Source organism: Haliotis asinina, chromosome 2 (genome assembly GCF_037392515.1).
Source record: "Haliotis asinina isolate JCU_RB_2024 chromosome 2, JCU_Hal_asi_v2, whole genome shotgun sequence".
Lineage (NCBI taxonomy): Eukaryota > Metazoa > Mollusca > Gastropoda > Lepetellida > Haliotidae > Haliotis > Haliotis asinina.
The window spans coordinates 2560966-2849323 of NC_090281.1; the positions used below are offsets into that span (position 1 = coordinate 2560966).

The window sequence follows — 288358 nt, forward strand, 5'->3', positions numbered from 1 at the left end:
ATCTATATATATAACATATATCTATAACATCTATATATATAACATATATCTATAACATCTATAACATATATCTATAACATCTATATATAACATATATCTATAACATCTATAACATATATCTATAACATCTATATATAACATATATCTATAACATCTATAACATATATCTATAACATCTATATATATAACATATATCTATAACATCTATAACATATATCTATAACATCTATATATATATAACATATATCTATAACATCTATAACATATATCTATAACATCCATAACACCTGTATATCTAAAACATCTAAGTCATCACTACGATAATACCACATTCATCATTCTTCAGTGGGATTAGAACATGCACACGTTATGTGCCTCTATAAACCCATGTAAGTATACGAGAGGTTAGAAACACTGAATGTACATACAAGTGACAACGCATTTACATCAACAGGGAATTTCGTGCGGGCAAGGTAGACACCGGGGAGAGACGAGTATCTGTAACACATGTGTATGGTTCACTGTCATAATATCGGAAGGTCAGACTGCAAGGCTTGCACTGAAAACATCATTTCAGATGAAATACTTATTTCTGTTAAAGATTATCGCATGTTTGGGTACATACAGTGAATGGTGAGTGAGTGAGTAAGTTTTACGCCGCACTCAGCAACATTCTTTACCTTTTCAGTCGCCTCAGCCACTCTCAAGGCACACTTGTTGCCAACGGTACTGCGCACGAGGGACGAATAGGTTCTACATTTTTCTGTACTGCATGAGGGAAATGCAACATCAGGAAAACTGAATGCAAGAGATTCAGATGAAGACAGTGTTTTCATCTTACACAAGAATAGGACGGGTAAGATTACCAGCGCCAGCGTCCATAGGCTGGCGATCACAACAGGCGAACTACCTGGTACAAGACGCGTGACCAACGAACAGACTGCACAAACAGGTGCCCATACGCAGGCTACACTTCCCATGCCCTATGACGACGAATAAATCAATGTGGCAATATTCTTAGGGAAAGCAAAAAAAACCCCACCAAAGCCGGGTTGTTCTCTCTAACAGCTGGAGACACCAGAAATGGGCCTCACACGACGTTCCAACGTGGGGAATCGAACCTGGGTCTTCAGCGTGACGAGCGAACACGTGACGATCCAGAACAAAGCAGCCCGTGAACATATCACGTCCGTTCTAAAAATATTACATTGGCTCCCAGTCCAGCAAAGGATGTTGCACAAAGTTCTGTCACTGCCATATGCTGCTCTGCACAAAGATAACTGCCCTCTCTACCTAAGAGATCTGATCCAGATGTATACACCAGGACGATACCTCCGTTCTCAGAATATGTACAATCTTTCGGTTCCCTCAACATCCACTAAACTTCCTGATCGTGCCTTCTCTTAAAATGTCACCAACTTTTGGTACAACCAGCCGTTTGAATTTACAAGAGCGAGCTCACACAAATCCACCCAGAATTGTCTTAAAACTTTACAACGTCCCTGTTCCAACAAGCATATGATACGTAAATCCCCTACCATTGAGCACCTTAAAGTTGGAAAATAGGCGCTTTACAATTTTATGCACGCACGCACGCACGCACACTACTAGGCTACCTGGGTACCATAGCAGAGGGAATTACATGATTAGACAGTTGAAAATCAGTTATAACACCAGCTGCAACAAATTATGGTCTAACTGATTTCTTCACGGTCTACTTTGTTACGAGACTGTGTTTTCTGCAATTTGTATTGTAACTGATTAAGTATTAGTTTTTCTTGGGTGACAATTCTTGGGGTTTTGAGTGACAGTTATTATGGGTCACATTTCGTATAGTGTTTTAGCGGCACCCCTTTAAGGTAGCGCTTTAGAGTTGCCTCCCTTTGGTGTGTGTTTTGACTGTTGATAAACACGAGGCCGATAGTGAAGTTTCGATATTTCGCTTGAATGCTAAAGAATCAGAGACTGTGTTTATATAAGGCTGGTTATTTGTTGACGGGACACACACTCGAACTTAAACTCAGCGTATTACTGGAGTTGTGTCATCATTCGGCCTAACTACGTCCGTCTTTCTCTTCGTCAACCTACATTCAGAGTCGCTCGCTGTGAGAGATTTACTATCTCACTGAAAACCAAGACTTTGGTGAGTTGATATTATATTTGTGACCCATTACTTTAGGTTTGACTCAGTTGGATTGTACTAGAATTCTCTATTGTGAATCTTTGTACCTTGCCCTTGTCTGCCTAATACATAATATTGAATATTTTAGACTTGTCTTTGTAATATTTTGCTGGTTCCGAGGGGATTTCTTATACCTTTGTCACGACAAATTAATAACCATAACAGTAGTTATAGTCACATCGGCAGTATTTCAGCCATATCGTGACGAGAGGATATTTGACATTGAAATGGAATATGCGTACATTGTATATTATAAACCTGTCTACGAAGGACAGCAAAGGAACTAGAATATTACAGTTAGAATTACAACTAGCATGGGAAGTTAAAACTAACAGCACAATTTGGACACAACTATATGAAAACCGTTGAAAGATCGCCAACAAAAGAACGTGGATCACCATACCAGGCACCACAGCGCACAGATTTGAATTTAAAACAAGTAAATAAATCTAGAATTGAAACAGCAAAACCATGACGTCTTTTTTCTTCTTGTATGGACGGTTAGCTCATAATCATTCTGGCCTAACGACATATTTGTTATGCACATGAATGGGCATGAAGCATGTTTGTATGGGTTAACTAGAGATCAACGAGGACAAGTCACTGGACTTCTAGACGTGGTCAACGTGCTCCAGTCATTTCATTTGCAGTGTATGAACGATAGAACGTCTTATACAGCGATACGACGCCACCAGCAGCATTGATGATCGTGCACGTAGTGGTCGACCCAGTGTAACAAGACGTCTCCAGGATCGTCATATCGAACATCAACACCTCTCGTTAACCTAGCCATAGCTTCTGTGTTCTGAAAACAAAGTGAACGGTGGCTATTTAAGCCGGCAATTTATACCTGAATGCATGTGTAGCGGCCACAAAATTTCCGAGTCCCGCGCTGGGATTCGAACCACAGACCTTCTGACCCGAAGTCGGACGCCTTATCCACATGACCAAAGAGGTTAACCCCGTCAGCAATCTGACAAGGTAAGGATGTCATCTGTGGGATGACTCCACGCCCTGCTACATACTACCCGTCAACAGAAGGCACGTCCCGGGCCGCATAGCTGGGTACTGAGGCTTATTTTGTTCAAATATGATATGAACGCGCTCAGCCCCACGTTGGGCGCCAAATTGTAGCCGTGTGTTTGATGGTTCGGCTCTGGGCTGCTGCTCAAGACGACACAAGGCAGTGAGTGAGTGAGTGAGTTTAGTTTTACGTCGCACTTAGCAATATTCCAGCTATATGGCGACGGTCTGTAAATAATCGAGTCTGGACCAGACAATCCAGTGAGCATCGATCTGCGCAATGGGAAACCGATGACATGTGTCAACCAAGTCACCTAGTCTGACCACCCGATCCCGTTAGTCGCCTCTTACGACAAGCATAGTCACCTTTTATGGCAAGCATGGGTTGCTGAAGGCCTGTTCTACCCCGGGACACAAGGCAATGGTGGTGAAGATGAAGATTTATTAAATGGGGAATGAAGCTGTTGCTGAGTCAAGTTCTGGAAAACGAAATGGTACTTCCACCTCAGCAACAGCAAGTGAAGTCATAAAACTTCAGAACCAAGTAAATAATTTAAATATTATAGTTCAAATTATCACAGTACTATCAGCTAGTGTATATATCACAGTGAATTATTCAATATCCTGTTAAACTACCTGTATAAAGTTGTTCAAACATTCAAAAGCACATGGTCAAAACCATGTTTACAATTTACCTTAATTAAAATGTATATTCCTAAACTTGTAGAATTATTGAATAAATATTACTTTTAATTATATGTTACTATTGTTTAAAAGACATTTTGCACCTTTTTATAGAGAATTATGAGGTAAAGAGGCAGATGGAAATAGATTAGAAAATTGGCCATACCTGGAAAACGAAATGGTGCTTCCACCTCAGCAACAGCAAGTGAAGTGAGGTGGGAAACAGGTGGCCAAAGGAAGTCAGGACAGAGGGCACAATAGCCAATAAGAACATAGGTAGCACATCAAAGGAAGTCTTTGATGTGTCCTATTAATAGAAAGGGAAACTCCCAAAGAATGGATTACCTGGCCAAAAATAGAAAGGAAGTGAAGGGAAATCCTTGTTGACAAGGCTCCAGAAACAGAAGAAAAAGGTGAAGATGTACAGAGGTGGCATTCAACAGCAAGACACAGACAACATGGAACAAATGAACATTGAACAGATAATGATGTCTATGAAATATGTGATTAATGATTTTTATGAATAATATTATGCTGTGAAAAATACAGCATTAATAACATACTGCTACACATGCAAAATGCACGTGTGCATCTCGATTTCAGTGTTTATTTGTGCTAACTGCTCCCTTTCCACAAGCTAAAACATTTCTAACCTCAATTTCAAAACAATACTTTTTTGGGAAAACTGGTCATACGACCACAGTATATGTTTTCCTCAACCTTGACTTCCGGTGTGTATACTCAAACGATACTTAAATGTCATTTCCAATATTACGACGTTTCTTTTGCCGTTTAGTACATTTTGAAATAAGGTCGATATTTTACTATTACGACCACCGCCATGGTAATTCAAACAATATCATTCCAAGGGACACCAGAAATGAACTTTGCATATTGTACCCATGTGGGGAAATGAACCCAGGTGATGAGAGTGACGAGTAAACACGTGCACATTACCCATAGGCTTCTCTCACTGCTCCCCGTTCCAACAAATACGGGGTTATGCAATTAGACATATATAATTGTCGTGACGGATGTACCATTTCTGAATAACATGTGTAACTGCTTGATGAAAGTTATGAAATATTTAAGTGAAATTCTTGAAAAAGGTTAAAACAGTAGATAATATATATATGAACTTATCATATCGCCATGCAGTGGTCCGTATTCGACTGATAACAACAATATTAATAAGTTATTGTTTGGATGACATAACAATTTTAATAAGTTATTGTTTGGAGAAGGATTCTAAGGTTAACCTGAAACAACCGAAGACTAGAATCACAGTCCCTTCTCAACAATCACTGAATACTGGCATTTTTGTAAAATCCACCATAGTCATTTAGTATTTAACAAAAGGCCGTGGATTTGGGGGACGTAACAGAGGGGATGGGGGCGTAGGACTTAGTATATCCAATGTAAGACACAGTACCTCCTCCGGCCATAGTACCTCCTACGTAATAGTCATTAAGTCTTACGCAGGACTTACTATCTCCTTCGTAGGGCTTACTATCTCCTAGCAGCAGCTGCCAGTCGCATAAGAGTTGAAATCATCAGTGAATACCAACTATCAAACTGACATCAAAAGTATATCTTCGGTCGGTTCATAAGTTAGATAGAAACCTCATCCTCGGTATTGATCCTTCACCTGTAAACCTCCTGAATTCAATATCAACCAGCTTAATTCAAAGCCTAACCTAAGTTATGCCCACCTGACACACAGGTAGATCATTCTGATAAGCATGTCTACCCCCTTTACGAAAGAGAGGATCGTCTTGCATCACATAATGGCAAGCTTTGGCTCGCGGACATATCTACAGTTTGTCCTGAAGTAAATCCAGAAATGCAGTTTGATTTTAATACAGCAAAACTATTTTTTTTCAAGTAAAATGAAAAACAAAACCGTATGAGATATGCGTCAGATGATTGATGTTGTCGAAGGAAGTTGACGAAAATCAGTTTCGGCAAACTGTTCAGAAACATGATCTATCTATGCGACGATATGATGTGAGGCCATAACACACTTGACGTTAACGATTCAAATATTGCTATTAGCAAGCAATGACGATGACATCCCGTTAGTTTATCTCGGGATAAACATATTAATGTCCTTGAAACAAAGTAGACCGTGAAGAAATCAGTTAGACCATAATTTGTTGCAGCTGGTGTTATAACTGATTTTCAACTGTCTAATCATGTAATTCCCTCTGCTGTGGTACCCAGGTAGCCTAGTAGTGTGCGTGTGTGCGCGTGTGCGTGCTTGCGTGCGTGATATTACATCGAAAATGAATTTCTCCTCTAACTTGGGAACCAGTTTCAAACTTTTTGCAGATGAATTGCAGAAGGATCATGCATACAATTGCTAACCACACGTGCAAATATCGTGCATGTGAATAGCTACGTTTTCGTGTAACGTTTTGTTAAGAATTCGCCAATTTTCACTTATTTTCGTCATTTACTAAACGCATGACAATAACGTTTTCATTACATTTGGATTTGATCAGTCAGAAGGTATTGTTCACATTCCATAGTGATCTGTTTACATAAAAAAAATTAAATGATTAAGGTGTTTTGGCCATGTCATGTTATGCTCAAGTGATTGATGAGAATATTATAGTACTATGATAAAGGTCAGCCAATATTCGTCATTTATAGGAATACATTCTCATGTAATCTGAAGTTTGTATAGAGTTTCTCAGTATTTGCCAAGGTAATGCGGACAGAGTTTTTTTCATTTGAAACGCATTGCACAGGAGCAGAAAAAACCCTTTTCATGTTCACAAACAATTATTTACATGTATGTATGAATTAGTACAAATAGCGATAATGCCAGGTGTTTTTTAAAGGTAAACGTATCGTGGCCATCTCAGCGAGTCAGCCTGACCACCCGATCCCGTGAGTCGCCTCTTACGACAAGGAAGGGTTACTGAAGGCCAATTCTACCCCCGATCGTCACGTGTGGGCTGATCTGATGGAGTGAGTGAGTGAGTTCATGTCTTTACGTCTCATCAGCAATATTTCAGCCATATCATGACGTGTCAGATATTAATATATACGGTGACTGAGTGAGTGGGTTAAAATTTGTAGTCACATCGGCAGTATTCCAGCCACATGGCGACTAAAACAAGGTCAAAACACATAATAAAAACTTTTAATATAAAAACACCTGTCAGCAACGACAGCAAAACAACAAGAATATCATATATCCAGAATTTAAAACTAGCATATATTTCTGAATGTGGACTTCTATATTATTGCACATTAAACTCATCTTTGGGTCTTGGCCATTTCGATGTACCATTTCCAAATTACCGATTACATTTCATTGCCTTGGGTCACGTACCAGACGGCGGTGGTTCATGGGCCAAACCAGTGACGTTGCCCTCCAATTCAAATATGTGCTTGGAATTTCTTGGCAGAAAACAGCCTGACATTTAATTTGATGTACAATTATTGCTATTTGCCTTGAGTATGATATCCATGTATTCCCGGTGTCAGTAGCTTGGATATCCGATGCTATTTGATATGGTCTTTGTTGAGACTCCATCGTGTGTGATGAGTATGGGATGACGTAATATTTGGCATCCCCACAAGCTGGTTTAACGAAACCAGAAACGTCTAGCCGTACTACATAGTCGAGCTGAAACTATCTCTGCAAACGATTCACTTGCGATTCCTTTCTAACGAGCAAACTCCCTTATCAAATTCGAATACTATCCCTGGACTTTATGGAGAAGTAAAGAAGACTGCCTATCCCCGTTGTGGTTCGCCTCTTGTCTGGTGTTTATGGAGACAGCAATATCTCAGTCTGTTGTCTACCAAGCCTTTGCCAATATTGAGGTTGTTGTGTCTGTGCCCAGAACATGGAACTCTTGCCGTGGTATCTTACGAGAGACAGAACTTGTCTCCGTGATTTGTCAGAGAAGGGCACAGCTTTAGAGCTGGAGGATCAATGTGTCACGGTGGTGAAATCGTTCACCAAAACAGGTGGCAATATCACACGTAGTTTTCGCGACCATCCCTTCCACGGTCTATCAAAGCTGGCCACTTTAACATCGGCGTGGATGTGTATGTCCCCAATCCACTTCCATGGTACAAGTATGATCCTTTCAGGCTCACGGGCCCCTTTCATGCCGTGATTCTGCAGTGTGTCATCGCCATGGAGATACCCGTGACGGTAAACATCAGTAACGCGTCTATTCTCAAGCCCGGGGATACCTCATGTGTCTTTAAAGCACAAACATAGTGACTGTACTATCAAAGGGCTAAACTGCACGGGGGATGGGGGGATGTGAGGTAGGTGTTCATCTGATACATGACGATACTGTGGCATGCTCCGAAAAACAAACACCTGCGGTCATTGGTTCTATTTCAGACAAAGATTGCCCTTCTCGTGAAATTAGTTTGTTTTGAGGCTACAAGCAGTATATTTCTGTGTCTGTTTGTAGTATAATTAATTATACTACTACTTGTATCCCTCGATCACTGGATGTCAGTCTCAACTTCGCATCGTTTTATCAGTCTCAACTCCCTGGGGAGTGTACAACTCTTGCTGCCACTAGGCGCACCGAGTTTATTGTGGCTCTCTCATCCAAACAAGATCCACCCACAGCTGGGTGGACTGGGACACAGAGTCAGTACTTTGGCCAAGTTTACTGCACGTTGCTGTACCCGCAACTGGGTGTATGCACGTATTTATGTAACGCCAAACAGTTTATGACATGAAGCTTCTCGCAGCCGCCTCCACTGTTAATACCACTTTTCACTTCTACATATAAATTTTGGCACCCGTGGCGAGCCACCTCCTCGTGGTGGGTGCTGGGTAACGCTAAGAGCTCGCCGACACCCCCGTAGTGGACCCGGGGGGATATTTGGTCCACCAACCCGTTTGCCGTGGGTTGCGGCCCTGTGTCGGCGGAGGAGGGGATCCTGGTGGTTGAGGGCAATAGGAGCTTGCAACCGTGTTCCTGTTGCTCAATACACCACGTTGGTCCTGACTTCGCCTAGACAGGTGGTCGAATGGGCCCGGTTCGACCAATCGGCTGGTCATGCCAAGCCCTGTGCATGGATTATACTTGTATTTATCATTGCACAAATATCATTTGGAATTGCTGTACTTTGGTCTTGGCGTTATTGTCTAAAATATTTGTAATTTGAAATATGTTGTTCTGAACTTTGCCTAGAGTCCTATGCCAGAAGGCGGTGGCTCATGGGCCGATCTGGTGGAATTATTAATCTTTTGATTCTTCTGCTGGAGTATATCATTCGAGTATCCTTGGTGCTGCAAGCTGGAGGCCCGCTTGCTTTAGCATTGTCCTTGTGATACTCCGTGGTGGGTGGGGAGCTCGGATGACGAACCAATATACCAGTAATCATGGATTACCAAACTCCTAACAAAAAAACCAAACGTCAGTTGGAAAATGACGATCAGCATCGACCCTCTGTACAAATTGATCACTGGCCGCGTTTTTTGATTATTGGAACACTTGACAAGACTCCTTTGAAATTAAATCCCTTTGCAATTTCAAAAGGCATCTCTGGCATTGCAGGTGAGGTGAAAGATATCAAACGCTTGCGATCAGGTTCACTGCTGATTGAATGTAGCAGAAAACAACAAGCTACCAACCTGTTATCAACTGATATGTTTGTCGGAGTCCCGGTAGTAGTTTCTGCCCACAGAACACTGAATACAAGCAAAGGTATAGTTCGAGACCGTGAGCGTCTTCTAACAGACATGACTGAGCTCGATATAATGTCCGAGATGAAAGATCAAGGAGTATCTTTCGTCAAACGTTTCACAACACGGAGACATAATGAGACTGTCCAAACCAATACATATTTGCTCCAACACCTCCAAAGTCAATCAAAGAAGGTTACTGCAATCTCAATGTTGACATATATATTCCAAATCCCCTGCGCTGCTTTAAGTGTCAAAATTACGGACATGGTGTTAATACTTGCACATTGTCTGTTACATGTGCTCACTGTGCTGAGAATACACATGTAACCGAAGATTGTGACAGTATTCACAAAAAATGTGCAAACTGTTCAGGAAATCATTCATCCTTTTCGAAAGAATGTCCCATCTGGAAAAAGCAAATGGAAATTAATAAAGTCAAATTCTCCAGGAACGTCAGTTTTGCTGAAGCAAGAAAGATTGTACAATCTACTGAGCACACTGAAACGTACGCCTCTGTCACAAAAACATCTGAAACCTTATCAAAAGGAACAACTACGCCAGTACTAACTTCGTCAAGCTCATGTCAGACTGACCTCACATGGGTACATTCAGATATTCCTGATCTTCCACAGTCTATCTCAGAACAGTCTACTCAGACAGATACAGCTCAGTCTACGCGAAAGACTATCACTCCTTCGACTACAACTCCTTCACAGTCTGATAGACATGATAAACAAACTGTAAAATCGAAATTCAAGACAAGACCAGAAACTTCGAAATCAAATCGAGCACCAAAGGGGTCAGATAATAAAATCAAATTGTTTAACAAGTTTGGATCACTTGAGGAAATGGATGTATCGGATCACATCCATCCCAGGGAACATAGCTTGTCGCCCTCCAAAAGAGTGCGGGGTAGATCCCCAATAAATCCCCCCAAAAGATAGTTTATTCCACTAATATTGTACAGTGGAACTGTAGAGGACTGAGGACTAATTTACATGAATTACAGCTATTAGTCCAGGATTTTACACCTTTAGCGATATGTCTCCAAGAGACATATTTAAAACAAACAGATACATTTGACCTTCGTCATTTTAATGCATATCATTCTTTTTCACCTCCGGGTGATAGAGCCACTGGCGGGTCATCCGTTCTAGTCAGACAAAACGTTATTCAAAGCCCTGTTTCACTAAATACTAATATGCAGGCTGCTGCTGTGAGAATTACTTTACATGTAGCGTTTACACTATGTTCGCTCTATATTTCGCCGTCTTCGACGTTTGCCAAAACTGATCTGCAAGCTCTCTATGACCAACTCCCAAAACCCTGTATTATAATGGGAGATTTAAATGGGCACAACCCACTCTGGGGTAGTGTAAATATAAACACTAAAGGGAAATTGTTGGAGGACTTTTGTTCTGACAATGATTTATGTATTTATAATGATGGTTCCAGCACATATTTACATCCTGGTACAGGGACCTACTCTGCTCTCGACTTGTCATTGACAAATTCTGAACTACTAAATGAATTCGAATGGTCAGTCCACGATGACCTATGTGGAAGTGACCATTTTCCTACTGTATTAAAAGCTGTAACTCCATCCGATGTTCCTCCATCATCAAGACGAAATTTTAAAAAGGCTAACTGGGCTTTATATGAAACACTGTGTGCTGGAAAACTTAAACCTGAAAGTTTTATTGACGTTCCCGATGCTATTAAATGCTTTTCTGATGAACTGAATTCCATAGCTGATGAGTGTATACCAAAGTCCTCTGTAGTTCCACACATAAGAAAACCATGGTTCAACGATGAGTGCAAACAAGCTAGGAAGGCAAGGAAAAAAGCAGAACATTATTTCCTTCGCCATCCTATGGTGCATAATTTAAATAAATTTAAGATTTTAAATGCTAAAGCACGGCGTACTTTTAAACAGAACAAACGCCAATCTTGGCAAAATTATGTATCCAAAATAAATTCTCGGACACCTATATCCAAGGTATGGAACATGGTCCAGAAAATTAAAGGTAAAGGTACTAAATCTAGTGTCCATCATCTTAAACATGGAGATCAATTACTTACTGATAAGTCAGATATTGCTAATAAACTGGGTGAAACTCTCGCTAAACATTCTTCCTCTTCGAATTATACACCTAAATTTCGCAATATCAAAAACAACAAGAAAAGAAAATTATTAATTTCAATTCTGATAACGGGGAAGATTATAATGAAACGTTTTCTATTCATGAACTCCATACTGCTCTTGATCAAGCCCATGATACTGCTACAGGAGCTGATAACATACATTATCAACTCCTGAAACATTTACCAGAATCCTATCTGGAAACTCTCCTAAATATTTTTGATGATATTTGGACATCGGGTAACTTTCCTCCTTCATGGCGTGATGCCATAGTGGTACCAATACCTAAACCTGGACGTGATCATACAGATCCATCCAATTATCGTCCGATTTCATTAACTAGCTGTGTTTGCAAGACCATGGAACGTATGATAAATAATCGACTTGTTTGGTACTTAGAAACAAATAATCTCATAACAGATATACAGTGTGGTTTCCGTAAAAACAGAAGTACTGTCGACCACTTAGTGCGACTGGAATCATTTGTTAAAAACGCACTAATTAATAAACAACATGCTGTGTCTATCTTTTTTGATCTTGAAAAAGCATATGACACCACCTGGAAATATGGCATTTTGAGAGATTTACACGACTTCGGCTTGCGAGGTCGTTTGCCTAAATTTATTGCCAACTTTTTAAATGACAGACAATTCCAGGTCCGTGTGGGTTCTACCCTGTCTGACCATTACAATCAGGATCAGGGTGTTCCACAAGGCAGTATTCTGTCTGTCACTCTTTTTAGCATCAAGATCAACAGTTTATCAAAAGTTATAAACGATTCAATTGATGGATCGTTATTTGTGGATGATTTTAATATTTCTTGTCGTGGTAAAAATATGCATACCATTGAACGGCAACTACAGTTGTGTTTAAACAAGATTAATAAATAGTGTCTTGAAAACGGCTTTAAATTTTCTAATTCGAAAACTAACTGCATACATTTTTGTCGTAAATATAAACCCCATAAAGACCCTGAACTGTCTCTAGATGGGACGCCCATTAAAGTTGTGAAGGAAGCCAAGTTCTTGGGTCTAATCTTTGATTCACATTTAACTTTTTTACCACATATTAAATCACTTAAAACTAAATGCCTGAAAGCAATTGACTTGTTGAAAGTTGTTTCAAATTCAAAATGGAGAGGGGATCAAGCTATCCTTCTCCATCTCCATCGATCACTAGTTCGTTCTAAACTTGATTATGGCTCAATCGTTTACGGTGGAGCCTGCAAAAGCAATCTTAAACTTCTTGATCCTGTCCATCATCAAGGTCTGAGACTTTGTCTTGGATCTTTTAGAACTTCACCTATTGACAGTCTCTATGTTGAGACTGATGAACCTTCTCTTGAGCAGCGTCGTATAAAGTTAGCTTTACAATACATTACTAAATTATACTCTAATCATTCTAACCCTGCATATAACTGTGTTTTCAATCCCCTTTATGAGGATTTATACAACAAAATGTCTTCTCTTGTCCCGCCTCTGGGACATAGAATTAAACCTTTTCTTTCTGCTGCTGGGATTCAGCTGGAAAACATAGCTCCCTCCCGTCTTCTTTCTTCTCCTCCCTGGCAGTTGGTCAGGCCTCACGTAGACCTAACATTGACCACATTTAAAATATCAGAGACTAATGAATTACAATATAAGCAAGAATATAATCAATTAAAACATAAATATAGCAATTATAAATCCTTATTTACAGATGGGTCCAAGGATGGTGGCGCTGTGGCTTGTGCCACTGTCATTGGATCCAGAACAATATCTTCTAGATTACCAGATAGTAGTTCTATTTTTACAGCTGAAGCTAACGCCATATTAACAGCTCTTAAATATATTCAAAGACACCCTAAACGTAAACAATATATAATCTATTCAGACTCTCTTTCTTGTCTCCAGGCGATTAAAAATTTATCATGTAAACATCCACTTTTAATTGACATTATTGAATTGTATAATAATCTTGCTACTGGCCAATACGACATCGTCTTCTGTTGGTTACCCAGCCATGTAGGCATTTCAGGGAACACAATGGCCGATCTTGCTGCCAAGGCAGCACTAAACAAATCTGTGACACCGCTTCTTATTCCCTACAGTGATTACAAAGCCACCATTAGATCTTATATCCGTGATCTGATGCAAAAGAAGTGGGACACCCAAGTGGGTATAAATAAATTACATGAGATAAAACCTTACATTGGTTATACCCACTTGGGTTGTCAGTCCAGATTTGAAGAGGTCATACTACGACGATGTCGTATTGGCCACACTAGATATACTCATGCATACCTGTTGAAAGGTGAGGATCCTCGATTTTGCATCCCTTGTGATGAGAGAGTCACGGTCAAGCATATTCTGCTTGACTGTGTTGAATTCTCCATCACAAGTGATAAATATTTTACAGTTAAAACAATGAAGGATCTTTTTACCAACGTTAATTCTCATTTCATTATAGGTTTTTTAAAAGAAATTGATTTTTTGGGTGAATTTTGAATAGTATGTTTCTGTAAATAGATGTATTTTAATGATTGGTAGTTTGAATTAGTAACTTGAATTGTTGGTGGCTGTACCCTCAAAGGGGGTTGAAGTATTGTAAAATTATTGTCCTCCTGAGAGGGTACGTAAGTCCACAAACATTCACAGTAAATTTAAGTCTACCAGGTTTTTAATAGTAGTATTCATGTTGTTTTAATTTTGGCTAACCTTTCGTACAATCGCCAGCAGCTGAGGGGATGATGTAAATCCAACTAGGGTCCATGTAGGTAGCAAAGGTACTGTAAGTCCCCATGGTCCCTAGTGTGGTGATCTACCTTCACTTGTTGGCGAGCTATAGTCTGTTTTTATTATGTATTGTCTAAATAGTGCTATTAGTTTTAACTTTCCATACTAGTTTTAATTAAAATTGTGATATGCTAGTTGTTTTACTGTCCTTCGTTGACAGATTTTTCCATATGCATATATTTAATTTAAATGTTCTCGTCACGATATGGCTGAGATATTGCCGATGTGACGTTAAACATTAACTGACACACTCACTCACCCTTGCTAAACACTCTTCCTCTTCAAATTATGTACCAAAATTCCAGCAATATCAAAAACAACAAGAAAGGAAAATTATTAATTTCAATTCTGATAACGGGGAAGATTATAATGAAACGTTTTCTATTCCTGAACTCCATACTGCACTTGATCAAGCTCATGATACTGCTACAGGAGCTGATAACATACATTATCAACTCCTGAAACATTTACCAGAATCCTGTCTGGAAACTCTCCTAAATATTTTTGATGGTATTTGGACATCGGGTAACTTTCCTCCTTCATGGCGTGATGCCATAGTAGTACCCATACCTAAACCTGGACGTGATCATACGGATCCATCCAATTATCGTCCGATTTCATTAACTAGCTGTGTTTGCAAGACCATGGAACGCATGATAAATAATCGACTAGTTTGGTACTTGGAAACAAATAACCTTATAACTGATATACAGTGTGGTTTCCGCAAAAACAGAAGTACTGTTGATCACTTAGTGCGTTTAGAATCATTTGTTAAAAATGCACTAATTAATAAACAACATGCTGTGTCTATCTTTTTTGATCTTGAAAAAGCATATGACAGAACCTGGAAATATGGTATTTTAAGAGATTTACATGACTTCGGCTTGCGAGGTCGTTTACCTCAATTTATAGCCAACTTTTTAAATTTTTTAATATTCAACTTCGCATCGTTTTATCAGTCTCAACTCCCTGGGGAGTGTACAACTCTTGCTGCCACTAGGCGCACCGAGTTTATTGTGGCTCTCTCATCCTAACAAGGTCCACCCACAGCTGGGTGGACTGGGACACAGAGTCAGTACTTTGTCCAAGTTTACTGCACGTTGCTGTACCCGCAACTGGGTGTATGCACGTATTTATGTGGCCACCATCTGGTCATATACCAACTAATTCGTGGAATCTTTTAAGCGGACCAGGGTTGTGTACTGTACAGTACAGTAGGGGTTGTGACAACACGGAAAGAGTCCGCACACAAAATAGACTTCAAGGTTTTTACACCCGGCCACGGGGGGGGGGGGGGGGGGGGGAGGAGGGGGGGAGGGGAGGAGGGGGGCTCTATGCCGACACCTCAACCTCGCTGGAACACTTGCCGGGCACTTTAACCAGCTCGCCCCCGCGCCAATGCTAATGACGAGGTAGATATGTTGGGGGGGGAGGGGGGCTCGATCCCGACACCTCAACCTCGCTGGAACACTTGCCGGGCACTTTAACCAGCTCGCCCCCGCGCCAATGCTAATGACGAGGTAGATATGTTTTAACCTCTTGTCTACCCAGCCGCTTTGGTTGCGCGGTGGCTGACTTTGTGCGCTGGGGAATAGGTGTCTGACTGTGAGGGTGTGGGTTCGAATGGGACTCAACCCAAAAGGTACTAGAATCTGCACTTTACCCAGAAAGTATAATTCAAAATGTAACATCTGTTTGACCACCCTCTAAATAGCTTTGTGTATTCGAAATTTCATGATGCGCGTGCAGTCCATGTAAGGTGTCTTTCAACACAAACGTTCTTGTTCAACGATTCTTTTTTCAAAGGCAACCATCCTACACATGTTGGGATTCATCGTGGATTGGTTTGTCAAATATTTTCCAAAACTTCAACTTGTTCCTGTGTCCAGTTTCTGATTTTTTTGGAAAATACATAGCATGAAGAATTAAATACCTTTTCAGGCCCTGGCAACTTGTAAGTTATGTCCCAAGTGTTTCAAACACTAAAACAGTAGTTCCTAAGTCGTTTGTGTTCGATTATGAGAAAATTGATCATAGCCACCAATCTTCAGTTATTCCAGTTATTCAGAACAGCACTACTTCTTAGTCCGTGTGTACAAATGTTCTCTGCATGGGGCACCCATCACAAGTTATGTTCAAAGTAATGCCAAACAATTTATGACATGAAGCTTCTCCCAGCCGCCTCCACTGTTAATACCACTTTTCACTTCTACATATAAATTTCTTGAACACAAAAAGTTTGGTTTCATTAAAATTATGAGTTGATAGTTACAATATGAATATCTAGGTTATAATTAATCTTCAGCAACCCATACCTGTTGTAAAATGTGCCTTCGGGCGGTTAGGAACACTGACTTTGTTGATACACCATCTTATCCCATGTATGTAGATCAATGGTCGTGTAGTTGATCACTGGAATGTCTGGTCCAGATGTAACTATTTACAGTGGAATACAGCTGGAATACTGCTCAGTGTTGAGTTATACAACAAACCAGCAAACCAACAGTTTTCTATCCACCATGTCAGACATGGGACTGACATCAGTGAACAATGAGTGAGTGAGTTTAGTTTTACACTGCTTTTAGCAATATTCCAGCAATATCATGACTGGGGGCAACAGAAATGGGCTTTGTGCTGCGAATAGTCAAAAGAATACATATGATATGCCTGAATGTAACTCAATATCATAACTACAAGTTTCCAATTTCTCTATCAACTCAGTAATCAACAATAAATCAAATAGGGACTGAGTATGCAACACCTTCCTTTGAAGTAAATCTGGACAAATATTACATTTTACACATGAGTAGACTTTGGAATAAACAGACTGGGTACATTTTAACATTTTTATGAACACTCTGTAGTGGATACATAGTCTGTTCAATGAACATCACACAAGAACTTTTCATGGCTCTCCATCTTTATTCAAGCTATAAATGATTAAAATAAATGACACAAATAATCATTCATAAAATATAATAAACAAATTCAAGATACCATGGTACCAAAACCATTTATGTCTGTCAAACAAAACACAGTGATGGTTTCAATAATTTTATGCTTGTAGCCATTTGACATGTAGAATCCACAGTTTTCAAGATATATCATTCCAAAAGGGTAAGGAATATTCCATTTTGTGAGCATACCACTATCCAAAGCCAATGCATATGAGGAAAACTAATATTTATCACCTGTGAAGGCGAACATATCCGGGTTCATATTTTTCATACAATGCCTTTGGGCAAAATATCAATTTGTCATAGTAATGTTGTCACGACTTTTCTGTGATATTGCGTTCTACACAGAGTGACGGCAGGTAGCCAGCCCATGTATGAAAGTACATTTGGGTTTATTTTCCTCAATCTAATGACTTCAGTAACAAACAGAATATTACATTCGTGCCCACAATATACCATGTTTACAACACTCCTGCCTAAATTAGTCACTTCTGTCGGAAACATAAAATGACATTGGTATGATATATGATATGATATACTAGTATCATATGATATCCTTTCTATGTATCTCTATTTCCAAAGATACGGTATAAACTGACCCATTTTCTCTTATTTTCTCTTCATCATCTGTTTCCTCCTTGGCTTCATCAACTGTATTTTATCAATCTTGTAAATCCAATAGCCCCTACTTTTTTGAATGGTATATCACCTGACACAGAAATAGCAGAGTGTATTGACCTGCTGCATGTCCAAGGCGGTGCAACATGGGCACCCCAATATATGATATGTGATACAGTCGGTTCAAACTTGAAAGGTTGACACACTAGATCCTTCAGTGATTTCATTAAGTGATTTCATTAAGTGTGTGATTAACATTTGAATATGTCGCATCTGCAATATTGCAGCTATTTGCAGTTGTCAGCAATCAATAAAAAAAATTAAACCCTACCAAAATTAATCATTAGGAACAAAACTCAAAGAACAAGACTGTTTAATTATTCACTATTTCACCTCACACATAAATGTCGCTGTCTGATTGGTTGAGCGCTCTTCTATTATTTTCAATGCACCCCCTGTACAAGAGAAGTGCTTTGCAATACACCCCGCTGCCAATAGTAACTCATTCGTGGTAGTCAAGTTTTTATCTCGAATAACATTAAATGACATATGATGCACAAAAATTACTGATGTTTTGTGAATCGAAATTGATGGAAGGGAGATAACTCTAAATCTGTTTTTCTCATGTCGTCCACAACATTTAGCGATGGCTACGAAAACATTTGACTCTCTTTCCAATAAATAAATTTCAACAAAACGTTCAAACGTAGTCCCTGTGAATATTAATAAGAGTAATTACATCATAGTGACTTTACTAAGATGGAAGATTCGAATCGTTTGATTCACACAGGTTGGCTAAAGTGTCCGATCTGATGCCTCTGCTTCAAACAGTTCAAAATTAACACTGAAGTGTTCAGTAAGAAAAATATGTTGTTCACTGGTTGAGGTACTTTCGATGTTTTACCCTTCAAGCTCAGGGAACATAAACATTGAGGGTACCTCAACCCATGGTCCCATCATGACCAGTGAACAGCTTTTAATATCTGCACTATAAGACCCTTTAATCACTCTCAAGCTGGTGAATTTGCCATAAAGCTGGATAACTGCTGCAAGTGGTGTTATACTAAACTCACACAAAAGTGAAACTGGTGAATTGTAGTGCCAATATCATGAAATTTCACATAATTAATGTCATCATTTGCCATAAAAAAGTCTGCCACTTTCAAACATTGATATTAAGCCTGACTAAAATACTCAGTTTTTCATTTTGAATTTGCCTCTTCAAGACACCATTTTGGATTAAGACTGCTTGTCCACTGTGAACATCTTCGACTTTGTTCTAAACAAAGGTTCAAGATTTGTGTTCCACTTTTTTCTTTGGTAATACAAAGAGAAGGACTGTCAACATTTACATCTGTGGAGCCTATTGCCAAAGCTTTTAACTATTGAAGGGTCTGTGTATAAGCAGGTTCATATTGTGTCATGTGGTTCTTTTAAAATGACATAAACTAAACTCTCCTAAACAATACACAAAGCAATACAATGACATTTCTTACCACCAGAAACAAAACTTGGCAAAAAAGTAACCAGAAGATAAGCCTGCCCCTTTCTACAAACTGCTTTTCGGCCCTCTAACTTCTAACTCTTATCTACAGTCGTACACAGTAACAACGCATCTGTTTTGAAACAGTTAGCAGAGTCACATGAAAAGTGAACTCACTGAGCTAACAATAAAAATTTAAACATTAAAACTTGCTGCTCTGATAAAAGGAAAGTATATGATAAAATTCTTATCTTGCAAACATTCTCCTTAAAACCATGTTGTGCTCCTAAAAGATCTCAAATCCTGAAACTTGAGAATATTATAAAAAATAGCATATAATATTCAACATTTCTGGAGTCTGGAGACAAGCTGCCATTAAGCCACACACCAGTGTTATGTATCAAAACAGACTATGTGAAAACTAACATCCAGTGTAAGCCATAGAAACTGCATTGCTGCAGGTACAGCTACTACCAACACACATATTCAAACACACAGAAAATGACATCAAATCATGGATAACTGAAAATTCATAATAATGAAACCAACTAGAACCATCGCAGTAACAAGTTGATTCTGCTTCAAACTGGCAACATGACAAAGGCACAAAACAGACCACTGGCACTTTTAAGCTTTATAGCATGTCAATACTTAGTGAAAGTACAACAGTTAACTTCCCTAACTCATTGGGAATGAAAAATGCCAGACACTTGATGTAACTGGAATCAATACATACACTGAATTAGAAATTTTGAATTAAGTTTACTCCAAAAAACAAGAAATAAACTTGGTCTGGCCGTAAGTGATTAATGACTCTTCTATAAATCTCCATAAACATAAACAACTTGCTCATACTTTAGGGTGGGATTCACATAATCAGTGCGGTTTGAGTGATGTATTTTTGTCACTAAGAATTGCTTGGACATGGTCAGTTTGTAATGCCACTTCAGAAAGATTACACAATGTGTACATTGTTGATCCCGACCTGGAATTCCCAGATTGGTCCACATACACTTCTAAATCTGTTTTAAATACAGGCCAGGCCATGGTACGTGTATAGTGTAAATTTTGTACATTAAATGTCATGGTTTTGTTGGTATGTCCTTGCTAGAATGATTTCTTTTTACATCTACTGTAGTATTACCATAAGTATCCTAATACTTGCAAATGAACACTAATAAAATAAGTAATATTCACAAACTTGCTATGTATACCTATCATTCTTTTGAAAATTGACAAAAACATCTGTCAACATTGTGACTATCATTGTTATTAGACTACAGTATTGGAATAAACGATGTGTGAGGGGAAACTGATTTCTGTGATACCTACCCTTACATCCTCAAACATGTTATAACTTAGAACTGATGAATCAACTCACCCTTCACTGAATTAGTTATGTATTCTTAAATATTCTGAAAGATATCCTGTCATATTCACTTCCAAGATCCATCACTGTCTTTGAGCAATCAACATCTACCTCTCCGTAAAAATACATCTGACATCCATGATCGTATTCAAGCACTGATGACTCATTATCCTACATCAGTGGCACTCTACACAGTAACAAGATGGAAGAACATGCGGAAGAAGTCTCCCTCTTGACTTATCTGGGCACACTTTCTCCCATTAAAAGAAACTCTCGAGTAGAAAATGTCCAATGTGTAAGATCAAGCCCAAATACTAAAGGCAACATGATTGATGGCCTCTGTCTTCTCCAATCACTGACCAATCTACCTCCCCTCCCATAATCCATTTTCTCTGTGGTCCAGTTGGAGAAGACAACAATTTCTTCTCAACATAATGCAGTAACAATATGTTTCACAATAATTATACAGATCATGTGATTCTTCATCAAATGCTACATCTTCATCATTTTCAACTGACAAATATGTCAAAATGCTCACTCCAGGAAACAAAAATAATTGTGGAAGTGAAGATTTAATTTCATGACATTCTTCCTGAACTATGCATAGCTTACTGTTGACCATTACATACACACATATATGATGAATTTAACATCAAACAGTAAGTATCAAACACATATACTGACTTGTACCCTGGTCATTGAGTTACAAACAAAAAGTAACTATCTACCCAACAGAAACCTTTGACGGGAGTATCAGAAACAACTACAACCCTACAGATATGACTAATGTTTTACTATCCAGTTTTACAACTTCATGCATTTAGGTCCAGGAACCTGAACCAACACTAATTATAAATGTGTGTTGAAACTTAAGGTTACAACAGTACAAGAGTTTTATAGTGCAGAACATGTCTGCTACCCTTCATCTCATGACATCTCAACAACTATCTCAAAATCACTCTCTTCCAGACAACAAACCACATGACCTTCTTGACCCAACAACCAATCAGAAAACCCTTTCAAAATGCTGATCAGGATTGTGGGATGGTCTGTGCGCTGGTGCATGAGGATGGACAGGTCCACGACGACGGGGTGGGGCCAGGTACTCAAACATTGATGTTGTATGCCGGGACAGCATCTGTGTCAGCTCTGTCGGCATGGGGTCCGACCAGAATAAATCATGATTCAAAGCAGTGTCACAGTCCAACCTTTTAGATGGATCCAAGGTGAGAAGTTTATCCAGAAGATCAATGGCATACTGATCCCGAACATATGGCTTTAACCTCTCCCTCACTTTTCTCTTCTGGCCTTTGGGGAGCTCAATCTTCCCATACAGATCCAGCTTATCCACTCCCACCCACACCTCTGGGTTGATAGAGCCACACAGCTGGCTGATGAGCTGGAGCTGGTGCTGCTCTGTGTTGCCCTGCATGATAGGCGATCGAGTCCACATTTCCGCCATAATACACCCTGCACCCCACACATCTATCTGGGGGCCATAGTTCCTCTCCCCAAGCAAGAGTTCTGGAGGTCGGTACCATAGGGTCACGACTCGGTTGGTATATCTGTTTGGCTGGCTTCCTTTGGCAGCACTGAATGCTCGAGCAAGACCAAAATCAGCCAGTTTGAGTGTACCATTCTTGGTGATGAGGATGTTGGCTGCTTTCATGTCGCGGTGGAGGATCTTGTTGCTGTGGATAAAGTACAGGCCATTAAGCAGCTGCTGCATGACCTTCTTTATTTCCCCCAGCGTGAACTTCACATTTGCATTACTCAACAGACCGGCCAGGTCGTGCTCACAGAACTCAAAGATGAGGTAGAACGTGCTCTTGAAGCGGTTGTATGGTCCTGCTGTAAACAACAATTAACAAATGTCATTATCTTAAAGACAAAATTTCAAAACTTGGGCTTCATTTTCAACTCCTACATGAATTCCAGATGAAGTGAGGGAGTATGGTTTTACCCCACTATTAACAATATTCCTGGGATATCATGGCAGGGACACCAGAAATGGGCTTCACACATTGTGTTCATGAGGGGAATCGAACCCAGGTCTTCCATGTAACAAGCAAATGCTTTAACCACTAGGCCACCCCACCATCCCCTTTCAGTTGGAAAATGTTCATATCTGAAACATAAACTTACTGTTATTCACAATTTCAAACTCCAAATAGCATGTCAGGTTTACAAGGTAACAGGGGCAGATAACTCTAAATCAAAGTGAATGAATTTAGTACTTTCTGTATTATACGCTGTGCAATCAATCAACAGAAGTCAAATACAAAACTAATAATAGTCCCACATACTATCGATGCATTGATAGTTTTTCATTTCTACCATCAATTAATTGCTACCGCAGACTTAACAATCGCAATCCAACGTCAGTTACACCACAGCATTGAAGTTTAACATGTAGACAGTATGAACTGAAGCGCTTGTTGACTGACCAAGAAGTGTAAGCAAGAAGACACAAGATTTGAATAATGCATTTTAGAGTGTTTAACAGATGTGAGTGGAGGCAGCAAATTGCTGCACATAAGGCACTTAGAACACTCAGCCAAAAGACTCCTGATCTTCAGTCACAATTTTAACCCCAGTGCTGACCCTTGTTGTGTGAGTACAGTCCTCTCACCTTTTGTCCGGCATATCTCCAGGAGGTTGACAACATTCTCATGCTTGAGGAGCTGCAGTATCTTTATCTCTCGTATAGCCGTGATGGGGAACTGATAAAAAAGGAGTGAGTGAGTTAGTTTTCCACCACTCTTAGCCCTGTTCTAGCAACATCACCGCAAGGGGACACCAGAAAAGGCGTCACACATTTTTTATACCCATTTCACAAAAGGGACAAATACATGCCTGAATCTCTAATAAAGTTTTATTGCAGTCAGACACTGTTGAGTGAAACCTATGTCAAACTTTCAGTTGTTACCAACTTATTGTATTTAGTAACCATGTTGCTGTTTGACCTTAAATTATATATATATAGATCGTTCAACCTCAACAAGATGGTGTTTGACTGTATTTTAGTCCTTCACTAACAACACTGGAGTCTACTCCTTCATCTTCTCTCAGAATATCATGATGCAAAAATTTCGTGATTTACAGTAATTTTCAACAGACTTTGACACTTGCATATTGTCTACTGTTGGATAGCCTTCTCCAAGATCACCAATCGCAACTTGAGGCCAAAGTCAAAGGTATCGTAAACACAGTCAACCAGCTGACTGTCATGACAACCAACTCTAACCTAGTCTGGATCAGACAGCATGTACTGGTGGTCTTGATGAGAAACTTACCAGGGTTTTACCAGGCCTTCTATATGGGAAATAGGGTTTTTGACAAGTGAACTTTGACACCAGATAGAGGCCTAGGCTTATATTAGGAAACATGTTTTTTTATTAAGAAAGTGACAATCGTGTGGAATAAAAAGCCATAAAGCAATAATTTAAGGAAGTCTTTTTAATATTACTTTCACAAATATTACAATAACTATGCAATGAAACGGATCGCATACAAACTCTTCAAAACTTTGAAATGTCAAAAAATTGGTCATGAGAACTATGGGGTTCAATCGAATCAATCCATGGCACAAATGATCATTGCATTTGACATCGCTCAACAGCGTAAACAGATATGTTCATGAAGATATACACAGGAAAAAATAACATGGACTATTTGTATTGTAGAAAGGGGAGGCTATTCTCAATTGACACACTTTGGAATTAAATAGAAGCCCACAAGCTTCTATTTGGAAATATTTTCCGAATAGTAGTCCACAGAGTTTCTAAACAAGATGGCTTGCTTTCGGAAAACCATGGTAGTCTGTCTGGTCATCCCATGGATATAATCTACAGAAAAAGATAATCCACACACCATCAAGAGTTTTCACATCAACAATAGTTGTCACATCAACACTAGTTCTCACATAAACACTAGTTCTCAAATCAACACTAATTCACACACCAATAAAAGCTCCTACATTAACAACAGTTCACTTGGATGTATGCGCCACTCCCTCCTTCACCACTTCAGCATAATTTGACTCAAGGATGCATATCTTCATGCGCTCATACTTCACTCATTCCAGTGTTACCCATGTTTATCATACAATGGTATTTGTTATACGTTTCAGGTGCTCCTCTTGAGCATATCGACTGATCAAGTGTGTTCACCCAGCTCAGGTCAGTGCTAGGGTAAACAGGGCAGATGTCATCCATAACTAGATGGCCGGTTGCTCAGTGCACCAACTCAACCAGCAAGTCAAAACTTGAACCAAATGTAAGATATTCTAGCCTGACTGGGGTAGATCTTAAACATAAAGAAATAGACCTGGTACCCACCCATGGTCTGGTTTTCTTAAAGGTCACATGCAACATAAAACACAACTTTGCAGATTCTGATACCTTTTACCGAAACAAATCATCAAAAATGCCAATTCAAACTATAAAGTTGGAAAAAATGCAATGAAAAAAAAGCCCGTGAAATTGGAGTTCAAACGATTCACTAAATTTCCCCCTGCGCTGTGAATAGATTCACGGAGCTTGACACAGTATGCATGCCCGGAGTATGAGGTTGTGAGCAGTAGTCTAATCATGGTTGTGTACACAAACAAGTAAATAATCTATTTGTTACATAAATAAACTTGTTGATTGTAGTAAGCAGCCTCTATCACATCAATGTCTGGTTTATTGACATCTGTATGTCTGCCTGCCTGTCTGTTAAAGACAATATGCAATACACAGCTTCAATCATTGACCATATGCAGTTTGAACTTAACACCAGGCTGTACACCATAAACAAAATAAATTGATTTATGACTCGTGCACCCGAGTCTTGTATCTACCACATTATGTAATTAGACAGGTGTGATACTTGTACACATTACGTATTTTTATGTTTGTGGGTTGCAAACAAACTACATCCATTTTTATTGGATGACTTTATCTGACGGAAACAGGTGCAAACTCTTGTCAGTTTGAAGTTCTGCTTTGCATTTGGACGAATGACAGTTTCCAGCCACACAGTAGATCACCATCTCTACTGAGATGATTTTTGATTGGATCGAACACAAATTCAGAGAACGTGTATTTACAAAACCCAACATCTCTATATACGTTCTTTATGGATAACAACTTCTTCTAGTCTATATGATTTTGTTTGACAACAGTATATGAATCCATACTGAAACGACGCATCAAGTACAATAAATGAAGTTGTTATCAATAAAGAATCTTACTTTCTTGGTGACTAGCCATACTTCTAAAATGCCCAACAAACAGATCATCTTTCTTTACACACAAAGAGCCCTCAGTGTATCAGCAAATGAACCAGCCAATGGGAAGTTGCCGTTATACTTGAATGCACCTCACCCGCTATGACTGGGTTCGGTCTCCCGATGGCATCGTTTCGAGGGAAATAAGCCAAAGTACAAAATATTACACTTTTGTATCGCGATTGTACACTTATAATTTTAAACGAACAGGTGTCTTGTTCCTCTCTCGCACAGTCACATCACCACAGTACTGGAGATGGTTTCCTATAATTCTTGGGCTTCTGTCCCTGCCTCCTCTTCTTGTAACTTGTGCCCGACATTTCCACATAGAATGATATGGACACTGATTCATTTACTGCCACCATGTAGATGGAATGTTGCCAAGTATACTATAAAGGACAACAGAAATGCATACCCCTTCTTTCTCATTCTCCATGAGCACCTTCTTCATGGCCACCAAGCTCTTGGTCTCACGATTCCTGGCCTTGAACACTTCCCTGTGACAATGCAACCAGTTATCAGTAACAATCAATTTAACATATAAATAGTTTGTCACTCTACAGAAATAACACACTTATAACACTTCTCTTATTAATTTCAAACCAGTCCTTCAACTCATTTATTTACCTTGGAAATATTGAAAATGCAGCCACATTGTAATTGTGTAGCAGTGTTTGCTGGGCAAGAGTAAAAGGACAGGTGAAAAATACTTGATACTTTGGGTCTCCTTTCTAAATAGGCCCTTAAGAATTTAAATCAAATTAAAAGTGAAAATGTCCAGTATGGAGTCAGACATATAATGCCATGAAGATTTTTTCACAGTTTCACAAACAAATGTCAAATTTTGCAGTGTATCAATATATTCATTAGACTTTCTTTCTTATCACTACAAAGCTTGTCATTACTGCTGCAGACTGCCTTTCCGGGTTTCCTTTTCAGACTTACTGTGCAGTGTTCACGAATAGTGTCAGACCCTCAGATAGATTTGTCACATTTACCGACGGTTCAATGAAAGTCTACAACAGTCCCAGTGTCCAACAGTATATTTCACCATGACTTTGACTGAAGCTGTTATATCTGATACTTGTTTAGTGTCCATAAATTTTACATTTGTTAATAATTTCGATGTCAGTTATTAGAAATGTTAAATCTGAAATGTGTCTATAAATTTCATTCTATGGGTCCTGTGAATATCAGTGGGTCAGACAAACGTATGAAACTTCCAGGCCCCAGTGCTGGTTACTTTGAAACGCCATCTATGAACACTGACAGTGTGAGCTGTCAATCCTGTCATCTGAGTAACCTTTTCTGTTTCAACTTCCTTGTTATTCTTATGACAAGACAAGGTACCAATACATTCAATGCAGAACTGTTGATGCACTGGTCCTTAAAGCAAAAACAGAACACTTACACTGAAGGAGTCCTTGTCGGTATTGGCCCTACGGCTACAGATATGTACCCTATGTATTCTTCTGTATACAGAAATGTAAAATACAAAATACAAAAACACACACTGTACCCTAAACTTGGGACAAGTCCATATCAAACAACTCTAATCTCATACTGCATGTAGTGATTCCATTTCAATGACTGCCAGTGGTATTGTGAATTGGTGGAAATATGTGTTACTAAGTATACTGACTTCTAATATTATGCAATCAAATGCAACTACTAAAACAGCATCAGTTATCCCAAATTGAAATGAATTTGACGTTCTGGTGATTTCGACGACTGCAGTGGTAGTGCTATATCGAGAAAGTATGTGCATGATCAGAGTACACAAACAGTTTCATCGGTAGGGCAGATGCTCAGTTCCTGTCGTGAGACGTTTTATTGACAATTGAAATCAAGAAATTAAGTTATGTAAAGAGCAAATAAACATCAATAACATTTACCCTCAATCATTAATACCGCTTCAGATGCCTGTATAACAAAAAACAGCATGCAAAATTCAACAAGATCTGTCGTCTTCTAGTCAAAGGTTATGTATGAAACAGGAAGCCATGTGATCAAAACACTCTCTTGCAGTGTGGAGGGAAAAGTATGGTTCATCGTCGAAAACAAAATACAAAATACCCAGATGTGGCAAGTGGCTACAGTTTCGCAGATACAATGTCATCAACGCTATTTCTGAGTTGTTTCAAAGGCATGTAAAAGTTGGTGGAATCAAAAAAAAAAAGGTAAAAAAACACAGAAATAGGAACAAATTGGACCAGTCTCTATACCATTCAGGCATCAGAAAAATAACTAGGCTGAAGGATATTTTGTTACAATCAGACATGGAATACCATAGATATTTTTAAATAATGGCATGTGATGGGCATCCGTCCTCCTCACTTCTAAGGGAGAAGAAATTCTGCTAATGTGGACAGGAGCCTAGTCCCCGTGTCCATGAAGGTCGAGGGAGCGGGTGCTGACCAGTTTGCTGTTTGGTTTCATAATTAGACAATTGGTGAGAAACATTATTCGCTCTGCATCAGTGCCCCTTTAAAAGGATATTAAAGATAAAAATTACATTTTTGTCTTCTATCGTCAAAAACCCTGAACACTGGGTGTGATAAAGGAAATGACACAGTGCAGATTGAAGTTATTTTAGAGTATGTTTTTGTATTCTGATTTCTTTGCAATGTTTACAGAAATGCACAGGAGGTCCAGGAGTGTATTTCTGATGTACCTAGCTGTACCCTAATAGTGATTTGAACACAATAAAATATGATCTATAGACGGACTACCAACATCTTCAATAACACAATGGTCGATGTTGTGAGATTCACCTGTAGTTCATTTCAATCATGACTAAATATCTTTGATCAATGTCAATGTAAACTGTGGATGTCTTAAAAATACTGTGCCATACCATGTTTCCGGGGAACCATGGAATGTTTTAACAGTACATGGTTGTTTACACAGCTGATCAGTGATTGGCGGAGAAGGAAGCTTTGGGAAGCAATCAATATCAGAAGATTAGAACCTCAGATCAATAGAGATCAAGGCGTGTACCTACCCTCTGCCTGGTGTGTCAACAAGGACTCATAGACTGTCAGTCTATCAGCTGTGTAAACAACCATGTACTGTTATAACATTCCTCCTTTTCATCTCTCCTCTGTGATTGTACATACCTAATTACATTTATGTGCTTGTATGTACATCTTACCTCTCTGGCTTCATGGAAACCTATATATATTCTGCAGTGTTACCTATGCTCATTATCCACCTGACGAAGGGGCAAGAATTAGCCTTGAAACGTCGTGTTAAAAGAATTAAAGAAGTTGTCATCCCTAATAGTGTCTTGTATTAGTCACTTTAATGATTCAGACTGTGTTGCTCGGAAGTTTCAAATCGTCTTACCCAAAAGTGCCTTGGCCAATTTTTGTGAGCTTCTCATATTTTTCACTGGCATTTTCACAATAGGGAAACACAAGGTCTTCCGTTTGGCTACTCATTGCTGACAGAGCAGATTTGTTATCTTCGATGTTACATTATTGCGCGACCACGATCAAGATTGTTTTGTCAGCGTATGTTTACTACGTCATCTAATACGCGAATAGCGAAATACTGACATACATAAATTTATAAATAACCAACGAAAGACAAACCATTATAATCCGCACGTTATTATTATTAGCAATCAGACTATTATTGTGTAATAACTCAGCAAAATGAAAGAAACGGCGGTCAATTAAAATTCAGTTGTTTTTCTATGTTGTATGTGGTGTCCGTTTGCACAGGAATCAATGACGTATTTCACAAGGACCTTTCCTGCGAGTGTTTTGGGTCGCTTTCGTCAAACAACTGTTTGGTATAAAGGGTTATTTCGCCTGTATTTCAAGATGCCAAAAGTGGTGTCAAAGAGCGTCGTGTGTACGGACACGAAAGATCAAGAAGAATACCAGGGAGAGAAGCCCCTCTATGTTTATTATTGTATCTGTGGGCAAATGTGCCTCATTTTAGGCAAGTTGACGTTATACTGGTGTTTCCTATTCTCGAGGTACTTAGGGATATCTGTTTTAGAGGCCTTTTAGAAGTTGCTGAGCTGTAGGTGAAGGAAAAAAATTTATGGATGATCAACTTCATTATTTTCACAATGGCGACGGTTCGGTATGCATACTTGAAAACGGTATAAGAATCCCACCGAAACGATAATAAAGAAGTTGATCATCCATAAAATTTGTTCCTTCACCCTTAGGGATATCAGCTGAAAAAATAATACAATCAGTTCTTATCGTAAGAACGCTTGTTGTTTTTAATTGTTTTTAATTTAATTCTAAAGGTAGGCCCTGAATCATAATGTCTCAGATTCTTTCTTTCAGTTGAGAGATAACATGTGCCACTTGATCCATTAGGGTGTGACTGAGATACATATCTTGTAGAACACTGGATGGAATTTTACATACTGGCAATGTTCTTAAGACCTTGATGTGAAAAGATCAGGAACAACTCCTTTTGTGATCAGTCCATAAATGGTGATTAGCAAATGAAAAGGAGAAACAATAAAAGGTGTTCAAGGTTGTTAAATATGTTTGATCAAAACTGACATGCATAACCAGGGCTCAGTCCAACCTAGTAGTCTTCAGTGCTAATGGGCTGTGCATGAAACATTACACAACTGGTAACATGGCCTGTACTTGACTGTTTGACATATGACTTATGTGTGTGTTGTTTTTCTTCAGATTGTCCAATGGACAAATTGCCCCTCAGAAAACGAGACAACTCACGTGTCATCGATGGACAAAAGCATGCACACAAGTTGACCTGTGACCCAGATGACATTATATATCTCCGACGGTAAAACAGACTGTCTCAGACAAAAAATTGACTTTAAGTAGAATAAAATCTTTGGAAATGCAACACACAAAATATAGGAATTCAGCATAATTTTCAGAAGTTCATGGACATTATAGATGCCTGTGTTACTGTTTGTCTGGTAAAACTGGTAAACAAGTACCAAGTACCAAGTACTTTGAAGAAGATGTTTTCCATGAAATGTATGCTTTAATTGCTTCCTGTTTACACTAATATCTTGCTTTTGATGGTGCTAATATTCTGATTGTTTTGGGGACTGTAATATTCAATAAACTATGTTTGCTGTTTCATGGTTCTTTACAGGCCTGAAGGTATTGAGAAGCAGTACAGGCAGAAATGCAAGAGGTGAGACTCAATGGTTTGCCATGATTCCTGATATGAGGCAGCCAATCATTTTCTTGCACACCTATGACAAAGTCAAGCTAGCTATATTTTTTACATTGTCATCATTTCTTTGAACTTAATTTGAATGATTAAAGTATGATGTCTCTAAACTATGTCCACAGATTTCTAATCTTTAAATATTGCTGCCATGGTGCCAGTTTTGAGATGTATTTTTATCCTTACTTTGTCATTTAGGAGTTATCAAATTTAATACATAGCAAGAAAATATATTCCAGTTTAACGTTTCACCTCCATATTTATGAATGTTTTTCCAGTATTGTTGCATTTTAATATTTCTGACTGCAAGGCCTATCAAGCTGAAACTTGGCATCAGTTATCTCAGCAATTGTGTTCAAAAGCATGTCCACAGAATGCTGATCAGATTTTAGACATGATTCTCATATTTCAAAACCCATTCAGGTCTGTTGTTAATCAAGTCATACTTTCAAAGAGTATTGAAATTTTACAGCAATGAAATCTGTAGTGAGACTGACTCTATGTTGCATTTGTTGTGTATTGTGATTGTGGATGTGATTGTGGTATTCCACACAATGGGCCTATCTTTTCTTGGCATCATGAATTAAAATATGTGGGAAGTGGACGTACAATCACTCCCACCCACAGGAAGCCTCCCTGTTTCCTACCTCATTGGTCACATGACCAGCAGTGTTTGTCACTCTCTCCTTTATCGCCCAGCGTGACGGTTTGAGTCAACTTGAGTCCCTTTCAACTTGAGTTGATATCCTTTCATGTTTCGGTCCTTTACAAAAAATATAGCCGTGTATGGCTTTGGTCTGTTTTAATTATCATTATGATATGAAGTTATGGATACATTTGTGTATTTTTTATGTTGTTGAGCATGTCAGGTATTTCATCATGTGAAATCATGCTCCTGGTGTAGGTGATGGCTATCTGCATCTCTTCCGTATTATTATGTTCTATTTGCACTGTTATTTGTTTTTGAAGTGTTCACTGTGAACTTGCTAAGAATTTTGTTTGTATTTCTTTACTTTTCAAATATGTGCTGATAAATTTTTCCTTATCCTGACTCATGCTTTACTGCTTATCTCTTCCCTGGCGAAGGTAGTGGAATACCTGAAATCCCTTGAAGTTCCCTTCTAAAAAGAAGCGGACGTAAAATACAGTCACCCATGAGTAGACTCTCTTTTCCCGCGTAAACAGTCAGCTGACTGACCATGCGTATCACACTCTCCCTATCACCTGATGAAGGCACCTGGGGTCCCGTATACGGCGATAAGTTCTTCAATTATTTTGGTCCTTTTAATAAATTTATGTTGTATGCGGTATTTGGCTTAGTATATGCATCATATTTTATCAATTTTGTCGTCTCAGTTGATGAAATCATGTATACAGTGTAGATTACAGCTACAGCAGTTGACCCACATGTAAGCCCACATGTTCTTCTGATATTTGTTGTAAATTTTGCAGAAATTATCTGATTCAGAATTTACTTTACATATTCGGTCTGTTCACAGACGTGTGAAGGACAGGCAACGTCGGCTTGCTTTAGCCATGTCTATAGTGGGTGAATTAAATTTGAGTAACCATTTATCTTTTTCTGCTGAGATTCATTCCAGTGACATGTTTGGCATTTCTCCAGGGTTATGTCTGAGGTCCAAAGAGTCGTCCCCTAAACCACAGAAGAGAACTTCTTCAGAGACAGGGCCGTCACAGTCTAAGAAGTCTAGATCATCGAAGACAAAGTCCTCTTCCTCCAAGTCATCGCAGAATCAACTTTCTTCGATGAAGAAGTCGTTTGGGGAAGAGATCATCCCTCTAGAAGAACGAGACATCTTCGATGAGCCACCATTGATTCTATGCAGTGAGCAAGATATCAACCAACGTAGTCAACGTGCTTCGTCATCTAGACCCGGACGACATGATCAACGCCTCGTGAGGATGGTCAGACAAAGCAGACTTCGTCAGCAACGTCGGTCAGCACATGAGTGCACTCGCGGGTCTAATCATCAACATATCTTCTTCAGTCTCCTCCAACGAAGTTAACACTTACAAGATGAAGAATGACGACATCAATAGTCTAATGTTCCTGCCGATAGCTTCCATATCTATGATTCCTGAGATTCTACGGTGTTGAAGTAAGCAACCAAGTTTCAACAACAACATGTGCTGCTGTTCAATGTTCATCACATGGAGCCCTTCATCAGAGCACCATGTGTGGACGAAGCATACAAAGTCATCACTACAGCCAGCAACAGATCCTACAAGGTAGACAACAAGAGGCTTGCTCAACTTGACACCACTATGAGATGCAGCTTCTTCAGACTAGCTCGATCTAGAGCCATCAACGAGACTCATCACAAAGTTCAGCAAACCTGCCAAGGAGGAAGAGAGAATGATCCTGTCAGCACTTGTCACACAGAAGAAGGATCAGCATTTTATGTCTGAACACCTAGCCTCTACTACTGTGGGTCTGAATCTACTGCGTCAACAAGGTCTCTTGTCTGCCACATCATGAAGTGAGAATTTCACGAAGCCATTATATCAAGCCCCATGGTCAGCACCTACCGTTTTTGATGGGAAGATTGAAGAGGTAGCAAGGATGGTCGCCCAAGACTCCAGAGAAGTCATGATGATTAAATCCATCGACACCTTGACATCAGTGCTCAAGCAGACTAGTCAGTGCTACACTAACAAGTCCAAGTTCTCCAGGGTACAAAGAGTGAGGGATAAGAAGTTAACGCTCGAGGAGAGAAGTCATCTTCTTTCGTCGCCCCTATGGAGGAATCAAGCACCCTCAGACGTCCGGCTGTTCATCTAGGGATGGAAGAGGAGGTAAACATTGAAGTTCAGGTTTGGAATGACTGGAGTCTTCCACCCCTAGCCGTTCCCATACAACCGCCCCAAGGGGATGGACGTCTTCAATTCTACTGGAAGAATTGGGGAACTCTCATCGATGATTACGTCATGAATATTCTCCGAGACGGATACAAGATTCCGTTCGAAAATACTACGAGGCTCACAAAACTACCAGCTCCCATCATCTATGCGGAGAATCAACTAGACAAATTGACCAATGCCATATCAATGCTGTTGCAGAAGGGAGCAGTAGAAGTAATACAGCCACAGTCTTCCGCCCAGCTTTTTCTCCCCAATCTTCTTAGTACTGAAGAAGAATTCCAGAGAGAAATTCCAGCTCGTATACAACATGAAGGAATTCAACAAGAAGTTTCTACGGAAACCAGAGTGCTTTAGGATGATACATTTTCCTCAACTAAGACTCCTCATCCGTCCAGCAGATTATCTCTCCACCATCGATCTGCAAGATACGTACCTACACATCCCAATACACCAAGAATCCAGGAAAAAGCTGTGCTTCCTTTTCAGCGATCAGCACTACTAGTGGATGGTCATACTGTTTGAAATATCTTTGGCCCTGTGGCTGTTTACTCGGGTAACCAAGCCCATCGTCAACTATCTACACCTGAGGGGGCTACGCAGCGCATCAGGCTACTAACACAACTGGGATGGTTAGTAAATCATCGGAAGTCGTTTCATCACAACATTGAACCAAATTGTCGTCCCAGAGGACCGTTGGTTCAAGATCCATGACATGATAAAGCAAGCACTACTCTCTCTGTGACACTTCGACAATGGCATTGTCTACTAGGTCTCCTCATGTCACCGCAAGACATGACCAGAAGAGGAAGACTACAGCTGCGTCCGTTACAACGCTTCTTGAATCTTCATCTCAACAACAGAGATCAGATTCCACTCCCAGACTTTCTACTTTGGTGGATATGTTAGAGCTGATATTGAACAACCATCTCTATGTAGACACATCTCTTCTTCAAGACTTTGGTTTCCAACACTTAAAGAAGAGTTAGGACAACCAGCACTACAACTACCAGATTGGAAGAATCTTCTCGTCCATCCCCTCACAAAACTGGCGCACGACAAACCATCTGCGTTCTGAATTCACGTATGGACCGTTTCAAGGCCTGTGTAAAACACAGGCTACTCAGCGAGAGCAGTTACTTTAGCCTTATGGAAATCCACTCGCACCCTATATGATGACAAGTGGAAACGATTTGAGACATACTCCAGGAAGGATTCACGGCGATAAAGGCGACACATTCAGCAGATTATCTGTGCCATCTACAACATTCCAGAGGTCTGAAAGGCTCTACATTATCTACGTACTTGGCCACCCTCAGCTCAGTCATCACCATGAAGACAGGGATCAAGCTTACTTAAGTACCCGAGCTACTCGCCTTACTACACTCCTTCAAGCTGGAAGATCAACAATGTAGATTTAGAGCTCCAGCATGGCATCTAAACATTGTACTGCAACATCTCACAAGTGATGCGTACGAGCCACTCAACCGGACCTCATTTGAACTGCTGACTCAGAAGATTGCCTGGGCTACAGCTGCACGAATGTCAGAAATTCATGCTCTAGTCTTCAACTGGTTTGATGCAAGTCATCAAGAGACAGGTCATACGGGTCTACAATGGGATTTTATTGCGAAAAATCAACTGCCAGGTCAACCGGATAGACAATTCCACATACCGACATTATCTTCAATCCTTGGACCTCACGATACTTAAGACCTGTCATTAGGTCCAGTCAGAGCACTGAAAATATATTTCGCACGCAACAAGTCTAGAAGAAGAACGTTTCAAGTGCCTGTTTATCCCTATATCTACTGACACACCTACGGAAGTTTCCCGCCACACTATCTCTGTGTGAATCAGAGCTGTTATATTGAGAGCCTACAAAGCAGCAGGAATGGAACGTCTGTGAGCCTCCAACCCACATGAAGTCCGAGCCCTAGCCTCTACACCAGCACTACATGGAAATTGCTCCCTATCAGCTATAATGGAGGGCTGCTTTTGGAAGTCAAACACAGTCTTTGCCAACCATTATCTACGAGACATAGCCACGGAGGACGTCACTGGCATTCATCAGTTTGGGCCTCTCGTCATTGCGCAGCAAATGACAGTTCCCCTAAAAGCGCTGAGTTCACTCAACTATTTTATCACGTGAGTTGTGGGAGCCAGACGCTCTGAGGAGTATAATGGTGCAAAGTCCATGCACATGTCTTGAGCAGACTAGCATAAGTGATTATGACCCTGTACTCGTAATGAAGATACTTGCACATGAAGAAAGGTTGCAACTAGTCTTGATTAGAATATCTTGACATTTAGTTGCATCAGAAACTAGCAGAATGCTAGTTACTCTAGTTATCATCATGTCCCAGTCAACGAAGCCTTCTACAGAAGACAAGTTCCACTGGATGTGATCCTGAAGAATCTACAATGAATATTAGAGGAACAGGACTGGTTCATTGCTGTTACAAGTTTCCAAGTGGGGTGTGGGTGGGTGGGGTCTGGGAATTTGGATGTAACATGAACAGACAGACAGCAGAATCCAGCGTGTCCTGCCTCACCACCGTTTCCATCGGATTCTGTAAGCAATTAAGCATGAGTCATGATAAGGAAAAATATGTAATTTAATGAATAAAATTGATATTTTATACTTATCTCTGAATTCCTATATTCTTGTGTCAGGCGTTTATTAAGGAGAGAGTGGTTATCATGGCCGATCAGCTGATTGTGGCTACTTGTGGATGAGTGTATTTTTATGTCCGCTTCTTTTATAAGGCAACTTCAAGGGTTTACAGGTGTTCCAATACCTTCACCAGGAAGAGGAAATAAGCAATACGCATGAGTCAGGATAAGTGTAAAATATCAAATTTATTCAGAAAATTACATTTTCATACTTATCCTGACTCATGATGTCATACCCTCCCTACCAGCCCACTCAGACACATTGGATTTTCTGCAATTGTTGTATTGAGCTTATGGAATTACAGAGAGAATGACAAACAAGGCTGGTCATGTGACCGATGTGGCAGGAAACAGGGAGGCTTCCAGTGGGTGGGAGTGATTGTACATTCGCTTCAAAAGAAGGGAAACTTCAAGGGATTTCAAGTGTTCCACTATCTTCACATAGAGGGAAGAGGTAAGCATAATAAGCATGAGTCAAGATAAGTCAAGGGAGGTAATAAAATGATCGGTCAGAGCCGTAGATGAATCCAGGTTATTAGTGGAGATTATTGTGGATGTATACCATGGAGATTATTGTAATGTATACCGTGGAGATTATTGTGGGTGTATACCGTGGAGATTGTTGTAATGTGTACCATGGAGATTTATTGTAATGTATACCATGGAGATTATTGTGGATGTATACCATGGAGATTATTGTGGATGTATACCGTGGAGATTATTGTAATGTATACCGTGGAGATTATTGTGGGTGTATACCGTGGAGATTGTTGTAATGTGTACCATGGAGATTTATTGTAATGTATACCATGGAGATTATTGTGGATGTATACCGTGGAGGTTGTTGTGGATGTATACCGTGGAGATTATTGTAATGTATACCATGGAGATTATTGTAGATTTATACCGTGGAGATTATTGTAATGTATACCATGGAGATTATTGTGGATGTATACCATGGAGATTATTGTGGATGTATACCGTGGAGATTATTGTAATGTATACCGTGGAGATTATTGTAGATTTATACCGGGGAGATTATTGTGGATGTATACCGGGGAGATTATTGTAGATTTATACCGTGGAGATTATTGTAATGTATACCATGGAGATTATTGTGGATGTATACCGTGGAGGTTATTGTGGATGTATACCGTGCAGATTATTGTAATGTATACCATGGAGATTATTGTAGATTTATACCATGGAGATTATTGTAATGTATACCATGGAGATTATTGTGGATGTATACCATGGAGATTATTGTGGATGTATACCGTGGAGATTATTGTAATGTATACCGTGGAGATTATTGTGGGTGTATACCGTGGAGATTGTTGTAATGTGTACCATGGAGATTTATTGTAATGTATACCATGGAGATTATTGTGGATGTATACCGTGGAGGTTGTTGTGGATGTATACCGTGGAGATTATTGTAATGTATACCATGGAGATTATTGTAGATTTATACCGTGGAGATTATTGTAATGTATACCATGGAGATTATTGTGGATGTATACCATGGAGATTATTGTGGATGTATACCGTGGAGATTCTTGTAATGTATACCGTGGAGATTATTGTAGATTTATACCGGGGAGATTATTGTGGATGTATACCGGGGAGATTATTGTAGATTTATACCGTGGAGATTATTGTAATGTATACCATGGAGATTATTGTGGATGTATACCGTGGAGGTTATTGTGGATGTATACCGTGGAGATTATTGTAATGTATACCATGGAGATTATTGTAGATTTATACCATGGAGATTATTGTAATGTATACCATGGAGATTATTGTGGATGTATACCATGGAGATTATTGTGGATGTATACCGTGGAAGTTATTGTGGATGTATACCGTGGAGATTATTGTAATGTATACCATGGAGATTATTGTAGATTTATACCATGGAGATTATTGTAATGTATACCATGGAGATTATTGTGGATGTATACAGTGGAGATTATTGTGGATGTATATCGTGGAGATTATTGTGGATGTATACTGTGGAGATTATTGTAATGTATACAGTGGAGATTATTGTGGATGTATATCGTGGAGATTATTGTAATGTATACAGTGGAGATTATTGTGAATGTATATCGTGGAGATTATTGTAATGTATACAGTGGAGATTATTGTGGATGTATATCGGGGAGATTATTGTGGATGTATACTGTGAAGATTATTGTAATGTATACAGTGGAGATTATTGTGGATGTATATCGTGGAGATTATTGTAATGTATACAGTGGAGATTATTGTGGATGTATACCGTGGAGATTATTGTAATGTATACAGTGGAGATTATTGTGGATGTATACCATGGAGATTATTGTGGATGTATACCTTGGAGATTATTGTAATGTATACCGTGGAGATTATTGTAATGTATACCTTGGAGATTATTGTGGATGTATACCATGGAGATTATTGTAATGTATATCGTGGAGATTATTGTGGATGAATACCATGGAGATTATTGTAATGTATACAGTGGAGATTATTGTGGATGTATATCGTGGAGATTATTGTGGATGTATACCATGGAGATTATTGTAATGTATACAGTGGAGATTTTTGTAGATTTATACCGTGGAGATTATTGTGGATGTATACCATGGAGATTTTTGTAGATTTATACCGTGGAGATTATTGTAATGTATACTGTGGAGATTATTGTGGATGTATACCTTGGAGATTATTGTGGATGTATACCGTGGAGATTATTGTAGATTTATACCGTGGAGATTATTGTAATGTATACTGTGGAGATTATTGTGGATGTATACCTTGGATATTATTGTGGATGTATGCCGTGGAGATTATTGTAATGTATACCATGGAGATTATTGTGGATGTATATCGTGGAGATTCTTGTGGATGTATACCGTGGAGATTATTGTAATGTATACCATGGAGATTATTGTAATGTATACAGTGGAGATTATTGTGGATGTATTCCTTGGAGATTATTGTGGATGTATACCATGGAGATTATTGTAATGTATATCGTGGAGATTATTGTAATGTATACCATGGAGATTATTGTAATGTATACAGTGGAGATTATTGTGGACGTATATTGTGAAGATTATTGTGGATGTGTACCATGGAGATTATTGTAATGTATATCGTGGAGATTCTTGTGGATGTATACCGTGGAGATTATTGTAGATTTATACCATGGAGATTATTGTGGATGTATATCATGGAGTTTATTGTAATGTATACCATGGAGATTGTTGTGGATGTATACAGTGGAGATTATTGTGGACGTATATTGTGAAGATTATTGTGGATGTGTACCATGGAGATTATTGTAATGTATATCGTGGAGATTCTTGTGGATGTATACCGTGGAGATTATTGTAATGTGTACCATGGAGATTTATTGTAATGTATATCGTGGAGATTCTTGTGGATGTATACCGTGGAGATTATTGTAGATTTATACCGTGGAGATTATTGTGGATGTATACCTTGGAGATTATTGTGGATGTATACCATGGAGATTATTGTAATGTATACAGTGGAGATTATTGTGGATGTATTCCTTGGAGATTATTGTGGATGTATACCATGGAGATTATTGTAATGTATATCGTGGAGATTATTGTAATGTATACCATGGAGATTATTGTAATGTATACAGTGGAGATTATTGTGGACGTATATTGTGAAGATTATTGTGGATGTGTACCATGGAGATTATTGTAATGTATATCGTGGAGATTCTTGTGGATGTATACCGTGGAGATTATTGTAGATTTATACCGTGGAGATTATTGTGGATGTATATCATGGAGTTTATTGTAATGTATACCATGGAGATTGTTGTGGATGTATACAGTGGAGATTATTGTGGACGTATATTGTGAAGATTCTTGTGGATGTATACCGTGGAGATTATTGTAATGTGTACCATGGAGATTTATTGTAATGTATATCGTGGAGATTCTTGTGGATGTATACCGTGGAGATTATTGTAGATTTATACCGTGGAGATTATTGTGGATGTATACCTTGGAGATTATTGTAATGTATACCTTGGAGATTACTTGTGGATGTATACCGTGGAGATTATTGTGGATGTATACTGTGGAGATTATTGTAATGTATACCTTGGAGATTACTTGTGGATGTATACCATAGAGATTGTTCTGGATGTATACCGTGGAGATTATTGTAATGTATACCGTGGAGATTATTGTGGATGTATATCGTGGAGATTATTGTGGATGTATACCGTGGAGATTGTTGTGGATGTATACCATGGAAATGATTGTAATGTATACCATGGAGATTATTGTAATGTTTACTGTGGAGATTATTGTGGATGTATACCATGGAGATTATTGTAATGTATACCGTGGAGATTATTGTGGATGTATACCGTGGAGTTTATTGTGGATGTATACCATGGAGATTTTTGTGGATGTATACCATGGAGATTATTATAATGTATACCGTGGAGTTTATTGTGGATGTATACCATGGAGATTATTGTGGATGTATACCATGGAGATTATTGTAATGTATACCGTGGAGATTTATTGTAATGTATACCGTGGAGTTTATTGTGGATGTATTCCACAAAGCAATCCAATTATGGGTGTCAACGTAGCGTTAGTGGCACCTTAGACTGGTGGGGGTATGTGATTCTGCTCTGTCGTTATGTCCCAGACTCATGTTTTCTTCACTGTCTTGATCAAGGTGTGGTCTGTGGCTGTATTATCATCACCAAGGCAACAGCAACGTTATGTTTGTCATCGACGGTGCTCTAAAACGTGAGACAGATGGGATTAAGACTGACGTCTACAGTCAGTTGGCAGCTCCCAAGAAGGTAGGAAACATGTCTCATGTCCTGTTAAGTAACATTGCCTGTTTTGGGCATCTTGTTTCTCTTTACCTGCAACTATGTGTGTTTCTGCTTTCAGGTAACACTAACAAAGCACACAAAGAACATGGGCAAGTTTAGTTCTGTCACTGTGTCAACTGTAGACGAGGAGGAAGAGGAGATTGAGGCGGTGAGTCAATTATGTGGACATCACCTGTTAATGACCTCAGTACTGTACGCAGTTGATCATTTTCATAAACATGGATAACATCACAGATATGAGTGAACTCCCTCATCCTGTCTAGTACTGTCTATTGGCTGTGTAATGCAATATCTTAAAACTTTAATTCAGAAATGGTGCCTCCCTTCAAAATTGTGACTTTGATGAGTAATGTTTTCTTTTGCATTGCAAAAACAAGTTCTGCATGGACAGGTAATGCCGCTTACAATCCAAACTTTCCCATTATGGTGCAATACATGTCTCAATGTATTGCTTTATAGGTATTTTGCCAATACATACATACACATGCTCTATTTCATGCAACAGAAGTCCAAACAGTTTCTGTTTGCATAAATATTTCCGTAAGAGTTTGTTGAATGTGGATTTTGTCTTCCAGAAAGAAATAGCCGATTCATATGCAGCCAATGCCAAAGTCATTGAGAAGCAATTGCTGAGGAAGGGGATGAGTAAGCGAAAACTCCTAGAACAGGTGAGCGAAGTAGTTGCAGTAGTTACACCCAGTAGTTACCCTTTCTGATTTACAGACTTCCTGTCAGTATGACGTGGTCATATCTCCTGTGGCTATGGTGGTTGAGATTAGGTCCCCACCTACTAACTGTGGTAAAACACTCCATGGTTTAGTTGATTGTGTGTGTGTTTGTACCTAGACATTTTGGATAGCTGCTCACAATATGTATTTCTGTCAATCTGTATCCATCCTTGATATCTCCAGGGTATACATTCCCAAAAATTTTATTAGCTCCCTTTGCTGGCTCCACAATCCCACAATAGCCTACCTTTCAGACAACCTTTTAATGGTTTGTTTTGCCAAGTTTAATAGGTTACATAATTTGAAATGCGAAAGCGAGTTGTGATTGGTGCGCTCAACTTCCCAGCGTAGACACCTGAGGTGTGTTCAGAATCGCGAGTGCCCGCGAATGCCTGCGAGTGCTCGATCCTGAACACCTGTGCCCACAGCTGACATCACAAAGATGGTGACCATGTTTAATAGAAAAAAAGCCATTCAAATCATTGTCATTAGTTAGCATTCACCTGACGAATGGGCAAGGAATAGCCAAGAAACGTGTAAAGCATAAAGAAGAATTAGATATCCATAACATTTTCTCTTATACATGTTTAATGTCATTCGTCACCACTCGGCCCTTTCCATAACCTCAAACAAGAAGACGAAAAGCTATTCGTCCTTTCCCGGAATAACACGAGTTGGTCACAAATGGTTTGATGTAAGCAAATGCTCGCATCCGTTCAGGACCCATGCGAGCGTTCGCCGGAGGCAATCGCGCGGATGCTTGCTGTTCTGAACATGCCTCAGATTGAATGAAAAGCCAGCCAAGGGAGGTAATAAATTTAACGGGCTGAGCCGTAGATGCATCCAGGGTATAGTAGAGACTTGTCGGAACATGTGCCCTGGAGATATCGAGGATGATATGTATCGGTAAGGGTCTGTAAGTCTTCCGAGGCAGTACTTCCATTTCTAAGCTGGTTGCCTTTGTGCCCAGTTTACACCCAGTGCTTGATTGCCGGTGGCAAGTATATATTCAAGAACCAGTTCCAGATCAAAATCATGTGACCTCCAAATATAACTTTATTAGACAGGACCAGCTTTTAACAGTCATAACGAATTGGTATTTTGGGCGTGGTTGGATCAGTTATTTCTGAAAGGATCGTTGGTTCCTTACTGTCTATGACACTATGAGACCATTTGAAAGGATTTGAAAGGATGTTTTGTAGCCAGAAGCACTAAGGTCTTTCAAACTGCCATGACCTACTTACAGGCACTATAGCTGGAAAATTGTTTTGTGCAGCATTATACATGTATTCTTGAGTCAGCACAACCTTATCCAATATATATCGTACAGTCATGAAGTATCAAATGTATGTCATTCAATTTTATTGTACAGCATTTAATGTATTTTATGTGAGTAACATACTATATGTTATAGGCTGAGGAAGAGGCAAAGAAGATGAGACCTAAAGGAACGCTGATTGACAAATGAGGAGTGACGTGCGTGACTGTTCATCACTTCACACACTGTGAGGGTTGGCTAGTGTATGTCCTCATACAGTATACAGGTGCCACAGTTGTTATACCTGAGACTTTGTACAACAGTTAGCCTTGCTCAAGAAAAAAGGCTTAATCAAAAAATGTGCAAGAGAAGCTTTGTCTTTAGAACTGGACAAAAACTTTCTGAAACCTCAGGGTTATGCAAGCAAATGTCTGTCACAGGGGTTCTACATAGTGTTGTCCCGAAGGGGCTGAACAGGTATGCCTGTGACTGGAGGTTCAAGACAGAGGCTGTAATTACTGTGTGTAAGACAGACCTGCCCCTCAAGGAATGATTTTGACCTGAAATGGTGGAGTGTGTAAATCTTACATATGTGGACATATGGGTGATGTGTGATGCAGTGCATGAGTGATGTGATGTAGTGCATGGATGATTGGTGATGCAGTGCATGAGTGATGGGAGATGCAGTGCATGAGTGATGTGTGATGCAGTGTATGGGTGATGGGTGATGCAATGTATGGGTGATGAAGTGTATGGAGCGAGATGTATATTGTCTGATATAGCTAAGGGAAATAATGCATCCATGGAGATTGTAAATGTGTTTTAAAAAAAAGTCATAATGTATATACTGTCTTGATGTTTTATTACCAAGTGTCCCATCAGGTTAGCAAAATGTGGGCTGTCCATTTCATCAGAGTTGCCGACCTAAGAAAGTGAAATCCCAAATATGACATATGTTGCATTAGTTATGACAGGATCAGAGAATCTTAGGTTTAGTCCACAATTATGATCAACAGTTCATTTTAGCCCTGTCCATCCATGTTGTTTCACCACAGAAAAGTAACCATTAATTTATGATTAAATACCTGCAACTGTTGTCACTACCATTCCACAGTCAGACAGCTGAAACATTGCTCACAATAGCACAAAATTACTTCCACACTAACTTGGACAAATTGTATACACCTTGTTTCCACATCAGAACATCTGACAAATTGTTCTGTCTCCTATGTATTCATGCATGTGTTAATTTCCTGTCTGTGACAAAGTATCTGACGTTCCAGATGTCCTGATCTGTAACAGCTGCAAGACCAGTGTTTGCCTTGAAAGCCAGCATATTTGACTTACAAATTATCTCGAATGCTCAGTGAATTCAAAAGCTTGCATCTTTGTTGAAGCAATGCTACAGGGCCCCAAATTCAGATAATCTCAGCTTGTAATTTGCTTTTGTATGAACCTACTTAGTTTACTTTTAGCCAGTTAACTGCTCAGTACTGATTTAATACCTCACCTGCTCTAACTTGTTTTGAACAATCACAGTTGATGTCTTGATGAAAATTTCACACTGATGTTGACTCCCAAAACCTTGTCCATGGCTCCCTCTCGTGACACCAGGGAGTCATGATGACTACTAAATTGTCATGTCAAGCTTTATATGAATATATGAACTGAAGAGTGAGGCTGCTCACAATGAACATAGTTGTCATCTCATTACTGTGTAAACATTAAAAGAAATAAAGTTTAAGATGTCACTATGTTGGTTCTGCCTGTTAAGGAGGATCAGTTGTACAAGACACTTGTGCAGAGGTGTCTTACTTGCTCTTCACAGAATCCATTGATCTAGAGTTTGAAGCCCGCATTTGCTCCAATTATGAACCTTGGAAGACAATGTTTTTTGTTGTTGTTTTTTTAACTTTATTTCTTTTTCTTTTTTGTATAGGTACAGTTATAACATTCATACACAATACAGTTCACATACATAGCCCAATGAAAACAAACATGATAAGCGAGAATGGATAGGCTATGTAAATAGGTTGTTGCATATGACCAGAAAGTTGTGAAGTTGTATTTGCATACAGAGGAAGCATTGCATTTATGGAGATGCAGCTGTGGTGCTCCGACAGCTAACGGACCAACATGCACCTGTCAAAACCTGTACCATCACAACCCATAATGATAGCATCTGTGCTGCAAAGTGACAGAGGCGGAAGGTGGAACGTCAGTACAGAAGAACTAAACTGATCATCCACAGAGAGATCCACATTGAACAATGCAATGCATTAGCATCACTGATTGAGACTGAAAAACAAAACTTCTATAAAGATGCCATTAAATCAACTGCTGGACAGAAGGAAGTGTTCAGAATTGCCAACAGATTGTTGTTTAAACACATCTATTGTTGAACTGGCTAATTCTTTTTCGGGCTTCCTCACTGACAAGATCAACATCATACGTCAATCTTTCAAAGATCACCACGATGATGTGCAAATGCCTGTAACCAACCATGAACTTCGGATCTGTGACAGAAGATGAAGTGTCCAAACTTGTCTCCAAATGTCAAGCAAAATCATGTTTGCTTGACCCATTACCAACGTGGCTCTTGAAACAAACCAGTGACAATACTGCCACAATAGGAAACCTGCGAAAATAGGAGACGGCCCTGTAACTGCTTCCTGAACAAACCAACCTTTTGATGGATCTGTTCATGGAAAGCTGCTCCTGGTGCAAGATCCATGGAGAAGTCACGACCATCTAAAAAATATGGATGTTCCATACTAATATAAAACCGCACTAAATAATTTCAGCTTATATTTACACTTCACGTACATGCATACTTCCAAGTTTTTATACAAAACCTATCTTGGTTTATGTAGTATCAGGGATAATCTACAACTCTCTATATAGTCTCCCCATGTAGTATAAGGTCTGATTAGTTTTATGCAAGGTTTAACACTTTGGTCACAAATTCATTGATGTAGCAATCAGAAAATACCACCGAAGCCACAGGTGAGGAATACGAATCGAGATATGTTGCAAATCCAACGTTGATGTGACAAGGATTTTATGGAAGCTTTCGGAGTTTCGAAAAACATTCTATCATTTCACTTTTCGGTAAGCTTTTAAACTTTTCATTTTAATGAACTTCGCGAACATATAAACCATGTTTCTTTTAACGCGGCCTTCCCTGAGATATTGTAAAATGCAACGAGTTAGAGCAATACAGCTATAGATCCTCGACACCGGAAATACCGAGTTATCGGCCCTGATTCAACGAAAATGGAGGACGCGCCTGAATTATTTTGTTGTGGAAGGCAGAAAATAAGATGCTAAGCAACACTTGTTGAGTAAAGATACAGGTAAAATTATAAATAGACACTCACTGTCGATATTTGTAAGGTGAAAAACGCAAGTGTGAATTCGTGTACCTAACTGCTCACAAATACTGTATTCACTGACAAATATTTTCTACAAGCGACACTTCACTCGAACCGTGTTCGAAAATGTATTGCAAGTGTTGCAATGCACGTACATGTATAAACACAGTTAATGCAACAGTTTAAATTTCAGGTGTGTGCGAAACTGTCGATTCAAAAAGATTTTCCCATTCACACAAAGCAATCGAGCAATACATGATAATATCAACATGATCTTGACCTGGAAGGGACGTTTGTTATAGATATTATGGGCCGATAATATTTGATATCAGCAAACTTATTTCTGTCAATAGACAAGTGCCACCCTCATAATGAACTCCTCAGCTGCACCCTGCATGGGCTGTAAGGCTTTTACAGGATTTCTTGTAGAATTTAGAAGGTTATTTACATGTCACCCAAGGGATACTCGCCTAAACTCCCAAACTGTTGGGGCTTCAAGTCAGTTTATCTCCTTAGACAATGACTTTAAGGTCTTTGCTCAGTCATGCAACAGTCAGTGCCACCTTGGAAAGACTTCTGTCTTTTGTTCAGTGGTTCCTAAGACGCCCAACAGTGAAGCACTATAGCCTGCGACCTTGTTGTATCCGCTGAGGCCTATTTTATTGAGAAATCCGATTAACATGACATTTGATCAACACATTTGTGAAAAAAATATATTTGTTGCTTTGTTTTCTTTGATTACAGGTAAAGTGTAAGGGGGAAGAAACGTTACAGTAAAAGTATGAATCCTGAAGGCACTCTTGGGTTAAGAGAAGCAGATCAGGACCTGGGAAGACCCGTGATCATACAGAGAGAGGACATGTCTCAGACTGTGGTGACTGAAGACCAGTGTCCTCAAGATGGAGTCTTACAGCAACACACCACTACTCTAGCAGACAGAACCAGGGAAATGGTCATGGCTGGTGTGTCCAGCTCAAGTATGTCCCAAAGTGTTGTCGTGGATGAGCAAATCCATTATCCCCAGGATGGTGTGTTTCAGAATGAACCTGGAGTGGTTGTAGAAGAGAGATCCCATGAGATGATGGTCCCGAGGGTATCACAGGACATGGTGGTTGACCAGCAGGAAATAGTCATCCAGGACGACTCTCAGCAGGTGGTATTAGTCACTGTGCCGGACACCTCAGGGGGAGACAATGATGGTAATGTGGAGATCATAGTTACCACATGCCCATTATCATCAATAAATGATCAAGTGTCACTCGGTCCTGTTAGTAAAGCAGGTGAACATTATGAACAGATCAACACTGTGTCAACTTCTGATAGAATTCTGCCACAGAGTGTTTGTGACTACAATAAGGCCATCTTTAACCGAGGCAGCCACGGTTCCAGTCATTCTGTGACAAGAGGGACAGAGAGTGGAGATAGACAGGTACAAGGACTGGAAGCAATGTATGGTCGACTTGACAATATGTACAACCAACAGCTATCCAATGCAGTGGTTCCTGCTATAGTAGACAGCACAGATGACCCTGTGTATGACTCAGCAGTGTCTTCAGGTATCATATCCTCAGCATTCCATTCTGCTCTCAATACTGTGTCCACTACTCCAATGATTAGTCTCACTCGCTTCCCAGGGAGCCCAGCCAAACAAACTGAACGGGAAGGAGGGGTGCCGCTGCAGAGTGCCTCCAGTACTGTTGTTGGTGGGCAACAAACAAGTGTAATCTCCAGCACCAGAGTCCAGCAGTCGTTACCAATAACCACCTCCATGACACCACAGGATCAGGCTTTGTACGAAAAACAGGAAACTTTGAAGAGTTTAGAGTTAGTTGATGCCCAATGGAAAACTTCACTCATGGAGAGTCCTTCAAAATCCACTGAAAGTGATACAATATTCCTCACTGAAAATACGCCAGGTGAAGGCGCCGTGTTTGGCTACAAGGTAATTGACATTAATGCAGAACAGACTGACCAGAATATGGAACCTGAAGATCCTCATGCAAGGATGGAGGAGGAAGTAATGAGTGATCTTGGCTCTAAGAAGGATGATGCTGTTGAAGGTGATTCATCTTCCATCAATGATGCTGTGTTTCACAGTAAGAAAAAGAATGTTGAAACTGTTGAGTCTGACACTGTTAGCAAAGTGTCAGAACCGAACGAGGTGAAGGCAAAGACAAGAGTGTGTAGCGTGTGTCACACAAGTTTCACTAATGCAGAGGAGTTTGTGCTGCACATGATGCAGCATTCCTTGTATGACTCGTTCATGTGTGACCATTGTGGCAAGCGCTTTGTTGATAAAGGTTCACTGAGTCGGCATAAGCTGAAACACAGTCGGAATCTCAGACGGGACTTCCACTGCAAGGAGTGTAACAAATCATTTACTACAAACACTTATCTTAAATCCCACATGCGGACACACACTGGAGAGAAGATTCACGCCTGTGATGAGTGTGATGAAAGATTCACTTTCTCCAACATGCTTCGGAGACATAAATTCAAAGTTCATAAGGATTCCATCCGAATGTGTCCCATCTGTAACAAGGAGTTTGTGAATGGCATGTTGCTGGAGAAACACTTAGCGGAACATGAAAAACAACCTCCTGAAATGGGTGATGAACAGGACATGCCATCACTCAAAGAACCAACGAAGCGGAGAAGTAAACGAAAGGTCAGAAAAACTGCGAAAATATCTGCTGCCAAAATGAGAGTGAAAAGTACAATAGCAGGCAATAAACCTCAAACAAGAGGTCAAAAGAAAAAAGAACTGTCTGTAATATCTCCAGTAGTGTCAGATGCTCCAAAACCACAGCAGTATTCTTGTATGATCTGCCAGGAGAAATTCTCCTCAAAAATTCTTTTGAAAAAACATGCAAGGACTCATTTAGGTCAGAGAGTTTTGAGGTGTGATAAGTGTGGGAAGGTGTTTCAAGACTCCATCAAGCTGAAGATGCATAAGTTGTCCCACACCGGGCAGACATTCATGTGTGACTTCTGTGGGAAGAGCTTCAGTTATGCCTCCACTCTCAATATGCACAAGAAGCGACATGCACAGGAGAAGGGCGTTCAATGTAACGTGTGTGGGAAGAGATTTGCTACAGCGGATATTCTTAAAACACACAAGACAACTCATACAACCATGAAGGCATACGTCTGTGATGTTTGCGAAAAAGCATTCACTAGTCAGTACTACTTGAAAGCTCACAAGCGTATTCATACAGGCGAGAAACACTATGGCTGTCTACATTGTGGGGAATCTTTTATGTTCTCAACTGGACTGAGACGCCATGTTATCAAGGAGCATGGTGGAATCACATCAAAGAAGACACCAGAGGCTGAGAAGAAAGAGGACTCCCTATCTCCTGAGGATGATGGTAGTGGAGGCGCAGATGATGACATTGATGATATGCCAGATCTCTCTTCTCACAATATCCAAGACATGATTATTGGAAAGGATGGAGAAATTTTGTCAACCTGTAAAATTAAGGTGGAGAAAGGCATGCTTATGGCCTCCACTAAGGACGAACATGGGATGTTGGAATGCGGGTGGTGTGGGAAGAAGTTCCAGTCAACCCCAGCCCTCAACACTCACATGAAGGAGCATGTGGAATTTCCACACACCTGTCACAAGTGCAACAAAACTTTTTCGCGAGAACTGTATCTCCAGAAACACCTCCAGCGGCACAATGATGACAGACCACATCACTGTGAGGAATGTGGGAAGAGTTTCCGCAGCGCCAGCTATCTGGCCCAGCATCAGCAGATCCACACTGGCGAGAAGAGTTACCAGTGTCAGCTCTGTGGGCAGGAGTTCATCTTCGCTAACAGTCTCCGCCGCCATCTGAAAACTCACACAGACCTTGGTCCCAACACACAAGGACTGGTCAGAAAGAAGAAGAAGAAGAAAAGTTACAGACCAGTGAGTGAGATTAGTCAGGAGAATGTGTCTCAGTTGAATTGCACACTGTGTGGCTACACCTTCAAAACTGTGTCTCAGGTGGAGGAGCATCTGAAAACTCACTCTGGCGAGAATCCGATCTTTGAGTGTAATGTGTGTAAAAAAGAGTTCAATAGTCATAGGTCCCTGTGGAGACACAAGCACAGTCATGTGGACAATAAACCAATCACCTGTGAAATCTGTAACAAGTCATTCCGAACCAGCTACTACCTGAAGTCCCATATGAATGCTCACAATGGTGCCAAGCCTTACAAATGTAAGTTCTGTGATTTACATTTTACATATGCTAGCACCAGGCGGCGCCACCAGCGAACACACATTCCAGAGGAATGTATGAACTTCATGTGTAACATTTGTGGAAAGAAGTTTTATGATCAGTGTGATTTTGATCGCCACATGCTGGGACATTCAGGAGAGAAGCCTTTTATGTGTGATGTTTGTGGAAAGACATTTGCCACTAAAGCTCTGCTGAGGAGTCATCTCAACCGCCATAATGGAGAGAAGCAGTACAAGTGCCAGATATGTAACAAGACGTTCCTCTACCATTATCGTCTGAAGCGGCACATCAAGACACACAACGCTGTGAAGGCTTTCAAATGTGACATGTGTGACAAGAGTTTCCTCACCCAAGCATATCTATCGACACATCTTCGTTCTCACACAGGCGAGAAGCCATACAAGTGTGAGTACTGTAATGAGGAATTCAGCTTCTCCAACACCTTCCGTCGACACAAGCGGATCCACACAGGTCAAACTCTCAACTGCTCTGTGTGTGGCAAGATGTGTCTGGAACTGTTCGACCTGAAGAGGCATATGATGTCTCACTCAGACCTTAAGCCGGTTATGTGTGACATCTGTGGCAAGACATTCAGTCACCACAACAGCTGCAAGAGGCACATGAAGAGGATCCACCCAGAGATGGTCCTGCCCTTCAATGTGTAGAAGACATGCTAGTCAGGGTTCGGCAAGCATGTTTATGTGTGCTAGTGTACTGTAGTGTTTGTTTGAGTGTTACCCATCACCGACTCATCTGGAGACTTACATGGTCTGTATAATCACTTCACCTGGGAATTCTTTGTGATGGTCCCAGACTGTAAGTGACATTAGAATGATCTACCAAGGCGACCACTGTACTATCAACGCATGAAATACACATGTGGTGCCATGTGCTTATTATGGATGGGGATTTCCATTTGTAAATCAAGTCAGATAATGGAATGATGGTGTCGACACTTGATTTGTATTTTAACTCATGGTCTTGGGTTAGATATGGTACATGTACTTGCTTGCAGCAGTCAGGTAGATGGAAGGTGGTTTGTAGGAGTATGAGCTCTTATTATGTCACATACAAGAATTTCAGTAACCCGTATCCATAGAAAGTCATACATTCCTTGGTGTATATGCCAACTCTCTAAACAAAGGTAATTATACTGGATAGTTGGCTGTTGCAGTTTTACATTCAGTGTCAATTAGTTGTCACAGAATGTGCTCTCACATTTACATGCTGCCTGCATGGGTTTCCACTTACTGCAGTTGACTTGTGATCCAACTAAAATACCTTTTACCAAATGTAAAAACTCAGCAAGTCATTTGCTGCATAGAACACAGTTGTGTATTAAAGTGTCTGATGGATAACTTTATGTCCTTGTTTGTATCAGGCCAGTTATTCCCTCATGTCATATCAGATGACAATGTAGCAAAACAAACCTTAGGATCTCTCACCTATGCAGTTGAGCCATACACATTTTTTAATGTAATTATTAGTTGCAGACTGTTGATTTTTGGCAAATCTTTGTTCTGTCATGTGTATATGTAATATTCTCACCTAGTGATTGTGTTAGAAGCACAATTAGATCTTGTGTTTGTTATAAATCATTTATAAAGGAGAATATTAACATATCTAGAGAAGTGATATATATGTATCACAGAAATGTGTAACAAAGAAAACTGGAATCATTTGATTATATGATGTTCAGATCAACAATAATTGGTTTTTCAGGATTTAGAAATGCAGTTGTAATATTTTGCTGTAACTTTTTAAATGGATGGTTCATGGTGAGGTGATGCAATGACAACAGCAGGGACAGATGTAGATGAAGACCACATTGTCATGAGACAAACAGCAGTGACATTGCTACATCAGTTGTCACTGTCAGTGTACCTTGAACAGGTAAACCTACTAGACTTGAAGATTATATGTGTACTGGTTTAAATTAAACATTCACCTGATGACCATTGGTTTGGCAGCACCAAGTCCATGCTGATGATTATTAAAGAAAAGTGGTTAACTTTGACGACCTGACTCACACAGGCACTCTCCTACCCAGAGTATTTTATGTTGCCAGCCAGCATAGCACCTCTGCCACAGGCCAGAGAGATGTGACGATTTGTCACGTCTTACACAATCCATTCAATGTAGTGTACATATTTCTTATCTCTAATTTTTGATGAGCCTACACATCTAATTAAACATTGTCAAAATTGTTTAGTTTCCTAAAATGTGTAACACTATTTCGATTTGCGTAGCAATCCTTCTGTTTACATGGTTTGTACTGCTCCAAGTGCTGCCATTGAAGCCAAATAGAGAGCAAATAATGCAGCCGGTTTGAAATATAAATAAGTATTGTCATAAACATTACTACCACAGTTGTAGAGAAATGTTTATGTAACAGTGTAAAACAGTATGAAAAACGCGCAGAATCACTTTTGTTGTGCCAGTGTCTGTTTATTTATGAATATGCGCATTTGTTTACAAACAAGAGGAAAGTCTGATCATGTCATATGCAAATTAGCCTGTGGCAGTGATGTTATTCTAAGTCATCGTTGCACCAGAGTGTGTCACACAGTGTTTCCAACCCACATTGATTTGACTTACAGTGATGTAACAGAAATTGAAGTGTCTAGAGTCATAACAGAGACAGAACATTTAGGTCTGCATAGGTGGGACCCAAAATCCGGGTATCAATGTATACTTAGTTTATTGTTATATCATGTTGAATTTAATTCTGAATTTGAAACATGATTTGTCAACATCTCAGATAGAAATAGAGAGATGTGTTACTGTTTCTGGAAATTATTGTGATCATGTTTGATGATGTATTTATCAAATTGTAAATAAAATCCCCATATTTTGCAGTTACTTTGTTGTCTTCGATACTTGATGTGCCACCTTCGAGAGCACAGGGCACTTTGTGTATTATACAAAACCTTCACATTAATGGGGTTTTGTATCTCTTCGTGCTAGACAAACATGTTGTCCTAGTTTCAGTTGTATTTCTGAAGCTTTACAGCTAAAACGTCTTGCACAAGATGTGTGGATTGTCTGTAATGCCTTCTGGAGATGCGCAAAGTGATAACAATATGAAACTCAGTGTCTTTGTATAAGTTTAACTTGACTGAAGTTTTAAACTTCTTGGGGTCATTTTTTGTAGAAGGTTCTTACACCTTTATCATCACTAGCTTAAATTCATAACAGTTCCTCAAAGTTGCTGAGACATACGTAAGTTCAAACTTATGTCCATGACACTTTATTTCTTGTAACTTTATGAAAGGTAAGAGTTGGATCTGTATGTCAGTAAGCACAAATTACACAATCCAAAGTGATACACACAGTTTGATGAGTCACATTGAAATAACATTACTGACTAAAAGACATTGGGCCAACATGATCCTGTGAAACAGTTACAACCAATGTGATGAACATTAACCGAACAGCTTTCCCAGCATTAGTGACAGAAAGATCAATGATGTTAGTAACCGATGATGTGCCAGTGGTGTGATCCAAGCATCATCTCCTGTAGAAGCCTGTTTTGTTTGGTTACTATTGAGGACCAACTCTTCCAAATAAATCTTCAGTTTGTCCGAACTATCTACAAAACTCTCTTGTGAACTGTCAGCAGAACAAGGGTGTTTCACTCATCATGATGATGGGTAAAATGTGTGAAGCCAATTTCTGTTATGCGTGAAATTGCTGAATTGTTGCTGAAAGCTGCCTAAAACTAAACTCACTCAGCAGAACACCCGTTATTGGTCAGTACCATCAACTACGCACCCTTGAGTTTTCAGAAACCAGGTCTGTTGCTAATCTAGAGATAAGGTCACCAGTTCTGTTGCTAATCTAGAGATAAGGTCACCAGTTCTGTTGCTTATCTAGAGATAAGGTCACCAGTTCTGTTGCTAATCTAGAGATAAGTCTACAAGACAACTGTAATCATACAAACTATTCAAAATGCAGTGATGATTGGTCTCACACTGCCACTCTTGACATTATCGAAATCTTAACATGATGGGGTGGGAAAATGTGGACGTGATGGTTCTGCTAATTATGAATCATCTGCCTGCTCACTCTAACACGTGTAATCATGTAAAAGTCCAGTTTGTGTGTCACTTCAATCATGATTTAATAACACAGTCATTCTGAGGAAACAGTCTTGTGCATCAGTTGTAGGCGTTGGTCAACCAAATTACTGTGTCATCAACATTATATGTCTGTCAATATCAGGACTGTAGTGTGTTAATTATTGACTGAAACATTGAGAACTCATACCACAATACTGTCTTGTTCCAACTTTCAGCATGTCAACTGCACATAGCTGACAAAGGCCACAGCATGTCATAAACTGTTTTGTTGGGTAGAAAATGACATCAGTGCATCAGCAACACTCATGAAGTTTACCTCGTCCATCATGGAAAACACTAGCAAGAAACCAATGTTTTCAGACAATTTGTAACTAATGAATGGCATAATTGTTTCCTAAATTCATATACAATCATACAGCCTGTTTCCCAAATTTCACCCTAAAATGGAATATCCCCTAATGTTTTAATATATGTTTTAATGAATTTCCAGACAACTAGCTGCAACCGTGGTAACTACCACTTTTGAAATGTTCACAGGTGTATTACTTGTCCAGGGGCATTAGAACAAGAATGAACCTTTCCTCTACAGCATGAGGGCATGTCTGAGAAGGTTTAAGATTGTATGACCTTGCAGACAGCCAAGTACTATTATGATTACTGAGTGGCAAGAAATTATTGGCATTCATCTGGTACCAGGTCAGACATTATGTAAACATTATCGAACACTGAAGTGGTGTAAGAAACAGAAAAAACATGTTTTTATACTGTTACTCTGTATCCCTAAAATTTACACAATTGCAAGTAACATGTCGAAATAACCCACATCAGCCTTCCTGGGCCTTGAGTGCGGTTCAGAGGGTTTACCCAGACAAAACTTGGAAAAATTATGAATAGCTGTCGAAAACAGTAGATCAGACTATAGATTGCACACTATAGGTATCTCAGTCAGGTATCATGACGGACCGTTGACTCAGATGCATGGAATGTATGTGCTGTCTACAGGCACAAGGGATCATCTCAATGATATATTATGCTTTTTCATTTGTGTCTCATCTACTTCTTTTATAAACTTTTGGTTGAGATATGCTAAAGAGTATGATACACATAGAAAAACTTACATTAAATTTTGCCATCATATTAAATGTCTTAGACTCGCTGACTTGGTTGACGCATGTCATCGGTTCCCAATTGAGCAGATTGATGCTCATGTTGTTGATCACTGGATTGTCTGGTCCAGACTCAATTATTTACAGACCGCCGCCATATAGCTGTAATATTGCTGAGTGCGGCATAAAACTAAACTCACTCACTCACTATAGGTGGCATGACCACCTGAAGTCTGACAGGACTGGATATTATCTGAAGATAGGTATGACATGCTGTTTACTTCCCCAGTTTAATTGGTCTAAAGCATTATCGCAGCTGATATCTATATCCCCCAGCCCAACCCCAACCACCTCTGTGACACCCATCTTGGATTTGCTTTTGAGACGACCCCTCCTACCTGTTTGTTTCTATAGTGGTGGTGAGACTCTGTGGTAGCTACATCCTTTATACATGTAGTTTCAGTACTAAAGTTATTACTTTTACATCAGCTCTTGTGCTTGAAGCTACGTCTAATGTCAAAATGGGCATTTAATAAGTGTCTTTTGCAATACAATATCATCACACACTAACAATCCCAGGTACCCCTCTTGCAGAGGGCTTGTCATGTAAAGTCTATCACCTGAGGGAGTCTTAATTGAACCCCATCTGAAGCCAAGAGTCTTGGGAGTTGCTTAACTGTGGGACAGAAACCATATTATAGAGGATAATTTTTGCACATTGGCTCAAGGGCCATCCTTCTATTATATGGTGGCTCAATGATGAACCCGCACTATGTACACTCTTCACCATGAGCCAGATCTAGCTTCACTGTCTGTGCAGCTTCTGCCACATTGGAATTCAGCAACCTAACATTTGGGCATCTTTATGTGTTGTGGTTAAATGTTTAGGTTATATTTAGATTAAGATCATGTGATCAAACGTCAGTGTGGGTAAGGGGCATGCTGTGTAATGCAGTTTCAGTGGATGGTTCAGTGTTCAGTACGTTGTCTCAACCCACAACTGCAGAAGCAGCAGAAAACAGAAATTACACAGATGGCACAGAATGAAAGGTTTGTAGTGTTTGAACTGTGAGAGTTGTTGTTAGCTGTTACAGACAGTTGACAGATGACATTTTGTATTTCCTTTTCTTTCAATTTCTTTCACAACTGTTCGTGTCTCTGAAGGTTCAATTTTCATCTAAACTGACAACCTCTTTGTCACATTTGTAAGTATCATTTTAACTCAACATATCACAACAACCAATTTTGGCATGCTCGTAGGTTATTGATTGTGCCTAGCAGAGATCCTATCCAGTAGCACTTCTAGTCACACAATGTACATAAAACCTCTTGATTTCACATTGTATGTATTACAGCAACTTTGTAGAAAGAGGTTCTGACCCAAATAAAAAGAAAACAATGGAAGAATTAGGACTTTATTTATTACAATGGGATGAGTGACATCAATAAAGATGCTTGCAAATATCTGCCCCATGATGCATCCACAGATACACTTCTCACAAACCAACACAAACACACACAAATACACACAAACACACACACACCAATATACACATGACATTCATACACATCTTGGTTTTACATAGTCCTGCCATTCATAAATATCCAAACATTAATTTACAAATTGTCAATTAGATTGACATAATCTTAGACTATACAAAGACAGATTATGTGCACACACAATTTGTAAAGCAGTGGATTTTGTTCAGGAGTCACAAATAGGAAAAGCCAGTATCATACAGTCCACAACATATTTCAATATCCACATGAAGCATTTCCTTCAAAGCATGTACAGTTACATGCACACAAAGCATTTCCTTCAAAGCACAAACAGCAGAGTGCACAGGAAGCGATTCCTTTGAAGTACATACAGTAACATGCATATGAAGCAGTTCCTTCAAAGCATATACAGTAACATACACATGAAGTGTTTCCTTCAAGGCATGAACAGTAACATACACATGAAGTGTTTCCTTCAAGGCATGAACAGTAGTCTGCACACCTTTGCATGTTACTGTATGTGCTCCTTTGAGTCAGATCTGAGGAGCACACAAACCCTGCATGATGTTTACTAAAGTGGCTGATGTACAGAAATAACACATGAAATATGAAATCAGCAAGTGACATTTCAATAGATATAACAATTAATTGACAATTCTGAAGGTAACAAACACATTTTCTTTTGACGAACAATTCCCACTCATTATCAGTGCACCCCATTCCTCTTTGTGAAAACCTGTTTACCCGCTTTGGAATCCAGCATTCATTCAAGTCAAGCTAACAAGTTGCACATGCGCAGCTTTCCATGCTTCACAATAAACACAGAATAAATAAACTCTATCAGCTAAACTGCTGAAGCAAAAAGTGTAAACTAGATACATGTAAATAACTGGACGGATATATCAAAGACCATAAAGATTCTCCCCCAGTTCAATAATATTCCACTGTTTGTCTAGGGGTGTCAGGTACTTTTCACCACTCTCCCCATTTGAGAGAATATTTTGGATCAGTAATGAATCAGAGACCCTGTCTTTAACAATAAAAATGGTGATATTTATCCTTTAATATGCAGTAACTGTTACAGATATGTCCTCGCCACAAGGAGACTGTTAGTGCCTCACAAACACATAACTTGACACTGGTATTTGTCTGTAACCATAACAACCCCAATAGAGACAGTAACACGAACTGGTAACCATGACAACTCTTGGAGACTGAGACACTAATCCACAACCTTCACAACCTTTACAATCCCAGCAGACAATGACCCTTGACTGTAGCCAAGACAACTGTAATGAACAGTTACAACTGGCTGACTCAATGACAGTAGACTGTAACCATGAAAACCTTAGAACACAGTAATAGTAGACTGTAACCATAACAACTAGAGAATACAGTGACAGGAGACTGTAACCACGCGAACCTTAGCACACAGTGACTAAAGACTGTAACCATGACAACCAGAGAACAGTGGCAGTAGACTGTTACCATGACAACCCTAGAATGTAGTGACTGTAGACTGTAACCATGACGACCCTAGAACACAGTCACTGTAACTGAGGAGAAATGAGATATCACAGAACATGCACCCAATGTTGTTGTAGAAGGATATGATAACAAACCTGTCTAGAGCAGGATCAGTCACACAAAGCAGTTATGCCTCGATGTCCATAAACAGATGGAGCACAGACAGACAAGGCTTAGAAAACATATACCATATTCATCCATGAATGACACCTTTTGAAGCGAGCACCCTACCTTGGAGGGAATGTCTTGTTTCAACAGCCAACAGTAGTCCCGCTATTTCAGTGAGTGAGTGAGGGAGTTGAAGATAATTTGAAAAAGGCAAAGCCCAACATGATGCAGGACTCAAAAGTCTACAACCTCGACAGACCACAATCAGACAAGTTGTCAAACATTCAGGTGAACGGTGGGTTGAATACGGTATACGACAGGCAGTAGCTTCAGTATTACCTGGCCATGTTCAAGAACTCTGCCACATAGAGTATTTACATACTGTACAAGCTGACTGGAATCTGTGCCTCAGAAAAAAGATAACAGTAGATCTCTATGAGGGAAGAGTGAGGGGATTACCCCTTAAGGAGCAGACAATGAAAACATGACAGTATACTCATTGGTACACCAGAGCAACAGTTTAGGGTTGGACCTGTGGACACTTTCAGACCAAAATGTAAATAGCTCCACACTGGCTTGTAACACAGACAGATGAAATCACGAACTGGTGCTCTCTGCTTTATACTGTAAGGCCATACCAATGTACATACCACAGTCCCTTAATAAATGATAGGGGTATATTTCTTTCAGACACTCTTTCAAACAAACCTTTGGCAAATTTAATTTCTGTGTATAAAAACTACACAGTGATAAATAAAGGCCAGGAGTTCAATGGGGAATCCATTGTAAATTTGAGATCAAATCAATTTTCAGAGTGCCATGTGAAATAACAGCTTAGATCACACAGTGATATAGAGCGGACACATTTCAGTTTAATTGAAAGATTGTAGGAAATAATTCTATTGTGCCATTTGCATAAGCTTCACTACTCTTCCCTCACAGAGGCTAAGAATAAAATACCCTATTTACATCAGTGTACAATGTAGGTTTCTATGTGGTTATCTCATTCCATTCGTGTAGCCATACTGGTCCATGTCACCATTGATGTAGTTGCCATATTGATCCACCATGCCACCCCCGTAAGATTCCATGCCGCGACCATACTCATCTCCATTTTGACCATCATCCACAAACCCAATGTGTGACTCTGGACGTGCATATGGTTCATACTCTCCATCAGCCCTGAAGGGAGAAACAACATGATGCACCAAGTCAGGGAAAAGTCAATCACACAAACAGATGTGTATGCTTCACTATCACCTACCTGCATCCCTGTAACGCACTATCCCTTGACAAAAGCCTACCTGTATCCCTGTAACACACTATCCCTGGACAATAACCTACCTGTATCCCTGTAACACACTATCCCTGGACAATACCCTACCTGTATCCCTGTATCACACTATCCCTGGACAATACCCTACCTGCATCCTTGTAAAACAGCATCACTGCACAAAGATCCACCTGTACCCCTGTAACATGGTATCCCTGGACAATACCCTACTTGTATCCCTGTAACACAGTATCCCTAGACAATACCCTACCTGTATCCCTGTAACACAGTATCTGTGGACAAATCCTTACCTGTATCCCTGTAACACACTACCCTTGGACAATACCCTCTATGTATTCCTGTACCGCAGTATCCCTGGACAATACGTTACCTGTATCCCTGTAAAACAGTGTCCATGGACAATACCCTACCTGTATCCCTGTAACACACTATCACTAGACAATACCCTACCTGTATCCCTCTACCTGTATCCCTCTAACACACTACCCTTGGTAACCCTGGACAATAACCTACCCATATCCTCTGTAGTAGTCGACTTTGCCGTTGTACATGCCGCCATCATCAATGTATTCTGGTGTCAGGTGACCTTCCATCATCATGGCATGATCGTAACCATCTGAAATCAATAGCTTGATAACTCAAAACAATAGCTTGATAACTCAAAACAATAGCTTGATAACTTGAAACAGTATCTTGAAAATAATTCATTTCACTTCATGTCCACATGTTCAGTTTGACAAAGTCGGACATTGCATGTTCATACAACTGATTTCCCAGCTATGAATCCACAGAATACACACTGCTTGTAGTCATAACTCACCTCCACTACTGCAGAACAGCTGTGGTCTGTCCAGGATGTCAGTGTTCTGTATGTACGGATTGTAGCCATATTAGGCAAGTCATAACTCACTTCCACTACTGCAGAACAGCTGTGGTCTGTCCAGGATGTCAGTGTTCTGTATGTACGGATTGTAGCCATATTAGGCAAGTCATAACTCACCTCCACTACTGCAGAGCAGCTGTGGTCTGTCCAGGATGTCAGTGTTCTGTATGTACGGATCATAGCCATATTAGGCAAGTTGTAACTCACCTCCATTACCGTAGAACAGCTCTGGTCTGTCCAGGATGTCAGTGTCCTGTATGTACGGATCATAGCCATCCTCTTGGTATAGATACTGCTCATTAAAGTCTTCCAGTTGCCTAGTCTCTACCATCTCCAGCCACTGTGAGTTGTGCCATCGGAACTTCTCCATCTGAATTTTTTTTGCCCATTCCTCATCGTACTCCTGGAAAATCATCAGCTGAACGAATGACCAGAGTTTTTATATGAAAGATTCCACAGTCGGGGTTCCCCACCTTAAAAGTGCTCAATACATAAAACATTTAACATAACCACCAAATCCTCCTAAAATTCCACCACCATTTCACAACCTATCAGCTCCTCCTTAACCCTCCATAAACCCTCTGATGGCAATATCTCCCTCTCACCTCTTCCTCCGCAACACTGAAACAGTCTGAATCTCCATCGCCTGAAATCAACCCTTTCACACAAATCCAAATGACAAGAAAATCACAAATTCATTACTCTACACTGAATCAAAAGCATGCTGCTAAATCATCACATATTCATTATAACACAATAACCATGGCGACTCCGACTTACTGAGATCATGTCAAGGGTGTTGTCACACACTTTGCGGATTTCTGAGTTCTTGTCATGCATCAAGTCTATCAGATAGGCTGGAGCTTCTGATGTGTGTTAAGGCAAACATCCACACCTGTATCTCGGACACCTCTACATGACCTACTTGTCAGCTGCCTGAAGGTTATTTCATTATTTTTATTCAAGATAACTGATATCACAAAAATTTGTGTAAGGAACAATTGTAATAATTACTTCACAATGTCTATAGCATCTCAGATGTGATACAAGGAAACCGATTGCTGTTACACAGAACTGTTGACACATTTCATGTAACATAAATAGTAATGGTGTAAAAGTGTGTCCTTGTTGATGCTTTGTTGATGATGTTGCTTTCAGGGCAACAGTTTCAAAACAGAAGCTAACAAAGGTATAATCCTCATAATGTGTATATCCTGTCTATTCTACAGACCTTGCTACATAATTCCTCCAGCTCATTTGGCCATCACTAAAACTGTACACCACCATTTACTGTGATGACTGGTTTGTGTAACACTACAGATTGTTTTTGTTATTGGTAGTAACTGACTATACATACAAATGATTGAATCTCTTGCAAAATGTGCTAAACAATAAATAAGGGTATGGGGAAAAAAGGATACGTGTATCTCGGATTATGATCTCTCGTGTGATTGCATGGAAGATCATCTGGTAAAAGACGTACACAATCTGACACACCACTTCATCATCCTCCTGTTTGGCTGAAACAGACAGGTAGTCAAGCTTAGTAGAAGTTGCTGTATAATGACCTCTTTTTGTCAACTCACCATTACGTAGTTGTATTATGTCCCGCATTTGTCAATTCACCATTACGTAGCTGTATTATGTCCCGCATTTGTCAACTCACCATTAAGATGCTGTATTATGTCCTGCATTTGTCAACTCACCATTAAGATACTGTATTATGTCCCGCATTTGTCAATTCTTCATTGAGATGCTGTATTATGTCCCGCATTTGTCAACTCACCCTTAATATGCTGTATTATTTCCTGCATTTGTCAACTCACCATTAACAAGTTGTATTATGTCTTGTATTTGTCAACTCACCATTAACAAGTTGTATTATGTCTTGTATTTGTCAACTCACCATTAACAAGTTGTACTATGTCTTGTATTTGTCAACTCACCATTAAGTAGTTCTATTAGAAGCTGTATGATGTTGGCCTGGGCCAGCATACGGGCGCACGCGTCATCTTGACACACCGTCCCCACAAGAATGATCACCTCCAGGACAACATCATCCTCTGCAGCACCTAGCAACACAAGGAATGTCAGGTTACGTGGCTATCTACCCTACTGTTACGGCATATGACACTTGTGAAAGGTTTTCCTCCAATATTTAGATATCTAGGTGATCCAGAGCTAAAGTGTTTGTGCATGTGTTTGTGTGTGCCTGCAAATTGAGTTTACAAGATATGGGTGTTAAGTTTCAGGCGAGTGTGGATTGCAGAGTCTCTAATCGTTTCCTTGTATCCTAAACACAGCAGCCATGCCTGGTTCTCCCTATCAAGACGGAAGACCAAAATGCCCTCTGTACCTGGCTGCAGTTTACTCTTGATCCACGGTACCAGCTGGTACTCCTTCAGTATCAACTCATAGTCCAGGTCGATGATTGTCAGATTACCCAGAATTCCCAGACATTCTAACTGATAGTCATCATCACCACCATGTGCTAAAACAGCCTCGCACAAGTCTCCAATGTATTCCTGAAAGTATAAGCGATAAATTCCTAAAAATGTGCTTGTGATGAATGTAGTAAAGTTAAACACCCTAGTAAGGAATAGCCCCTGAACACACTGTCAGTTCTGACATCTAATAGGAGAATATCTGCACATGACATGTGACAAGCAGCCTGGACTACACAAATATACTGAACAGCAAATGAAATGCAACACTGGTTTTTTGTCAAGTTACCAAATAAAAGACATATACATGAATGCTTGCTTTTATGAGATTTCAATATATATTTAGTATATATTCAGTGCACATTTGTTTCCATTCAATGTGGAGTTTGTTAGTGCACACAGAGACAATCTGTAACAAGAACATCATAAAAGCAATAGTCATAGAAACAGAGTCAAGAATGTATGTGAATCAGAAACATTACCAAACTTCTTTCCTCCTCACCACAAACAGATTCTTTGTTGCCCCATCATGCTGAGATATATTTCTGATCATCTTCATCACAAGTGGATCCTTAAACTTGGCCGCTCGTTTCATCAACATCCGTAGCCCGTTACCTTCACAGATGAGTGCAGCTGTTCTCTTATTAGCTGCCAGGTTTACACACAGCGCAATGAGTTCTGGGTCAGGGTTCTCGGGGCTCTCCAGCAGCAGCTTCATCACCTGCACACAATCAGAGGACATTGTAAACCAAAAGTCACCATGTTCTGTAATCTGATTGGTTGAAACACATGATCGAATGGTATTTGATTCCTGAAAATTGCAAGACTGTTTGCTTCATATTGACACATACGAATCATATTGTGACGTTAAGTTGGAATGATGTCACAAATGAGCAGTTCCAGATGCTATCAGCTGAAATGGCCAGCTGATGTCACTTCACTGCTATAGCCATACTCGATGTAAATGAGTGCAGACAGTAAAACTCATGTGGACCTTTCGCTTTTCTTTTGTGTTTACAATGTCGATAAACATCACGTGTTGGCCAATTTCTGTGTGTTATTGAGGATTTGGAGCAAGGGAATTTTTCCCAAAACAATAACACACAGAAATTGGCCAACATTATGATGTTTATTTCCTAATGAGATCCAGGTCAAAGACCTTGGATTCATCACTTGCACTAGGACAAAGAGTTTGGTTATGGGGTCAGGCAGGGTTGACCATGACTCATAGAAGTGGTGATCTAGGAAACCCCCATCAACAGTTCTTCTTCATAGAGATCCTCCTTGGGGTACTTATAAGCATTTGAATGTTCTTTAAATTCTTGCAACAGTTGTAACCATATTTTGAATAAAAAATATGTACAAAACAAAAAAAGTTTTTGTCTTGTGGGACCACCCCTTCTGGGCCTACTGGACCCCTGACAGCCAAGAGCAGGTAACCCTAACGCTATAGCCTCAAGCCAAACACTTCTGTTCTGTAACAAGCACAGACAGAATGTTGTGAGGCGGGTGGCTGTACCCAAGGAGGGCTTTATTCAAAGAATCTGCAACCTCTACAGGGTTTGTTCAATTCTTTTTTCATAGAGATCCTCCTTGGGGTACTTATAAGCATTTAAATGTTCTTTAAATTCTTCCAACAGTTGTAACCATATTTTGAATAAAAAATATGTACAAAACAAAAAACAACGTTTCTGTCTTGTGAGACCACTCCTTCTGGGCCCCCTGGACCCCTGACAGCCAAGAGCAGGTAACCCTAAGGCTATAGCCTCAAGCCAAACACTTCCTTTTCTGTCACCCACCTGTACAGACGTGCTCAGAGGTGTTCTCAGTTCAACTGGAATCTTGCTAAAAGACAAGTTAAGATAAGTAGCTATATGTATGGTTTCTTTATTACACGCATGGGCGCTCTAGAAATCGTTTTTACAGTGCTATTTGTCTAAATATTTCTTGTCCCCGGCGGCTTGCCATGTGTCCTGCAAGATGGTGGACGGGAATATTTTCCCGCCAAAATGTTGCCAGGTGCTTATGACCTATAAGTTATTGTAGTGGTCTTTTTAAGTAAGCGTATTGTACAGCTTATACTGGTTAATATATTTTACTATATATATTTCTTGAATCTTTTACACGTTAGGTTGTTGTTGTTGGCACTTAGCTTTCACTAGTCTAAGCACGTGGTATTAGTTAGTTAGCTAATCGCCCATGCGTGTTTGTTTCATATTATGTTATATTACACACGTCAGTCGGGGATATTTGTTGTTTTGCAGTTTAAAACGTCTATTTGCAAATTGTGTGAAGTGTGTGCCGGGTTCACACCTCAAACAAGAAAATCTAGGCATGCCGATTTCTTGTTTTACTCCAACCTTCTTAAGGCAGGGGAGGTACCACAAAAAGAACGGCACTTCTTCCTCTTCAGAGGGTTCGTCCAAAATGCCCAGGGTTGCTTGGGACCCTTCCCCTTCTCCTGCATCTGTCCCCTTTGCACCATCCTCTGTTCCTCAAGCACTGGAAATGTCTATGGACGCTATTAATGCCTTGTTTCAGCAACAGATGTCGTCAGTCCAAACGATGATCGACTCTACGTTGTCTGGGTTCCATAAGGAACGGGAGGTGTCAGGCGGACATGGTAGTTCGGTTAGGGGAGGCTGCTGACCAGGCTTCCGCTTGGGGAACGCTCCTCCCTCCAGGCAACCGTCAAGTTAGCCATGTTGTCGGATATGCCCAAGGCAGTCGGCCCCAGCTTGACCAATGGGGCAAGTGGGGCACAGATGCTGGTGCCGGTGCCTCAGGTCTTTCCTCAAGCACGCCTACTGCCCCAGTGGGCAGGCAAGTTAGCGCTGCCCAGCCCCTGGGCACCTCGGCACTCCGTCGTCTCCCTGGGCTTTCGGGAAATCCTCCGCTGGGGAGATCTTCCCAGGTGCCCAGGCGACCTGGTTTGGGCTCTGGCGAGGGCGAGCCGAGACACTCAGTTCTTCTTAGTCCCTTGATTCTTTCCTCAATTGCGCCCTCGACAGGATCACTTTATGGAGATGGTTTCTTGTCCGATGCGGCGGATATGGAAAAGGAAGGGGACGGGAAGGAGTTCGAGACAGAGGTCCCGTACTGGTTCGGCTCGTCACTGAGGCAGGTGCGGGGAAAAAATCGCCAAGGTCCTGCCTCAGGTGGCTATACCTGTCGCCAAGTCTGACCCCTCGGAGTTTCGGCTCCATGGGGAGGCCTTTGAGCCTACCAAGCTCGCCGAGGCCCGTCTGCGCATTCTTCCGTCGCTGGTTGGGGAGATTGTGAATCCTCTCCTGTCTGGAACCCACACACGCTTCTCCCAGAGATCGGCCGTTGGTACCAGCTGGATGAGGATACACTACAGTGGTGGTGGATAAGTGTGTGCACACCACGGGCACCCTGGGGGATCCTCTTCCTCCTTGGTTTCGGCCAAGGCTGTCTTCGTTCTCCGCGTCCACTCCAGTGCTGAGTTCTGCCTATCGTTTCTTTGAGGAAACTTATAGGTGTGCGGCCCAGCAGCTGAGAGTTGCGGTCCATTCGGCGTACCTGTCAACCTTGCAGGGTCAGCTGATGGACCATGGGAGCGCTGTCGACGACTCTCCGTCAGCAGTGTTAGGGAAGCAGCTCACTGAGGTACACTCTCATCTGGCGCAGGACAGCATTAGGTGTTCTGCCAGTCAGTTGATGGGTGCCGTCATGGGTCTGCACCGGCTATGGCTTTCCGAAGCTAGGTACTCTCCTGCTACACAGCAGGCACTAATGGCATTGCCCTACATGTTGGGGTCCTCCCTCTTCCCTGGGGCTTTGCAGGCTGTGAGGGAAGCCACAGAGGCTGTTAGCAGTTTCAAGGACTCTAAGCCTTTGTTAGAGCAACCCTCCTCGTCTCGCCAACGGCTTCGGCATAACCTTCGGCGCCGGCAAAGGATGGTGCAAAATCGGCTGTCCCATTATAGCACAAAAGAAGCAAGATGGCAAAAGGTAAGGGCAAAGGTCCTTTTCGGGGCAAAGGGAAGCCCGCCCCGGCTTCCCGTTAAACATCTCCCCAGAGCCCTTTGTGTCCCTCGCACAAGCAGGTGGAGACCTGCTGACTGTAGGGGTACATTGCCTTCTGCCAAATGTCCCTGTAGGCAGCTGGCTTTCACCATTCCTTTCAGAATGGCAGGCAGCCACTTCAAATCCCTGGGTCCTGTCCACAGTCAGGGATGGCCGAATGTCATAGTGGAAGCGAGACACGCCAAGCTTTTCAGGGATTCGGCACATGCCTGTGTCGATCTCCCGTGAAAAAGCAGAGGTCCTCCATTCCGAGGTCCAGTCGTTACTGGACAAGGCAGTCATCAAGGTGGTTCTGGAAGGTCAACAAGAAGACAGGTTTTATTCCACATACTTCCTTGTGACCAAGAAGGACGGAGGGTTCAGGCCCATCCTGAACCTCTGAGGGCTGAACAAGCTCATAGAGGTCCCATCCTTCAGGATGGAGACACTGCGTTCAGTGATCTCTTCCATCGAGACAGGGGACTGGCTCACGTCAATCGATCTCAAGGACGCTTACCTCCATATTCCCATACACTCCGAGTTCAAGAAATACCTTAGGTTTTCATTTGACAGGAAGTGTTATCAGTTTTGGCTTCTGCCCTTTGGCATCTTCATGGCGCCATGGGTGTTCACAAAACTTATATTGATTCCGACTCAGCTAGCCAGGTCACAGGGCAGATGTTGTCATCCGTACTTGGACGATTGGCTCTTGAGGGTCTAGGGCACCTGTTATCACACGATGCCACACAACAATTGATGGACATCCTGTTGAAGTTCGGCTGGATCATCAATCTCAAGAAAGCAGACCTGACCCCTTCGCAGGATCTGGTATTGTCAAAGTCCAGAGGACTGTGTCTCAGTTCCTCGAGTCCCCCAGGGCCACAGCGAGAACTTGGCTTCATCTGCTGGGCAATATGGCGGCTACAGTAAACGTGGTCTGGCATGCGAGGTTGAGGATGCAACCCACTCAACAGGCCCAGCTGTGGTCCCACTCGGGGAGCTGAGAGAAAGTACTTGAGACTCCCCATTGGTTGATTCCTCACCTGTGGTGGTTGACGGATGTCAGGAATTTGTCCAGGGGATCCCCTTAGAGCCGACGCCTTCCCTCTCAATTCAGATGGACGCTTCCCTCACAGGTTGGGGGGGACGCCCTGGGCTAACTATCAGTCTCGGGCCGTTGGTCCGAGCAGGAAGTCACCCTACATATCAATGTGTTGGAATTGAGAGCAGTCCGCCGGGTGTTCGAGAGTTTCGTGGAGTCAATACTGTGATGCTGTGACGTATATCCTGAAGCAAGGTGGCACATAGTCTCCGTCTCTCCTTCAGGAGGTTTGGCAGTTTCTGCTGTGGTGCGACCAGTTTGACATTTGGGTGTTACCTGTCTATCTCCCGGGCATAGACAACGTTCGTGCAGATGCGCTCTCACGACGTATACTAGCTACTGTTACATCGAGGGATAATCAGGATTATTTCGGGTCATTCCAGGCAGATTTGTTTCGCCTCTGGAGTGACGAATTAGATCCCTGTGTTTTGCTCCCGGGTACAAGGGCGATAGCTAACGCCGCCTTTCTGCTCGATTGGACAGAGTTCTGAGTCCTCTCGCAGCTGGCCGCACAACCAGCTCAACTACTTGTGCTTCTGGCACCCCTTTAGTCGGCCCAAAGCTGGTTTCCGCTAATCATCAGGCTTCTGGCTCAGCCTCCTGTACTGTTACCCTTTCGACCGGCCCTTCTATCCCAGAACAGAGTGCGGCACCCGAATCCCAGGTTTCAGTGGGTGGCCTGGCCGCTGTCCAGAATCGCCTCCAAGCAAGAGGAATTCCTGCACCAGTTGCAGACACTATTCTGGTTTCGTAGAGGGATTTGACAAATGTTCAATATGATAGATGGACCTGTTATGCGCGCTGGTGTGTAGACAGGGGGATTCTCGATCCCTTTTCTGCAGATCTAGTATCTGTTTTGGAGTTCCTCCAGTCTAAGCTAGAAGCCGGTCTAGCCGCTTCAACAGTTAGGGGATACTCCACGGCAATTTCTGCCTTCCATATTCCTGTTGACGTTGCATTGTTGGAGCAGCACCCTTTAGTTCAGCACTTTCTAGCAGGCATGGACAGAATCCGTCCAACTATCTGGCAGACTAGTCCCCTGTGGGACTTGCCAATCGTTCTTGATTGTCTGGTCCTCTGTTTCACAACCTGTCGGCTCTTTCCCTCCAACTGTTGAGTTGGAAGACTGCTTTTCTTGTGGCGGTAACTTCTGGCAGACGGGTAGGCAACATTCATGCTATGTCCGCTAACCCGGAATTGACTGTGTTCCACAAAGACAGAGCAAGCATCAGATTGCCAGATACTTACCGTCCTAAGAAGATAGCACCTTTCACGTAACGGCACCTACTAAGCTCCCTGTTTTCACGCAGCCTTCGCCGCCCGGTACCTCTCTTCGACGTGCTCAAGTCTTAGATGTCGGTAAGACCCTTAAAGCTTATATCAAACGAACGAAGGACATTCGGAAGCATGATCAGTTGCTCTGCTGTTATGGTGGTGGCAAGGCTGGCCTTCCAGTGAATAAGCAGACCATCTCTAGGTGGCTTGTCTCTGCCATTTGTATGGGGTACATCTCGAAAGGTCGTACACCTCCTGAAGGTTTGAAGGCCCATCCAGTTAGGGCAGTGGCGACGTCTAGGGCATATGCCTCAGCCCTGTCCACTGAGGAGATCTGTTCCGCGGCTATATGGAGCCGACCGAGCACATTCATCCATCATTACCAGTTAGACAGACTGTCCAGCAAGTGTGCTCGGTTCGATCAGTCAGTTCTAGCTGAAACAATCAGACTGGTGGTAGTGTTTTAACATGTACTTTCCATCTTCCATCCCGGTGGTGGGCTCTAATATGGTGGCTGTATTCTTTGGTTTTGGCAACCTATGTAAATATCCTTGTATACTTGGATATAGTAGGATTACAAGACCATCTGTTGTCCTGGCCCCGGTCCGCACCCCACTGCAAGGCAGATACGATCACATGACCAGGTAAGTGTGATTCCTTGTTACTTATGACTTGTAATAAAGGCTATCATCTTGTGTCAGGTTTATAGGCAGACAGAATCTTTAGGAGTCTGTCTTATGCTTATAAGTACCCCAAGGAGGATCTCTATGAAAAAGAATTGAACAAACCTGTAGAGGTTGCAGATTCTTTGAATAGAGTCCTCCTTGGGGTACAGCCACCCGCCTCCCCACATTCTGTCTGTATTGGTTACAGAACAGAAGTGTTTGGCTTGAGGCTATAGCCCAGAAGGGGTGGTCTCACAAGACAGAAACGTTTTTTGTTTTGTACATATTTTTATTCAAAACATGGTTACAACTGTTGCAAGAATTTAAAGAACATTTAAATGCTTATAAGTACCCCAAGGAGGACTCTATTCAAAGAATCTGCAACCTCTACAGGTTTGTTCGAATTTTACTGGTCCTTGCTGGTACTATGAAGGTCTTGTACAGTACTGAACCAGTAAAATCTAGATATTTTTATATTTGTATACTTATTGTGCATTACTGCTTAATGCATTTACTGCTTTCCCTTGAGAAGACAAAGCTGTGCGATGGAAATATTGAACAGATGTTGTTCTAACTACGCGAGCTGCCACATTGTCATCGCAATGCGCACACATGACCCGAAAAGAGCTGTTGTCATTAATCCTCAAATTACTGCATGTCACTCTGCCTGACAGGCCATGTGATTGGCTCTGGGAAGGTGTACTGTACAGTGTGTACTGGTGTGGTGTACAGTATGTACAGAAAATTATTTCAGAGACTCCAATGAACCAGTGATATGTGACATAACTGACACAGTTAACAACTCCTGGGGGCTCTTGGTATTTTTTTGCATCTCTCCAAATGCAGTATTTTGGATTTTCTGTTTCCATTCCCTATGTTTGTATATACTGGATGCACATTTATGGGTCGCAACATTAGGGTCAGGGATAAGATAATCACAAGCAAAAGGCAATGAATTTTCAGTCAGTGATCTGTCAGAAGCGTTATCACCTACACACATTGGGCAATAACTTCTGGGTAGGGAAATCTTGAAAGAGCTTCATCACCAGAACACAAAAAGATGGCTTTCTGTGCTGGTGATTAGTTACCTTACTCTGAGAGTTTGGGTTCGAATCTCAGATGGGATTCAATATAACTAAAACAATGGAATCTGTACTTTACTGAAATACCAAACATAACATATACTGAATGTTGGACTATATGAACAAACCACTTACAGCTTGGTCAACTGAAACTATCAATACACTTTGTCACTCAAATCAGTCGAAGAACCAATCTAATACAAAGTTATAATACAAACGGCTCTTATCACTATGGACTCATCTGGCCTGTAATGTGATTTATGTTTTTCGCTTTGTTTGTTTGATGTTTAACACCATACTCATGGCTTAACCAGATAATCTATTGATCAACAGCATGATCTTCACAACTGGGATACGATACGTGTGAACCAAGTCAGTAAGTCTGACCACCCTATCCCATTAGTTGTCACTTATGACAAACATAGGCTGCTTAAGACTAGTGCTGTATCGATGCATCAAACTATCGATGCATTGTCCCCAGTAGCAATTAATTGTTGTCTGAAACTAAAAACTACCGACGCATCATGTAATTTTCTGAATAAAATTTATATTGCTGAATTCCAATAATTCTTGTGTCGGGCGATTTACAAGGAGAGTGTAACAAGCATGGTCGGTCAGCTGACCGTTTGCACGGGAAAAGGGGAGGCTAGACGTGGGTGAGTGTATTTTACGTCCACTTCTTTTAGAAAGGAACTTCAAGGGATTTTAGGTATTCCACTACCTTCGCCAGGGAAGAGGAGATAAGCAATAAGCATGAGTCTGGATAAGGAAAAATAATAGTGTGTGTAGCCATCAATAGTTTTAGTGATAGACATCTGCTAACAAATGTGCAGTGCAAAAAACAGTAACTACCGGATTGGTGCACTTTGTCTTATAGTTATCCACCTTGATACATCTGAAACAAACTTTATATGGTTTCAAATTTTAAGAGACTAACACTACTTCAGCCTGTTTTTATGCCATATAACAAATTCATTTGGGACTTGAAATGAGACAATATAAGATGTACTTACCATAGGAATACAGTCCGTGTAGGTGAACATGGACTTGGCTTTCTCCTCCATACTGATGTGGTACAGTATGCACAACACAATCATTTTGTGGTTTTCATTGTCTGAAAAGTGAGAAGAAGGGGAAAAGAGATCATTAATATTGCACACATTTTGAACTAAGGGGGTGTTGTTGAATTTGTACAGGGCTTGCAGCGTGGTCACTTATTTTGTACAGAAATTTCAAGGGGGCTTATTCACATTGTACATGCTTCTCCATAAAAATCATCACTCATCCAACCATCCCCATCCCCCATCGATAAATTATGATCAGTGCTCATTAGTCTTTGCTAATGACAGTCATGGGTTATATTGTGTTGGTCCAACAGGTTCCTCATGTTAAGTTTGGGTTACATTGTGTTGGTCCAACAGGTTCCTCACATCAAGTTTCAGAACAGTTTATAGCACTCACTAAGCAGACCCACAAGTTTGGGGAGCAGACCAAACTTGATCATCTTGCTACGGCAGTCAGTGTCAAAGGAGAGGTTGAGGAGGAGGCGGAGAGTGATGTTCAGCAGGTCCTCATGGTCACATGGCACAAGCTTTGTCAGCTTCTCAATGATGTTGTGCTCTGCCTGGAACACACAAGTACAACTTCAAGGGTCACTAACAAGTATACATGTCATGGTGGGTAGTGGGAATATCTCTACAAACATCACAACCTCAGGGCTAACATACTCCACATGTAGACATCTTACACAGTACATTTTATACACCTACACTGACAATACTTCACAATTACAGTGTCAATACTTCACAACTACAGAGTCAATCCTTCACAACTACAGTGTCAATACTCCACAACTACAGTGTCAGTACTGCACAACTACAGTGTCAATACACCACAACTACAGAGTCAATCCTTCACAACTACAGTGTCAATACTTCACAAATACAGTGTCAATACTCCACAACAACAGTGTCAGTAATTCACAACTACAGTGTTAATACTCCACAACTACAGTGTAAGTACTTCACAACTACAGTGTCAATACTCCACAAATACAGTGTCAGTACTTCACAACTACAGTGTCAATAGTCCACAAATAGTGTCAATACGCCACAACTACAGTGTCAGTACTTCACAACTACAGTGTCAATACTCCACAAATACAGTGTCAGTACTTCACAACTACAGTGTCAATAGTCCACAAATAGTGTCAATACGCCACAACTACAGTGTCAGTACTTCACAACTACAGTGTCAATACTCCACAACTACAGTGTCAGTACTGCACAACTACAGTGTCAATACACCACAACTACAGAGTCAATCCTTCACAACTACAGTGTCAATACTTCACAAATACAGTGTCAATACTCCACAACAACAGTGTCAGTAATTCACAACTACAGTGTTAATACTCCACAACTACAGTGTAAGTACTTCACAACTACAGTGTCAATACTCCACAAATACAGTGTCAGTACTTCACAACTACAGTGTCAATAGTCCACAAATAGTGTCAATACGCCACAACTACAGTGTCAGTACTTCACAACTACAGTGTCAATACTCCACAAATACAGTGTCAGTACTTCACAACTACAGTGTCAATAGTCCACAAATAGTGTCAATACGCCACAACTACAGTGTCAGTACTTCACAACTACAGTGTCAATACTCCACAAATACAGTGTCAGTACTTCACAACTACAGTGTCAATAGTCCACAAATAGTGTCAATACGCCACAACTACAGTGTCAGTACTTCACAACTACAGTGTCAATACTCCACAACTACAGTGTAAGTACTTCACAACTACAGTGTCAATACTTCACAACTACAGTGTCAACACTTCACAACTACAGTGTCAATACTCCATAAATACAGTGCCAATACTCCACAACTACAGTGTCAGTACTCCAAAAATACAGTGTCAATACTCCACAACTACAGTGTTAGTACTTCACAACTACAGTGTCAGTACTCCATAAATACAGTGTCAATACTCCACAACTACAGTGTTAGTACTTCACAACTACAGTGTCAATACTCCACAACTACAGTGTCAGTACTCCAAAAATACAGTGTCAATACTCCATAAATACAGTGTTAGTACTTCACAACTACAGTGTCAGTACTCCATAAATACAGTGTCAATACTCCACAACTACAGTGTCAGTACTCCATAAATACAGTGTCAATACTCCACAACTACAGTGTTAGTACTTCACAACTACAGTGTCAATACTCCACAACTACAGTGTCAATACTCCACAACTACAGTGTCAGTACTCCAAAAATACAGTGTCAATACTCCACAACTACAGTGTTAGTACTTCACAACTACAGTGTTAGTACTTCACAACTACAGTGTTAGTACTTCACAACTACAGTGTTAGTACTTCACAACTACAATGTTAGTACTTCACAACTACAGTGTCAGTACTCCACAACTACAGTGTTAGTACTTCACAACTACAGTGTCAGTACTTCACAACTACAGTGTCAATACTCCACAAATACAGTGTCAGTACTTCACAACTACAGTGTCAATAGTCCACAAATAGTGTCAATACGCCACAACTACAGTGTCAGTACTTCACAACTACAGTGTCAATACTTCACAACTACAGTGTAAGTACTTCACAACTACAGTGTCAATACTTCACAACTACAGTGTCAACACTTCACAACTACAGTGTCAGTACTCCATAAATACAGTGCCAATACTCCACAACTACAGTGTCAGTACTCCAAAAATACAGTGTCAATACTCCACAACTACAGTGTTAGTACTTCACAACTACAGTGTCAGTACTCCATAAATACAGTGTCAATACTCCACAACTACAGTGTTAGTACTTCACAACTACAGTGTCAATACTCCACAACTACAGTGTCAGTACTCCAAAAATACAGTGTCAATACTCCATAAATACAGTGTTAGTACTTCACAACTACAGTGTCAGTACTCCATAAATACAGTGTCAATACTCCACAACTACAGTGTCAGTACTCCATAAATACAGTGTCAATACTCCACAACTACAGTGTTAGTACTTCACAACTACAGTGTCAATACTCCACAACTACAGTGTCAATACTCCACAACTACAGTGTCAGTACTCCAAAAATACAGTGTCAATACTCCACAACTACAGTGTCAGTACTTCACAACTACAGTGTTAGTACTTCACAACTACAGTGTTAGTACTTCACAACTACAGTGTTAGTACTTCACAACTACAGTGTTAGTACTTCACAACTACAATGTTAGTACTTCACAACTACAGTGTCAGTACTCCACAACTACAGTGTTAGTACTTCACAACTACAGTGTCAATACTTCACAACTACAGTGTCAATACTCCACAACTACAGTGTCAGTACTCCAAAAATACAGTGTCAATACTCCACAACTACAGTGTTAGTACTTCACAACTACAGTGTTAGTACTTCACAACTACAGTGTTAGTACTTCACAACTACAGTGTTAGTACTTCACAACTACAATGTTAGTACTTCACAACTACAGTGTTAGTACTCCAAAAATACAGTGTCAATACTCCACAACTACAGTGTTAGTACTTCACAACTACAGTGTCAGTACTCCAAAAATACAGAGTCAATACTCCACAACTACAGTGTTAGTACTTCACAACTACAGTGTTAGTACTTCACAACTACAGTGTTAGTACTTCACAACTACAGTGTTAGTACTTCACAACTACAGTGTCAATACTCCACAACTACAGTGTTAGTACTTCACAACTACAGTGTTAGTACTTCACAACTACAGTGTTAGTACTTCACAACTACAGTGTCAGTACTTCACAACTACAATGTTAGTACTTCACAACTACAATGTTAGTACTTCACAACTACAGTGTTAGTACTTCACAACTACAGTGTTAGTACTTCACAACTACAGTGTTAGTACTTCACAACTACAATGTTAGTACTTCACAACTACAATGTTAGTACTTCACAACTACAGTGTTAGTACTTCACAACTACAGTGTCAGTACTCCACAACTACAGTGTTAGTACTTCACAACTACAATGTTAGTACTTCACAACTACAATGTTAGTACTTCACAACTACAGTGTTAGTACTTCACAACTACAGTGTCAGTACTTCACAACTACAGTGTCAATACTCCACAACTACAGTGTAAGTTCATGTACTTTACAATTAATACCATCAATACACCTTTTTAAGGTCACTAATAAGAAGGTTCCTTTGTCAATAAGAAATATTAACAGTTAACACATTAAAGGTAACACACTGAAACCTTTCATGCTTAGTTCAGAACACCAGATTGATTACAATATTCTTTAGAATATGGTCACACTGATGGCTAAGAACAACCTACCATCTCCTTCTTGTTCTCAATGAAGATGCTCATCTTCTTGAGGAAAGAGACAACAAGAATGAGGAGTTCGAAGTTGGACCTTTCCAGAGTCTTGACCAGCATCCGGACGATTCCCTTGTTCTTCATCTTCATCTCCACCTTCAGATCCTCCGCCAGGTTCAACAAGAGGTAGTATGCCACTACATAATCAAACACCCCACGTCACTTCATCAAACACCAAATGTCACTTCATCAAATACCACACATCACTTCATCAAACACCACACGTCACTTTGACAATACGGATTGTGGGTAGTAAACCAATCTGTTCTTGAAAACAAGCATGAACAACCAGTTCTGAATGTAAATAGACAAATACAGAGAGACTGACAAGACCAGAATGGGGCGAATTAGAGAAAGATCAGATTAGAGAGTGCCAGAACAGTCAAGAATGGGTCAAAAAAGGAAGCTGTACAGAAGGGTTGGAGAGTGTGTCCTGCTCTCACCTCGCAGTAGCTGCTCTTGTCTCTTCACCAGACTTTCAAACTTGCGAAGACTCTTCTCATAGTCTTCCTTCAGCTTAAAGGATTTAGGGTCAGGTAAAACAGTCAAGGAATAATCAAGGTCACCATGGAGACATTTCAGCACTACACTACATATTATATGGAGTTAAATGAACTTGAATCTCTCACTAGTTTGTGTGTTCAAACTAGTTTCCATACTTGAAAAGAAATACAAACAACCTGTTCTGATTTAAAAGAAGCTAAACTGGGAGGTACACAAATTACAGGTTCACAATTCATGTGACATTTGGAATCTTACTTCCTGCCAATTCTCCCACACATAAATATTCTTTGATTATAAATAAAAATACAATAAATCCTGGTTTGATTTCACAATGGCATATGACACATGTTAAATCCTGGTTTGATTACACGATGCCATATGCCATATGTTACATCCTGGTTTGATTACACGATGCCATATGACCTGTGGTAAATCCTGGTTTGATTACACGATGCCATATGACCTATGGTAAATCCTGGTTTGATTACACGATGCCACATGACCTATGGTAAATCCTGGTTTGATTACACGATGCCATATGACACATGTTAAATCCTGGTTTGATTTCACAATGACACATGTTAAATCCTGGTTTGATTACACGATGCCACATGACCTATGGTAAATCCTGGTTTGATTACACGATGCCACATGACATATGTTAAATCCTGGTTTGATTACACGATGCCACATGACCTATGGTAAATCCTGGTTTGATTACACGATGCCACATGACATATGTTAAATCCTGGTTTGATTACACGATGCTATATGACATATGTTAAATCCTGGTTTGATTACACAATGCCACATGACATATGTTAAATCCTGGTTTGATTACACGATGATTACACGATGCCATATGACATATGTTAAATCCTGGTTTGTAAAGGATATCAGCTGCCCTCTTCTTCTGAAGTTCCTCAGTCCAGATACCATACTTCTTGAGTTCATGTTCCACAATGGCCATGGAGAGAGCTCCGATCTTGAAGTGGAGGATGACGCCATGGAACTGAGAGAAGCTGGAGAAGCAGAAGAATGTGTAGATGATGTTAGTGGCCACCTCTGTGCTCTTCTTCCAGTCCTCTCGCAGGACTCGTGCCAAAGCACCGATCACAGTCTCTGGAGATATAAGGTGACATCATGAACAACTGGAAAAACATCTTGTGAGTTTCTATCAAACACAGTAATGCAGCTTGTTTAGCAACAATACACTTTTCAATAACATCAAAGCCTTAAATATTTTCCAGTGAAATTAACCAATGACTGCCTGACTCTTTGTACCAAAAAGCAGTCTAAGGCAGACTGTAGGTGACTTTAACAATAAGGCTGATACCACTTTCACATGTAGTCCTACAGTTAACCTTGTACGAAGTTACTGACAACCAGCAACAGCTGAGCCCTACTTCACCTACCCATGTCTCCCACATCTGTCTCCCCCAGGCTGCTGGTTAATGAGCTACATAAAACTCCTGTCATACAGGCCTTTCCCGAAGTTTGAGAACATAGGGTAAAAAACTGGTCATATTTATCATTCAACATATCTCACCATTTTGAAAAAGTTCCTCCAAGTTGTCTGGGTTTCGAGACAGCTGTAGTATGAGTGCCGACCCTCGGATCTTGTCAGGAATATCTTCATAGAGCAGCTCTAGATATTCATCTACATCGTTGATGTTGGCAACTTCATCAATCTCACACCCATCATTCAACGAGGGTTCTTCTGGTTTGTCAGATAGTTTAGTTTTCCCAGATGCTAAAACAAATAATGAATGTCACCATGGTCAAAACAAATAAAAAAAAACTTTTGCTAAGTGTATGATCCCATATATCATAACAGAAAACATGAAGTATATTCTACAGTTTTCCTTGATGATGGCTTCAGGACATGTGTTCTACTTCAAGAGCATATAAAATGTTACAAAGTAGATACCTGTGTTAAAACAGGTCCCAAACAACTTCTGTGACAACCTACGTGGACACAGCAATCACACTTTGTTCTGTAGGTATCTTTCACAGCCAACAATGTTGGATGTTGGCAATTAATACGTTACAATATTGAAACACGTGATAACAACATACAGAGCATGAGAACTACCTTTTCTATTGTTAGTTTCTAGAGAGTACTTTGATAGCTTACATTGTCATCATCAGAATACCATGCTAATCACAATTTGCATGTGCTCCTTGTGGTTGGGGAGCCGTGTGGTTAAACCATTCACTTGTTACATCAAGGACCTGGGTTTAAAATCCCAAATGGGTAGAATGTGTGAGGCCCATTTCTGGTGTCCCCAACAATGATGCTGAAAAACTGGTAAAAGTGGTGTAAAACTAAAAACTCACTTACACTGTCACAGGTGCACACCACAATCCTCGCATTGGTAAGAAATACATTTTGGTTTGAGGATTTGTTTAGGATTTCATACAGTATTACCTTTAGTAGGACTTGATTCCTTCCTGTTCTGCAGATAGTACAGCAACTGCTCAACCTCGGGCAGCTTGCTCGGGTGGATCAGCTTGCACTTGTCAATGATCTCTTTCGACAATGTTGTCAGGTCACTGTTGGAGTTGAGGCCCTTCACGCGGATACTGCAACAGAGCCATTACTCTGATAGTGACTCATGATGCTGACACAGTACATAGTTACATCAACATTTGCAATACATTCATACATTACATGGACGCATACTATCAAGGGTAATAATGTGCTAATGCACTTTGAGTATACCTTGATGCCATGGAGACAGTGCTATATAAGTGCAATTATTACCATTAGTATTATTACTAATACACAATCACACCTACACAAACACATTACACTACTCAAAAGACTGCATGGATGGTAAAATTTACTGGGCTAAACCTGACTGGTAAAGAAAATACAATTCTATTTCTGCCTTCTTACATTCATGTACTTTTGGGATTTCACTGAAACACTACTTTAAAAAACACATTCATCACAGTGTTCACCATGTTTACAGACTCAGGAAACACACGAGTCAATGGGTTTCAATGTTTACTAAAACAAAATGAATGTAAGATCTGGCAACTGACATTTTCTGACACTCTTTCCTTTCACCCAGCATGGGATCCCCCATCTCCCCCAGGATCGTGGCCTCCAACTCATAGTTGACTACAAGTGCCTTCTCTGTCGGGTGAACATCGATACTGCCACCTTTCACCTTCCTGCAATCAGAGCAATAGACGGTGTGATAACAGAATATGTTTGCCACCGTATTCTGTGACTGTTTACAAATAAACCTTTCCTAAAATACTCAGGGTTGGGTTAGGGATTTGGGGTTAGAGTTAGGTTACCACTGGGTTAGCCTTTTGTTCTTTGTCTGCCTGGGTGGCAAACATATCCTACAGCAGCTCCCAATAGACAATACTTCCAACAGAGTCTTGACCCACTACATGCACAATAATGAGATTCAAATATCAAACATCAATCATAAACTCTATGGAGTGCTAGCAAATCGGTCCCTTTCACGAGTAAAACTATGTTGTTCTGCAACTCATACAATGTACTTGCAGCTGTACTTGCAAAATATACAAAGTTATCAGAAAGGCTTGCAGTAAGATATTTGTTGTTATTTCACAAAAACAAGCCAGAAATTTCTTGTCAATTGATAAGATTGTATCCATTGATTTGTAACTGGAGCAGAATAAGGTGAGCAGAGCCAATTAAGCAGTGATGTTATCCACACTAGTTTCAACACAGTGCTTTATGACAGTGGTCATACAACCTCGATTAGATACAAATATTTGTTGAGCTTCTTTGTAGCCAATCAGAAATTCTAAAGTGATTTGATGTCTGAAACACTGATACCCCAAAATAGATACAACATGATGTAATGATGATCATGGCAATCAGATACAACAGATAAAACAGTAAAATAATGAGTCTCATAATGCTATGCTACACTGGTTCTACACTTTATCATAATCATAAATGTGGTGATTCAGGCAAGAATGAAAAGAACCGTGGGTTACAGACTAATCAAATCTTGCTCCGCCCGAATTCATTGGAAACAAAATAATGGGTATCTTAATCGTTCATACAGGTGCCTTCGGTGTGCATACCGTAAATTCATACATTTGAAACACATCATTAGATAATCTACTGTCCGAAATGAGTCAAAACATGGGATATGGATTCGTTGCATAAATATTTACAAACACAGTAAGACCTCGAGATCTCACCTTTTCAGATACCGTGCGTCTTCAGCTTGCATTGTAACAATCCACACGTAAGTTCAGTATTCGCTATTTTAAACACCAGAGGGTCTTAAAACATTAAAAGTGTAACATGAATATCGTCACTTGACATGTTTGGTGGCCATGTCAAAATATGTGTTACTCTCTAACCCCTGATACAATATTTGATACTTCAACTATTTACTGCCAAAATAAAACGTCTGACAAAATATTTGATTATACGAATTTTATGCCCTGACGTATATTCAATCAACCGATGTAGATTTAAATCTTGGTATTGCTTCAAAAGTAATTACTACTAGAGTATTAGAGGGTATTGCGAATCCAAAATGGCAGACACAACAACGCACGTGTGCGGAAAGTCAACAATAACAGACGCTAAATTTTACAGCGATGCAAAGGAATACTGGGATGGTTTACAACCAACGATTGATGCGATGCTCGGTGGCTATGCTAAAATATCCCCAACCGACATCGATGGGTCGAAGGCTTTTCTTCGACCATACATGAAGGTATTGACTGTTGGTATTTGAAATAAGGATTTATGTAGAAGTGACAAGTCAATCTGGCACTAGTCGTTATCACGTCCAAATCATTAACGGTAGACATAAAATTTGTGTTGTGTGATATTCAAACGTGTTGCGTGTAAATTGTATTAAACGACAAACGTGTACTTACCGTAGTATCAATGTGGATAGCCGAGAGCCGCGAAATTTGGCGCATGTGCATAGCATGTCAACATGTCAGCTCGCTAGGGTTGAAACACAAAGTTTGCGGGAAACATGCCCATTAATATATAAATGTACGATCATAAAAACATGACAGTTACGTGTATGTGTAGGGAAATTACCTTCGAGTAGATTGGTATCTACTTTTCAGTCAAAAACCCACGAGAAGTGTATTTAAAAAAATCTCAAGAAAATACGAGGTGTTATCGGCCACTAGAATCTGAATAGGATTTATGGAGGTGGTGTTCTTGGCCGCGATGCAGGGTCATGTCTTGACTGTATATGACCGCATCGTGGCTCTCAGCTACAATGTGGACAACAAGTTACATCTACTGGAAATACTCGTAGAGATGTTCACAGTTGATGAGAAACTGTATGTGCTGGTCAACGTGTGCTCTTGGTGGACAGGTGAACCACTGTGGAATATGTTTGCCACTAGTATCAGGTTAAGTATTAGGGAAGTACTGTTTACTGGGCACACTTTTCCAGATTATTTATTGCACTGACCCATTCCCAATCCCCAACCATAACCCTTAACGCTAATGATTGTAAAGCGTGATGCACCCAGTAAACTGCATTCTAGCCGGTACTAGAGTTTGAGCTTACCTTCCCTATGTTTGCAGAACTGTACTTAGAACTCAAGGATCAGATGAATGCCTGGGTAGGTTAGTGTTAGGTTAGGCAGGAACCCATGCAGGTGTCCAAAATGCCCATCTGGGATTCAAATCCACATCTTCAGAGTCAGGGACCTAATTGTAGAATATTACAGAGGTTCACAGTTGATGAGAAACTGTATCTGCTGGTCAGCTTGTGCTGTTGGTTAACATATGAACCACCATGGAATATGCTTGCCACTAGTATCAAATGTGCTTGCTTTAGTATAGAGTTGGGCTTACCTCCCTTATCTTTACACTAATTACAGAACCGTACTTAGAATTCAAGGATCAGATGAAAGCCCACAGATTCAAATCCACACCTTCAGAGTCAGAGACCACCCAATCGCCAGCTCATAAAGTCTCTCATCCAACCGGCTCAGCGGCTGCTGCTTTTAACGGGCATACTTACTTAAAAAAATGTAACCCCAAATATAACATATGCTGCATTTGACCATGTTCAGCATTGTGTATTTCAAAGCATCTAAATTCAGTAGTGATTTGACTAACTCAGTATAGTTTAAATAGTCTTGAACAATCTTTACAGATCTCTGGTGGGAAAACAAACTGCAACCGGGCTCTTGACTGTGGAGCTGGTATCGGACGTATCACAAAGAGACTGCTGCTTCCAATGTTTACATCTGTTGACATGGTTGAACTAAGCCAGAAGTTTGTTGATGCAGCTCCAAAGTTTATTGGGGAGGAGTCAAAACGAGTGGGGAAGTTCATCTGCAGTGGGCTTCAAGATTTCACCCCAGACATCGGCCACTATGATGTTATCTGGTGCCAGTGGGTTCTGGGTCATCTCCGGGATGATCACCTCGTCAGCTTCTTCACAAGATGCAAACAAGGGTTATCAGAAAACGGAATTGTGGTAGTGAAAGAAAACGTGACCTCAACAAATAGTTCTGACTTTGATGAACTGGACAGCAGTTTCACAAGGCCGTTAGATGTTTTAGTACAGCTTATACAGAGTTCTGGACTGGTAATACTTAAACAACAAAAACAGAGAGGATTCCCGAAAGGATTGTATGATGTATACATGTTTGCATTGAAGTGATGAAACTGTTCGTAGTCAAATCTGTCATATTTTCACAGAGATTTGATGCTATGCAACTTATCTGATAATGTTTACAACTGTACTTGGTCTGTCCTTTTTAGTTGAATGCCAACTTTCCGATCAGATTATTATTGGAATGGCACAACAGTTCACAGTAAATATGTGTGCCCCAACCCGTAATCTAAAGGACAACAAAGCTGTAATTCACTTCGATCACTTTGGGCTGTCATGACACACTGGGTTGCTGCTGAAAATGTTTTACAGCAAAATGAAAATTATGCTTACTAACATTTTCAAAGTACCCCCAGGCAATATGAGTTGGCACTCCATGTCAGTCTACCAGATCTGCATGTTTTGCATTGGCTGTACAGTACAATGTAGACATATTGACTGTACCCAAGAAAAGTACATTGTATTTGTATTTTTGGTACTTGGGTATAGTAAAATATATCATTAATGTAGGATTGCCCTTTTTCCATTTTATTCACCACTTAGGTTGTGATTTCAGGAATCCATTTACAGGGCCATCCCCTGCCTGGTGTAGGCAGGTACCAAGTAAAACAGTCTATAAGATGTCCTGCTTAATCAACAGCCCACCTTACTCAGTTTCACTTGAGTGAATCTGGTGTAATCAAATTTTGTATGAAGTGAAAATCTCTTTTTGATGTGGTTGTGACTTGTCTTCATGTGAACACATCCGTGTTTATGCCATAAACACAATGATAGATGTCTAAATCATGTGTTCTGAAAGAAACAAAATGTTTATTTTCAAGAAAAGTAGCATAGACAATAACAGTACAGGACCGCTTATGTCAGACATGGTAAAGTACCGCTATTGTCTATACTAGTAGAAGTTTACTGGAAGTGAATTAAGCGATTAGCATGTTTCATGTTGCATTACCATGGTTACACTACATCATAAAACATGTCTGTACACAAACACAGTTATGCATATTTCCAGCTCTGTCATGTTGTGCAATATCATTGGCATGGTAGTTGCCTCTGTTTTGTGTTAACAAATTTGACAGTTAAAGGTCACATGCAACATAAAACACAACTTTGCAGATTCTGGTACCTTTCGGTATGCACTTACCGAAACAAATCATAACAAATGCCAATTCAACCTATAAAGTTGAAAAAAAAACGCAATGAAAAAAACAACATCAGAGGTCAGACGTTTCACTAAAGTCCCCCCAGCGCCCGGGGGGAAAACTGGTTTCAACAGCTGTGCTGCGCTGCGTCCATAACGCATGCGTAGTGAATAGGTTCACGGAGCTTGAAACAGTATGCATGTCGGGTGTATGAGGTCATGAGCAGTAGTCTAATCATGGTTGTGTACACAAACAAGTAAATAATCTACTCGTTACGTAAAAAAACTTGTTGATTGTGGTAAGTAGTCTCTGTCACAGAGAAAGCTCAGTGTCTGGTTTATTCACACCAATATGTCTGCCTGTCTGTCTGCTAAAGACAACATGCAGTACACAGCTTCAATCATTGACCATGTGCAATTTGAACTTAACACCTATCAGACTATACGACATAAAGAAAATAAGTTGATTTATGACTCGTGCCCCAAGTCCTGTCTCTGCCACATTATGTAATTAGGCATGTGTGATACACATGACATGTTTTATGTCTGTGGATTGCAAACAAACTTCACTTTTTTCGGATGACTTGATCTGACGGAAACCTGTGCAAACTCTTGTCAGTTTCAAGTCCTGCTTTGTACTTGGACGAATGATAGATTCCAGCCATGCAGTAGTTTACCATCTTTACTGACATGATTTTTGATTGGATCGGGCGCAAATTTGGAGAACATGTATTTTCCAAACCCAGCTTCTCTATATACATTCTTCATGGATAACGACTTCTTTTGGTGTGTATGATATTGTTTGACAACAGTTTATGAATCCATACTGAAACGACGCATGAAGTACAATAAAAGATTTTGTTATCCATGAAGAATCTTACTTTCTTGTAACTCGCTATACTTCTAAAATGCCCATCAAACAGATCATCTTTCTGTACACACAATGAACCCTCAGCATATCAGCAAATGAACCAGCCAATCGGAAGCAGCGTTACACTTGAGTGCACATCCACCCACTATGACTGGGTTCGGTCTCCTGAGTACTTCGTTTTGAGGGAAGTAAGCCCAAGTCCAAAATATTGCACTTATGAATAATCGCGATTGCACGTTTATAATTTTGTTTATTTATTTTTTCACTAGCAGCAATGTATATTATATGTCATGAATAAGTGATAATTGTGTTTTAATCATGTTTCATTTTTTGGTTGCATGTGACCTTTAATCAGTGGATACAAGTGTGAGTGTTTTGTTAAGGTTAGATATAAATCTATGTAAATGTGTACAGTATTTTTTTGGAAAATCCATTTCCAAGGTATTTTTAATGAAAAGATGAATTAATTAATGATGCTTGTGTAACATGCTTCTTTTATGCCTATTGTATGTGTGTAAGCCACAAAGTAATGTAATGTAACTCATAGACGAATGTTTCTGTCAGCATCAGTAATAGCCAATGTGTTTAATCTACATATTGGAGAGGTGGGGTGACCTGGTGGCTGTAGCACCTCACTTTGATGACCAGTTTGTGCAATGTCAGCAATTTTCCTGCTCGCTGTAAGCAGTGTGATCGACATGGTTGCTGTCTTGCTATCCTTGATTGCTTTAATACCTCTGTAGTAAGACTATCTAGTAAGCCATAGTGAGAGCTTTGTTTTTCACTGCCAATACGTTTCCTGAAAGGAGAAGCCAAGCCATGATGTCATGTTTTTGACTTGCATGTCCATATTGATCAGTAATTATTACTTTTAACTGAATTCCTGGCTGTCGGCCTTTCATTCACCCTCGCCTACAACCTTCGCTTTCAACCTCGGCCCCCAGAATTTAAAAATTTCATGTTTTTACCACTTTTCATTGTGGGAGAGTGGAAGGGGGTAACTCTATGTAGTAGAATAAAGATGTAGTGAGGAAACCTATTTTCAGTAATATCGAGAGTGCATTACTATTGTCAGAATGGTTGCTTGGAAATAGCTATTGATATTCTAGATGACTCCATATATTTGATTTTGGATGAATTACAGAAGTCTAGGTGGAAAGTGTAACTGAATGTAGTGATTCATGCATATTATCAGAATGATAGTTCTATCAATATTGAAGTGTTCTGTACTAGGTGATGCAGTATCAAAAAGCTGAAGTCAAAAGATAGTGGAAACTATAAAAACCTATGTGAGAGTGGCTACAAGAGGTCTGCTGGCAAGTCCTTCTGTTAGCCCTCCGACAAATGGTCACAATGTTCATGTAAGTTAACCTGATTCAGATAGTGAAGATATTTAAGATGAAGGTGTTGACATTTATACATCTATTGTATTCATATATGATTTAGAAGACATATTTACAATTTCTAGTTATCTCTACTTATTGACTGACTAAGCCCAAACTGTTTTATATCTATGAATATTAAACTGAAGTTGATTTTCTCAATATATGTGGCTCAATAAAGTGATGAAACTATATGTATTTTGTGTGCTGTTAAGACATAGCTTTTTCTGCAAGATGGACCATAAATTGGTTAAGACGAAGCTACCTAAAACCTTGTAATGCCGTATAGGTCACACACTCAGGTGCCAAGCTGCTGTGGCAACACAACTTACTGTACAGAGTTGTGCCCCCTGGGCACACCAGAGCAATGCTGTATTTTTATTTTTCTTGGTTTCCATGGAAACAGTTTAGGCTACGTCCCAGAAAGGAGGGGTGGGCTTCATTACTGGACCACAACACGAAACTGCTCTATATCTTTCAACAGAACTTGGTAGACATACACAACATACCCTATACCTGTGCATATTTGGCACTGATATTTTTCCGATACAGTCTCAAAAGGGCAGGATGGACTTTGTTTCTAGAGCACAACTTGAAAACCATTCCAGTATCTTTCAGCATCAGCAATAGCATTTTTGAACCAAAAGGCATCACTTTGGAATCTGCCTCATTTATCATGTAAGTTCTGTTGAAAAACATTGTCACTGAGGTGATATAATCCCATGTGGCAAAATATTAAGCCAACTTAAAAGTAAAGAAACTTAAAGTTGTAATTTAAGATGAAGTCAAATGTCAACAAAATTATGACCAGTCAACCTCACTTGATATCTTGCTCTGTCGTTCAAATGCACAAATAATTTCGAAACTCACTTTGACTTTTACACGAATGTCATAGTGCATGCAATATGCAAAAATAGTAATAAAGAAATAGCTTATTGAAAAACATTTGGAGGAAGTTTTGAAAGATGAAAATCCAGTGAACTTTCCTTGAGATATCTTGGTATCAGATATGTAGAAAGTCCTGTGAATGGATCTTGATATATCGCACAGACAGTCTTTACATGCAGCCTAACATGCTGATATCTTCAAAGTGTCACCTTGACCTTGAAAATTATGTGAAGGTCACCAAAACAGACTGAGTCCTACGCCTTTCCTAGATAAAGTTTGGTGTTAAAAAAGAAGAAAAGCCAGAGAACATGAGATATCTCAGTGACAAGGGCAAAGCCTTAGTGTCCCCTTGTGACCTTGAAATGAAGGTCAAGGTCACCAAACCTGACTGGGATCTTTCTTATACTGTGATGGACCTAGGTATTTAAGATATTCCAGTGTGTACATAACGGGGCACACACAGATGGAGCCTAAATGCACAGCAGGGGATAATAAAAACCAACATCGTCACTAAAGTGACAAAATCCCCCGCCGCAAATGATCAAATTAAATGTAAAAATAATGAAAATGAAGGGAGTAGTTTAAGATGGTGTTAAATGCACCTTTCCAAGGTGAAGAAAATCCAGTGATCTGTTCTTGAGATATCGTGTTGACAAGCTTAACATGCAGGTGAACGTGCTGAATCATCAAAGTGTCTCTGATCTTTAACACAAGTGAAGGTCACCAAAAGCTACTGGGCCCGCCACTTTCCCTAGATGAAGTTTGATGTAGAATGTAAAGAAATTCTAGAGAGCCGTTCTTGACATATCTCATTAACAAACTTAACATGCAGCGTAACATGCTATAATCTTCAGGAGTCGAATATGAACTAAATTCTGGGGATGGTTTTTATTTCACCAACAAGGGTAAAAGATCAAAGTCCCGTTGTGACCATGAAATGAAGGTGAAGGTCACCAAACGTTAGTAAGACCTGTCTTTTACTATGATGAACCTAGGTAACAAATATGAAAAGAGTCTAGTGAATGGTTCTTAAAATATTCCAATTCATATGTACGTATGGATGGAGCCTAACACTATATCCCCTGCTAAACACGTGGCGGAGAATGAAAATATGTAAATGGCAAGAGAAACAACCTGCTATATCTACCAGTTTTCTCACATTACACACTGGGGTGATAAAAAGTTCCTTTACAATCATCATTTCATTCTGATTTTCTGTGTGAAGTTTTTTTAATACATTCTGTGTTGAAATAAACACTTCGATTGTGATTTGTCAGTATCATTTTGACCAAAACAGACTATAGACTACACCAACTCCCCTTATCATATAAAAGGCTTGGTTGTGATTAATCACGATGACCAGAGTTACTTCAGACTCCTGCCATGGAGGTCAAAGCACATATAACGTCCACTTGTTCATCTGTTCTGGACTGGATTACAAGAAAGTAACTTTGAAGAAGTGCATATGTAAGATACACATATACTCCTTTCCTTAACGATCACATGCAACAAAGAAATCAAACATAATTAAGAAAAAAATAAAATTGGACTTCAGTTTTCTGAAATTATTAGCATCTATTAAGTCTTTGAAGGGCATTTAGAAGTGAAATGCATAAGAATGAAGATTTTATGGATATCAACTTCTTTATATGAGAACACAACGTTTCGGGTGATGAAGGAGTAAGCATTAACTCCGAAACGTTGTGTTCTCATATAAAGAAGTTGATATCCATAAAATCTTCATTCTTATTAGCAGCTATGTAAAAAAATACTGGTGCTAGCAAGTTCAGGAGGGTGGATGTTGATCAATATAGGTGGTGCTGGTGGGTGTGCACTCAAGTGTAACAGAGCCTTTACATTGGCCACTGGTTCATTTGCTGATACGCTTAGCTGGCTCTTTGCTTCTGCAATATATAACCAATAGGTGTTAATTTCATTTTGGATGTGGTCAGTGATTGAAGTTGTGCATTGCATATTGTCATTAGCAGACAGGCAAGCAGACATATCAGTGTGAATAAACCAGACATTGAGCTTTCTCTCTGACAGTCTGCTTATCACAATCATCATGATTTTTTTTATGTAACGAGTAGACTATTTACTTGTTTGTGTACACAACCAAGATTAGACTACTGCTCATGAACTCACACTCTGGACAGGCAGTGTTTCAAGCTCTGTGAACATATTCACTGCACATGCGTTATGAGCGCAGCCTAGAATAGCTGTTGAAATCACTTTTCCTCCGAAGCGCTGGGGAAAGTTAGTGAATCGTTTGAACTCCGATTTTGCGGGCTTTTTTTCATCATGCTTTTTGTCAACTTTAGACTGAATTTGGATTCTTGATGATTTGTTTCGGTAAGTGCATTTCGAAAGATATCAGAATCTGCAAAGATATTTTTTCGTTACATGTGACCTTTTAACAAATATACTGTTTGTCATCTCTGGAGGTCATGTTTTCACTAACATGGAGTGTAGTAGTGCAGTGTTAAGGCATCTGCCCATCACATTATAGGCCTGGGTTCGATCCCCAGTGGAGACAACCAGGTTCAGGTCCCAGAGTTGACACATTTGCATGATATCCTTATACAAGATACTTAGATCCACATTGTCGCAGATCACTCATGCAATATGAGTACACATGAAGATGTGCTGGCAACAAGAGCGTTCGGTTTCTTGTGTCTTAACAGGCAGCATGGATGTATGTTCCCCCAAGGAGTTGAAAAAGTATTGGAGTGTGCCATAGTGTCCTATGACTGGGTATAGTAATGTCCGTATCGCCATGAGCTGGTAATGTGCCTGGATCTGAGTGCCATATAACCAAGCTATTACTACCTACTACTTCATCTCTTCCTAGGAAACCGTAAGGAAAGGGGATTTTGTTGGGGGATTTTGGGGTTTTCTTTTAAAAAAAACTCAAGGAAAGTTACATCAACAAATAACAGGGAACATATTTTTTCACTTTTTTTTATTCCCCACAAATAGACATTTAAGCTTTGACTGCGTACTTTCGTGTAGGGTACAGGCGCTCTTTCTTCTGTTGCTTCTTTGTCTTGATAGAGCGTTCAAACTTGGTGAGAGCACGCCTCATTGCTCTTGTCTTCTTAGGACGGAGATCCTTGGGCTTGAAGCGCTTTGTCTTGTAGAATTTCCTCAAGTTTTCCTTCTGTGTCTGATTAATAACTGTCAGGACTCGAGCGATAGATTTCCTCACGGAGCATCTGCAACAATTCCATTACAAATCATTTCATCAATATTCAATGCAACATTCATCTTGAAACATTTACTATGAATGAGCATAAAGACTGACGACAATCTGTACCTGACTATTGCCTGTGCAGACATTTATGTTTTCATACGACCGTATGCAACACAGAGACCACTTTTTATTACTGTTTCAGGACATACAATTCTTTTCTCTGAGAAGCCTAGTCATCATGTTTTCACAAGCACTTAGCTTTACCTCAACACAAACGCTTCAGCAATAACCCATCTGTATCACTGGATGGTGCATATAAAGACAAGAAACAGGCAAATCATTGGTTAAACAGAAAGAGCGTTCTCTTGATGACTTCCACTGACCCTTACAGGCCCCTAACCTCAAGGTCAATTGTGAAGTTTGGAAGAGCCACATTCCACATCAAAATGAATGTTTGGTTTGGTCATTGTTGATTGTGTTTTGCTGCCTGTAAACTGAGTCTAGATGAGACCATCCAATGATGGATACTGTGCACAATCCATGCCATCACAATAATTTGTCTATTTCGCCTCCCATGTGTCCCCTTATTCTTAAAAACTGGAGTGAGTGAGCTTAGTTTTACGCTGCACTCGGCAATATTCAAGCCACATGGCAGCGGTCTGTAAATAATCAAGTCTGGACCAGACAATCAACTGATCAACAACATGAGCATTGATCGGTGCAATTGGGAACCGATGACGTGTCAACCAAGTCAGCGAACCTGACCACCTGATCCCGTTAGTTTCCTCTTATGACAAGCATAGTCGCCTTATATGGCAAGCTTAAAAACTGGAAGTGTACCATATCTTTAAAGAAGGTCAACAGTGATAGATGCCCACTCATTTGAGCATATCAGTAGTATTATCTATTTTGTTTTTACAAAGGCTATCTTTTTTAACTCGGCAGATTTACTGGAGGCCTGTTCTCTCTGGGACAGTTTGCTTACATCTTAGCCAACTTTGAGGCAGCTCCTCCTGTAACCTTGGCAACACGAAGACCAGCAAGTTCCTGAAATTGTCATGACAGTGTCATTGGTCAGACAGGATCAACATGGATGTAGCAATCAAGCAAGTGACATCAAAGCATCAATCAACAAAACTGCAACACTGATCACCAAATCCAACTAGCTTTCACAAAGGTGAATTTGTAAGCAACTCAAAACTTAAAATTAACTGCCTTATGAACCTATTTTTCTTATTTCAATAGATTTTGATCTCATTCAGAGATGTGAAAGGAACACTTTCATAATTATGACGTGTTCATTATATCAGCTACTGTGACCTTTAGATTTTCAAGCAGGATCACAAACGTGTGCCCGGACATATTTTACCTCTTGGAGATCCTGGAGCTGCTTGGTAAGATCTTCCTTCTTCTTGCCACGAAGTTCCTTAGCCTTTACCTTGGCCTGCAACATATGAAAATTCTCAAATACTTTCCGACAATGTTTAGTCTTAGTTTAGTTGTAGTAAAACTGTTGACTTTTTAAGTGTTGTCAATTATATAAATATGGATACTTAGAGCACAACAATCATTCAGTGATCATCTTTCTTGATCAACTGAACTTGTCACAAATCTCATTAGACAAACAGTGTGAACAGACACCAGTTTCTCTTCCTCTATATTTTCAAACGCCCAGCAATGCAAAATAAGAAATTTTAAGGCAAAGACGTTTTTTTCATGTAGAAAATACCAATGTTGCTATTCAATCTGTAAAACCATACTTGAATATCAATGTCTCTTCTCGATCAATTATCAATAAATGATTGACTACAAGTATAGATATATGAACACAACACCAGCTGATGAGACACTTCTTACTATCTTAGAAATGGACTGAAAAACACATTGACAGAAGGATATTGAAAATCATGGAGTATTTGATAAATGTGAATTTAGATCACTATTTTTACAGCTAAACAATATGTATGTAAATTATTTGTGTGCAAAAAAATGAGAAATGTTGAAATCAAGATCTGTGTCGGCGTCGATGCAGAAATCAGAAGAGAACAGCAATACATCTAACAGTATAGGTGACAAATATCAATAAACCTATCCATTTCCAATCTTATTCATGAATTTAACAAGAAGAGTGCCTTTCCAAACAAGTTTTTTTTCTAAGGGAACAAATATGCAGGAAGGCAGGCACTTTGTTGACAGTCTGCCCATCCTAGAGGTATTGACAAATCTTGCATGTACACCAATTGTTAATGTTATTCATCGATTGGAATTGTTCTTGCAATCAACTGTCGAAAGTTTGATTGTCAAGCAATCAATAAAACGATTACTTGATCAATGGGTGCATTACTGACAAAATTAGACTATCATACTACCATATCAGAGGAATCTAAAGGTCAGTATCACTTACAGACACAAACATCCAATAACAGAATCATCACAAAGTTTCCCTTCGTGTATAATGAAATCAGACTGACTGATGGAGACCCCAAATGACCTAATATGATTTAAAAACTGTTGTCACTGGATCTGCCAGACATACCTTTTTCTAATGAGAGCTGCTTTATCATGGCCTCATATTATATTTGCCTATCTTACAGAGATTTTCTTCATCACTTAGCAAAAACATGATGACATTATTAATACCACTGATCCATAGCTTCATGCCACCTGAGCAGTCCAGTTCAACATCAACATACTCATAGAAAGGATGCTTCTCTACTACAAAGAATTTCTTGGATAATTGTACTCACTGGCAAAAATGTACTTACAATATTACAGAGACAGTTTCTCAAACAATCAACAATGTCAGCAAGGTTGCACTTTATTTTGTTTCACATAATATTTCTTGGTGCTCAGAATCTAAGCACCATCCTTTTAGAAAAGCACAATTATTGACTTGATCACTTAAACGATTCAGCACTGCTAAACCTAACCAGGACTCCTGTCTCTGGATGAGAAAATATCTACTTTCCTAGGTGTCAATGATCATTGACTCGGTTCTTCTACAAGTTACAAATGAAGATGTCAGGTGGAAATCATAGACAGCAATAGGCTTCTATTTGACCCTAACTAAAGCATTTTGTTTGGCATTTATTACAGATTTGTTAGTCTGTCTCACAGTTCCTGAACCACATTATTTTCCCAACTTCCAAGACCCTTCTGCAATGCTAAAACCTTAAATTCAGCAAGTCTAGATTTCCTCAGGTTCTGAATCTGTGATGTCCTTTCAAATTCACATGTATTAGTTTGTTACAATCAAACTCATATTCAGAGACCAAGCATTTGAGAGATTTGTATGTGCAAAACACATACGATTCGGATGTTATACCGTAAAAGAAATACTAAGTAAAGAAAATCGTTTCAAGTGTGGGTTGTTTACGTACGGGTACCGCGTTTCACAAGTGCTATATTCGACCGCTCCTTCCCCTAAACAAAAAATGACCTGTCGCACATACACTTTATTCATTATTTTTTGACAAGATAGGTCGTATGGTAACATATGAGTCTCAAGAGACATAGGATTACATAGATCATGTAAGAACGATGTTATAAGTACCATGTTGGAAGATGTCAGAATAGTAAAGGCCGGAACGAGGTTCTGAAAACATCGACTTCCGGTACAATGTCGTTAGAGCCCAAAATGTGAAACAATATTCCCTGTGAAAGAAATCAATATTTGTCTATGGATTTCCACTATCAAAATAAAATCACCCTTTATTGTCTGTGATAAATCTCATCTTTTAAGTGGAACCGTGGTTAATACTTGTCGTTATCTGTCAAAACGAGGCAGGATCATTCTACTTCCGGGGTGTGATTGGGTTAGTGCCGAAGACTTCAGTTTCCTGACATTATTAGCAGCTATGTCAAAAAATACTGGTGCTAGCAAGTTCAGGAGGGTAGATGTCGATCAATATGACGATGATCGCTTCCAAGACGAAGATAATGATGTTGCCGAACAAGGACCGAACGAGGGGGAAGTGAATACACTCCTTACTCAATATCCTTTACTAGAGTTCACACTGACAGTCACAGCTCATCTCTGACTCAAAGCATTCGGTTTCTTTTTCGGGAAATAACTGTCACCTACCATTTCAGTTTTAATTGAACTCCATAGGAGACTCAAAACCAAATAAGTTATTTTCTCAGGAAATAGCTTCATGTTACTTCCTCAATGGTGTCTAATGATGCCCCAGGCTGGTGTATTTTTTTGCTGGAACTTAACTAGCTGAACTCCCATGTTTTTCAGCTCTGTTGCTATTTTACGTACATTGTCAACATATTACCAAAAGAGTTCTACCCTCTTTTTACACTGCAAATTTGCTCATTCCCAGGTGTGATATTCCAACACTGAAATAAGTTCATTGATTGTTCTTTATACCTGTTCTAGTTTATTGAATGTATATTAAGAGTGAGGCATGCATGTCAGTTTTAAGTTTGATTTTGATGGGGATGGGGGGTATGGGTGGAACTCTTACCCATATTACTTACATTACTGCAATTTCATTAACCAGATAAGGCGTTTCTCTGGTTGTTTCTGGGTGCTGTGATATCACCTAAATGGGGGTACTTTTATTCCATTTGGAGTTTCCTCATAACTGCCGTATTTTACAGTCTTTTTTCTTTGATGATGAAACTGATCCATCTTTCAAAGAGTGCAAAAATTCAAGTGACTTTGCTTTTTGACATGGCTTAAATAATTAATGATCTTTAAGTAGGATGATTATGAATATTTGTTTGATTTTGCCGCATTAGATTCTTGTTAACGTCAGTATTCAGCATATTTTACTTAACTTTAGATACAGGAAAAAATGCAGATGCCCTAAAATTAGTGTTGAGTAGTGCTCCAGTCACGACAAAGAACCAAAATGTAAAGGTGAGAACTTCTTTTAGTGCCATTTTAGAAGTTAGGGCATACAATGTTGAACAAACTTTATTAATAGCAGCTTTGTTTTGTTTCATGAGTGCCATGTTTTGATACAGATTCTTGTACCATTGTCATGCTTGCTTGATTCTTGTAGTGATAGCCCTAATCCTCTTCAAACGGACCTGCTTCAAATTACTAATGCTCTGAGCTGAAATGGACCTGGAATGATGTTGAACCAATGTTTAGATTATAACCACTGATTGAGATGTAGGTTATAGTAGATCCCCTTTGCTGGAGACTCAGGTTACCTCACTTTACTTCTGGCTTTGTGTCACTAAATTAGATTTAGTTGTCAGACTTCATGCCATGGTTCATTTCATGTGCCTTTGATTGACTATGTGGTTCGACCCAACCCACTGACTCCCACCCTTGCTGATGTCACACTTGTTCAGATGACAATGACGTGTATTTATAGGAGCGAGCAAGTCAACTTGTGGTCCGGGTGCTGACATCCTTCAAGTCCAGTGAAGTGGAAAAAGCTGTGAAATCACTAGATGCAAGGTCAATAGATGTATTGATGAAATATATCTACCGTGGGTTTGAGAATCCATCTGAAGGCAGCAGTGCAGTACTTCTTACCTGGCATGAAAAGGTTTGTGAATGCTTTCAGTCAATGAATAATGTCATTCTTTTCTGCTTTTATGATTCTGATGGCAGTGACACTAAATGAATTAACAGTGACCACCAAGTGATGGTTTTATTAAATTTGCTTTTGCATGATAACGAATACCTCACTACAAGTAATTCAGCAACCACTAGTACTTCCTTTTAACACCACAACTCAATTTATTAATTTTTATACAGGGCTGGTTACCTGTTAGCTGTCAACAGTTTAAGTTCTCAGCCCTGTGGACTTCCTGGCTTTTTGTAGGAGTTTCATACACTGCAGTATTACTATGAGTTTTTATACTCGTCTGAACCATCTCTCCTGAAAAGATATTATGTTTAGTAAGACTAGCAAATATTAGATCATAGACAGAATTTAACTCCTCTTAATACAATTGGGCTAAACAATACTTGATAGCACCTGTGAAGATCTTGGCTAGAGTTGGTCTTCAGCAACCCATGCTTGCTCAAAGAGGTACCTAATGATAAGTCAGACTTCATGGATACATGACATCATATCCCAATTGCATGAATCAGTGCTCGTTTTGGTGATCCCTGGATTGTCTGGTCTAGACTGTTATTACAGACTGCCGCCTTATAGCTGGATTATTGCTGAATGTGGCGTTGAGCAACCAACCAACAAGAAGTAACCATCTAAGAGATATCTGTTACTTGGGAGACAGCCCAGTCAACTGAAACACCACATTCAACCCATTGTCATGTTTCTGGATACCACATCACCCAGTCACATGCATGTGTGCCTGTGTGCCTGTGTGCCTGTGTGCCTGTGTGCCTGTGTGGTTGAAGCATTCACTTGTCATGGTAAAGGTCCAGATTCCTCATGTATGTACGTATGTACCATTTCTGGTATCCAGCACCATGTTATAAACACAGCAAAAAACCTCAGTAACTCTTCTTGACTTTGTGTTCTATCTGTTGCAGACATTTGCTGTTGGAGGTTTGGGAAGTATAGTCCGAGTAATGACTGACCGGAAGAAAGTCTGAAGGATGTGTCATCTGTCTGTGTCCGATCACTTGTCTGACCATTTGTTAACATACTGTGTATACATCTGCCTGTACTGTACACACTACACAACTAGAGGATTCTACTTGTATAACTTTGAGACATCCTGAAACATGAACAACATAATATTTTTACAGTGGTCTGTTTTGTTATGTTAACTTATGAAAAACATTTGTAACTTTTACAATTTTGTAGATCTTACAGTGTGTGAAGTTATTTCATGAAAATAAAACATTACAAAATTCTGCAAGTTCCATAATTTTCTCATGTTAAGCTTGTTTTTGACAAGTAGAAGACAGGACACAGTTTCAAAAATAGATTATTGCAACATCTTTTTCATTTAGGAACAAAGTACATCTCCAGATTTTCATCTTTTTCCAAACTTAAGTAATTACCCTATCAACAGATACTCACGTAGTGACACTGCACTACAGAGGCAATAGTGCTTTCACACATGTGATAAAATAAAGGTCATATTTACAGTGTATCCTGTCAAAACCAGCATCTATCCAAGTTGTCAACACTGGCATAAAATCTCTGTTCAGTCTATGGCTTGTACATTTACCATCAATTCTGTAGTCCAGCACATTGTCTACACCAGATTTTTTAGTCCCTTTGAGTGCCGGTTTAGACAGCCTCCACTGTAAATAAGGATCCTGAATTTGCCTAAAAATACCTGCATCAGGTTTTGCTGGTTAGAGTAACACTTTGCCAAATCTGTTTTTGACATTTTGATTTTGGGGCATTTATTAGATTGGAGAAGCAGACATTTCCTTTAGCTTTCACATTATGTTTAGGTTCAATAATCCCTGTGTCTGCACAGTTTGCTTTCAACTATGTATTCCAAGCTAATGAACAAATATAAAGATAGGTAGAAAATGTTAGCATTGTTTACATTATTTGTCACCTGTGGAAGGTGAGATCAGACAGACAAATATATTTCACCATGAATGCTTATGATCATGATGTTCAATTTGTTATATAACATGGGTTTTTATCACCAAATAAATATGTAAAGTGAAATTAAATTTAATGTTATTGTTCTGTTTTGTCTGAAGTAAACAAATTTCACCATGAGAAAAATGTATGCAGACAACATTCAAGTGGGAAGTAACTTATATAGCAAAATTGTCAATCAATGGAATGACCACAGTAGCACATTATTTTCCTTGACTTTAAGAAACGCGGCTAAGCACTACTTTCAACATATCAGTGTCTATTTTGTACAGTGTTCATGTTCTGTCAAGTAAGTTATATTTACTTTTTAACACTTTGAAGTACAGCAACTGAAATTAATGAAATTTGTGTCATAATTTTTATGAATTTTAAAGTGTTACAATTTTGAAACCTCTTAACTGAAGCATTGATTTGTTTTTTTCTGTTGCACATGATTTGAATGATAATTCTTTGATGAACTGATTTGGAGATTTGATTGTTTCAACAAACACTCCCCAGCCAAGTACTATAAAAAATGTGGTGTATTCACTGCTTGGCTTGTATACTCTGAAGATGCCACTATACTGATCACAATATACTCTGGATGTTGCAGGATATATCCATCACATATCACAGGAGCACCATTAAGTCTGATCCGCTCTACTTTGAAGTTCTATCAGCCAAATATATTCCTGCATTGTTCATTGTCCAGACTTTCCAGTATGTTCCTGCATTACCAGGAATGTGAAACTTAGAGTACAATGGAAAAGACAACATTGAAATTCTTTCTATGGAGTACGAAGAGTGTATTCAGACAGACTAGCACCTATCACCATCATATGCTGTCCAGTTAATCACTGTATATTCATCTTTTCCATATATCTGAATAAAAAGATATGTATTAATAGTAAGTCCTGTTTATTGTCAGTCAAGCTTAAAGTATATAGTCATGGAGGCCTTCAGTTGCAGGCCAGTCCACCAGAGGAAATGTAGTTGTACCTCTATTGAACCAGGAGCAATCATATATGAAATCAGTTAAGCAAGCACCACCAGTATATACCGGTGAAAACGGTACAGCAGTGGGACGGTGAGGTAGCCCAGTAGTTGCACCATTTCTGATACAGCAATGGGACGGTGAGGTAGCCCAGTAGTTGCACCATTTCTGATACAGCAGTGGGACGGTGAGGTAGCCTAGTAGTTGCACCATGTCATCAATACGTGTGGAGGGATGTTGTCAGTGCTGTGTCTTTTTGTTAAATCCAAGAGGATGGTACAGAAGGAGGGTCCAAGTCATGACTTAAAGGACTGAAACCCAGACCATCCCCCACTCCAGTAATCTGTAATCTCCAGTAATCTCCAGTCTTCCTTGTACACAGCGTGCAAAATAGATACTGGACTGCTAGCCTGTGCCTGGTGAAAGTCCAGCTGCACCAATAAATCTCCAAAGTCACTGACCCAAGTGACTAGGAAATTTTTATGGGGTCATTCTGTAAATATATCACTCTCTCTGAATTGTTAACTTATAATACACTTGTAAATTATGCAAGATTATGGCCTGATCAAAACGTTCATCATATTAGTAGCTTGATGATGAAACCTGTGTTGACCTTCAAATTTCAGGCAAGTGAATTATTTGGTAGGGTAGAAAGTTTCAGCCATAGTTAGACCAAACTTGGAAACTATTTAGCAAATTGCTTGTCCATACCATAATGATGAACTGGATGTAACAGACTGGAAAGGAAGAATACCTTCAAAATACCCCTCATGAGTCACCAGAAGACCTGCCCTATACTAACAAGGATAAACAAGATGATTGTTGGTAATAGTTTATTAGTGAAGGCAGATAAACAAATGGTTTCTTAAAAAATAGTTGAAAAGGTTCCTTGATAAAGAGGATGTCCAGTGAATCTGATGTTATGACATGATTGTCTCTGGTTGTGTACACCGTTCACATTCCAGTTAGATCACAGAGAATAGTTGAATCATTAAGGCAGTATCAGTGAGCAGCAAATCACTTGATGGTCAGGCTGACAGAAGCCAGGCCATTCCACGAAAGTAAAACAGATAACCAACCTCACTCATCCAAAAGACAGAAGGCAACAAACATGACACACTGTATCACTATAACAGTTGCCCTTCGGTCCCTTGCTAGTTGCACTGTTAAGCAAATTTCACTACAAAAGATATACACTGAACAACATAAACCCTCGAGTTAACATGTGCTACTACACAGGTATACTGAATGGCAAAAGACATATACATATACATATAGAAGACATATACATGAACGCTGGCTTTTCTTAGATTATACCTTTTTAAACTTGAGTTTCATTTGCTCTTCAGTATATTTACATTGCTGCTAATCAGACCATACTGAGACCCATACTGTTCTTGATGAAGGAAACAAGTTTGATAAACTCATGATCCTCCAATTACTGACATTAGGACAAGCAGAGTTTTCATGTATAAATTATTGCATAATGTTCCCTTAATCACCAGACAGTGGTCACCAAATGCATAAACATACATGGCTATAAGTCATTTAGCATATCATAATGTGGCAAGAGCAGCATTCTCAAAATAGTAAGTGGAAAAAAGGTTTCACTGGAGTAAACACAATAGAGTTGATGTTAAAAGATAACATCTCTATTGCCATGGTGTTCAAGGTTTCACTGACACACACCAACGAAGAGAATTATAGAAGTTTTAATGATGTGTATTAACAGAGAAGATGTCAGAGGTTTCACTGGTGTGCTTTAACAGAGATGTTAAAGGTTTCACTGATGTGCTTTAACAGAGAAGATGTTTGAGGTTTCACTGGTGTGCTCTAACAGAGAAGATGTTTCACTGATGTGTTTTAACAAAGATGTTAGAGGTTTCACTGATGTGCTTTAACAGAGAAGATGCTAAAGATTTTACTGATAAGCTTTAACAGAGAAGATGTTTGAGGTTTCACTGGTGTGCTCTAACAGAGAAGATGTTTCACTGATGTGCTTTAACAGAAGATGTTAGAGGTTTCACTGGTGTGCTGTAACAGAAGATGTTAGAGGTTTTACAGAAATGCATTTATCAAAATGTTAGAGGTTTCACTTACATGTCTTATCAGAGAAGATGTTATGGGGTTTCACTGATGTGCACTAACAGACATGTTAAAGGTTTCGCTGACATGCATTGATTGAGAAGATGTTAGAGGTTTCCTTCCGTCTAAGTAAACTCCACAACTGAGTCTAACAAAGCCTAGCAGGATGTCGCGTGAGGTAACCATTGAGATTGAACAATCAGACCCAGCTTACCAAATCGCCCGGAAAGGTTTGTACTCAAACGATTCCGAATGCTATTTTTCATATGATTGCTACCGGGCATCACACATGGAGCATGCCACAATACTGTTAACAGTGAGTAAACAGTTGCTGAAAATAGCGTTTCTGTCAATATTCAAGGATGTCAGCTTGCGTAAATATCAGCCAATGGTAACCATGTCATCAAAAAGCCCTAAGCATATATATTGCAGGCCAAATACCTGTGTTTCATGAGGATTTTCATTTATTGAAGGATCAGTGTCAGTGACTGGCGAATTTTCAAAGTCCTGCAACCCTAAACTCTAGCCGTTGTCTGATTGGTTAAATCTGTTCGGCCTTCTCGCGTGTGATTGGATGGTCAAAGTTCGCACAAAGGTTACCTGATGCAACCTCCTACTAGGCTTTGTTCGACTCAGTAGTGGAGTGTAACAAAAGGTACTAAGTTTACTTAGACTGAGGTTTCATTGAACAAGACTAACAGAGAAGGTGTTAGAGATTTCACTGATGTGCATTAACAATTGTTAGACCACTAGTTGACAACAAGCATAACATCACTTACTGCACCATACAATCTCATACAATCTAAAAACAACAAACAAGATATCTTACAGCAATCACAAATGCTTTCTAGACCAGTATAACCTTAAATAAAAACATTCTGTAACAATATTTATTCCTGTGGGCACAAAAACCACAGAATCAGTAAACACTGCACAACAACCAGGTCAACAACATATCCTTCCTACTCACCCATCCTCGATATCTCCAGGGTATACGTTCCGATAAGTCTCCACTATACCCTGGACGCATCTACGGCTCTGCCCGATAAATTTATTACCTCCCTTTTTTTGCTCCGCCTTCTCACAGTAGCCAATCAGCTAGGCCAATCAGTTATAACCGAGCTTGCCAGTGTCAACAAAGGTAGCGGTCGCAACTGCGAAGGTTTGCTCGCAGTGCGTCCCAGATTTTAGGGAAGTCATACAAACAAAATGACAGGTCCGAAACTTTAAAACAACATGTGCAAGAAAGCCTTCTACCTCTTCCAGAGAACCTCTCCATGGTTTCTGTTGCCAAGTATAATCGGTTAGATAATTCAAAAAACGAAAGTGAGTTGTGATTGGTTCGCTCAACTTCCTAGCGTAGACACCTGATTGGATCAAAAGACAGTCAAGGGAGGTAATAAATTTATCGGGCAGAGCTGTAGATGCGTCCAGGGTTTAGTGGAGACTTATCGGAATGTATACCCTGGAGATATCGAGGATGTACTCACCATGCTCACAGGCAGATTTCAAGAATTTATGGATGTCAACTTCATTTTGAGGGACACAAAGTTTCAGATGAAGAAGTAAGAATATACTCCCAAATATCATGTCCATCAAAATAAAGAATTTGATATCCATAAATTCTTGCCTTTATGTGTATCACTTCCAAATACGCACATATTTACAAGTGACGTGTTGTATCACATAATTGTACCTGGGCCAATAGCCTACCTACAGAAATAAACTGTATATATGCTTCTAAATGCCATCTGAGAACAAAATATATATAACACAAATCAGTTAAGTCAAGTTTCATTGTTGAACTTTCAGTTCTGTAATAGGGTTTTAGTTCTATATTTTGCACTTTTCTTAACAAGAAGAAAATCTTACTCATAAAAGATTTCCTAATCACGACTACCATGTGTTACCATGAAATCACAGACAGGTGACATCAATTATCTCTGTCACTGATGTCAGTTAGCTGCACATAATTACTGTCTAGAAACAAAGACAACGCAGACAGACTGCGACAATCCATAAAGGACCCATCTTATGTCTTTTGATATCAAGTATATCAACAATAATAAAAGACTGCATCTTGACTTTGCTCATATATTTGATATGTCATTTGAGTGAGATTCTTTATGAATATTATGGATACATATTTCAGAGATGAGTAATGAGAAGCACGTTTCCTAACTTCAAGTCATTTCTATTCTAAGGTGAACTGGATCTTCACTGTTTTCAAATACGAGACATTTCCTCGGTGGTACACAATTTTCATACTGAGACACCAAATCACTGTATGCAATATTTCCATGAATTCCAAGTTTGTTTTTATTTAGAATCTTTGGTATGGAATATAAAGGAAAAATTAAATCTGACCAGATCTCACAACAACAATTGTTCTGATAATCAGCATGATTAACGCAACAGTCAAAGAAAGGTGAATCAGTCTGAAACCCTGTGTATTACACAACCATAGTAATGCTAATGGTATATTTCCTTCCCACAATCTCAAAAAGGTCTACAAGATGCATAAAAAATGAGCTATAGCCTTGCTTTATGGACCTACACAACAATGACATGAAAGTCCTTAAAACTGTGTTCTCAAATAAAGCAGTATTCCAGCCATATGAAGACAGTTGGTAAACGTTCACGTTCTGGACAAATAGCTGACATCAAGAGTACTGGCCTGTGCAAAAGGAACACAATGACTTGCACCATACTGGTTAGCAAGCTTGACCATCCAATCCTGTTACTTTACTGATATGATAAGCACAGGCTGATGATGGCAACTCCAACCCAGATCTTCATATGCTTTTTGTCTTTTATTTGGGATATGTGGAAACACCTTCAATGTTCCACTTGTTGAGTACATGTGACTCACTGGGTGATACTTCATTAAACATGTGACACTAGTGACAGCCAAAACAATCATCATAGAGGTCACCTCACTTCTCACTGTCATGAAGTATAAAAACATCCATTTCTGAGCAATATGAGTTCATTGTTTCTAAAGGCAGGTGCATATCTTTCTTAGTAAATAACTTTACCATTTTGATATCAAACTCTAGCCTTGACCAAGTCATGTCAAGTGAACATCTTGCTAAGTCCTGAAGCCATCTTGCTGTCCATCTGTCTCTGCTTGGCCTGCAGCTGACCTAACAGGTGTAGCACAGCTTTGTTCTGTGGCTCAAGGGAGGCAACTTTCTCCAGGTCAGATCTGGCTGAATCTGTGTCATCAAAGAAAAGATAAGCTTGTCCTCGGCGATATAATGCCTTAACATTCTTTGGATCAATTTCTATGGCCTTGGAACAATTCTGTAGAACCTCACTGAACATATTCATCTTCATCTGACATGCTGCAAGATTGGAGTAACACTGACACTTCAACTTGCAATATGTGTCCAGCAGGTGTTCTGGAATACTATCTTGGGGGTGGCAACACACAAGATATTTCAAGGCTTTGCTAAATCTCCTAAAAGCCAGCTCTGTGTTCCCGAGCTGAAATAAGGCAGTTCCCTTCTCCTTGTGATGAGCTGCACGGCTGATTTTTTCTTCTGGAAGCAGTTGCCATGACAAAACAGATTCTTGAAATGACATCAAATGAATTCTGAAAGAACATGTATCACAGATACCAGTTTGATCATTGAGAGAGTTTATTTGTATTTGAATATCGCACACCTCCCCTTCTTTCATCGTCTGTAGACAGAGGTCGAGTTGCCGAGCAACATATGTATCCCCTTCACCCACCATTATCACAATGTTATTCCCTAGCTCATACCCAATTTGTTCTGCTCTTAATAAACATGAATTCAAAACTGCAATGTTAACATTGCAAAGAGTTCCATCTTTTGGCACCTGGAAGCCAGTTCCAGGAGACAGGATTAATTTGGAGAATGTTTGGTAGTTCCTAAATGTTCCCGGCAAGGACACAGTAGGTGAGACGACAATGGCTCCATTAACATCATTGTGTGTGGTGCCATTACCATGACCACATTCACCATCACTGGCTACCAAAATGTCTCTGTTTTCGGTTGCCATGGCAACACAGATGTTATCTTTTGGTAAGAAGCTTGTTTGAGGAGTTGCTATGTCACAGTCTTGGTAGATGGGACCATCTGTTGCCATGGACTCCTCAGCCATTTCACCATCCATGAACTGACATGGATCTTCATCTTCAGCATCTATATCCATTGTGTTGAGTCACGGCCCAACCTGCTACACAGAAATGGAATCTATTATATACAACTTGATGCAATGTTTCTTATCTTACAGATTTAATGTTGCACACATTCCTGTAGGTTTGATTGGAAATCAACAACCAGTGTTACAATTCCATTAATAATGTTTTAAACATACTGACTAGCTGCACTGCTGAATAGCAATCAGAGTGTTTGAATGAGATTTAATGTTGCACACATTCCTGTAGGTTTGATTGGAAATCAACAACCAGTGTTACAATTCCATTAATAATGTTTTAAACATACTGACTAGCTGCACTGCTGAATAGCAATCAGAGTGTTTGAATGAGTTTGGTTTTATGCTGCTTTTAGCAATATTCCAGCAATATCGCAGGGTACAGATATGGACTTTACACATGGTATCCATGTGGGAATAGCAATCAGAAGTGCACTGGGTATACTCAGGTATTCTGAGGTATATCTCAATAGGTGAAGCATATGTACTGGGTGTCATAGCACAAAATACTTGTCAAAGGAAAGGATCAGCATGTAATATCAATTTTCTATCATCATCTTCAGGCTCTCTTTCAGAAACATCTCCTTTGACTGAGACTTAGGTGAATTTCACATGAGAAGAAATATCATCTGTTACTTATCTTTCTGCTGAAACATAATTATTAACCAGCAAATAGATACATTGTCAGTTTGTGATCTTGGTAACCCTTAACACTACTTAGTTGATAAACATTACAGCGTTGTTTCCAGCAGTTGTTGATAATGTGGGTAACTTATTTATCCATAAACTGTCAAATAAAAACACCCATTTGACAGTAATGGCAAAACTGAAGGAATAGGACAAATATAGATTTTGTCAGTGGTGGTTAATTGCCGCATAGGTTGAAAAAAGTGCATTTGTAACCTAGCAATTTCACCAAAGCAAAGCACTCACTGCAAAGTTTCAAATATAGAGTCTGATGCTATTTCGCACATTAAACTCCCAAGGTTTCTTTTCTTAAAGGTTAACTACTGCTTGACAAGAATTAGAAGAGCCACAACCTGACAAATGACCCCAGTTTGCATATATGGGAACATCCTCCATTCCATTTGAAACAAAAGGGAAACAGGTTGTCAGCTAAATACTGAAACGTTCAATTTCCTCATGTGAATTGTGTTTTGATTGTTACATCATACTACTGGAGATGTGTTAAACAGAAGCGGCATTGAGTTCACGCCACTGTCAGCGTGTATTGCACATGGTTAATCCCTGTCCCTGTTATGTACCTGTAGCAACCAAGTGTATTCGTCTACATTCCCTGCCCTGTCTACTTGTCACAAACGTCGAAAACCCTTACACCAGGATACATGGGTTAAAACACACTGTTACTTGTGTACATCTACAACCTGTAAATGAGAACGTCGCGGCAATGAAAGAAGAAACTTTGTATGACGACAGGTAGACAGGCGCTCGACTGTCGGGTGTTGCGTTACTGGCTCTGAGGCTGAGGTCATGAATTCATATCTGAAGCAGCTGATATTCCTAGTGGACTATGGCCAATGCACGTGAAGACAAAAGGCTATAGTTACGTGCTGGAGAAAACAGCATAGAGGAATCATACAGCATGAATCCTAACAAAATCTTACGTAGAGAATCCTATCAGTATTTATCACTGAGTGGCAACAACTTGTTTGGAATCTTCTCTAACACCGATGATCTCCCTTGACAATTTGAAAGGTGAAACGAATTTGAAACGAAACATGAATGATATATTTTTAAATTACTTTCTAGAGTGTTTTACAAGTAAGACAAAGCAGTTTCCATTACGAATAAGACATAGACTCGTGAAAACCCATAATACCGGTTTCGTTTACAAATGTCACCCCAGCATTTTATTACCATTTTTACCCTATTTCGGAAATGTTTCACAGTTCAGCAACGATGAAATCATTTCCGGTTATCTGTCATGGCCGACCTGTTGAAGTTCCTGCCAGGCTGGCCAGATTTTTGAGAAAATTTTCATATTTATTGTTGATTCTTTGATTTCTGTTTCATAATTAGGTGCCAAATTATTTTTGGAGTGTGTATCTTAATGACTTGATACAACGCAAAATCGGTGATCAACAGGCGTCCTGCAAACAAGACATAACGGGATTTTCTTCAGCAGTGTTCAGTGGAACTGGCAACGCTGCCGGAATTTGATGTAGATGTCCCTCTCACCACTCTGAAAAACAGGTACTCTTTTATGTTCACCACGTCGGTGTAAGTGTTTGGGGTTGAGAGTTCCTCCCGCTCCCCCATCCTTCCACAACATTTATCCCGGTGTTAGGCAAAAACATTTTTAGTTTTAATATCATTTTTAGTGTTTATACTATTTTTTATTTAATTTATAGTCTACTAACCTTATATGATAAAGCATATATTAACATGATTAATCTATTTCGCACAAAAATATGAAGTGTTTCCTACAAAAATAGTGTTGACGACATCAGATTGGCAAAACTGTAGCCGCTTGCCACATCTGTATTTTTTATTTGTTTTTGAAAATGAACCATACTTTTCCCTCCGCATTGTGAGAGAGTATTATTACAATTATTGATTGCTTACTTCATGTGTAATACATAAATGATGCCATTAACTCACATGTGAGCAAGGGTAAACATTATGGGTGGTATGCACTTCTTTTCTTGTAGCAAGTCTCTCAGATACAGATTTACTGTAGGATCAAAATGTCCTTACAGCTGTGCCAAGTAATCTGCAGTCATTTTGAGAACTTTTTCTTGACGAGGGAAAAAAGTGATGTAATTGTTCTGTTATACTGGCGACTCCTATTCTCGCGGTACCTACGAATATCAGCTGAAAAAAGAATATAAACTGTTCTTGTTGTATGTATGCTTGTTGTTTTTAAATGAAGAGATCCCCACTCTAGCATGTGCATCTATCAACTGCTTGATCCATCAGGTGTATTATCCCACTTGAGCTCAATGGAAAACATGGTTGTCCACCGCCAAGTTTTTGAGGGGTCTCCTATTCTCGTGGCATAACAGGAAAGTAACGTTATTAGGTGTAAGGAAGGGGAATCTTATCGGGAAGGGCGGGGGAAATTTAAGATTTTTCCAAGTTGGTTAAAACTCACGAATATTCGTTAGACTGCAAAATTTTGATAATTCACAGACTTGGGCCACTTCCTAGTTACTGGTCAATGGTGTAAACAAGCGCTAAGTTCACACATCAGCGATCTCGGCAGAAAATGTGTTTACCGCAAGAATAGGAGACGGCCTTATATCTATTGTAGTCACTTTAACATGTTTCAGTCTGCAGGAGCACAAGGATCTGACTACTAGCCCAGTATTTGGAGGGTCTCCTCATTATGCAACCACCCATTTTCTAGAATACCATAATGTTTTCTAATTTGCTAGATCAGGCAATTGAATCTGATGAGAGAGTGGGCTGCCATCTTGGAAAAACATATAATCAGACATAGAGATAAATGCCACTGAAGATATTTCTGATCACTTCTGTACTAATCTCTCTTCAGTAAGGCACGCACGCTTGCACTCACGCATGCACGCACGCATGCACACACACAGACACACACACATACATACACACACACATGTATGTATGTATATAATGTGGGTTTCTTTCAGTATAAAAGTGAAAACCAGGACAGCCAGCACTCTGTGTACTGTGTCAAAGTGTGATGTGCATGTTGCACTTTTTCATAGCATTTCATTTGGCTGGCACCATATAACCACCATTAGTGTGGACCAGTACAAGCTGACAAAAGTATGAACACACCAAGAGCAATAATCCTGAACATGATGGTATAAACAAATTTGATATCACTAAATAGTGAACAACGCTGAAAGAGGTTTTCAGGAGTTTTCTTGTACTATGAACATATCACTGGTAGACCTCTAGGCTAATCAGCACTTGTTCCACGACATTTCTTCGGACTAGCACTTTGTACTATACATCAAAATTTGAGAGTGAAAAAGCCCTTCCTGTCCTGACCAGGCAATGCCTCAGTCTGGTGACAGTGGTTAAATAGCCAAGTGCCCTGATGCAGTGGGATGTGCTTAAAGTTCCTTGAAACAAAAATAGTTTAAATGTAAAGTATGATATTTGCCTAACCAGCGTATCTTTGACGAACTTGAAAAATTAACAGAAGTCTTTATTGTCTTAAGCTTCAAGCATGTTAAGAGACCACACCTCCTCTGACAAGTAAATACATGAACATATGTCATGATGAAATGTTGATCCTGCACTTGAAACATGCTTAAATCTTCATTAGCAATATTTGTCTTATGCTTACAGGTCTTGAAATTATATTTCTTTTCCTAATGTTCTGAAGGGCACATTAGATAGATGCAAGAATGTATCAGAAAATAAAAGAGATTAATTGAATTATGCTTAACCTATTTGCTGATACTACTGAAATTATTTTTCTTTTCCTTATGTTCAGAAGGACAAATTAGATACCAGAATGTTTGCCAAGTTGAAGAAAAAGATCAAGGATGAAAGTGGAAGTATTGTGGATGGAGATAAAACCTTCCTGCCACCGCCCTTTCCAGGACATGCCAGTCCAATACGGCGAAGTTCATGTAAGTTATTTCCAGAAAGTAACCATGGAAACATGCTGCTGTTAAAACTGTGATTATGATTAGGAGTCTATGACCAAGGCATCATTTGTCATATTATCCCACTTGCATTTATTGATGCTCATTCTGTTGATCATTGGATCGTCCAGTCCTGACTTGATTTTTATCCCCCCGCCATGTAAGGTGGGGATATTCTTATAGTGGGGTGGGCTTCGTTTCCGAAGCAGAACTCAAAAACTGTTAAATATTTTTCTGCAAACCTTGGTAGATATATCAATCAGAACCTAAAGTGGTGCCTTTTGCTATTTACAGGTTTTTGTGATTTATAATTTTCTTGGTTTCCATGGAAACGTTTCAGACTTAGTCTCATAATGGAGGTATGGACTTTGTTTCTGGAGCAGAACTCAAAAACCATTCTATATGTTTCTGCAGAACTTGGTAGATATATCAGAACCTATAGTGGTGCCTTTTGCCGTGTACAGGATCTTGTGATATGTTAATTTCTCGGTTTCCATGGAAACGTTTTGGACCATTCTGAAAAGTGAGAAGTGTGTTTCATTTTCAGGGCAGAACTCAAAACCTTCTCAATATATGTCAGTAAAACTTTCTAGGTATGTGTGGCAGACCCCAAAGTGGTGCCTTTTGGATTTTAAAGGTTTTTGTGATGTATTATTTTCTTGGTTTCCATGGAAACATTTCGGACTTAGTCTCAAAATGGAGGGATGGGCTTTTTTCCCAGAGCACAACTCGAAAACCATTTCATATCTTTCAGCAGATCTTGGCAGATATATGAGACAGATCTTTAAATTGTGACTGATTACAGATGTATGACATTTATAATTTTCATGACTTCCATGGAAACAATTCAAACTTAGTCTATAAAAAGAATGAGTAACTGTCAGATGATTTGTCCTTCCAAACATGTAGGGGGCCGGGGGATATGTCATCTTCTGATAGACTCTTGTTACACAGTGGTGCCATATACTCAGTGCAACGTTACACATGAAACAAACAAACCTAAACATCTTTCATTTAGATGCAAGTTCCTTTGAAATTGATATGTATAAACTCAAGTATAAAGTTATTTGTACTCTCCAATAACGTTTTTTTTTTGTCCCCTTTTGTTGACTTTCTTCGTGTGGCTTAACATGATTACACTCATATGGAAATATTATGAACTTATCTCCCCTTAGCTACAATGACACTGACACAAGGTTTGAACAAGGATCCCTTCATGTCCGGAGACTCTGGGATGAGCAGTGCTGCATCCCCTGCCAGTCAGTCCAGCGAGGATTCCCCGGTAGGAAATGCATCACTGTTTTCATAATTACAAGTGTATTACATAATAAAAACATGTGGAGGTGGCTCATGGAAAACCTGGGTTCAATTTCCAACATTGGTATATTTCTGGTGTGCTTCTCTGTGATATTGCTGGAATATTGCTAATAGCAATGTGAAAGTTACAGAAACCGATGACGCTCGCTCTAAATGCTCAAGAGATCATTGTGTTTCCACTGTACACTTGCAATTTTGTGATGATGATGATGATGATGATGATGATGATGATGATGATGATGATGATGATGATGATTGTGTGTGGCAGCTGATAAGTTATTGAGTCGATTGTTGTTGTCATGGTGACAAGTTCCCGAGGTGTTATTCAGATGCCAGACTCATCACGGGAGGAGGTGGTGATGATGCTGCTGAAGAGGACTGAGCAGTGCAAGAAGATGGAGTCTAAAATCAGTGGTCAGTAGTTGAATTTACCTGTATTACACCTGAACTGTATTAATCAGTGGTCAGTAGTTGAATTTACCTGTATTACACATGAGCTGTAGTAAGCAGTGGTCAGTAGTTGAATTTATCTGTATTACACACAAACTGTAGTAATCAGTGGTCAGTAGTTGAATTTACCTGTATTGCACATGAGCTGTATTAATCAGTGGTCAGTAGTTGAATTTACCTGTATTCCACATGAGCTGTAGTAATCAGTAATCAGTACATCATTGTTGTCATATGCCTGGGGCCATTTGCCTTGGATACAGCTGATACAGGCTTCAGTTCGCCCAACATGTATGTAATCTTTGTCAGTATAATGTGTCTGAGTGAATGTCCATGTGTCTCTTAGCTAGTGCATTAAAACTGGCTAAAATCTGAACATGTACAGTCTGTTGTTGTATTTTACAAAAACACAAGTGTAAAAGTGTAGTGACATAATCAAATCTTTGAGGACAGCCACCTTAGATGTTGTAAACCTGAGAAAAGAGCTTATGTATGATAATCGTTACTGTACAGATATGTACCGGTTATGGTTTGGTTTCATGAAAGAACTTGTTCTTAGGATTCTTATTTGTCATGCTTACAACTTGAATGGCATATTACCGATAAGCATTTTCAGTGTTTTGTTTACTTCACCTCACTAACCTTTTGCTTTAAAAGAACAATCACATGTGCAACAAAAACAAATATGCAAGTGCTGCCATGTTAAGATTATCTTCTGCTCTCACACCAGCAGCAAGCAAGGAGACTTTCTGATGTGTTTTCTTCCATACTCCCAGACAGTGTGACGTATTTGAACACCAGCCTTTCTTCCCTTTGTAGAGATTTGTAACTGTGGTAATTCTTTTTCAGAAGGAAGTCCTCCTTGGGGTACATATGAGCATTTAAACATCCATTTTAAATCCTACGAAAACTATATTTTTCAATAAAATATGTACATAACAAAAAACACGTTTTTTGTCTTCTGAGACCACCTCTACAGGGCCCTACAGGGCTCCCTACAGAAAGAAGAGGTAACTCAAGCAGTCAGCCTCACACCTCACTTTTCATGCTGCTGTTCTGTTAAACAGACGTACATGGTGTTTGTTTTGAGTTTGCTCTCCTACCTAAGATACGATGAGTGTAGAAGAGTGTCATCCTGCATGTATGGCTCCATTCTTTATGCATGGGCATTAGATGGACATCATATGTTAATATTCTCATTCATCTTTTGTTGTAACTTTGCTGTAGGTTCTCAGTTTTCCAGCCTTGAGGCAGGCAAAATGGCAGACTGAGTGATCATGGTTTCCGTGCTAAGGTTTTCATATATTTTAGTATATTTAAGTGGCCGTAGCTTGTAGCATTTGAATATCGCTTGTGCATTTTATAATTTATTGCTATTTACTTGTGTGTATATGTTGCTGCTTCACAGTTCCTGCTAGTAATACTGGCATGGTCCTGTTTGGTGTAGTTTAAACCCTGTGTGTCAGGCAGTGCCACAGTACTGCCACAGGAAGGTCATATCGTGTGCCTCTGGTGTTGGTTACCAAGGGCGTTTTTTTTGCCTGTTTATTTGCGCCTCACATGCATAAAAAAAATTCAGACATTGCTCAATACCTCCTTGTTACAATATACACCACTATTTCAGGAATTACCTTCGGTCCTTCTTTGAAGGGATGAGCTACCAGTTTCTTGTGCTCCTCTGAGGCTTTTTTGTTAACACCAAAGGTGTTAACTAAATTGAGGTTAATGGCACCCCAGATGTCAGATCTTTTGTCAGCAGTCAGGTTAGTGTTCGATCCCGCATGCCTGGGATTCGAATTACCTTCTCAGGCAGAGTTTCACACTCAGGGGCGCCACAGCCAAATCCTCAGATTCACAGTGTGGTTTGGCCTCTGTCGGGTCAAAACTCCAGACACGCGGAATTCCTGCAGCAGTTGCAAATACAATTCTGATGTTGAGGCAGAATTTGACACCCGTTTATTATGTTGATAGCTGGGGCGTGCTAGTGTGCAGATTTGATTTAGTTCTGATATTGGAGCTGCTATAACCCCGTTTTGCTAGAGCATCTTAAGACCTCCACCATTTCCGGGTACTCCATGGCTATGTCCACGTTTTACACCTGATTCAGTGGTGCTCTACTAAGGCATCACTCTCTTGTACAGCACATGAACAGGGTTCAACCACTTCTGCGACGATGCACCCCACCTGGAAATTGCCAATTATTCTTATTTGGCTGTCTGGCCCTGAGAGTATATCGTCACTCTCGCTTCACCTGTTGATGTGGAAGACAGCTTTACTTGTGGTGGTATCTGGTAGAAGGGTCAGGGACCTTCAGGTGATTCCCACTGACCCGACACTGACAGTTATTTTATACTGATCATGTCCATATTCGCTTACTGGATACATACCATTCTCAGATCGATACTGCTTTACACGTGACTGCTCATATCAGAGTTCCTTCGCTTACCAAGCATTCTTTTGTTTGTTCTCCTGTTGGAGTGACTATGATGAATGAATGAATGAAAGGGGTCCGTATGGGTACCCATGTGTTCTGTCGGTGGTTGGAAGACAGGGGAGTCTGCTAACAAGCGACATTTATCTCACTGGCTTGTTTCCATAATTGTTCCGTTACAGTGCTAAGGTTACCATCCACCGAGGAGTTGAATGCAGACTTGGTGGGGCAGATGCCACTTTGTTGGCAATACACAAATGGTGAAGAGGTTGGTTCTGTTGTTCTTTGAAGCGGGCACAATGCCTTCATTTGCCATTACCAAATTGATGAGCATTGTAAGGATCATGCTTGGTTCAAGTGATTTTTTTTTCTTCAGTGGATTGTCCTGCCACCCTGACCAAGAGATTAACTGGTCATTGGTGATTGTAGTGTTCAGTGTCATGGGGTGGTTTGGGTCAGATGTAGATGTACTTATGTCCCTTATGTCATTTTAACCTAAAGGCTAGAAAGGTCGGGGTCGATTTTATTATGCATTTCACTTGTACAAAGCTGTTTGTACTCATTTGATTTCTTCAGAATTTTGTAATGACTTAATAATTTCTCAGGGTTCTATCGGGGTCCAGGCAAAGCCCTCTTCCAAACGGGAGCATTAGTTTGCAGTACTTATTAGCTCGAATCCTGGGTCATTGGCTTTTCAATGTTTTTTACGCTTTTCCTATCTTAATGCCTCTTGCTACACTTCACTGCTTCGGGCTATATTAGGGTTGGGACTTGTTTTGGCATGTCCCCATACATTCCTTACCATTGTAATGGTTAGGGGTCAGGTTTATGTCATATTTGCTTTGAGCCAATTGACATGTAAGGTTGCGGTCTCTATTCCTGCCCTAGCCATGCCTCAGCCTGATTGACATCAGCAGTCAGGTGACTAGGTAAGAGTGTTTTTTCTGTATTGGTTGTAGATTTCACTCCACCACGGGTTTATTTGGGGCCAGACAGAATACCATTCCCGGCTCAAAAAGTTTTGGAGTCTGTCCAATGCTTACACGTACCCCAAGGAGGACTTCTTCTGAAAAAGAATTATCCAAACCTGTATAGGTTATGAATTCTTTGAAGAAAGTCCTCATTAGGGTATGGCAACCCACCTCCCCTCACTCTGTCTGATAAGTGAGGTGTGAGGTTGACAGCTAGAGTTACCTTCTCTTGGCTGTAGGGGGCCCGGTGGGGCCCCAGTAGGGATGGTCTGTTTTATCGAAATTTTATTGAAATATATAGTTTCAACTGTCATAGGATTTAAAATGAACATTTAAATGTTATATGTACCCCAAGGAGGACTTTTTTCAAAGAACTCATAACCTCTTCAGGTTTGTATAACTCTATGCCCTCAGAGTATGCAGCCCTCATTAAGGAGAAGAACAAGGCGATTGACCGACTGGAGACAGAAGTAGAGAAACAGCTGGAAAGTAAGCATTACATCGGCTAGCATGCCAGCCCATCAGTGCCCATCTTATTTGTCTGTGTAAAGATATGTATCTTTATGTGAAGTTTGGGATTTATAATTTCAGAATGAGTTTTTCTTGTATTCATTTTTATGTCCAGAAATGGTGTACCAGTAGGATATATAATAGGAGTGTGTAAGATACGTGATAGGCCTTGCCCTGGGTCGTTGCCACTGACATGACCAGAAACTGTCTGAAGCTTTTCATCTTTGCTTTGAATTTCTCCCTTGCTACTGTGCTACATTCAGAGTCATGTGTTACTGCCGTTTTTCCCCTGTGACAGTGACCAATCAGAAGCTAGATGAGCAGAGTGAGGAACTCAAGGCCAAGTTTGCAGAGTTTGCAGAGGCCCACAAAAAGGAGTTGGCTGAGAAAGATGAGGTCAGTATGGAGTTGTCTCCCCTTTAGATGGATTCCCCCATCAACATCATCTTTTGTGTGTAAGTGTGTTATGGTTAAGAATTTGCTGTGACAAAGGGTGTAAGAAATCCCCTATGAACCAGCAAAAACAGAACAAAGACAAGTCTAGAACATTCAAATATTGTATTATTAGCAAAGAGAACAAGTTATGCAAAGTCAATTTCACAATACTGATTTCAAGAACAATACAAATGAGACAAAATATAACGCAATGGGTCACAGAATATATAGCAAACTCGCCAGAGTCTTAGTACAAGAGAGAAACAGTTATGCAGAATGTAACGCAGAGAGTGGTCTGATGGCGGCTATGAAGATCAAGCATTGACGATGATGTGTACTCCAGTGAATGTGTGTCCGTGTCCTTCCTACACGGCAACTAGCATTTATATATACTGTCATAGATTCAAGAACTTTCGAGCACTTACGACTATCGCCGCTAACGTGGAATGCCCTCAAATAGTGTCCCGGAAGTCAGCAAATAATCAAAACAAATTCAAGAGGAGGTAACCCTAAAGTACTTCCGGAAAGCCTGCTGCCAAGATCCTAAAAGTGCTGACCATCTATTACAGGAAATGTGACCCCTCATAATAATTATTCAAAACACTAAACGTTGTGACCCAATGATAATTATTCCTTAATTAATAACAAAACATACAGAAAATACACACTCATAACAAGTAGAATACCAACAAGACATTACATTTTCCTTGGATAGTTGCAGTAAATTGCATTGGAGACATTGCTTTAAGATATTGCTTTATAATGCTTTAATTTCCTCCATTGGAGACATTGCTTTAAGATATTGCTTTATAATGCTTTAATTTCCTCCATTGTTAGGCATTATTGATGTACAATGATAATTTCCCTAAGATTGTATGTTTCAGAATTGATATACATGTGCTGTCTGGAATCATAGTAATTTTTAATACTTCAAGTGTTTCTGTTGCAGGAAATGAAAGGAAAAATTAATGCCTTACATAAGGTATGTCTAATCCTAGCATTTAGCTTTCATAATAAATCCATCCATCTTTAGACACCTGACACAGTTTATGATCCCATAACCCATGATACTGTTATAATGAGATGTTGTCACAATGTATGAGTAGCAAGTATCCTGCAGGTATTACCAGTGTGTGTACTGATGTGTATTGTAGAAGAACACCGAGCTGGCAGCCAACCTCAAACAAGAGGAAGATTACAAACACCGACTGTTCCAGCGTGAGGAAGAACAAGATGAGGTGCAAGGTCTCACAACTCAGGAACTGGCTAAAGTCAAACACATGGTAGGTGTTCGGGAGTTTTTATTCAGGACTTTATCTCGGAACAGTCTAACTCAAGTAGGTGTCTTAGACTCTATGATCTGCCTATTTGTTTCTGTTGACATTTGAGAATTTATGTGTTTTCCATTTCAAAGGTTGTTTGGAGAAGTAGCTTGTGATGTCATTGAGTTGTTGATGTTGCAGCTGCTGATTACTCAGGAGGAGTTGTCACAGTGCCGAGGGGAGCTGACATCAACCACCGACAAGCATCATGAAGCAGAGAAATCTCTCAAAGAAGCTCAGAATCAACTCACAATCCTCAAAACAAAAACAGATGAACTGGAGAAAGAGAAGTGAGTTTCCTGGACTTATTCACCATCTTAGCTTAGTATGCGTTGTCACTGTCCCTGTCTGTATTCATGTGATTTTCTCAGTTCTTCTGAACACTCTACAAACAGAAATGAACTAATGACAGTGTATAACCATTTACATTCACAATAAAGAGTTTATCTGGAATGATCTTCTGCAGCACACGTCTGACAGAAGTCAATGAGCAGCACATCAATGTTGTGGCAGTCATGACGAAGGAGAAGGCTGTGTTCGAGAAGCGTCTGGATGAAGTCAACTCCCAACTCACACAGGTAGGTCATTCTAACCTTGGATTAGAATATGTAACTATGGCAGGTTGCACAACATGCACCTGTAATGTTGATATATTCATGGCATGTTCTGATGAGATGAGAGGATGGTGCATTCTTCTTTCTAATTTGATTCCCACCTAATTTGGCACCCCACATTTGTGACTAACCTGGATCTGGTGGTCCTGTGTGGTGATACAGACTATGATCATATAAGGGGAAAACTAAATGTGAGAGCGAGTATCAAACCCCAAAAATAAAACAACAGAAATGTAGATTCTACATTATGATATTTGAGAGGTAAAATCACACGTGTGAGCATGAATGGTTTCAATGATAATCCTTCTGGAAAACTTCTACCTGCTTCTCCAGTCACAGGTGACTTCAATGATTGTCCACCACCGCAACGAGGAATGGGGGACTATGTATTCAGCAGTGTCTGTCTTTCCATCGATTTCTTCCATTTCTTGTTTATGCTCATGAACTGTTGTACCCAATGGCTTCAAATTTGATGACAGCCTATATTTTGGGATTACACAGACACCAGTGGATTTGGGCAACCTTGACCTTATTTTCAGGGGCACAGCAACTCTTTGACCAGTCTTCAAACTGTTGTTAATGCAATATCTCATGAACTGTTGTACCCAATGTCTTCAGTTTAGTGACAGCCTACACTTGGGGCTCATGCAGACACCAACTGATTTTGGATGACCTTCACCTTATTTTCAAGGTCACCACAACTCTTTGACTGCTTAACAAATTCTTGTTAATGAGATATCTCATTTTTTTGTACCCAGTGGTCATCAATGTGGTGATAGCCTACATTGGGGGGATTGCACAGACACCAGTTGATTTTTGGTGACCTTGACCTTATTTTCAAAGTCACCACTACTCTTGTTCATTGTAAACAGTGTCCTCAAAGTTGTTGACAGCCTGCTTTGGGTGATTATCTGGACACCAGTCACTTCACGCATCTTGTGTGTGAGCAAAAAGGTGAAAGTAGTGAATACATTATAAATATTTCATTCTTTAGCGGCAGGGGACATTGCCATATTAGTGGCAAACACTTGTTTGACAACTATGTTCAAGCAGATTGTTATTTGGAACCTGTTTATTACAGAAAGTTAACCAGCTGTCCAAATTGACTGCAGAATATTCAGAACTGGAGAACGAGCATAAGGCTTTGCAGAGAAGCTTCGAAGTTCATAAAAACAAGGTAAGCTTGGTCGATGGAAGTTGTCTCCCTTTAGTGCACAAGCAATAGACTTATTCAGGTGAACTAACATTGTGAACTTTAACTTAAGTTTCAGTCTGAACCATACCTGTTATTTTGCTGTACAAACTGTAAGCAGTATCTATATTGCAGTGTTACTGATTCAAGTGACTGAAAATGTCTTCATAAAGTGAACCATGTAGATAATTGTATGCAATTTTCCTGTTCAATAACGTCATGGTTTCTTTTGTGTAAAGACTAGCAAGCTTATCTCAGAGAAGGATGACAACATTGAACAGCTCAATGAACGCATCAAGATGCTGGAACAGCGGTCACATGACCACACATTGTCGGGGGATGAGAGGGTCAAGGCCATTGAAGTAGAGGTAGTTCTAAAGAACACACTGTTGGATCACTGATGATGTAAACACGTGGGAATGTCCCCATGGAATGTCATGGTCGTTAGTTTGATTAGTTTCCACAGACTCATACTGAGGTCAATGTCCACCCACAGAACATGCATTACTTTCAGCTTACCTTCCATTTTCACCTAATATGACTGAAAAACTGTTCAATGCTACAAAGAACTTAATTCACTTTCTGAACAATGAGGTGTTAAACTGTCAGTTTTTGTATCATCTTAATATAGCAACCACCAAATCCATATGCAAAATGTATAATTTGTTTCAGCGTGACAATTTGGAGCACAAGCTGACTGAGAGTCGTCAACAACTTACTGAGATCAAGTCAACATGGAGTGACAAGATAACGCACCTGGAGGAACAGGTGAGTCTTATCTGAGCTTCTTCACAGGAGAGACATCATCACCATCATCATCATCATCATCATCATCATCAGTCACTGATGTAACCTGAAGCAGTATCAGGTGGTCAGGGGAGATAACTGGTGTTTGTGCTCAACTTTGTTGTGGATACTAAACTGGTGTTTGTTCACAAGCTTAATACAGAATGGATGCTTGTTCACTGACATGGGTTTGATACAGAACAGGTGCTTTTGTTGTAATGGTGAATTAATTACAGTCCATTGCTGTATTTCATCCTGGAGAGGTAACTAACAACGCACCTGGTGACATTTCCAGAATTACACATGCATTAGTTAGCCAGTGATCGCCATGGTTGCTGATGGATGTCAGTCCAGCTTGCACGTGTTCCTGTGTGTAATGTAGTGACCTCACACACTGCATGTGGCTGCGGTCCTCCATGTCCAACACTTACCACTCCACACCATGCAGCTCACGTCGCGGCTACTCCATAGATAGTGGTTTAGAAGTAATCAGTGGTAGTCTTAATGAAAGCATAGCTATTATGCATTTAGATGTCTGCTGAGTTTACAATCACATGGTTTACATCTGAACTGTTATTATTATTACTTAAATGCACTAAAGGTTTTGCATTAATTTGTTCATGTTATTTATGGCATTTGTAAGTTTAAAATGAGTTTGTTTTCATCTGAACTTTTGTAATTAAGCATTTTAATTGTATTGATAAAAAACACTAAAGGTTTGATTTAATTTGATCATAGTATGATTTTTTGCATTTATATGAATGTGATAATCTAACTGTATGTTTAAATGACTTGTGGTTAGGAGTGGTGATGACTTTGGACTTAGAGGATGGCAGATGTAGATTAACACTTAACCACCTTTGTTAATCAGCTTACATTGTTTGTTGTTTGCGCATCACATTCACAACAAGTTTGTTTTGATAACCAGTGCTATTAAACTTTCATTATCATCATTGCCACTGTGCTCTCTGCACTGTCTGAGTAAGCATGAGCAGTGTGATTTTGTTTTATTTTTGTTAATAAGTAGTTGTGATTAATTATCATGTAGAGTTTCTGTGTGCATCATGTTGTGTGAATCTAAGTGCAGTTTGCTGATTTTCTGATGTTAGCATCCCTATGAAACACAGTTCACTGTCCTGGTACTACAGATGCTGTGGTGTTCAGCATGAAATAGTAACATTGTGTTTTGTTTGTAATGGTAATGATTATCATGAAACTGTTAATGTCTTGCATGACCCAACTGTATCATGTTCATGTTCCACTCCAGGTGTTTGACACCAGGTAGTCGGGTGTGATTGTATGATTGTTATGTTTGACACCAGGTGGTCTGATTACTGAATGGCTGCACAACACCTTATAGTGTGATTGTAATATATGTTATGTTTGGAATTACACTTTCTTAGTAAGGTACAAATTTTAGTACTTCTTAATTCTAGTCCCATCCAGGATTCACACCACACCATCAGAGTTAGGCACCTGACCGCCAGTGCATAAAGTGAGCCGCCTAAACCACTAAGCCCAAGTGACTGGAGGGCTAGCGGCCAAAGGTTGCTCAATCCAGTACCAGAATCTGAAGATTGTGTGTTTGATCCCATATTTGCCCTGTATCTAGGTTTGTCAACCGTTAAGGTGGAGAGTTACTTATGTGATACTGTTGAAGACTGTGTTTGAAAAACAGTGCAAGGCTATTATATATTCACCCACTCATTGTTACATAAACAGTGCAAGGCTATTATATATTCACTCACTCATTGTTACATAAACAGTGCAAGGCTATTATATATTCACTCACTCATTGTTACACATGAAGTTTTTTACACATTAACTGGACTATGGTATGATGAAATATGCCTTCTCAAAGATTCCAAACTGAATTCATCCACTCTTGTAGAGTAGAAATGATGATAGTAAACTGCAGTGTACAATTGATAGCGTGATGCTTGTCTGAAGCGTCCTATGTGAGGGTATATGTATTGACTTCCTGTAGTGGACGATGTGAACTGTGTTATGTCCTGCTCTGTAACACTCACTACACAAGATGACCTTATGTTCACTAACTGCTTCAAACACCTGTTGTTCAGTATGACAACATTCAGTCAAGAACCTGCCACTTTGCTATAACCTCCATATCATCTTTAAAGATTTCAGATCAGGATTAGTAAATGCTCAGCAGAAGTAATCAGTAATTAAACAGCATTAGGTTTGTGAAATTCTTTGAGCATGGTCACTTTGTGTATGGTGTGTTCTTTCTTAATTACCCTGTTTGACCTCTGATCACTGTTTCCACAAACTTGTATGAAAGGTAACAATACAAAACATATATATAAAAGGTTTGAATCATTTTGGAAATTCACCTACACAGAATGCAGCTAATTTGTTTCTGGACAGTTCTTGTCACTAAATGTAGAATAAAGTTTCCAAGTTTATGCAAGTTTGTGGGGAGTAGTGTGAAACACATCCTCTCTTGTCTGGAACTGTGCACGACTGACATTCATTTCAGATTTCTCACCTCAACCTTAAAATAGTTGAGGATAATGAGGAGATGGCCAATCTACAACATGACAGTGAAAACATGCAAGAAAACTTTCATAAGCAGGTTTGTCCCAAAACCTAACATGTGATGACAATGTTTGGTCTGATCTGTAGCATGGAGGTTTGTATATGTTGTTGACCTTGTTGTCCAGGTCTCAGGTTGATGTTCAGTTGCAGTGTGTATGTTATTGTTATACAGAAGGAATGACTTGGATGATTACAGTAAATTTTCCTTATGCTGACTTATGCTTGTCTCCTTCTTCTGTCTGAACACTTGAGCCCTTTGAAGTGCCCTTCATTGAAGTGGACGTAGAATCAACACTCACCAAAGAGTAGCATCTCTTTAGCCCATGCATTTGCACGCAAATCGGTCATATGACCGACCATTCTGGTCACTCTTTCCTTCATCGCCCTAGGCGACGGATGTCAGGGCACAGGGGTCTGGATACGGAACAATATCCTTTTAGTTTATGACCCAGTATCATCTAAATTTCAGCTGTATCCAGTTTTTGGTGTGTGTGTTTACATTATGTAGCAGAGTTATTACCAGATTGTATGTATTTTATATCATTTTTTATCTTTCATCCTTGTATGTTTGCTAACATTTGATGAAAACCTGCTTGGGTTGTAAATACTGGTTATCTGCAGTTGATCCGCATGTGTATTGTCCTTCTTATACTACGGTTTGTTCTCTCAGCTCCTGGTGTATCCTTTGAAAAAAGCAGACGTTTTTGATGACCCGTGATCCCCCTGATGGAGGTTTCAGTCTTCAGTCACCCATTTCAGCCTGATACAACTACTAGTGCAACAGCTACTTTTTCCACACCAGCAGCAGAACTTGGCTCAAGACCTACAGCCACCGCAGACATAACATACAAGAACCTGTAGCAGTGTCAACTCCACTTCGTCACAGTCAAGTGCAAGATGCATCGCAAAACTTCGACTGTTTACCTAGCAGCTCTCTGAGAGGATGATGGAGCAGTAATTCGAAGAGAAGTAGAGAAGGCTTCCAGAGTCTTCAAGTCTTCACAACTCTGATGTGAGCGCCCCTGCATGGCAGCACTACAGTTACTTCTGGTCAAACTTACAGTCTTCGAGAAGATCTTCATAATGACCTACATGAAGGCTTGAGTGAAGACTGATCTGAATCTCAATGATGACTATTTGATGATGAAGACCTGCACAGCAGTCTACACACAAATGCATAGTCCAAGGCTTCACTGCATGCCAGCAGAAGTTTACAGTCTGCCACAAACGCAAGTTTGGCCTTGGCTTCCTTTCAGGAATAGTCAGCTGTCACCAGACGTCAATGTCGCAGGGTTTCTCCATACAAACATGGAACAGGTCGCTCCCCAGTCCCATACAGATGCTGCGGACATAATTAGTCATCTTCGTTCGACCTGGAGGATCATCACAACCCAAAGCTCAGGGGCTGTCGTTGACACTACTCATCATGAAACCAGCCTGTGTGAAGGCATTCAGACTCTTCGAGATTGTTCCCCTGCAGCAGTCACGCATGCATGATCTCTCAGAGAGGAGGACCAGCATGAATGATCATGCTTGTTAGTTGTCTCAACAATTAGAAGTGTGGAGGACACCGGGAATGCAGCAAGTTGTACATATGCAGGTTCCACATAAGCTTGTTCCACATAAGCACGTTCCATGAAAGCAAGTTCAGTCATCAAGGGAGGTTCCACGAAATTACCGCTTCAGGAAGGTGTAGACAGCACATTAGCGTTCTCGAAACGCTTCCATCATATCATGTCAAGTTTCAGCCAATAACGTAGAACTTTGTCCCAGACGTATTCATGAAGTACAAGTAATGCAACATAGATATTGGCAATGTTGGATCAATGTGTGGCTGGCAGAAGAGGCACACATCTGAAACTAACAATGTAGGATAATATCGGAGAAAGCAATGAAGTTAGATCCTCATCACACAGGCTGTTGCAAGTGCCACATTCGTAGATAGCAGACAGATTACATGAAGCTATCCTGCATAAAGAAGATGGTGTCAACTTTGAAAAGATTGCAACTACACACAGACCCTTTTCGTTTACATTGTTCCTGTACAGTGTACAAAGATCAACAGGACAGTTTGGTAGTAGTCACCAGCCCAAGATCGACTAACAGTCTTTGATGCATTTTTGTTGCAGTGAAGATATCAGCTCTTTTTGTGCATTACAACACAATTTGGTTCTTCAAGAGGATGTTACGGTTATTCAATGAAATCGGTTTCTACAGTCACCCAGTAACAACATTAAGGAAGCAGAGGAACCTCATCACATCATCTGTATATGATAGCAATCACATTAACTCCGCTCATGTAACTCCAGAACAGGCTGTAGAGTGAGATTACTTACTAGGCCGAGTGATGATCTGTCAGCAGATTAAAGGCTGTTTATCTGCGACTTCAAGCGACAAACATCACACGGTTTCGACTCGCTATAGCATTTCCACCCCAATCCAGTCTACTACAAATAGACTTCCATCAATAGCATCGCATCATGGATTGTGGGTTTTGAAGTCGAAGATTGATGCATCATCACTCCATATTGCAGAGATTCCGGGAACAACATCTTCATTATAGATTAATTGTGTGTATAGTTGATTCTACCACATCCATATGACTGTTTATATGAGTAATCATATGATTGGAGCACTTTGGCAACAATGAGTATTCTGCAAACAGAATGACATCATACAAGGGGATGTCAATAAGTTTTGAGCCTTGCATAGAAAAACACAAAATATTGGTATGAACCACATTTATTTTTCCGTTGTGAGTCAAGACACTTGTTCCATCTTTTCTGCCAGACGCTGATGCCATCTCTGTAGAAGGTGCCATTTTGGTCCTCAAACCAAGCCTCAGTAGCAGCAATAAGCTCATTATCATCCTGAAATCTACGACCACGCAAGTGTTTCTTGAGATTTAGGAACAGATGGTAATCACTTGGTGCTAGGTCTGGAGAGTAGGGGGGATGCGGCAAGATTTTGTACCCGCATTCCTGGACAGCAGCAGCTGCAACGCGAGAGGTGTGTACTGGAGCATTGTCTTGATGTAGAAGAATACCATGTCTGATTTTGCCACGGCGCTTCTCCTTGATTGACTGTCGCACTTGCCTCAACAAGTTAGTGTAATATTCCCCATTCATTGTTCTTCCTTTTGGTAAGTAATCTATGTGGATGAGGCCTTTGCTATCCCAGATGACTGTCGCCATTACCTTCTGCACTGATCTGGAGGCTTTGAACTTTTTTGATCCTGGGAGAAGTGACATGTTTCCATTCCGTGGATTCTTGTTTGCTCTCAGGATCATAGTGGTGGATCCAGGTTGCATCAGGTTACTAGTCTAAAGTGAAAATCTTCTGGATTCTTGATGTATCTGGTTAGCATGGAGTTGCTTATGGTGACCCTTGTTTGCTCCATTTCATCTGTAAGCATTCTTGGCACCCATCTAGCGCACACCTTAGACATGATGAGATGTTCATGAAGAATTGTCTCGATGGATCCGTGTGAAATGCCTGTGGTCTCCTCTAACTCGTGGAGAGTGATTCGACGATTTTCCACCACAAGTCTATGCACTCTGTCAATGTTTTCCTGACTAGTGCTTGTTGTTGGGCGACCTGGACAGGGGTAATCATCAAGACTCTCTCTACCATGCTTAAATTCATTGACCCATCGTTTGATGGTAGCAGATGAGGGGAAGACTTCCCATAACCTGCTGAAAGCCTTTCTTCAATGTTCTTCGCCGAGTTTCCTTCAAGAACTAAAAACTTAATTACTGCTCTATACTCAATTTTATTCATTTTCACTGCTGTGAGGGGGGTCTCTTTCTGTCATTGTGAGCTGTTCAATAACCTCTGAGAGTAGGATACCAAAACTTATATATCACATCAGCTACACCCCAAGGTTCAATGTCGTACCATAGGCTGTGACACCTGGGTATGAAAAATGCTCAAGGCTCAAAACTTACTGACATCCCTTCGTATCGCTGGAAGATTGATGAGATACGATTCAAAGCATGATACCACAAGCAATACCCTCTCCGTTTACACTTTGCACTTGGCAGTGTTTACTTTGCCTACTGATGTCAGTCCAAGACATGACTTGCAGGGGAAGGTTACAGTTACGCCCATTACAGAGATTTTTCAACGATCACCTGTACAATACCAACCTGTTTGTCCTACACGATCTTCTCGAGCCATATCTGCTTTGGTGGATTCACAGAGAAAATGTTTACGGGGAACCTACCTAACAGAGCCACAGTGGTTTGGGGGAAGTGGTCAAGACAAGATCAAGTTCTAGACATCAATCTCTTAGACATGAAAGCAGTGGTCAACACAACTCCACAGGAGCGTTCTGCAAACAGGAGTCAACTAGGTCACAAAGTTTGTTATAGCACATGTTTCCCCTGTACAGCATTTTCGACACGGTTTAACATCTTTGTGAAGGCATGCTACATTCCAGGACCAAAGACTGTCATATTAGACGTACTATCATGATCATTACAGCAGTCTCCAACAGAATGGATGATACATCCAGAGGCTTTTCAGACATTTGTGTCTCCAATAAATTATCCACAAGTCTGGGCTACAGCTGCTCTCAGCATACCATGGGAGGGACTCAACGCGTATACGTTTCTCCCTCCAGTACTACTGCCTCAAGCATTACAGGCAATCAAGCATGCAAGGTGACTATGACTGATTGTGGTCGCGCCCCACTGGCCAGTGAGGGTGTAGTTTTCTGACCTCCTACAAGACCTTGGAAATCCTGCCTTAAAACTACCAGAATGGCCAAATCTGCTAATTCATCCACACACAAAGCACACTCTGTGAAATCCGGCATTGTTCCAGCGACATGTATAGACAGTATTAAAGCTTGTTTCAAGAAACGAGGATATTCCGCCCAAGCAGCGAAGGTTGTGATGTTCGCTTTACAAACGTCTACACGATCACTTTATATCACATTACAGTGATCAAGTTATGTGCAAAGCGGAAGGGCTTTACTGCAAGTAAAGCAGCTCATCCTCCAGTGGCTGACAAGACATTTATGTCATCAAGTTACTTAGCGGCGCCTAGTACAGTCATCACGATGAAAACTGGCATAAAATTGTCTTAAGTACAAAAACTTCTAGCATTACTATGTTCATTCAAGTTGGAAGATCAACACAAGAATTTCAAGGCTTCCGCATGGGATCTCAATGTAGCACTACAAAATCTCACAAGCGATCGGACATCCATGGACCTGCTATTGCAGAAAACACTATTTTAGGTTGCCCTAGCAACAACAGTACGGATATCAAAAATGCATGCATTGGACATGAAAGAAAACGGAGCATCATGACAGTGTACACCTTGGACTCATATGGGATTTAAGAGCCAAGAATTAGCTGCCTGGACAGCCTGACAGACAATTTCATATCCCAGCACTGTCTTCAGTACTCCTTACAAGTGACAAACAAGATTATCCTTGTGTCCCGTCAGATCATTGAAAATCTACCGGCAGGGTACAAAGACAAGGAGAAAGAAATTCAAGCACCTGTTTATTCCTTTATCAACCGAGATGCCTACGGAAGTGTCAAGGAATACTATATATGAGAGTCCACGCGCATGTCTCCGAACAGACCAGCATGAGTGATCTTGTATCCCTGTGCTTGTATGCTATACATGTACCTGAAGAAGGGATTGCATCTTCACTTGACGTATGCGTCAAACGAAGAAGTTGCTATAAGAAAACTAGAGGACAATAGTATATCTAAAACCACACGGAGATGTGACAACACACTTTCATTGACAAGTATGAAAGTTCGCAAGTCTACAGTGCCATTTTCAAGTTCCCATTGGGGGTTACAGGACGTAGAATAAAGACAACAAAGAAAATCCAGGAAGTAGCAGGACCCACCACCAATTCCATCAGATTCTGTCAAGCGTAGGTCAGGAGAAGGAAAAATATGTAATTTTCTGATTAAAATTGGTATTTTATACTTATCCTGCCTCATGAGGCCAGCCCTCCTATCCTCCCATCTCATGACATTCTGGATTTCTTTGTAAACCTGGGTGTTGGAATGTTTGATTCAGAGAGAGTGACAAGCATGGCTGGTCATGTGATCGATTTGCACACCAATGCACAAGCAAAAGGGAGGCTACTCATAGGTAAGTGTTGATTTTACATCCTCTTCATTGAAGGGAACTTCCAGGGATTCAAGTGTTCCACTATGTTCAGATAAAAGGAGACAAGCATAATAAGCATGAGTCAGGATAAGTATAAAATATACATTTTAGAAAATTACATTTCTTCCCCTTCAAGCATTGGCTGCATTACATTGTTACAGGGTAGGAATAATTTGATGATAGCAGTAATACACCCCTTCAAACAGTGCCTCTGTTACATTGTTACAGTGCAGGAATAATTTGATGATAACAGTAATACACCCCTTCAAACAGTGCCTCTGTTACATTGTTACAGTGCAGGAATAATTTGATGATAACAGTAATACACCCCTTCAAACGGTGCCTCTGTTACATTGTTACAGTGCAGGAATAATTTGATTACAGTAATGTTCCCCATTCAAATACTACCCCCATTACATTGTTACAGTGTAGGAATGATTGGATGATAACAGTGATACTCCCTCTCCACTAAGTATTGCATCTGTGACATTGTTACATGGACACTATACAGCAACAATTGATATGATAGCAATAATACTTTCATTCAAGCATTGCACTTTCTGTGAGATACATGAAGGTGCCATGGTGTGATGCCCCATGTTTGTGAGATGCATGCAGGTGTTGCAGTGCGGTGCCCTATATCGGTGAGATACATGAAGGTGCCATAGTGTGATGCCCCATGTCTGTGAGATGCATGCAGGTGTTGTAGTCTGGTGCCCATATCGGTGAGATACATGCAGGTGTTGTAGTGTTGTCCCCTATGCTTGTGAGATGCAGGTGCCATGGTGTGGTGCCCCATATCTGTGGGATGTGTGCAGGTGGTATGTTGCGGTGCCCTAAATCTTTCAGATGTACTTACGAGGCATGGTGTGGTGCCCCATGTGTGTGAGTTGCATGCAGGTGGCATGTTGTGGTGCCCTGTGTCTGTGAGATGCATGGAGTTGGCATGGCGTGGTACCCCATGTCTGTGAGATGCAAGCAGGTGGCATGGTGTGGTGCCCCATGTGTGCGAGTTGCATGCTGGTGGCATGGTGTGGTGCCCCATGTCTGTAAGATGCATGCAGGTGTCATGGTGTGGTGCCCCATGTCTATGAGATGCATGCAGGTGTCATGGTGTGGTTCCCCATGTCTGTGTGATGCATGCAGGTGTCATGGTGTGGTGCCCCATGTCTATGAGATGCATGGAGGTGTCATGGTGTGGTGCCCCATGTCTGTGTGATGTATGGAGGTGGCATGGTGTGGTGCCCCATGTCTGTGAGATGCATGGAGGTGGCATGGTGTGGTGCCCCATGTCTGTGAGATGCATGGAGGTGGCATGGTGTGGTGCCCCATGTCCGTGAGATGCATGTAGGTGTCATGGTGTGATGCCGCATGTCTGTGAGATGCATGCAGGTGTCGTAGTGTGGTGCCCTATATCGGTGCGATACATGAAGGTGTCATGGTGTGATGCCCTGTGTCTGTGAGACGCATGGAGTTGGCATGTTGTGGTGCCCCATGTCTGCAAGATTCAGGCAGGTGGCATGATGTGGTGTCCCTTTTCTGTGAGATGTAGGTATGTGACTTGTGTGATGTTTTCTATTGTCACTCCCCCCAGCAGTGGGATGTGTGCAGATGTTTTCTGTTGTCACTCCCCCCCCCCCAGCAGTGGGATGTGTGGAGGGGTTTTCTGTTGTCACTCCCCCCAGCAGTTGGATGTGTGGAGGGGTTTTCTGTTGTCACTCCCTCAGCAGTTGGATGTGTGGAGGTTTTTTTTGTTGTCACTCCCCAGCAGTTGGATGTGTGGAGGGGTATTCTGTTGTGTCACTCCCTCCACCTGTTGCTGTCTACAGATACAGGAGCTGCAGCACAGTATTGAGGATGCAGAGAAGCGGGCCTTTGAGAGCTGGGAGCTGGCAAGTCAGAAGGACAGACAGTATGAGAAACAGGTGGGTGCACTAGTGTACTGATTCCTATCTTAAGACGATGTCTGTTTACTTACACTCTAGTTCTACAGCCTTGTGTATGTCCTTGTTCTGACACTGCCTACTAGCACTGTCCACAGTCTAACACTGTCTGGTTGTCATCTATAGAAGCATGAGCTGGAGGTGGAGCTTCAGAAGTCCCGGCTGAGTGCAGTGGACAGTGAGTCGGGACTCCGGGCCAAGATCACAGCTCTGGAAACACAACTGATGGAGATGGAGACAGCACGGGACCACATGAAGAATGAAGCTGACCAGAAAATAGTCAGTACAAACACATAGGGTTCATAATAGTCAGCCAGGAATTGCACTGAAAGGAGCCTAACTTCCAAATTTGAACAGGTTCAATCTTTAGGTATTGTTATACTTCAGAGTGGTGAATTTGGGAGGCAGTTATATTCTTTCATTATTTCATTCTTTACTGAAGGAGTCATGGTCACAACATCTTTACAGCATGTACAGTCTATTTGACTCAAAAGTGGACTTATGAAGTGCACTCTTAACTCTTAAACTAAGAAAAATTATATTCTCAAAGATAAGCTGATCACACTCAAAACATCAGATGAACTCTGAACTTTTAGCAGAATGTATGTCCTGAAATAAAATAGTTGTTTAACAAACTATCTTTTAAGTACTGACTGAGTTTACTATTTGTTACGAAGGAGGTCTCCACAGAATGGAACAGCCAGGTGTGCAAGAAAGGAGGGAGATGGCACAGCAAAGTTCAATGAATGAGTAACATGCTTCACCTGGTTGTCCCTTTCTTTCATTGCAAAAACCTGATTATAATCAGTGTGTCACTGAGTATTTTTTGTTTATTAGTTTAAGTTAAATTAATTGGTCTGCTTTTGAGCCAAACAGACTGAAGTTATGAGTGATGCAGTGATGAGAGATAATGTGACACAGTGAAGTGGTGAGTAACATGGAGTGACATGTGGTTTATCTGTGTGTCAGGCTCAACTGGAGGCCAGGGAACAGGAGGTTCTGGAGGAACACATCAAGCTGGATAAACAGCTGAAGACTCTGGAAGTGGAACACAGCAGGATACAGGTGAGGCTGGGGGCAGTAGGAGGTGAACATTCACCTCATAAATATTGTCTCATATATTCAGTTTAACCTTTACACCATGCCCATGAAAGGTGTATAGACAAATGATAATTAGCATGATTTGAACTGTTACAGATGTCTCAGTATTTTCAATCACAAGTCCCTTGGCAGTTAAAGGTAGGATTAACATGTTAACATCCTGCTTCCAGGCGGAGTATGCAGACAAGATGGAGGAGAGTTCACGGCTGAAGACGTCCATGGAGGAAAGGCGACAGAATGAGACCTCACTTATGGAGAAGGTAGACGTAGACATTTTGCTTTTCAGAAATGATTTAAACTCCATAAGGTGTACAACAGCCTTAATACTAAGGAGGAACAGGACGTAAAATTAGGAGATACCTCTAAATCTAGTGTTTGCTGTGTTTCATTCTAAAATATCAGTAAAAATGCACTTGTCACCGCCTGATAAACCTTGAGTGGTGTTTGTGAGCAGATATCTGGCTTGGAGGTGGAGGTGCAGTCCGTGACAGAAACGCTGGAGAACCTGAAGAAGAACCTCAAGTCAGGGCAGGCAGAACTGAAGGAGAGTAACAAAGGTAGATGATCCTATCACTGGCACTGCTGTTTGACTTTTCCCATCTTGTATGTATCTGGAAGAAATTTTAGAAATGCCAGAAATTTTTGGAAAATGTTTTTTGACAATTGTATGACAAGGGCTGATGCTTCAGATTCAGAAGTGACATATAATCACTCATACCACCTTGATCTAATACGGCATGTGAGTAATCATGCTGTTCCATTCCATAACTCCTAAATTATCGAAAAACTTCCACGGTAGAAACACTTGTCAGAAACAAACTATACTGTGACCCACCGGGCAGGCAGACAGCATCATTTGACACAGGTGTAGTGTATGGCAGAGACCTCAAAATATAAAGTGCCAGTATCACAACTGGCCAAGGACTCTAGCCAAATTCCAACAGGTGCAACTGGGCTGATGTGAACACCGTCCAGCAAGCATTATTCATCCACAATTTTGAGAACACAGTTTTTAGCCTTTTGCCAAACTTCTAGGGTAATTCTCACAAAAGAAGTATACACAAGCTCTTTAACGTTTGAAAACTTAAATGTGGTATTATTGCGAGCAATAAAATCCTTACTGTTTCCCCAGATCAGCTTGATGGTATTGAGTTCACTGTGCCATACAGCTGTACACAGAACTATGTGGCCTTGTTTTACAGCTAGTTCATCAGTGATGTGCTGGATTAGCTTTTTATGATGCCGGATTTTTGTCCATGAGCTTGGGCTTTTTCTCAGCTACAATAAGTGTTATTTTTCCTTATCCTGACTCATGCTTAATTGCTTATCTTCTCTTCCCTGGCGAAGGTAGTGGAATACCTGAAATCCCTGGAAGTTCCCTTCTAAAAGAAGCAGGCGTAAAATACATGTGTAGCCTCGCCTTTCCAGCAGTCAGCAGACCGACCATGCTTGTAACTGTCTCCTTATCACCCGACGAGGGCGGCTGGAGTTACCTGGGGTCTCCACTACAGCGATAAGTTTTTCAACTATTTCAGTCCTTTAACAATATTTATGTATATGTATCACAATTTTGCACGGGCGAGTGCACTCACGTGGGTGACTATGTTCGCGTGAGTGAGGAAGCTCACGTGGGTGAGTGCACTCACCGTTTTACTTGTCAACGGAGAGGATCTTCAGTCTCCCAAACTCGTCAAAGGCTCCATCAGCATTTGTCGTCCCCTTCAGACCTGGACTCACATAAGGAGGATCGTTGGCGTCCATCGAATACGTCGCACTCACAGTAGGATGAAGACAGATTTTACCGATCGTCTTCTCAGAAGGAATCTCTTGTCTCGGACTCAGAAGTCACATTTCGAATCACAAATAGCCTGGACTTAGTCTCACCATCCAAGAACTCCAACAAACCCAAACCCAAAAAAAGTTTCTGCCAATAACCCCGATATCTACAAATTCTGAGAAGTTGTCTATGGCAATCAGGTCAGCAACCAAGCTTCAACAACAACCTTTGCCACCTTTCAACGCTCATCACTTCTCTCTTCACCATGTGGAGCCCTCCATCAGAGCACCAGATGTAGACGAGGCATACAAGATCATCAGCAGTCCCCGCAACAGATCTTACAAGATAGACGACAAGCGGTTTGCTCAGCTGAACACCTCTACGAGACACACCTTCTTCGGACGTGCTCAATTTATAGCCGTTAACGAGATTCTCATCTCAAGTTCAGCAATCCTGCGAATGAGGAAGAGTGAATGATCCTGTCAACTTTCGTCACTCAGAAGAAGGATCAGTGGATCAGTGTCCGAACACCTTGTCTCAACTTTTACAGGACTGAATCTACTTCCTCGACAAGGATGATTGCCCAAGACTTCAGCGAAGTCCATCGACACCTTGACATCAGTGCTCAAGCAGACAAGTCAGCATTACACTAACAGGTCCAGGTTGTCCAAAGTCAAGAGAGCGAAAGTCGTCTACATTTGACTTACAGTCTTACGATGGAATGATGTCATTTACACACTAGATTAGCAGTCTGCAGCGTCTTTTGATTCTTCAGGCGGCATAGAGATCTTCTAACAGCAGACTCAACGTTACCTATCAGGAGGCTTGCAGCAATGGCAGTTTCTGATCGGACAGCCAGCTATAAATAGACTTCCTTGGAATGTCAACTCCTTCATAATGAACAGCGTTGATGATCTGAAGACGAAGAATGACACATCTTCACAGCATACAAGCTCATCATGAGAGAAGTCAACTCAGTCTACAGTTGAACTTCACTATCAGGCTACTAACTCAGCTCGGATGACTTGAGAATCTAACTCCTCGGGATTTGATTCATCACTACGTTGAGATACATTGCTGTCCCAGGATCGGTTGGTCAGAGTTCAAGCCGCTGATTAGAATAAGTTTTACACTCTCCGTTATCACTATGTCAGTGATAATGTCTACGCGATCTGCTCACATCACTATGACTAGACGAGGACGCCTACTACTTCATCTATGACAGTGATAATGTCTACTCAATCTGCTCACGTCACTATGACTAGACGAGGACGCCTACTACTTCATCTGTGTCAGTGATAATGTCTACGCAATCTGCTCACGTCACTATGACTAGACGAGGACGCCTACTACTTCATCTATGTCAGTGATAATGTCTACTCAATCTGCTCACGTCACTATGACTAGACGAGGACGCCTACTACTTCATCTATGACAGTGATAATGTCTACTCAATCTGCTCACGTCACTATGACTAGACGAGGACGCCTACTACTTCATCTATGTCAGTGATAATGTCTACGCGATCTGCTCACGTCACTATGACTAGACGAGGACGCCTACTACTTCATCTATGACAGTGATAATGTCTACGCAATCTGCTCACGTCACTATGACTAGACGAGGACGCCTACTACTTCATCTATGTCAGTGATAATGTCTACGCGATCTGCTCACGTCACTATGACTAGACGAGGACGCCTACTACTTCATCTATGACAGTGATAATGTCTACTCAATCTGCTCACGTCACTATGACTAGACGAGGACGCCTACTACTTCATCTGTGTCAGTGATAATGTCTACGCAATCTGCTCACGTCACTATGACTAGACGAGGACGCCTACTACTTCATCTATGTCAGTGATAATGTCTACTCAATCTGCTCACGTCACTATGACTAGACGAGGACGCCTACTACTTCATCTATGACAGTGATAATGTCTACTCAATCTGCTCACGTCACTATGACTAGACGAGGACGCCTACTACTTCATCTGTGTCAGTGATAATGTCTACGCAATCTGCTCACGTCACTATGACTAGACGAGGACGCCTACTACTTCATCTATGTCAGTGATAATGTCTACTCAATCTGCTCACGTCACTATGACTAGACGAGGACGCCTACTACTTCATCTATGACAGTGATAATGTCTACTCAATCTGCTCACGTCACTATGACTAGACGAGGACGCCTACTACTTCATCTATGTCAGTGATAATGTCTACTCAATCTGCTCACGTCACTATGACTAGACGAGGACGCCTACTACTTCATCTATGTCAGTGATAATGTCTACTCAATCTGCTCACGTCACTATGACTAGACGAGGACGCCTACTACTTCATCTATGACAGTGATAATGTCTACTCAATCTGCTCACGTCACTATGACTAGACGAGGACGCCTACTACTTCATCTATGACAGTGATAATGTCTACTCAATCTGCTCACGTCACTATGACTAGACGAGGACGCCTACTACTTCATCTATGACAGTGATAATGTCTACGCGATCTGCTCACGTCACTATGACTAGACGAGGACGCCTACTACTTCATCTATGACAGTGATAATGTCTACGCGATCTGCTCACGTCACTATGACTAGACGAGGACGCCTACTACTTCATCTATGACAGTGATAATGTCTACGCGATCTGCTCACGTCACTATGACTAGACGAGGACGCCTACTACTTCATCTATGACAGTGATAATGTCTACGCGATCTGCTCACGTCACTATGACTAGACGAGGACGCCTACTACTTCATCTATGACAGTGATAATGTCTACTCAATCTGCTCACGTCACTATGACTAGACGAGGACGCCTACTACTTCATCTATGTCAGTGATAATGTCTACTCAATCTGCTCACGTCACTATGACTAGACGAGGACGCCTACTACTTCATCTATGACAGTGATAATGTCTACTCAATCTGCTCACGTCACTATGACTAGACGAGGACGCCTACTACTTCATCTATGTCAGTGATAATGTCTACTCAATCTGCTCACGTCACTATGACTAGACGAGGACGCCTACTACTTCATCTATGACAGTGATAATGTCTACTCAATCTGCTCACGTCACTATGACTAGACGAGGACGCCTACTACTTCATCTATGTCAGTGATAATGTCTACTCAATCTGCTCACGTCACTATGACTAGACGAGGACGCCTACTACTTCATCTGTGACAGTGATAATGTCTACTCAATCTGCTCACGTCACTATGACTAGACGAGGACGCCTACTACTTCATCTATGACAGTGATAATGTCTACTCAATCTGCTCACGTCACTATGACTAGACGAGGACGCCTACTACTTCATCTATGTCAGTGATAATGTCTACTCAATCTGCTCACGTCACTATGACTAGACGAGGACGCCTACTACTTCATCTATGTCAGTGATAATGTCTACGCGATCTGCTCACGTCACTATGACTAGACGAGGACGCCTACTACTTCATCTATGACAGTGATAATGTCTACGCGATCTGCTCACGTCACTATGACTAGACGAGGACGCCTACTACTTCATCTATGTCAGTGATAATGTCTACTCAATCTGCTCACGTCACTATGACTAGACGAGGACGCCTACTACTTCATCTATGTCAGTGATAATGTCTACTCAATCTGCTCACGTCACTATGACTAGACGAGGACGCCTACTACTTCATCTATGACAGTGATAATGTCTACGCGATCTGCTCACGTCACTATGACTAGACGAGGACGCCTACTACTTCATCTATGTCAGTGATAATGTCTACTCAATCTGCTCACGTCACTATGACTAGACGAGGACGCCTACTACTTCATCTATGTCAGTGATAATGTCTACGCGATCTGCTCACGTCACTATGACTAGACGAGGACGCCTACTACTTCATCTATGTCAGTGATAATGTCTACTCAATCTGCTCACGTCACTATGACTAGACGAGGACGCCTACTACTTCATCTATGTCAGTGATAATGTCTACGCGATCTGCTCACGTCACTATGACTAGACGAGGACGCCTACTACTTCATCTGTGACAGCAGTTCCTAGGTCATGGTTTCATGTCCTGACCGGTTTACGACGCTGGACATCTTGAGACCATACCCACTATGGTAGACTCGCTAGTTAATGTCTGCACAGGAACTTACATATTAGAGCCGGCTTTCAACAGCTGTCTTTAGGTATAAACGTCTCTCCAAGGATGGATTGCCCATCTAAACAACGAGGTTGCATCAGGATTCTGGAAGAAGGAAGATCAAGCTCTTCACATCAACCAGTTGGAGATGAAAGTGGTGATGCATGTTATCCATCATTGGTCGACAACACCGAGAGACAAGCTACTGATGATCCAGACAGACAACTCAACAGTAGCCTTCTACGTAAACAAGGGTCAACGAGACCTCGATCTCTACTACACCTGACGTTTCTACTCTTCAACATGGTCGACAGTCTGAATCTCCAAATAAAAGTATCTCACATACCAGGTGCCTTCAACATCATGGCAGACACCTTATCTCACCCTCTTCGTCCATCACCAACAGAGTACATGCTGCATTGAGAGACATTTTAACTACAAATAGACTTATTTGCAACAAGGTTCAACTAACAGACAGCAACCTTTGTGTCACAGGTACCAGATCCGTTAACTTGTGCATCAGGCACTCTAAGCATCTCGTGGGAAGGACTAAACGCATTCGCGTTTCCCCTCCAGTGCTGCTACCAAGAGTCATTGAGAAAATCAGACAGTTGCCAGGTCAACCGGACAGTCAGTTCCACATACTAGCCTTGTCTTCAATCCTTGGACCTCATGATACACAAGACTTATCGTTATGTCCAGTCAGAGCATTGAAGATATACATCACATGTACCAAGTCTAGAATACGTTTCAAGTGCCTGTTCATCCCTGTATCTACTGAGACAGGATTGGAACCTCTGTGAGCCTCCAACCCACATGAAGTCAGAGCCTTGGCTTCTACACTAGCGCTACATGGGAATTGCTCGCTATCAACTGCTGCTTTTGGAAATCAAACACAGTGTTTGTCAACCATTACCTACAAGAAATAATCACGGAGGACATCGCTGGCATTCACCAATTTGGGCCTCCTATAGCTGCGTAGCAACTAACGGCTCCCCGGTGAGTTCACTCACCCCTTTGGTCACGTGACTTGTGGAAGCCAGATGCTCTGCGGAATATAATGGTGGAAAGTCCATGCGCACGTCTTGAACAGACTAGCATCAGTGATTATGATCCTGTACTCGTAATGAAGACACTTGTACATGAAGAGGGGTCACAACTAACCTTAATTACAATATCTTGACATTTAGTTGCATCAGATACTAGCACGACGCTAGTTACTTTCGATGTCATCATCTACAGAAGACAAGTTTGACTTTCGATGTCATCTTCTACAGAAGACAAGTTTGACTGGATGTGATTAACCCCTGAATCTACAAAGAATATTAGAAGAACAGGACTGAATTATTGCCATTACAAGTTCCCGTTGGGTGGAAATTATTGGCCGTAATTTTGACAGCCAGCAGAATCCAATGTGACGTGACCCACTGCCGTTTCCGTCGGATTCTGTAAGCAATTAAACATGAGTCAGGATAAGGAAAAATATGTATTTTTCTGAATAAAATTGATATTTTATACTTGTCCTGACTCATGATGAAAGCCCTCCCAGCCGCCCCTCTCATGCTGAATTCCAATAATTCTTGTGTCGGGCGATTTACAAGGAGAGTGTAACAAGCATGGTCGGTCAGCTGACCGTTTGCGCTGGAAAGGGGAGGCTACACATGGGTGAGTGTATTTTAGGTCCGCTTCTTTTAGAAGGGAACTTCAAAGGATTTCAGGTATTCCACTACCTTCACCAGGGAAGAGGAGATAAGCAATTAAGCTTGAGTCAGGATATAAGCCATTCTCTTCCCACAGAGGTTACTCCTGTCATATCTTCCTACGTAACATCTGTTCTAATACGGCCCTATCATGGTGCGAGTGTTCAAGACTCGTGATTGGAGGCGTTCAGATTTAGTTGTGCAATCAGAGATGTTGTTTCAAGAGTGATCATTCGCAAGATCTCGATGATTTCTGAATGCATCGAGAAAACTTGCCACTGCCAGTTATTTGTGGCGATTGATCCCTGCACTCTCTATTGCCAGTTTCTGATTTTCAGTTAAACATGAAATACCTTTCCTTCATGAATCTTGCCTTCGCACGTCGATGAACCAACTCCATGGGGGCCGCCATATTGGAGCTAAGTCTTTTTAACACATGTTCTGATTGGATAGTAACAAGGGAGAGATAATTCCTGTTGTGATTTTTTGCCACAAGGGGATTTCTCGATGACCGGGAAATATGGCCGTATTAGAACAGAGGTTACGGAGGAAGATATGACAGGAGAAACCTCTGTGGGAAGAAAATGGATATAAGTATAAAATATAAATTTTATTCAGAAAATTCCATCTTTTAAGACATTTATTGCATCTTTGATCTCATCTTGTATTTTAGCACACATCAGTGGAATTTTGCATTCATACAGTGTATAAACTGCTGGCATGGATATCTCCCAGGGATACCTCAAGGGTATCTCTCAGGGATTTGTCTCAAGGGTATCTGGCATGGATATCTCTCACGGATATCTCTCAAGGATATCTGGCATGGATATCTCTCAAGAATATCTGACATGGATATCTCTCAGGGATACCTCAAGGATACCTTTCAGTGATATCTCTCAAGGGTATCTGGCATGGATATCTCCCAGGGATATCTCTTAAGGTTATCCGGCATGGATATAGATTAGAATATCTCTCATGGATATCTGAAATAAATATATCTCAAGAATATCTGTCAGAGAAACATTTAATATTAACTGTCAACCTTGGCACAATCATTACTTTCACCATGGTTGCTATAGTTGTAGACAAGGTACTTTCTTTCTCTGGGGTATTGCAGCACATGAGAGGAGGAAACTTCATCAACTTGTTATCTACTTTCAGAAAAGGATGAGTTGCTGGTGCGTAATGCTGAACTGTCACAACAGATGGAGAGCAGGAAACAACAGGCAGCTGAGAAGGAGCTCCACCTGGTGGCAGAACTCCGAGAGAAAGGGGAGACGATAACTTCCTTGCAGCAAACTGTTAGTCAGCTGGAGGAGAAAATAACCCTATATGACCAACGGGTGTGTGTTCCCTGTTTCTTGGGGTAGAGGGTTGAGGTCTACAACTGATTGTCCAGACTCTGAATGCATTACTATGTAGAAGATTATTAGAATAATTCATTCGCGCTTCTGTTCTGCCTCTGTGCAGGTATGTTGCATTTGTCTGCCAAACAATGTCAGCTAGAAAGAACAAGGGTGAAAACTGTACTTTGATGTATGTTATGGGACACCCTTACTTCAGGATAACGGTATGCTATGGTTTGAGGACGTTTGGATGACATTGTTATTCTCTGTGTTGTATGTTTGTTTTCTGTGTTCAGTGTACGGATTATGAGATAAAGAAGTCTGAAGACCAGGTTACCACGGCAACAGTTGGCGAGCTACAGACAGAAATTACCGAGCTGCAGAATCAGCTCACTGACAAGAACCGGGTCAGTCGATATCTTATCCAAAACACTGCCTATGATAAATATCTAGAATGTAGGAGAGTCCTCAGAGGGTAGTCCTCATGTAAACCACCACAGCAGTCAGTTTTGCCCTTTGACGTAACACAAACCTATGATCACCTCCTCAGATGTTAGGTCTTGTTGAATATATTTCTGTTTGTCAGCACGATACTCATTAGTTAAACCAAAATGTTCAATGTGTGAGAAATGCATCACTTTGGGTTTTTTTCATTGAGCTTGAGCAGTGGGGTAGCCTTGTGGTTAAGCAGATAGATAGCCCATACTAAAGTGTGAATTTTGTGTTTAAAAAAAAAGATCTTTTCCGTCCCCATGTCAGGTAAGTTTTAGCAAACCAGTGACACGCAAGCACACATGCATGCGCATGGCATCCACTCGTCACCCTGAAGACCCCCTTTCAGTTCCCACATGGGTACAGTGTGTCAAGTTCATTTCTGGTGGCCCCTGCTGTGTTATCAGTGGAATATTGCTAAAACCTGTGTAAAACCATACTCGCTCACTCACTTTTGGGACTGTTCATAATATATAGCTTGGGGGTCATGGTGATTTTTATGGAGAAGCATGTACAATGCGACTGACACCCCTCAAATTTATGTACACAGGAAGTGCCCCCCTGCTGCCTGTCATGCACAAAAGTCAGCCATCCCCCATGCCATAGGGGACACACCAAGATGTTCTAGAATGGTGTTCAAAGCAGAGTTAAACCCAACAGTCTCACCTGTACTTGAAAGTTTCACTGAAGCGTTATCATCTGGGAGCTCCATCACCTTTTATACTGACATCATGTTTGAGCATGCTGTTTCCAAGCATTGTGCCAAAATCCAATGATTGTGTCTTGCATTCCAGTTTGATTGTGATTATGTTTTTAAGTTTGCCAGCACTATATATATGCACCATGATATAGCTGAAATACTTTACACATCAGTGTTTACTCCAGCTGCCTCCCTCCCCCACTCACTCACTGACTCACTGCAGGCCCTGAGGAAGCAAGAGCAGACCCTGAAGGACCTGAGGATCACCCTGCAGCGGGAGCTCAAGGTCCAGGCTCTCCCTAACGATGACTCCTCTGAGCTGGTGGACTCTCACTCACCTCAGCCGAACAGGAAGTTTGAGTCGTCCAACAAACGCTTCCAAACAGACATGTTGTTAGCTGGTTTTGGGTCAGGGTCACGGGGTCAAAGTCATGTGCAGATGGCTGCGTCAGGGATTCTAAATGAGGATGATGCCAAGCTTCGGAGCGGAACTGTGGGCATCCGGCAAGAGCTAGACAAAGATGTCAACTTTCAGTATCTCAAACATGTCATCCTGAAGTTTATGCTGAGTCGGGAGTCTGAGGTCAGTAGACAAACTGGACACAGTAGTCTTGTGCTATCTGCCACAAATACTCTATTCAGATAGTCAGTGTTTCAAATCACATTGATATACATAGGCATCACAATTTTTCAGGACATACAGACATGTCAGTGAACAATATCTGTTGAACCAGAGGCAAAATTATTTTTTCCCAGCAATTTTTAGATACATTATCATTTGAGGAAAATTCATAAGTTCACGCTTTATCATCTTTCTGTTTCACTCCAATATTCCAACATTTTCCCATTTGATCTACTTACCTCTGTATCACTCACTCAACAATTCTCCCACTCACTTATTTCCTGTGTCACCCCACCTGTTTCTTATTTCACTCACTCCATGTATTTTGTGGGTTTCAGGCAATGAAGCTGGTGAAGGCTATCGCCATGCTGTTACACTTCAGTCGTGATGAACAGGAACTCATCAAACAAACTCTCGAATACAAAATGTCATGGTTTGGGTCAAGGCCATCTCTAGGCAAAGGTCAAACGTCCAAGGTCATCCCTCCATCCTACTGACATTTGCCAGCCTTGATCAGACTGAACTGATATAGTGTCAAGTGACTTTGATGGAGCAAGTGGTTGACTTTGGAGAGAATTTATGTTGGGAGATAGTTGGAATGATATACCAATAATGACTTTGAAGTATGAATGAATGACATATGAATTACATTGAAGTATGATTCATGTTTCAAAACAAAACTGTATGACTGATATGAAAGTATTACTAGTATATTGAAGTGTGACTGCCCCAGTATGGATGATATCAAAGTGTGACTGATGTGACTTTGAATGTTATGCATGTCATATAATCGTTTTTTACATGTGTATGGAAATGGATGGGTGATTATATACTGTGATATACATTATTTATTCCATTGTTGAAATTCTGTAACCTACGTCTCTGTTTATTGGTGTAGGAATGTTGAGTACAACCGAAATGTCAGTGACATTCATCTCCTTTGTCTGGCTCAGTGACTGCAGATATTTTGTCTAAACAGTTATCTCCTTCTGGGAATAGAACACATTCCAAATTCAGCTTTGAAGTAATCTATTTCAACCGTCAGTAAATGTTCCCCTTCCTCGGTCTCAAAAGGAATGTGTCACATCTATTTCCATGATTTTGTGTATTCTGTTGGCTTGCCGAGTAATCCAGAACCATGCAATGATCAAAGGGATACTTCTTTCAAAACAGAAATAATTTTGGAGAAAATGGAACTCTGAGAAGTAACAAGTCCGTGGATCACAGTGATATTCCTTGCACCCATTGAAACTGTATGAGAAAGCCACCAGCTTGTGTTCACGTAGTCAGGTGCAGAGTATTGGCAGTCTGTAGCATGTTTCCTCCATCTCATTTCAAACCTGTAACTGACAAATGGCCTGAGACATATATGCTTCAAAGTATGTTCTGTATGAATAATACAAGGTCTGTGTGAATTACTTCACCAGGTCTCTAACTGAAGCCATGGCTGATAGGTCTATAAATACATGATACTCACTTAGATTTGTTGTAAGATGGAGAATGAAGTGGCTCCACACAAGCAAGTTCACTCACTTAGAGAAGAGTTGACTCACATACACCACAGTTCTCTCACACAAAGGACTGGCTCCACACAAGCAGATTTACAGAATGGACTGGCTCCACACTAGCAAACTGACTCATATTCATCAGAGTTGACTCACACAATGGTCTGGCACCACCCAAGCAGCCTCACACATGGGACTTGCTCCACACAAACAAGTTGACTGACAGAATGGACTGGTTTCACTCACAAGTTGACTCGCACAAAATTGTGTAAACCATGTTGATAATGCATGATCCTGGTCAACAAACAAATGCTGCCTAAAGCACAGGATGAAGCATGAATTTGTAAGTTGAACGACAAGTACAGGTGCACATTTAACTATAGTGTCTCTCTCAGTAGTGTAGTAAGGGCAGCTGCTTATGTTGCAATTGCTGCACACTTGAAATATGTGTTTATGTTCATTCTCCTATGTATTGTGAGGCATCCAGTGTTTTTGGTGTTGATCTTGGGGAGTAACATCTCATCAGTCACTTGAGGCATTACATAACTTTACCAAACATACCAGTTGTGCCCCGAGTCACATTAAGTATTCTCTTAAGCTTAGACACAAATACAATGGCTTGGAAATGCTCATAGAAATATCTCATCTTTTACATAGCTTCAGCCCATGTTCAAAGCATTCATGAAATAGCATCAAATGTTATCATACCGAAATGCAAGAAGTCTTATCACATAGTGAAGGCGGCTTCTGTGCAGGAGACTTCCTACTAAGGTGTGAATGTTGTGTAGTTGTAGAGGTAGCTTTGATGGACCCAAGACAACTCTGATACCAATTCTTGACACACAGAATGCAAGATGCACTACCATACAGAATTTGCACCTATTTGTTAAAAATTCACCACTTTCCATGACACTATTTGCTGGCAGAAGTAGTTCCAGTAAACCAGCTAGTGTTTATCCATAATGCATCTGAATTTTGTTTCGTCTTGATGGGGACAGAGAGCTACATCATGCTAGTCTCTGTAGTTCCAAGGGAGCAGAAAACCTTCATACAGCCATTTGAAAACAGATAAAGAATCATAACAGCAAATGAAACATGAATTTGTGGGATTATTAGTGCTTGACCATAAAGACTTATTTTTTGTTTAATTGTTTTAGTAAAAACAAAGGATCCTGTCATCGATTAATGTCCCATAATTGCCCTAATTGTGCATCTTAGTTTGCCAGAACCATGCCAATGCATGTTCGACTCTCCTGTGTATTAAACATCCCTTCCTTAAAGAGTAAACTGCCAGATGTCTGGAAACTAGAAAATCACTCAAAGCAGCATCAGCCACACCTCCCACTCACTCAGGAGTGTTGTATACACCTTACATCATGGCAGCTGTATTCCTTGTGTGCTCCACTACACCCAGGAAGGTGGACCAGCAACAACTGAAGTAAACAATCTATAAGGTTAAGTGAAAACTGAAACATTATTTGAAAACCACCACAGACATTTGCAGTTAACAGAACTGGATTGAAGCAAGCATGGATTTCACTTTAGTTTCACACCAACATGAAAGCATCCATTTCTGCAGACCCATTTTACAGTGTAAACCTCTGTACAGATGCCTATTTTTGTACCATCACTGTAGTGTAGATGTGCCATCACTGTACCTGTACTGTATGACTGTATATTTGCTGTATCATATCTGTGTAGATGCCCTGTTGCTGTCTTTACAGTACCACTACTGAACCTCTACTGTATCACTGTACATCATGTCTGAATCCATACAATACAACTGTACAGTTATGGTGCCCTTACTGTGTAAATGAACACTTGCTGTCGCCTTACTGTGTAATTAAATGTACTTTAAATGTACCTTTCATGCATTTTCACTATGTTGTCGCAACACAAAATGGATATCATGTGAATCCCATTTTGGGTTCTCCCTCCCCTTGCTGCACCATCACTGTACCTTAATGAGCTTACACTGCCATCACTGTACCTTGCTCTGCCATCACTGTACCTTGCTCTGCCATCACTGTACCTTGCTCTGCCATCACTGTACCTTGCTCTGCCATCACTGTACCTTGCTCTGCCATCACTGTACCTTACTCTGCCATCACTGTACCTTGCTCTGCCATCACTGTACCTTGCTGTACCTACAGTGTTGATTTTGTTGTGTTATGGTGTTGATCCAGTGACTTGCTCCAGATGACAATAAGCTTCAGCTCTTAAATACACAGTCCCACTCATTCTTTTTCTGCGACCAGACCAGTTTTATTCCTTGTTTAACAATTTTTGTCTTCAGGAAAGGCCTAAAGGCAGCAGTGGAAAACACTAAAAATAGAATCACCAGTCAAAGTGATATTCCTTCTAAACATTTAAAGTATTTTACTTCTGGCAATTTATTAAGTGTATATGGAGCAAAAATACAATCAAAAATGAATTTCTCATAAGTTAACATGTTTGGCCAATAAAAACCTCCAGATTATATTTTTTGAGCGGGGAAAATTGATTTTTTTTTTTTTTCTTATTCTTGAAAGGCCACAACCTGCAGATCCATAAAACAAGAAATAATACTGGTCTGGCCAGAGTTTACTTTTTTAATAGATTTAAAAAAAACTTTAAATAGAATAAATGCTCTACAGGAAAAAAATCTCTGTTTGAATATGAAAACATTGGAACAAATTTTGTTTTCTATTTCACAAATGGTTCCTGAAATATATGCCGCTGGAAATGAACTGAGTGTGGTGATAATAGTCGACAGCCTGTACATGGAGCCTCCCTCCATGGTGTAGCAGGGACCAGTAGAGCGAGTCAGTGAGGGAGTTTATGCTGATGATAGCTATACTCCAGCAATATTACGGTGAGGGGAAGATACAAGAAATGGGCTTCAAACAATGTATCCATGTGGAGAATCAAACCCGGGTGTTCAGCATGATGAGCAGATGCTTTAACCACTAGGCTACCCCACTGCCTTGGGACCAGTAGGTGATGTGTGGCGTGTCAGTGTAAATGTAAGGGGTGTGCAGAAACTCAGTACACTATTTTCATAATGTACCACGGATGTGTGTAGTGTAGTGTATTTATTTGTAAAAAGTGTACAGATTGTATAATTGTGAATAAATCCTGACTAAAGAATGAGTGTATGTTTCCTTTTGTTGGCACCAAGCTGTCCTGAGCCTGACTATGACTGTATATATGGAGTTGGTGTTTAGTTATGTTTAAACATAGATAGATGACAATACATTTTGATAGATGAAGCAGAATTGCCAGGAAGTCACTGTTGTAGATAGTTGCCTCCCAGAGGTGTAAACAGTGTTCTGAAGCAGGAGTAATGTTATCATGACATGTTCAGTGCCTCCTGGACATGCCTCCTGGACAGTCATTACAACTGATGGTGGCATGAAATTGTGAGAATATTTCTAAAAGCAGCATACAACTCAACTCACTCACTCACTGAGACCATTTGGTGATGCACCAGGCACTAGGGAGGTAAACCCCTAGATCTCTGTTGATCTCCGGTACTAATCTTCTAATGAAGGTTGACTCAAGAAGTTTTCTTTTCCGCCAATGATTGACGTTGGATGCCAAGATTTGAGAGTGTTGCCAGTTGATAGAGTGATTTTGATTGTTAACAATGTGTTTTGAGAGTGCAGATTTAAGGTAAGATTTTTCAACTGTTCTGTGTTCAACTAGTGCCTGGTGCATCACCAAAGAATCGTAGTAAAGAGACCAACAAGGGCACCCATGGATGAACAATAACTTCTATGTACTGTTAGTAGTATTACTTTACATGCTATACATTTATCAAAAACTCTTTGTACATGTCCAAACTTACAATTTGGTATAATAATGATCTGTCATTTCTAATTTAATCCAACAACACTACTATACATATACAAAATAATATGTATTCGTTCTGAGTCATGTTAGTTGTAACCATTCACTACTAATTCAGTTATGTTGTCATAGCATTCCTGTTAGCTACTGATATCATGTTGTCATAGCATTCCTGTTAGCTACTGGTATCATGTTGTCATAGCATTCCTGTTAGCTACTGATATCATGTTGTCATAGCATTCCTGTTAGCTACTGGTATCATGTTGTCATAGCATTCCTGTTAGCTACTGGTATCATGTTGTCATAGCATTCCTGTTAGCTACTGGTATCATGTTGTCATAGCATTGTGACGTCATAAGCATTGTGAGGTCATGGACACAGTTAACAGTTAGCCTAACTGTTCACTTCAGCTCAACCTGATGAGGGGGCTAGGATAAGTCTCGAAACGTGAAAATAAACTCAAGAAGTTGCTATCCATAAAAATTGTCCTGTATTGCTACGCCAACTTCTAAATGCCTTTGAAGAATCAAATACAGAGGTTGTTCAAAGAGCTCATTGTTGACAGTCATATATAGTGTTCGGAATTGGAAACCAAATCCACTCTTGATTGTCGGAGGACTGGTGGTGAACAATTATTAAATATAATAAAAATATATACATTTTTAATGTAATCACCAAATTTAACAGTTTTCCCCAGTTTTTTTCTAAGTACGTGTGATACTGTCATGCAATGAAAGACACTAGGATTGTAATTAAACAGTAAAAGTGGTTAAGGTAAAATATTTATCAGTGCATCTCATTATGTTGACAATAGACAGGTTACAGGTCATTCAAGACAGGTTACAGTTATATTTACCATAGTAATGAATACGAAAGCATGAATATAATACAAATAGCTTTGAGTGCGTGTTTGTTCGTGAATATTCATCAGATGTAATGGCTAGTTATCTTAAAATAAGTGTTATGCCAAAACATCAAAATTCTGATTAATCGAAAATATGTTTTTTACAATCTATAATTATTTTTAGTCCTTTCAATGTTTTCTTTTAATTTTCAATCATTGGAACACCACTTGTCATGCATCTCAGCCACTGCATCACCAGATGTAACCCGTTATATTTGGGATTACTCTCCCTCAGTAAAGTACCGAATCTATTACTTTTGTTGGGCTGAGTCCCATACAGGATTGAACTCACATGGTTAGGATCAGGCACGTAATCTCCAGCACACAAAGTCCTTGAGGGTGTGGGTTCCAATGCAGGGTGAATTTGATCTAAAACATGTCATTTATTCATGTTCGTCAAACTGCAAAGTGCCTTTCAAGAACAGAATTGTTGCAGTTATACCAGAGGTCCATGTCATGACAACCAGCAGTACTGGAGCTGTACAAGGGGAGTCAGAAATTTACGTCATTTGCATTGAAGCGTTTCTTCCAGACGCTTACAAAATAAGCTACAGGATGTGTGCTCCACGTACGATCACACAGGTTTCAGTATAGTTGACAAAACCCAACAGCTTACAAAACGTGAGTATGTTGATATCAGTGATGCGTCAAACTGAATATGAACTAGACAAAAGTAGGGAACTACACAGGGCCAGATCTGCTACGGTGTATCTTGTTACGCGTTTCGTACCAGTGTGTACTCATCAGACAAAGATACTGTGAGCGCGTGTGCTGTTATACATATACGATCTCGGTGTTATAGTTGTTTGTGACGTGTGGGGCGTCTTCCCCTTAGCTCGGAACATCATCATGATCATGTACCGAATTTCTTCATCCGAATTTTCTTTTGTGAAAGTGAAAATAGACATCAAGCAACTCTGGTTTAACTGAATTCCAGTTCATTGTTTCGTAAGTAAATAGTATTTACAAATACATTTTAATTTTAAACTTTGATAACACCAATTTCCAGGCTGCATGACCTTAACTATTACGTCGCCTTTGTCCACCTGACGAAGGGGCAAGAATTAGCCTTGAAACGTCGTGTTAAAAGAATTAAAGAAGTTGTCATCCATAATAGTGTCTTGTATTACCTCACCAACTTCTAAATGCCTTTGATGAATTTCGATAGGACTGTAGGCTGAAACTTCCCTTTAGCCTCTGTTCTGAATATAAACCAGGTGCATCTGTCGTTCGCATAATCAATCAACACCATTCTAAGTTTGTAATTCGAAACAAACGCCATGCGTAACTTCTTTGAGAGGCATGTTTAGAAGTTGGTGATTCAGGTAAAGACAAACCTTTATGGATGAGCAACTTCTTTAATCAGCTGGAGCGACGTTTCGATACAACTTCTTGTATCGTTGTCATGCAAGTAAGAGGCAGATAAGACAGGATGGCACACACACACACACACACACACACACACACACACACTCTCTCTCTCTCTCTCTCTCTCTCTCACACACACACACACACACACACACACACACACACACACACAAGGTGGTATACAATTGATGCCAGAAGATGAAACATTCGGCATGGTAAAACACATAAGAGAGGGGTCAAATTTTACATAGTGATTAAATCAATGCTACATTATGTGGAATAAGCATTTATTAAAGATGAGATTTAAGAGATATCTTACAAATGTCCAGTCAAGATGAATTTCGTAGACTACTTGGTAAACTGTTCCAAAGATTACATGAAGTGCTGTCAAAGCATCTGAGTCCATATGTTACTGTATGTGTCTTCTGTCGACAGAGACGAGATTCAGATTCTGATCTAAGTGACCTGGTAGGATGATATGGCACCACAAGTTCCTGAAGATAGTGTTGGGCCAAACCGTGGAGACATTTATAACCATACACTGGGATCTTATACTAGCATCTCTGTCTGACTGGGAGCCAGTGTAGCTTCTCTCTCACAGGTGTAATCTCATGTCGGCCAGTTTTGGTAATGAGTCTAGCTGCACAGCTCTGCACCTTCTGTAGGCGACTAGTGAGAGTTTCAAGCAGTCCACAGAGGAGACCATTTCCATAATCCAGTCTAGATGTCACTAAGGCATGTACTAGAGTCTTACAACAGTCTTCTGTGATGTACTTGCGTATGGCTGATATACTTCTGATATGGAAGTAGCATGCCTTGGCGACGGCATTGACTTGTCTCTCCATTGTCAGTTTATTGTCGAAGTCAACACCACGATGCTTCACAGATACAGCTGATTTGACATGGGTCTCTCCAACTTGTACTTGCGTGTCGTCGGTGTCAAATTTAGAATTCTTGGAACTGAAAATAATAAATTCAGTTTTTTCCTGATTGACTTTAAGCATATTGCTTGTCCAGTCCATGACATCTAACACACATGCTTCCAATGCTCTCGAGGTGGGCTTCCAAGAAGTCCCTGCTTGAACTACTCTGTACATCTGTTGATCATCCGCATAAACAATGTGGGAGAGGTCATGTTGTTGACAAATGCTGCTCATCGGCTTTGAATATAGACAGTACAAAATAGGCCCCAAAACGGAGCCCCGGGGTACACCGAAATGAATGTCCGCACATTCAGACACTGTAGATCTCATTGCCACACTCTGTGTTCTGTTTAACATATAGGACTGAACCCATGATAATGCTTCTCCGGTCTCACCATAGCTGCACTGTAGTCTTTGTACTGATCTATATGATCGAATGCTGCTGACTGATCAATCAACACCATTGCAACTGCAGTTTTGCTGTCTAGAACTTTGATGATGTCATGGTGCACACTCAAGAGGGCAGTTTCCGTTGAATGACCTGATCTGTAGGCAGACTGAAGTTTGTCCTGGAGGTTATTGGGTTGAGGATGTTGACTTGGGCGAGAAAACACAACCTTCTCTAGGATTTTGGAGATAAAGCACAAATTGGAGACAGGCCTGTAGTGCTTCAACACCTCCTTGTCCAGGCCAGCTTTCTTTAGCAGTGGTCTTACCAAGGCTTGCTTGAAATGCTGTGGGACACGTGACTCCTTGAGGGACATGTTGACAATGGCCGTGATCAATGGCAGCACCTTGACCAAAGCATAGCTTCAGTAGCTGAGTTGGAACTGGGTCCAATTCACATGACTTGGGAGGAGCTTTCATGACGATGTTTCGAATTTCTGAGAAATTAGACAAACATTCTCCTTGGAATTCTGCATCGGCACTCAAAGTAGAACGATTCGAAGAGTCAGATTGAATATCGTTCATGGTAGTTTCCACTTTGTCAGTGAAAAAGTCCTTGAACCTATCAGCGAGTATCTTCTCAGATGGGCAACTAGGCAGGGTAACTTCGCCTGTGTGTCCCATCAACGTTTTGCTGACTTTGAAAAGTTGTTTATAGTCAGAGCCACATTCGATGATCTTATTGCGAAAGTACTCACTCTTGGTCTGTACAGGCTTGTGATATGACTGACACATACCCCTAAACAACTGATGGTGTACAACAAGCTTAGACCTCTGCCAGAGTCTCCCTACTTTACGTCGCTGGTGCTTCAGTTCACGGAGCTCGTCACTACGCCATGGAGAGTTGGGCCTCAGTATTATGACCTTGGTCAGTGCGGGAGCATGTTTATCAATCAGAGTTTGAAAACCGTTGTTGTAGGCACTCAGAAGTTCATCAAGAGAACCGTTTGTGAGCTGTAGGGATTCACTGGATTCCACATCTATGAGGAACTCCTGAATGGATATAGCTCTGTATCTACTGAAAGTTCATGACTCTCTCAATAGTCGAGGTTTGACACAGCTGAGATCACAGGTTACTGCAAAATGATCTCCAACTGAATTACCACTTTTGTCACAGAATCCAGGATAGACTACCACAGGATCATTTTGTAGAATAGGACTGCTGTGTCTGGTGATCAACACATCTAGTGTGTGGCCATGGATATGTGTGGGTCCGGTAATATGCTGTTCAAGACCATGAGCGTCTATTAGACTGTGGAACTGCTTTGTATCAGAATTGGAAAAGTCATCCAAGTGAATGTTTAAGTCGCCAGTAATAATTATTTCCTGGGGAATGAGATTCAACAGATTATAAGATATTCCGCCCACTCTACGAAGAATGTGATGTTTCTAAGGCCATTTACCCTGGATGGTGGAGGGCGATACATTACACACAGAATGAAGTGGGTGTCACCTGCTGCCACAGAACACTCAATGTGTTCAAAGTGTGCAGCACCTTCATGAGCACATACATTCATCTTCTTTACATGAAGTTCACTTTTATGTATGATAGTAACGCCTCCGCCTGGCTTGTCTTTACGAGGGCATGAGTAATACTCTATCCACTTGGTACCAACCCTGTGATCACATGTGTATCAATCCGGGTTCCAAGCCATGTCTCTTTAAGAGTAGGGAGCCTATATAGAGGGGGAGAAGAAACTCCTCGAAAAGCCGCTGAACGTATGTCTCGGGTCGTTACGTAACCAGTGTAGCCAATATGGTGGCAGCGTAGTATTTAAGATTGAGCCCGGTTTATTTTCAACAGCTGATTTCGTTCGCTGAGTGTTATAACAACTGAAATCCAACATGTAGAAGATAGGTCAACTATTTTGTCACTTCAGCTGAAGTCAAATAATTGGTATTAGTGTCCGTATTAGGACAGTAGATTTGTAGTAAAGTTTCAAGTCGGTAAGTTATGGCTCACTGGCTTCTATTCTCGATTCAACGTGAAGACAGACTAAATTGTGCCGATAAAATCTTCTTTCACACATTCGTTTAATTTTTCGGAGAACATACCTTTAGTTGAAATGTATTCGCAAGTAATAGTGACAGTGTTATGACTTAGAAAATTGTTATTGTGTAATTGAGGTGTGTGAAAAATATGACATTTCGCCACTGATATACGCAAATGCTATACGCCGTTGTTTGAGTATTCCAAGTTTCTTCCTCAAAAACATCTTTCACATACACCTTTAATTCATATGAGGGGAATATACTATCAGGTGAAATGTGTTTGCAAGTAATAGTGATAGTTTCATAATCTGAAAAAGAATGTTAGGGTGTATTTGAGGTGTGTGAAAAATGTGACTTATCGCCGATCTGCTCTGATCCGCCATTGATATACTACACGCCGTTGTTTGAGTGTTTCTAGTTATTACTTCAAATACATTTTTCACATACACCTTTAATTCATATGAGGGGAATATACTATCAGGTGAAATGTGTTTACAAGTAATAGTGATAGTTTCATAATCTGAAACAAAATGTTAGGGCGTATTTGAGGTGTGTGAAAAATATGACATATTGACGATCTGATCTGATTCGCCATTGATGGTTCCATAACTTCTTTCATTCTTATTGATCGTATTATTTGACAAAACTGGAAAGGTGTTTTAGAACGCTTTGTGAGAGTTTTACACTTTATTTTTTAGGGCAGTGTGACAGTGTCAGTTAACATTTGTTAATGTCCATTCCATTCCCCGCATGCAATAAGATATCTGAATTAATTATTAATGTAAACAAAAATGTTTCAAAGTAGATTTTTAAAAGGACAGCTGATTTTCTGGCGATACTTTTGCGTTCTTTAACATATTTGGGGAGGGAAGGCCGCGGTGTATCATTGATTCTTTCATTCATTTACATATGGACTTTTCGTTTTTTCTTTTTCTTTCTTTCTTTCTTTCTTTCTTTCATTCATTCCCATAATTCTTGCTCTTAATTCTTATGATAATTCATTCATTCATTGTAAAATTCGACTGATACAATAAACTGGCTGAAGTTCTGTTAAACCAGGGATAATCTACAACGTATATACTCTATATAGTCTCCCTGGTTAAACACAACTAAGGTTCCACTGGGAACGAGCCAAGTCACTGTGTGCGTTAGAGTATGACGAGGCACACGTTAATTAGTACAAATGGTAAAGAAAGCAAGCGAGTGACCTATCCCTGTAGAGTATCCCTGGTAAGAGCTAGGATGTCGATGTTACGGACTGTCATCCAATCGCTGATTGACAATGCTTTGTTTTTGACTGATCTGCAATTCACTGAACACAAGGAAAACACATTTACTTGCTCTCTGCTACTTTTAGTCAGTGGTATGATTTCTAAATTTGATTGATTTACCCCATTTGGATTTGTCTTTTTCGATTTGGTACGTGTTGATTGAACAATTGTGTCGATGTAAGACACATTACTAATTACATGAACATCAGATTTGATTGGAACTATATGGGTAAGTGGTACACACACACACGCACACACACACACACATACACAGAGTAAATAAACAACAGGAACTAACTGGGCAGCACAGTATTTACATGTAGAAGCCATATCAATTGTCTGCATACAGAAGCTAATAGCTATGTACAAGACAGGAGAGTGTGGACATGTTTATACAAGTTGTTAGGGTGACTGATAGGTAGTATGGAAGTACAGGAGCAATGTGATGTCAAGGGATTGCATGTACCGTAAAGGCCAGGAACATTTTTTTAGATGGCATACGTGGCAATACGTAACAATAAACATTGTATGTTTAGGTGTATCCTGGACTTGCCCTTGAATACATATCTGGGCCCACTCCAAAAAATGCCTACAAACATTTTCCCTTCAAATTCCTCCGTTTGGTGTGAACGTGAGTAGAGGGAACACATCTGAAACAACATAGAACACGATAAGCGCCAGGAGTTACTCCCCTTGGAAAAATGGCTGTCATATAAACCTCCTGTGAGTTTTACAGTTCATTTTTGTCAAATTCTTCATTAGTTCAATAGAGATGACGATTCACATTTTTAGATATCACAATATTGTTTTAATAATATTGTCTGAATATAAATACGGCAGTCGTTCAAGCCTTTCAAGGAATTTACCGTGACATGATTCTGGTCTTGAATCGTGTTTCACAGGACGCTAAAGACTAGCAAAGTCAGTCCACAGCGGTGTGTATCATTGTATGGCAGACCAGCCTCTGCTGTATGGCAGACCAGCCTCTGCTCTGGACCTGGTTATGACGTAAAAACATTAACAGAAGTAATACAGAGGCAGACATGTTCTCAGTTGTGTCGTTGTTTATTGTTTTTGTTTTGTGGTTTTTGTGTGTGTATTTTTTAAGTTTTTCAGGTGAAAATAGACGTTTAGCCTGCGACCTCGTTGTATCGCGGTACTTAGCATATCCGTAATCGTCAATAGAATTTGGAACTTATGTGGCCTTTTTCATCATGAAATCCGATTACCATGACATTTAATCAGCACATTTGTGTAGAAAATATTATTTTAACTTTGATAGTGTTTCAGCGAGAGCCATTAGACGAACGAAGTCGGTTAATATTTACCAAAGGAGATGACTCCATCGTATCGCGGTAAACACTAAAACTCGGATTCCAAAGTGAAATAGGGAAAGAAAATGAAATTTCTTTACTCACCTCAATGTGAAAAAGGTTGAGGTATATTTTGGCTATCCAAGTTGCACAAAACTGTGTCCATGATGAAACATTATCCCGGGAAATCACCAGGCTTCCAAATTAGTTTCACAGTCATTTAGAGAATTTATTCACAATGTGGACAGAGAAATTCACTGTGGCGCCTCACACAAGTGATGTCAGTGCAAAATGATAAATGGGTCCAGTGCTGACACTTGTCACACTGAGCCCACTTCGCTATGACAAGATAGGGGTGGCAGCAAATGCTTGTCGCAAGGTAACAGGATCATACTGTCGTCTTGCCAGGAAAATTGAGTTTTCTCTTAGCTTTGCGACAATCCTGAATAAATATGATTTTTAAATTGAAATTATTATTTCAAAAATGATTTCTTTTTTAAAATATTTGAATAAAAAAGAGAAAAGAATATTTCAGAAAATGTAATATCTTAGAATTATTTCATTTTCATTGTAATGTTCTAAGTTAATTCATATATTGTTTGATTTTATACTGTAGGCATGATTTCAACCATATTTCAATGCAAAATATGATGTTAAATCATGACAGAATATGAATAAATAATTATGTGTACAGGAGTACAATAAAATTCTTTCTTAATTTCTATTTTGTTTGAGTGTGCAAATTCGCTTTCATTGATCAGGGATCATATTACATTTTCTTTCCTTATTTGTATCACAACTTTTGCCATCCACTGGTAGATTAATATAGCTCCTAACGTCACTTCCGTTACCTTATATGGAATCAATAAGATGCAGGCGACCTAGTTCAGATCAAGTGGGAAGGGTCATAAACGACACGTAAATATTATTGCAAGTATTTCATGGATGGGGTTGAAACAGATTCCAAAAGATTCCAGAATTTAATGTTAACATTTCTCCTGGATAATACTTACGAAGATTTGATGCATCGTGCTTGTTTTCCAAAATGTAAACAAACGACTGACGTCTGCCTGCCGATTTACATACGCAAATGACCGCTATTAGGCGTGTCTCGAGCGGAAAACCGGAAATACCGTTTGCCGCGATACCATGAATGCCACGATACAACGAGGCCCGAGTATACATATTTTTAAATGTGTAATATATTGATTTGTTTTAAGTTATGATAACCATGGGAGCATAAATAAAATACTGATGTACATATTCCATAACAACAAGTAACTCAACTAGGGGTGTGTATTGGCATGTTTATTGTATTGCAATATATTGCGATATGTTGGAACCATGAATGTGTATACCCAAACATGAGTCTTATTAACCTATTCAGAGAATGACCTACTTTTGAGTTCATCTGAATTTTCTTTTTTGAAAGTGAAAATAGACATCAAGCAACTCTGGTTAAACTGAATTCCAGTTCATTGTTTCGTAAGTAAATAGTATTTACAAATGAATTATAATTTTAAACTTTGATAACACCATATTTCTGTGTTTAACTATTATTAACCTTAACTATTATGTTGCCTGTTTGATGGGATCGTAAAATGATTGAAAATGCATTTGGCTCACTGGTTACTCCTGTTATGTGTTTTTCATGCTGATTCAGTGTAATTCTCTAGGGCACAATGAATTCATATAATATCATTTCCATACCAGACTACCAAACTCTTTCAGCTACAGAGTTTCATTTTGAGATTTCCAGGACTTCCAGGTTTCTGTTTGTCAGATGTCGCTGTGCAACAGCTCTCTGTACAACGTGTTTTCAAGAATTAGAGGGAAAGCAGTGTTGCAATATCCAGGTGCTGAGATGTATCAGATCATATTGCTGAATTGTTATGTATCAAGTCAAATGAATTAGTCTAAAATTTCTGGACTGGTTATTGCGCTAAGTTGTGCAATAGGATGGAACCCAGTCAGCAGGAAATGTGACTTTTGTGTAATCAATATTTTGACTTGCACTAATCGTGTATGTCAATCCCATTTTCTACCTTGTAAGTCTCAGAGCATATAAGTAATGTTCTGATAACAGAAATCTGAAAATTAGGTTGCATTATCATGGATTCTATTTTCTTTTCAAATACAGTTGATAGTATTACAGTATGCAGTTTTGTCATTGAATAACGAAGGGAAACATCAATGAAAGTATGTGTAGATTTTGATTGAAACCATAACATATTCACAAAAATTTCGTATGTGTTCTTTACCCAATGTACTGGTACTGAGAAAAACTATTGCAATATGTATCGTTTGAAATGCATATATCAATAATACCATGCAGCTCTAAACTCAACTGGCTAATTTAGGTGGAACCACTTTCAGAGTATTGACATGAAGATAATGCTTTTGTCTATGAGCAGCTGAATGTTTTCTTGTAATGAACTATAATGTCTTGTTTGACTAATATTCAACACAAATTAGCAACATTGGTGATTACAAAAGCTAATTAAAGCCGCCAAGGCAAGATGACTGAGCATTGAAGTATTTCTACCCATTAATCTGTTAAGAGACCATTTTGTCTTTGTTTTTTGCATTTACAGGGAAGCAGTTATTGTTTCAGTGTAAATTGTCATCTAGTTTCAGAACAGTATACACCCAAGTGTTTGTATGTCTCAATGGTGTATGTCAGCATTAATCAGAGATTCTTATCATGTGATGATTTAGGTAATGTCGATAGTTATTTTGTAACTACTTTGTGTCCAGCTTCTTGACTGAGACCATATCTGTCTGTTATTACTTGCTGGTTTTTATTAACAGCTGTATTTGTAAAATATCATGATATCTGAGTCAGCAGACTTGAAGAATTCATTAAATTTCTGGACTGTATGTTGGCTAGAGCACTTATGGGGTAATTAGGACATTTCTCAGGATACACAGCAGTAAACATATTTCATGTCTTGTACTTGTAATGCCATCCTATTTTGTTTCCAGACAGAAGACAAGTTACATCTGCAGTGTTCCGGAAACAGCAAAGACCAGTGGATACATCTGCAGGTTTCTGGGCTTGGTTGATTGTTGAATACTTAGCAGAATGAAGAAGAGAAAACACACAATGATGACACAGACTCACTCTGAAACAAAGCAGGAACTGAATGTTTCGCAAAAGCCCCAAGATATGGCATCTCTGCTCTCATGCACATTTATAAAGATGGTTGTCTTGAACAATGAACTGGAGGTTTCACTGAAAGTACAGTCTGGTAGTGACAGTGAGGTCCTGAAACTACTTCAAGATGGCATCACCAAGTGTGAAAGTGTTTCTACTGAAATACATTGTTTGGAAAATTCATGTGCATGTGTTGAATGTGGGACCAGTAATACTGTCAAATGTAAGGTTCTGGCATTCAATATTAAACTGGATGAGGAGGTCTACAAATGTTCAAAGTGTAAGGATGTGAGAGCAAGTCAGTCACCACCTCATGATGATAAAACTGAACACTGTAGAAGTAAGACCAATACCGAGGACAAGAAAAAAGAAGACATTCCAATCAAAGAAGAAGTGGCTCCACAGAGGAGTGTCAGACAATTAAACTTCTGCGTCCCTGGAGAGGCCGAGGCAGCTGTCAGAGTTTCAGAATCTGACAATATGAACAACGAAACTAATGCCAGTAGAAAGTTGAGAAGGCGGACAAGGAAACAAGAATCTCAGTTTGTTGATGATGGCAGTGAAGAAGAAAGCAACACCAAGGAACTCCACGTGAATGACAGTGACAGTGATGCTTCATTTCGGATCAAGGAGAAACATGGCCTTAATGAAGAAGAAACTAAGCAGCCTGGGAAAAGAAAAGGGAAACCAGATACAAAAATAAATCATAAATCTCCACACATGTGCAATATATGTGGAAAACATTTGTTAAATATGAAAACTTTGAAAAGCCACATGACTACACATTTCACAGGAGATGGTCACACATGCAAGATCTGTAACCGGAAGTTTTCACACATACGATATCTCAAGAAACATGAGAAGACACACACTAAAGATAAGCCATATTCGTGTGAGATATGTGGGCAGAGATTCAAGCTGAAGGAGTCTGTACCAAAGCACATGGTGCTGCATGGAGGTGTGAAACCGTACAAATGTGATTTGTGTAACAAGGAATTCCACCTGCAAGAGCAGATGAAAAAACACCGTCAAATACACACAGATGAACGCAAGTTTATCTGTGAACTGTGTGGGAAACGCTTCAGGACACAGGGAAGCATGAAATCTCACAAAGACACTCATGAGGGTCCCTTGAAACACAGCTGCGACCAATGTGGGAAGAGTTACCGCAGTGCGTGGTACCTGAAGATCCACCAGAAGACCCACACGGGGGAGAACCTGATCCAATGTCACTCATGTGGTGACTGGTTCATCGATCCCTGCTACTTCAAGCTACATCAAAAGAAGTTCTGTAAGGGGAAGCCACTGTCCTGTAGTCTATGTGATTTGGAGTTCCCTCACAACCAAGCCCTACAGAGCCACATGGGACTCCACACAGGTGAGCGGCCCTTTGGCTGTAAGTTATGTGGTAAAGCTTTTGCCAAGGCATCACTGTTAGCAGAGCACACAAAGAGACACACACTGGAGAACTGCCACACTTGTCAGTATTGTAAGAAAGGCTTTATTAACAATAAGGAGCTGAAGAGACACGAGAAATGTCATGAAAAGAAAAAGAAGAAAGCAAGTCTTCCAGAAAGTCTTAAACCAGGGCGAACAGATCATGAACCCCAGGTTGTGCCAAGCCATGATCAGGAGCAGCACCTGGACGATGTTGCAGTGGAGGTGGAGACTACTGGTCAGTTGACAGTCTGTCAATTCCACCCAAACACAGCCAACCTGCAAGTTGTGTCGACTCCCTCAGACATAACACTACCTGCTTCTGGGGAGATCTGCAACAGGTACAATCCCAACTCTGTTGTGGACCATGGCAGTGCTTCTTCCTACACTATCACCACAGTAAGACCCGACTTGGATACCTCAGGTGCCAGTACTCAGGTCCTTGATTCTCGTGGCGGCCATATTACAATCCATGACTCTATCCCCATCAGTCATGTGTACACAAGTCCTCCACCTACAACTATCCAATTTGCACCACCCCCGCCCTGCAGCATGGCCCGCCCACCAGCATCCAGTATCGTCTCTACACCAGAAGGAGAACAGCTACAGCAGCTGCATCCTATCGCCACAACAGCTGATGTCAACATGGCCTACGAGAATGAGGCTTCTGTGCAACACCTTCTTCAGGCAGCAGCTATCATCAAGAACTATCCTTCACACTACTGACAGGGTGCAGTGTTTGAGCATTCAGTGCGAGGGTTAACAAGAATTTGCCCTCTACTTACTACTTCTTGTGTAGGCTTGATTTGTTTAGAATTAGTCATCAGCACCTGCCAGTACACAGGGAGGCAGAAGTTATCACATGGTCATTGTACCATCAACCACTGACAGCTTTGCTCATATCAGTCCAAGATTGTCTGATGCAGACTTCATTATCTACAAGCCATGATCATATAACTAGTTAGAAGTGTCCTACCGGTCATTGCTGCAGGGACGTGTGGTGCATTATTGAAAATCATTCTAATCAACTCACATTGTCAGTTTGGTTTGCCAGTGTGTTGTTGCTGCTGTTTCTACCAATCATGTTTGTGAAAGGAGGGACAGTGTACAGAGATTTTATTTTCTATACTGAGCAGCAAATGAAATACAACTCTGGGTTTTTGTCAAGTTTTTAAATAGAAGACAAACATGAACTGAGTTCCAGATAAGCTTTTGACCATGTGGGTATGATACGAGACTAGATGTGTGTTTCCAGTTTCAAGGGGATATCTGTACTTTTAGATAACCACCGTCTTTTTAAAATCTGGGTTTTCATTTAAAAAAAGTATAACATTCATTGTATGTGCCTTAGTGTGCATCTGTTTTGGCCTAATACAAGCTACCAAGATGGCTATTTAATGGTATAACATCCATGTCTTGACACTGTCAGTTGTTTTTCAGAACTTGGTTCCTACGGGGTTGTTCTACTTCCACGACACAAAAAGCTAATATTACTCATTCATTTGTAATATCACCGGCAAATCATTCTCATTGTGAAACACAGTACTTACCTTTTAATTCAGCTAGCAGTCCTCTGATAAAGTTGTGTTTCTTTTGTTAAGAACTAGATATTTTACTTTGAGCATGTGGAAGCTTACCATATTTGTTCACCATTTTCAGTTGTTCACAGAAAGCTGCTATTTGATCAATCAGTGAAGGGTTAACAAACCACGATTGGTATTCTATCTCTGTTGGACATTTCAATTGCCTTTAGAATTACTCAAGAATTGTTTAATCTTGATTATTTAGAGATGGAAAAGCTTAAAGGTCACATGCAAGCAAAATATCAAACATAATTAAAACACAATTATCACTTATTCATGACATATAATATACATGCAAACCGTTTTTATTCGTTTTTAGGCCATCGGCCCATGTACATCTGTGAACATTAACATTGTGATATAGCATTAGTGACAATGATTATGCACTGCGGAGAGACAAACAATGTTTAGCATATTTTGCTACATTGAGTATGGTTTGATGATCTTTACTACATACTAGTTGCTTATATGAGTAAGCAGTGGGGTTATCGATATACATGGCTGCTTGTAAAAAAAGAAATAAGCAAAATTATACACGTACAGTCATGATTCAAAAGTGCAATATTTTATGTTTGGGCTTGCTTCCCTCGAAACGAAGTCCTCAAGAAACCGAACCCAGTGGGGACGGGTGGGTGTGCACTCAAGTATAACGACGGCTGCCAATTGGCTGGTTCATTTGCTGATACGCTGAGGGATCATTGTGAAAAAAACAGACAGATGATCTGTTTGATGAGCATTTTAGAAGTATGGCAAGTAACAAGAAAGTAAGATTCTTTATGGATAATGACTTCTTTTATTGTACTTAATGTGCCGTTTCAGTATGGATTCTTATACAGTTGTCAAACAAAATCATATACACTAGAAGAAGTTGTTATCCAAAAAGAATGTATATAGTGATGTTGGGTTTTATGAATGCATGTTCTCTGAATTTGCGTTCGATCAAGTCAAAAATCATCTCGAAGAGGCAATGAACTACAGCGTGGCTGGAATCTGTCATTCATCCAAGCGCAATGCAGGACTTGAAACTGTCAAGAGTTTGCACCAGTTTCCGACAGATCCAGTCATCTGAGAAAAATGGATGTAATATATTTGCAACCCACAGACACAAAAACATGTCATGTGTACAAGTATCACACCTGCCTAATTACATAATGTGGCAGAGACAGGGCGTGGGTGCGCGTGTCATAAATCAATATATTTTGTTTATGGTGTATAGCCTGAAAGGTGTTAAGTTCAAATTGCATGTGGTCAATGATTGAAGCTGTGCATTGCATATTGTCTTTAGCAGACAGGCAGGCAGACGTTATAGGTGTCAATAAAACCAGACATTGAGCTTTCTCTGTGACAGAGGCTGCTTACCACAATCAACAAGTTTTTTTCATGTAACGAGTAGATTATTTACTTGTTTGTGTACACAACCATGATTAGACTACTGCTCACGACCTCATACTCCGGGCATGCATACGGAGCTTGAACGCATACTGTTTCAAATGCATACTGTTGAAACCACTTTTTCCCCCAGCGCTGGAAGAAATTTAGTGAATCGTTTGAACTCCGATTCTGGGGCTTTCCTTTCATTGCGTTTTTTTCAACTGTATAGGTTGAATTGGCATTGTTTATGATTTGTTTCGGTAAGTGCATACCAAAAGGTACCAGAATTTCCAAAGTTGTGTTTTACGTTGCATGTGACCTTTGAAGTTCGGCTGGCTTGAACTGATGTGATGTGCAACATGAGTTTGATGTATTGGGTAAACTGGCACTGTTATTCTGACAGAGTGTAAACATTAATATTTAGTGTTTTTTTCATGTACTGGCATTTATTTTTCTTGCATATTTACACTTTTCTATAGCGTATTTTATGCAGATACACAGCTGATCTGGAGCTCTGATAAATGCTTACTTTTATAAGATTTCATTTTTTAAAACTTGTGTTTCTTTTGCTGTTCAATATAGTAGAATATGGGTGTATATAATAAATGGGGGTAGTAGGTATTGACTGCTTCTGTTGATGTTATGTCTACAATTGTAATTGTGAAGTTTCTATTTCTTTACATGTTTGTGTTGTTTCAGATATTATCTTGTATCTTTCTATCCCCTCCTTGTGTACCTGGTACCATGGTCTGTTGTTATGTTTGCCCAAGTCTAGCATTGTTATATAAAAGGAAAGTATGAAATGAGGTTGTTATGGAGTCTGTCACATGGGTGTACACTATAAATGCTCTATGACTGTATGAGCTTCCTTAACGTTTGCAATGGTTCATTTTTCTCCCAAAGTCATAATAAATTCACATCAGGACAGACAGATGGGTGAAGTTCCTGATGCCCAAGGCCTGTCTACAGTTAGTCTCCCCTTATTATGATACTGAAGGAACAAAAATGTCAGCTCTACTCCCATTTAATTCCTTCTTATTCAGATATCAATATTTACCAATGTTGAAATATTGTCATTTCTCCACCTTGTTTATCTTTGAAGGTCTGTGCTGTAAATGTACCAATATGCAATAAGGAGAGAGGGCACTTTGCCTATATGCAGAAAAGCTGATAATTGTATAGGTCAAAATGTATATGAACAGGCTTCTGAATTAATTCACTTATGCTGTGTAATTTTTATAATTTAGAGCTTGACTGAACACAGTTTAGACAGAGGCATTTCATATTCCATTATAAAAAGTAGGGGATATTGGATTTACAAGATAAATAATGAACAAATGATGAAACCAAGGGGAAACAGATGATTAAGAGAAATTAAAAAGAGCCCATTTATTCCATTCCTGCCTAGTGGTATGCTCGCAAAGTGGAAAAGCCCCTCATATTTTTATGGTACATAACCTTGAACTGGACTTTTACCTTAACTATACTTTTAACAATTCCTGTGCCCTAAAGGTTGCACTCATGCCTGCTGATTTTCGTTCTTCCCCTGTATGGTCTTGATGACACTGATTAGTTTGTATAGATTGGGATGGAGTGTTGCGAAGGTGTTTATGGTCCATCCTTCAAGATGGTTTGTTCTACAGGGTCCCTGGGTGTGCTCCATGTCTGGAAACCTTCTCCTGAATCCACTGGTTAGTCACATAGTCTGCAGATGTATTTTTGTCAATCACTTCTAAATCCTGAACCACCTCATTGTCTAGTCTATCTAATGGCACTAATGGTAAATCTGCTGCAGAAATTTGCGTGAAAAGAAAAGCCAGACTTGTGCAAGCTCTTCTCCATAAATAGGTGAAACAGGAGTCTTTTCTTCCCTGCTTCTATTCCTCATATTTTTCATGAGTTTGGTAACTTCAGTAGAACAGCGGTCACTCTGGTGGCTGTGGTACTGACTTCACTAAGACATCGTTCTGTGTTGTAGCTGAAGCTCGACAACCTTTGCAATGATGCCTTCAGCGCCAGTACACTGTCCTTATGCATATTCTGAGAACTGCACTGAAAGCCGTTGTAGACTAAAAATTGTCCACTGGTGCATTTGCCATTTTGCCAGTTTCTTTTTATGCTATGAAGTGGATGACAGTTAGTGAACACTGACTCAAAGTATCAGCGAAACAGGCCATACCTCAGAGTTGAATCCCATGTAACACCACCACACATTTTGGCTTTGGGTTTGGCAGGAAACAGGGTATTTATATTTGGGGCTAGGCACCAGGACCGGTTGTACACAGGATATGTAATAGGCTTGCGTTTACCCTCATTGTTTCCTCATGTTGGACGTGCCTCAGTGATGTTTTCACAATTGTTGATAATGAAATACATGTTAGCAAAGTCGTTGTGACAGTCTGGGTTGTTACAGTGAATGATCTACAATGGTCATCTGATTTCATGCCTCCTGTTGATGTTTTTTGCATTATGTACATTAAAGACACTGAAACACAGCCACTCATGTCTCGTTTCTGTGTTGTGTGTGAAATTGTGTGGAAGTGCTTTCATATTTCATGTGACATGGTTATGCTTTTTTATTCCCCACCGCACGTTTGGCATGAAGCAAGGGATATAGCATTAGGCTCCCTCGATACGCAAGTACAGATTGTAATATCTTAAGAACCGTTGACTAGATTCTTTTCATATTTGGTTTATCACAGTAAAAGAAAGGTCTCAGTCAGGTTTGGTGACCTTGACCTTCATCTCAAGAGATATCTTTATATTCAACAAGAAGCTTTATCTAGGGAAGGCACGGGGCCAAGTTGATTTTTGTGACCTTCAGTTAATTTTCAAGATCATGGCAACACTTTGAAGATTTCAGCATGTTGAACAAATAACATGGGAGTTTGAGAGTAATGTTTTTGTTTGCTTCATCTCAAACTTTGACCTTCGTCTTTCATGTCTTTTTAAGTTTGGTTTGATAATATACGGCGGGGGACCGTGTCTGTGGCTTAGAGACAATACTAGTAATTTCTGACATTATCTCCTTTACCTGGAAATCAGTGTTGTTATCTGTACTGCAGTTATATTAATGCATGTGAGCTATATGAGAGGAATGCAGGTGATTGATGTAGGTGTCTGACTATATACCACGTGGCTTGATTATCGGGTTAATATGTGGGGTTATTAATTTTTGTGAATGACCTCTCCAGGGGTTGGTTTATGAGAAAAAACAACCTACCTGAGAGGTTGGTTACCATATAACCCCCTAGGGCACTTATCTCAACTCTCGGTTTGATCCCGGGAACAAGGTGAGGCTTCCCTTGGCAGATCAGGTCTAATAACCCTATACCTCTATATCAATGGTTTTGTTGGCAACATCTTTACTAAATAAATAAGTTCAAAACCATTCAAGCAAATATTTTCTACAGTATCTGTTAATTGCAGTTAATAAACTGGAACCCTCGAGACCTTCCCCTTTTCCCATGTTTTTCAGGTTCACTTGAATCATCTGAAATATGAAATAGTTATTTAGAGTTAAATGTACTCAAATCTTAAATAAATTATAGACTTAGGGGGTAGTAGAAAGTAGTAGAAAGTCACGAGCAATGGAATGAGAGGTCGGTTGGCACCAGACCAATAATTTTAAATTTGTTTATCAATGGGAATGTTCAAAGGTTTTCCTTGAAATTTTGATTCCGCTGGGACAAAAAAAACCCATACCAGATGTCTGCTCAGAATATTGGGTTCGGCTGTACATAGGGTTTTGGCTTCTTACTGGTGAGGATACTGCTGACCATCTTCATTTGTTCCTCATTAAGTCTTATATGTCCGCACACCTGCAACAGTTGTATAATAGACAGTGGTCCATGTACTCTTTAGTTGAATTCCCCAACTCATCCTGTCATGCTGGCAACTCAATTTCCCAAACCAATCTGAGGTTATTAGCATTAATCAGAAGAATATGGCAGTGTTACTAGGTAGAGGACATCAATACATTAAAAACCGGTCAATTAGATCATTTGTCTGAATTTAACTTTCGATTAATATGACTATCCATATACTAATATTTTCAAAGATAAAACCACAAAGGCGGTCATTACAATCACATTTCTGACAGGTTCAGCTGAGTAAGTGTACAGGGAGTGAAGTGAGTGTTGTTTTACCCCACTTTTAGCAATATTCCAGCAATGTTCCGGGAGAACACTAGAAATGGGCTTCACACATCGTTCCCATGTGGGGAATTGAACAGGGGCTTTTGGACTGATAAGCGAACGCCTTAACCATTTGCCTACCCAACCGGGTAAGAGTTCCACCCGTACCCCCCACCCCATCAAAAGCCTGAATTACAAACTGACATGCATACCTTACCCTACATATACATTCACTAAACTAGAACAGGTATAAAACCATGTATGGACTTATTTTAGTATTGGAATATTACACCGGGGAAGGAATGCCCCTGGAGCAAATATACTTGGTAAAAAGAGGGGAGTACCGACAGAACTGTTTCCCCCACCGCCCCGAGGAATACACATATGGCAATTGCTCTGATGGGCATGTTACTTACCAGATACTGAGCGATGACCAGTTTGCTTCACAATCAGCGATGACCAGACTGTAATGACGTGTACAGCACAGTCAGTTTAAACCACATGGTTGTACATTGCACATGATTGCGAACCTGCTCACCTTGCACGAGATTCTGGCGCAAGACCGTATTGCACACTTAACTCGCACATGCAAACTGTTTTGAAATCATTGTAAACTTTAAGTGTTGAATGGTGTTTGTTAAACTTGTTTGTATTAAAGTGACTGACTGAATTTTGTGGTTTTACGCCGCTTTTAGCAATATTCCAGCAACATCACGGTGAGGACACAGAAAATGGGCTTCACTTGTATTAAACACTCCTGAGACAAAATAACAAAAAGAACGTTGTGTAAATTTTCTTTTTTCATTTATCAGCCGTGGTATTGCTGGAATTATTGCTAAAAAAGGTGTAAACCACACTTGCTTACACAGCGTAATAAATCATAGAATATTATATAATTATTGTTATAACAATATACAATAATTCATCTGATTAACTCTTGGTGCGATACCGGGAACAAGGCTCGGCTTCGCCTCCCCTTCTTCCTGGTATCCCACCTGGAGAAAAACTTTTCCTTTGTCATATTGGGTTTCACAACCCCATGCCTCCACCTCAATGTTTGTGTTTGAATTATTTTCAATAAATAAATACAGCACCATTTCCACCTTGACCCCGCCCCTTACAACCCCCCCCCTCCTCCCCCCCCCTCAGAAACAAGAATTTTAACACCTGTGTAAAATTGGAAATTTTAACTATAAATTGTATATTTATATACGTATCCTATCTCACGATTTGCACTTCTCTCTCTTGTTTCGACGCTGAGTGGAATGAATTAGAACTTTCCTGTAGGCCTCTCTTGTCCATATACCGGTGTTCTGCAGGCTGCTCTCCTTACAGGACAAGTCCCTTAGCCCATGCAGAGCATGCAGGATGCTCCCCTATCCACCCATACCTCAGAGAGATCATTCTTTCTTGGAGCCCACGTCTAAATCTGTGTAGTGGGGAGGCTGGGTGGGCATACATTGCGTGAGATAGGATAAGTATGTAAATATACAATTTATAGTTAAAATTTCCAAATTTTTAAACTTATCCTATCTCACGATTTGCACTTATCCCACGGTTGGACGGCGGGTAGCAGATTACCCTATGTCTCAAAGCACTGACAGTATTACTGTATAGGCTAATGACAACCGTAGGTAGCAATGAACAAGAGAGGTCGCACCCAACTAGCATAGAACCTATACTAGTGGTGGGTTCTCCTGAACCCCTTGGCTTACTAGACGCCATCGCTCCCAAGGAGTGGGTACTCCTGAGCAATGTGGTGTTCGGCCGCAACCCTCGCATATGCAAGGAGACGCAACTAGGCAAGTCATCTCACTTCGTCGCAATTTATTAGAGTACCCCCCGTAATTAAAGTCTTATGACTAGTAATCGGGCCCGTACCTGCTTCGAGACAGTTCCAGAGACCCCATCACAAAGAGGGGAAAAGGAAACTGAATCGGAAAGCTCACAAGTTTAACGTTCAGTACCAAAACAACACCACATGGCTTCCACTACTTACCACAGTAAGACCACAAAGGTGTGCTAAGGAACTTAGGAGCTATGAACGCTACGAAATCCGTAAATGAAATCGGGAAGGACTCACTACACTGACCTGATTGCTCTGGGGAAGAGATGGTCAGCAAGCGAGATTGTTGAACTCTTCTACATCGCAAAAACAGGATCCAGCTACTGTAGACCCGTATAGACACTAATAGCAATCACCCAATAAATTGAGCAAAGAGTTCAATTCCCAGAAGAATATAGAACAAAACTCAGAAACAAAGTTCAAAATTTTATTCAGTATGTACACGAGAAAGAAAGCATAAACGCACTCTTCCTCATCTGCGTTGATGGGCCAATGACAGCTGCTGGGCCAAGACAAGGGGTCCGAACTGGTGAAGACCTTGGACATCAGTGACCGACAAATCCCTCGGATAATGCGAAGAAAACACTGTATCAGAGCGCCAAAAGCAACCCTCCATGATGGACGTCAAGGAACAGTTGCTGTGTAGAGCCATGAGGACTGGATGCTGCTGGGGGTGGCAGTCTAGCAAAAGCATACGCCCTCAGTATAGTAGTATGCATCCAAAAGGGTAACGTTGTCCCTGAGACCTCAGCCTTGGATGTAGATGTGGCGGGATGAATAGCCTCTTACAAAGACGACAGCGATCTTGGGAGGCAGCTAGGAAGATCCGTAGAGCTCTGACAGGGCAGAGAGATGAATCTTCCACATCATCAGGCCCAAGAATCGTTGACAAAGGAGGGATAGTAAAACGTCTATCTGATTGTCCTGGTAACTGTTTTTTTGTGACAAAGTCCCAACGCAATCCCAGAAATACTCTGCCATGCCGTTTTCGTTCAAATTGCACACAATTCACATCGAGTGCATGCAACTCTGAAATACGAGCCGCAGTAGCCAATGCTACTAAAAAGAAAGTTTTGAACGTTATCTGTTCAAACTCCTTATCATGTAGTGGTACGTAGTCAGTGGACACTAAATGACGGAGGACAACTGACAAATCCCATGCAGGAGGTCTGAACTTCCTGGACTGGTCAGCAAGCCTGAACGATCGAAGCAGAGACTGGAGCTCGGGAGTAGTAGACACCTTTGTTCCAGTAGTTGTGGCAAGAACCGAACTAATGGCAGCCAAATAGGTTGACAATGTAGTACCGTTAAGCTTCCTCGTAGTTCGTAAATGCTGTAGAAATTCTGCAACGACCTGAGGTGATGCAGCGGTGGGAGAAATAATTCCCCCAATACCATAATAATGTTCAAGTTTCTTCCATTTATTGTCATACAATGATCGAGTTGAAGTCCTGTGTGCAGAAGTAGCTGCAGCTACTCTGTGAGAGTAACCCTTGGCTCTCAGAGATTTCTGTAAATGCGCCATACGTTCAGATCCAGGGTCTGTGGTGACCCGTGGTACACGTCTGAATGAGGATGACGAAGTAAGTCGTTGCGGGCGGGTAGCGGTACTGGATTCTGAACAACTTTGGGAAGTAGAGCCAGGGGAGGAAACGTGTAGGCGTTCAGTCCCTCCCAAGATATTGCTATCGCATCGTGGTCCCATGCCTGAGGATCCAGAATAGGTGATACGAACCTTGGAAGCTGATGGTTGTACCGAGTGGCGAATAGATCTAATTCTGGTTGAGATTTTGTTTAGATCATTGACTGAAATATCAGAGGCAGTAACATCCACTCTGTTGGTGACGGCCGTTTTGGACGAGACAAGGCGTTGGCTATGACATTCCTCACTCCGGGAATGTGTCGGGCTCTTGTCACAATGTGAAGAGAATCGATTAGGTGGTAAAACCAAAACGTCCACCGAAGCAGAGCTGCTGACCCTGTCGAGCCTTGATGGTTGATGTACCATACCACTGTTGAATTGTCCGATTGAATCAATAGATGGGACGACTGGAGTTCTGCTGTCCAATGTTGAATGGCTAGAATGACCGCACTGAGTTCCAACTCGTTGATGTGAAGGGTCTCTTCTGCGGATGACCACTGCCCGGCCACTCGATGATGGAGAAAGTGGGCACCCCAACCCTCGAGGGATGCGTTGACGAACAGGTGAAGAGTCGGTGTGAATGGCACCATAGAGACTCCGGCGCAAACATTCTGTTCGTTGTGCCACCCACGACGAACTGTCCGTAGCTGCTCTGGAAGAAGAATCATCTCCCTGGGGTTGTCGTTCCAGATGTATGGGCACAAAAACATTTGGAGAGGGCGAAGTTGTAGTTGGCCCCTGTAAGTCAGTGCTTGTGCCAACGTTAACAACCCTAGTAACTCTTGCCATTGGCAGAGGGTTCTGGGTGAATTCAATGCTAGGGGTAGAATGTGCCGAATCTTGTCCCATCTGTCCTGAGGTACAAATAACATGCCTTGATGCGTGTCGAATATCGCCCCTATGAATTGTAATCTCTGAATTGGTATTAATTCCGACTTCTCGTAATTCAGGAGCCACCCTAATTGCATTAGCAACTTGATGGTGAACTGCCTGTGGAGATGAAGGACAACTGGATCCTGCTGAGCTTGAACACAGTTGTCGATGTAGCTCTTGAAAGTGATTCCCCGACAATGCAGGTAGCTTGTTATTGGTTTGGTTACCCAAGTAAAAAGCCATGGGGCCGTAGATATTCCAAATGGTAGTACCATCCACTGGTAATGACGTCCTTGGAACGAGAACCGAAGATACTTTTGGTGATCTGAATGTATTGGTATGTGAAAATAGGCATCTTGCAGGTCAGATAGTCCCCTTTCTTCAAAATGGTGCGTAGCAGGTTGACTGACACCATCCGAAAGTGGGGTGGTGGTGACAGAAACCGGGCATTGAACTGTTTCACGTTGAATATCAAATGAAGTTTGTTTGAATTCTTTTTTGGCAACACAAATATTGGGGAGTAGAACCCTGGAGTAACAATGAATAGGTCGAGCTGTTCTACAGCATGCTTGTCCAGAAGTGTCTCCATGGTGGCCTGAAGAAGCAAATTTTCATGTGGAGGATAAGTGCATTGAAGAGGAGTGACTGTGAGAGGGGGATTCCCGACAAGCGGCATCTGATATCCGTGAGTGAGAATCGTCGAAACATCTGGATCTCTGAGAATCTCCCAGTTGGGTGCAAACTTTCCTAATCTTCCACCCACCGGTGCGTCGAAGATCGGGATGATTGGGGACGGTAGGACCAACTCGGGCAGCAATCTCTGTGAGTCACTGCTTAGAGGTGCCACTTCCAGTGTCGGGACCTGTCTTGGTGGGACGACGAGAGGCGCCACCCCGGGAAGGTTTTCTACTCCTGTTCCGTGTTTGGGTAAAGGGTCTGTCATAAAAGCAGTCTTTCAAATCTGGGTTGGTTGGAGAGAAACGAGGCGTTCAGCGTGGTTTCAATGAACTTTGCAGCTGAGATTTCTGCATTTTCAGTAATTCAACAGAGACCTGAAAATGAGTGTCCCGATGCACCTTGTTTGAAACTTCTCCAATGATACCACCAAAAAGCATATCTGATGAAAAAAGCTGTCTAAACAATTCAGCTTTGAAGCCTTCATCCCAAGATGAAATGATTCAAGTACATACCCAAAGCAGCGTGTTTGCCACATAGGGTAGAAATATCCTCGTCAGCTGATGGAGACGAAGCCAACACAGAAAACCCATGGCCGTGAGAATGGATGGCAAAAAAATTGGGTGAAGACAAACCATCCTTCACGCGTTTCAATTTCTTAAACGCATCATCTAGTGAACTTTTCATTTGCAGAATGCACGGTCGTGGTGGCAAGGAAATGGTCGATAGGTCTCTATTCTTCAGAGCATAAGAAACATTAAGGTCATCCGGAGATCTGCTCACCGACAGTTGAAGCTTTTCAACAATCCAGGCAAGTACATGCGAAGGTTCTACTAAATCAAAACTACCCTCTGGGGTAGAAATATCCGAATTATTTGGAGAGCGGGATGAGGGTTGATGAGATACACCAGTGGAAGACAGGTTACCAGTTGATGCAACTGGAACTGAACTTGACGAGGTCGAAGGTTGACATTGATTCCAAGCTACTGTAATATCCCGAAGCATTGTATATAAATTTGGCCCTTGAGAGGAATCCTGATTAGGGTTCCATGATCCCGATAAGATGATCTTGAGCGAGCAGGTGAACCTGAACGCTGAAGTGATCCAGTCCGGGAAACAACCCCAGAACACTGATGCGAATCACATAAGTGAAACGGGAAGAGCCAACGAATCAAATTGATGAGGCAAACCGATTCGTGTACGTGAATCAATTCGATCTAATGACTCACTTTGTCTAGAAGCCGTGGTTCGAGAAACTGCCTCAGTATGATTAAGTGAAGCCGAACGGTGTACTGAACTGGTTCGGCGATATGAAACATCACGGAAAGGTGAACCACCCCGTTCACGCAAACCTGTACATGGTGAATGAAACGGCCGTGTGAATTGATTCTCTCTGGTGAATTGAATCCAAACGGGAGGAAGTGCCAATACCACCATTTGAATCAATACGTGTTTTGGTATGATCAATAGAAACAGACTGACGACCAACGCCACTCTGCTGGGGTGAACATGACCGCTCAGTCAATCTACGAGATGGATTCGAGACAAACCTGTCAGGTGATCTAGACCGACTAGAACTTGAACGTTCTGACGAAACAGATCAATGAATCGAATGTGATCGCCTTGAATGACTTGGAGAAACGGAGTTATTTGGTAATGCAGGTGATGCAGATCGGTGAACCGAAGCGACTGTTCTCACGTTTTGAGATGAACCAGAGGCCCTAGAAACCAAGAGAGTAGATAGATACTAAAGGGTTTATCCATAACAACTACCCTAGAGCTGGCCTGAGACGTTGAGCCAGGTGAAGAATGCATCCCCAAAAGCTCTTCCGAAAGGTAAGAATCTGAAGAAGCGTCCAAAAAATCCTCCGCCTCGGAGAGCGGGGATTTCAAACGACGAGGGGTGAGGGTAGGACGATCCAGGTGTGGTTTCTTGGTAGGAGCGGGGCCTTGGTCAACAGATGCATACCTAGCTCTAACTGCAATCCTACGAGCACAAACTGGCTTATAAGCCTTGAAATCTTCAGTTGATAAACCTGCACACTTCTCACGTTTCTCCCAAGAACATTGACCCACACAATCAACACACGATAGGTGTGGGTCCAAAGTCGAAAAAATGGTTTAACACTGAGCGCAAAACTTACGCTTCTTGTTTGGAGGATCTGTTTTCCTCATAATACAAAACAACTCAAACTCTATACAAGAACTACGATACGTCCACTCTGTCGTGCGACAAGAGGAATGATCTCTCTGAGGTAGTCACGTGGGTAGAGAGGGGAGCATGCTGCATGCTCTGCATGGGCTAAGGGACTCGTCCTGTAAAGAGAGCAGCCTGGGGAACACGGGCATATGGACAAGAGAGGCCTACAGGAAAGTTCTAATTCGTTCCACTCAGTGTCGAAACAAGAGAGAGAAGTGCAAATCGTGAGATAGGATAATTTTAAAAATTTTAATTTCATTATAACATCTATTCATTGCAGTTAATGATCTTAAAGCTTAATTAAATATGTAGTTGACCATGTGGTATATGAAAAATATCAACCTTAAGCTCGTGATTCGCTTCGATAACCACCTCGAGGGAACTGAGTGAGCCACTCACTTGGCGGTTATTATTTCCTCAACCTCTTGGTTGAAACACACTAACCTTTTGCCAGTCAATGACATGGGTCTTCAGTCGTCCCATGATGGAGCATTTGAGCTTCACTTCCAGAAATGTGAATGGTGGGATACCTAAGTATTCGCTCATCATGCTGAAGACCCAGGTTTGATTCCACACATGGGTACAACCCATCAAGCCCATTTTGGGTGCCCCTGTCATGATATTGTTGGAATATTGCTAAAAACTTAAACTATATTCACTCACTCACTCCAGAAAATGCACCAGCTGTCTCTAGGTGAAACAACTTCACAGGGTGGAAGGGCTGTCCACATGAAATGTGGAGTTGCCCCAAATGCAACTCCATTTCGTCAATGGACAGCGAATGAGGAACACATGAGTAAAGGAAAGTTTTTCCTCGCATTTTCATAATCTTGCAAGAATATCAGGTTTTGCCACTGGGCAGAGATATCTAGAAATTTACAGATCTTTCTGTAATAGGTGGAACCCTCAACATTAATTGCAGTCACACAATAAGCTCCGACATCCTCCTATGTGTCAAAACATGTTTGTAGAAAATGATTTTTTCAAGACGAAACATGGCATCCTGATCAGCAGCTCGCCCATTATATATCTGGACAAACCTTGAGTGATTGGATAGATTAGCTGCTTTGTACCACACCCTCACTGTGTGTTTTCAAAATCTGCGAGGAAGTTTGAATTTGAAATCATTCTGTTTCACACTGTTGTGATGTCAAGTCATGAATGGGATGACACCATAGACGTCATTACACTGTCACAAATAAAGGTGGGACACCCAGGTGGGAAAAATCTGATCGTAAAGTACCCGAGCATAGTTGACCTGTATCATAAATAATAGTTTTGTAAAGAGAGTAAAGACCCATTTTCTCTTTTTACATGGTAGTGAAATGAAAATACATGTTTTTGAAACTTTATTCTACAATGGACTTAAAGGGGCACTGATGCGGAGTAATTTCCATGGACTGGTTGTTTCTTTTGTTATTTTGTTATTTGCTACCCATATGCGCAATTGGTAGTTCAGATGTGTAGACAAAGATGAAGTCATTTTACTTCGTTATTATGAAATCAAACACCTTGAAGTTTACTCATCCGCCAGTGGTATAAAAAACATTAGGAAAAATAATGAAGTCAGTGTACGTCTTTATATTTTGTCTTATAAACCTAATTAGTTCCTTGCCACATTTGTACGCATTGTGAAAGTTAATAAAAAAAACCCCACATGGTCTGCTTATACTTATAGTGAATTTCTAGCATGATTTTAATATCTAAACATTGCATAGATTGCCAACGTGAATCATATTTCACACACACCCTATTCGCAACCTAGTGCATGTTTTCTGTAATACAGATTCTGCTGAATGCTACACGAAATACATTAAAACAAAATGCAAATATTAAATTTAAGACAGACGAAAGTTATAGCAACAGCGTCAGGCTATTACATCGTTCAGGAATGTATCCATCAATATCCACATAAAAGAATGATATTCCATTCATCTGCATCTGGTAAATAATCCTGCTCTGTGTCGTGTGTCTTACAACAGTCTAATATGCCAAAAAGTGACACATCGTTTTAACATTTTTCACACTGGTGTATACATAAACTTACTGGTCACCCAGGAACCTGGCAACTAACTGTATGATGTCCGCCATTAGTTAATTAGTTAGCCAATAATAAGCAACAATCAATCAATAAAGGCAGTGGCGGTTAATTCTTTTTTTTACACTTGTACTTTACGACAGGGTGTATTCAGTATAGACTAGTAAATCTACACTCTTAAACACTGCCTTTTTGAGAAATCCACTGTGGAAGTAATTAATCAGTGTGTTATTGGTTAATCTTTTGATCGATGTTTGATTTTGTAACTCAGCTGAAAAACCCTCTTGCATCACTTACAAGCACATATTACATAACATGCAATACATTTGCCATTACAGGCCTGGATTTACAATGTTGAGTATTTACTCCAGACAGGAGAAATGCCAAATGGGAACCTATGTCAAATAATTGTAGTGTTGTTACCACTAATTATACCCGTTATAAAGTCATTAACTGACCATCAAATGAATGATAACAAATAACACATGTAGGTTTATACCATTATACGCGAGCTCCAGCAAGTAAGATGTAATCTCTGTGTCGCATGCAGCCTGAAAACACTTATGGGCCGAAATTGTTTTGAGGATACCAACGGAACTTCGTTGTTACATAAGAAAACATAAGAAATACACATAGGCATTTGCTGTGTACTTGGGTAAATGGGTTTAATCAGTTTTTTTACGCAAGAAAAGTTTTTAGATTTCTCTACCAATGGCAAAGTTGTTGTTATTAGTTTTCGAATTCAGAGAAATCAACTGTGTGTTTTTATTATCATAGATAATAAACCAGGGTCGTACCTACCAAAATTTAGGTATGATGTTTGCTATGACAGCTGGGCCAACCCTCAAAACTATCTAAATATAAAGCTTTGCAATCCTTTGGACTTCCATAAAACAAATGGCTTGCTACGTGTATGTAGACATCATATTTTCACATGACCATTAAATATCGAGGTAAAAAACACAGAACTAGGATCAAATTGGATCAGTCACTATACCATCCAGGCATCAGGACAAAAACTACACTGCTGGAATATTTTGTTACAATCAGACAAGGAATACATGGCATTTTATGGGCATCCGGCCTCCTCACTTTTTAGGGTGAAGAAATTCTGCTAATGTGGACAGGAGCCCAGTCCCCGTGTCCGTCACAGTCGAGGGAGCGGGTGCTGACCAATTTGCTGCTTGGTTTCGTAATTAGACCGTTGGTGAGAAACATTATTCGCTCCGCATCAGCGCCCCTTTAAAACAGTAATAAATGCAAACTTGATCGCATCTATGGCTGGAGTAATGATGATGTGACATGAAGCCCAACTCATCTCACAAATAATGGACAACGTTGAAAGTAATAGACTGGAATGGAAAGAGACAATCAAAGACACAATTCTGTCGCAAGCTGCTGTGGATATGGAATCACCCAGTCGTGTTAGATGGGTTGACTCACTTGTCAAACACCAATGAAGGTGCAATGTTTCCTGAACTTTTTAACTGTACACTTACTTAGGTCATGAAACAATATGATGTAGACATGATCAGTCCAACTCATGGGAACTTTCAACTTGATTCTGATGTCTTTGACAATGAACTTGAAGTCGTGGTAAACAAAAACAAGAAACAGATATGCAGTAGTCCTAAGCTTGGCAGCAGTATGCTAACATTCAAGCCGTGGTGTAACTATTAGATAGACCATGGGTAAGATCAAAGGGACATGATACAAGATATAGTTACTTTAGATCTTCATTCACACGGCACTGCACATTTTACATGCTACACATCGCTCACGAAGGCACACAACTGGACACAAAGACTCGACTGGACCCTGATAGGATACTTGGAACATATTCTGACCAAGAATCTTATATACGTTAACATATTTATCTATTCTTAGTACACAGTATTAACACAAAAACAAACGGAATAGATAATATATTTTAATGTCACACGTATACCATACTTCAACTCTCCATAACAATTTGATCAGCGATTCTCAACAACAAAGACAGCCACTAGGCTTAGTTAACAATCATACCCACACAATTCATACTTAAGAAAATTGTTAATTATGAATATAGATACAAACTAGATAATACAAGGTTTATACAAGGTGTACACGAGGTGTATTCATTCAAATTCATACACTGTGTATATATGTTGAGGTATCACTACATTACAATACGTGATCAGTCTGTATAGCATTTCAATCCAGGGACTTCTGAAATATGCATATTTGGGGAACTATACATATGGAAATTAATTAAGCAACACCAAATTCAAAGACACATAAAAACTTAACAAAGTTTAACGAAGTAATTTTGATGATTGATTATTCAATTTTGATGTATTGACATACAGCATGAGCTTTTCATGGGTTGATATGACGCGCGTGAAGCTTGCACAGCGCACATGCATTGCTTTAACCTCAACTTTCGAAAAATGCACTTTTTCCCTGGGGTGTTTACAAGCGCAGGTTGTCGATTGCATTCGGTTTTTCATTCATTTCAATGTCATGGCACGTAGGAAATTATCAGAGGCCACTCGTTGGCAAATAATCGGCATGAGGAATGCTGGTATGTCTCTAAGACAAATCGGGACTCAAATCGGACGACATCATTCCATAATTTCAAAACTTTTGAAAAAATACCGGGCCACTAATGAAGTTAAAGACCTGCCTAGACCAGGAAGACCCAGGAAGACCACAGTCCGGGAGGACAGAGCTTTACTGAGACTTGTACGGCGCAGGTCCTTCGACTCGAGCTCTCGGTTGAGACAGGAGTGGCTTCCAGGGAGACCCATCTCGAACAGGACTGTTCGGAATCGTCTGAAAGCTGCAGGATACCGGGCAAGGAGGCCAATCAAGCGACCCAGACTGTCTCCAGCCCATAAGGCAGCCCGACTGGCCTGGTGTAATGACCGTTTGCACTGGAACATTGCCTCTTGGAGGAAGGTCCATTTCTCAGATGAGAGCCGGTTCTTGCTGCACATGGTGGACGGTCGTACTCGGGTCTGGAGGCAGAGGAACACAGCAATGGCTCCACGGAACATCCAGGAGACTGTGGCCTTTGGGGGAGGTTCCGTTATGGTATGGGGGTGCATTTCCATGAACTGCAAGTTGGATATCATTACCATCCGTGGCAACCTTAACGGTGTTCGTTACCAACAGGAGGTTCTTGACAGGGCTGTGGTACCTCATTTTGAGAACCATCCTCTGGCAACGAGACCCATATTTATGGACGACAATGCTAGACCTCACAGGGTGCATGCTGTAAATGATTTTTTGCGGCAAAATGCAATTGACAGAATTCCATGGCCTGCCATGAGCCCTGACCTCAACCCCATTGAACATTTGTGGGACTTTATTGGCCGTCGTGTGAGGCAGAGAGACCCACCAGTCCATAATCTCAACGAATTGACGGCTGCCCTGCATGAGGAGTGGAACAGGATCCCCCAGAATCAGATCCGGAGACTCATCCAAGGAATGAGGAGGCGTCTGGAATCGGTGGTGCGTGCGCAGGGAGGACACACTAGATATTGATGAAAGTCGGTGTGCAGACTCTCAGATGACTGTTCTTTCTTTCCATGTGACATTTGTGTTAATACACCTGACAACAACGTCTGTGGATGAATAGTAAATTGTGTCCATTTTTTCATGAATTTAAGACAGTTTTAAGAATTTGGATTTCGTTGCAATAAAGCAAAGTCTTGATACTTTTTCCCTTTAAGTTGTTTGTCAGAGATCGTCTGTTGAATAAAAAAGTGTCAAACTATATCAACCCGGCATATTTTGATTGTCAGAACACTTCAAAGTTGCTCCAATAGAAAAAATTGGGGTGTTGCTTGATTAATTTCCAGGTGTATACATACATTTCATGTGATATTTCAGTTCAATATTGATCAAACAACAAAGCTGGTGCAGATATGTGGCGGAGGTCTGGAATAATCGTGTCTAGACAAGACAAACCGCTGACCAACAGCATGTGCATTGACCCACGCAATTGGGAACCAATGACATGCCAACTGGGGTTAAGTCAGTGAGCCTGACCACCTGGTCACACTAGTCGCCTCTTACAACAAACATGGGTCACTGAAGATCAATTCTAACCCGGACCTCCATGGGTCGAATGCAATAAGCATGGAGTAGTGACTGTGGAACCAGCAGGCATATGAAGTAATGTGCTGTTTGTGTCCAGACAGGCGTAGAAAGAAGAAATTCATGGCCAACATACATAAATCAAGGGTCTTCAAGGATTATGTTATTTCTATACAAATAATCAAATAAAGCATGGAAATTTTTGGAAGTCTTCACAATAATTTGGCATTCACAACTTTGTCAGGGGCACTTGATCACTTACAGACCAAATCAATATTGCACCGAGTATGGCACCGAACGACCCACACATTCAAGCATATACCTGGAATATTGCTGAGTGTGTCATCAAACAATGACCTTGTACAACGAAGCTGAGGGGGTCTCTCACAAAGAATTGCCAGATGCAAAGCTACATCCAGAACATCAAAACAGTTCATTTATGGTGGGCATCCTTCCCTTCCCTGCATTTCATACATGACGTAAGGGGAGCCAGTAGATTGAGGCACAACTGTGAGACTGACAGCTGACTCTATGCCGCCACCACCACTACCAGCCATCTGAACCCGGGAGTCGATCACTGAGCTGTCGATGGTTGTGAGTCCCCTCCCAGACGTGCAGGACAGAGGCATCTCTACTGTGCCTCCTATCTGTGTGATAGTGTGACTTTTATCGAGGTCTGGACCTGGAGGATGGATGCCACCAGATATATGACGCAACGGTTCAGTCGGTGTGGACAGGTCACCTAGAGGGTCTGCTACCATGTGTTCCCCAGATGATTGGTTTATTGGAAGGATTGGCTCCCTGGCTGTTTGTGGCAGCTGTGGAGTCAGCATGTGTTTGTTTGGCAGTGGATGACTGATAGAGTGTTCTTCACAGTTGCCTGTCACTCTTTGTTCACCCGAGTGTGTGAGATGTTCCTCGACTTGTATGCTGGAGGATCGACTGGGATCCAGCTCGGCTGCCAAGGTGGTTCCTGTTCCTGTAGTGCTCACAGTCACATGCTTCAAAGCAGTGTTACCTGTCTTGTCAAAGCGCGATCCCTTCGAACACTGAGTGCGCCTTGTGTGTCTCTGCAAGTCATGTGATGTGTAGAAACGTTTGTAACAGATAGTACATTGATGGGTTTTCATTTTAATGTCATGCCGTTTAGAATGTTCTGCCAAGGCTTCAGATGTGGTGTAAGCCTTCCCACATGTTTCACATCCGAACGGTCGCTCACCAGTGTGCAGACCCATGTGGAGGACAAGGTCGTTGCTGTTAGCAAAACCTTGCCCACAAATGTAGCAGTTTTCCTTCCTTGCCTTGCAGTGTTTCTTCTGATGAAGTTTCAGGTATGCTGGATCTGCAAAATGTTCTCCGCAGGTACTGCACTGAATAAGCCCTTCACCTGTGTGGCTCTTCATGTGGATCTTTAGGTACCGAGGATCTCGGTAACTCTTTCCACAGATACTACACTGGTGTCTCTCATATCCTGTGTGCATTTTCATGTGGCTCTTGAGGTATTTGGGAGCAGGACACTTCTTGCCACAGAATTCACACACCAAAGGGTTTTCTGTGTTGTGTATCTGCATGTGTTTCTTCAGAGTTTTTTTGGCAGCAAACTCCTTCTGGCAGACATGACACTGAAATGGCTTCACTGAACTGTGCAAGAGCAGGTGGTCCTTGAGAGTGGATGACGTGATGAACTTGTTGCCACACACTTCACAAGAGAATCTTTTCTCCCCTGTATGTTTACTATGATGTACATCAAGAAGTTTCTGTGTGAAAAATGCCTTAGAACAAAAACTGCACTTGAATTCTTTCTCTTTTGTATGTTGTCGCTTGTGTTTGTTAAGATGGGGACGGGAAGCGAAGTGAAGGTGGCAGTATGGACAGGCAAAGGGTCGTATTCCTTTGTGAATTCTAATGTGTGTCTCCAAATTTGTTTTGGTCATAAAAGCTTTGTCACACATGCTACACATAAATGTCTTTTCTTTGGTGAGATGCCTCTTCTTGTGTGCACGGAGTCCACCTGTTGAGGTGAAGGTCATGCCACACGTATCACACTGAAATGGACGTTCTCCTGTATGGGTGCGGATGTGGTACTTTAGAGCAGGTGCTAGACTGAATGCCCTGCCACAGATATCACACTTGAATGCCTTCGCATGACGATATTTGTGGGTCTTCCAGTTTGTTCTTGTCTTAAAGCCCAGACCACACACATCACAGACAAACGGCCTGGCATCGGTGTGCGAGGCCTTATGCTGGCGTAGATTGGATGCGTGTTTAAAAACTTTGTCACAGACCAAACATTTATACTGCTTTACACATGCACATCTCTTCTCACTACCACACGTATCGCAAACCTTCTGACTTGCAACTTTCTGTTCATCCACAAGTGACACAGCTTTATTCTTTGCTTTTCTTTCATTTTTGACTCGACTTCTAGTCACAGGTTTTTTATCCACGATTCTTTTCGTTTTTGATTTCTTTTTTAATACTTGTGGATTGTCTGTATGAGACACATTGTCTGTCTGTTCCCAGGGTGGATCATCAGACTCAAGTGTCTGTCCGGAGGTTGTTGTACCTCTTTCCACATCCTCTGAAGTCTTTGTAGAACTTTCTGGCTCTTTCAGTGCTTTCAAGGCTAAGACATACCGCTCTCGTGGTCGACAAGATCGGCGGGGTCTTCCTGTATTGGTGTTGAGCACCTCATTGTTCTCAACACTGTTCATTGATTCAGCTGGCTTTGTTTTCATCTGCTGATCATCATCAGTTATCTTATGACTTTCTTCATCCACACATGTGTCAGGTTCACACATTTCATCTTTTTCAACCTCACTACATTCCCAATCACCATCTTGATCATCATTCCCTGTCAAACATTCAGCAGGGTCAACACTGGCTTGTTTTGGCTTCACAGTGTTTTTCAGAACTGCACAATCAGATTCACTCTCATCTGGAAAGTCAGTAACTTCCACTCCAGTACAAGCACAGTTCTCATCCACTGATGTCAAGTTGATATGGATCAGTGTCTCTGTTTTCTCCAGCATCTCACCACACTTGTCACAGCCATCTACTTTATTCAAGCAGGTGGACTCTGCTACAACTTGGTTACAAGTCACAACCCCCTGGACAAACTTGCTTAACATCTGCCCATCACCCTCTCCCATCACAAGCTTAAGACTCAGGTTGAGAGACCCATCCTGTACAACAGCACGAGTGAACGAGCACTGAAGGATAGTTGTGATAAGGCCCTGCTTCACACCCTCTCGCCATGCTGGGGTCACTGACGCAGCTTCCCTCATCTTCCCTGATTGATTCATCTTCATCCACACAACTTTCTAAGGACTATCATCATAACTGCCAGAAGGAAATCTTGAACCATATTGCTTCACAAGGAGTCTAACTGATTCCCAATCCCATTCTCACACGGGCAGCATGGACCACAAAGCCTCACTGTCATAGATTCTGAAAGACATCTTCACAGCTGATGGTGTTGCTTCAGGAATACACCACAGCTTCAACAACATAAAGGGGAGAACTTCATCCTGAAACTATAAGGTGTTGCTGCCCTTGTTTCGTTATGATAACAAAGTCTGGATGAACTTCATGGAGCCCCATCCTCGTTTTTCTGTACTGCAAGAAATGAAAAAGACAGGTGAGTGAGAGTGTGATGCTCAAGGCCAAAGTTAGTGGGTTTGGGAGTGAGTTAACATTTATAATCACATAGACCGTATATCAGACATATTCTGACTAAAACAACTCATATTGATAATGTGTAACATTTCATTATAAACTCTGTCAACTAAGGCTAGTATAACCACTAGATTATCACAAATACAGAACAAAAAAAACTAGTTTGTAACTTTCAAATTATACCATTTTTCAGGACAATACTTATGTGTCCATAGATCACCAGCAGCTCAGGATAAATCACCAGTACTCAAGACCATAGCTACCTGCAAATACTTTATTAAACTGCAACCCTCTTTGAGGATACAGTCACAAACAGTCTCAGGTACGATAAATAAATCTGACATGATATCCTCCCTATCACAGGTTGAGCAGTATATATGTTTGATGCTAAACAGCAATTTCATCATGTTCACCAGAGACCTCCTTGACTCGTCAAAACCATTCAAGAGAAGTATCAAACATCCCACTACGAAAGCTGGGGTCAGCATACATGCTCAGCTGCTCACTAGTCGGCAAGACAGCCTACCATCTCTAATGTAGGTTTGTTTGAGGCAACCTAATAACAGCTTATACATGTGTCTGGACCAGGCAACCTAATGGTTGATATCATGAGCATTGATCCATGCCATCTTCTCACAAGGCACACAATAAAAGAAATATTTGGGCCTACAACACATTGATACATGATTAGCAGCAAAGTATGTCCATAGTCTCTTGTATTGTAGTGTGTATGTGTGCATGTATGTGTGTATGTTGGTATATGTATATATGTGGATTTACATGAATACAAACATTTGTAGCAAACATGCAACAGAGTGGGAAATAAAGATTGAACGAGTAAGTTTTATGCGTACTCATCAATATTCCAGCTATATGGCAGCTATCTGTAAATAATCAACAGTCTGATCACACAATCCATTCTATGCCTTCAACAGGAGCGCCTTGGCACTAATACTATCGTAAGTCTATAGTAAGGTATGGGAGTTAGTGTCACCTTAGTAGTAAGATCCCTTTGCATAACAGCACCCCAGTCTACCCAAAATTCCTGCAAGGGTGCCCTATACTTTACACTCCAAGTTGCTCACATATTTAACAAACCTAAGCAACTGCTTTACATCTCAACTAGGAGGGAGACCGCCCCTGAAGATTCAGCTTGTAGTATGCGGTAGTGAGCAGTTGGTCGGTGTCATTCATCAGGGCGCTCAGGGCACTCTCCAAACTGGAGTTGGGGTCGAGGGAGTCGATGTGGATGGGTGAGGAGATGCTGGCCATGTCCAGCAACATGTCTTCTGCCTCCCCTTTCACCTGTTCTGTATCACTCGTGTCTCTCTCACTCTTGCCTCCTTCATCCATATGACCTTCATTGGTCTGTAGATTGATAAGAGTTTCATTGGCTCGAACACTGACCTGATCACGGTTTTCCTGTGCAATGACAAGACACAGACCACCCTTGCCCTCACCACTGACCTGATGGTTGAGCTCCTGTTCCCTGACCCGTTCTGTCTGTACCTCCTTGGTAATGACCTGCCCTTCACTGCCATGTACATTGACCTGCCCTTCACTGCCATGTACATTGACCTGCCCTTCATTGGCATGTACATTGACCTGCCCTTCACTGCCATGTACACTGACCTGCCCTTCATTGGCATGTACAATGACCTGATCATTACATCCCTGATCCTTGTGCTCCTGGGTAGTACACTGACTTCCACTTTCTTTCACACAGACCTGATTGTTGTCTCCATGAGCACTGACATGATCTTTGCTGGCCTTTGTGTAGACCAGACTATCGGTGGTCTCTACATTCACTCCATCTCCTTGTGCCATGAAAAGTTTATCAGCACTTGCTTCACTTTGGAGAATATTGTTGGATTCTCGAAGTGGAATCTTCCCTCCTGACAGCCCTTTAACAATGCCCTTGTCACTGACCAAAGTGTTCCGGCCGAACTTTACAGTGACCTTGTCATCATGACCACATTCCTCCCTGACCTGAGTTGCAGGATTCTCTTCCTGACCTTCAGTTTGTATGTTTTGGATATTTTGGATGTCCAATGAAAGATGAGGAAGTTTTGGTATTTCTGGCATCACTGGTTTTGCTTCAGTCACTTCTTGTGCTTTCACTTGGAGCATGTTGGCATCATTACTTTCAAAGTCATACCTGAATTTATCTGGTAACTGAATCCGACGCTTAACCTTACTGTGTGTTTTTGTATGTTTCCGCAAATCACTCGCACATACATAACCCTTGGAGCAAATATTGCATTTATGTGTTTTCAAGCTGTCATCATGTCGACGGGCATGCTCAGACAAAGCATCAGCCTTCATGAAGCCTTTGCCACACACTTGGCACTCATGTGGGCGTTCTCCAGAATGAACTCCACGATGAAATCTCAGATCCCTCTGATTGACAAACTCCCTGCCACACTCCTCACACTGCACTGTCTTCCTCCGGCAAAACTTCTTCTTGTGGACCTTCAGATAAGATGGATCGGCAAAGTTCTCCAAGCAAAGATCACACTTCAAGAGCCCCTCCCCGGTGTGAGACTTCATGTGGATCTTCAAATAAGCAGCTTCTCGATATGACTTTCCACACAACTCACACCGATGCTTCTCATACCCGATGTGAGTCTTCCTGTGGGACTGAAGGTAGTTGTTGGTTGGGAAGGTCTTGCCACAAACCTCACACACAAGACGGTTCTCCGTGTTGTGGATCCTTGAGTGTTTCTGAAGTTGACCAAAGGAAGCAAAGTCTTTCTCGCAGTATTCACACTTGAATGGTTTCACATCACTGTGCAGAAGGACATGCTTCTTGAGAGATGCCTTGACAGTGAATGACCTTCCGCATTCATCACATTTGAACTTCTTATCCCCTGTATGCTTGGTACGGTGGTACTCAAGATCTTTGGCTGATATAAAAGCTTTAGGACACAGGTCACATGTGTGTCGTTTCCCTCCCAAGTGGAGCTTCATGTGCTTGTGGAGGTGCAACTTTGATAGGAATGGCTTGCCACACAAGCCACAAGTGAAAGGTCGATTTCCTGTATGGACAGTCATGTGAGCCTGCAGCTGTTTCCTCAGAAAGAAGCCACTGCCACACAGTTCACATTTGAAACACTTGTCAGCCTTCTGCTGTGTGTGCCGACTGGCAGCTATATTAGTCTTCCCAACAGCATCCCTCTGGCACACCTGCTCTCCATTCCTCATACCAAGTTTTACAGCATGGCAATCATCAAAGGAAGTCTCAGAGATGTCACATTTCTGATCATCATGCACAGATTTTATATGTCTTGTCAACTGCAGTTTTGTCTTTAATACAATATCACACATAATACAAGAGAAGTTGTCAGATTTAATGTTAGATTTCAAATTTTCACGCCTCTCTTTCCCTTTCCTTTGGAGTGTTGGTGGCAAACTTCTGGGGTATTTTGATCTGCTTCCTGCTTTGTCAGTCACGGGGCAAAATTCATTCATATCAGTGCCATGAGTATTTCTTGACTGGTTCTTTCTTCCGCCGCGCCCAAGACAGCCACTCGCGCCAGTACATTTATCTTGTCTTAGATTGGTCTGAGTTTCAGCAGAATCTGAAGCACTATTTTGATTTCCTGTATCTGAATTTTGATTCTTGTTGTCTGATCCAGTAGATGAAGACTTTGTCCTGTCTCCATCAGCAGTGTTATTCGCTGGTGATTCTTTCACACAAGTACAGCTCTGCAGTTGACCAACATCTCTGGAGTCAACATCCTCATCACAGACTGTACAAGAGGGTTTACTAGTCTGGATATCTCCAGTGTGTTCAACCTTGTCACCAGATACTGTACATGAGGGTTTACTGGTTTGGATGTTTCCAGTGCATTCAAACTTGTCACCAGAGGCTGTACAAGAGAGTCTAAGTTCACTGGTGTGGATGTCTTCACTGTGTACAAGTTTGTCACCAGACACTGTACAAGATTGCCTTTGTTCATCAACCTGAGTGTCTCCTGTGTCCCCAACCTTGTGACAAGAGCACCTGTTGACAGCTGTCACCACAATGTGAAAGGTGGTTTGTCGACCCTTCTGACCACATCCTGGACAGTCATCAACCATCTCAGACCTTGAATCAGACAGGCAGGTCACAGTGCCCTGTACAAAATCTCCATAAAGCAGATTCTCACTACCTTCAGATTCAAACTTTAGTCTCATTTCTAGAACCCCAAGCACAAAACTAATGTTGGAAACGGAGCACTGAATACTTGATTTGTTAATGTCTTTCTTCACAACTCCAACACCTCCCCTCAAGTGTGATCTGGATGCCTGTGCCATCTTGTCTTTCTTTGATCATACAATGATGAACTCCTGGTCAGTTCAAGAGTTTCCACAGAGTTGACAGATCTGGATTCTTTACAGGACACAAATAACAGTCACTCACTTTGAGTTTCTCAACACCACCTGCAGGTCAGTCAGTAACCAATTTCCTCTCAGTGCTGGTATCCATCAAGTGGTAACATCCATACCAGTATGCACTGAAAGAATAGGGAAACGGCCTTGAAAGTGTTGCTCCAAACAATGTTCAAATGACTGTTACATGTACTGAAACTTTTGATGGGCAGTTTTTACCACTGTCAGAATTATTGTCAAGCCTAATACCTTCATAACAAATCTTCAAACCATCACACAATAAACATACTCTGGTAAAGAAAAACTCTATGTTTTGAATTTTAAATAATTATTTCTATGTTTCATATTGTATTATTTCCAAAAGGTACGTTTGGAGGTGTTCTCTTTTTTCTTACTTTTGTATTGTAGGGGAAGGTGCATGCGGTGGGTGTGGGTGTGGGTGTGGGTGTGGGTGTGGGTGTGGGTGTGGGTGTGGGTGTGGGTGAAAAGAATTCAACCTCTCATGAAGCCCATTGCAGGAACATCATATAGCATTGAACACCATGAAATTTATCATCAAATCTCTTCAAAGGAGGACATAATATTGTTATTTGAGCTAGAAATTTACATGGTAATGATCAAAGTGTAGCTGTAAGTCAAAATGTTATATTCTTGGAGATCAGGTATGCACAGGTAATGTTACCTCTCAAGGTTCATTTCATTTAGTACAATGCTAAAGGTTTTTTTCCGAGACTTTACCTTGGGGTAGGGTGGTAAAGCTTGAAAACTTGGTTGACATGTCATCATATCACATTTGCAAAGATGAATGCTCATACTGTTTATAACTGGATTATCTGGTCTAGACTCAAATACTTACAGACCGTTGCCACTTAGTTGGAATATTGCTGAGTGCAGCAGTAGACAAACAAACCAACCAATCAACCAAATGTCATGAAACTACACTCACAAATCATAAGGCAGTTTTCTCATATGAGAACATCAGTAGTACAGCAGGAACTTGATCTAGTCTCTGCCTGTTTGTATATTTTGTGTGCAATTCAACAAATAACACTCACATTTGCAGCTATTTTAGATGTTACATTTTTACACTGGTTAGTGGTATGTTAAAAACTTATTGTCAACATGAAGGTTATGACATCACCACAAACCACACTTTATGCAATACGACTTTATTATGCTACTTGCACATCATTATGATCAATTAAGCATTACATTATCACTTATGTGCTTGATACGAGTTTTATCAACTCTGTAACGTTGACCCATAGACTCAACATGGCCCGTACAATACTTATAATGACTGGGTAAACACCACTGTCCTAACAACCAACATACACAACTCAGTATTTCATGGAGATAATCAATTAATGAGTCATGCCATTCTGGACACACTTCTCATATACTGAACAGCAAAACAAAACTTACTGATTATGTCAAGTGTTTAAATAGAAGACATAACCATGTAAGGTAATTTTTATGAGATTTAATATTTTCCAAACTTCTGTTTCTTTTGCTATTCAGTATATTACATAAATCAGAGTGAGTGAGTTCAGTTTTACAACACTTTTAGCAATATGCCTGCAATATCACATTATACCCATGTGGGAATTGAACCCAGGTCTTCTGCATAAATGTTAATTAGAACTCTATATCATAGAGTATTATCAAAAGTGGAATGGTGTATAATGGATGAGCTTTACCAAACCAGGAACAGTGAAGCAAGGTCGCAAGTTGATGTTTAGAAATCAAACTAAATCAAACAACATGACAAGAAGTACGTCACAGTGAAGATAATACAACAGGGCATAAAACTCATTTTCAACATATTTATGACTATAGGATTCTCAGCTTTGTGCCTTGTGTGTTGACACTCCACTGAATAAGTACTCAGTGGTAACGTCACAAGTGTTACCGTAGGACTAGAACTTGGAATGTGAGATTCATGGGACAACAATGCCACTACTGACAACGGTATACACAATTTATGTAACTTTGTATATTAATAAGTGAATCATTCATGTATGAATCACAAAGATAATGCCATTCATTTGTATATATAAATATAAAAAAATAAGCGGAAAATAACATTCAGATTTCTATGAACATGATAAACATATCCCAAGTGTCACCATCACTCTAAAAGTACTGTAAATCATGAAATTTTTGCAAGCATGATATTATTGCGAACATTCCAAATGACTTGAGCTCACAAAAATATCATGACGCAATTTGCTCGTCAAACTCAATGAACAACTAAATAATGTCTCATCATCTCTTTATTATTCACTAGTTCACATTATCAACAACAGATCTTGACAATACAGCAATTAAGTAAAGACAACAGCCTCAGGGAAGACTAATTACTAGCATTACTAGTACTCACATGTCACATGTCAAACAAGGGATGCACAAAAGTTACTCGGTATGTCTGATACAAGCAGCTTTCTTGGGTGTGGAGGCCTTAGACGGGTCAGGTAAACCTAACAGTTGTTGCTTGGCAACAGTAACAAATTTCAACATGATTGTTAAGTGCATGTCTGTTTAAAAATTTGACACATTATTTAAAGTCCACCAACTAAATAGAGTCATTCCATTTAACATAATCCGTTTAAACTGTTTTAGGTTTATCTGGCCTCTTTGGAAAACATCACTGACTGCACACACGTGGAAGTACTCTTCTGAACTAAGTTCAAGATTAGAGGCAACCTTAATATGTGACTGGATTTACTTCGGGTAGAACTTTCAGTTGCAATTAGGTTTTGAATCTAAGTTTTGAGAATTAGGCAAGCTGCATAAATGTCTGTTGGTCGCCACTCACAAAAATATATTGTGGGACAAAAATATTGTGATTTACAGTATTTAGGAATTGTCCTGCATCTCACATATCGCATAATGTTGTGCATCATACACAATCTGACCCTGGTCAGTCACCATCATAGCGGAGTGGTCCCCCCTGGACAACATCATGTCTGCTTGGCGTATATTGGACAGGCTGCTGGAGTATAGACCACTGTCATGGCCACCTACAGAGGACGTTATGCTGGGATCCACTGGCTTCAGGTGGGTGGGAGGTTCGTTGTAGTCCCCATCTGTTCTGAAGATGGTTGCAGTTGACTGAAGGCTTGTTTGAATATGAGAAAATTGACCAGTATCATGTTCTGAGGGTACATGTGACATGTATCCTGAATGTGCTGAAGGTGCATGTGATATATGAGCTGTATCATGTGCTGAAGGTGCATGTGATATACACCCTGTATCATGAGCTGAAGGTGCATGTGATATATGAGCTGTATCATGAGCTGAAGGTGCATGTGATATATGAGCTGTATCATGAGCTGAAGGTGCATGTGATATATGCCCTGTTTCATGAGCTGAAGGTGCATGTGATATACACCCTGTATCATGAGCTGAAGGTGCATGTGATATATGAGCTGTATCATGAGCTGAAGGTGCATGTGATATATGCCCTGTTTCATGAGCTAAATGTGCATGTGATATACACCCTGTATCATGAGCTGAAGGTGCATGTGATATATGAGCTGTATCATGAGCTGAAGGTGCATGTGATATATGAGCTGTATCATGAGCTGAAGGTGCATGTGATATATGAGCTGTATCATGAGCTGAAGGTGCATGTGATATATGAGCTGTATCATGAGCTGAAGGTGCATGTGATATATGAGCTGTATCATGAGCTGAAGGTGCATGTGATATATGAGCTGTATCATGAGCTGAAGGTGCATGTGATATACACCCTGTATCATGGGCTGAAGGTGCATGTGATATAAGTTCCATACTATAGTCAGTGGTCTCAGAGTACGCAGGAGGTCTCCCATCAACTACTGTACACTGTGCCATGGGTCTTGAATCACGAGATAACTGTTGCTCTGCAGTTGGGCTTGGTTCCAAGTCACTGTCACACGGCTCCCACTCTGGCTCTGTCTGTGGCATGTCAATATCTCTGTTGCCTGGTTTCAGATTTTCAGGAAGTGTTGCTCGAAGCTTGACTTTGCCATGTCGGACTTCATGTTTCCGTAATTCGTTTGTATTAATGAAGGGTTTACTGCACACTTTGCATCGCACGCAGTTCTCTAGGGTGTGCCGTTTCACATGTTCTGATAAAGCTTCAGGCTTAGCAAAACCCTTGCCACAGGTTTCACATCCAAATGGTCTTTCACCTGTGTGAATGCCCATGTGACTGGTGAGGTCACGGTTAGTTGGGAATCCCCGGCCACACACACTGCAGTACTCCAGCCTCCCCTTACAGTACTTCCGCTGATGGAGCTTGAAGTAGGAGGGATCGATGAACCAGTCACCGCATGAGTGACACTGGATCAGGTTCTCCCCCGTGTGGGTCTTCCGGTGGATCTGCAGGTACCACGCACTGCGGTAACTCTTCCCACACTGGTCACACTTGTGCTGCTTGTAACCCTTGTGGGTGATATCATGGGAACGGAGATTACTTGCTGTAAGGAAACGCTTGCCGCACAACTCGCAGATAAACTTCTTGTCATCACTATGTATCTTCATGTGGCAGCGGTACTGCAGTTCTGTCACACATTCCTTGTGACAAACTTCACACTTGAACGGCTTTAACTCACTGTGGAGAAGCATATGCTTCTTCAGGGAGCTCCCCATTGTGAATGTCTTGTCGCACATAGTACAGCTAAAAGGTTTGTCTCCAGTGTGGACACGGCGATGAACACTCAGATCTCTTAAATCAAAGAATGCCTTTGGACAGGAGTCACATTTATGAGACCGAACCCCTGTATGGAGCCTTGCATGTCTCTTTAAGTGAGAATTGGTCAGACAACCTTTCCCACACACAGTACAGGTGAAAGGTCGGTGCCCTGTGTGGATACCCTGATGGCTTCTTAAGGACATTTTGGATGAGAAGGTCTTGTCACATGAATCACACTTGAACTTCTGCTTACTGTGACACTTCCTGTGATTGCGCAGGGCGGAGGAGTCTGTGTATGTCTTCCCACAAGTGTCACACTGATATGGCCGCTCGCCAGTATGGACACGAGTGTGAACCCTCAGAGAAGATGCATCTGAAAAAGATTTACCACATGTGCCACATTTGAACTCCTTGGACGCCTTATGAGTTTTCATGTGTCTTGTCAACTGTTGCATACTCTGGAAGGAAGAGCCACAGACAGAACACACAGAGGTATGTTCAGAGGAATGATGAGTTCTTTCATGTTTTTTCAGAGTTTCCAAAGATTTGAAGCGCTTGTTACACAGATCACATGTGGGGTATTTACATCGACCATGACACTTCTCACCCTTTCCAGTCAGTTTTGACTTATCTTTGCCACATGTTTTACATTTGGTTGAATTTCCTCCCATGGTCTTGACCTTTCCTTTCCTCTCCCCTGCAGTGTTTACCCCATTCCCCCTGCCATCCTGACCTTCCATGCTGGCACCAGCAGCTCCTCCAACGCCTTCTCGGTCTTCAACATCATTACTATCATCACCATGGGCTACATAATCCAATATACTTTCACTGTCTGACATACTCTCATAATCTTTGTAGACCATTTTAGTTCTAGATCTCCTTGGCCGTTCAGATAAACTATTTCTTTCAGTTATAAGGTCATTTTCAGTTGCTTCAAGTGCAGGAGGGAATTCTTCTTCAGGAGAGATGTCTTTCAGAGGTGCATGATCTTCACCTTCACCCTTCACCTGTGTGTCCAGAGGAATGACCATCTCAGTCTTGTCACAGCTCTTATAGTCGTCACATGATCTACTGGTCACACTTCCATGGTCATGACAGATGTTACATTCAGACTTAAAATCAGAGGCAACCAGCGTGAAACTAATTACAGTATCTTGCTTCTGCACCAGTTCCCCACAAACACAGTTCTCATGCACTTCAACTGGCAGAATCTTTGCAGAAACATCACTGCACTTGACTTCTCCATGAATGAATGCACTAAAAATGTGTCTGTGGGAGTCAGTCACCCTGGGTTCGACCTTCAAGTTGACCTCTAATGCAGCACCTGACACGGTGGCCTGGACAAATGAACACTGCAGAAGAGCCAAAAATGATTCCTCTTGACTTGTCACAGGCTTGTTCTTCACCTTGGCTCTGTCCTTTGGCTGGCTTCGTTTCCGTCGACTCTTGGGCATTATGAAAGGAGAGCAACAACTGAACCACTAGTTTGTGAGCAGTTTTCTCCCCAAGAATAGCAGTATGCCAAATGATTTGTTTGATCTTGCAATCTACTCTTGTGATAATGTTTATGTGGCAGAAGTAAATAATCTCCTCTGTACAAAATCAGCTCCACCAGAAGACTGTAACATCCTGATCATCGGTATGTGTCTCGTGCCTTACTGATGCCAATCACAAATGATATGGTTTTCCCAGAGAGTTTTCACTACCAGCAATACAGTGAAGATTCCAACAAACAAGAATCATGGAAAGTCAAAGTTACCTCATGCACAGGATTGCAAGAACTGTTGCAATCATGAATCTACAGGAGGTGATCACATTGATTCAACAAACAACCAGTCTTAAGACGTTACAACTCTGAGAATCTGAGTTGAATAAATAAGCAGTTCTTCTTTCAATATGTTTCAACAGCACAATATTGAACCATTCTGGTGATGCAAAAACAAAACCTTGCTAATGTTGGCATCTCTGTCACACATAGTCCTGATGTACATGTAAGGGTTCTTCTGTACACTGACTAAAGACACATAGTCTTCCCCAGCCATGTTCAGTTACCTCCCTTTGCCAGGCTTGTGGTGAAACCTGCAAAAGGATGAAGATGCTGAACATGCTGAAGGTAAGACAGTGTCGGGAAATAAGCATGAAAGTCAAGAACACCCTTGCTGAAAGTTAGTTGCCTTAGAGGGGGGTTATATTTTTTGCATCAAATTCAAGGACTCCCATGATCAGATGCATCATTCTACAAAAAGTTCAAAATCTAAACAATCTAAACATTAGGTAGGGATTGGCTCCATATTATTAGAAGGCGAAGAACGACGATGGGGGTTGGGGCAAGAGAGAAATAGGATGGGAGAGGAGGGGGGTTACATACATTGGGTAGGGGCGAGAGAGAAACAGGATAGGGGAGAAGGGGGGTTACATACATTAGAGTGGGGTGAGAGTGAAACAGGATGGGGGAGAAGGGGGTTACATACATTGGGGAGGGGCGAGAGAGAAACAGGATGGGGAAGGAGGGGGGGTTACAAACATTGGGGAGGGGCGAGAGAGAAACAGGATCGGGGAGGAGGGGTTACATACATTGGGGTGGGGTAGCAAACTTGATTTATCCCAGTCTTTGTATCAACTGTGGGCTGCGAATACGAGCTCGACGAACGGAAGGGGCATGTGAGATCAGTGAAGGAAGGCCCTAGGTTCGCTGCAGGAGATCATTAGCTCTGTTAGCTGCGGCATAGTGCAACCTTGCCCAATAAGTACAATGGCATTCAACACCAGTGTTCTGTTTGGGATCCTTGATTCACTGTAGCAACTGTGATTGATTCGTCAGTCAGTGTGTTTTTTCTGAGCATACTCTTCTCGTTCGCCATAGCCACTGCAATAAACAGTTATTATAAAATCAGGAAAGTATTCAGTTACCTGCATTGGTGATTGTGTTCCTCTTTCCTTGGTGCACAACAAAAAATTCATTAGAAATTAAGAGTTACATACACATCTTTGAGTTTGATGTTGCAATGGCTGCTATTTATTCAAGGGACATAACCCTTGAAAACTTCATTTGATACCGCTATGGAAATGTGTATCCAGTCGCCTTCACTGTTGACGGCTGTTTTATCTTTCCGAGGTTTAGGATATATCAGATCAATATTGAGTATACCTTATTAATATTCACGTCGTTAAGATGAAGTTTTGACAGTTCACGATAGGTTTGAAATGATTTTCGGATGTGTGGATGATGTACAGATTCAATGCGCTGTAATGCCAAAAAAGGCAAGACGATACTTTGTGGATGATAACTTCTTTATTATATGATGCGAAGTTTCGGTATATATTCCGTTGTGTGATAAGGAGTGATGTACCTTAGCAATGAACAGACTGAGTGAGTTTAGCTTTCGCGTTTAACAATATTCCAGTAGTATCAAGGCGGGGACACCAGAAATAGGCTTCACTAAGAACAGCGCCTGAGTGAATGAGGTTTTACGCAACTTTAAGCAATACTGCAGCAACTTCATCGCGGGGGCTTCACACGTTGTATCCATGTGGGGATTCACTAGAATCTGTCTTGTGTTTCCATCTATAAACAAAATAAACATGTTGGTATACATAAATGGGTTTACCAGCAGTGGATATTTGAGGAAATCAAATGTATTTGTCTATAAACGAGGTTACGCTTTATCGTTGAGTATACGTCCATGAATGTTCTTTTCTGACGCATCTCTCCACTCCGTCATATATAGACCTGGCTTTGGATACCAGAGCTTGGTGTTGGCACAATACCGGTTTGTGCAGTCTTCAGCTGTATTCAGACTCATCATGTATGTTTGATGGTTGTCTTCGATCCATAAATACACATGCACAATTCGATGTTTGTATATTTTCGATACCGCCTACGTCTTGCAGTTCCTTCTGGATTCCGCGATTCCGCGGTTGCAGAAATTTACCTTGCCATGCAGAAAAAACGTCTGGTCGGCGGAAAACGCACTTGCCTGCAGAATCCGTGCAGAATTGGCAACTTTTCTGCCGCGGAATTTGCTCATTTTAAAAACTGAGTGAAAACTGACTGTCAGCCGAAGCGAAAAGTAGAGCTAATGTCAAAAGTTGGGTTGGTGACACCAGTTGCACATAAAAAAGGATTGGCATATTTATTGTGACAACATTTTCAAAATAACCATGATTAAAGATATACTTCATTCATAAGGCAAGTTTTAAGCATTTTATAAATAATATTAGATGAATTTGACACTGCAATTACATTCTCAAAATCGATCATTTTGAAAACTGAAATTATTTCAGATTTCTTTCAGGTATAAAATGGTCTGCATGAAACCAGACGTTACCACTGAGAGGAGAGAAATAACTTTCAGCGAGTGTTTAATTCTCCAACACAGAAAAAGGTGTGTGTGGTTTGTCACTCAAGATGTGATGTGTACTGTCGACGTAACTTTATATCTGTGTTTAAGAATTAAACTATGAAGGTCTGTATAATGTTTTTGTTTTTTTCTAAATGTTTTAGCCACGGAATGTTTTGCAGAATATTGAAAAGTGGGGTGCAGGATTTGCTTAAATCAGGGATACTCTCTATATAGGCTCCCTGCTTAAATTTGCCGCGGAATGCTTCCTGCAATGTCATCACGGGGGACACCGGAAATGGTTTTCACGCATGTCAGACGACGACTGACATTTCTTTGTTTTATTTTTTATTGAGAGTCCCGATAAAACTGATAAAACTGAGGCAGTTATTTTCTCCTTGCATAAAATGTTTAGGCACTCAGTCTCTACTTCAGCGGGGTTCGTGTCAAAACACTTTATAATCATAAACATTTGGGATTAGCATTTTCAAAAGACTGTAAATGGTCTGACCACACTAATAATACTTTGAAAAACAACTTAAAAAGGATATCTTCTCTAAGTAAACTCCAATTTATTGAACAGAATTTATGTAATGTTCAGAAGACACCGTGTCAAGTATGGGATGGATGTGCTCGATATCAGGCAAATAAATTAGAACGCCTGCAATTTGAAGCAGCAAGAATTTGTAAATATACTCATCATGGACATCTGTATTATGAAACTGGTTGGGAATCTTTAGCAGAACGTAAGAGAAACAAAACCTTTTACAAAATACAGTATAATATGGCACCATCGTAACTTAATGATCTTGTTCCCGGGAAGGTAGCGTCTAAGAGTAACTAAAATCTTCGCAACTGATGATGTCTCAGTTCCTTTCTCATGATTAACGTTTTTGTATAATTCATTTTTCCACCCACAATTAGAATGTGGAATGAATTTCCAGTAGAAGTGAGAAGAAGCGAGTCACAGAATTCTTGTAAATCTAATATTGCTGTAACACAAAACCTGCTCCCCAATACTTTCATTTTGGACCAAGAATCACAAATATCATCCCTACAAAGCTGCGTTACACGTGTAGTCAACTGAATTATGATATGTTCCGTGCTGGTATAATAGATAACCCAAGTTGTCCTCGTGGAAATGTTATCATTAGCTGTTTGACTGTCAATTATATACTCAACAGAGGTCTACCATTATGACAAGTTTACGCAGTGTTACCAATGTAAATATAAACACTGAGTTACTATTACATAGCAATGCAGATCTGATTGTTCATATAAATCCAAACATAGTTAAAATTGTTCAAACACATATTTGTCAATCAAAAAGATTTTCTTAATTTTTGCGATCGTTCAACTCTTTGCCACCTTAACACAAAAAACATTTCTGACATGGGAGTTTTGAATGGCACCGATTTTAGAAAAAATGTTTAGATTAAATCACTTTGTAGTACCAGGGATACTCTATAACACTCTCTATATAGGCTCCCTGGTAGTACTGTGGCGAAGCCGCCGTGCTAATATTTAGTGGTCTCCATCTCCTAAGTCTTCCAACGAATTCCCTCCCCTTGAATGGAGTTTTCTCAAGTTCTGTCGTGGTGTGTGTGGATTTTGAAAACATTGGATATGAAGTAAGGTATGCCTTCAGAAATGCCATTAAGAAGATATGTACTTATCAGCATACATGCTCAGATGTGTTAGCGTATATCCTGATTCGCTACATGTGTCCCGATAGTTCGTGACATGACCCGTGCGTGTTGTAATGGATTCCGTTTGGCCTGGTAACCAAGCTCAACCAACGGACCAGGTCGGGAACCAAGTGACTTCTTTTCAACTTTAATATCGTTGTGTGTTACCATACAGAACGTGTCACACTTTTTAGAAATAAGTCAACACTTATAACGAACTTGTGCAAAGAATGCACCTGTTCCCTTGGAATATGAATTAATAATCATCGCTGGCGAATTTAATATCCTCTTTGAAATCATGGTTGTTTAAAAACACAAATTCCTTTCCATGGGTTTGTATGCTTGCAGGAGATAAGGTATTTGTACGTTCTGGACAAAAACAACCCCAAAACAAACAAACAAAACAAAACAAAAAATAAAAAACAAAAACAACTTCTGTCATCATCAAATTTGGCTAAAGTCATGTTAACTGGACTTCCCATTCTGTCCCAGACAAGAATTGTAATTTACTGCTGGGTTTTTCTTATTTGCTGTTTCCCAGTTGTCTTATCACCCTCATCTTGTGGTCAGTGAATAGGTCTTGTTTCTGTGTGTACTCTGGTCAGGCAAGACATGAACGGGATGCGTCAGTTTAGGTAAAGGGATACTGTACCACTTGTGAATCAACAGGACATGTAAGAGCTCTCCGTTTTGATTTAATTCCAACTCAAGCAGAACACGCACTCATTCGCGCAAACCATGCCTCCACCACCCGAGAGTAATTTCAAGGGGATGATTTTCTTGCCTCATTACACTGCCAAGCAAACCTGCATTGACATGACAGTCTTTTTCTTTTCCTCTTTGAGGCTTAAGTCGCATAAACTATAAGGTAATACAGCACGAAGTGATGTGGGTGTGGCACATGACGAGCTTGTAACTATCATGATACAAATATAGAAAACATACATGAAAATTAATGCACCACACATGGTCCTCAGACCATACCGAACAACAGGCATTACTGCGCCCCTTGAAAGTCATGTGTAACAAAACAGAGAAGTATAACATTCGAAAGTCCAGAACATGGTCATTAAATCAACATGGCCATCTGTGTTCATGGGAGGGCCTTGTTCGTTGGCTGGGAACTACCTCTGGTGGAGTGTCAGAGTCAACAGAAGGCACATTTTCCTCTGATATATGAGTGAAGTCAGGTTGTTGAATACTGTTGGGCTGCAGATATCCTGGCTGTTGTATAGGTGGAGTGAGGATTTCAAGAGGAATCTGTTGGGTACAAGGTAGGTGAAGAGGTTGACCCGGTTGGTCTTCACTGTCTGATGTGTCATCGTATGTGAGTTTGTCCTGAGAAGTCTTAATACAAGATGGCACAATGTAGCATTCTGACAGCTTAACTGTATGAATTGTTGCATAGCTGAGATCCTGTAAACTTGCGAATGTTACACCATATGCCATCCTTGGCAACTACTAGATAACAAGATCTTGCATATGTTTTGTTACGATCATTGTGGAGGTATACCAAGTCACCGATCTCAGTCTGGTCAGTGACAGGACGATGACCCTTAGGAACCTTTGATTTCTCACTGTGACTGTGATTTGATGTACGACTAACATGTTGGTCCATAATCAGCTGTTTGTCAGACGTAGCAACTGACAGAGAGTAAAGTGATCTCTTTGCATCCACACCTCGCGAGATGATAAACCCCGAGAACGAATACATCAGTTTAAGCGAGCTACCGCAATAGCAAGGGTAGTCGCAGTAGTTGGGCCACGTAGGGGACCTTGACGTAAAAGCTCGTCCTTCAACTCTTGTACGGCCTTCTCAGCAAGAGGGTTCTTGTTTCTGTTTTTTGCTCTGCCGATTTCAAGTGACAATCTGTGATGCTGAAGTACCTCATTATTGTCAAAACTCTTGAAACCCGGGGCAGGATCGGTGTGAATAACATCATGAGGACCATCAAGAGGACAGAACAAAGGCGTATCAAAGCATCGCAAAGGGCTGAGCTGCAAGCCGCAGTGTAGGATGTAACACATTCCCGGATGACAAAAATAAACTGGCATTCACGTCACATGACATCTGATGCAAATGTCAAACCAACACTTTCAGGAGGATCACTGGTGCTTTGATCTACCACAGCGTGTGGTGTCTTCCTCAAAGAGGCACACTGATGGCAGGATTTTGTGACATTCTCAATTGACTTGTCTAAATCCAGAGAGAAGAAGTATCTGTGACATACTTGCTTGAACTGGTGAGCTGAGGGATGATCCAACTGAATATGCAAAGCAGTGATAGGTCCATCGAGAACCTGTCTCGGAATGACAATACACTCCCGTGTTTGACGGAGTGGGTGTGTCCATCGGACCACAAGTAAGCCAACATTGGAGATGGTTGCTGCATTCAAGTATCGCTTGACGTCTTTGATATCTGTCAACTTTTTCGAGTGTCTTGTACCTTGGAGAAGATGAGCATGAGTTTGTCTAAGATCTGAGCACTCCTCCTGTAGGGAGTGCCAAGCTTGCCTACTGGTAAAAGTAAGTCGACTAGTGCCATTCAAGATGTCAGAAATGGAGACTTGTCTGACAACTGAGGCCTCGGTGCGCTCAATAAAGGAGCAAATCTGGCAAGATGGATCGATACAATCTGGTGCATCTCTGCTTGCAAAATCTGATGGGGCATTGGCCAATCCAGCAAGGTGTTGAACTGTAGCCTGGTACCAACTGACAGTTGTCAAGAAGGTGGAGACACATGGACTGGCGGAAAACTCTCCTGTACATAATTTCTCAAAAGCCAACACGCAGGGTCTGCTGTCGGTCAAGATGCTTTCAGTTAGTTAGGATGATGAAAGGACTGAAGTGCTTGGTAGTAACGGCAATGGTCAGTGCTTCTATCTCACAGGGTAGCCAGGCAACCTGTTGCCTGCGGAGCTTGGCACTAAAGAAACCGGCTATGTGCAGTGAATGTACATAGTAGCACCGATTCCTGGCTTTCTGACTGCACCATCAGTGACTATCCATAATTGATCCTCACGACATGGGAGAACTATTGACCTGTTTCAGGATAAGCCTTCCTGTGCTGTCTTAAAAGCTGCAAGTAGCTGGTTGGACCATAGTAACCTATCCTTTGATTGGTGTCCGGCAGCTGAATCAAGTGGGGCAAGAAGGTGGAACAACCAGGTATCACACGAGACAGGACCATGTAGGCGCCAATAAACGATCGTAGTCCATGCACTGTTACTGGAGGTGGACATGAAGTCAGAGTAGAAATGCGGTGAGGGCTTGCTCGGATGGAGCCCTGGTGCCAGTGCCAGCCTAAGAAGGTAGCTGATGTGTGCAAAATGACCGTCGTATGTTGTATGTTGTTGTGCTTGAGTACCTCTAGCACGCGGCGCCAATTGAAAAGGTCCTCAGGTGTATCACCTCCACAATAAAGGTTGTCAGCAAGTTTGGCAACAATCCCTTCTTCCAGTAGATCTCCTAACACATGGCACATAAGCTATTCTAAAGCTGTCTCTGATCCTGGCATTCCCATGGCTGATCTAGCATACACCCTAACACTCTGAAATGGAGTTACTAAGTCTCAGTACTTCATGGATTCCTTGGCTAGTGGAATCTGGTAAAAGGCATTTGTTAAGTTTGTGGATATCAGATACCGGTATTTGGCGATTTGTCAGAGAGTTGAGTCCACATTCGGCATGAATGCGGGTTGTGGCTTACTGTATCGGCCAACATCAGAGAATGCAGTCATCAGTCTGTAACCACCACTTGACTTCTTGACCAAGAAGGAGGGATTGACATATTCCACATCCTCTGGTTGAAGGAACACCCCCATATCCTCTAGTTCATTAGACTTCTGTTGAAGAGTTTGTCTCTTGAATACTGTGGCACTCTGCCTTTTCGTTGAGGAGATTGTACTGGACCCATGTTAATGAAGACTTCAAATGGTCCTGATGCTCCATTACACCCCTCAGTGTGTGGGTCAAAAAACCTCGTCAAATTCTGTGAGAAGTAATGCAAACTGTGATCTAGTGGCCGCTGGTAGTATGTTGTCTAGGTCTATACGGAGAAATTCTTTTCCTTAGTTTGAGGGGATGCACTGGGTGTCTGTTCAGATACCTCTGAAAGGTCGGTAACAGGAACTTCTCGAATGAATACTGGACGTATCTGACGAAAATACTCATGCTTCTTGTGTGTTTGTGGCGTATCTGCCAGATTAGCAATTTGTAGTTTGCATGAGACACTCGAAAGGACATCACGTTGGTGACACAGGAGATGCTCCTGAACGGGTATCAAGTCGGGGTTCAATGGCAAACATGTCATCTGATGAGGCATAACTATCTGAAACAGTATCTCGATAAACTCCCCAGGCCATATGGTAGCAGAGTTGTTTGGGGCTCTGAGCACACAGGCTCTTCTAACAGTATGCTTGTCTAATGGTTTTCCTCAGCCATACGTGTATGTCATGCCATCACCAAGTATGATTTGCCTCTTTGCAGGACGTATAGCTATATCACTGGCCTCCATAAATGGTATTCCTGCGAGAATATCCACATCAAGGTTCTCCACTACACGACCATTGAAACTGAATTCCTCGTTGCCATAGAAGTATGCTTGTCTTTCCATCAACCTTAAGGGGTGATGAACCATCCGCCTGATGAGCTGACTGGGAGCTCTTTTTGATAGCAGCACCAAGATATGTCGCCATGGATCAGGTTTCCGGTGGCTCCACTATCTATTTTCAGACGAGCAGTCATGTGACCACAGAAGGTGTCCATGTGTGGAGATTGTCGAACCTGAACTCGATGTGTTGAAAGAGAATCTGCAGGGGGTTCTTCAGCATCCACACTGTCCAGTGTGTAACCGGGATCGATGCAAGCCTCTTCGGAGGCATCAAGGATATTCACTATTTGCCTGGCCTTGAGCATGTACCTGTGATCGTGATCTGGCGGGAATCATGAGTCTCTGATATAAATCTTCAGGTCTCTCATTGGGCTCAAGCTTAATGTCTGTGAAATCGAGGAAATGGCCACCAGTGACCTGAAATCCAAAGTGAAGGCGTATGGCGTGCCATATACAACCTCTAATGGACGTAGAGTGCTTGATAATAGTATTTCTCAGGATGATAGGGCAGAAATTGGCAATTTGACCAAGCATTAGTTCTAAACTGCTTACTTTTTGTTGTGCAGTTCACCTTTGGACTTGTTGGACATCGTCATATCTCTGAGGGGAGTTGTCCGCGTCTTTTTCAGCCATGTAGCCCCGTCGATGAAAATGGAGCGAAGTGTGCATCAAGTGATAAAGTATACAAGAGGTTTTGCCTCCAACTTTCAAACGAAGTCTCTGTCTCTGCCTTGGTAAGACACCACTCTGTCAGTGCCATCTGAGCATTCGCCATAATGAAAGAGTAGTTTCATGCATTATTCAGGCGCGCTACCGCCTGACCTGTCAACCACGTTCAGTGTTTCAGCTAAAGCCATCATATGAACGGAGCCTGTTAATATCTACCGAAAGAGAGAACTCCATTGTATTGCGGTAAACAAAATACTTCATTCCGCAGGAGATAAATATAGCTCATGACATCACTTCCACTATATTTTTGGCAACAAGTATATGCAGACGACTTAGTTCTGATGGAGTGGGAAGGGTCATATGAAACATAAATATTACAGCAGGTATTTCATAGATGGGGGTCAGACAAATTTCCAGATTTGAAAGGGTTAATAATTCTGCTGGATAATGCTTACAGAGATTCGATGCATGCCGTCGGTTTAGAAAAAGTAAACAAACCACTGACGGTAGGCTGTTGATTTACACACAAAATTGCTTCTAAGAGCCACGTCTAGCGCGCAAATATGGAAATACCGATTTGCCGCGATACCATGAATACCGCGATACAACGAGGTCCGAGTATACCACTTGTGAATCAACAGGACACGTAAGAACTCTAAGTTCTGATTTAATTCCAACTCAAGCAGAACACGCGCTCGTCAGCGCAACCAGGTCTCTACCACCCGAGAGTACTCGCAAGGGGGATAACTCTCTTGCCTCATTACACTGCCAAGCAAACCTGTATTGGTGATGACTAAATATATTGAATTGTTTAATGAAAGTGACAAACTTACATGGTTACAAAACAAGCTTTTAGTGTTCACATTACTGTCTGTTTTGCTCACGTTCCTTCCAAGTATTAATTGCTTGAGTGTACGCTGGTGGTTTTGGCATCCTCCCTGTGATTGTGTATGCCAACAGTTTTTGCCAGGTCAGTGGTAAACAATTACAAATGATTCATGTTGTACTCAAGTCTTAAGACCTACAGTGAGCAGCTAGGTAATGCCAGGTAATAGGAAATCAGGTTTTAGATCTGAAATCATCTTACCAGAAAACAATGACAATCAACCACAATCAAATAGGTTGCACAGCATAGAGAAAATTTTCTTCTTACATGCGAGCGAAGTGAGCAAAGGTTTGCAAAATACTTCCCTCGCCTCAGATTGAAAAATATTTTTCATGTCAAAATAAAATATTGCCACCATCAAAGGTACACTCCCATTTCCTCACTTACGTTGTGTTCTCAGCTTTCCTACCCCATGTTAAGTAATTACTCATGTGAAATATGTTTTATTCAACATTTTAAGTGCCACTCCTGGTATTGAGATTGTTCCTAGCCTCCATTACCCCTGCCAGCTTCTGGCTGAATGGAGTGACGGAACAAGAAATAACCAGAAATAAAAAAGAAATACCATATAGATAATTTTATAATGAACCTGTTGGAATTTATTTGTCTTATCTGTCATCTCTATTGTTAGAATTTTCGTAACATTTATGCTACATAAAAACACTTCAGGCATAATGTCCAAATGAAGCAGGATAATTCTAAGTATTCCATATAAAATAATACGCTCCTGTTCCTTCACTCCGTTGAACCAGAAAATGGAAGGGGGAATGGATATGAAGAATGGTCTGATATTCGAGTTGCACTTAAAATGTTGAATAAAAAATATTGGACGTAATTGTTCAACATGGGATTGGAGAGCACAACCTAGTGAAGAAGTGGGTGAATACCTTTGATGGGGGAAAAATGTTTTTCGACCAAAGCGAGGAAAGTATGTTGCCAACCTTTGTTCGCATAAAAGAAGACTGGTCATTTTCTCCACGCTGTGCAAACCCATTTGCGCTATGATATGCCTGTGCAATCAACCAAGTGACAGCGTCTGATCATGTGGTTCCCACTGAAATTATAACAAGAATAAATATTATGATATGGGTAACTTAAGACATTTGCTGCTGCCTCTGGCTAACACTGGTCAGTTTAGAATGTGCTTTTGCATTACATGAAGCTCTGGAAAGCGCTCACTCACTCACTCACTCACTCACTCACTCACTCACTCACTCACTCACTCACTCACTCACTCACTCTCACTCACTCACTCACTCACTCACTCACTCACTCACTCACTCACCAACTCACTCAAACCAAAGTCAGACTATTCTAGTATTCCAACATTGCTTTCAGTTTGACATGTTCTTACACAAATCTATTAGTACTATATTTCTCTTTTCAGATACAATCAATGGAGAAAGAACATCTCCTACAATATGCAAACATGACAGTTTCTTCTAAATGTGAAAGTCCATCAGCCATATAAGTATGGATACAGCCAATGAGGGGAGCAGAATAGTTGCTTTGCGGTGTCACTTTGTTAAAACATATTGTACCGCTGATTCTGTGGATCTCCATGTCAAGTTCTCCCCCCTGACAGCAAGTCTCGGGCTTGACAAACTGCGTGAGAAACTGTTCCTTTGTGAGGATGCAGAACTCAACGTCTATGACACTGATGTGTATGGAAAGTGTGGAAACAGTGTCAAATCGCACAGGACAGAAATCAGATTTAGCATCTTTGCTGAGGAAAGAGCACATGAGTGTTCACAATGTAATGTTTCATACGTAGCTCGTGATTCTGAGTCAGGGTCAGACAGAGGTCAGACAGCAACATTCAAGGACTCCACAGCAAAGGATGAACCTGCAGATCTGGGACGAGCATCAGCGGTCCCTGAGATCAAAGTTGTTCCTAAAGATGCTGTTATGGGAAATATTACCTGTTCAGGTGAGGAATGTGCAGGTGATGAAGTTGATAATAGTCCATGTGGTGACAGTATCATTGATGATGATAGTGGGGAACAAGTCAAAAGTGGGAAGGAGATACAATGTGGTAAATGCCATGAGAAGTTTGATTCCGAAATCCAGTTGTCGAGTCACTCTGTGTTACATGTGCAGAACCTGACATGTGATGTGTGCAGCGAAGTGTTTGATTCAAGGAGTAGTCTCCAGAAGCACATGCGAAGTCATGCAGGACAGAAATGTTTCAAATGTGAGCATTGTGATAAGAGTTTCTTGGACAGGAGTGACCTGGCAGTCCATGTGAGGGAACACTCTGGGGAGAAGGTGTTCCAGTGTAAGGAGTGTGGGAAACTGTTCAGTAGAATCAAAGCACTGAAGCGACACACCCTCAACTATCACAGCAACATTCCTGTACACATCTGTAAAGTATGCCGGATGGGATTCACAGACGAAGAAGACCTTCGTTCACACGTTTTCACTGACCACAAGGGAAATGAGAAGACAAGGTCAGCTGACCAGCAGTACAAATGTTCCTTATGCCCGAAAAGTTTCATCAAGAGTTCCCTTCTCAAGAACCATCTTCGACTACACCGAAATGGCAAACCCTATCGTTGCATGTACTGTGGTATCACCTTCAAGGACGAGTTGAGCTTTGAGCTGCATCAGGAGATACACAAAGGTGAGACAGGCAAACCCTTCACCTGCAAGAACTGTGGACAATGTTTCTCAAGTCTGACACTTCTGAAACGGCACAAAGCTTCCCATGATGATGACATATACAAGTGTGAGATATGTGACAAGATTTTCCAGTCAGGCAAGTCTCTGAAAGATCATCAGAACATCCACAGCGGTATCAAGTCCTATGTTTGTAAGGTGTGTGGTAAAGCTTTGGTCAGTGCAAATAGGTTAAAGAGTCATCTGAAAACTCATATCATTGACAAACCCTATAAATGTGAATACTGTCAAAAGAGTTTCATCAACCCGGGTGATCTGACCAATCACAGAAGAGTCCACACTGGCGAGAAGCCTTACCTATGTGAAATCTGTGGAAAGGGTTTTGCATACAAGACGTCCGTTCCTAAACACATGGTGGTCCACAGTAACCTGAAACCCTATCAGTGTGACATTTGCCACAAGGAGTTTGCCTCAAGCCTCCAAATGCACAACCACAAGAAGATACATCTTGGTCTCAAAAACTTTATCTGTGAAGTGTGTGGTAAACGCTTCACAACTGGCAAGGCACTGAAGGTTCACAAGTTAATGCATGAAGGTTACACAGGACATGACTGTGACATATGTGGAAAGAAATATCGGAATGTGTACTATTTGGAAATTCACAAGAAAACCCATACAGGCAAGAACCTTCTTCAGTGTCACATGTGTGGAGATTCTTTTGCAGACCCAACCTACTTTAAGCTGCATCAGCGTAAATTTTGCAAGACGATCTTGATCTACTGTGAGTTGTGTAACCGAGGCTTCCCTAACAACAAGGACCTGAAGAGTCACATGGGCTACCACAGTGGTGAACGACCCTATGGCTGTGATGTCTGTGGGAAGGCTTTCGCCAAGTCGGCGTTCCTTGCGGACCACATGAAGAGACATAATCCTGAAACACTCATCAAGTGTTCTGTATGTGGTAAAGGCTTCATCAACAAGAAGGAAGTTCGCAGACATGAGGCCAGACACAAGAACATTAACAAGAAACGAGCATCACCTCGTATTGCTGTCAGTATTGACCCAAATCAAGTCACAAATGTTCATGAATTTGAATCAGGAACCATAGAGTCTAAGACATTAGGACTCAGTCTTCCATCCACCAGTATTGCAGATAGCCATGACCAGGTTTTACAAGAATATGCTCAATCTATAGAAAGTATAAGAAAGTCTGTGATTCCAACATCATCAGGGTATGAGATGAGATCAGATGATACAACAGGTGCAGGACCAATTCCAATTGGAATTAGTTCTGGGCTTCCTCATGGACCGCCACAGGGACTTCAACAAAGCCCTCTTTCAGGACCATCATCACATCCTGCTAATGGAACTGAAGGGCCACCTGTAGGTTTGACTCCAGGTCATCCGCCACTGACGTCTCAAGGCCAGCCACTGATGCTACCAGCAGCTGACCCAGTTCATTATGCTCACATGGACTCATGTACAGTGAAGAAGCCATACACTGTGGAGGGCCTCGACTCTCAGCACCAGATAGTCAATGACCCAATTCCACCACACATGGATTCACGGCGCTCCTACTCATCTGTGTTCACAAGGGAGAGTGGTGAGATGGTTCTGATGCAGGAAGGACTGGCAGCCATCATGGATCAGACGGTAGAGCGTCGAGCTGCCCAGACATTTGTTCCTCCCCCATTACAGTACTTCTACCCCTCCCAGCAAAACAGGTACCCTGAGGGTGACAGCATGCACAAGTACTCATAGTATGCCTGCAAACAGATGGTACATGTAAATGCTCATACTAAGCCTACAAATGGATGTATGCCCAAGTGCACATAGAATGCCTGCAAAAAGATTGTGTGTCCCTCTGCTAATTATGTTCTCAAGTTCTGATTTGTGCTCAAGCACTGATGGCAATAGGAGTGTGCATCCATCAATGTTTACCAAGTCTTGTGTCTTCATACATTGGCTGATTACATATTGTGATGGTAATTGTCAGTATTTCACATTAACATTTTATTTTCAAATATTCAGTCATTCATCAGACATGTACAGTAACTATTCCCCTAATCACACACAGTCATTTTCATTGTAACACTAATAAATTATTTTCTCAATTTGGAATTATGATCGTATATTGTGCTGTGTTATCTGCACATTCCCAGAATAAATCAGTAATTGTGAATCAGTGTTGTGTACATTAAGAATTATGTAAAGGAATCTGAGTTTCCAGGTTACATATAATCAATGTTTTTTTGATAGCATGTGTCACATGATCACGTGATGATATTCTGGCAGTTCTGGAGTTATGGCCCTGAGTGGGTGATATGTCCACTTCAGTCATCTTGACCACCTCTTACATGAGACAAGTTGTAGCCTATGCAGTATTAATACTATTAAGGCCAGACCAGTTTTATTTCTTGTTTTATGTCTTCAGAAACCTTTAAGGCAGGAGAGAAAAAAAAAAATCATCAAATGTTGATCAACAATTGTTGGATGGATGTTGGTGCACCCGGGACCACACTGTTAACAACACCATTCTGATTTGGTGTTATTGTTTTGTTATTTGGTTTATGGCACCAGAATATTAGAATTGTTCTAAAGCCTCATAACGACACTTAATGTGACTAGAATCACCCATTTTATTCCTGTCTGACAGAGATGCAAGGAAAATCCAGAGTGATTAAAAATTGTTTGCTCTAGTTCAGTTTTTAGTATGCGACAAAATTGTATGTGACTTTGTATCTGCTTTGCATTATGTGTTATAGTATTTTTGGAGTGGGGAATTTGGAAATTGGTTTTCTTTCGTATAAACGAACGGAATGAATCTAATTATATACTGACCAACAAAAGACACAGTTCTGGGCCCCCTTGCACAAAGTGATCCTAGGGCTACAATGATTGTTATTCCCATTCTTCAGTATTAGGCTTAAGATAGTCGTAGTGCTAAGATCACTTTGTGCAAGTGGGCCCTGGCATGTTGTCAAGTTTTTTAAATAGAAGACATAAACATGACATCTTACTTTTATGAGATTTCATGTTTTCGAAAATTATGTTTCTTTTGCAGTTCAGTGTATATTTTTTCAACGACCCATACTTGAATACTTGCCATTCACAGTCACTCCCAGTGATTGGGAAAGTTCATGATCAACAGGGCCTGTATATATGCTTCAAAGCGAATTATCTCTAACAGGTCCTTTTGGGTTCATCATGGACGAGGCTATAGTCTTGAGGTCCAGCTTAGTGTTCAGTCTTCATTAGATCAGGTGAGTCTGTGTCTGATGTTCCAAGTGGGTCAGATCAACCAGGGTATCTGAACTTGAGAAAACAGGTATCTGAGACAAGAGACTGCAACTTGCTTTGTGAAGTTATGGCTAGTGACTGAGTCGGGATCCAATGCCCTAATCATAGTCCATCATCAGGATCATTCGCATGCCCTGCTCAAAGTGGTCAAGGTCCAAAACATTTGAATCACTTTGACTTGTCCAGCCAGACATACCACTTGAGTAAGCAATATTTGTGTATAATGAAACATGCTTTACCTTGGGGAAGGGACACAAACAATTGTAATTACTGAGAGGCTGTCAGCCTGTGGTTATACCTTGATTTTGTTGTGTTTGTAATGTTTATATCTCTGTTATTGCCAGTTGAGTTGTTGAATGTCGGGAGATAATATATGTTAATAGCTGTTATTCTAAATATATGTTTTCTGACCAATCAATAAAAAAGTGAATTCTGTTTTTGGTGCTTTATTTAGTTGTAGTCTGAACAGACAACACTATTCTGTGTTATGTAATTTCACAATAACGGTCTCAGCACTTGTTTTGTAGATTATGGTTGATTGCAGATAAGTGTTGACCACACTGGTTAGTATGTTTGATAGTGTTACCTGAGGCTCATTATGTCAACCGCTGGAGGTGGTATTATCTGCTGGCCATCAGAGTGAGTAAGTGAGTTTAGTTTTAGGCAGCTTTTAACCATATGACAGCAATGTGAGGGCAATGTACACAGAAATGGGCCTCACATTCTGTACCCATGTGGGAGAAATCGAACCAGGATTCACTGGATCGGGTGGTCAGACTGGCTTAAGATACAGCCACAGAGTTGGAAGATTGCTGAGTGAGGTGTTAACAACTAACACATATAATTTCCTGTTATTTGTAATAATTTTTCGGTTCGAATAGTTTTCGTCCCACATAAACAAAGCATCACGGAAATATATTGTCCTTATCCTCAACTAATTCTCACATGAATATTCTGATTCTCGTGTGAAACAGTTATGCCTTAGTTTTGGGTTAACCTTTCTGTGGTTGTTTGACGTGATATATTTAGGATATCTTGTAGATTTGCATCAGTGATTGTTACAACATCTTTGTATGCTATGACTCTCGGTTTGTTCTTGCTAAAGAAACATGACTTTACATCTCACTTCACAATGGGAATTGCTGAATCAGAGCGCAAATATCTGAAACTTTTTACTCTCGGCATTTCTACTCTGACTTTTTTCACCGCTTCCCAGGTGTTACGGGTAGAGCGTGGAGAACAGCACACATGCGGTTCAGGGTTTGACGCCGATTCGGAACTATGACGTCACTTGTAAACGTCATCTCAGTTTTCACGTTTGACTGTTTATGACGTCACTGATAGTATCATTCTCCCATACACTGGGCGGCAAAGACCCAGAAGCTGGTTGTGCCCACTATACATCACAGCCCATCCGGGATGAAAGAACCGCTTGTCGGTGAGTATCCCTTTACCACTTTATTCCCAAACATATATAAACTGTAGTTGAATGTGTTTGGTACCATTGTTGCCGAACAGTGCTTGCATGTTTGTTATCAGTAAATGCCAACAATTTTCTGTGTTGCTTCATCTAAAGAAAAAATTATCCTGGAGATTTGGGGGAGAAGTAACGAGGATGTGCTATGTAGATCTACAGAGTATAAATGAAAAATGTAAGACTGTGAAAATGGGAGATAAACGTACTCTGTTTTCGGTTTAGAGAACGTATACTGGCACTCTCTATCATCTCGCCACACGAAAACATCGGGAAAACAAGAAGACGCCCCGTATCGGCTGTTTTTATTCATCGCTCTTGAAAAAGTCATTTATTTCATTGGAAATCCATGTCTAATCTTGGAAATATTTACGTAATCGTCATTTCAGTACTTTCTGGAATATTTTGAAAGTAGTATGACCCCGAATGTACTGCCTAGCATTACATCTAGCATCTAGCATTACATCCCATTAATCAACACTTCGTCAAGACTAATCCTGTTACAGATGGAAGATCATTTGCATATTTTCCATTCTAAAAATATATTATGCAACTTCACTCTGCACACGGCAGCTAATCGCATGGAATGTTTTATGACGGCGAAAAAAACCCCAATATTTCGTGACGTTATTTTTACCTTGTATCCAAACGAAAAGAAATTTCGGCAGATGTTTTTGTTGAAAACATATTACTAATCTGAATAAAATCCCTATAGATAATTTTTAATAATAAAACTATTTAGATTGGTTACTTGTCTCAGTAAACGTTTCACACTTTCACATTTGCTAGTACCGCGTGCCGGAGTGAGAAAATAGTAATACCACGATATCGATAATAGAGAGTTGCTTCATTTTCCGGGTGAAACGAGACAATCGGGATTGTTGCGATCATATTGAATGAGACTGATTGATGCGCCACATCGTTTGTGACAGAAATGAAAACTTAACGTCAGTCCACTGAAATGTTTACAAAATGTCAAATGTCAGTAGCCGTTCATAATCCTGATGGCGACATTCATTACTGGACGCCTCTGTATTTGGCAGTTAGATTCTGTATTTATGCTACTCAGAGTATATTCAAACCTAATACTATTTTCAGTCTCAGTGTATATGTTATTTTGATTTATGGCTAGATTATCTAACATTGCCAGAGGGATGGTGTAAATCGAACTAGGATCCATGCATGCACTCTACTTATACCGGTTCCATTGTTTAATCTACTTCCATGCAGGACAACTTTTATGGATAGCAACTTCTTGAGTTTATTTTCACGACGTTTCGGGACTTATCCCAGCCCCCTCATCAGGTTGAGCTGAACTGAACAGTAAGGCTAACAGTGAACTCTACTTCCGGTTGATGTATGTAGGAGTCTTCGCTGGCAAGACGAAATGAAAACCCGCAAGGTTCAGAGAAACCCCTAAGCTGACCTAATCCTATACCCGTCTGACCATGCGCAGAAAATACGTTTAGTGGACCTGGCAGTCTAAGTAAACTTAGTCCCAGTGTATTTCGTTACACTCCACCACTGAATTTAACAAAACCTAGTAGAAGGTCGCGTCAGGTAACCTTTGAGCGACCAATGACCATCCAATCAAACGCAATACGGTTAAATAGATTTAACCAGACAACAGCTACTATTTGGGGATCGGAGGTACTTTCAAAATATTCACGTCACTGACACAGATCTCTCCACAAACAAAAATCCGCATATAACACAATTATTTGACCAGCAGTATATACGCTTTGGGATTTCTGTTGACATGGTTACCATTAGCTAATATTTCCGCAAGATGACATCCTTGAATATTGCCCAAAACACCATTTTCAGCGACTGTTTACTCACCGTTGTCATGGTTGTACGTAAGCCGTGTGCATCACCTGGAAGCGAGCGTAAGCTAAATAGCATTCGGTATCGTTCGGGTATGAACCTTTTCGAGATAAAAAGTTCAAAAGGTATGTGCGAATGTCCACTTTCGCGATTTGGTAAGGCATGTTCTGATTGGTCAATCTTAAAGGTTACCTGACACGACCTTCCATAAGGTTTTGTTAGACTCAGTGGTGGAGTGTAACGAAAAGTACTGAGACTAAGTTTACTTAAACTGGTGGACCTGGTATATGTCCCCAAGGTTCATGTAGCTGGTGGGGATATGTCTGTTTTTAAACATGCTCTCCCCTGAATACCTTATGAAGATGTGTTAAAACATCCTAATGTACAGGAACTAGGGGATAGTGTCGTGGTTAAAGTGATCGCTTATCATGCCCAAGGTCCTGTTTCGACTCCCTGATGAGTACAAGTATGCTGTTTTAAGAATGACATAAACTGTTGTATTTGTGTTGACAGCGTGGAAAGACATGAGGGGATACTGTGCGCTGCAGGCGATTTCAGACGACAAGCTCAAACCTCCATATCCGGTCAGTACTGCATCAGCTGGGATCACGTGCTTCGTTCAATGGGACCCGTTTGAGTTAAAATGTTAGAATGTTGTTTAGTGTTGCAGTAAGCAATATTCATGTTACGTCACGGTGACCGCTCAACAGATAGGGGAACACTTCATTTATATCGGTGATGTTGTTTCAGCTACTTCTGCTTGTTGTATATATGGAGGATACTAAACGTCCTTCCATGCAATACCACTTTTATTATACGAGTGAATGATCTGGTATCAAACGAGCGGCATGTAAATAATAGTGTAGGCATGTGCCTCAAGTGCCTAATGGCAGGTACGCTACTGGCCGTAGTGCTTTGTGAAAGGTTTTTCCAGATGGAAAAGTTTCAGGTGTGGATCTAGGATTTAAGAGGTGTTTGTGTGCGTGCGTGCGTGCGTGCGTGCGTGATCATGGAGTCCCCTTCTGGATGCGCGCCTTATTTATAGACCGCCTGCAGGAAACGCGCGGTTCTGTCCATGTAAGCTGTTATACCACGTAAAGACATTTTAATTTACATTACGACTATCAAGATTGTGGTTTGTGAGGTCACTGTGGTGAGCATGAATCACCAAGTTACCCTTTTATAGTATTCCCAGAAATTATTGAGAATCATGTTGCGTCATGTAACTCATTACGTTTTAATTAAACTTCTGGCGTTTTACTTACATAAACATGTTAAAACATCATCCTTTTACAGTCTCAGTCTTGTTTTAGTACTTTGTTAGACCTCCTCGCTCAGCAATGCATGCCTGAATACGCCTAGGCACACTACCCATCAAAGTTTGTAGGTAATCGTGTGACAGGGTATCCCAATATTGGACCACCTCGGCCTTCATATCTTCAATATTTCTCAGTCCCTTTTGGTTTACTCTGTCCTTCATGACTCCCCACACATTCTCAATTGGGTTTAGGTCTGGGCTGTAACTGGGCCAGTCTAAAACTTGAACATTTTCGCCCGACAACCACTGTTTTGTGTAGCGCGCAGTGTGTTTTGGGTCATTATCATGCTGGAAAATCCAATCATCTTCATACAATATTTGTGCTGTCGGAAGAAGGTGACCATTTAGAATGTCAACGTATCTTTCTTTTGTCAAGTTTCCCGTGAAAACACACAATGTCGTCACTCCGCGAGCCGATATGCCACCCCACATGTGAAACTTCGGGCTATGTTTTGGTCGCTGGTAGATAGGTTTGACAGTATCTTTGGTCCAAATTTTCACACAATTAGGGAAAAGCCAAACAGAACTTTCATCCGAAAAGAAAACATTATCCCAATCTTGATTTTCATGAGCCCGACACCAGTTTAAACGATTTTCCTTTTGTGCATCTTTCATCAACGGCGAGGGAATTCCACGTTTTTTCACCCAGTTAAGTCTCTGTAATTCCTGCCTAACTGTTTCATTGCATACCTGAGGACTTCCTCTGCTAATCATTTCATTTCTGATGTTCTCAACACTTTTCAATTTGCCCCTACTCACAATGTGCCCAAGTCTTCGGCGATCCACAACACTGAATTTCCTAGGCCGACCTGCCCCTGCTTTGTGCTCTATCCCGGTTCCTGTTTGAATATTCTTCAAAGTTCTGTATACTGTAGACAGAGGAATACCATGTCTACAAGCTAACACTTTAGTATCAGCCTCACCCCTTTCAAAATCATCTAGAATGAGCTTTCTTTTCTCTCTTGCTGTAAATTCTACCATGTCAACACAGGAAGCCGTCTGCTCAGACAAGGGAGATAACTCTTGACGTAATGAGCTGCCTTCTAAGCCTTCAAGAGTTGTCTCCCTTATTTAGTATGTTTAGTGCATAGTGAAAGCCCTTTTTCCATTCTTAGCATCGTTAGAAAAAAAACAAAGATTTTCTCAATAATTTCTGGGAACACTGTACAAATGGGTAAAGCATTTTTAAGTGTTCTATGAACTTAATGGCTTCTCTAAAAGGATCATCACGTTCGTTTGATTCGGCGCATGGGGCGACTGGTGCATATCTGAGTGTTGCCTTAAATGAGGATGAAGTCGATATAGGCTAAGTTAGAAGTTGAACTAGCGGTTTCTTTTTCTTGTCTTTTGAGTGATACAAGATTAAGATGATATCTGTTCATTGTGTTGTTTTGTATTCGTGAAACATAAGAACATTTGTTTTCGACTACACATGGAAGTTTTAATACTCTGTGTTTTATTCAAGCCACGCCCTTCACGTCCTGTGGTGCAGATGGACCCACCAGCACCTTCAGTGAGGGCCAAGATCCGCCCTTCTGCTCTCCGCAGAGAGTCAGCGTTTATCTCCCCTTGGGTGTCTGATGACCGGCGCGCTGTCACATACATGTTGCACCCGTCTCTGGAGGAAACTCGTCTGCTCCGCACACTGTTCCACAGAAAGGCCACTAACGCCACGATCCACAAAGCACTGGGTGACCTGAGAAGACTGAAAGGCCAGTTACATGACATGTGCGGCATGGCATCAGCAGACGATATCCGCTGTCTGCTAACATCAACTGATGGGACGTCCTCCACTTCATCCAGTTCTTCTTCGCTCTCTGACACGCCCCTTCATCGCTGCCTGGCGAAAACAAGTGTCAGGGTTGGGTATGGGTACCCCACACCTTGTGCCAGGGACAAGGGGGCTACGGGAGACGCTGGTTTCAGATACGTGTACCCTGGCGACACTGACAGTGGCTTGGAGACGAGCTCCATCAGCTGCAGCAGTAGCAGCAGCGGCAGCTTCTGCCTTCACCTCAGATCATCGCCTACCGCAACGATTCAGTATCGTCGCTTGTATCCACGCCGGCGGTCCAGCGTCAGGAAATTCATCAGCAGGATTGGCCAGTTCTTCCGCACACGCCGTTTTTCCGTCAGCCGTGATGTTAACGTCACATGCTAGATGTACAACTACGCTGAACTGCCTCGTAACATCTTTGGCCAAAAAATGACTTTTCGGAAATGGATCATAGTAAAAATTAGGTAATTATTGAGCATTCCACGTTTCTATTGAGATTGGCCCACATTCATGTTTATGTATTTCTATTTACATTATCCAACACGTGTTTACAACGTTTTATAAGGGAAATGTATTTAAGATATATTTTTTGCTATCAGAGGTTATACATAACATTATTATACATGTTTACATGACTATGTTGTAAAATGCGCTATGATATTATCACATGGCTGATAACTGTTGTACAACATAGTCATATATTACTATATTATATAACCATGATCGTTGTGCTTTCAAGTATAGGAGAATTTGTGTTCTCTAATAAATTAACTTTCGCAATAGACAGTTTTTGTTGTACTTTGGGACAGGTGTTGTGCGACAGATACTACTCAAGCAGTGGTAACGATTCACGACTGCGCTCTGTAAATAACTGAATTTCATCCGCACAATCCAGTGATTGGCATCATGAGTACTGATCTAGATACGATGACACTCCCCAAATGTTGCTCAGCGCCGTCCGGGTAACTTGCATGTCATCATAAAATCTGCGCAAATGAGCCACGAACCAATTTCGTCTCATCATACGACAAACACTGGTTGTTGGTGACCTATTCTCACCTCGATTTCCCATGTGACTAACAAGATTGATATCTTCCGTGATTTCAGCTTTCTGTATAACCTACCTAACCGGAACCCATAAAGTCGTAGGTGGCTACCTGGCTCGCCTACATCGTTGACTGGATTGTATCATGGTTCTTTGGAACAATGTTCAGGATATCAATCACTTGATCGTCTTTTCAAGATGTCATTACTTGAAGATCGCCGGAATAAAGCTTGCACGTATGCTAAGTGAGTCATAAAGCACTCAAGCATGTGACAAAATGATATTAAAACGACAAAGTGAAAGCTAAACGTTACTGAATTATTTCAAATTTCTGTAAAGAATCTAAATTCATTCACAAAAAAGATGGAACTCGTCAGTCAGATGGTTACTCGTAGCTATGAAAAACAACTCTTCAGCTGCACCCGTCTTCTGTAACTACACAGTAAACATATTGCAAACAACCTTCCTGTCTGTTTATTATCAGCGAAGTTTCAGTTGAAATGTTAGTTTCCAAAGCAACAAAGAACATAGCTTCCAGTCAAAAATATGCATGTGCTTTCGACAAAACCTAACGTTTTGACAGCCCCGGTCTGTTCAGATACATGATGGTACATATAGCACTAGCAATATGGCGTTTCCTTTGTTTCCCCATCTCCGTCAGACAATTTCCAACCAAAGTCTATTCTAGTCGCCCCCACCGTAAATTGTTGGTTGTCACGGTAGTGCTCCCTCCCACACGGAACTGCTGACGTCTCTGCACGGCGCACCAGGAGGCGATCCCTGCCAATTCAGTGGTGGTTGTGGTTGCTGAGGAATGGATGTGGGCACCGGAAGAGGGGCATTCGTCGGATCTATGAACCGAGACCCTGGAGGCATGTAATCACGATTCAAAACGGGCAATACTTGCCCAGCCATTGATCTGTGAGCAGGTTGGTAAGGGTCCTGCCCATAAAGCTGTTGCCCTTTGGAGTGTTTGTAACCAAGCGTACTGACGTTGTACTCCGGCCCTGGACCTGAAGCGTAATCAAAGTCTCCATAGGTTGGCACCGAGGCAGGATACCCATGTGTCAGCTGTACTTGCTCTGCCTGAGGTCCTGCGACAGTCACAACTCCCACGTTCCTGGAACTGATTTCAGGAGTATCTGCAGAAGATCCTTGTGGAGGGGGGCGCCCTTCGCACTTGTGCTTCTGTCTTGTCACAAAGGCTCTGAAGCCTCTGCCACACACCTTACAGTTGAAGGGGGTCTCACGAGTATGTACAAAAGTATGTAGCTTTAGTTTCTTTTTGTTAACGAAACTTTTCCCACAGAGATCACACAGAAATGGCTTCTTGCCCGTGTGGGACATTTGATGCTCGCGGAGGATATAGGGTTGTTTGAAGCTCTTTCCACATATCTCACAGACATGGGGCCTCTCGTTTGTATGAGACAGCATGTGGACCTTCAGCGATCCTGACAGGACGTAGCTCTGACCACACACATCACAGCGGAATGGTTTCTCACCTGTGTGGAGAAGTCTGTGTGTCTTACAACCATAGTAGCTGACAAACTTCTGAAGGCAGATGTCACAACGATGTCTCTTCTTCTTCCCGACCTCGGAGGACTTTGTGGGATCATCATCTGTGGAAGGGTCAGCTGTGTCACAAGAACCTGCAGAGCCTTTCTTCAGGTCATTCTTGTGTGTCTTGATGTGTTCTCTTAAAACCTTGACTCCTGGCCAGGCCTCATGACAGATATGGCAGTTCAGGAGCTGATCTGTCTGATGGATGCGCATATGTGACTGTAGACTGGACACAAAGTGGAACGTCTTGTGACAGATGTTACATTTCACAGGCAGCCTCTCCTTTTGTTTTCTGTTCACTGGATCTTTAGAGCATCCATGTCTCTTCTTGGACTTGTACTCTTCCTCTGTCATCGTCAGCTGACCACCCCTGTGTTTCTGGATATGCACCATCACATCATCACAGTCTGTCAGCTGCATCCCACACTCGGCGCAGTCCAGACATTCTTCTTCTGCATGACCGTCAACATGAGCCTTCAGAGTCACCATATCTGTAACCTGCTTTGGACACACGACACATTTATAAATGACATCATTCTCATGAACTCGCATATGTGTCCTCAAACTAGACCTGAGATCAAAAGACTCTCCACATATGTTACACACGATGACCTTCTCAACAGCATGATCCCGATGGTGTGCCTGTAGGTGTTTCAACTTGAAGAACTCCTGACCACAGATGTTACACGGATGACCCTTCTTACCCAGATGAACCATGCTGACATGACCTTTCAGAAGGCTTCTCGTGGGAAAGCTCTGGCCACAGACTTCACACCTCCTGGGTTCATCTCCTTCGTGCTGTTTCACATGACGATCATGGTCCATCTTACAGGAGAACTTCACCTTGCAGATGCTGCACTGGATGCCAGCCTGTTGGGCATGAGTCACCATATGGACTGCAAGATGTGTCGCCTCAAAGTATATCTTTGAACATTTATCACATTCATACTGGGCTTCATATGTGTGCTTCTTCATATGCTCCTTGAACTCTGCAGATCGGACACATATTTTTTCACATCGAAAGCACTGGTTTGTCAGGAGACCCTCATGGGATTCCTTATGCTGGTCATAGGCTGCCTTGGTAACAAATGGTCTATCACATATTCCACATTCAAATATCTCGGCCAAGGCATGTTTCTCTAAGTGGACAGACAGGGATGTTATATGCTTAAACGTCTTTTTACAAACTTCACAGGATAGTTTCACATTTGTATCTGACCTATTCTTTTGGGACTCAGAACGTGGGGATATTGATTTCATTGTCCTCCTTGGTAGTTTACCACCATGATGCTTAGCCCGGTGCAGAATTAAACCACTTTCAAAGTTGAAACCTTTTCCACAGTCAGTACATACAAAGTTAGTTTTCTGTCTAGGGTGAGCTTCTGTAAGGTGGTCCTTGAAGTTCTTCTCTTCGATGTTCACACCACACTGGTTACACCGCACCTTATGGCATCTGCGCCTCAGGACTCTGTCTGATACAGACCTGTCTTGCGGCCTGTCCTCATTAGGTTTCCACAATTGAACACCAAGATTGTCAATCATGGTGTCTTCATCACCCGACATGTCTGCGTCCTCGTGGTCCGCAGCTCTTCCGAGAGCTCGGTCTTCAGGAATACCCGTGGCTCTTCCTCCGGACATGTCAGATTTTTTAACACGCTCTGGTTGTATTCTGTTGTGTTCGTTTTCTTGATGCTCAACATCCGTCGATATTCGGGAATGGTGTGTAGCACAGTCCTTGTCATTGCCTGAGTCGGGGGAAGACTGCTCTTGGTTCAGTACCACTGCCCAAGGGGAACATGGCACTGATTGTGAAACAACTGGACTACCCTGCTCTGCACACGTCTCCATAGCTCTACGTTAATGCTTGGTTAGTCTGCAGGAGTAATTGTTTATATGTATGACAACTCCATCTTAATCATCTCCATTGAGTAAGATATTCTCTGTCCTGTTTTCGTATGGAATACAATGCAGTGACATCTGACATTTCAAGGAACTTGTGACACTTTTTGGAGGAATTAATGCCTGAAAAAGAACGAACCCGTCAACAGAACCATGAGAACGAGAAACATTTGTTGCTTTTACGTTTGCTTAAAACACTCATCGGCCACACTCTACTACATGGCGGCGGTCTGAAAATAATTGAGTCGGAACCAGACAAACCATTGATCAACAGCATGAGCATCGATGGACGCAAATGGGATAAGATGACATTGCCAACCACGCCAGAAAGTCAAATGAGGCAAGTGTACCAGACAAATACCCCGTTTATATCTCCCTTCTCCAAGTTCTACTCTATCACATGAAAAAACGACAGTGAATTTAAAACACGCATTAAGAAAAGGGGGCATAACAAAATATCATTGTATCTCGAGGAGTATTTCCTGATGATACCGACAACATATTTCCGAGATGTTTTAATCACGAGGCACCAAACTCTTCGAACATAAAGATTATCACAGATGGTAGGAAGTTATGTTTGTTGCTCTTGGCAATATTCAAGCCATATGGCGGTAATCTGCTAATAATCACGTCTGGACCAGACAGTCCCGTGATCAGCCGCATGAGCATCGATCTACGCATTTGGGGTACGACGGTATGAGCCAGCCAGATCAGAGAGCCTCACAACTCGATAAATTCTAACCCAAACCAAACCATTATGTGGGGAATAGTGATCGACGTGTGGAGCAAAGGCTTAAAACACTAGTCCATCAGATGTACTGACAGATGGTCTCATGCTTGTGATAAGCCATTACTGATGCAGGTTATTGTACATAGCGACATGCTAGACAGGCTAAGCGACATGCGTGCAGGGTAACCGACAAGGGGGAAAATATCTTTAAAATTGCTAGTGGCACACATAAAATCACCTGCCCTGATATTTTGTCCACTGTACCGGCCGATTTTCTTGTTGATTTAAAAAACCTTAACAAGGTAATTAACATTGGAAGATCAACTTGTACGGCGTATACAGCTACAGATTCGGCTTCTTCCAAATGGTTGACGATGACACAGTGATGATACTGCGTATAACCCGTGCAAGATAAGACCAGGGATAATCTACAACTTGACAAGACTGAATCAGACAGGCCTAACAGCCCGCCATGTTGTCCGTGTGTACGGGTCTACAGCAAGCAACTATTAATATATCATGCCTGAGGTTCTCTCATTACAATGACAACTGCAAATAATTAACAGTTTAGCTGGCCTTATCAGACAGCAATAAACTGGGTGAGCACTGAAATTCTCACAAGCGTTGCTCAGCTGAGAAGTTGTCAAACGCTTTGCAGTGTGTGTAAACACGGCTCTCCACAGACACGGGCCAACACCGCTTCCATTTTCATGCATGCTGCATGCTTACCTTTAGTCTATACGATCAGCGTATTATCATAGACGTTATGTATCATAACAATAACCAGGAAGTGATTTAAAGATGACATATTCCAGTCCTCGTGCGACCTGTCGAGTCGTTTTCAGTTCTTTGGGGGCGCTATGTCGGCAACATGTGAAAGTGACTCAAGGTGTATTTTCTCCACAACACGAGTTATCCCCCTTCCCACATCCGCTGGCTGCGTGACTCCACTTCAAAGACAATAGAAAAATCATGAACATGCATACGTGGATTATTTACAGAAATAGTGTGGTGTTTTATGACTTTGCCATACATTTGTTTTCATAGTAAACAACATCTTAGTGAGGACAGCGCTTTTGAAAAACGTTCCAGCAAAATGAATGTAGAGTTTAGTTTCACACACGTGTACACTGTAGTGAAATGTATGCACTATTATAAACTGATAACCCTTCAAAATTATGTCGAAAACAGTAATCAGATTAGTTTTTCTATACCTTTTGATAACATAGCATATTTGATTCGCGGTATTGTGGCCTTTCAACCCGTCGTTGATATAAGAAATGCCTCATGTCGAAGGTCGTTGAGCCTTTATCCACACAATGAAAGAATGGATATGACGTGACGCATCATGTGACAATGATACATGAAACCATGCTCGAAACAATGACGTCATGCGATAAACAGATTCTGACATCACGCTATCTGTGACGTCATGCGTCACATCAACGTTCAAAGGACCGTTTCTAGACATCCGTGATATCATGCCCTAACAATGAATCCAACACTCGTTATGTACTCGCACTTCGGTGCAAAGTTCTTGATGGCGCCATTCAGAGTCATAGCAACATCCGTGGGACGTATTTCGTCGTTACTGAGCGCAGAGACATTCCTTTTGTGGTCGTTTGTTGTGGGGTATTTCCAGAAGGAGATCTTAGCTTCCCATTTGGAGGTAAAGAGTGCCGTTGTTTGTTTAATTTCATCCTTGAGCATTCTTGTGATGGAATGGCTGTTGAAGAGTTCCAATATTTACAGGATTCTAACCCGAGTGTTCCTGAGGGATGTTCTCAGCGTTCTCGTGTACCTCACATCGCCAGTTATCCTCATCTTCTACATATGGAACCCGCTGTACGCATCTCTACCATGCATCATTCGCACCACTGTCAACGGTAGCGTCTCCAAGATCGAGTTCTTGAAACCTGCTCTGTGGACATCATTAGCATCTTGCATCCTCGTATGTGCTGTGTACAAACTGTGGAGGAAGAGGTACCGTCGCTATTCAAGAAATAAATCAAGGTCATCGTTCGTGGAGTCGTCCCCTCGCACACCCGTTACGAGGAGCATGAGCGCGAGGTTGCGTCAGATGAAAAGAAGATAGACTGAGCAGAAAAATGACACTTTCTGAAAAAAAAACACCTCTGGATGACACAAGAAAACATTTCTCTGTGCTCATAATGGCACGACATTGCAGATTGTAAAGCAAACATTCACCTCACTGGCAATGTTGTCCGAGAGATTTCCTAAGGGACTGTTGAACGGGATTTCCTCCGCGCATATATCCTCAGTGTGTTTTGCAGTTTATTCAAATGGTGTTTTCTCCCCAGAAAATGAAATATGAATGTATTTCCGTTTGACAGTAAATGCTTCGTAATTTGAATACATGGTGTTTGTTGTATTGTTCTGTCACAGTTCTATGCATGATTTAATGAATTAGATGAACTATATAATTATGTTTACCCTTATTCAGTTGCAATAGTACCACTGTCCTATCACAATTTCTAAAACGAGTTCGGATCAGGCATCAGGTTGAATCGTTTCCCTTTTCATCACGATGTTTTGAGACCTTCACTTTTAACCAAAGGTGGCTGAAACGCTATCCTTGTCGAAATACAGATTTAGGAAAAACGTGGCGTAACTCAGCTGCATTTTATGTACGCTTTTTTGACTTACCTCCCTTGCGGCGCTGACAGCTTCCGGCCTAAATTAATGGCTGCATATCTGTCAAATGGATTACAAATGCTCGATGTTTTGTTTGTTATGGGCTCATGGTGACCGACAGGTTTTGTAAGTATTACTCACAGACTATTTTCATTTATTTAACGGTTTTGAAGGACATTTTTGGTTTGTTGTACTTTTCAACATGAACAAGCACCAGTAAACATGAAACAAATACGAACGCCTTCATGCAGAAACATGCATCATCTAGTAGCATGCTCTGTGGTATTTCTCCTCTTACACTGATTCATCAGTCAGATATTCCTTATACAGGTTCCATGAGCATAAATTGCTGTAAGAAGGTGGGACTCGGGGTTATCTTCTGTACATACAATAAGAACATTCATAAGGTGTAGATCAAACGACAAGAAATCATCTCATTGCCACTTCCCTCATCCCTGTTTACAGATTGACCTAAAGTACCAAGGTAGACATATTATTTATTGTTGGATACTTGAATATGCTTTGTGAAAGCATTACGACTTTCTCTGCTTGCTTCATGATTTTGCATGAGTAAACTTCAGTAAACAATGGGATTTAACATTAATAACAATGGTAGACATAGAGACAGACAGTTCGGGGATGATTTTATTTCTAGCAAAACGTATTGTTTTCTCCCAGATTTTCTTACAACAAACTTGTCTGAAATGATCATCAGATGTGGCAGTCATGACCAGTAACAGTGCTGTCTACCTCTGTGAAGATGGTGAAAGTGTAGCTGAGAGCTGTGATGTGGTCCTATACTTTCAAGACATGACCTTGCATCATGATGCAGTGTCATGTCTTGACTGTATAGGACTGTATCACCGCTCTCAACTAGTGAAAGTGTAGCTAAAAGGGGAATATCTTGAAACAAATGTTGAATGGTTTAGATCATTAGTGCCATCAGAAACAACACAGCAGTTACATCCCCAATACTGTCTTCTTCCTCATGTGTATGGATTGTAGTGATTATGAGAAAAAAATATATGAGCAATATTCTATTGAAAATTATTTTGCATGTGTTTCAATAACACGTTATATTCATTTTAGCATCCTAAAGTTACTTTACTGTCACTTTACTATTACATTATCAAAAGACTTCAATTACTATTTGATATGCATAATCCCTGTCTGCATACATCTTTGCTACAAAATCAAATAATACTGATTAAGTCTCACCGAAGTGTTCTGTAATTTTAGCAAGGTACTAGACCCCAAAACAGATGGTTTATCAGCATGTATATCCATTGACAGCTATGATGAGCCTTTAATTGTGTATTGTCTTATTTACATGCTGTATGATGGCAGTCACAAACAATGTTGGCAGCTGTTTGTTTAGACATTAGAGTAGCAAGTTTTCTGTTCACATGGTCATGGGACTGACCGATCCCGGTAGTCCTCTTTCTCCTAGGAACAAGGAACAGATCTTGGAACGTTGTAATAGTGTAGCTGACTGAGTGTTGCTTGTTCTGAATTTCACAAAATAATATGCACAGGTCACAAAGAGATATCCAAGTTAGCATGAGCTAGGTTCACATCTGAAACCTTGAAGACATAATTCACTGTTAGAAACTGTTATGAATGTACATCATTCCACGTAAATTATTAAATAACATTTACGCAAGCCCACAGATGTTGCACTCTACATGATCGTGATGACGTACCTGATGGGACAATTGCTAGTTGGAGTAGTCCACAGAGAAATGTTTGCCTGCCTGTACTTGTCTTTTACAAGGGAACATGTGACAGTTTTACACCTTGTGTTTACTTTTGTTTTAGGATGTATATTTCAGATGTATATCTGTTGCACCATTGGCATTTACCTTATTCACACAAGCTTAAAAACAGAAACCTGACATAATACTTGCTATTTGTTAGCTCACGTAAATACTGCCTTTTATCAAACTGAAACTCCTCTTAACAATATTCCAGCCATGTGAGGAGGTAGTGTTCGCAGTAGGAAATATAGCTTTACTTTCCTCATTGCATAGCCCAAAGAATCTTGCATTGCACCACGTGTGCTCAAGCCAGAAAGTGGAAAGATCTCTCGGAAGGGGCCAGAGTCCCCCTCTAAAATTTGAAATTCCTTACTTTTCAGAACATGTTGTCATCTTTTGCAAGTCAAATTAGATGAAAGAAAGTTTATTTTATTTTCTTGTTTCCATAGGGAAAAAAAATACATTTGTAGGTAGCCTGTTCCCAGACCACAGAATGCTTTGCGGCCTGAACAAGCAGATAGGAAATATCATGTGCGAAATGTAGATTTGTTTGCATGAAACACACAGGTTGTCACGTTAATGTGAAAATTGGGAGGGCTTCTAAATAACTGGACCAGATGAACTGACAGATGTTGGAATGGACTTTAACTGCATACACCACGCAGATGCTGCGACATTCTACCAACTGCTCTTTCATTGTTTCACAGCTGACATTATACCAGTCTCTGCTTAAAAACTTTCCATCATAATAGTGTACACTTGCCATGGTTAGAAAACTTTGACATTAATTCATGAGGCATAGTTTATCTGTAAATTAAATACAATGGCTTGGTTTATTCCTCAGTATGTCTACTATGATCTATAGTACTAGTAGTTGTGTTTGATACTTAGTAGATTTCCTGATCTCAAGACGAGGCAGGAGTTAATATACTGAGGAGACACTGTCACTTGGTTTCATTGTTTCAGGATTTGTCATCTGATAGAGTTACATCTGATCAAGTTAGCAGCAGCATAGCTATTGATTAATCTAAATATGTAAAGTGTAAATTTTCTCCTATGGTAAGCCATACAAAAACAACAAAATTGGACCTGACCTTGAACCTGAACAGCTCTACATGCTGTCATTGAAGTCTTATAGAGAGCAAACGACCCAGCCCCTGTGATGTATAAATATGTATTGTCATAAACCTTTCTGTTGCAGTTGTAGAAGATTATTTATGTTACAGTGTGAAACATTATGAAAACCGTGCTGAATCACTTGTGTTGGGTCAGTATCTTCTTACAAGTATGCAAGTTTGTTTACTAACAAGAGAAAAGTTTTATCAGGTGATATGCAAATTAGCCTATGGCAGTGATATGGCCAAATCATCACTGTGCCGGAGTGCGGCAGTTAGCATGACATGTCTGAGTGCGGGTACTGTTGTCAGTCCTTTTTCTGTGGACAAGTGATTGACACAATATCACTTCCCAGTTGCACGGATCGATGCTTCTGGTGTGGATCACTGGACTGACTGGTTAAAATGTGATTATTAGTAAACTGATGGCGATGACACGTAGCTAGAATATTGCCTTAGTGCAGCGTAAAACTGAAGTCAGTCTTTGTTCTCTGACCACAGAGGGTCTGAGTCAAGATAATGACAGTCCAGGTTCTTCAGTAAGTGTGAGTTTTACACCGATTTTAGCATTATCACTGCTACAGGGGACACCAGAAACGGCATTTGTACTCACGTTTAAATCAAACCCAGATCTTTGGTATGATGAGCTAGTGCTTTAACCACCACCTTCTTTGACTATCGAGGGTCTGAGTGGGAGTAACCAAGTCCTGGGCTTCGTTCCTCAAAGTGATCGTAACCCTATGATGATCATAACTCCCATTCTTTAGCATAGCACAGCTCTTTGATCATTTTGAAGAACGGAGCCGTGGTGTTGTGATCAGTTGATCATATTTACACTAGACACAGATGGTGTAACTTTAATGTGTTTAAGACGTTTTGAGTTTTTCATATTTCTTTTCTTAAGTTAGTGGTTTGTGACTTCCTTATTGAATACTAAGTCAGTGATAGGCTGTTTTGTTAATAAAATCTTAATTGTAAAACATTTGATTCACTGTGTGCAAAACCAGTATTAACTAATATCAGTTTTCACGTAGTGATACAACTCAACTGAATGATTATGTAAATATTTTGCATATGTGACATGCTCTCGGACACATGGTTGTGTCAGGCTAGTTTTGTGGTATATGTGATTGTAATGACTGCAGCCAGCTGTGACTGTATGTTGCAGTAATCTTACTTGGTCTATGCTAGATTGACATGTGCCTGATAAGGCCATTTATGTCCTTGGTAACTGTTTAAAATACAGAATTTCTACATTTTGCTCCAGCTTTGCACATATTTGTCCAAATTTGACAAGTTAAGTTTTCCTTTTAGATTTTCATTGTGCCCAATTTGGTTTCATTATTTTAACAAAAAACAATTTTAAACACATCTTTGTGTGGCTTGCAGAATTCCCTCGTCCATTTTAGGCAGTCATGATGATATGTGACTTCCTTTCAGGTACTGTAGCCACATGTAGGCATGACTGGGTACTGTCTCACATACTTGTTTTGTCTCTTACTGTTAAAGGACCAATATAGGCAGTCAGCTCTCAGGTACTGTAGCCACATGTAGGCATGACTGGGTACTGTCTCACATACTTGTTTTGTCTCTTACTGTTAAAGGACCAATATAGGCAGTCAGCTCTCAGGTACTGTAGCCACATGTAGGCATGACTGGGTACTGTCTCACATACTTGTTTTGTCTCTTACTGTTAAAGGACCAATATAGGCAGTCAGCTCTCAGGTACTGTAGCCACATGTAGGCATGACTGGGTACTGTCTCACATACTTGTTTTGTCTCTTACTGTTAAAGGACCAATATAGGCAGTCAGCTCTCAGGTACTGTAGCCACATGTAGGCATGACTGGGTACTGTCTCACATACTTGTTTTGTCTCTTACTGTTAAAGGACCAATATAGGCAGTCAGCTCTCAGGTACTGTAGCCACATGTAGGCATGACTGGGTACTGTCTCACATACTTGTTTTGTCTCTTACTGTTAAAGGACCAATATAGGCAGTCAGCTCTCAGGTACTGTAGCCACATGTAGGCATGACTGGGTACTGTCTCACATACTTGTTTTGTCTCTTACTGTTAAAGGACCAATATAGGCAGTCAGCTCTCAGGTACTGTAGCCACATGTAGGCATGACTGGGTACTGTCTCACATACTTGTTTTGTCTCTTACTGTTAAAGGACCAATATAGGCAGTCAGCTCTCAGGTACTGTAGCCACATGTAGGCATGACTGGGTACTGTCTCACATACTTGTTTTGTCTCTTACTGTTAAAGGACCAATATAGGCAGTCAGCTCTCAGGTACTGTAGCCACATGTAGGCATGACTGGGTACTGTCTCACATACTTGTTTTGTCTCTTACTGTTAAAGGACCAATATAGGCAGTCAGCTCTCAGGTACTGTAGCCACATGTAGGCATGACTGGGTACTGTCTCACATACTTGTTTTGTCTCTTACTGTTAAAGGACCAATATAGGCAGTCAGCTCTCAGGTACTGTAGCCACATGTAGGCATGACCGGGTACTGTCTCACATACTTGTTTTGTCTCTTACTGTTAAAGGACCAATATAGGCAGTCAGCTCTCAGGTACTGTAGCCACATGTAGGCATGACTGGGTACTGTCTCACATACTTGTTTTGTCTCTTACTGTTAAAGGACCAATATAGGCAGTCAGCTCTCAGGTACTGTAGCCACATGTAGGCATGACCGGGTACTGTCTCACATACTTGTTTTGTCTCTTACTGTTAAAGGACCAATATAGGCAGTCAGCTCTCAGGTACTGTAGCCACATGTAGGCATGACCGGGTACTGTCTCACATACTTGTTTTGTCTCTTACTGTTAAAGGACCAATATAGGCAGTCAGCTCTCAGGTACTGTAGCCACATGTAGGCATGACTGGGTACTGTCTCACATACTTGTTTTGTCTCTTACTGTTAAAGGACCAATATAGGCAGTCAGCTCTCAGGTACTGTAGCCACATGTAGGCATGACTGGGTACTGTCTCACATACTTGTTTTGTCTCTTACTGTTAAAGGACCAATATAGGCAGTCAGCTCTCAGGTACTGTAGCCACATGTAGGCATGACTGGGTACTGTCTCACATACTTGTTTTGTCTCTTACTGTTAAAGGACCAATATAGGCAGTCAGCTCTCAGGTACTGTAGCCACATGTAGGCATGACTGGGTACTGTCTCACATACTTGTTTTGTCTCTTACTGTTAAAGGACCAATATAGGCAGTCAGCTCTCAGGTACTGTAGCCACATGTAGGCATGACTGGGTACTGTCTCACATACTTGTTTTGTCTCTTACTGTTAAAGGACCAATATAGGCAGTCAGCTCTCAGGTACTGTAGCCACATGTAGGCATGACTGGGTACTGTCTCACATACTTGTTTTGTCTCTTACTGTTAAAGGACCAATATAGGCAGTCAGCTCTCAGGTACTGTAGCCACATGTAGGCATGACTGGGTACTGTCTCACATACTTGTTTTGTCTCTTACTGTTAAAGGACCAATATAGGCAGTCAGCTCTCAGGTACTGTAGCCACATGTAGGCATGACTGGGTACTGTCTCACATACTTGTTTTGTCTCTTACTGTTAAAGGACCAATATAGGCAGTCAGCTCTCAGGTACTGTAGCCACATGTAGGCATGACTGGGTACTGTCTCACATACTTGTTTTGTCTCTTACTGTTAAAGGACCAATATAGGCAGTCAGCTCTCAGGTACTGTAGCCACATGTAGGCATGACCAGGTACTGTCTTACATACTTGTTTTGTCTCTTACTGTTAAAGGACCAATATAGGCAGTCAGCTCTCAGGTACTGTAGCCACATGTAGGCATGACCAGGTACTGTCTCACATACTTGTTTTGTCTCTTACTGTTAAAGGACCAATATAGGCAGTCAGCTCTCAGGTACTGTAGCCACATGTAGGCATGACTGGGTACTGTCTCACATACTTGTTTTGTCTCTTACTGTTAAAGGACCAATATAGGCAGTCAGCTCTCAGGTACTGTAGCCACATGTAGGCATGACTGGGTACTGTCTCACATACTTGTTTTGTCTCTTACTGTTAAAGGACCAATATAGGCAGTCAGCTCTCAGGTACTGTAGCCACATGTAGGCATGACTGGGTACTGTCTCACATACTTGTTTTGTCTTCTACTGTTAAAGGACCAATATAGGCAGTCAGCTCTCAGGTACTGTAGCCACATGTAGGCATGACTGGGTACTGTCTCACATACTTGTTTTGTCTCTTACTGTTAAAGGACCAATATAGGCAGTCAGCTCTCAGGTACTGTAGCCACATGTAGGCATGACTGGGTACTGTCTCACATACTTGTTTTGTCTCTTACTGTTAAAGGACCAATATAGGCAGTCAGCTCTCAGGTACTGTAGCCACATGTAGGCATGACTGGGTACTGTCTCACATACTTGTTTTGTCTCTTACTGTTAAAGGACCAATATAGGCAGTCAGCTCTCAGGTACTGTAGCCACATGTAGGCATGACTGGGTACTGTCTCACATACTTGTTTTGTCTTCTACTGTTAAAGGACCAATATAGACAGTCAGCTCTCAGGCACTGTAGCCACATGTACTCATGCTTTTTATGGTTCCCACTGTTAAGGTGAGTGAGTGAGTGAGTGAGTGAGTGAGTTTGGTTTTACGCCGCTTTTAGCAATATTCCAGCGATATCACAGCGGGGGACACCAGAAAATGGGCCTCACACATTGTACCCATGTGGGTCCTACTGTTAAGGAGCAATATAGGCAGTCAGGTCTCAGGTACTGTAGCCACATGTTTGCATGACCAGGTACTGTCTCACATACTTGTCATGTCTTCTACTGTCTAAGGACCAATATAGGCAGTCAGCTCTCAGGTACTGTCGCCACATGTTTGCATGACCAGGTACTGTCTCACATACTTGTTACGTTTCCTACTGTTAAGGACCAATGTAGGCAGTCAGCTCTCAGGTGCTGTAGCCACATGCATGCATGACCAGGTACTCTCTCACATACTTGTTATGTCTTCTGCTGTTAATGACCAATATAGGCAGTCAGCTCTCAGGTACTGTAGCCACATGTTTGCATGACCGGGTACTGTCTCACATACGTGTTATGTCTTCTACTGTTAAAGAACCAATATAGTCAGCTCTCAGGTACTGTAGCCACATGTAGGCATGACCGGGTACTGTCTCACATACTTGTTATGTCTTCTACTGTTAAAGGACCAATATAGACAGTCAGCTCTCAGGTACTGTAGCCACATGTACTCATGCTTGTTATGGTTCCTACTGTTAAGGACCAATATAGGCAGTCAGGTCTCAGGTACTGTAGCCACATGTAGGCATGACCGGGTAATGTCTCACATACTTGTTATGTTTCCTACTGTTAAAGGACCAATATAGGCGGTCAGCTCTCAGGCACTGTAGCCACATGTAGGCATGACCGGGTACAGTCTCACATACTTGTTTTGTCTTCTACTGTTAGAGGACAAATATTTTCATTATTATTGGGGTCTAAATTAATGTAAATCTGCTTGTTTGAAAATAGTGAAATTGAGTAAGGACTCATGACATCTCTGTGTTGACTATCCGTTTTACCATGACTCAACTTTTTTGCATATTTTTTTCTGACTAGCAAAAGTAATTAACATATAACTCTAATTTTGTTGCTTTTATGTATGATTTCAGAAATCTAGGAATCTAGGATGTCACAAAGACAAAGTGTATAGAGTTCTGACATAGATCTGCTTCAGGAGTAGAAGACAATCAGCTCTTTCTGAGTAGATAACAATGCCATCTGCAAATCTCGTCATGAATGAAGTGGATGTGGTCAAACTCATCTGTGAGTTTCTCCACAACAGACAGCTCAACATCTCCATGTTGTCCATGGAGCGAGAGACAGGAATCATTAATGGCCTTTTCTCTGACGACATGCTGTTCCTCCGACAACTCATCCTCGATGGACAGTGGGATGATGTCATTGAGTTCATCCAGCCTCTCATCACTGTGGACAACTTTGACATGAAGGGGTTCCAGTTCACCATAATGAAACATAAGTATCTCGAGTTGTTGTGCATTAAGTCTGAACCTAATGTGATGCAGAATTACGAGTTCACTGTGGAGGAGGTGGTGAAATGTTTGAACTCCCTCGAAGAGTTCTGTCCCAGCAAGGAGGAGTACAGCAACCTCTGTTTTCTTCTGTCTCTCCCTAAACTTTCAGATCATGTCGAGTTTCAGAATTGGAACCCAAGCAATGCCCGAGTTCAGTGCTTTAATGACATCGTGCCGCTGGTGGAGAAGTTCCTCCCAGTGGACAGGAGGGACTTGAAGAACAGCACGGCTCAGAATGACCGTCTTATCCAGCTGGTGCTCAAGGGACTCCTTTACGAGTCTTGTGTTGAATACTGCCAGCAGCAGGCCACTAATGATGAGAGCGAGATCAAGTTCTCATCTGTCCTGAGTGATACAGGATTCAATGATGCTGATCTTAGTCTGTTGTCATGGTTACAGAGCATCCCATATGATACCTTCTCATGCCCTTTTGAACAGAAGCCCCTGAATGTAGATATTCGACCATTTGTAAGACCTTCATTGGAGGCTTCTTGGTCTGAGCAGATCCTTGTGACACCCATCAAACCGAAGATGTTTCCTCACTCGGCTATTCCATCAGTCAGACCGAGGTCAGCAGAGATCATGACGCGATCACTGAACCCACAGTTTGATGGACTCACAAGTGGGCTGTTCCAGGGGCGGAAGGACAGCATGTCAACTTCTAATGACTTAAACATCCTCTCCAGATCAATGGCTCCTGGAACCAACCTCAACAATTCTTTGAAGAATCCAATGCTGATGTCTGTTGACAAACTATTTGCCACTGGTGAAATTGTAGATACTCACACTTCTATAGCTGATGAAATCAAATCACCACTGCGAATTCCCCCGGGGAAACCACCAGTGAGAAGTTCAACGCCTCCAACTGCTTCGCCCAGAGGTCAGGTTCAAGGTCAGGTCCAACCAGGATCAGTAGTTGTCCCTCCTAGATCAATGTCACCATCACAAAGTGTGACAGTGGATTCCAGGACATCCCCACGTGTGCAAGGCAACTCTGTGCATGACTCCAGCAATGAGCTGTACAAGGAGTACCAGAGACAGAAACAGCTTCTGCAGGACCAGCTTGAACTCCAGGTGGGTGCAGGATAAGGGTATGCTGAGGGTTGAACTCCAGGTGGGTGCAGGATAAGGGTATGCTGAAGGCTGAACTCCAGGTGGGTGCAGGATAAGGGTATGCTGAGGGTTGAACCTCCAGGTGGGTGCAGGAAAAGGGTATGCTGAGGGTTGAACTCCAGGTGGGTGCAGGATAAGGGTATGCTGAAGGCTAAAGTCCAGGTGGGTGCAGGAAAAGGGTATGCTGAAGGCTGAACTCCAGGTGGGTGCAGGATAAGGGTATGCTGAAGGTTGAACTCAGGTGGGTGCAGGGAAAGGGTATGCTGAAGGTTGAACTCCAGGTGGGTGCAGGATAAGGGTATGCTGAGGGTTGAACTCCAGGTGGGTGCAGGATAAGGGTATGCTGAAGGCTGAACTCCAGGTGGGTGCAGGAAAAGGGTATGCTGAGGGTTGAACTCCAGGTGGGTGCAGGATAAGGGTGTGCTGAGGGTTGAACTCCAGGTGGGTGCAGGATAAGGGTATGCTGAAAGCTGAACTCCAGGTGGGTGCAGGAAAAGGGTATGCTGAGGGTTGAACTCCAGGTGGGTGCAGGATAAGGGTATGCTGAGGATTTAACTCCAGGTGGGTGCAGGAAAAGGGTATGCTGAAGGCTGAACTCCAGGTGGGTGCAGGATACGGGTGTGCTGAAGGCTGAACTCCAGGTGGGTACAGTGTTTGGGTAGGCAGGGTTTGGGTTTGTGGTAAAGATGCCATATTGGGTGGCGGCAGGGGAAAGTTTTGAGTGTGCAGGTTGAGTAGGTCGGAGAGATGGTGCCAAGTAGTGTTTGAGGAATGGGATGGGGTGCTTGTACCAGTGGTTCTGTAGCTTGGATGTGTTGAATTATTTAAATGGTAAATTTATTTAAATTGCAAATAGCTTCTGAGAGACGGTAATCAGTCTTCACTTGTCATGAAGTCACTGATCGAAGCATTTGTGTAAACTGTTCACTGCAACATTTGATCCCAGGGTTGCACTCTGTGTTTGCCATGGTTACAGGAGAAGCAGCGAATGATCTACCAGAAGGAATTGCAGGAGATTGAAAGCAAGCAGCAGCACCTGCTTGTGGACAACCGCTACAATGATGATCCCCCAACACCCACCTTCCCTCAGATTGGTGGAGTCACACCCAGGATAGTTAGCGATCCAGGTAGGTGCTTGTGACAACAGGTACTTCATGGCTTGTAACAAACATTGTGGTTCAACATTATTACATGTTCCTGTCTATGTTAATTTCATGAATTGTTGTAGTTACATTTTTAGTAGATCTGATATTGTAGAGCATGGTTAGTGGTATTGTATACAGGTGTCTGTTCAGCTACCTTGCTAGGGGACTGGATGATTTATATTTGGAATCAATGGCATGAACATGCCAGTCCCAGGATGACCTTATGACAAACTTGAATCCACAGGATCTATTTTATTACTTGTCCTTTGATATTGAACCGCTCATGATTATTTGAAATGTGCTTGAACACTGCGATGTAGAATGTTGAGCATGATTCACACTCCTTAGCCCTGCTTCTCATCAATACATCAAGGTGCCCCTACATCACATCTTTGTGTATAAATGTCAGACAGAGATACATACATGGGGTATAGGATATGTGTCTTGATAGGAGGGTCACAATACAGTCATCACATGTCTTTGAGACAGTCAGAGTTGTATAGTTATACTGAGAAATTCAGTCCATTCATCATGTTTATTCAAAATAATCAGTAATTTGAAAACATTTGATTTGATATTTTTTAAATTCATGGACCACTTTCTTTGTCGAAAGGAAAAGTGCAATACATGATTTTAAGATTGTACAGTATTTTTTTTGAGAATTACAGCAATTTTAAACATTTGATTTGCAAACGTTTCTTTAACCAGTAACTTCAAAAGAACTGGTTTGACTATTTTTCAAGTTTGGAAATCATCTCGTTATTCTGAAGGACAGATACAGGGCAAAGGTTGGTTCTGATTTCTAATGTTTGAAAGAATTGGGTCAATTTACATATTTGGAACATAACAAAAAGCTGTCTAAACCAGCACTCAGTGGAACTGAAGAAATAATCCAGTTTAGACAATGTACCGGATTATGGAGCTGATGATATATGTACAAGCCAAGGATGGGACTACGATTATATGCCAGTGTTGACAACTTGCAGAATTTGACAAATGCCGGTTTTGACAGATTCCACTGTATATCTTTGCACTCCCAGTGTCATCCTTGATATCTCCAGGATGTACGTTCTGATACCTCTCCACTGTACCCTGGATGCATCTACGAGTCAGCCCAATAATTTTATTACCTCCCTTTGCTTGCTCCACATTCTCAAAGTAGCCAATAAGCTAAATAGCTGTTACAATCGTATCTGCTTGTGTCAACAAAGATAGCAGTTGCAGCTGTGATGGTTTGTTCTCTGTCCGACTCAGATTTGGGGGAAATCATAGAGACAAATTGACGGACAAAAATATGCAAGAACTTCTTCTACCTCCTTCATAGTACCTTTGCATCATTTGTGCTGCCAAGTTTAATGGGTTAGATGATATAAAAAGCAAAAGTGAGTTGTGATTGGTTTGCTCAACTTCCCAGCGTAGGCACTGCTTCGATAAAATGCCATCCAAGGGGGGTAATAAATTCATTGGGCTGAGACGTAGATGCATTCAGGGTATGGTGGAGAGTTATCGGAACGTATACCCAGGAGATATTGATGATGTCCCAGTGTTTACACTTGTATGTAAACCCTGGTATCACGATACAGTGTCATACCCCAGTATCATTTCCAACCTGTACCATGCGAGCTGGGCATATGTATCTCTATCCTGCTTGGTACTGTCAGGGAATGTTTTCTGACAAGGATGTGATTGTGGTTGCAAATTTAGATACATCCCTGTAACATACCATGCTGAATGTGAACATATTTATGATTGTGTTTTTCTGATTTAGGCCACCAGCCACACTTGACAATAAAGTAGGCACATGTTTCCTTCCAAACAAAATATTGATACTGAAAATATTATGTTATTGATTCTGAGACAGGTGGAGTCATGGTAATCTATAGTGTAATCTATAGTGCAAGCATAGTGTCTCACTGTTTATTGTCTAGCTGCAGCTGATGCACACAGATGAAGGTCCTGATGGGTGGGTGGATGGTATTCAGTAGGCAGCAACATTCAGGACCATCAGACAGATGCCAGCAACATTCAGGGCCTTTAGTCAGATGCCATCAACTTTCAGGGTATTTAGTCAGATGGCAGCACATTCATGGCCTTTAGTCAGATGGCAGCACATTCAGGGCCTTTTGTCAGATCTCAGCAATATTCAAGGCCTTTAGTCAGATTACAGAAGCATTCTGGACCTTTAGTCAGATGACACTAATTTTCAGGGTCTTCAGTTAGCCTTTAGTCAGGTGGCAGCAACATTCAGGGTCTTTAGTCAGATGGCAGCAACGTTCAGGGTCTTTAGTCAGATGGCATCAACGTTCAGGGTCTTTAGTCAGATGGCAGCAACATTTAGCAACGTTCAGGGTCTTTAGCCAGATGGCAGCAACGTTCAGGGTCTTTAGCCAGATGGCAGCAACATTTAGCAACGTTCAGGGTCTTTAGTCAGATGGCAGCAACATTCAGAGCCATTTTTCAAGTTGGCAGTAACATTCAGGGAGTTTAGTCACTGAATATGCTGAATGATGTAGGCTAGTGTAGTATTTGACTCTTTTGAGTATTTGCATTAATTGTGCAGCCTTCTGCCAATGTTTACATAAGGAATAAGCTGGTGTATATACTACTATACTATTGTGTTATGTGAAGCCCCATCAAGACCCTCAACACAGTGGTGCCTTCCCAGTACTGTTCTATGTGTAGCATGTGTAATGAGAGAGTTCATTTGATAGGCAATGACCGTATGTGGAAATATGAATTATGATAACAATTTGATGAATAAATGTGTATTTATTGCATGTAATTGCCTGACTGCCTCGTCAGATACACTGTGTGTGGAACATGAATATAGGTTAACTTGTCCAACCCAGGATTAGAAGTGAAGATTTTCAAGAAGAAATAAAACCATGTGTTTATCCGCTCTACTTGTAGAAGTGCATTTCTCATTGGCTTTTGAATAACCTTAATCTTCAGTAGAGAGGCGAGAAAAAGTTTGACTTAAACAGACATAACATATTTTTGATGGTGCTGCTGCCATTATGTTATCAAACCTTAAAACCCTTGATGTTGAAAGTAATGATTTAGAAGGAATTTACCTCAAGGTTCCTCTGTGCTGTGTTTGTACTTATTGTAACTAAGATCATTATGAAAAGGGTAACTGCCATCTGCTGATGTTCCTGGTGTATACATACTTGTCCTGGTGTATACATACTTGTCCTGGTGTATACATACTTGTCCTGGTGTACAGTGCTCTCAGCAGGACTGAAAAAATAATCTGGTTTAGACAACATACTGGATCACAGAGGTTTTAAATAAATAAATAAATAAAAAAGCCATAAATGGGACTGTGATTTTATTCCAGTATGGACAACTTGCCGGATTGGATAGCTGCCGGCTTTGACAGCTTTCATTGTATGCATACATGTCCTGGTGTATATTTGTCCTGAACCCGTGAAGGTCTGGGGTAGAATAGGCCTTCAGCAACCCATGCTTGCCATAAAAGGTGACTATGCTTGTTGTAAGAGGCATCTAACGGGATCGGGTGATCAGGCTTGCTGACTTGGTTGACACATGTCATCGGTTCCCAATTGCACAGGTCGATGCTCATGTTGTTGGTCACTGGATTTTCTTTTGGTCCATTGTTTTCAGGCCGCCGCCATATAGCTGGAATATTGCTATGCTGAGTGCTTCGTAAAACTAAACTCACTCTCTCACTCGTACTTGTCTTGCTGTATGCATACTTGTCCCTGTGTATACATACCTCTCACGGTGTATACATACCTCTCCCGGTGTATACATACCTGTCCTGGTGCGTGCGTGCGCGCGTGCAGAGAGAATAACATTGTTTATGGAGTTGATGACCTGGTGTCTACATACTTATCCTTGTGTATACATACATACGTACAGAGATACGTAAAGAGTAACATTGTTTATGGAGTTCATGTGAACTGTTTGCTAGTGCTGAAAACATTTAAAAATGTAATGTTAGAGATTTTGACTCTATTTGAGATATAGTCATTGCTGTAAGATATTGTTTTGTACCAGTATGTTTCATGTGTTACTGTTAATGTTTATTTATTATGTCTGTTTATTTCTTTTGCAGTTGTCAATTGTGGTTGTTGTGTTAATTTTGTTTTTGCTTCATGCAGGATTGAAAATCAGCACGCCTAAAGTCTTGCCTTCAACATCATCCCCCATAGTGTCTCAAACATCACCCATCACTTCTCAGGAAAATTCTCATCCCCATCCCCCTCAAGCCACCCCACAGGTTGTCCCCCAGGCTGTCTCGCAGGTGCCCCAAGGACATCCCCATGGGCTGAATCTCACACCGCACTCCAGTATTTCACAGTCCCCCTCTCAACAAACAGGTAAATTTTACATCAATACTGATCTCCCCTCTCCAGATCCACTAGACACTGTTCCCAGACCATGCCTGTTCCTGGAACCGTTCCCATTATTTGACAAGTGTCGCAGCGCTGGGAACACGCCCACTTCCCCCTCTCCCTCTCCGAATCCATCTCCCTCGGTCAGAAGGAGGCAACTGTCCGAGAAAAAACGAATTCCACCTGATTCTTCTCGTGTTCCTCATGAGAAATACTCAACTCTTCCCCGATCATACGGTCGGAGTAGTGTCCATACTGCTGACTCAGCTGCTAAGTCACGTGACGACAGTTCCCGAATAGGGGCAAAGACCCCAGTGTTTAATGGATCTCCTGCAATGACAAAAAGAAATGTTAAAAGTCCCAAACCTGCAACATCTCCAACCAAGGGATATGCACGAAGTCTGAGTGTGCCAGACGGATCAAGGTCCAAGACATTGCCATTACCAGGTATAGAATGCTCCATGTCTGTCCGCATGAGAAGACGGGGTCACCTGACCCAACTAACTTTCAAGTTTCACCACAGAAGTGTGTGCCAGCTGATGTTCATTGCTATTTTACTAAAGCATGGTATTTAATGTCTTAATAACTGTAGGTCCATCAGATCCAAGATGCAACATCTTCAGAAGGTTACACTTTTGCCTTTGGATCTCTCAACGTTTCTTCAGATGGCCACTCTTCTGAATTCAGACTTCATTCTTAAATAACCAACTTTCTTGTGTGGTTTTGTGGTTTTCGACCCAATGTTCGCTGTTGATCAGTTGACCGTGTGGGTGAACTGTTTTTGTGCTGTACACATGACTATTAAGTGATTTAGTCAGGAAACTTGGGACATTTTTTTAAAATTATTGAGATTCTTCCTTTTCAATGTTTTCACGGACAAATATGACTAACAGAGACTGAACAAAATATTTGGGGAGATAACTGACAGCAACAATGATTTGCTTCCCTTGGAATTTTGCAGAATTTTGCCCGTAGACATTTCTTTGCTAAAGTACATAACTATAGAAACATAAAGAAACAGATGAATGTTTGTGGAACTGTTTCATGTCAGTTGCTACATATCTGTATGTTTTGCTGTTTTCCTCAGCTAGTAAGATACTTTACATGAACCACACTAATGTTATGTTTTGGGGGTAAGAGATGTGTTACTTTAGGCTACATCAACATGCTCTCATAAAATCCACTCAAATATGTAGTTTTTCCAGTTTGATTGGAGATTGTCATATTTTTTAGATGCTCTCAATGGTTACTTGAGCAGGATGACATGACTTCTAAGGGTACTTATTTCGTATCTCCCACAGGTCTGACTTGTGTTATTTAACAGCTGTTGTAGTGGATGCCGATGCAAACATCATCAGATCCCTTATCAAATATCTCCCTTCCCTGGCATCCCATCACTGCCCTCCACACAGTTTGCTCATCTTCCTTCAAGTGCATATCTCACTTTGCTTTGTACTCAGTGTAGTATGTCCCATGCTGTTATCTGAAGTATTTAGCTAGAACAGTTGTTTCCCTGTCTGTGATTGGTATACCTTCTTTTATACCTACTTTTCTCTGCGTGGTCAGTTAGCTTTCCATGAACTGATGCTGGGTACCCTTGGAATTAATACTCCCTTTTCACAAATGCCCAGTGCAATCACTATTTGAGAAGTGATTCTTGTGGTCATTATTGTGCACTTGGCTCTGCATGTAGCGGCAGTATCTGACTGTTATGGAGAGAATTATGTGTCTGTTTGGTATTACTTGTCCTTAGTTGATTGATCAGCTTGTCTTCCCCAATTTCCTGCTTTTCCCTCAGATGCCAGTGTATGTCCAGCAGTACCTGCTTTCCGATTGGTCTGATTTTCTTCAGTACCTACTTAACTGTGACTGGTTACTTTTGATGTTGATAAATACCTGCCTTATTTAATATCGCCTGCACGTCCCTGATTGGTTATTTTGATGTCCATAAATATCTGCCTTATTTACACTGTTTGGTCAGACTTAATTCGCCATTAACCTGCTTGCCTGTGATTAGTTACGTTTGATATTCATCAGAACTTGCTTTATCCATATCCATATTTTACTTGCATAACCATATCCTGACTGGTTATGTTGATTTCCTTTATGACCGACCTATACCTGAGTTGTTTGTGATGTTACCATTCTATTGATTTATCAGTATATTTTGCCTGCACGGTCCAACAATGCTCTAGATATCCATCTGTGGTTCCTACTGCCTGCCTTCAGTACATAACTCTCAAATAATTTTTACTGTTATATCCTTTTGTGCTGACAGGGTGCCTGCAAAATGTGCTCTCTTCCTACAACTAACTATATATAGATTACATATTTCAACAACCAATTTTATGACTCTGAGCGCAGAAGTTCCTGTTACAGGTGGCTCCACTTGTAATAGATCTGGGGATCTGTGTAGTTTTCTCTCTGCAAGCAGAAATAGATTGATTACCACCTCTCTGAAAGATTTTATGCAACATCCAGGATGATTTTGTAAATATCTAATTCACCCTTGTACAGTTATAGATCTGTTTTCAACATCCTTTATCACCTATGACAATGATAAGTAAGTTTTAAGCAATGAGAAACAAAATTGTTCCGAAGTTCACTTAGTTCAAATTAAATATTATTCCTTTAACTTCATATAGAGTCCTCATTAAGTTACATAAATATGTAAAAAATAACAGCTGAAAAGGTCTTAGATTTCTATTCTTTAGGAACAGATCTTAATGAATTGCATGATACATTAAACACTGTTTATATGTTTTTGTGTATGTAAGCATTTCTTTGAGCTGTTTGTTGTCCCTGTGTTTGATCTCCAATACCTATTCACCAGCACGGAACAAGGCCAAGGTCACTGCCAGTAAGACAGGTGCCCAGTCTAAAACCACCAAGCCTGCCCCAGTGGTAAAAGGTATAATCACCCCCTCATGTATATATGTAGAGGTGTGCTGTCTTGCTGAGACGTATGGTTCGAGTTGATTGCTGTTATTCTAACACTGACATGACACTCTCATGACACAGTTGATGACATTGCCATGACTAACGAGGTCACCATGACAGTAATACAGAATGAGAATGTTGACAGGTTGAAAGATAATCAAATGTCATGAGCATGATGTGACACTAGCATGGTCTAACATTGGCATGGCATGTTGTTGTCTTGAAATGACACTAATATCCTGAGATATTTGCTTGACATGACACAGATATGACATAATTCAATTTTTTATTTGATCAATAAGACATGACATGGCATAATATGACATTGAAGTGACACTAACATGTCTAGAAATAATTTGATGTTAACACATATCTACAGCAATACAAGCATCGCACAAACTACTTTACTTACGACATTAGCTTAACCTCTACGTTCTATGAAATGACTCAGTCTGATAGACACTAGCATGAAATGACACATTTGTCATAACAATAAGTTGACTTGGTACAAGTATGTCTACATTAACATGACATGACACAGCATGGCATGATACTAATATGACATGATACTGCCTCACATGATGACATTACATGCCATTGTTTTGACATGCCACATATGCTGCAACACTGTCATGGCAAATAATGATATGACATGATGCCAACTCACCAGCACTAGTAACACATGACACATCACTCATTTGTATTTGCCAGATAATGATATGACATGATGCCAACTCACCAGCACTAGTAACACATGACACATCACTCATTTGTATTTGCCAGATAATGATATGACATGATGCCAACTCACCAGCACTAGTAACACATGACACATCACTCATTTGTATTTGCCAGATAATGATATGACATGATGCCAACTCACCAGCACTAGTAACACATGACACATCACTCATTTGTATTTGCCAGATAATCATCATTACATTTTTCGAGACATGTTATGAGCATAAGTAATGCTACCTGCCTAATATGACATTCTAATATTTCATGCCTGCTATGTATACAGCAGCCATTTACCAAGTTGCCGTGGTTACTGATAACTGATTTTCTCTGTAAATTACCTTGAAAAGACAATGAAAGTGATTGTATACCTTGGATACAGCACATTGTTGTAATGAGGGTGTCATGATCGTTTCTCTCTTCTGTCATGCAGTTCTACTCATTGCTTACATCTAAGAATTCATGACAAAGTTATGCAGTGTCTACTTTATGCTCTTGACACATGATAGTGTCATGCAGCACTATTTTCCTCCCCTGACACATGACATCCAGAACAGTTCTTCATTCTTCACTCATGACAAGGTCATGCAGAACTGATCTTTGCTCTTGATATACGACAGTGTCATGCAGGACTGATCTTTGCTGTTGACACATGAGTGTGTCATGCAGTGCTGATCTTTGCTGTTGACACATGAGTGTGTCATGCAGTGCTGATCTTTGCTCTTGACATATGACAGTATCATGCAGAACTGTTGTTTGCTCTTAAGCATGTGTGTTGGGCTTCTGTTTTCATCGGTCTCTGCCAGTATTTAACCAAGGCATGTTTTAGGAATGAGCGTCTGGTGTTTACATACTGGTTCTGTCACAGTTTCTTCCTAATCACTATATGGAAGAATCACTGTTGTTTCCTGACAGTTGCTCTGCCAATTCCAACAACTTCTTCACTATTTACCTTAGCCCTGACTTTGTTCCTTTCCTTGTTCGGGCCTGTAGACTGATGGCTACAGTCTGTTTGCAGTGAAAAAAAGTAAATCAAATAAAATGATATTAAAAATGTGAATCCATCTAATTTTACCTTGCCAGTTAGACATGTAAGTCGCAGAGTTTTATTCAACTTAGGATAAAAGTTGTATAACAAACAATCACAGTTTCAAATTGCTATTATTGGTTTGTATGACAAGGGGATATGCACATTACACGAAACACTGAGTTAACTGTTGTCACGTACCGCACATCCATTTGTTTTACTGTTACAATGACTGTGCTTACCCCCTTGTAATACAAACCGATAATAGCTATTTGAAACTATGATTGTTTGTTGAACAACTTTTATCCCAAGTTGAATAAAATTCTAAGATTTAAACGTTCAGTTTGCAAGGTAGAATTATGAGGATTCACAGTCTTAATTTCACTTTATTTAATTTACTGTTTTGTTGAAAGTGAAATTCATTGGTACTTTCAAGGGAAACTGACTGTCGTTGTGCTTGTGCATGTTGTTGATTCTGCGAGCGCATGCAATCTCTTGGGGACAGGAACCATTACGCTGAAGTGGTACACATAGACTTTGTCCCATCTTCGTGTAACAAAATGCGGGACTGGACATACTACAAGTGTCTCCGCATCACACTTTTCAGTCCGCCCTGGGAAACAGATGGCACAGTGGTCAAAGGTGCCGTAGCATTGTACACATGCTTTATCATTTGCTGATCATGAGTGTTTTCATTAGATTGACTATATCGGTGTGTGGCTCTTTCAAGTACATTTTGTTTTGATTCTATAATATTGATGTTTTGATCCATAATATCATCTAACTGAACAAGAAGTGTTGTGGATCTATGTTGGCATATTCTAACAATTTGTGGACTGAGTCTTCACAAGAAAAATATCCCCCCACCCAAGTCCCAAAGTTATCACTCTCCATAACAGTTTTGTTTACTAGCAGTACATATGCTCAAATCAAATGCTGCCATACTCTTTTCTGTACCATTACTCTCTTTGACTTGTTTTGATCATTGAAGTAGCCTTCATTTCCAATTCAGATGTCAGTATAGATTTTTTGTCCATTATTTGTAATTTAATATTTAAATTGTTTTCATTTCTTTTGTTACTTTTCATGTTTTGATGACTCTGTAGTACCTCTATGTGTGTGTTATGTTATTTCCTGTGTTAAGTGTAGCAATAGGTGTTAAATGTAGTGATATGGTTTAAGAGTAGTGATGGTGTTGTATTAGCTCTTGTGGAACTGAGTTATCATGGCAGCCATGCTTGTATTACAGATGACATGAAGAGTGGTAATCTGCAGCTGACCGGACCTACTCAGTCAACCACACCCAGGGTAAGGAGTTGGCTTCTATCTTTTCCAAACGCTTCTTGTTTTACATCCCAGAAATTCATCTGTGTAGCTGTGCTTCTCATCATAGCCATCTTCTTGAGGTGAGCAAGGTGTCTGTAAGGCATATAGCACTGATGAAACCATTGTTACATCCTGACGTGCATGCAATGCAAGACATATGGTACGTACAAAGAATGTATGTTCCAATACTTGCATAACTGATTCACAACAACAACTAAATGTTCTCAGTATCACTGTGGATAGGCTTCGTTTCCTGAGCAGAACTAAAAAAATGTTGAATATTTTTCTGCAAAACTTGTTACATACATGAGTCAGAACCTAAAGTGGTGCCTTTTGGTATTTACAGGTTTTATATTGTTTTCTCAGTTTCCATGGAAACGTTTCAGACTCAGTCAAAAAATGGAGGGATGGACTTCGTCTCAAGAGCACAAGTCAAAAACTTCTAAATATCTCTCTGCAAAATTTCGCGGATATGTAGGGGAGACCCTAAAGTGGAGCCTTTTGCTTTTTACAGAATTTTGTGATTTATGATTTTCTTGGTTTGCATGGAAATGTTTTGGACTTCGTCTCAAAAAGGACGAATGGGCTTCGTTTCCGGAGCAGACCTCAAAATCAGTTCTTTGTTTTTCTGCAAAACTTGGTAGATATACCAATCAGAAGCTAAAATGGGGCCTTTTGCTATTTGCAGGTTTTTATGATTTCTTAGTTTCTCTGTTTTCATGGAAACGAGTCAGACTTGTGTCTTAAAAGTGAGAAGTGTGTTTCGTTTCTGGAGCACATCTCAAAAAGTTCCTAATACCTGTAAGCAAAACTTGGTAGATATATGTGGCAGACCCCAAAGTGATGCCTTTTGGTATTTACAGGTTATTGTGATTTATAATTTTCTGGGTTTCCATAGAAACGTTTCAGACATAGTCTCAAATTGGAGGGATGGACTTCGTTTCCGGAGCTCAAACACTTCCAAACATCTTTCTGCAAAACTTGGCAGATATGTAGGGGAGACCCTATGATGGTACCTTTTGCTATTTATCGCTTTTGTGATTTATCATTTTCCCAGTTGACATGGAAACGATTCTGACTTAGTCTCAAAATGGAGACATGGGCTTTGTTTCTGGAGCAGAACTTAAAAACTATTCAAGATCTTACAGCAAAACTTAGCAGATATTTGAGGCAGACCACAGAGAGGTGCCTTTTGCTATTTACAATGTTTTGGCATTTGTATTCTTCCTGGTTTTCATTGAAACAATTCTGACTTAGTCTCAAAATGGAGGGATAGCCTCCATTTCCAGAGAACAAGTCGAAAACCATTTCATATCTTTCAACAGATGTTGTCAGATATATGGTGCCTTTTGCTGTTTACAGATATATGGCATATATATTTTTCATGACTTCAATGGAAATGATTCAAACTTAATCTAAGAAAACATCAAGTAACTGTCAGATGATTTGTCCTTTCAAATATGTCGGGGCCGGGGGGATATGTCATCCTCTGATGACTCTTGTTTTTTAACTTATAAAACTGAAACATACGGTCTGTCCTTAATTATTGATTACTGTGCCTTTAACTGCCCTATACTCTGTTATATTAGGTTAGCAAAAGGTATATTTTAAGGCATCCAATATTTTTTTGCCAAACTATTAAAAATAGTCTGCATAATTTTTTCAAAAATTGCGTTTCTTCTGCACTTCAGTATACAGTTGTATTGGTTGGTACTGTGATGTGTACATGTGTCTGACAGAGCACCTGTCACACCCAGCATAAAATTGATTCAACGTGTACACTGTGGTTGGCACTGTGATGTGTACATGTGTCTGACAGAGCACCTGTCACATCCAATGTGGAACTGATTCCACCTGTACACTGTGGTTTGTACTATGATGTATACATGTGTCTGACAGAGCACCTGTCACATCCAGCATGGAACTGATTCAACCTGTACACTGTGGTTTGTACTGTTATGTATACATGTGTCTGACAGAGCACCTGTCACATCCAGCATGGAACTGATTCAACCTGTACACTGTGGTTTGTACTGTTATGTATACATGTGTCTGACAGAGCACCTGTCACATCCAGCATGGAACTGATTCAACCTGTACACTGAGGTTTGTACTGTTATGTATACATGTGTCTGACAGAGCACCTGTCACATCCAATGTGGAACTGATTCAACCTGTACACTGTGGTTTGTACTGTTATGTATACATGTGTCTGACAGAGCACCTGTCACATTCAGCATGGAACTAATTCAACCTTTACACTATGGTTGGTACTGTGATGTATACATGTGTCTGACAGAGCACCTGTCACATTCAGCATGGAACTGAATCAACCTGTACACTGTGGTTGGTACTGTGATGTGTACATGTGTCTGACAGAGCACCTGTCACATCCATTGTGGAACTGATTCCACCTTTACACTGTGGTTTGTACTATGATGTATACATGTGTCTGACAGAGCACCTGTCACATCCAATGTGGAACTGATTCAATCTGTACACTGTGGTTTGTACTGTTATGTATACATGTGTCTGACAGAGCACCTGTCACATTCAGCATGGAACTGATTCAACCTTTACACTATGGTTGGTACTGTGATGTATACATGTGTCTGACAGAGCACCTGTCACATTCAGCATGGAACTGATTCAACCTGTACACTGTGGTTGGTACTGTGATGTGTACATGTGTCTGACAGAGCACCTGTCACATTCAGCATGGAACTGATTTAACCTGTACACTGTGGTTGGTACTATGATGTGTACATGTGTCTGACAGAGCACCTGTCACATCCAACGTGGAACTGATTTAACCTGTACACTGTGGTTGGCACTGTGATGTGTACATGTGTCTGACAGAGCACCTGTCACATCCAACGTGGAACTGATTCAACCTGTACACTGTGGTTGGTACTGTGATGTGTACATGTGTCTAACAGAGCACCTGTCACATCCAACATGGAACTGATTCAACCTGTACACTGTGGTGCAGCAGTAATCTCAAACATTTGAATCTGCATGTACACCCAGGTACGCTGATTAGAGTAATGTACAGACTAGAATAGTAGCGTGTATTGACCATGAGCATTAGGTGTCCATCGACATTAGGTGTCAATCTGTAAACTACACAGTTAAACATTTTGTTAAACAGGACTCTAGCCTCAGACCTTTCATTAGAAACATGTATACTGAATGTAATTTGTCTGATCCCTCACATTTCATCATGTACATAATTTTGTCAAAGCATCATATTTGGAATACAATGACTAGGAAAGATGAAATGCTTTTTGATCTGAAAGTGATGGTTATATTTGAATTGAGACTCTTTTGTTCTGATGTTTTGCAATGCAGAACTGCTGTTAAGGACAAGTACAGAATGTTGATGTGGCTTTGTCACCATGTAATACTGACATGACTTCTGATTGCCTCTACCCTCACAGTCACGATATGGATGAAATACTGCCAGCAGGACCTCTCACTGTTACTTTTGCCCTATTAGAGCAGCCTTTCATGTCACTGTTGGTTTAATGGTGTGTAAGCTTGTTGTACTCCATTTAATTTAAAGTGTGATGTCATCAGTTCCACCCAATCCTGACTTTTAGCACCAGTGAGTCCATTTTGTGAATGAATTGCTTGGGTCTGTATGTGGGACACGCTAAAAACCAGTCAATTCCTCTGCTTTTCACCGTGCACGGATAAAAGCACTGTGCTATGACTTTTTTAATTTGTTATCTTTAAGGAAATTGTGAACGAAGAAAATACAGCCTGATGTCTAAACAACATAAGTGTATATAAAATGGAGTCATCTGCTTTTGTATAACGTTATATGCTCAATATTAAAAATTACCCATAAGTCAAAAATGGATTTTGTTCTAATTATTACGTCAAATGTCGACAGAGAGGCCAAGCATGTATAAGGATAAGGGGGCATAACTCCGCTACGCTTAACACTAGGCCAATGTAACTCAGATCACGTTGAGAGAATTTGTTGTGAATATGGACACTATATTTTCATTATGTTTTGTTCACGGTGCACCAAACTATTCCAGTACAAAGCTTCCCAATGTGAGCAGATACGGTTTTTTAGTTTCACAATTTGTAAGAAAAGATGCCTATGAGAATGCTGGTAATGGGGATTTGGACGACCCCATGCGATACACAAGTGAGTTCCTAGATTTTCATATTCTTTTGTTTGTGTAGATGTGTTTTGACTAATTTTGCATAATTATTGATGGAGTAACAGTCACATCTCCAAATGTAATGAAATTATTGAAAATAATGCAACATTGTAGTTGATATCATGGCATGTTTTGTGCATTTTGTGATGTCAGAAAAAGATGACACTGATTTGCTGATTATTATACATGTATATCTCACGTTATTTCCATCAGTTGTTTAAAAAGTCTCTCCTGCTATGGCAGAATTCAACAGTCTTTTAACAAAACATAACATTAATGGTTTTACCATCGAAATAGTGTTCTGAATATACACACAACAATTAGACGGATTTACTATGTATCTTATTGTGAGCAAGATGCGCACCTGTTTGGCATCAAAAATGAAAAATAATATTTCACAGCACCAGAACATTCATTGAATATTCATTTAGCATATAATTTTTTCTTCTTTTGACTATGTCACTATAACTAACATACAAGAAGATTGCTTTTTTCAGTAGGCATGACCTGGTTTACTGGTATATAATTTTAAACAATTTTTGTATAAATATTGTTTGAGTTAGATATCCTGCCATCTCAATATCTTTTAATCAAATTTGATTTGATTGTAGTCTCAGAAACACTGATAATGAATCTGAAAACAATTTTTGATCAACTCTCATAACTCTCTCAACTTTTCATAACTGTTTTGTCTATAGAATGACACAAACAAATTCAGTGAACAAGACAATTCTATTTTCATTAATAGTATACTTTTAGGTTGTCATTAATCGCTTTTAATTAACTTATTCCCAACGTACTGAATATTGTACATTACAGGATCTATCACACGTTACAGTAATGGCTACGTATGATCTCCTAACACATATGTGAAGGCTTAAAATGTGGTATCCTACACTAAATGTGTCAGTTCCCTATGTAAATATTATTCAAACAATCAAAACCTTTCAATTAATAAAAACGCATACTATATATTCACGTATGATATGATGTTGAACAAGGCTAAATGTAGACACTAAAATTAGTTTCATGAAAAAAAATGTCTGAATAGTATGCAAAATATACATCATAACTGAAAGTGTAATTGGAAGGATTGGGTGATTGTGTTTACTCTTGTTCAGCTGACCTTCACCTCAAAGAAATTGCCTGATATGTCTGACAATGTTGACATGTGACATCACTACCGATGATCGATTTCTTTCAAAATGGCAGCTTCGCTGACAAGGGTTCACAGGATTTTGCAAGGACTCTACCCTTGATTCAGGGATCATTGGTACATAAATATGAGGTGCAAGTAATCGGAATGATTCTGACTATCTGCGTATTGTTATATGTTTTTATTGTTTACATTGCAAATGACAGAAGAAGCCAGTAATGCTGATAAGTACCATTGTGTTTCTGGGTGATTTTTGCGTTAATCTTGGTGTCACACTGCAGGGACACTTTGACAGAGTTTCATGAATTATCAAATGATTGCATTTCATCTATTTGCTATTTCTTGCTACAATTCTCTTCGACCTTCATATTCTATGGCTGGATGTCGGAAAATTCCCCAAATGCTACACAGTGTAAATTGGAATTTTTTCTTTCTTTACATTTCAAACATGCGCAGTCTTTGGAGTACATCTTTCCTTTTGTGTTATCTAGACAGTTGGCATTGGTGACAAAGACCATTTGTAATTTGATTTGAAGATGTTTGAGGAATTCAATGATGTATTTGTTGCAGCTGAATATGAAATATATGTGATTTAATTGGTGGTAATATGTTATTTTTATAATTCAGTACTCCCAGTAATCTTCAGATTTTCACATTTCAAAACAGGCAGCAAATAATGCTTTGAATTGCGTTTTTGTAAAGCATGAAAAGTGGCAACATTAACGATGAAGCCAATTTTGAGACATTATTTTAAGAACTTTAACTTCGTCTGAGAAAATAGTGGATGGTAGGTATCAAGTAACTGGAAAATTCATGCAGATTTCAAAATTGTGAAGTATATTTGTGTACGGGTTATATTTAGTATTTTATTGGACATCAAAGCGAGGGTTGAAGAGGAAGGACACCCAAGGGGTTATACATGGTTGACTGCATTCTGAACTTGCACCTGGTTTCAGATTCAATCCTGTTAATACTAATATTTGCATGCCAAGCTTCTTGCAGATTTAACACTGCACTTGACCTGAGTAATGACATGTCAAATGAATTATAAGTTGACATACTTATGACCATGGTTTAGTAGACAATCTGATAGTCTGGTAATCTGGTATTGACATTGCAGATCTGGTATTGACATTGCAGATCTGGTATTTACCACTAAAGCTGATTACACATGTCTATAATATCTATACAGGTCAGATTTTTTGTGTTGCCTATGGAATATTATTCCTGTTCAGAGCTCCAGACAGGCTGCGTATTTGCGTGTAATACACTGTAGGAAAGTTGAAATGTGCAAGAAAAGTAAATGCCAGCTTATGAAAATAACACTAAACATTTACGTTTACGATATGTCAGAATAGCAATGTGTATTTACCAACTACATCAAAATCATGTTGTGTATTGTATCAATTAAATCCAGTCAAAATAACCTAAGTTTTTCCATCTCCAAATTTTCGAGGTTAAAAGAATCTTGAATAATTCTAAATGTACTTAAGATGCGCAACGCAAATAGAATACCAGTCATAGTTTGTCAACCCGTCAGTGATTGGTCCATCTGTAAATAGTGACCTTTCAAATAGTTTTTTTCTTTCTACTTGTCCTGTAAACAATTGACAATGTCGAGCAATACACTCAGAATAAAATATCTAGTTTTTTTTAAGCTACAAATAGAAAACTATTACATTAGGGGACTGCTAGATAAATTCATAGACAAATGCTGTGTTTCCCATACAGATTCAGTTGATGGTGAAATCTTCATAGAACTTGTAACATTAGCTGTTCTGAGCATCAAAACAAATGTAGACAAAGTCACATATATTTCATAACAAGTGGATAAAGCCTTATTTGCTATTTGGTATAATTTTTCATTATTAGTTAACCTGGAGGATTTTGTCTTATTTCTATCATTGAATGCAAAAATGTCCCACCTCTTAGACTTGTTATTTGCGTTAAATACCTGGATTTTGAGAAATTATGGGTATCAGAAAGTATAGCTACCCTATTGAAGCATAGTCGTTAAGGGTCACATGCAACCAAAAAATCAGACATAATTAAAACACAGTTATCACTTATTCATGATATATAAAATTCACTGCTGATAAAGAAACAACAAATAAGCAAAATTATAAACGTATGATTGCAAATTAAAAGTGCAATATTTTGTACTTGGTTTTACCTCCCACGAAATGAAGCAGCTGCTATGCTGAACACAGTCAGAGCTGGCGGGTGTGCGCTCAAGTGTAACGCAGCTTTTTCATTGGTCACTGGTTCATTTGCTGATACGCTTAGCCAGCTCTTTGTTTATGGCTTATAAGCCCCACAGGTGTTAATTGCATGAGGTCAGTGATTGAAATTGTGCATTTCATATTGTCAGTAGTAGACAGACAGGCAGGCGTATAAGTGTCAATAAACCAGGCATTGAGTTTTCTCTGTGACAATTTCTGCTTATCACAATCAGCGTGGGTTTTTTTATGTTACAAGTAGATTATTTATTTGTTTGTGTACACGATCAAGATTAGACTACTGCTCAAGACCAATTTCGCAGGTTTTTTTTCATTGCGCTTTTTGTTTCATCTTTATACTATAGGTTGGATTGGCTTGTTTGATAATTTGTTCTTCTTTTCTAAGTACATACCGAGAGGTATCAGAATCTGCAAAGTTGTCTTTTACGTTGCATGTGACCTTTAAAGCAGTGCTCGTCACACCAAAGACCCTTTATCAATTCCACACATGGATATAATGTATGAAGCAAGGTAGGGTTAGCCTAGTTGTTAAAGCTTTGCTCATCACACTGAAGAGCCAGATGTGATTCCACACATGGGTACATTGTGTGATGGCAGCTTCTGGTGTTCACAGCTGTGATATTTCTGGAATTTTATTAAAAACAGTGTAAAACCATACTCACTCAATGTTAGATGCACATGGGTGGACACATAGATAAGAAACACATCAACACACAGAGATTGTGGACTTGTGAAAGTCGCTGTGGCTGAACAGGTTAGACAGCTGACTTTGTGTCCTGGCGATTAGTTGCCTGACTCGGAGGGTGTTGATTTGAATCCTGGATGGGACTCAACTAAGAAAAAACACTTGAATTTGTACTTTACTAAGAAAATGTGATCCCAAATATAACACATGCTAGAGAGGTTGTGTAGTAATGGTTGAGTATGTTTTGATGTAACTATGGGCAGTAATGCTTGGTTTTGTCTCACTCTGACGCAGTATTAGGTATACTCTCAGTGCTCTGAGTGGTGCAAGTTAGTGTCCTGTTCCAGAATATCTGTGTTGGGAATTATGGACTAGACTCAGTTTTCAAAACCTATTGCTATCTAACGCAGTGTCACATTGAAAAGCAGATGAAAGTGGTCACAAGAACTCCTTTAGTTCTGTTTTATCCTCTCCCTCCCGACAGCCAGCAGGTGATGGGGACAGGACAGACCGATTAATGATAACAGCATCCCATGAGAACCTTTAAGTTACCTCTGAATAGAACTGTGTGCAATACTATTCACAAGTCAATTATGTGTCCGAGGCTATTTGTGTCACTGTACAGTCACCATGTCTCTCTCTCACCCTCCACTTCCCTCACTCATGTAGTTGTACTTCGCTGACATTATGCCGAGGTAATAACCCAGCAGCATGAACAGTGGAGTAATTTATATACTGCTTGTGTAGATCTGGCATGTATTTTAGAGCTGATGTAGAGAACATGTTTCATAATTTGAATTTCTATTCATGTTCTACTCTGAGTTAGGATATGACTAGTGGGATGGAGTAGCTCTGGGTTTTAGTCCCACTATAAACATCCTGTGTGAATCATTTTTCTGCTGTGCCCACCATGACATAGTAAATACAATGTATTGCTGAAAGCAGCGTAAATCCCTACTCACTCACTCACCAACCCACCGAGATGAAAACCCCTTTGTCATGAATCTAAAAGTTGTGTAAATCCCAACTCCCTCACTCAGTCTGGCACCTGTTGGTTGTCTGGCATGTGTTACATTAAATAAGGTACATGTCAGAATCAGTCTGGGTTTCTTAGTTTGTTGTTTACTTTACTGAAAGCATGAGAGAGTATTATTGTCATACATGTCATACAGTGCAATTATTGTTCCCTAGTCTGATGTTTGCACATATCTCCCTGTTGTGTATATTGTATAAATATCGTACACAATAAAACTGCCATTGAAGAAGAGGTCATTGAAGTGATTCTGTTCAGGGTAGCTGTGTGGTACTGCCGAATACAACACGAAGGCAAAAAGGAGCCTATTGATAATTCAGATTTAGTACTCAGCCAAAGTTCCATGTCTACAGGCAGACCCATGTACCTGTATTGAGGGTAGTGTTACCTGAATGTGTGATCCATGGGGGTATTCATGCAGGTGTATAAGAGGTTTATATGAAAAGTGTTTATGAGAGTTTGGAACTGACCTACTAGCTGTGGCTATTCATCTGTGACTGTAGGTGACTGGTAGCCACGACAGCACTGTTTATTTGATCTGGTTAGCAGGTTTTGATGTCAGGCAAATTGTCTGTGTGTTCTTTAGATTGACATCAAATTAGACTGATTTGGTAACATCGGAAGTTTCTCAACATCCATTTTTCTACAGAGGCAGTACCAGAAGACCTACTTGGTGACATTATATTGAGTTAATCTGTTGGTGTTGAGCTGTGAAGTGTAAAGGCTTAGTCGTGTCTGTTTCAAGTTGATTGCCAGCCAGACTTATTCAGCAATGCCGTACAGCTCTCTCGCAACCGTAGGATACAGCTCAGTTCCTGCACTGACTTATGGAGCAGTACCAACACTCTCCTACAGCTCTATCCCTGCCCTGGCCTACAGCTCTGTCCCAGCAGTGTCCTACACATCAATCCCAGCCGTGAGGTACAGCTCCGTCCCAGCCCTGACCTACAGCACTGTGCCAGCACTAACATACAGCTCCATTCCAACAGTGTCGTACAGCTCAGTTCCAGCCATCACATACAGCTCGATGCCAGCAGTCACATATGGCGCAGTTCCAACTCTTTCATATGGTGCGGTTCCTACAGTAAGCTCCTCACGGATTGAAGTGAGAGATTACTGATAGGTCATGCAGCTTACATCGATGCTACATGTCATAGTATTATGGTGTGTATGTCATGCAGCTTACATCGACGCTACATGTCATGGATTTTGGTGTGCCATGCCTCTAGGGTTGAACATTTGTGGACATTGTTAGCCTTCTTAGCAGTATGAACTGAACTTGTAACACTGGGGCTGTTAGAGCTCTTCTTGTACAGATATATGTAACTGGTTTGAGCTGAGGTCACTTTGAAACTGTTAGAGCTGCGTGACCAGTGGCTAGTTAACTGCAAACCACATGAGTAGATTTCAGTTTGGCAAACAACTAGAACTGATTAGAAATGTTTGGTGATGACAACCATATGACATATGTACAGCAGTGCTTACTTTACATTGGGGATGTCTACCTTGCACCTGGACATAATTAGATGTTGTTTGATGATGTTTTCCTAGCAACTGGACAAGAGTGATGTGATGTGGGAATGTTTCCCTAAAATTGGATTTGACTGGATGTGATTTTGGAAGTTTACCTAACAACTGGACATGTTTGGATGTGGTTTGAGGATATTTACCTGACAACTGGACATGTTTGGATGTGGTTTGAGGATATTTACCTAACAACTGGACATGTTTGGATGTGGTTTGAGGATATTTACCTGACAACTGGACATGATACTGGGTATATTTAGATGGAGAAATGTTATGTTGTCTGACATCTAGGCATGATTTACGGAGTCGTATTGATAACAGTAGGACATATTCTGGATAAATGTTATGTTGTCTGACATCTAGGCATGATTTACGGAGTCGTATTGATAACAGTAGGACATATTCTGGAGAAATGTTATGTTGTCTGACATCTAGGCATGATTTACGGAGTCGTATTGATAACAGTAGGACATATTCTGGAGAAATGTTATGTTGTCTGACATCTAGGCATGATTTACGGAGTCGTATTGATAACAGTAGGACATATTCTGGAGAAATGTTATGTTGTCTGACATCTAGGCATGATTTACGGAGTCGTATTGATAACAGTAGGACATATTCTGGAGAAATGTTATGTTGTCTGACATCTAGGCATGATTTACGGAGTCGTATTGATAACAGTAGGACATATTCTGGTGTTGATCTGTGTACCTGTCTGAACTGACATCACAGCAGACATGGCTGTTATTCCCAAGGCCGACAGAAGTAGGTAAAATACGTAGCAAGTGCTTCTTATTGTTAGAGATGTCTGAAGGGAAGATGCGTGATGTCTGGATGATGTCCGGCAAACGGAGACTGCGACTGCCCGAGTGTGTGGGCAACTCCCCATTGTGGCCTGTAAGACTGCTGTGTTCTCATTCTAATTCATTTTCTAAATCAGTAAATGCAACAACAAAAACCTTTCCATGAAAGTATGGGTTAAGTATACTGAACAACAAAAGAAACATATTTATTTTTTAAACTTTTGGCCACGCATTTAAATAGAAGACATAAACATAATTGCTTACCTTTATGAGATTTAATTATTTTTAGTTTTTGCTGTTCAGTATATTTCTGTATTGACATTTTGGGAAAAACTGTTATTGGCATTACTGTTATTTCTGCTGTATTGTCCCACTCTGTACATTTCTGTCTATTGACCTAACAAAGATCTTGTGGTAACAGCCTTGTACATGTGTATACTTCACTGACTAATAATTATACTAGTTCATGTTATTTCTCACTGTATGGTGAATATTTTTGTTCAGTGAAAGAAATTGTTCACTGAACATGCTTGATAGGTCCAGAAAAATAACATTTACCCTGTTCTGGCTTTTACAGATAAAACATATATATCTTGAAAGTGTTTGAAACATATTCATGAATAAAATCCTGGGATCCTAACAATGTTGTCTTTAGTTAGGACTGGCCACAGGTTGTGACCATTTTAGTACTGTATGACACCTGACACATGTATTCGTGGTCACAAGAATTTCCTAGCAACCTGGAATACCGGTGACTGCTGGCACTCATATGATCAGTCACCAGTTCATCTGGCCTGACAATGTACTTTAGTGGTATAGTCGAATATTGCAGAATGTGGCATGAACATAGAAACAAATACTGTAAAGTGTATCTTGTATTGCAGGGTGGGAATCGGCCGCGCTTCGTGGCAGTGTCCTCCCTGGAGGATCAGCAGGCTATCAGGACTGTGGCCTTTCATCCTAATGGAGAATTCTATGTTGTTGGCTCCAACTCCAAGATGCTCCGTATCTGTCGTTTCCCAGACACCTCAGCCCTCAGGTAGGTTCATGCTCTTCCAGGGTATTATATGGGACTTCTTTCACCTTGGCACTAAGGTGTCTGCCCTTGTCCGATGTAGAGAGTCACAGTAGCAGGAAAGGTCTGTATAGGAACTGTCTATAGCTTGGATTCTTAGGAAGAATACATCAATACAGGAGACTCTGAAGAAGACAACATCCACAGTTAGTTTTCTTGTGAATGTTAAGAAAGTTTTTTTATATGATAAAACAATGTGTTTTATGTGATTGCACTAAATAGCAGTGTCTTGTTTTAGAGAGGATCACGTGACCCAGGAGACAGCTGTGGTCCACAAGAGCATCCGGCATCACAAAGGCTCCATCTACTGTGCAGCCTGGAACCCACTGGGGGACCTAATCGCCACCGGTTCAAATGACAAGACCATCAAGTTGATGCGCTTCAACACAGATGTAGCTAAGCCAGATGGTAGGGATTAGTCTCACAGGAGATAGTGAAGTATTTATTTCCTGTCATATGCCCATGCCTTTCTGTCTTCATCCAGAAACCACGGATTGTTCCTATATATCAATCCTGATCTCTGTAATTTACAGGCTGCCGTGAACTCATTTAGAATGGTTTCTCACAGGAAGCCTTGATATCACTCAAAGACTGACAGTCTTGTATTCACTCAAAACTGCCTTGATGTCACTCACAGACATCCTTGATGCCACTCACAGATAGCCTTGATGTCACTCACAGATAGCCTTGATGTCACTCAGACAGCCTTGATGTCACTCACAGATAGCCTTGATGTCACAGACAACTTTAGTATAGCAGACAGCATTGATAGACTGACAGCTTTGAATCACTCACAGACACCCTTGATATTACAGACAAACTTGATACACATAAACAACATCCACATACTGAGTTCTCTCCCCTACCTACTTCACTTGTCATGATGTCGTATCCACCATGTATACTGGGGTTTCAGGAGCAGAACTGGAGTTATCTTTCCATGACGGCACCATCCGTGACTTGGTGTTCATGCAGGACACAACCAACAGATCGTCACTGCTCATCAGCGGAGGTGCAGGTGACTGTAAGATCTACGCGTCTGACTGCGAGACAGGGACACCAATCAGAGCCATGACAGGACACACAGGTGGGTTACGTCCTTGTCAGAAAAAATCTTAAAAAAAACAAGTAGATGTGAAATGTAATAATTCTGACATCTGTCATCTGTTTAATGTTAAGAATGTTTAGATTTGATTGTGGAACCATCTTACATGCAGGTTATTTGTCATTACAGACAATTTCTGTCCTTAGTTCAAACTGATCAAAACAGGAGAGAATCTAAAAAGAATTATATCATATTAACATGTTGTATGGAAATATGTTATTATCTTAATCCTAGTATTATGTTTTGTGATTTTCATCAAATTATGGAATCCATACCTACTAATACACCTGTTGTATTGTTCAGGTCATGTGTATGCTCTGCACACCTGGGGAGGGACAGTTACTAATACACCTGTTGTATTGTTCAGGTCATGTGTACGCTCTGCACACGTGGGGAGGATGTATGTTTGTGAGTGGATCGCAAGACAAGACGGCTCGTTTCTGGGACCTGCGGGCATCCACTGCCATTACTGTAGTGGCCAGCCAGACAGGTAGGGACCTTGGTACATGTAGAGTCTATTGGAAGGCAAGGGTGTGTGTCTACAGACAGCAAGGGAAGTGGGCTTCTATCTATGTTGGGAAAGGAGTTAGTACTGATTGGTACTTCATGCTTTTTGTCTGAGAATAGTAAATTGGAGAAAAAGTCACTGTGACTTGGTTGCTATGTATTGGATCCAATGTTACTGGTGGGGGCCTCCATTCACAAACCTAAGGGCTATGTTATAGAATGGGAGTTAAGGTTAACCTTAGTTAAGCTTGCTTCAGAAAATGAGCCACAGATTGTTGAATGTATTTGCTGGTCTTCTCAATTATGTGAAAGCCACTGTGATAAATATATATGTTTATCAGCAGATATAGACATATGTGTATTCCGTTACAGGCAGTCCATTTGCCTCAGTGTGTGTGGACCCTTCAGGCCGCCTATTGGCATCGGGACATGAGGATGGGGTGGCCATGCTGTATGATATCCGAGGAGCCAAGGTGGTCCAGACATTCAAGCCACACACCAGCGAGTGCCGATCAGCACGCTTCTCCATGAATGCCTATTACCTTCTCTCTGGTTCCTACGATGGCCGGGTTGTACTCACCGACCTTCATGGTATGTTCCAGAATTTGACCTTGTAGCATGGGGCAAGTGTCCTTGATAGTAAAGATTGTGCCATGATGATTTATGAAACATACTGAGGATGCAGAGATTTAAATGAACCTTGAAAATGAATTTTAGTGGATATTGACTTTATACAGTAATGCAGGGAGAACAAGCAGATCATTTTGTCTTTTCCCGAATTTAATGGTCAGTAACCTATGTTGAATTTGAAGTGGGCATTTGGTCACAATTCCTTTGGGTATGACTGAATACCAGGTGTCCTGTTATTTGCCCCCAAACCCTACAGAAACTGATCTAGGGCTCTGTGTTCAAGGCACAGCCTTTACACTGATGTATATTGACCAGAAGAAGGTAAGGATCATGCCTATATTTGGGATGTCTCTCTTGTTGAGGAGGCTGAGTGCGTAATATCAAAAACTCTTTCTTAAAGAATTCATGATCCTTAGCTTTTTGGGGGAGAATGTATATTTGTGTCATCTCTAGATTAGAATCTTAAACAGATCCCCATTGAATCATTTACTTGCGTGTCGCTAGTAGTAGTTTTGATTTCATTTAATTTCATTTCAGTATACAGATTTTTGTTTGAATGTTTCTGCATGACTGTTAGCCATCATCCCCAAACTACCATGGCATGACCCTGTGTAACGTTATTGATTATTCACCCATGTCATTGGTGTTTAGTGTCTAATATTCCCAGTTATGTGTGTGATATTGAGTATTTTATGCATCTTTAGCTGGTTCCACTGAAGGAGGAGAGAGTATGTATACTGCTAATTTCCATACAACTAATCCTAACCCTAACCATTCTCTGTAGGCCAGGAAACAATCAGAATACCTGATCCATATGTTCTGGTGCTAACATGTTTACTGTTTCTGTTTAGTACTTGACAATTCAGCTTCAGTAAAATCTATGATCTAATACCATTGCAACATCACTGTTTTAGTTTACAAGTTTATTATGTAATCCATCTTGATCTTTTGAGTGGATCAGCAGTTAAATCCTACTTGTCATATTAACACAGGCTTGGGAGGGAACATCAGTGTATTTATTGGTTCATGCAGTATGAACCATCTGTAGTCTGGGCCTCTGTCTGCAAGGCATGTGTGGCTTCTGTTTTGCTTTTTATGCTGCAACATGTATACTCTGCAACAAATACTACTGCTGTTCTGATTGGTTAATGTTCCCATGCCTACAATATGAAATTACCACATCAAATCCCCATGTCCCCATTGGTGAATTCCCTTGTTATGAAGAAAACATGCCCACCCGGTAGTGCCAAAATTCAGATGGGGTTCTCAACTCACAAGGTTTTGGCATAGTAGCAGTGGTTGTTATAGGGTGTTGCTAGAAGTAATGTAACATTGTTGGATGATAGTGTAGTGACTTTTTCAGAAAGATGTAGTGTGTAGTTGATAACAAAACAACACTGGTGCCTAACGGTCTAAACTGGCTTTAGTTAAGGTAGGTTTAATCTCAATTTGTAAAGGACACTGTCTGTTTGTCTGACATGGTTGTCATCTTCAGTAATTCTTGACCAAATAATTGTCACAGAAATGGCAAGATGAGAGTTAACAAGTTGTGGTTCACAGGCGATTCCTGGTTAGCTCAAGAGACAGTCATAACCAGCTTTTTGTGGGGACTGTGTATGATTGAGACGTATGCTCGATAGGTCAGAAGTTACTGCCCCAGGCATATGTCAGGGGTTGTCTACCCTGGGTAATAGATGCATCTTCCACAAGTGGGACAGACCACCTGTCCTTACGTCAACAGTTAACAAACAAGATGCCTGTTGTAATATGTATTTAGCAGTTGAAGAGAAGTTGATAATGTTGAAAGGAGCTTGGTAGCTTACGTGCAATCTTGAACCTAATATCTAAAAAAATAGCATAAGTTCAGCTTGTGAAAAAAGGTCAGTCATAAGCCTTTTCCAACTTCACCAAGGTGACAATTCTCAAGACAGATACAAAAGTGTCAGTTGGTATTACAAGAAAAGATTTCACGTTCTTGTAATGATTGTTTCCACATTGGTGACAGTCATGATGGAGGGAAGGAGTTTCTGTTTTGGGAATTACATCACTGTGGATATATTTGGAATTACCTCCCCCTGGGGATTGTTGGGAGTAGATTTCACCCTGATCATTTGTTGGGAATTAGATCACCTGTAAATATTTCTCTTAAGTATGTGTAGGGAGTTACCTCCCCCTGATCATGTGCTGGGAATTAGATCACCTGTAAATATTTCTCTTAAGTATGTGTAGGGAGTTACCTCCCCCTGATCATGTGTTGGGAATTAGATCACCTGTAAATATTTCTCTTAAGTATGTGTAGGGAGTTACCTCCCCCTGATCATGTGTTGGGAATTAGATCACCTGTAAATATTTCTCTTAAGTATGTGTAGGGAGTTACCTCCCCCTGATCATGTGTTGGGAATTAGATCACCTGTAAATATTTCTCTTAAGTATGTGTAGGGAGTTACCTCCCCCTGATCATGTGTTGGGAATTAGATCACCTGTTATGCTCATTATTTCCCCTTGAGCATATTTAGGCAGTTACTTCCCATTGGCAATGGTGCAAGGCCCCACCCCTCTGAGCATTTATTTAATGGATGACCAAGCTTGATCAGTCATGTTTAGAGAATCCTGTTTGATTACATATTTTGTTCAGGTAATGTTTATATCTTTAGTGATGTGCTTGGTCTGTGTCAACAAACTTTCATAATATTACAGTGTATTAGTGTTGACAAATGTGTTACACAATTGCTAAACCTATCGTTTAAAACAATATTTTGCATTGAGACATGGTAAGGAATTATTGATTCACCTCTGTTGTTAAATAACATGTCATCTGCTTTGAGCTATGTGGGGGCTGGTGCTATGCAAATGTTGGGGTCAAGGTTCAATGACTAACCCTGGGACAGTGATACGCATGCTTGGATTAGCTGCACAAGTAGCCATACAAGGGAGATAGTCTGCTTACACTAACCTAGTTCCAAGTTTGTTGGCTGTGGGGATACTTACCAAAGAGACATGTAAACAAAGGTGTATGTGCTGACTGTGACTATAGTCAAAGGACTGGGTACATCAGGTACCAGTGTGTTTGTGTGGGCACCAGGTGTACAGTGCCACACTTGTGTGCCATATGTTCAGTCAGACAGCCAAGAAACTTCACTGCTTCCTGAGTCATTCCGGAGTTACATGAATAATAAGTTGGAATGTGTTGTTTTGATACTTGATAACTAAAGCTTTTGGAGCCCATTTTCCACAACTCTGTATAAGGATCCTTAATCAGATGTAGTGGTCCGACATAATTACTTGTGTCCCGAACACTGATTCCCTTGAGGTGTGGATGGAAATACTGTGCAAAAGACTAATGATGATCAATTAAATGTTTATGGAAGTAGTTTTTAAAAGAAACTGAAACATCCCACTCCTATACCATTAAAATAAAGCATAGCTGTATTCATGAATATATATTGTATCTGAACGATCCGGATGATCCAATATCCTTAAGTAATTATTTCATGAATGAGCTATAGGAGGCTGATTTCATACCCTCATATATGTGGGGTATTGAAATATATTCATGTGTCACTGAAATGATGTGGAGTTCATGGCTGGTTGATGACTCTTGGCACAGAGTGTATTCCTGAAGTGTGACAGGTGAGCAGTCTAATGTAAAGATTTCTTTATGAAACAGGTAACATCCTAACACACACAGGATTAACAACAGTAGGGATAACTGGTAGCCTGTTGGTATATGTAATCACTAGTCACATCAAAAGTCTTGGTTCTGTTCCCTATTTGGGTGCGAAATATGAATACCTGGTGTCCTTGTTGTCATGTTGAAATATTGCTGTAGAACAATACAGACTTGTGTTATTGATGTTGTCATGATTATCTTACAGTTCTGTTTCATCAGGTTTGAATGTATTTGAACGTGATCAGTGTTTTTCCTTTACACTCTCTTTTACAAGCATTTGATGATTGAGCATTGTCTATGATAACAGTGTTGTGGGAAATAGCTTTTCTTTCTGAACTGCCATTTCCACTGTTGTTGGTAGTTGTGTTATGTTTTGAACACGTATTATCTGTGTGTTCACCAGCCAATGCCTTGTTTCAGGTGACCTCTTCCGACCCCTTCCGAGTGTAGTCGTTGCTGAGCACAGAGACAAGGTCATCCAGTGTCGCTGGCATCCCTCGCAACTTGCTTTCCTCACAACTAGTGCTGATCGTACAGTTGTCAGCTGGGCACTTCCTGCCAGTTAAACTGAAAGGTCAAGGACAGTGTTTCATAAGGAGTCATACAGATCCTGATAATTTGTCATCAGCTGTGTTTCAGGGTCTGGAGTTTGACATATTTTGTGCAAATCTGTTTCTAGATATTCATATGTTACAGTTAATGTAATATTCATAGCTTCCTCAACAGTTGTCTCATGTGAACAGTGTTGTGGAAACATGTCATCAAAAATATTCTTGTATATCAAATGGTCTGGTAGGTGTAAAATAATTACAAATAAATTGTATCAATATTCAAATCAACAACACCTTTCAAACTGTTATCTTAACTAGCCTGATGTTCAAGCTGATTAAATGTGTCTGACATCTCCACCTCTATCAGAAGTCACTGAAGAGCAGCTTCTTCACTTGGTGTTGACTGCACAGTTACCTCCCCTTGTATCACGGTGCCACCATGGTGAAGTGTTGTTTTGTTCACCAGTGGCCATACAGCATACAGTTTGTGTTTTGTCATCATTTTAATCAGGACCTGGTAACACATTGTGTCAGTCATCACCCATGACAGTAAGTTAAGTGCCCCAGACTGAACTGTTTACCTATTTATCATAGGTACAAATTGATTTATGAGTGTTGTGATGAAATGGATGAAGGACTAGTTGTTGAGACTCATGGTTCTTTTGAAACCTGTGAAAACACTTTTGATGTTACCATGATGATAATGTATACTTTATGTATCCATGGTGATAGTATAGATCTACATTTGTGTATCCATGACGATAACATAGATCTACTTTTGTGTGTCCATGGTGATACAGTTGACTTGTGTTCATGGTGAGAGGATATACTATCTCATACTAATGGTGATAACTTTTGTATGAATACTTTTGTGTATCCATGGTGATAATCTCTCGTTTTGTGTATCCATGGTGGTATCATTGATATGCAGTTCATACACAGCACATCCATGTGCTGTGGTAACTATCTTTGTTACATGTCCATGTGTAACGTGTACACTTATTGTGTGAAATACTATCTGACATGCTATCCGGTATTGTCGTCTGCACGTAGATGACGTTATATGAAAGTCGTGGATCTGAGTTGACTATTGCACTAACTATCTACCATATTCCAGTACAGTAGCCATGCAGGCACATGAGACACATTGGACATATAAACCCCTTATTTTCATGTCATGTCATACTTTTCGTATTACCGTCTTTCTTGCATTCATGATATTGAGAACTTTCTTGCAGTGTCTTGAAGTTGATGCCATCAACACAAAGCTGTGATCCTCAACGTACATTTTCATTTTGTAATGAATCCTACCCTTGACTTGTTTCCTTGTTGTCATGTGAGAAATGACTTCCCTGGTTCCAGCTCCTTATTGCCTATCTAGTGAATTCCTTCTACTCAGGAGCTTCACATCAACAACCAATCAAAAGACATTACTTAGTTTCTGCAGATCTGCCTCAAGATTACACAATCCTTCCCAAGTGAGCTTTTGATTTATTTAGATGAATCAATGCTGTTATGAATGATTGTTTGGCAGGGAACGATGTTTTACTGAAACCTAGGAAATATGGACTTGTGATGTCACTTCTTTTAATCATGGGAGAACATTGTAATTTGATTCTACATCTGTAATTGGAGTTGTGTCGTTGAAACTGAACCCAGAGCAAAGCAACAGAGGAAAATAGGTCCAGGGTATGTTTGATATCAGAATGGAGGTTCGATACGGAGATTCATCAAGATACTCTGAAGGGGTTAAAGATGGCAGTGATTGAACCATACAAGACAGTTCACCTTGCATATTCCTGTACACCCTGTCATGGACACACACAAAGAATTCATCTCAATAAAAAGACTTCATCATGTACATGGTTGAAATTGATGTCACATATGGATTACATACAGGTTTGACATGTTAGTTTTTAAGTAAAGGCAATGCATGTCCAATAATATGCATGAATCTGTTATGTGCTGTATACAGAGACATATTTATTGATTTATTGATTTGTTAACTCAAACCCAAAAGAATTAATTTAATTCAAAAACATGTTAGATGACAGTGCTCATATATTGTATGTGGACATAGTTAAGTTTTTTTGTTTAGAACATAAGTTGTAATCGCTGTCATTCTGTAGATTAGGAAGAATGGAGAAAGGAGTGAGAGTTTGTATTTAAAGGATATTGAGTTAAAATATCTGATTGACCAATCAAGTTAAGTCAACCAGTCCTAATATACATCTGACATATAGTGATATTTGTCCTTAAGAGGAAATTTATAATACCTGTATCGTGCCAAATTTGATGTATCGATGCCCAAAGTTCTTCTTCATTTACATTTGTGTGATGTTGCCTCCAGTAGTAGAGGGATAGTGGTGTAGCCTAGTGGTTAGAGCACTGGCTCGTCAGACTGAAGACCCAGTTTGCTGGAATATGGCTAAAAGTCGTAAACCATAGTCACTCAGTCATTAGTACTACAAGTGTGGATGTCGCCAAAGTGGTGCATTACTCTCGCGTTTCCAAACACAGGGAAGATGCGCTGCCCTGATGAAACTGAAATACTGTTCAATACAGAGTTAAACACATGCTCACTTGGACAGTTGATTGAAGTCTGGATACATCTGATTCCTCTCACTGTGAAGCCCGTCACTAAGGCTTTGCTCCAACACTCCTATGTTCTCCATGTTAGGCCAATGTACTTATCTCACTGTGACACTGTTTATGCCTTTGAATTCATGGCATTTTATTCTTTTTATTCTTCTATGTTTGATTTGTTGTATTATCGTTGTCTCTGTCTGATATTACTATATATATTATATTACTATAACTGATATTGACAGTGTTCATTCTTGCCTCAGTTCATTACACCGTGATTGTGAATATTCATAGCTTAGAGCTATGGTAGCAAGTTTTGACAAAATACCAGCCAACCACCTGCAAAGTATATGGTAGAATATTCCATAAGATAAACGTGGTCTCAAATTGTAAATGGGTGCCATCAGTACTTGCAAGTGTTGACCTTATATAATCTGTGTGAATGACAACCTCTATGTTAAGCCTGTCTTATAGTCTGAGTGCACATTCTACCTGCTTCATTAAGTATGAATATGTGTAAAGTATTGTGTCATCTTGGATAAATGAGTAACCAGCAATACAAATTACCTGTCACCTTCTCCAACTGTGCTGCGCAGAAAATTAATCTGACCACAACTGGGCACGCTGTTAAATTATTAGAATGTAAAAATATAAAGTAATCATTATGTTATTTATAGCATTTATGTTTAATTATTTATCATCTGAAAGGACAGTGATAGCAAGAGCTAATTTGCTAAATATTTCATACTAACCATGCTATGTTTATATTGATTTCATCACTGTCACAACACTGTTCCTCTTGAACTTAAAGATGGTTTCATGGTTTTTTTGTAGGGAATAATTTCTTGAACCCTATGTTCATTTGAAAGAAATATATATAAGAAATGCTTAATATATTCACAGCACATGCTGCTTCTGTGGCAATACATGTTGTAATTATGGCATTACTCACTGTGACAAAAGTGGCAAAATTTCACAGCACATGAAACCATGGCAACACTCTTTAAGTGTAGATATTTTGATAAATATTGTCTTCAAATATCTTGTACAGGCGACTTGATAGATGGCTTTGGGAACAGTTACAATGGAATGCTTTGAGACTATTTGATTTCCTTGATTCATTAATCAATGTGTAATATGTTTCACACAAGTTGACTGATGGTACCCTGCTGTAGCCAACATGCTGCCTGTCTCAGCATCAGCATGTATCTAAATGTTGGATGGAGACATTTTGATACTGTGATTTGCTTTTTGTTTATGTATTTATGAGTGTTTGTAAATGTTTCATTTAACTTTATTGCTTGTTGTGACTGGATTTGTGGATGAGATGGAAGGCTTAAGTAGAACACATGACCAGAGTAAAGGTGAACATGTGATATCACTCATGTCCCACCTGGTCAAGCCACTGCTGACTGAACACAATCAATGACTGAGTGATAGCTGTAATGATTAGCTGGTGTTGTGGGCTCGCTTCTGGTGTAGTAACAGAATCAACTTAAGTTTTCAACATTTTCTGAAATGTACATGAAAGTATTTCTGCTTTTTGTCAGATTTTCAAAATTTTAATATAATGATTTGTGGATAAGAAAGATATTGAGAAGAAAGGATATTATTTTTGTCTAGTTTGAGCAAATGAAGCCTGTCAACCAGGCTTTTGGAAAAAGTGTTGAATGGTTTTGATTATTCATGTTTATATTTCTGTTGTTGTGAAAAGCTGGATGTGTTTTAATGCATTGACCCATTATGACAATGGGTATGCATGGAAATTCATTGTAATTCTGGATCTCAGATTTTCATGTTGCAAGGTGTGTGTTTTATGCATGGTAACTTCCTGCATGTGTTGTAGAGCCTTCCATTGCTTTCACAAGGGAAGGTGTACAGCTCTATAGTGTTTATGATGATAGAATGGAGAGATAATAAATGGGGAAAATCATGGGTGTATGTGTTCCTGCTTGAGTCTATCTTATGTTGGTGGTGGACATCAGACACCATCAACATGGACATTGTTAATACCTCATTTCTTGATGTGGTTTACCACCAATACCACCATCTGTTCAGGTGATGGAGTACTTGTGTTGCTGTTTCTCTGTAGCACCATTGATCTTCCTCTATTTCACTGATGTGGAGATGTATTGTTTGTGTGTATTTATCATTAATCATTATACAGTGGCAAGTACTGTGAATGTATAATGTCATGACTTGAAGGAAGTCATGGTTGAATGTCTCAGTGTGCATGCCCATGACTCTTACAGCTAGGTGTTCACTACAGTGTAATTATTGATGTCATTATTGCTGTTTTTCACATGTGTATCTGGGTGGTCACATGATGTAACCTGCTTCAGCTTGCTGTAGTGGGTTATGCCCCTTACGTGTCAGGATCCAGTGGTTGCAGTTTTCATTCCCAGATTGACAAGGTAAATGACTCCCATTTCGCTGCTTCCCTTCATCAAGCTAACACAAAGAGGAAGTGTCATGCTACATAGATTTGAGTGTAATTCTGTCCCGGTACATACCTGCTTTAGATCACCCACATGTATCCTGGAACAGCAAACCTTCAGTAAGTAAGGATGTCCTGACAGTGACCAGGACTTCCTGAGAGGTGTAACCTAGGAGTAGAGTTCGCTTTTCTCAAAGAAGAGTCTGATGTTTTCACATGTCCCGGTAATAATAACCTTCCACTAGACAATATAATGTAAAGTATCATTGGATACTACCGTGCTATCATAGTTACCTTTTGTTTGTAGTGTCGTAAGAAAAAATATGTTGGTTGGTTTTTTTTGAGAAGTATTTTTTAAGCCCATACTTAGTGTTCCCTGCTGTGATAAAGACAAGACATTGTAAAACCTTATTCATCAGATTTGTTGCACTCTGAGAAAGACTGGGAGTCCCACCTTTTGTAAGTGTTTTCTTCAGAACTTTTGTACTATATTTGTGATAGGCAGTCTTCGTATCTTAGCTTGTACCCAATGTAATAGTTGTGTAGCCTGCAGCTCGATGCTGCGGTTGTCATCTGCTGATAGTTTCAGTGTTGCACCCTGTTCTTCCAATGCTTAACTGTGATTTGTGATACATTTACACCCTTTTTTTGCATGTGAGCCCCTTTTTGCTTCTGCAGTGGTTTATGCTACTCAAAACAAGCTAAACCACCAAACTGGTTTCACACACCATGGGTAATCTGTAATGACTTGATTAAATATGGTTATATATGAAATGTGGTGGTCTTCAACTTCTCTTCAGTAGTTTATCTAGTTTTATGGTTCAGTCCATAGGATCCTTAATGGTTAGTCAGATTGAAAATGATGAAATGCATGATAAGTAGATATATTAGAAGTTTTAAATGAATGATGAGCTGAATGTTTCTGAATGTTCTCATGTTATTTTGTGTCATTAATTAAATAGGAAAGAATATTTAAAAACGTTATGGTTTTGCTTTGTAGAAACTTTATGTAGGACATTGCTAGGTAACCAATTGCAAAGGACTCAAGAATTCTGTTCCTACAATGCACTCCAAAATTTGGATCGGTTTTAACTTGGGTGCGAAGTTTGGTGCACATTTATGACCACACAAAAGCATAAATGAAAAGCTCTCAGATAAATTACTGCAGAAGTTGTGCTAAAACTATTGATGCATCACTAGACCTGTTGTTATATCAATAAAGTTGTTTTATTTGTCTACTATTTCACCCAAATATACATGTTGTGCATAACAACAGTTGTGTGTATTCAGATTGCTAGTAAAACACATGCTACTATATATTCTGTGTTTGCACAACATTACTGAGTGTTTCAGAGGAATGAGTCAAGTTTATTGCTTTTGTCAGCTTCCGTTCCAGTGATATGTATTTAAGCGTTGTAGTTTAGATAGGTGCTAAATAGCAGGACCTCACAGCACTGGTCTCGTAGTGTTGTATTCATTGGTAGGACAGCCTCCTCACACAGCCTGTATCTAGTCAGCTGACCAATAAACTCATTTGTGGAACACTGTGTATTGTTGTATGTAAGCTATAACATCATGGATCACTTTGAAAATCCTCTGTGGAACACTGTGTATTGTTGTATGTAAGCTATAACATCATGGATCACTTTGAAACTCCTCTGTGGAACACTGTGTATTGTTGTATGTAAGCTATAACATCATGGATCACTTTGAAAATCCTCTGTGGAACACTGTGTATTGTTGTATGTAAGCTATAACATCATGGATCACTTTGAAAATCCTCTGTGGAACACTGTGTACTGTTGTATGTAAGCTATAACATCATGGATCACTTTGAAACTCCTCTGTGGAACACTGTGTATTGTTGTATGTAAGCTATAACATCATGGATCACTTTGAAACTCCTCTGTGGAACACTGTGTATTGTTGTATGTAAGCTATAACATCATGGATCACTTTGAAAATCCTCTGTGGAACACTGTGTATTGTTGTATGTAAGCTATAACATCATGGATCACTTTGAAAATCCTCTGTGGAACACTGTGTATTGTTGTATGTAAGCTATAACATCATGGATCACTTTGAAAATCCTCTGTGGAACACTGTGTACTGTTGTATGTAAGCTATAACATCATGGATCACTTTGAAACTCCTCTGTGGAACACTGTGTATTGTTGTATGTAAGCTATAACATCATGGATCACTTTGAAACTCCTCTGTGGAACACTGTGTATTGTTGTATGTAAGCTATAACATCATGGATCACTTTGAAAATCCTCTGTGGAACACTGTGTATTGTTGTATGTAAGCTATAACATCATGGATCACTTTGAAAATCCTCTGTGGAACACTGTGTATTGTTGTATGTAAGCTATAACATCATGGATCACTTTGAAACTCCTCTGTGGAACACTGTGTATTGTTGTATGTAAGCTATAACATCATGGATCACTTTGAAAATCCTCTGTGGAACACTGTGTATTGTTGTATGTAAGCTATAACATCATGGATCACTTTGAAAATCCTCTGTGGAACACTGTGTATTGTTGTATGTAAGCTATAACATCATGGATCACTTTGAAAATCCTCTGTGGAACACTGTGTACTGTTGTATGTAAGCTATAACATCATGGATCACTTTGAAACTCCTCTGTGGAACACTGTGTATTGTTGTATATAAACAATAACATCATGGATTGCTTGGAAACTCCTCCGTGGAACTGTGTACTGTCATATAGAAGCCGTAACATCGTGGATCATTTTGAAACTCTTCTGGAGAACATTGTGTATTGTATATAAGTCAAAACATCATGGATCGCTTGGAAACTCCTCAATCGAACACTGTGTACTCGGCACTTGGCAATATATAGTTTTAGTTTGTCGGCTGACATCCATTATCAACATCAGCATCAACATCGTCTGTGGCGGCGTGCGGTCCTGTGAATAGCGCTCAGGTCCCCTTGAAGTTAAGCAACGTTGGGCGTGCAGAGTCCTTGGATGGATCACCGTGTTTGGCAGCGCAACTCAGGGAGCTTCAAGTACTTCAGTTCATGCCCCACAACGCAGTACATGTGATACATGTGGTCACCTTTGGCAAGTGAGTTCAAAGTTGCCTCTGTTCATCCGTCATTTCACCAGTACCCGGTGAAATAAGTCGTCATACTGTTAATCCTATAAGGCCTAAAAGGCATCTGGGGATATCCGGGGCAATAGTGATCAGGTTGTTCGCGTTGAGCAGGGTATCTGGTTTGGAAAGGCGCTTAATAAATATCCTCTGTATCGGTCGGAGGGCGAAGGGGTAGCCATGTGGTTAAAGCGCCCACTCGTCATGCCGAAGACCCGAGAATAAAGGGTGAAAAGGGTGGGTCGAAACCGATCCTTGCACACAAGACCTTCCCTGCTTTGGAACAGTGTCAGTCTAAACAAGACGACTGTTATTGTGTGGGCAGACAGAAGTTGACCCAGTCCTAGAAAAGACGATCAAGGAGTGAACAGTGATCGCTCGTGTCGACCACCGCCACACCATTCTGTTGTATATAAGCTGTATCACAACTGGTAGCAGTGCCCCACTGTGTTGTCGTATATATAGACTGTATCACAACTGGTAGCAGTGCCCCACTGTGCTGTCGTATATATAAACTGTATCACAACTGGTAGCAGTGCCCCACTGTGCTGCCGTATATATAAACTGTATCACAACTGGTAGCAGTGCCCCACTGTGCTGTCGTATATATAAACTGTATCACAACTGGTAGCAGTGCCCCACTGTGCTGTTGTATACATAAACTGTATCACAACTGGTAGCAGTGCCCCACTGTGCTGTTGTATACATAAACTGTATCACAACTGGTAGCAGTGCACCGCCTTATAGACAGATAAGCCGTCATAATGTCATCCAGCGAACAGAAGTTCCATTTGTATCCTCACATAACTCCAAACAATATTATCATTAACTTGTTGTGTTGTCTACGTCCATCACATGCTCGATATCCCCTGGCGATATCGAGGATGCGTCCATCGCAGCTGTGACAAATGTCAAATAATCGAGTTTCTTCACAAGTGTCATATAACCACAGCACACAAACCGGCGGTACACTGAAAGATGATGTAATGGGACCACTGTGTGTGTTGCCACCTCCAGCTAACTGGGCGTTACTTCACTATTGTAACGGCAGTTGGGGGGCCCCCCAGACAGTCGCCACTCACCATGTCACGGATGAACACACGCAGTTTCATATCCATGGCATCGATATTTCTGAAAGGAGAGATTGGGTTAAATGTGCACTATCATTTCAGTGCGCATTAAAATTTCTTGCACGAACGTTATATCATAATTGCAATACGTGATATTTCACTGTTGATGTGCAGAGTTGCCTCCCACTGCAGGGTCTAGATTATGTTAATGTTTTCAAACGCCTGCATCCTCCCATTAGATAATCTTGCTCTCTCAAGAAATACCTAAATACACCCTCTCTCCCACCCAGCCCCCCATCCAAACTTCCCTTATGTTGACCCTCAAATTATGAATGAATAAATAGGTAAAAAGAACCGCAAAGATAAACAGCGAAAGAACAGAGATATGCAAACTAGTTTCACAGTCACTAGAAGAAAACCCATTTCACTCTATGCTGATATACTCACTTCACATTGGGGGTGAAAATGTACACCCTGTTTCCATGATGCATCAGCGCCTGGCCTGGGACCGCCGGGTACGGGAGTCGAACCACACGCCTTATTTGTTGACGTGGGTATCTGGATGCAATATCGTCATGGCGACATATATCACCGAAAGCAGACAGGGTGAAGATGACGTGATCTGTAACAACAATTGATTCAATTTCTGACTAGATATATTTCGACTTTTCGTGTATATACCTAATCAGCTGGTTGGTGTGGTTGTTTAATGCCACACTGAGCAATATTCTAGCTACATGAAGACGGACTGTAAACAATTGAGTCTGGACCAGACAATCCAGTGTGCAACACCAGGAACATCCATGTACGCAGCTGGGACACGATGACAAGTGTCAACCAAGTCATCTTAGCTTAATCGCCTCTTACGACAAACATGGATTGCTAACCCAGATCTTCACGAGACTTCTCCATCACGATATGAAAGAAACGTTTGGTAAGAAAGCTTATTCTAAGTGTAGTTTTACTTAAGAAATTATTCCAGCAGTATCACGGAACGGGACAACAGAAACGTGCTTCACACATCATCCATGATGGAGAATCGAAACCGGGTCTTCGGCGTGACGGGCGAACGCTTTAACCACTAGGCTACACCACCATCCTTTTAGGCCAATCACCGACCGCGTGCCTTAGTTCAAACCCCAACCCCGAATCCTACCTACCCTTGATATATTTGTATAACTGGTTGAACAAAAGCGGCAAATATTCATCAATATTTTGTTAACTTGTTGCAAAGATGTTGCTGATTGACTGATTAGTATGGTAACAGACCAGGAAATAGTAGACAACGTGGGCGGTGGGTTAGCTTGCTGGTTAAAGCATCCTTTCGTCATGTTGAAGACCCGGGTTCAGTTCCCCATATGGCCATATGATGCCCATTTTTTGGTGTCCCCAGCCTTTTTATTGTGGGAATATTGCTAAAAGCGACGTAAAATCATACTCACTCACTTATCTGATATGGACCTGACCTATGAACACCGCCGACTTACCATCAGTGTAGTGTGTAACTGACTGAATGAGCACGGTTTTACACCGCTTCCATCAATACCACAGCGAGGGTCACAAAAAATCGGCTTCATGCGACGTTCCCATGTGGGAATCGAACCCGGATCTTCAGCGTGACAAGCCAAAGCTTTAACCACAAGGCTACCGCACCTCTTCAACTCGTTGTGAATTCACCAACATGTACCTACTGCGTACGTCAATGGTCATGCTGAGGAAGTTCCATGCTTTCCGCCCGCTAGTGGCCAACAGCGACTTCATCTTCCTCTCAGTATTCTTGCAAAGGAGACGCTGGATTCTGTTGTTCAGCCTTTCTGGCCAAAAGATGATACTGCGGTAGACCAACAAAGTAGGATCAATGTTTAATCTGGATGATGTCACTGTTGTCTGTCTCGTGCAATACAGGCGTATATAAAAAGGTCAGGAAATACCCACAATAATTATAACTCTTTGAATTCTTGTGGAAATCTGGTCTATTCCTTTTTGCAATACCTGCAACAACTGAATTAACGTCTGGGGCACGACTGACGTTAACGTTGGTCGAGGTCACCCCACAAATACCGGATGACGTTGACGTGGGCCGAGGTCACCCCACAAATACCGGATGACGTTGACGTGGGCCGAGGTCACCCCACAAATACCGACTGACGTTGACGTGGGCCGAGGTCACCCCACAAATACCGACTGACGTTGACGTGGGCCGAGGTCACCCCACAAATACCGACTGACGTTGACGTGGGCCGAGGTCACCCCACAAATACCGACTGACGTTGACATGGGCCGAGGTCACCCCACAAATACTGGATGACGTTGACGTGGGCCGAGGTCACCCCACAAATACCGGATGACGTTGACATGGGCCGAGGTCACCCCACAAATACTGGATGACGTTGACGTGGGCCGAGGTCACCCCACAAATACCGGATGACGTTGACGTGGGCCGAGGTCACCCCACAAATACCGGATGACGGACGTTGAAGACCATGGATGCACTGCACTGAACTGTAATATTGCCAACCACTTTTCCTTCAGGATATTCCATGTGTGTTGACACTTTCGAAAGTAAAAGTGCATTACAGGTTCCCCAAATGCGGTTTTGCTATGTGCCTTCTTTCCATGTACACAAGCCAGCATCATAATGGCTAAATGCATGAACATATTGCATGACAGAGTCGAACATGCTAGAGGTGGTACAAGTAAAATACGGTACAAACTGGCATCAAACGCGACTCACTCTCACTCACTATCAATATCTTCTGTTGGAACACGCCAAGCAACTTTTCCATAATGGAAAACAGCAAAGGAAACGCAATTTTCGATAAAATGAAATCTCATGAAAGCAAGTGTTCATGTTTATGTCTTTCTTTTGCTGTTCAGTATATAAAGCTAGATATTTCAGCTTATGTTCCCCGAACACAGCAGTACGTGTAGGCAAACGCAAGCCGACATCTGTTGTGTTTCGGCAAATCAAAGGCCTCCTCTAAGACGTTCTGCCTGTACTTGTTGTGTTAGACATATGTACAATCTGTGAGATAGGAAGGACTAAGCATTATGAAATCAAATATGAGAATGTCGAAGATCACCCTGTCACTCACCATCTCCCGTCTATGTAATCCTGGTATAGAGGCACGGCCTTGACGGGTATTGTGTCAAGGATCGTTGTCTTGTACTTGGGGTCTGTCAAGTCCATTTTTATTATCATCCTCCCAGCTGAGAAGAACGCCGAGTCTCGGTACACCACAAACCCCCCTATTGCACCAGCTGAAGCACAAACCATGAGTGACGTTATCACAAGTATATCTTCAGCACACACTTGCCACTTAGCACTATGACTTGGATCCCGCCATCGTATATAGGTATGGACTCGAACCCAGATCTTCAGAATAACACGTGAAAATACTTGAACCACTAGCTAATCTTCTGAAGAAACCTTTACCAGAAACGTGTTTCGCTTGCTGACACGAAATGATAAATAATTTCCCGCGTGAGTAACATACTCTAAAACCTTTATCTAAAACATGTTTAAAATCTATATTCCCCGTTAGTACAAAGTTACAAATCCTCCTCAGGAGACCAGGTATTTCTCAGGCTTAGGAGTGAGCGAGGACTACGGTATCCCAGCAATGCCATGGTGGAGCACAGACTGGGGGAATCGAACCTTGGTCGTGACATGATAAGGAACATGGCTGTTATGCTGTTATCGTACTAACCATTTGTCACCATACGTTCCACATGGGTGTGAAAGAATTTCCCTCTATAGATGGCAAACTTAGTGTTGTAGTACACGAACATCTCGACAGTAGAAATACCAGCAATGTCTCCTGTGTATGTGTTGCCAGAAGGAGGTATGTCTGGAGTCCAGGCCTCGATCTTCCCCGTGTGACCTTCCAGTAAGATCAGAGTGTGCGACCGGTTGCTAGTCAGCAGGAAGAAGGCTTTGGACCGTTCACCAATGTCCCGACGGGCCTCGGGTGGCATGCGGCAGTGCTCCGGGATCAAGGATTTGTCAGATTCTGTCAAACACAGATGTCGTTATGGAGTGTCGGGCCGTGATGACCAGTCCAATATAGTAGCAATGTGCTAATGTAACCATTGTCGATCACAGCTGATTTACCATAAAAAACGCCACCATCTGTGACATTGAAATATAGAAGAAAACTCGGACTTAGCTTGTCAATTTAAACTTAATCATTCGATGCGACATTTCAATAGAGATGAAAGGTCAAACATTTCTTCTTGATCAAAAACAAATTAAATAATTTGGTGAAAATGATCGCGTTACCTGCCCCAGAAACCCGAACCCACACTTTTGTCGATGTCTTCGGCATCTCACTAAACCCGATGCAGTCCCCGTCGACTCCAATGGCAACACACCTGTCAATGCGAACGCAGTATACAGCGCACTCCACAAGACGACAGCCTGGAACCCATGTTGTCGGGCCTCCAGGCGCCCTCTTGAATTCCACATATCGCATGTCTGATGACATCTCAGCATCAACGGTGGAACACATTCCACTGAATGATACAATCCACAGAAGGTTGATTATCATTGGCATCATGTGTTGTTTTGGAGATCGGATTAGCAAAACTATTGCTGACTGGTCAGAGGACGACAAGGAACTACAGCAGGTGTCGACAATGACACCCAATAACATGAAGTAAACAGCACTGACCACTGGATGTAGCAGTTGTCAGTGCTGACTTACAAGTTAAAGATAATTCACTGACACTAGATCATCTCCTCTTCTCGTATCAGCACTCGTATCTATCAAACCTTTCCAAAAAAGTTTGTCAATTATGCATGCCTGTAGAATCTGTTTTGATCTACCACATTTTGATGTGTTATTTGAGAACCTGGACGTGTGCGGGAGAATATTTCCCCTATATGATTCTTATTGTTCAGAGTGATTATCTTCCCATCTGTCAAGCATGTCCTGATAAGAATGATTCACACTAAATCTTAACATTGTAAACAACGACTGGGACACATGTTTATGATGGAAAACAGCTGATAATAGTCATAATTCTAATGATGTTGATAACTGTTCCGATAATATATTTAGAAAGTATCTTTAAGTGGGCTGTCAGTACTGTCTGATTTACGTGCTTATGTCAAAATGTATGACTGAACCACGAACGCAATATCGGTTTCCAAGAGTCCTGATTCAATGACATTACAAAGGGAAGACCTGAAACCATGCCATCGGTCCAATCAAACTGCGCATGACATTACAGACGCAAAGAAATGTAGCTCTAGTCCACTGCACAAAAGCACTGTAGGGTGTAACGTTTCTTGTGTACAGAGACATGTCCAGCTAGCACAGTTATGAGAGGTCAAACAGATTATAACCGTGAGAATTGCCGACCTAAACATATTGCTAGTCGTTCATCTGTCTTAAAAAGACAAAGCGTGGACACTGGACAAACAACGGGAAGAGTGCGGACAGACCAGCAGAAAGACAAGCCAGGGACAAGGAGGGACGGGCACTGGCCAGCCAATCCAGACCATCTAGTCAGAGCTTCCAACCTCTAGATACTGGCTGACGCTGTTGTACACTGGTCGAACCCGTGGGATAGTACATAGAAATTACTCTACGAATGTCACTTTCCATGCAATCACGGGTTTGGAATTCGATCTCTTTAATTTTCAGGCATCACACGTGTGAGAGATCTGTTTCCAAGGCGATGACTGACAACTCCACGGTGATGGTGAGGACAACTCTCCCGATTTTATTCCAGTACTAAGTAACTCGCTCTTCAAGGGAGTGAGTGAGTGAGTTTAGTTTTATACCGCTTACGGTAATATTCCAACAACGGCTGGCGACACCAGATATGGGCTTCACACATTCTTCAGTGTTACTCAGGATAAACACTTTTATATCTTCCTGTAATTTCGCAGTTGTAATGTAAGCAGGTATTTATGCAATAAATCACACTCACGAACCTAGTCCTTTTATCGGTTGTAACTGTTGGTTCTAGTCACGAATTCAAAATATATCATATGTTACATTAGACCACTTTCTAAATGGAATGGTGTAATCGAATTCAAAACAATCTGTGATACCTTTGTGAAATAATTAGGTGAACAACTCTCCGCGACATATAGGTTATTGTTCAGTTTGAAACAAGAAAATGTACAAGTTTCATGTTTCAGCTGGCTGAAACATCAGTATGCCTTTCCATGGAGAGATCGATTGTCTCGTGGTCTCACTGATGAACTGATAAACGCGACATTTTTCACTGATGAATCTTCCCATAAAGATCGGTTCCCAGTACCCATGACAACCAGAGCCAGAATACACACCGTGAAACAATGTGAAACAACGTGAAACGTTTGCAGGATCGTCCCATATTTCGTATTAGTCCCATATCTACAGGCAGGACCCACACAAGTCATACTTCCCCTAACCATACTGTTCAAATGTCGTGAGTGAGTGAGTGAGTGAGTGAGTGGGTGTGGTTTTATTCCGCTTTTAACCATGTTCCAGCAATATCACAGCGGGGGTTCACCGGTTTCACACATTGTCGGCTGCCCGTGTGGGCAACAGAACGCCGGTCTTCGTCGTGACGAGTGACAGCTTCAACCACTAGGATACCCACCATCCAAATGTAATGTCTTTGTAACATGGAGGATGTAATCAGCTCGCATCCCCGTAGGACTGTAACATCAGCAACATGCCATGTGACAGTTTGGGGCTTCGGGAACACGAGAAGGCGAGGGCGAAGAAGAGGACCCCGTCCTCGATGATGTCCTGAAGTAAATACAGCAACGTCATATTCAAACATACCTGTTACACTTCACTATAGTCTGGTTCATAATTATTGAGAATTTTTCTTCTTACTTTGAGCTATCCTAACACCTCAACTGATTCACTGATACTTAAAACTAAGTAATGGTATAAGGGAGGTAACTCATCTTGGCCTACTGAGTATAGTACAATTAGAGTTACCTCCCCTGAATTTGTAGCAGACGTCATTTTCTTCAGCACTGTCAACAATGTCTGCTGAAGATAAAAGAAGGTTGATTTTTGAGTTGTGTAATCAAGGAATTGATGATGTAAATACATTGGCAGAGAGAACAGGAACTCCGCTTTCTACTGCGTATAGGATTAGGAAGAATTTTAAAGAGGGAAAGGATTTTGGCCACCAGAAAGGAGCAGGGAGAACCAGAAAATTGGACTTCTCAGATCGCGTCCGGCTGGGAATTTTAGCGTCTAAAAAGCAAAGGGCAAGCATCTCCAACATCAGGTATGAAATGATAGAAAGGGGATCAACAGTTGTATCAAAATCTACAGTTAGAAGAAATTTGATTGATCTTGGATGGGAGAAAAAGACTGGAATTCCTTCTCCTCTCATGAAACAAGAACATAAAGACAGGCGTGTTGAGTGGTGTTTGGCACATGAAAACTTTGACTGGGAAAATGTGATTTTTACTGATGAAAGCTCAATATGGGTATATCCCAATAACGTGAAAATATGGACAAGGTCTGCGTCAGCACCGTTGTATCGACGACCTAAATACAGCACAAAGTTTCATGTATGGGGAGGGATATCCTTATTAGGAACGACCCCGTTGTGTGTGTCTGAGGGAAATCTGACAAGTCAACGCTACACTAACATATTAGATAATTTTCTCCTTCCAAGTGCACATGTGTTTTATGGAAATGACTGGATTTTGCAGCAAGATAATGATCCTAAACACACCGCAAAACATGCCAAGCAGTGGTTTCAGGAGAAAAATGTGACTGCATTACCATTTCTTGCATATAGTCCTGACTTAAATCCCATTGAGAACATTTGGGGGATGATGAAGGAATGTGTGAATCAAAAGGGGTGGACAAAAATTGAAGACATGAAGAGAGAAGTGGTCCGATACTGGGACAGCATAACTCACGAGACACTAACCTCTCTGATAGGAAGTATGCCTACCCGTCTTAGACTGTGCCGTGAAGCTCAAGGAGACTTGATAAAATATTAAATTGTTACCTACACAACATGAAAAGGTCAGTTCACTTTCACAATACATTCAATTTTATCTGATTTGTTCTCGTTTAATAATATGAAATGCTTTAGCTATTCTCAATAATTTTGAACCATACTGTACTCACGCTCAACTCTGGATAAACTGTGTAACATGTTCACTGGTCACTCGTCGTTGATGGAATGATGTGCCCTCTATGTTTGTTTGTGTTCCCAGAGCCCGAACAACGCATTTATCTTACAAAAAAACCCAAAATACCGCGATGGTAATTTTGAACTGTTTGAAGCACAGATATTGAATCACAATAAGGTGAACCGGAATTAGGCAACAGTCCAAACACTACTGAAACGAAGTACCAAACAAATTTCCACAGTTCGGCATTTCAAGTGGGTGACATAGAACATGTTACTTACTTGTAAGTGGTGTACATTAATTGGCTCAGCTAGTAAGAAAACGACTTTGGTGTACATGTGAGCGGTGAGATAATAACTTTTATATGAGCGTAGATCCCCCATGTACAATGACATCCAACCAATTTTCTAATGCGGACAATTATAAACTCAACCACCCACCGATTACTGTGACCACACACTATCACACTATTCTTTTATGCCTACAAGATGTAAAGACATCCGCAAGTACATGGCAACGTTGTTTAAGAGTATTTAAATAAGTTTCTGTGATCTGACGATCTGAGCACCACCCTGGTGGTGTACAGATAAGGCAGACACGCCGTCAGAGAACCTGACCCGCAACATTTTCATAACAATGACAATAACGTCCATTTGGATTGCGCTGGGTTCCACCCAGAAAGGTGCATGCTCAAGGAACTGTCAGTGTAAGTCAACTCAGGACCAGTCGTACTCTTCACACTCTCTAATACTGAGCTTAGGCTTGTTTAGACTGAAGGTGTTATAATAGTCACGATATAAATATTTCTGAAATCGTGCGTGTCAGATACCATCCTGCTCGTTAAGTGCATTTTTCACATATTTCCCATACTTTTTATCCGTTATAACTACGATCAAAATATTATAACCAATTGTCCAAATTAGACAGTACAGTGGATAGTGTAACGTTAGAATGATAGCAACCAAAGGGAGAGCACTCGTGATGGAATAGTCGTCTTACTTCCATGCCACAGCAACTACGGACCCACGGTGCATGCAGACACTTCAGATGTGTAATGCGCCTGCACGTTTCTTAGATCTGGGGATTAAGGCTGTTCATAGAAGACCTAGATTCACACACGACTAAGTCATAATATTAAAACGAACGTCACACTAACGGTCATAATTCCATAAAGCCATAAGTGGACAATGTCTACGAGAATTTACGAACTGCCTCTGTCAACAGAATGTGGTTTTCAAGGAAGAGACTCACTTACTCCTGCAAGTCTATTTCATTCATTTCGTAAACTCCAAAAAAAAAGAGAATTGTGCAAAACCAAACTTGAGTTCACATGCTTGTTCCTTCGCGTTACTAACTCAGTTTTGTTGTCCTTTGTAACTGTTGACAGTGAACAGTTATCGTGTCTAGTGTGCAACACCAACATTATACACCACAACACTGATATACGCCACTTAAATAATTGTTTATATAAATTATGTTTGGTACTGAGACTGACGTTATCTCAGTCAGCTGACGACGTGACTGGTTAATGCGTGAGGAAACGCCGGAGTCATGCAGGTCTTTGACGTTTACTCACGGTATGGTACTCATTCACCAGATAACAGACCAATGATCAATACAGTAGGCCTACAACCAGGTCTTGTTAATTGTGATGTCATCAATACAGTAGGTCTACGACCAGGTCTTATTAATTGTGATGTCATCAATACAGTAGGTCTACGACCAGGTCTTATTAATTGTGATGTCATCAATACAGTAGGTCTACAACCAGGTCTTGTTAATTGTGATGTCATCAATACAGTAGGTCTACAACCAGGTCTTATTAATTGTGATGTCATCAATACAGTAGGTCTACGACCAGGTCTTGTTAATTGTGATGTCATCAATACAGTAGGTCTACGACCAGGTCTTATTAATTGTGATGTCATCAATACAGTAGGTCTACAACCAGGTCTTGTTAATTGTGATGTCATCAATACAGTAGGTCTACAACCAGGTCTTATTAATTGTGATGTCATCAATACAGTAGGTCTACGGCCAGGTCTTATTAATTGTGATGTCATCAATACAGTAGGTCTA

General features: G+C 40.7%; 15 protein-coding genes and 1 pseudogene across 24 annotated transcripts; 9 read left to right on the forward strand and 7 right to left on the reverse strand.

Moving 5' to 3' along the window:
* Nucleotides 1-17388: 17388 nt before the first annotated feature.
* Nucleotides 17389-29720, reverse strand: LOC137273113 (cyclin-dependent kinase 9-like). Of its 2 annotated transcripts, none has more exons than XM_067805570.1 (4): nt 29534-29720; nt 26601-26682; nt 23546-23636; nt 17389-22764 (listed from the first exon to the last, which is right to left on the reverse strand). In XM_067805570.1, the coding sequence occupies exons 1-4, from the start codon at nt 29626-29628 to the stop codon at nt 21920-21922; spliced, it is 1113 nt and encodes a 370-aa protein (XP_067661671.1). In that variant the 5' UTR covers nt 29629-29720; the 3' UTR covers nt 17389-21919. The 2 variants fall into 2 exon arrangements, with proteins under 2 accessions (XP_067661671.1, XP_067661672.1); XM_067805571.1 differs by having other exon boundaries at nt 21832-22761; nt 29534-29711.
* Nucleotides 29721-29896: 176 nt separating this feature from the next.
* LOC137273114 (STING ER exit protein-like) lies at nt 29897-45556 on the forward strand. Its single transcript, XM_067805572.1, has 7 exons — nt 29897-30136; nt 30856-30970; nt 31292-31333; nt 41654-41783; nt 41878-41967; nt 42395-42487; nt 43962-45556. The coding sequence occupies exons 1-7, from the start codon at nt 29920-29922 to the stop codon at nt 44013-44015; spliced, it is 741 nt and encodes a 246-aa protein (XP_067661673.1). The 5' UTR covers nt 29897-29919; the 3' UTR covers nt 44016-45556.
* A 1507-nt stretch (nt 45557-47063) lies between these two features.
* On the forward strand, nt 47064-54269 carry LOC137273115 (zinc finger protein 62 homolog). Its single transcript, XM_067805573.1, has 2 exons — nt 47064-47161; nt 47924-54269. Exon 2 carries the CDS (start codon nt 47961-47963, stop codon nt 52074-52076), a length of 4116 nt encoding a protein of 1371 aa, XP_067661674.1. The 5' UTR covers nt 47064-47161; nt 47924-47960; the 3' UTR covers nt 52077-54269.
* A 3734-nt stretch (nt 54270-58003) lies between these two features.
* LOC137273128 (kinesin-associated protein 3-like) lies at nt 58004-82781 on the reverse strand. The gene is made up of 17 exons (XM_067805596.1): nt 82627-82781; nt 81478-81609; nt 80858-81012; nt 79976-80179; nt 79319-79548; nt 78366-78453; nt 77881-78059; nt 73970-74132; nt 73522-73622; nt 64858-65076; nt 64268-64436; nt 63858-63983; nt 63333-63431; nt 62692-62777; nt 62119-62314; nt 61542-61644; nt 58004-60916 (listed from the first exon to the last, which is right to left on the reverse strand). Exons 1-17 carry the CDS (start codon nt 82656-82658, stop codon nt 60733-60735), a joined length of 2466 nt encoding a protein of 821 aa, XP_067661697.1. The 5' UTR covers nt 82659-82781; the 3' UTR covers nt 58004-60732.
* Nucleotides 82782-82967: 186 nt separating this feature from the next.
* On the forward strand, nt 82968-88617 carry LOC137272187 (N-terminal Xaa-Pro-Lys N-methyltransferase 1-B-like). Its single transcript, XM_067804539.1, has 2 exons — nt 82968-83153; nt 84570-88617. The coding sequence occupies exons 1-2, from the start codon at nt 82971-82973 to the stop codon at nt 85080-85082; spliced, it is 696 nt and encodes a 231-aa protein (XP_067660640.1). The 5' UTR covers nt 82968-82970; the 3' UTR covers nt 85083-88617.
* A 3641-nt stretch (nt 88618-92258) lies between these two features.
* Nucleotides 92259-96125, reverse strand: LOC137273135 (large ribosomal subunit protein uL29-like). Of its 2 annotated transcripts, XM_067805604.1 has the most exons (4): nt 96060-96125; nt 93876-93950; nt 93492-93553; nt 92259-92528 (listed from the first exon to the last, which is right to left on the reverse strand). In XM_067805604.1, exons 1-4 carry the CDS (start codon nt 96060-96062, stop codon nt 92297-92299), a joined length of 372 nt encoding a protein of 123 aa, XP_067661705.1. In that variant the 5' UTR covers nt 96063-96125; the 3' UTR covers nt 92259-92296. The 2 variants fall into 2 exon arrangements, with proteins under 2 accessions (XP_067661705.1, XP_067661704.1); XM_067805603.1 differs by lacking the exon at nt 96060-96125 and having other exon boundaries at nt 93876-93959.
* Nucleotides 96126-96284: 159 nt separating this feature from the next.
* LOC137273116 (actin-related protein 2/3 complex subunit 5-like protein) lies at nt 96285-100904 on the forward strand. The gene is made up of 4 exons (XM_067805574.1): nt 96285-96500; nt 97304-97376; nt 97843-98019; nt 98976-100904. The coding sequence occupies exons 1-4, from the start codon at nt 96364-96366 to the stop codon at nt 99036-99038; spliced, it is 450 nt and encodes a 149-aa protein (XP_067661675.1). The 5' UTR covers nt 96285-96363; the 3' UTR covers nt 99039-100904.
* Nucleotides 100905-105875: 4971 nt separating this feature from the next.
* On the reverse strand, nt 105876-108944 carry LOC137272188 (FK506-binding protein-like). Its single transcript, XM_067804540.1, has 2 exons — nt 108883-108944; nt 105876-107275 (listed from the first exon to the last, which is right to left on the reverse strand). Exon 2 carries the CDS (start codon nt 107252-107254, stop codon nt 106148-106150), a length of 1107 nt encoding a protein of 368 aa, XP_067660641.1. The 5' UTR covers nt 107255-107275; nt 108883-108944; the 3' UTR covers nt 105876-106147.
* Nucleotides 108945-109191: 247 nt separating this feature from the next.
* LOC137273126 (golgin subfamily A member 1-like) lies at nt 109192-149061 on the forward strand. 2 transcript variants are annotated; one of them, XM_067805592.1, is made up of 23 exons: nt 109192-109471; nt 111705-111843; nt 113034-113140; nt 113505-113589; nt 117439-117513; nt 117833-117930; nt 118919-118951; nt 119124-119252; nt 119433-119581; nt 119758-119869; nt 120987-121082; nt 121337-121465; nt 121770-121865; nt 124384-124479; nt 132416-132511; nt 132656-132808; nt 133499-133594; nt 133801-133890; nt 134085-134187; nt 142429-142610; nt 142910-143020; nt 144029-144388; nt 144766-149061. In XM_067805592.1, exons 2-23 carry the CDS (start codon nt 111726-111728, stop codon nt 144922-144924), a joined length of 2673 nt encoding a protein of 890 aa, XP_067661693.1. In that variant the 5' UTR covers nt 109192-109471; nt 111705-111725; the 3' UTR covers nt 144925-149061. The 2 variants fall into 2 exon arrangements, with proteins under 2 accessions (XP_067661693.1, XP_067661694.1); XM_067805593.1 differs by lacking the exon at nt 124384-124479 and having other exon boundaries at nt 109196-109471.
* An 8293-nt stretch (nt 149062-157354) lies between these two features.
* LOC137273129 (zinc finger protein 675-like) lies at nt 157355-163465 on the forward strand. Its single transcript, XM_067805597.1, has 2 exons — nt 157355-157391; nt 160967-163465. The coding sequence occupies exon 2, from the start codon at nt 161067-161069 to the stop codon at nt 163299-163301; it is 2235 nt and encodes a 744-aa protein (XP_067661698.1). The 5' UTR covers nt 157355-157391; nt 160967-161066; the 3' UTR covers nt 163302-163465.
* Nucleotides 163466-182683: 19218 nt separating this feature from the next.
* Nucleotides 182684-197216, reverse strand: LOC137274741 (uncharacterized). The gene is made up of 4 exons (XM_067808081.1): nt 194580-197216; nt 193996-194171; nt 187868-190884; nt 182684-186348 (listed from the first exon to the last, which is right to left on the reverse strand). The coding sequence occupies exons 1-4, from the start codon at nt 197210-197212 to the stop codon at nt 183463-183465; spliced, it is 8712 nt and encodes a 2903-aa protein (XP_067664182.1). The 5' UTR covers nt 197213-197216; the 3' UTR covers nt 182684-183462.
* A 4437-nt stretch (nt 197217-201653) lies between these two features.
* On the forward strand, nt 201654-213407 carry LOC137273123 (zinc finger protein 665-like). The gene is made up of 2 exons (XM_067805590.1): nt 201654-201734; nt 209340-213407. The coding sequence occupies exon 2, from the start codon at nt 209426-209428 to the stop codon at nt 212330-212332; it is 2907 nt and encodes a 968-aa protein (XP_067661691.1). The 5' UTR covers nt 201654-201734; nt 209340-209425; the 3' UTR covers nt 212333-213407.
* LOC137274742 (uncharacterized) lies at nt 203171-206702 on the reverse strand (annotated as a pseudogene).
* Nucleotides 213408-215228: 1821 nt separating the features above from the next.
* On the forward strand, nt 215229-220675 carry LOC137273132 (uncharacterized). Its single transcript, XM_067805601.1, has 3 exons — nt 215229-215309; nt 217686-217756; nt 219956-220675. The coding sequence occupies exons 1-3, from the start codon at nt 215291-215293 to the stop codon at nt 220649-220651; spliced, it is 786 nt and encodes a 261-aa protein (XP_067661702.1). The 5' UTR covers nt 215229-215290; the 3' UTR covers nt 220652-220675.
* A 1088-nt stretch (nt 220676-221763) lies between these two features.
* On the reverse strand, nt 221764-226417 carry LOC137273125 (zinc finger protein 234-like). The gene is made up of 2 exons (XM_067805591.1): nt 226231-226417; nt 221764-224894 (listed from the first exon to the last, which is right to left on the reverse strand). Exon 2 carries the CDS (start codon nt 224718-224720, stop codon nt 222027-222029), a length of 2694 nt encoding a protein of 897 aa, XP_067661692.1. The 5' UTR covers nt 224721-224894; nt 226231-226417; the 3' UTR covers nt 221764-222026.
* A 1785-nt stretch (nt 226418-228202) lies between these two features.
* Nucleotides 228203-275514, forward strand: LOC137273121 (WD repeat-containing protein 47-like). Of its 7 annotated transcripts, none has more exons than XM_067805583.1 (13): nt 228203-228282; nt 236717-238213; nt 239229-239379; nt 243525-244205; nt 246592-246669; nt 249713-249771; nt 262296-262450; nt 262725-262894; nt 263403-263573; nt 263959-264081; nt 264471-264689; nt 265433-265456; nt 268819-275514. In XM_067805583.1, the coding sequence occupies exons 2-13, from the start codon at nt 236819-236821 to the stop codon at nt 268962-268964; spliced, it is 3372 nt and encodes a 1123-aa protein (XP_067661684.1). In that variant the 5' UTR covers nt 228203-228282; nt 236717-236818; the 3' UTR covers nt 268965-275514. The 7 variants fall into 7 exon arrangements, with proteins under 7 accessions (XP_067661684.1, XP_067661687.1, XP_067661686.1 ...); XM_067805586.1 differs by having other exon boundaries at nt 243525-243743; XM_067805585.1 differs by having other exon boundaries at nt 243780-244205.
* The last annotated feature ends 12844 nt before the right edge of the window (nt 275515-288358 follow it).

What these genes read in the sequence shown, in the direction of transcription:
- LOC137273113 (XM_067805570.1), bottom strand. Translation starts at nt 29,628, where the DNA reads ATGAGTAGCCAAACGGAAGACCTTGTGTTTCCCTATTGTGAAAATGCC. An exon ending in ATTGGCCAAGGCACTTTTGG is followed by an intron (nt 26,683 to 29,533) that starts GTAAGACGATTT and finishes GCATTGTCACAG; the next exon opens with GGAAGTGTTCAAGGCCAGGA. An exon ending in TGGAGAATGAGAAAGAAGGG is followed by an intron (nt 23,637 to 26,600) that starts GTATGCATTTCT and finishes CTTTTTTATCAG; the next exon opens with TTCCCCATCACGGCTATACG.
- LOC137273114 (XM_067805572.1), top strand. Translation starts at nt 29,920, where the DNA reads ATGACGTATTTCACAAGGACCTTTCCTGCGAGTGTTTTGGGTCGCTTT. An exon ending in AGTTGGCAGCTCCCAAGAAG is followed by an intron (nt 41,784 to 41,877) that starts GTAGGAAACATG and finishes TTCTGCTTTCAG; the next exon opens with GTAACACTAACAAAGCACAC. An exon ending in AGGAAGAGGAGATTGAGGCG is followed by an intron (nt 41,968 to 42,394) that starts GTGAGTCAATTA and finishes TTTGTCTTCCAG; the next exon opens with AAAGAAATAGCCGATTCATA.
- LOC137273115 (XM_067805573.1), top strand. Translation starts at nt 47,961, where the DNA reads ATGAATCCTGAAGGCACTCTTGGGTTAAGAGAAGCAGATCAGGACCTG.
- LOC137273128 (XM_067805596.1), bottom strand. Translation starts at nt 82,658, where the DNA reads ATGCAAGCTGAAGACGCACGGTATCTGAAAAG. An exon ending in AGGAAAGAGTGTCAGAAAAT is followed by an intron (nt 81,013 to 81,477) that starts GTCAGTTGCCAG and finishes GCTCTGTTGCAG; the next exon opens with TATCCGCGTGAAGGGCCTCA. An exon ending in TCTAATAGAACTACTTAATG is followed by an intron (nt 63,432 to 63,857) that starts GTGAGTTGACAA and finishes TGTCTGTTTCAG; the next exon opens with CCAAACAGGAGGATGATGAA.
- LOC137272187 (XM_067804539.1), top strand. Translation starts at nt 82,971, where the DNA reads ATGGCAGACACAACAACGCACGTGTGCGGAAAGTCAACAATAACAGAC. An exon ending in TTCTTCGACCATACATGAAG is followed by an intron (nt 83,154 to 84,569) that starts GTATTGACTGTT and finishes CAATCTTTACAG; the next exon opens with ATCTCTGGTGGGAAAACAAA.
- LOC137273135 (XM_067805603.1), bottom strand. Translation starts at nt 93,959, where the DNA reads ATGTTGCAGGCCAAGGTAAAGGCTAAGGAACTTCGTGGCAAGAAGAAG. An exon ending in AGCTCCAGGATCTCCAAGAG is followed by an intron (nt 93,554 to 93,875) that starts GTAAAATATGTC and finishes TGACAATTTCAG; the next exon opens with GAACTTGCTGGTCTTCGTGT. An exon ending in GCCTCAAAGTTGGCTAAGAT is followed by an intron (nt 92,529 to 93,491) that starts GTAAGCAAACTG and finishes GAATTGTTGCAG; the next exon opens with ATGCTCCGTGAGGAAATCTA.
- LOC137273116 (XM_067805574.1), top strand. Translation starts at nt 96,364, where the DNA reads ATGTCAAAAAATACTGGTGCTAGCAAGTTCAGGAGGGTAGATGTCGAT. An exon ending in CAAAGAACCAAAATGTAAAG is followed by an intron (nt 97,377 to 97,842) that starts GTGAGAACTTCT and finishes GTGTATTTATAG; the next exon opens with GAGCGAGCAAGTCAACTTGT. An exon ending in TTCTTACCTGGCATGAAAAG is followed by an intron (nt 98,020 to 98,975) that starts GTTTGTGAATGC and finishes TATCTGTTGCAG; the next exon opens with ACATTTGCTGTTGGAGGTTT.
- LOC137272188 (XM_067804540.1), bottom strand. Translation starts at nt 107,254, where the DNA reads ATGGATATAGATGCTGAAGATGAAGATCCATGTCAGTTCATGGATGGT.
- LOC137273126 (XM_067805592.1), top strand. Translation starts at nt 111,726, where the DNA reads ATGTTTGCCAAGTTGAAGAAAAAGATCAAGGATGAAAGTGGAAGTATT. An exon ending in ATGAAGCTGACCAGAAAATA is followed by an intron (nt 132,809 to 133,498) that starts GTCAGTACAAAC and finishes TCTGTGTGTCAG; the next exon opens with GCTCAACTGGAGGCCAGGGA. An exon ending in TGGAACACAGCAGGATACAG is followed by an intron (nt 133,595 to 133,800) that starts GTGAGGCTGGGG and finishes TCCTGCTTCCAG; the next exon opens with GCGGAGTATGCAGACAAGAT.
- LOC137273129 (XM_067805597.1), top strand. Translation starts at nt 161,067, where the DNA reads ATGAAGAAGAGAAAACACACAATGATGACACAGACTCACTCTGAAACA.
- LOC137274741 (XM_067808081.1), bottom strand. Translation starts at nt 197,212, where the DNA reads ATGCCCAAGAGTCGACGGAAACGAAGCCAGCCAAAGGACAGAGCCAAG. An exon ending in TATGATGGTGACTGACCAGG is followed by an intron (nt 190,885 to 193,995) that starts GTCAGATTGTGT and finishes TTGGGGTTCTAG; the next exon opens with AAATGAGACTAAAGTTTGAA. An exon ending in CCGACCAACTGCTCACTACC is followed by an intron (nt 186,349 to 187,867) that starts GCATACTACAAG and finishes GATAGTCCTTAG; the next exon opens with AAAGTTGTGTGGATGAAGAT.
- LOC137273123 (XM_067805590.1), top strand. Translation starts at nt 209,426, where the DNA reads ATGGATACAGCCAATGAGGGGAGCAGAATAGTTGCTTTGCGGTGTCAC.
- LOC137273132 (XM_067805601.1), top strand. An exon ending in AGCTCAAACCTCCATATCCG is followed by an intron (nt 217,757 to 219,955) that starts GTCAGTACTGCA and finishes GTTTTATTCAAG; the next exon opens with CCACGCCCTTCACGTCCTGT.
- LOC137273125 (XM_067805591.1), bottom strand. Translation starts at nt 224,720, where the DNA reads ATGGAGACGTGTGCAGAGCAGGGTAGTCCAGTTGTTTCACAATCAGTG.
- LOC137273121 (XM_067805583.1), top strand. Translation starts at nt 236,819, where the DNA reads ATGCCATCTGCAAATCTCGTCATGAATGAAGTGGATGTGGTCAAACTC. An exon ending in CAAGACATTGCCATTACCAG is followed by an intron (nt 244,206 to 246,591) that starts GTATAGAATGCT and finishes CCTATTCACCAG; the next exon opens with CACGGAACAAGGCCAAGGTC. An exon ending in CTCAGTCAACCACACCCAGG is followed by an intron (nt 249,772 to 262,295) that starts GTAAGGAGTTGG and finishes CTTGTATTGCAG; the next exon opens with GGTGGGAATCGGCCGCGCTT.